The sequence below is a fragment of the Ambystoma mexicanum genome, chromosome 14, assembly GCF_040938575.1.
Source record: "Ambystoma mexicanum isolate Mex_15411 chromosome 14, UKY_AmexF1_1, whole genome shotgun sequence".
Classification (NCBI taxonomy): Eukaryota; Metazoa; Chordata; class Amphibia; order Caudata; family Ambystomatidae; genus Ambystoma; species Ambystoma mexicanum.
In genome coordinates, this window is record NC_090940.1 from 73,677,846 (window position 1) to 73,966,203 (window position 288,358).

At 47.0% G+C, this 288,358-nt stretch overlaps 1 protein-coding gene and 1 long non-coding RNA gene across 2 annotated transcripts; both read left to right on the top strand.

The window, feature by feature from the left end:
* The first annotated feature begins 18,818 nt into the window (after positions 1-18,818).
* Positions 18,819-185,443, top strand: LOC138527424 (uncharacterized). Its single transcript, XR_011283923.1, has 3 exons — positions 18,819-18,956; positions 27,719-27,771; positions 182,303-185,443. It is a non-coding gene; the product is annotated as an uncharacterized lncRNA (long non-coding RNA).
* A 37,984-nt stretch (positions 185,444-223,427) lies between these two features.
* On the top strand, positions 223,428-225,164 carry LOC138527161 (myb-related transcription factor, partner of profilin-like). Its single transcript, XM_069638268.1, has 2 exons — positions 223,428-223,644; positions 224,284-225,164. Exons 1-2 carry the CDS (start codon positions 223,428-223,430, stop codon positions 225,162-225,164), a joined length of 1,098 nt encoding a protein of 365 aa, XP_069494369.1.
* The last annotated feature ends 63,194 nt before the right edge of the window (positions 225,165-288,358 follow it).

Here is a 288,358-nt window from a genome sequence, read left to right on the forward strand (position 1 = left end):
ATGTGATGCTTTGTGTTATACTGGGTGTTTAGTTTTTATAATTATGATGTGTCATATTGAGAAAATAAATTGATTTGGAATTGTTTTAAGGCTTACTGGGTCAATTTATTCAGGACTTACAGTGGGAGAAAAGAGGGGCCGTCACCAGATATGAGAGTTGTTAGGAATGATATTTATGTATCTCTTTTCTTACGTACATAATTAGGTCTGCCCCAGACCGGGGATATAGATTGACCTTGTGTAGGGGTCAATTTGTGGGGTTCTGGTCTATCACCTATATTGGGTACAGGAATCATCTATGACCCATTTTATTACAGATTTTGTGTGGCGTCTCTGGTCTGTGATTGATTACTAACTTGTCTTTACGACAGCCACCAGAATATATGATATACGAAAGGAGTGGGTCAGAGTCGAGCTCTATGGGGAACTCTCGCCATTTTGCCGGGAATGCACCACGCAGCCTATAGTATTAAGCCACAATGACGCTTTGCAATGGCGAGTGGTCAGGATATTGTGCGCTTCAACAAAACAGCCATCTACATACATGTCACACAATGTCAGGAATCTATACTCCACACAATTTTTGATTATAGTTGCGTCTGAGGTGGGAGCAAGGTGTAAGCGATATCTCTTTCTGATTTCATCATTCGCCAATTCTACTCCATGCCGTGAGCATTGCACTCACTGGGCCAAATGGGCACTCATCTGAATACCCCAAAGATAGCATTAGGGATCTGATATCAATGCCTCTAGTCGCATGCTTCTCAATTTTGACATGTGGGCATGCATGGTCCTCCATGTACCAGTATGATACATATTGGGCCTGTGCCATCATCTAATATATTCCGAAATACAGTGCTGTAACATCGCCCCTTTCATAAGGTTTAGTAAGGTAAGGCCACTTCAGGCGCCATAGCCCCAAAGTGCCACATAGATTTTGATTGCTGAGTCAGGTCCTTTTAAAAAATGCCAGCCTGACCATTTGGAAAGAAATAGATCTGCTTTGGAAGAATTACCATTTTTAACAGACACTTTGCCAGCTATAGTGATCTGCAAGTGTGCCCAGTGTTGATACGATATGATATGATATTTTATTTATATTGCGCGTGTACACAAGTGTTTCGGAGCGCAACCAAGCAAAGGGAGGGGAACAAAAAATAAAAACAACGATCGTACTAGGCCCGGTGACATTAAGAAAGTGCAAGTGCATGGAGAAGGGAAAAGGGGGAAAGTGCGTGGAAGGGGGAGAAGTGGAAAATGCAGAACAGAGGAGAGAGAAGAATAAGTTAAATAAATGAATAAATACAGGCAATGAAAAAGTGGTAGTGGAGCCAGCAAGTGGCAAGTGCAAGATTAGTCAGATAGGGTATATCTGATAAGTGCAGAGGAAGAGTGGGGGACTGTATGGGTACAGATACAGAACCCAATGCAATGGGAGGCCCGGAGGCAGTGCAGGAGGGAGGCAGGGTGAGCAGGTACCTGGGCCCGAAGGACAGAGGGTGTCCAGGTGCACAGTGCCAAGAGAGAAAAACAGGTCAGCAGGGGAGAAGAGGGGCAGAGGCGGAAGTCAAGAGGAAGGTCTTGAGGTGCTTCCGGAATCGGCGATGATTCTCCTCAAGTTTCAAGGTGGCCGGTAGGCTCTTCCAAAGGGAGGCCCCAGCCGAAGACAGATCTGCCCCCAGCTCGTTTCTTTGAAAAACAACTGACCCTGAGGGAGTTAGAGGTACAGGAGCGAAGGACTCGAGAGGGGAGGTATTTGTGGAGGGATAGTTGAAGGTATTTTGGACCCAGGCCCCAGAAAGCCTTGTGGACAATGCAGGGGGTTTTAAATGTAATCCTTGCATCCACTGGGAGCCAATCAAGGGATTTCAGAGCTGGAGAGATATGATCCCAGGGTTTGAGGCCAAGGAAAAGTCTTGCAGTCCTGTTCTGGATTAGTTGTAGAGGGCGGAGGGTGGAGGGAGGTAGATTTAGAAAGAGGCTGTTACAGTAGTTCAACCTGGAGAGAACCAGAGCTTGAGAGGCAGTGAGCTTCTGGGGGAAGGATAGGAAAAGCAGAGTACCTCTGGGGAGCTGGGGAGGTGGAGTAAGAAGTTTGACTTTTTAGAGACGTTAGAAATGTGTGCGGAGAAGGAAAGTGTGGAGTCAAAGATGACCCGAGGTTCTTGGCCTCTCAGGTGGGGGTAGGAGGAGGGCCAACTTGCTGCTTAGTTATCAGGAGGGACATGAAGATCACATATGTACAGCTATGGAGGGTTTTGGTACTCCTAGAGATGTCTAATCCTAATTATCAATGGATTGTGGGGCCCATGTGAAGTCTTTCAGGCAATGCGGTTTAATTGTTGCATCTGTTAGGGGGAATATTTCTGATTTTCTGCAATTTATGTGCAATACCGAGTGTAAACCAAAGCGTACAACATCTTGCATAATAGGATCATGGTTAATTTGTGGGTACCTTACACACAGAATCGCGTCATCCGCATATATGGATGTTATCCAGGGTTCCCACTATCCTGATGCCCCTATGGGAGTGTCTAAGCCAAATGCGATCTGCCAGAGGCTATATAGCTATGACGACAGGTTCAACAGTAGACCAATAGTACTGATTCTAGCCATTGGAGCTATGTATAAGAGTTGGACATATGAGATGAACTTTGGGCCAAATGCACATTTTGTAAGGACTAGGGAAAGGTATTGCTACAACGCCGAGTCAAATGCTTTCTGTATGTCAAGTGCTGCTGTGACTGCTTGGGCATTTGGCCATACATGCGCCATTATATTGAAGATGCGCCATATGCTAAGGGTAGTGGAGCGTCCAGGTATAAATCCAGACTGATCCCGGTGTATTATATAGGTCATCAGGGTTATTAGTCGATTATCAAGTATCTAGACGAACACCTCAACATCTGAGTTAATGAGCGATAGTGGCCTGTAGGAGCTGCAGTCTTCTGTGGGTTTATTAGGTTTGAGAAGGACGGTCATGTTGGCCTCGCGTATGGATGGGGAACGAGTCAGGCTTCCACCCATACTTTGAGGAGATGTGGACTAAGGATCAGCCTATGATGCTCATAAAATTCAGCATTTAAACCGTCCGAGCCTAGTGTCTTCTCTGAAGGTAGATCATCAATCGAACAGATTACCTCCTCTTCTGTAATTGACAGATCTAATTGGGAGCTAGCATCATGGGCTAATTGTGTTAGAGGAAGGTTGTCTAAAAACGGTTCAATTTCTCAACTAAAGCTTGTATCACTCTGTGCGTATATTCTAGAATAGAAAACTTAGAACACTCTGTAAATGTTGTTACTCGTGTGCACCAAGCTGCCTGTATCATCTCGGAAGAGCAGAATGCAATTGTTCCCCTTGCCATGTATTTTCACGTGCGCTAGCAGTTTCCCTGGCTCTCACCCTCTCCGTATCGCCTTGCAGCCGCTGAGGTGCTAGAAAATTTCAGTTCCCTTTCCACATTGTGTCAGAATGTGTCTATTGCCTCTTTAACTTGTGCATATGTTGCTGTGGGGGGTTCACCACTTGACCCAGTCTGAGCCTGTGTAGGTCACCTTCACAATCCTTAACATCTTTTCTAATCACTTTCAATACCCCAAACTCTGCAGACATGGCAATGCCCCTCCTGTATACTTTCAATGTTTACCAAAGTGTGCTTATTGTGTCTACCGTACCGACATTAGTTAAAACGCGTTTTTTTAATATTGTCTCAGATAATTGATTCAAACACTACACCCTGTAGTCCCTTCGGTTTGAACTTCCAGCATCAAAAGTGATCCTGGGGGCCTCTAAGTCTTAGTGCAATAAGCATAAGCAAATGATCAGAGTAGGTCCTGGGGAGTATCTGGGCTGCAGATACCCCGCTCGTGAGGGTAGCCGAGACAAGCCACAGATCGATCCTAGAAAAGGAAACGTGTACAGGAGTAAAATGTGTAATCATGACCATCAGAGTTCAGTATAATCCACACATCCAGAAGACCCAACCCGTCTATCCCATCTATTATCATGCAATAAGCCTTGGTCATACCCCTAGAAATAGTAGATGAGCGATCTAGCACTTCAGGATAGTGTTGAAGTCACCCCCTCCCCCATATCACTGGTAACATGGGATAAAGAAGCCACTATATCAATACAATTTGCATAGAATTGTGGATCATTCATCTTAGGGCCATATATGTCGACCAACAGTATTTCTATGTATGCATCTTACCATACACAATGACATATCTGCCATGAGGGTCTACATGCGTTTTCCGATGTTGGAACAGGAATATTTGATGCAGTATTGGCAGGACTTCTTGATTAAGAAGAATGGGATGTGTAGTATTGATTTATCCCCCAGTTCATAGCAAAGCTTATAATATGTGTTGCCAGTACATGGGTTTCTTGTAGGAATAGTATTTTTGCACAATATTGCTCAAAGTGCGATAGCAATTTACACATCTTGACGGGGGTTACCCAAGCACCTAACATTGAAACTCATTAATATGATTTCAGCCACCATATAACTAGTGCGTTACATGACAGATTCAATTTGCATATCCAATGTATGCAAAAGTAGCCAAGTATGAATTAATTTTGTAAAATCCCTTCCCCTGCCACCCTCTCCCTCACCACTCAATAAACATTAGTGGTGCAATTCCCTTAGAACCCAATGAACCTTGCAACTCTGCATGCGTTTGGCCGACTCTCGGGATGCGACTGGAACCTTTGTAAAACTATCCAATTAAGATCATGTAATATGGAAATCCTATACACCCTAACACATGTGGAGGATCAGAAGAAGGATATGGAGGCTGTGAAGACGTTTTATGCATGATTTGTATTCCAAAGTAAAATAAGGCCTAACTCTCCCTATATGTATGGGGTGTTCCTTACCTACTTTAGTAAGGTGCTCATCAGTCAGGGTGAATGTCCAAAAACAAGTCTGTCCACTGTCCAAATCTAACCTATTTGACCCTACCACTAATGTAACGAAGGACAGGAAAATTACACCCTTCTCCTGGTTGCTGTGTTTTGTCATAGGTTTTCTATGTTCTTTCGTTCCACTCAACAGACCATGCCTAAGTCTCTTGTTATCTTCTGGATCAAATTCTATAACTGTTGTAGGGGACTGACAGTTTTCCCCTCACCTTTTATGCCAACAATCTTATTTTTGTATAAGTTCCTTCTCTTTCTTTTTTTTTTTGAAAACTCTTTTTATTGAATTTTACAACATGTTTAATCATTCCCCAACAGGTCCCTGCGTTGTTTCCATGGGCGCTACTTCCCTGTTCCTGGGGTGTCACACCCAATGCCTTATTTGCGCATGCCTAAGTATTTCCCCTTCCTTCACTGTGAATTCCCTTTTACAATCCTCAAAGGAGAGTATTCCCTCCTCTCGGGAAAATGTCACCCAGTTTCCTGCAACCCCCGCCCCCCGACTTGCCATTGCTTGAATGCCCCCTTTTCCAGCCCAGGTGTGAAGTCCCCGTTGTTGAATATAGGTGTAAAAGGTGACGGGAAGGTCGTTATCCCCTTGGCTCCCACCAGTTTATCCCAGTTGTCTGCTACTAGTTTAGTTATGGTGCTCTCATACAGGTGCTTTGGCCTGTGCTGCTTCGGTAGCCATAGCACTTCTGCCAAATTTGGATGCGCTACCGCTCTATCCATCTTCACCATTGCTTGTCTTGCATGCTCCCCCTTCCTGAAGCCATTCTCTAATTACCCGTATCTGCGTGTCCTCATAGTACTGCTGGAAGTTCGGTAGCGCCAGCCCTCCCACCCGTCTAGGTGCCATCAACAGGTGCCTGCTGACACTCACTCTCTTTCCCTCCCATAAAAACTCGTTAGTCTGGGCCCTTAGCTCCCTGAAGAAACTTGCCGGTATCGCCTGGGGGAATCACCTGGAATAAATACAGTAACCGTGGGAGCGTAATAATTTTGACTGCAGCCAGCCGTCCCAATCACAAGACCCAGAGGTTTCTCCACCTGTGAAAATCCCGTTTGATAGCCTTCAATAATGGGGGATAGTTGGCGCGTACCTGCCCACGAGAGTGGCTGTGACCTTCACTCCCAGGTACCTGATACTCCCCGAGCTCCACAGAAATGGAGTGCTTGCTCTCAATTTATCGCGTTCCCCTGCTTTCAGGGTTAGATTCAAGATTTTGGATTTGCCGATGTTAACCTTTAGGCCTGAAACCTCCCCGAACTCCTCCAACAGGATTCTACTTGCGCGGATAGACTCAATTGGGGTTGTCAGGGTGAGCAGCATATCATCAGCAAACGCAGCCACCTTCTGATGTCCCCCCCGAATGGAATGCCCCGTATCCGAACTGCCTCCCTTGTAGCTTGCAGGAGGGGGCTCCAGATAAATTGCATAAAGCATTGGGGACAACGGGCATCCTTGTTTCGTGCCTCTTCTAAGCCTGAAGGGCCTCAACATCGCCCCATTAACAGCCACTCTTGATGATGGTGCCTGGTAATTGGCCTGGACCATTGCAAGGAATTCCCCTTAGAGCCTCATTTTCTGCATTACCCGAAACAGGAAGGACCACTCCACAAGGTCAAACACTTTTTTTGCGTCTAACACTATGGACCACGGGAGTGTCCGTTTTGTGTGCCTTTTCCACCAAGTGGGCCACGTGCCTAATGTTGTCCGCTGTCTGCCTGCCTCTAATAAAACCGGCCTGGTACGGGTGGATCAGGTCCGGGAGATGAGTCTCCAGCCTGTTTGCCAAGATCTTTGTGTAGATCTTGGCATCGACGTTTATCAGTGCGATGGGTCTGTAGGATGTTCTCTCCTCCGGGTCTTTCTTAGCCTTGAGGATAAGCGTTAGTCTGGCCTCCTCCATAGATGGTGTTATTCTGCCTGTCAACCTAAATGTATTGAAGAGAAGTGTCAGGTGTGGGATTAGTTCTGTTGCAAATGTTTTGTAGAAGGCCACAGTGTAGCCGTCTGGGCCCGAGGCCTTATTAAACATCAAGATTATGATCACTCGCCTTACTTCCTCCTCCGTGATCTCCCGGTTAAGGGGCACCCATGCCTCCCTCCCAATTTCTTTGCAGCTGTAGCCTTCCTAAGAACTCCTGTAGGTGGGCCTGTGATGTATAAAGGGACTCATAGTACTCTGCCAATGTTTCCTGGATGTCCCCCGATCCCCTGTCCCCGTTTTCAGGGCTGTGATCACATTCTTTGACCTCGCCCCCCTCAGTAGACGCGCTAGTAGTGCATCCGCCTTGTTTGCCTTGATGTAGTATTTTTGGCGGATGGTGAGCAGTGCCCCTTCAGCCTTTTTGGTTCGAAGGACTTCTAAATGCCTTAGTGCCCGACTATACTCCCTCATGGAGGACCTAGTCGGGGTCATTCCCGCCTTTTGCCTTGCTGCCTCCACCTCTGCCTCAAGCTGCACTTCCTGTGCCTTCAGCTGCTTTTCCTCCTGTGCCGTTGCTGCTATCAAGTCCCCCCTGAGCTTGGCCTTGATTGCGTCCCATTTTATATCTTCCCTCATGTCCCCCCTCTTGTTGTTTGCAAAGAAGCTCTTAATCTTCTCTTCCATTTCCTTTCTAATTACTGGGTCCCTAAGTAGGAACTTTGGGTATTTCCATCCCCAGACCCCTCTTTCCTTGCGTCCTATACCATCTTATGGTCAGCAATCCCTATAGGGCCCATTTTCACCTCGCGGATTCTGCCCACCAGGCCCACTGAGACCCAGACATAGTCAATTCTAGACTGTGATCCATGTACTCCCGATAGGAAGATGTAACCCTCCTCATCCCCCTTCAGCTCCCGCCATGCATCCTGTAATCCCGCCCTCCCGAACCTGTCCCTTAATTCTGCTGACATCACCGCCCCCCCTCCCCTTACAGGGCCCCTCAACCTGCCCCTCTCCCTATCACAGGCTATGTTGAGGTCTCCCACCAGGATTATGTGGCCCCACGCTTTCTCTTCTAGTACCGCCAGGACGTGCTGCAGAAACTGCTCCTGACCGGAGTTCGAGGCCTACACCACCACTATGGTATAGAGGAGCTCCTGGTGCTTCCCCCTGACTATAATGTACCTGCCCTCCTTGTCCCATATGACTTCAGTGACTCTGAAGTCGACCATGTTTTTAATGGCCAGGGCCACTCCCCCCGTTTTGCTCTTTCCGGAGGCATGTAAGATCTGGTCGAACCCCCACAGTTTCAACCACCCCTGGTCCTTGCTCATGAGGTGTGTTTCCTCTAGCCCCAAAACATCCGGCCCCTCTTTCCTCGTAAATTGTTCCAATTTCTTCCTCTTGAGGGGGGTATTGAGCCCCCTAACGTTATGTGTTAGCCACTTGAATGGTTGTGGATCTGATCTTGCCCCAAGCTTGCCGGTGACCCCCTTTCACTCTCTCCTTCATGGGTTGCCCCCGTGCCCTCTCCCCCCCACCTTTCCTACCCTCCCTCCTTCGGCATTCCCGCCCTTCTTGATTCAAAATGGTTGCTCCCCCCGACTCCCCCATGCTCCATTGTCCCCTTTACAGGCCCACCACCCCTTTACCACCATTTTTATTTAGGGCTCTGTTTTTGTCCCAGTTCCTGCCTCCCCGTTCCTCTATTTCGGTGGTGGCCTGCTCCCCTTTGGTCCCCTTCTTCTTTCCTCACCCACCGTTGTCCACTCCCAGGGTCTCGACCTAGGCCTGTTGTCCATTGCTTGCGCTCTGTTCCCTGTAGGAGTCTCTTCAAAATCTATTGTCAGGATGTCAGCCCCTTCTTGTACCGAGGTGAAGCGTTTCTGGCTTCCTTCCCATTCAAATACAAGGCCAAACGGGAAGGTCCATTTATATCGAATAGCTTGCCCGTTGAGTACCTTTACTACTCCACTCATCTGCCTTCTCTTTAGAAGCATACTGCTTGCTAGGTCTTGAAACAGTGCTATCTTTTGGTCTCTGTACGTTATAGGTTCCCGCTTTCTCGCCGCCTGGAGGACGGCCTCCTTTTGGGCATACCTAGTGAAGGTTGCTAGAACATCTATCGGTCTTGCTGCCGGACCTTTGACCATCCTCCTTGCCCTATGTACGTGGTCCAATTCAATCCTGTCTGGAATCTCTTCTCCTAAGATCTCAGCAAAGATTGTCTGGATTTCCGATGTCAGATCTTTGTCTAGTACCAATTCTGGCAGCATTTTAACTCTAATGTTGATCCTTCAGGATCTATTTTCCATATCCTCCATCTGAATTTCCAAGTTCTGAGTGGGTACATCAAGTCTCTCTATGGCTTCACTGTTAGCTGTTGTTTCCTTTCCACTTCTTGAAGGCCCTTTTCTAGGAGGTCCGTCCTCTCGCCCAGTTGTTGTATGTCCTGTCTGATCTCCCCTAAGGCCTCGTTCAAGTCCGATCTCATGAGTTGAAATTGGTCCTGGAACGTTTTAGCTAGATTGGTCTGTAGTGCGTGCATTTTGCCCCAGAAATTCTGCTTCGACATCGGGGCCAATCCCTCCAGGCCCCCGGGGGCATTGCATTCCACTGCCCCTTCTTGGCTGCATCTGGCCCCTTCCCTGGTGTCTTGTGTGGGCCACATTGCGTGGAGGATGCCTGGGGGGTCGCTCGGGACCAGGGCAGTTTTCCCCCTTTCCCTTTGGCCTTCGTGGTGATGATTCTCCCCGTCTCCGTGCCCTTACCGTGCTTCTGGGGGCCTCTGGGGCCTCTGTGGGTGCGTGCCAAGGTCTGTCTTAGTTGGGCTTTGGTGCCTTTCCTCAGTTCGCCCCCTTCTCAGAGGATTCTTCCCACTGAATGTCTCCTTCTACCTCTTGCTACCCTGGCGCCTCTCTTCAGTGTCCAAGTTGTACAGGCCAGGTCTACTGGGCAACTCCCTCCGGCCCATTATGTGCCTCCAACCTGCCCTGTTGCCCTCTCTAGTCGAGGCTGCCGCCTCCCCACTGCTTAAATCCCAGCTCTTGGGGTGCTCAGGCTCCAATTCTGTTAGCAGTTGCTTGTCCAGTTGAGTGCGCAGGCTTGATTATGCAAGAGGAGTCACCGGATTTCGGGTCCAGCTTCCAACCGCTCCTGCCTCGCTTCACAGGGGTCTTCCTCCTCCCTCCAAGGCCTGCTGGGGCTACTATTAGCCTGTTTATCTGCTCGTGGGGAGGCAACTCCCCGGATCCTCCTGGGGATTACCTCCTCTCTGATCGGAGGTTCTCCTGCCTCCATGTGGCCTCCCAGGGGGTTCCCGCACTCACCATCCTCCTCCGCCGCTCCCCCTGGAGCCTCCGACTTTACTTCTTCTACACTCCCCCCGGGGGGTCAGCCCGTTCCTCCTTGAGTCCCTGACATGCCCTTTGTTTGTCCGCTGTCGGGCCTGGGGTCCCCCTGCAGATCTCTCCCTTCGCACAGCCCTTCTGACCTCTCTTGGCTGGCGGTACTCACCCAGGATGCCACGTACACCGGTCACTGCTCCCCACTGCCAGTTCTCCTGCAGTGGCCGAGACCGCTTCTCGCCCCGTGACTCGCGTCCCTCTCCTTTACTTCGGGGGTCGTGTGGCACCCTGCGCTGCCCCCTGCCGCCGGCGCTCGTGGGGTGCCCGGCACTGCACCTTCCTCCGCACCTGGTCCACATCCACCTCTCCTTCTTCCCTACAACAGAGGTGGCCGCTGTCAGAGGCCCTCTTCGCAAGCACTGGTGGTCGTCCTCGCCCCAGTCCGCAACGCTGTGTCCGGAACCGCCTTGCCGCCTGGCAGGTGCTCCACTCCACAACTCCTGTCCGGCGCGAGTTGGTGGGCCAAATCTTCCTCCTCCTCCTCCCATTCAGGGCAGGCACGGCACTCTGGGCCAGATAGTGCCCTGGGGGGAAACTCACATTGTTTTTTGTGTCGCCCGCACCAGCCCTCCACCTATTGCCGTTGTGGGGGCCTCTTTCTGTCTGTTCCGGAGTGCTGCGGGGTGGTGGGACGCCTCTGTCAACTCGGGAACGGAAGAGAGCTGTCGGCACGTCTATACTGTGCCAGCAACCATTTTCGAATCCCTTCTCTCTTTCTTGCCAGGTTCTATCCTCTCTTCCCAGAGTGCTGTTTCATGGATGAGTTTTACCTACCTGGTCTCCTGGGTGTGTTTTTCCCAAATGTATGTATCTATTATATTCTCTTTCTCATCTTTGGGACCTGGGTTGACTTTTCCCTTTTCCCAAGTTAACACGTTTTCTACTCTACTCCTCTATTTATTTATTGAGTATTTATAATGTGCCTATAAACAAAATGTTTCAAGGTGCAACAAGACAAAGTGGGGAGCAGGGATGACAGAAACATGAAATGGTCCTACTAGGCCTTGTGACATATGGATCGTGCAAGTGCAGTAAACAAGAAGTGCGGGGGAAGAGGGGAGGCGCCGGCAGAGCAGAGGGCTGTTGAGAAGCAAGTGCCAGGGAAGGCCAGGTGGACAGAGCCAGGCAAATGCAGAGAGTACAGGGAAATAAAAGTCCATGAGCTAAGTGCGAGGCAGCGGCTGGAAGGGCTCAAGGGTTGCAGGCCCAGCCAGGCTAGTGCAGGAGGAGGGGGCCCGGAAGGGCAAGTGCAGGGGTTTCACAGTAGGGGTTTCAACTCGGAGTATCAAATTGCTTAAAGGGATAGTTCACTCTAAAATTTTATTGGCTCAAAATATGGGCCATGGTCAAAAATATATATAAAGAATATCTTTTTTTAAAGTTCCTAATGCCGCAGTTTTCTAAGTTTCCCGGGCTCCGAGGAGCCCAGGAAACTTAGAAAAGAAAACCGCAGCATTTATAAATACAACAACGTTGTATTTATGTTTGCGGCGGATTTCGCTTTGAGTCTCCTGGGCTCCCCCGACCTGGGGGAGCCCAGGAGACTCAAAGCTGAAGCCAACGCAATCAACATAGTATTATATAATTGCTGCGCCTTTGCTTGTAGGCAAGTGCAGGCAATTATGAATACTTCGCCGGCATCCGGCAGAGTTTTCATAATTGCTGCGACTTTCTTTCACGGGAAACTAGAAAAGAAAGTGGCAGCAATTATGAAAACTCTGCCGGCAACCGGCAAAGTATTTATAATTGGACTCTGCCTTTGATTTTATGTTTTCTGTGCATCCCTGGGCTTGAGGAGCACCGAAAACATAAAATGAAAGTGAAGCCAGCCTCCTCCATGTTCAGCTCTTCTCTGGCTGCAGTAAGCAAAAGTTCCCAGTAGGGGGCTTTTGCTGCTTGAATAGTGCCGCCAGGGCAGAGCTTAAAATGATCAGAGAAGGCTGCTTGAAATGACAAAAAGGATGCTCCCATGTAAACAGTTTGAGCCTCGTTTGCTCAAAAGTTTATATAGGAACTTTCTTTAAAAATATGTTTAATACATGTTTTTGATTATTGCCCATCTTTTAGGACAATACAATTTTAGAGTGAACTATTCCTTTAATACCTAACCACAGCATTGTTTACAATAAAACGGAACGAACAAGAAGCCTAATTGATTGAACTCTATTTATTCGACAGACGAGTCACTGGTGGGGAGTGGGGGTGCAGGAGGGAGTTGGATTGTTGGTTGACCACCTCAGGGACTGCAATGTTAGCCTCAATGAAGTACATCGTCTCATCAGGTATTGTGAAAAATATGTTTTATGGTGCAGTTCAATTCTAAGCTTCGCTGGGTACAACAATGCATATTTTACACCTCTCGCTCTCTCACAGCATCTTTTTTGCTCCTAGGAAGTTTTTCCGTTCTTGTTGCACAGCTACAGGGAAATCGGGATACATATGTACTTTACTGGAGCCTTGTGTAAGGTTGTCCTTTTCCCTCGCTGCAGGCAGGATGGCATATCTGTCCCTGTAGTTGAGTAGAGGAGCAATGATAGGCTTTGGCTCGGGTTTCAGGGCCAGTGATTTGTGTGCAGGAACCACAGCAATGTTGTGTGAAAATTTAGGATTATAAGATGAGATTGTACTCAATTAATGATTCCATGTCACCCTTGAGGGTGCCGTCCGGGGTGCCTATAATGCAGATATTATTGCTAAGCAACCTTGACTCCAGTAGTCGCACTTCTTAAGGGCTGTATGAACTTGTTTAGAGAGCATGGATATTTCAGTCTTTAGAGTGGTCACCTCATTCACTACCGCTCCTACTCTCGTCTCAGCCTCAGTTATTCTTTCGTCAACTTTCTCAAGCCTGGATTTGATAGAGTTGATGTTACCAGTGATATCATCCAATTTGACATTAAATGCCGTAAAGCCTTGCATCATCTTCGGAACTTCAGTCATTTCCTCCGGGACGCGTGCCGGTCTGTTTCCATAATATTTGCAGTTTTGCTGGGTAACTTCAGCGTAGCTTTTGTATATGTGTCCATGCTGCCCTGTTTTTTGCCAGTGCCTTTTGTCATCCTTACTCATGCAGTTGTAAGTATGAAGAATGCCTCAGTAGACGTAATTTACTGTCCGTACAATAGTACCTTGCACTGCTACGGTGCTGGATCCCCAATCTAGAAGGATCACAGTACACTGGTGTCAGCTGGAGGAGCATGGTTTGGGTGATCCGAGTGGCACCGACGGCCCGGAGATCCTCTCTGCTGACCGTGACTGGTCAGACCCTCCTTCTGATAAGATGATCATTACCTTGCACTATTATTTCAACACCAAATTGCACCACTCCCTTCATTATGATACAATATACAAATTGACTCACTGTAGTGACTATCTTACGCCTAGTCCATAGTCCACTTTCCTCCATACCTTTGGGACATTCCGTCCTTCAGGGCGGCACCAGAGCACTTTTTGAAGCATCAAAAATATGATTGTCCTACTTTTATTTTTACACAGGGCCTCTGGGCGTGGCTGGAGCCCCGCCTTCCTGAGCCCTGCTCAGTGCCTAGCCCTTCAGTACTTTTACTATTGCCAAAGTTGAAGGACAATTTAGCAAAGAGAGGAAACCTTTTAGAGGGGAAGGTGGACCGGCGTATGGAGGAAAGCGGACCATGGACTAGGAGTAAGATAGTCCCTACAGTGAATAACTTAGTTATACTCCTACGGTCCATCCCCTTTCCTCCATACTCTTGGGAGATTCCCAAGCACTGACTTATCAAACGGGTGGATGGAAATTCGGTTTCAGAAAAAGGTTTATGCCTGTCCAAACTGGGCATCAGCACGGGAACTGAGATCAAGAAAATAGCGCTTACAAAAAGCCAAAGGTGAGGCCCATGTGACCGCCTTGGAAACGGTCTCCCATGGAACATATTTTTAGAACGCAACAGCTGCAGCTTTCCCGTGCACCAAATGTGCGTGGAAGCCCTTTAGAGCTTGAAGGCCTTGTACTGATTAAGCTTCCGAAATACACTAAACAATCGAGTGAGAAATGGAAGCTTTGGAGGCTGGGGTTCCTTTAGGATTCCTAAATGTAACGAAAAGTTGAGTCAAGCCTCTGATGTTGTTTGTTCTTTGTAGGTAAAACTTCTGTTCCCTCCTGACATCTAAATTATGCACGATTTTTTCTGCGTACAAAGCCGGTTCCGGAAAGAAAACCAGCAAGGAAATAAACTGGTTAATGTGAAAATCAGAAACAATCTCTGCAAGGAAAGAAGGATGTGTGCGGAGCACCACCTTATCCTTATGAAAGGTAAAAAAGGATGCTTAATTGAAAGGACTTGTAGTTCACTTATTCTTCTGGCCGATCTGACAGCTATTTAGAAAGCCACCTTCCGGATAAGGAACTTGAGCTCTGTAGTTGCTAGTGGCTCAAAAGGTTTGTGACAGAGAGCAGTGCGTACAACATTGATATCTCATATAAATTGAGGTGCTTGATCGGATGGAAAAGGTGAAGAAGCCCAGCAAAATGACTCTTTGTGACTGGATTAGTCACAGTGAAAGACAAATCATCTGTGCTAAGGTAAGCCCCAATGGCAGATAAGGTTCTGCAAGACAAAAAGTCGATGCCTATGGCCTCCATATCTAATATGAACGACAGGACACAGCCAATGAAGCTTGACGAAGGTCAAGCTGTTTGGCAAGACACCAATGACATAATCTTTCGTATTTGCTTTTGTATTGAGCTTGTGTTGAAGGCTTGCGCGCCGCCTCAATTATACGCATATTGTCTTCTGAGAGATTAAATTGCACTAGGGATTTGAACTCAGGAATCATGTCGCTAAACTGAAGGATTGTGGGGAGGGATGCCACACCTAATGACTGTTCTCGTGTAGAAGATTGGAAATCTGCAGCAACCTGATCAGATTGCGCATTGACAGATGTTGAAGTTCCAAGAACCAGAACCTGGCTGGCCACTAACAAGCTATGAACAGTAGAGTGCAATGGTTGCAGGTCATTTGGTCGAAAACCAAATGATCAAATGCCATTTGATCGAGAGTCAAATGGTCAAAAAAATGGTCTATTTTTTTTATTTTTTTTACCCCCCCCTTTTCTTTATTTTCATTTACCAAACAAAGTGAAAAAAATATATAAATAAATAAATAAATAAAAAAATTCGACCATTTTTTTTTCAACCATTTGACTTTCGATCAAATGTTCATACGATCTTTTATTTTCGACCATTTGACCGGACACCGAGTGCAATTGCTGGGATTTCTGAGTTTCAAGAGGGTCCGATGAATCAAGGGCAGCAGAGGGAAGGCGTACACCCGCATTTTGTCCCATGAAATCTCGTGAGCATCCCGCAAGGAAAGAGGATAGAGTCCCTCCCTGGAAGCATAGTGCGGAAGCTTCATGTTGGCCGATGTCGCAAACAGGTCCACTTTGGAGTGTCTAACTGTGAAAACAAGTGCAGAAGAACCCTCGGGTTCATCTCCCACTCATGGTTTGCCACAGACTGACAGCTGAAAGAATCCGCAACAATATTATCCCACACCAGAATGTGTACTGGCTGCAGTCTGTCATCGTTCTGCACTGCCCAGTTCCAAATTTGAATGGTTAGGTCCACAAGTGGCAGAGCCCTAGTACCTCCCTGTTTGTTCACACAGAACATAGCCACCGAATTGTCTGTGCATATTCGCACTACCTTGCTGAAGTTTGACGGCTGAAAAGCTTTCAGCGCCAGAACAATTGTCAAGAGCTTGAGGTAGTTTATATGAGACATCCTGTCCTGGGATGAACACAGATTGAAAACCTTCATGTGATCCAAAGTAGCACCCCACCCCAGAAAGGAGGAGTCTGTCGTTATTATGACTTGCAGTGAGGGTTCCCAAAAAGAGGCTCCCACCGAGAGGTTGTTGGGGTTCGACCACCACTGGAGATCTGGAGCCATAACCGAGGGCATTGGACTCATTCAAACTTGAGACCAGTTCCTCCTTAGCACCAGTAGCGTACATCTCAGTTTCAGCCTCGCCAAATGAAGGGCCAGAACACATGAGGCCATCAGGTCCAGAAGCCTTTAAAACCACCAAGCTGACCAGTGGGATGAATTTAGAAACAGGCGGCACATGACTGACAAATCTGTAATCCTGTCCTCGGTCAGAAAAATCTTGGCTTTGATGGTATCCCAGCGAAAACCTAAGAATATCAGGTTCTGAGAAAACATCCTCGATGACTTTCACCAGTTCATCGAGAGTCCAAGTTGGAACAGCAGTTGGAGAAGGAATTGAAGATTTTTCGCTGCAGTCTATGGTCAGTGACTCCTTAGTAGCCAGTCATCCAAATATGGATAGAAATGGACTCCTTGGAGCCTGAGGAACGCTGCAATCACCGTCATCATTGTCTCAAAGACCAGTGGGGCTGAGCTGAGACCAAAGGGGAGGACTCGATATTGAAAATGTTCTGTTCTTACTGAGAAAAAAGGAATTTGCAGTGTTGAGGCCATATTGGAATATGCATGTAAGCATCTTAGGGATCCACCATGCAGAGCCAATTGTCCTTTAAGAGGGAGGATCTGATCTGGTTGAGCATGATCATCTTGAGCTTCTCTTGCGGAAGGTAAAGGTTGAAATTGGATAGGTCTTGAATAGTGTGCAGGCCAACCTGGTTGGGTTTGGGCACTAAAAGCCTTCACCTTGTTCTGATGGAGGGACATGCTCCACCGCCCTAAGGTCCAGGAGCTTCTGTACCTGGGTCCGGAGAGAGGGGGACCCTGTCTGTTGTAGAGGAGGATGAGGAGGTGGGGTATCTAGAAGGGGTAGCTGAAAGCCCGCACGGGCAACGAACAAAACTCACTGGTCGTAGGTAGTGGTCCTCTACGCCTCCAGATGAGAAGAAATCCATCCTCCCACCGGAGACTCGTGTGACCGATGAAAAACATCATTTTGCAGACTTATCGGTGACTAGGGCACCTGCAGCAGAAGAGGAGGCTGAGGACCGGTACAAAAAAATCAGTCGCCTTGTCTCTGTTGGTTGCGTTGAGGCCCACTAGCCCCTATTTGAGGATCCTCGTGAATGACCCCAGTACTTTTAGCCTCTTTCGGGGAACGTCTGGGTCAAGTTTCCGAACACAGGAGTGCTTTTGTCACAGAGAGTATTGTAATACATACCCATCTCAAGTGAGAAAGTATACCTTGAGCTTTCTATGCAGATTGTGTCAAAGGCAGATGTGAATGTACCACAAACAGGGTAGGTAGGAACAGAAGGGCCAGATGTCTGTCCTTCTGTATGCAGTTCCACTCTGGCACACATTTGTGTTAAACAATGCTATGAGTATGTCTTTGGCTCAGGGGCAGTCAGGCTTTTAAGTTTTCCAGAGCAACAACTTATCATTGGGAGCCTGTTTTTTTTAAAACAAGCATAAAGGAAGGGAAGAGCAAGCACCCCATCTACTTGCTCCCTAAGCCACAAACCGCCAGGTTCTATAAACAGAAAAACTGGGAGAAACTACAGGCCCTTTTAAGTGAGGGTGGGCTTGAACTGTGGCTCCTTTGGGAGCAAAGCCCTGGACAGGGCTTCAGTGAGTTCATAAGGTCTGCTAAGACCTTCATGGGTATGGGTATAGTGTTTTATGGGCAGAATTCCTCTTGGGCTGAGGCTGGGCTCTTCTGGGAGTTAATCTGCATAATCCAGCCTGGTCTACCCTTCTCGTCCAAGGCTGCAAATACCTTGTCCTCTTAATAGAGGGTTGCATAGAGTTATTTGGTCCAACAGATGTGTATGCTCTGCTTACCAGGCCTACATTGGACATTATGGCCCCTTTCCTAAACTGAGTGTCACTCATGTGTATTATTTGGGTATTTAATTGGGTGTTTGGTGAAGTGATACCTGCCACTATATGGCTGCTTTAAAGCAGCGGACAATTGAAATTAGTATGAAATGACAAAACAAAACATGACAAAATATAACCCGACGTAACACAGTGTAACTATACACAATAATAAAACGAGCATCATTTCCAAAAAATCAATGAAGGGGTGAAGAAATGAACATGAAAACGAAAAATGAGCACAATTCCCTTAAAAACCAAACAATTAAAATGCAGTTATAAAATCTGACGTGGGAAGGGTGGGTCATGGTTTGCTTTGGATGCAGTGACAGTGAGAAGTAGAAATCCCAACAGCAGTGAGTGAAGGGGGGCATAGCCCACTAAAAGCAAAGTGCCACCCAGAGACGAGAAGCACCTTCACCAAGGGAGGGCTGGAGCCCATCCCCTTCCACCAAGGAGCAGCTTCTGGAGAAACCTGCTCCTGCCTGATCCGACGGGCACATTCATGCGTGGGTAAGCGTGCCAATTTCCTGCTCATTGTGCCGCCCCATAGCACCACCTGCTTATCCAGAAAATACCACTGTTAGATCCCCTCTAACTTTGAGGACGGCATCAGCTGTTTTTCTCCGCCATAAGGAGGCCATAAAAAGGCTGTCGCCATATGATGTTTACTGTTGCCTAGCAACAGTGTTCGTGAGCTCCCGCTCCGATTGGGCAGCTACTTGCTCATCACTGCAGCTGCGACACCAGATGGCGCGGGCCGGCCGTTCTACGAAGGCCGTCTATTAAGGCTAGCTGTCTGGCCCGAGCCTTTCCGGAGGCGTCTGAGGCCAGGGCCAGAAACCCCGACCGTCAGTCGCAAGCCTTACACCCACAACTATATCCTGGGTAAGCCGATGCACTTCTGTTCAGCAAATTATTTCTGTGGTTCACGCCAGAACCTGTCACCTATACCTTGGAACACTCTGTCCTAGCACTGTTCTACGCTCACTATCTTCGCTACGCCCACTGCGAATTATATTGACCTACAAAATACTCTTGTTATTAACTTTAACAAGTTGTCCCACTGGCCATGAACTAACACAAACTCCCATTTATTCATACTTGCTCGATTACGTTCACTTGCTTGGAATTAGCAAAATTAAACTGCATACCGCAAGTTGTAATTTGTAGAAATAACGTATACAAATGTGTTGTGTGTAAAGTTTGCTTTGACTCAGTATAGTGCTTTTACTGCATAAGCGGATCTAGACTAACATTACCTATTACCTTATCTCGAATGCCGCATTTTGCTATGCCATACTCTCTTAAGCTGATGCATTTGTTGCTGCCACATCTTGGTCTGCTGTCCTGCAGTACCTATTATGAACGTGAAACCACGAACCTACCTTGAATGTCGCATCTTGTTGTGCCCCATTTTCTTAAATTGATGTATTTGCTGCTGCCTCTTCATAATTTGTTGCACGGTACTGAATGCTTACCCATGACCCTTTATCCTTATCTCTGCATTGTGTTGCTGCCTGCCCTAATTTGAACAGTTGCTGCACGGTGCTCCTGCCATACGCTGATCTGCTGCACTGTACCACCACCATATTCTAATTTGCAGCACTATATACCACCACTCATATTGAATGCCACTCTATGACCCTTATCCTAATTCTGTATTGTTTCACTGTCCTACTCTGATTAGTTGTGGCACTATATTGTAGCCCCATTTTGATTAACTGCACTGTGCCACTGCCCTATCCTGACTTGCTGCACTGTACTATCTGGTTCTATATTGTTTGTTGCCACCTGTCTCTACCCTGATTGCCCTATTATACTGCTGCCATACACCTTGGCCCTATTTCAGCCTTTTAATTGTGATTAGGCCCAAGTGGCCACTCGAACCCTAGGAATTGCACCTCTTTCCTTATACTGGTTAATTGACTATTCCGTGTCTCCCAGCTGTGACCGTGCCCCTTGCGTTTTGCCATCCACTGTTATTATAATTGGTAAGATGCTAAACTTAGTAATACTGTTTTGCACCATGGCTGCCTCCAGGCATGTGAACTCTAGAAGCCAAGAATACTTTGCCCAGTCTCTGCCAGCACCTATCCTAGACTTCAGCCCGCCCACCCCAACAAATACTGTTACCACGAGGGCCCAAGAGACAGTATCGTACGCCTCTCTACCCTGCGCCACGTCCAGCAGAAACGCTAGACTCTGCACTAGATTAACGAAATTATATGAACCTCTGAGAAGATCCCTGCCGGCTACTAACCTCAAAACTAACTACAAGCTTAGCTTGGCACCTATTCATTTAAAGTTGTCTCCACCACTGTCCATCTCAAATATGAATGACCATCAGATCAACAATCAAAAGCACAAGTCACGTAATAATAAACTTGACAAACCTATCCCAGTCAACAAAGTAACCGAGGTTCCCCCCCTGATCGGAGCACTTCTCAATGCAAGATCGCTCATCGCCCACGCCACCGACATTGCTAACCTAATCACTGAAGGTAATCTGGATTTCCTTGCAATTACAGAAACATGGCTCCATAATGCAGCAGGACCGGCACTCATGCCAGCTATTCCCCATGGCTACACTACAGTCAGACAAGACCGAGACAGCGCCCGAGGAGGTGGTATTGCCATCATTTCTAAAACATGTTTGTGCCTTAGACTAGACCCCATCCATCTGTCACAATCATGTGAAGTTTTCTTTGCCAAATTTCAGATAAATAATTCACAATCACTCACCATTCACCTAATATATAGACCGCCTGGTCCTCTTGGCACCTTTGAGGAGGATCTGCCTAACATAATCACGAATAACCTTAAACCTTCCTCGCAATTACTCCTATTAGGAGACTTAAACCTAGGTTTTAATGACCACACGGATAAAAATGCCACAGACATAGTCAATATATTCAACGCATTAGGTCTATCCCAAAAAGTCGACAAACCCACCCACCTAAAAGGGAGAATACTGGATTGGATAGTGGATTATAACTGTTAAATCACTATCTCATCCATCCTGCCGCTATCGTGCACAGACCACTATCTGGTGTCCTTCCACCTATCTACAGTAAGACCCGCTCCATTAGTTCAACCATTAGCGCCACCATGTTCAACTTGAAGTAAAAAAAAGTATCACAGTAGAGAAAGCTATCCCTGCTATCCTGCCCACCCTTAATGCACTGCCAGAAAATCTTGATCCTAGCATCCAAGTTCAGGAATTCAACAATATTATGCTCACTACTCTGGATAAAATTGCCCCTGTTAAACTTAGACCTAGCAAACCAACAGCCCATTTAAACAAATGGTTCACACCACAACTCAAAGACCTTCATATCTTTAAAAAAAAAAGTGAAACCAACTGGAGACTTTGCCCTTCCACCGAGAATAAAGCTAAATTAACCCAACTCTCCTCACATTACAAGAAGGAAATCTTCCGGGCAAAACGCTATGATGAGTGTATTGCTAAATCCAACTCTAGTATGAAAAGAACTTTTCTCCATACTCAAAGAGCTACAGTCACCAATAGCTATACCCGATGTTTGTACCAAAGACAAATCTTGGTGTACAGACATCCAACACGCTCTAGCTAATAAAATTAATACGCTCCAAAATAAAATTCAGCAAAAAAAAGAAGTACTGAACCTACAGCACTCGCCCAATACCCTCTTGCCTAGCCTCACCACCAGCACACAATACTACCTTCCACTTTTACAAAATGTCTACTTTGGAAGTAGAAAAAATCATCCTGTCACTGAAGCCTTCGAACTGTAAGGGCGATATTTGCCCAGCACAGCTAATAAAAGATGCTGCCAGAGAACTATCCCCATTCATCACCAAACTGATAAATGCCTCCTTTGCCACAGGCACCATCCCTGCTAACCTCAAACAGTCATGGGTGCTCCCTCTCCTCAAGAAACCGTCTTTAGACCCTCTTATCCCTACTGACTACCGGCCTATTACCACGGTCCCATTTCTACTTAAAATACTGGATGAAGCCGCCTATATCCAAATTCAAAAACACCTTGAACTGTACAAACTCTTAGGTAATAGACAATCTGGCTTCCGTCCTCTACACGGAACAGAGACAGCTTTAATCGACCTAAAGTCCCAAATAGACGAGCAGAGAGACAAAGGTAAGACAGTACTCCTGCTCCTACTTGATCTCTCTGCCGCATTTGATCTGGTCAATCACAAGGTCCTATGCCGACATCTTGACTCCACGGCCCACTTCTCCCCGGAAGCCATCAAATGGATTGAGTCCTTCCTGAGCGAGAGAACTATGAGAGTCTTCACTCCCTCAGCAGCTGCAGACCCGACACCTATCCTGTGCGGTGTTCCTCAAGGCTCCTGCGTCTCGCTAACCCTATACAATATCTTCACCAAACCTTTGTTTGATGATCTGGACCATCTGGGTATCACCTACACTAATTACGCAGATCATACTCAGATTCTCCTCCCGCTTTCTGGGGATCACAGCAAGGACACAGGTTTGGTGAACAAAGTATATCTTATCATCCAAGCATGGATGGCCACTCATGGCCTCTGCTTGAACGATGATAAGACTGAGTTGATAATCCTGGGCTCTCAGGCCAATATTAAAAAATGAGGCCAAGAATTCTCCTCATTTGATATTGACGGGAACACCATCAAAGTCTCCAAGGAGGTAAAAACCCCTGGATTCTATTTGGACTCCACATTGTCTTTTGACAAACAGGTAAAATCCCTTACCTTCGCCACGGCTTACACATGCAAGCTACTCAGAGCTGGTAAACCATTCCTCTCTGATGACAGTTGCCTGATCTTGGCCAGAGCCTTAATACTCTCTAGAATCAACTACTGTAATGCCCTATACAGTGGTGCTAACAAATCTACCATCCAAAAGAACCAAATATTACAGAACAATGCCCTAAGAGCAGCCCTAGGCATAAATAGAAAAACCCACATCTCCTACCTTAGACGCCATCATAAATGGTTATCCACGTCCAATAAAATACAATTAAAAACTCTTTCTTTGACTCATAAAGCCCTCAATAACGCAGCCCGCAGCTACCTTACAGATAAACTCCAGAGAAGAATTTCTCTCAGACCCACCAGAATTGGGAATATTAATTGTCTGACCATGACCGTACCTAAATATAAGCTCACCACTATCGGTGGTAATAGCTTCCCTGTAAAGGCAGCTAAATTCTGGAACTCACTGCCACAAGATCTGAGAGCCGACCAACCCTACCTACACGTCAGATAAAATGTAATAAAATACATCATCGCCACTGACCCCTGGTCTCCTAGTACTTGGATCGGCCTGCAACTGAAGAGACCTACTCTCCTTGTATCAATATTGTAATACTGTGTTAGTACCTGAAGACAATGTGTAATCTAGCATACCCATGAGCCAGAGTGGTATATACGGAGGGCATCACTTTTGTAATCTATATTTTTGTACATTGTTTACTGTTTATTTCTATATATATACATAGGCCACTTGCAGTTTTTGCTCTTATTTTGCACATTGTGTATATTCTGTAAAGTATGTAACTATTATTTCCGGTGTATATATTTCGCAAATCTGTAAGCTTTGCATCTTCATACTGCTGCGCCCTTTTACTTACGAGTCTGGTGCGCATTACAAATGAGCAAACAAACAAACAAACAAACAAACAAACAAACAAACAAACAAAAGTGCACATCAAAAGTACAATTTGAAATAAAACCTTCTGGAAAAAATGCATTTGGGACAAAGCATATAGATCCTAGCAGATTGACATCGCAACTTAAACATGACATGGTGTAGCATAGCTTAGCAAACATGAGAACAAAGCATTTCAAAGGAAAGCAAGGCGGAGCACAGCAAAAATAAAACAGGGGTAGCATAACGCAGTCACATAGTAAAAATATGCCACAGTTTACCACACCAAGCAAATAATAATGTAATCCAGCATAACAGCACAGCAAAGGTAAAATGCCCCAATAAAAAAATGTGAGTGGATACAGCACACCTACACGTGCACACATACACACCCATGTTGCGTTCTAGTTAGCCTCCCTTTACTGGAGTCCGCCACATCTCAAGGCCCTGCAACCGATCTCATGAACACACAGAGACAAAACAAGGGAATCTCCAACCTTCTTTATTTCCCTCTACAGCTGTGTTTGTTCCCAGGCTCTACTAGCCCCTCCTCTTCCTCAATTCCTCTGCCTTGTCCTTGCCTCCCTCCTCTTCCCTTAAGGTGGTTCTCTCCTTAAGGTGGGCTGGCCGCATCTCATGTCACAACACCCCCCCCCCTTGCTTATCATCTTTGTAGGGGTTGATCTTTCTTCTTTGTTCTGGAGGCCATCATAGTCTTCTGCTTAAGCCTCGTTTCCTTTCGCTGTTTTCCCCTTCCACAACCAAGCTGGGGCCTGTGTGCCCTACTGTCAAACTTGCCTCAGGTGAGATCTTCCTCGCCCTGTGTCGCTCGCTCCTGTTCCACATGCTTCCTCCTCATTTGCATTGTCCCCTCTGGCATCACTGGCGGCCTTTCAGCCTGGGCGTCCTTTCCTTTGACCCAACCGCCGCTGGCATTTGTTGTTGTTGATCTCCTTCTCTCTCCGTCCTTGGGGGGCAATGTCAGAGGGTCGTCCTTCGGGTCTTCTTTCTGTCCATTCAAGCTCTTCGCCCCGTGCCCCATGTCTTTGGCACCCTGCTGAGCAGCCCTGCTCTTGTGTTTCTTTTTTCAGTTTTCCTTGTCGTTTGCACTTGCGGCCTTGCCGTTTGGGTGCCGCTGTTGTAGAAGCTGGGAGATAGGTTTGTTTCCCATCCCCCAGTACAGGTGCTGTGTAGTTGGCGGATTGTAGTCATACTGGAGGCGGGTGTTATGGTATCACCCCGTATTCTGATTGTAGTGACAATTCGGGGGTTCATCGTAGTCATAGTTTGAGGTGTCAGGGACAGTCTTGGAGGGTAGGCCGGGGCGCCATTTGGCTACCATGCTAAGGAGAGATGGGGGTTAGTCAGATATCCCGGCTGTGAGGAATTCAACTGGGCAGACTGTTTCAGACCCTTTGCAAATTCTCTACACTTTTTGGGTATATTATGAGAACCTTTATGCCTCTCATGAGAATGCTGAGCCTCCTGTTCTGACTACTAATTTGGGTGAATCCTCAATTCCTGTATTGGAGGCTGTGGCGTGCGAATCCCTTGCGGAACCGATTACTGTTGACGAGAGACTGGTGGCGGTTAAAGGGATGTTCTCATCTAAGGCTCCAGGTTCTGATGGCATTACGGCCAAATTTTATAAGGAATGTGGCCCTATGGTGGCCCAGCATATGTTACAGATGTGGGAGGAATCGCTTTCGAACGGGACCTTGCCGCCCTCCTCGCGTGAAGCTGTGGTGTCGTTCATTTTGAAGCCTAATAAGGACACACTAGATTGCGCTTCCTATCGGCCTATCTCACTCCTGAACCTTGACAGCAAAATGTTTGCAAAGAAGCTTGGGGATAGGCTGTTGCCTCACCTCTCTTCAATTATCCATCCGGACAAGCCTGGCTTTATGCGGTGCAGGTCCACTACATTGATCCTACAGCGTTTTTTTGTGATTCTTGTGCAAAGTGATCCCAGCATGCAGGCGGTGGGTGGGGGGCATTTTTAGACGCCTGGGAAAGGTGGGCCTTCCGGCATATATTTTGGACTTGGTTAAGTTGCCTAATGCAGGGGCCAGCTGTTGTATTGGATTGCTTTGGAGGGGATTGGAGTCTTTTCTCCTTGGGCGAGGGATGCGGCAGGAGTGTCCGCCATAGCCAGAATTGTAATTGTGCCTAAATTATTGTACTACTTCTCTAATGTTCCAGTGTGGCTGGGGATGAGGTTTATTAAGAATGTCCAGTCGCTACTAATACAATTGACATGGTCCCCGAAGATGCCCTGGGTGAACTGGGAGACCATGATGCAGCCTTATGGAAAAGGAAGGTTGTCGATGTGGAGCTATACTATTTGGCTTCTCGGGTGCAATTTGATGTTTTTTGGATGCCGGGAGCTATGTACTCCCCACATGTACGAGTTGAAAGGTTGTTGGTTCACCTTCACCCATACTCTTTTCAGAGTTGCCTGGTTTCACTTCAGGTTGAGGACAAATGCTGCTTTTACCCGGTGGCATGCATAGTTCATGCTTGGCGTAGGTTGCGTATTGATTGCCCATATGCGCCGAGTCTCTGAGCCTGGCGGATAGCGACCCTGCGGCCTTCGTGTGACAAGATTATTGTTTCACAGTGAGAGGGGCTGGGTGTTCGATTTATGCAAGATTTCTATCCGGAGCTGACTTTTGTTACACGAGCAGTTTGTGGCTCGATTGGGGTCAGGCTTTTCACAAGTGTTTCAGTACGCTCGTATTCTCGCAGCTTTTTGTGCTTGGTCTCCGTCTTTTCCGCTGGAACCACCTACTACTCCATTTTTATAATTTCTCATTAGTGCGGCAGCTGGTCGTGGTGTTGTGTCCCATGTGTATCGATTGGCGCAGGAGGAGGCACCTATGTCAGGGTTACTATGTCGGAGCTAGTGGGAAGAGGATCATGGGGATCGCAATCAGTGATAAGCAGTGGGCTCAGTTGTGTCGGACTACACACACTTGCGATGTTAGCTCAAGGTTTAAAATGATCCAATTCAGGATGCTGCATAGGGCATATCTTTCCCTGACTGGGTATTTGACAGCATGAGGTATGGGAAGTGTAAACGATGCTCCATGAGCCAGCATAATTTATTCATATGCTCTTGTCCTGTTCAGTGATCTCCCCTTTCTGGGTGGAGGTGTCCCAGAGGTTTACGTTCATTTTGGTGTATGGTGTGCTGTTTGACCTGCTGTGCTGCATGTTTGGATGGTTACCAGGGATGTCATAAAGGAACAGGAAACTCCTCATGCTGGGAATGATACTGGCACAGCGCTGTATTCAGATGAGGTCGACTGCCCCGCTCCCCCTTCGTGAGAGTCTTGGTTGAATGCCATCACTTGATGTTGCAATATTGAGCGTGATCATTGTGCTATGGTTACCCTCTCTGCTAGACCTTGTGATGTATGGGGCCCATTCCGCTCTTACCTTCTTGCTCATGAGAAGGAGAAGCCTTCAGATAATGAAGCTGACCCAACTTAGTATGCTGGATGTCTTGCGGTCGTATTGGAACAGGTTGCTTCTTGTTCTTTTATTTCTGTTTGCTACCCCTCCAAGTCTGCTGTTTAATTGTTTGCATGACTCTTTTGCATTGTGAGTGAATAACAGAATTATGTTATTGATGTTGGGAAAGTATGCTGCTGTAGTAAATGTACTCCTGGACCCAAGGCCTGTCTTAGTTGAACTGTTTTGTTTGATGTACTGAATTGGGCGAGAACCTTCTAAATAAATATATAAATAAAAAATGTGTGCTCCTATCGTACATCAAAATCAGTATTTTTCAGAGACTTTTTGAAGCTTGCTACCCATTTTAAGGGTTTTCTAATGTGTTTTAAACATTTTATAATTTCAATGTTCAGGTTTGAACAGATTGAGACAAAGCCCAGGTTTGGATTGTGATTTGTCTACAATTTAGTTCTTTTTTCTTGGTAGGGTTCGGCCTTTGTTCAAAGCTTTGTAGCCTCATTCAAGACATTTTTGCATCCCAGCTTCTTTCTTGTTTCAGAAACTCCTCGTTCTCTGAACCAACTGACTTACTTTGTAGTAGCTGGCTGTAAGGTAAGCAAGGTATTGATTATGGTGTTGAAAACCCCCTATTCTTAAAATATGATGATGGCCGATTTGGTTCACTAATGCATTTGTTATGAAGTTATTGTTCCATTAAATGTCCCCATCCAAGTAATGTCTTAATGAATTATGGATGCCTAGAGGATCCTACCAAGTCTTCAAATGGGTTACTGCAGACCAAGAATACCAAGAAGTAGTTCTCATTTGCCATTTTTCAGATTCTAAACATTTCAACCATGCATTCCTGTTTTTTGTTCAAGATAAAGAGTGTTGTGGCCTTCTCCATGCTGGTGGCACCGTAAAGTAATTTAAATGTATAAAATGTCACGTAATCTATGACAAACTTCTCCGATACATATTTAGATTGATGTGACTATTACGATTCATGTTTTGATCGATCCTCCGCCCCTCATAGAAATCCCTCTACTTTCTTTTTTTTAAACACTTTATTAAGTTTGCAATGAACAATAACAACTGCAAATAAAGTAGACAATGCCCCACAGTAAAGCGTCACAACTTAATTTGTAGAACAATATAAGCATCATACATCGTCAATCCGTCACAATAGCTTTATCCTGTGAGACATAATAGCAACTGAAAAGTATACACAAAACAACACAAGAGACAACACAAGTGAGATAAACGGAAAAAAAAGAAAAAAGATAAAAAAAACCTTCACCTCTACCTTATCCCCCTTCTTCCTCAGATGACATATCCACCAGATCAGCTCCACTGACACATCAATCATAAAGAGCTAAAAATGGGCCCCATAACTTCATGTATTCCTCATCTTTATCTTTATTATTCAATGAAACCTTATCATACTGTGACAAAATATGCAACTCCGTTAACCACTCCTCGACATTAGGTTTTTTCCTCTTCTTCCAGATTCTCAGAATTATCTTAATTGCTGCCATCATGGCCCTATCAATCCAATAAGTATATTTCCTAGCACGCACACATGTATCTATATATGATAATAAAATTATATTAGCTGCAGATCTTTGTAAGTTTATTCCATAAATCAGATCAATCCTATCAATGACATCCCTCCAAAACAATTGCACTCTCGGGCATTCCCACAGTAAATGTAAAAGAGAGCCTCTACCAATGTCACAACATCAGCATAAATCACAAGATTGAAGGCCCAATTGAAACATCTTAACCGGTGTCCAATACAGCCTTGCAACAATCTTCTGTCGAATCAAACGCAAACCCATATCTGCTCCCAAATGCAAATTCACCTTCAGAATGTCACTCCAGTCCATATCAGTAATAGCCCTACCAATATCATGTGACCAACATTCTTTCAATCCAGTCCATGCTGATTGAATATTTTCACGAATAGGCATAAGTTGTATATAAGTTTGTACACAATATTTCTAACCTTCCAACAATTTGCTAATTTCTGGCTTTCCCCCAACAGAACCACCAGCCATACCTATCCTTAAATTAATCATGGAAGCTAAAGCCAAGTATCCATTCAATTCTCTCTGATTTAAACCATATCTACACTGCAGATCTTCAAATCCCAACAATTGGTTTCCATCCATCACATCCCCTAGCGTCAGAATTCCCTTATTAATTCAACTAATCCACTTAGACTTTTATTATTTATTTGCAAAGCTTCATTGTACCAAATAGAAGCATCCGGGCTGAAGCCATAGCCCTGTCCATTTTCTCTAAACCACAAACCCATCACCTGTTTAGTTGCCACCACCGGAATTAGCTTCAATCTTTTATTTGGCAATGTACCCATACTATAAATATTTCCCAGATCATATGGTGTCATGCCTGCGCCATTGGCGCATACATTTGCGATCAATATGGACTTTATTTTCCATTTGCGAGACTTTGGTGCTTTTCTATTTTTCCCAACAAACTACACTTACCACCATGCACTTGGCTATAACTATCTATTCCTGGCCATTCCTATTAGTAAACTTCGGAACTACAATCCCCAGAAGCCCTAGGGATCAGCTCTGCTTCCACCAGCTCAGGAACAGAGAGGGAGGAGGCAGATTGTATGCAGATGTGCTGATCCAGGTGCGACCAATTAGCCTGCCTCTGTGCTGGGCAGGGTGGTATAAAAGCTGCTGCCTGCAGGAGCTCAGTCTCTTGCATTAAGAGTCTTTCCGGCACCTTTTTTGCTTCGAGCTACGGATCTTTGTATGCGGTTCCTCCTTACTGCGGCTTTGGATCCATTGCCCTGCCGGGCTCTCTGCTTTGCAGCCGATCACGCTCTGCTGCTTTCCAGCCACCGCCTTTGCCCTCCCGGGTTTTTGCCTTGCAGCCGATCACGCTCTGCTGCTTTCCAGCCTCCGCCTTGCCCTTCCGGGCTTCTGCCTTGCAGCCGATCACGTTCAGCAGCTACCTTCCGCCATTGTCTTCCAGGCTCCTGCCTTGCAGCCGATCACGCTCCGCTGCCTTCAACCTACAGCCTTCGTCTGCTGAACTTCCAATCTAGCAGCCCTCTACAGTACTGTGCAGCCTTCTACAGTCAGCGGCCTTGCTCCTCTGAGCTTACTCCTTGCTCCCCGGTGCTTCTGGCTCCTTGCCGCGCAGCCTACTTCTCTCCGCTGCCAACAGCCCTTGTACTCGGGGCTTCGTACCTTGCAGCCAATCACGCTCCGTTGCTTGCTACCTACAGTCTTTGTCCGCTGGGTTCTCAGCCTAGCAGCCCTCTACAGTCCTCTGCAGCCTTCTACGGTCAGCGGCCCTGCCGCCCAGGGCTCACTCCTTGCTGCCCAGCCCTTCTGGGCTCCTTGCCGTGCAGCCTGCTTTACTCCACTGCCTTAAGCCCTTTCCCTCTGGGCTCCCTACCTTACAGCCCTGCTCCTGTGGGCTTGCCCATTGCTTTCCTGCTCCTCTGAGCTCTCAACCTTGTTCCTTCCTGTCCTCTGCTATCCAATCCTGTTACACGACTTTCCCTTCATTTCATTCTGCTAATTTGCTATCGACTTCCTTTTTCCTGGATTTGTCTGTTAGTATCTTCTCTTGTACTGTTTGTAGACACTTCTGTACAGAGCTTGTCTGTTGGTTTCCATCAGGCAACCTCTGCCCCTTCCCTTGTCTCGTTTCTACGTTACAGACACCCTTAGCTGTTGTTCCAGGCCATGAGGAAACAGCGAGGGCCTCTGTTATAGCAAACTGTGCAGAAGGCTAGAGTTTTCCTAAGGTCAGTGGAATACTATTTCCTATATCTGCATACACCCCTAGAGGGAATCCATTCTGTTGTACCTTATTCCTTGCTACACTTGCCTACTCTTCATTCTCATTACTTTCGCTGTGTGTGTACTTATCTGTCCACCTTACTTCGGCACAACCACCCAAACCCTTCCTGGGTATCCTGTGCCACTCTTAACAGGGTGCCATCCCGTGACAGAATGCAAGAGCAAAAAATGTCTTGTTCCTTAGGCAGGAAAGGCACACACAGTCCAAGGATGCTTTCCTTTCGGGTTAAGAAACCTTTACAAAAATCTATTGTTTCCCTAAAGAAATCAAACAAAAACATTAGTCTAAAAGCCAGTCTCGCCTTAGTTAACAAAGATTTACAAGCACGGTACTACACTCACTGGCTAGCTGACCCTTCTTCCATGTATAATTTTATGACATTTGCGACTATGATCCGCAGTCCTTATCTGTTGAAGAGCTACAGCAAGAGAATGAATTCTTACAGATCTTGTTAGCCCAACCAATGGAAAACACTCATGCGTTTTCTGACAATTCTTCTAACACTGCTACAACTGAATTTTCTGCTACACCAGATTCTGAAGCTTTAGATCAGGCTAATGGTACATACCTGCTTCAAGAACAACTCCTACGCCTTAGAAGACAGACCGAAGATCTCTATGATGACTTTGTTTATTCACATAGTAAACATTTAATGAAGGGACACAATATTCCAGACCTTCTGACACTATGTCCTACAGCCGAAATTCTGTCTTTAAAGATCAACATGATAAGGTCTGGAATTGCCACGCAGAAAAGAATACAGACTTATACCAAGCAGATGGAAGACCTAAATTTAGCATATGCATCCCTTCTAAAGTCTGACACAGCTCTTTCACTTTCCAGCCACAGTAACTCAGGTTGTTGTACTGACAGTAAAGAATTAACTCCTTTGGTGGGCCAAATCACTCACACTGCCATTACACCACAAGACAAGTGTAATCTTCTGATTAGATATCCACCTGAGTCAAAGGATTGTTCTGCTCTTACCTCCGACTACTGTCCTTTACTCACACTTACAGCCTCTTCTAAAGTGATCAAATCAGAAATGTACTCTGCTTCTAAGAGTTTTTATACCCCAGATCCACTTAGCAATCTGAGCACACCAGACTTTGAAGATCAGCCTTCAGAACGCCTACCTATCCTGACCCCACATCTGTCATACTGCCTGTTACTGTATCTGCTAACCCAATCCTGACCCCACATCTGTCATACTGCCTGTTACTGTATCTGCTAACCCAATCTCTGATGCTCCTCCTGTTAATACTTCTAAATCTGCTACTGTTGCAGCATCTCACATCACTCTTTCTGCAGTAGAAGCACCCCCTTCCTCTCTGCCAGCAAGGACAGAACCGGTTGCTAAGTCAGATAACAACTTTTCTTTTAGGACTACAGCTCCAGTTGTTCCTGCTGGTGCCTCTGCAGCACTAAAACTACCAGACTCTACTCAATCAGTCTCAGGTGCGTCACTGCCCGCTGGTTCTTCTACGGCACCCACACTCTCAGTTGCTACAGCATCAGAATTATTTACAGCCATTCATGATCTCCTTGCTGCGGTGGTTTCTGAACTTCCTACTAATCATGGAGAACCCGCAACTGTGACTCCTGAAATTTTTGCGGCTAATCTTGACTTCGCCATTGCTGCTTCTGATGCCTTGAAAAATCTTCCTAAATCAACCAACTCTGCTGTACCTTTGGCTCCACCTTCCAACACCTTACTGTTGCCTTTCAAAACAAGATTTGCCATGGAGCCTGCAGCAGTCTTTCACAGTTCCTCTGAACACACTGTTGGGTTTTGTGCTCCAAAGACTTTGTCTTTTCTGAATTCTACCTCAAAGGTTCAGAACATTGATACTGTTTCCATCCTTCAAGACTCCCACCTAGCAACCTTAAACAGTTTTTGGTGCCTCATGATGTGCCTATTTGGAATAAGACTCTTTCACAGTGTGACAGACATTCTTCTTGTTGGTCAACCTTCAGAGAGCCTGGAGAGGGGCCTGGAGAGGGGCATACTGTCATGCCTGCGCCATGGGCGCATACATTTGCGATCAATATGGACTTTATTTTCCATTTGCGAGACTTTGGTGCTTTTCTATTTTTCCCAACAAACTACACTTACCACAATGCACTTGGCTATAACTATCTATTCCTGGCCATTCCTATTAGTAAACTTCGGAACTACAATCCCCAGAAGCCCTAGGGATCAGCTCTGCTTCCACCAGCTCAGGAACAGAGAGGGAGGAGGCAGATTGTATGCAGGTGTGCTGATCCAGGTGCGACCAATTAGCCTGCCTCTGTGCTGGGCAGGGGGGTATAAAAGCTGCTGCCTGCAGGAGCTCAGTCTCTTGCATTAAGAGTCTTTCCGGCACCTTTTTGCTTCGAGCTACGGATCTTTGTATGCGGTCCTCCTTACTCCGGCTTTGGATCCATTGCCCTGCCGGGCTCTCTGCTTTGCAGCCGATCACGCTCTGCTGCTTTGCAGCCTCTGCCTTTGCCCTCCCGGGTTTTTGCCTTGCAGCCGATCACGCTCTGCTGCTTTCCAGCCTCCGCCTTGCCCTTCCGGGCTTCTGCCTTGCAGCCGATCACGTTCAGCTGCTACCTTCCGCCATTGTCTTCCAGGCTCCTGCCTTGCAGCCGATCACGCTCCGCTGCCTTCAACCTACAGCCTTCATTCGCTGGACTTCCAATCTAGCAGCCCTCTACAGTACTCTGCAGCCTTCTACAGTCAGCGGCCTTGCTCTTCTGAGCTTACTCCTTGCTGCCCGGTCCTTCTGGCTCCTTGCCGCGCAGCCTGCTTCTCTCCGCTGCCAACAGCCCTTGTACTCGGGGCTTCCTACCTTGCAGCCGATCACGCTCCGCTGCTTGCTACCTACAGTCTTTGTCTGCTGGGTTCTCAGCCTAGCAGCCCTCTACAGTCCTCTGCAGCCTTCTATGGTCAGCGGCCCTGCCCCCCAGGGCTCACTCCTTGCTGCCCGGCCCTTCTGGGCTCCTTGCCGTGCAGCCTGCTTTACTCCACTGCCTTAAGCCCTTTCCCTCTGGGCTCCCTACCTTACAGCCCTGCTCCTGTGGGCTTGCTCATTGCTTTCCTGCTCCTCTGAGCTCTCAACCTTGTTCCTTACTGTCCTCTGCTATCCAATCCTGTTACACGACTTTCCCTTCATTCCCTTCTGCTAGTTTGCTATCGACTTCCTTTTTCCTGGATTTGTCTGTTAGTATCTTCTCTTGTACTGTTTGTAGACCCTTCTGTACAGAGCTTGTCTGTTGGTTTCCATCAGGCAACCTCTGCCCCTTCCCTTGTCTCGTTTCTCAGTTACAGACACCCTTAGCTGTTGTTCCAGGCCATGAGCAAACAGCGAGGGCCTCTGTTATAGCAAACTGTGCAGAAGGCTAGAGTTTTCCTAAGGTCAGTGGAATACTCTTTTCCTATATCTGCATACACCCCTAGAGGGAATCCATTCTGTTGTACCTTATTCCTTGCTACACTTGCCTACTCTTCATTCTCATTACTTTCGCTGTGTGTGTACTTATCTGTCCACCTTACTTCGGCACAACCACCCAAACCCTTCCTGGGTGTCCTGTGCCACTCTTAACAGGGTGCCATCCCGTGACATATGGTGCACATATACCCCTTTCCATACTCAGCCAAATGGATTCCTTTTCTTTCACTTCTCTAAAATAATATGAACTCTTTTTAAGTAAAAATGCTTTATAATACTTCATTAAATCTGGATATCCAAATCCCCATTCTCGACACTTTGCATCATTATATATTTTGGAACACAAGGTTTTTTCCCAGGACCCCACAAAAAGGATTGAAATAGTATATCAACCTTTATCAATTGTTTTTTATATATCATGAAAGGGATGGATTGTAAAACATATAAGAGCTTGGGCAAGAGAACCATTTTGATCGCATTCATTTTTGCCCATAAAATCAGTGTCAACCTCTCCCATCTCTTTATTAGTACTGATATGTTCGTAGTTACCTGGTTCAAATTATATTGTAACAATTTGTTTAAATCCCCAATAATATGTATTCCTAAATAAGTGACCTCCCTTGGCGACCACTTACAATTCGAGGAGCCCAAAATATTACTATCACACGTTCTAGACAATGGAAAAATCTCAGTTTTATACCAGTTTACTTCATGACCCGAAGGTTCGCCTACCTCCTTGAACATATATTTAAGTACATCTCCACATACTTCTGGATTTGATAACAAAAGCAGCATATCATCTGCATATGATAACATTTTAACTTCCATCCCTCCAACCACAATACCCTTGATCAATTCACATTGTCTAATGTATGCAGCAAGAGGCTCTATCACCAAGTCAAACAAAAATGGTGATAATGGGCAACCTTGTCGCGTGCCTTTCAACAATGGAAATGAATTCAAAATGAGTCCATTGACCAATACCTGAGCCCTAACATCATGATGTATACATTCTACCATCTTCATGAAAACTGGCCCAAATCCCATTGTTTTCAAAGTATATTCCATACATTTCCAATTAACCCTGTCGAAGGCTTTTTCAGCATCGAACAAAACAATAATTTTATTTGAGTTCTTACCATAATGTTCACCAATCACATTCAACACAGTCCTAATATTATCATAACCAAACCGGCCTGGGATGAAACCCACCTGTGATTCATCAATCAGATCTCTCATATATGACATTAGTCTATTTGCCCATATTTTTGTAAACATCTTTAAATCTACATTCAGCAATGAAATAGGCCTGTAATTTCCACAAATGTTATGATCTTTATTGGGTTTTGGAATCACTATAATTAATGCCTCCTTCATAGAATCACACATTAGTCCAGACGCAATAAATTCATTGTAAAGTTAACATAAAATTGGTGCCAATTGAGTGTCATATTTTATAAAATTCTGAAACTATCCCATCTGGCCCAGGTGATTTCCTATCTTTCATTTGAGATATGGCAGTACTTACCTCAGTAACCTCGATAGCAGAGTCAGGTAAGGCTTGTTTTTCTAGAGCTAATTTTGAAACTTAAATTTTTCCAAAGAACGCCTCTAACCTATTTGTCTCAGGATTAAGATCTTCCCTATGCAGTGTCTCATAAAATTTCCTAAAATAATCAGATTTCTCCATTTCTGTGCAAAGTATTACATTCTTCTGTTTGAATAGAAGAAACACATGTATCAGTTATCATCCCTCCAAGCTTATTAGCTAATAACTTGCCATTTCTGTCCCCAAAACCGCTGTTTTGAATAAAACATGCCTTTACCTGCCAAGTTCTGTACTTGATTCTTTAGCTCCGTCTCTAACTTTTTCAATTTTAACTTATTTCGACTCAGATCATCATTAGCACAAACCTTTTGCATTTCTTTAACTTCCACTTCCAAATTTCTAATCTCTTCCTGATTTTTCTTCTTTGCATGAGTCGTTCTACTTATCAAATCCCCCCTTATCGCCTTAAAACAATCCCAGACTGATCTGATACCTGCAGAGTCTTTATTTTCTTTAAAATAATGAGTAATAAGCTCATCCAATCCCACTGTAACCAAATTATCCTTTAGTATATTGGCTTGAATTCTCCACCTTCTAGCTTTGTCACTCACAGTTTTCAATATCACCTGCAGATCCAGTAGAGCATGATCAGAGATACCCCTTTCCAGAATATTTGAGGACATTACTTGATCACTAAGTGTATTACTAATAAAAAAATAAACTATTCTGGAGTGCGAATCATGTACAGGTGAATAAAACAAATAATTCTTTTCATTATGATGAAGCTCTCTCCATATATCTATTAGTCCATATTTAAATACAAATGTCCTTAAATCTTCACTAATCTTTTCACTGTAGTATCTGCATTCTGATTTCCGATCAATCTTACTATCCATCACTATATTAAAGTCACCTCCCAGAATCATTGACTCACCTTCCATACCATCCAGCAAGGGGCCCAATTGACTGAAAAACAACGTATTTGGAGAGCATGGCGCATAAACACTTCCAACTATCATTTTCCTACCATCATATAGTATATCAAACAATAAAATTCTACCCTCTTATAATATTCAATAAGCCCATTTAAGAGCCAAGCATATGGCCTATAATCCCAGGCCCAGTTAAACACTTTTCCCACAGTAAATAAGGCCTAACATAAGTCTGCAAGCCGCTCCTTTGAAAGCACAACCCATGAACTGGCCAAATTCCAACAACACTGACTCCCTTAATGGAAACGTAACCGGAAGTTGACTGCCAACAGATGTAAAGTTTTTATAAATACATTAAAGATCTCACAGCTGCATCAAGGACACTGTCAAGATCTGTCACTCCTTAGGCAGCACTAGTTCAAGCCAGTCCACTGAAGCATAAAAGTCATCAATGTACTTCATCATCGAAATTTCAGTAAATACGGCACACACCATCATTGACATGCCCCAGGGAGTAACGTCCTCTTTGAACAGGCTCGTGACAGGCGTGGAGGTGCACACAAGCCATGTTGGTCAATATAAGTCTATTTTAAATGGTAAGGGCAGGGGAATCATGAAGGTACCCACACCAGTCCGTGTCGTGTAAAATGTATAGGGCAGGCATGAACTGACCCATGCTGTCCAACACAGGCTCCCTGCTAGATGGCCCATGCTTTGCCGTATCCAGCATTCATTACATAGCAGTTCAATAATCACACGGTGGCAGCAGGAGCCGTATTCGCATGCCTCTGCTCCCAAATGAACTCTCACTTTCACGACCGCCGAAATCCCCATCCTGCACAGAGGCTTCCGCCCCTCCAATGACCGCCACTGCACGGCCCCTCTGCTGTCATGTATATGACGTTGAAGGATTATCCTGCCTCTTAGGCGTTCGGAGGCACAGAGGAGGTCACAATACAGCGAACGCGGTAATGCAGGAAGTAACAGTCTCTGAGCCAGCACACGTCACGGAAAACAGGGGGCGGAGTCCTTAATTCCCGTTTCCGTATTATGTGAGGGATTAACAAGAAGGCTCTATAGAATAGCACGTTAGGTCCCTCACGCAACGTGATCCAAACTGAAGGTGCTTTTCTACACATTTAGCACTATAGCAAGCTGAAAGCAATTTCTGTGTATTTTCAAGTCGGAAACATTCCAATTTCGTTATCAATAATGTAATACAGGCGGCAGCCATTTTTCTCCATAGAAATCAATAGTAAATATAAATGACAAAAGTAAATAAAACAAAACCAATAAACGCCATATAAAAAACCAATCCGTCATCTAATACAAGTCAGACCTTCCTTTCTTCTTTCTCATTCTTCCATTAGTGTCCAAATTTGATGAAGTTCCCTCCACTGGGTCCAGATCTAGGTCTGTTAGGAAAGCCTCTGCCAATTTAGTTTCAGTGAAAGAGTGCAAGCGACCATCCACCATCACCCTAAAAATTGCAGGGTATATTATGTAGTATTTCAAGTTTTTATCCCTAGCTTTTATTTTAGCTCCAATAAAAGCATGATATTCGAGAACTTAAGCAGCTAGGTGACCTAGACGATAAAGAGAGAAGTAAGAGATCTAGCAATATAAAGACACACTATAAAAATTGGCTTAAGGATTACAAATATAATACCAATAATGCCAATTGGAGGTGTATATATAAGTTATGTAAAACACATGACTCCAAAAAATTCTGGTACCTATATCGTCAATTCCTGACGGATGAAGAAAATAGGGAAAACAACGATGTGGGCCAGGAGGTTTGGAAGCATTATATTACTGATCTCTTCTTCAAGACTAGCCACACCTCAGCTGCCCCCATCTGTATAAACTCATATGGTACTGCTAAATTTCCCTTTGATACTCTGGACATCCTTAAATTAATCCAAAATATGAAATCCTCACGTGCCCTGGGCCCGGATGGGCTGGCTAACATTGTTATAAAGCAAAATCCCAAGAAATGGGCAGTGCTTTTCCTCCAGTTATATATTGGTATATGGAAAACAGGAATCATACCAGATAGCTGGAGGAAAGCAATAGTTGTCCCTATTTTTAAAAAAGGGGACAGAAAATCGCCTGATAACTACAGACTACTAGCAATGGCCGACAGTGGCTGTAAGATTTTCTGTTCCCTTTTAGTGGACAGTTTGAACAAATGGATAGAGGAAAAGGGTCTCCTCTCTGCCCAACAAACTGGTTTTCGAAAAGGATATAGTACTTTGGACAATCTGACTATGTTGAAACACATTATAGCTGGTTCTAAGGACAAGGGGGAAAAATTATATGTGTGCTTTATAGATTATTCGAAAGCCTTTGATTGTGTCAATAGGGGCCTCTTGTGAGAAAACTTAGAGGGAAAAAGATTTGTCCCAAAATCTTATACTTTTTGGAGGAAATGTATAGAGAGACCACGGTGTCCATTTGCTTGGGTAAAGGAGGGATGTTATCACCTGATATTAATACTAATACTGGACTCAAGCAGGGATGTGTTACATCTCCTATTCTGTATAACCTGTATGTTTCAGATATGTGGGAGAGTTTTAATATCGTAAATAATTTCCCACCTTTTGGGCGGGGAAACTAATATGTGGCCTTATGTATGCAGATGGTACTATCCTTATGGATAAAACCCCAGTAGGACTGCAAAGAATGCTGAATGGCCTGTTTGCTTACTCTCAGGCGAACAACCTCAACATTAATATAACCAAGACAAAGGTTATGGTATTTGGAGCTAGAAAGCAAGAGAACAAAAGATTTGCCTCTAGATTTATTCCACCAAACTGGAGGTTGTCGAGGCCTACCCTTATTTGGGGATGCCCATTCTGAGCAATCCATACATTCATTTCTTTCAAGAGGCAGTTAATTTAAAAATATTAAAGAAATGGAATGTTATAAGGAAATATATGGCTAGTAAAGGAGGCCACTCCATTGAAGGATTCCTTGAGATATATAAGAGCTGTATCATCCCTGGTATCATGTATGCTCTAGAAACAGTGGAGAGCAAATATCTGGGTAAACTAGATCAACTTGAAGGGAAGCTTTGGAGACCAGTACTCGGATTACCCAATGCTGTGCCAATGCAGGCAATAAAATGTGAGTTGGGGATTATCTCCCTTTTGACTCTGTGGAAAATTGGATGCTGTAAACTCTATTTTAGGAGAAAGGAAATCTGCTCAACCTCATAGGAAAAATAAAAGTGAAGGCAGGTTTAAAAATTCCTATATGGTAAGTTTACAAAATACAGCAGCACCCTTCCTTGAAGCCTTAGGCATTAAGGAACCTATGGGAAAAGACAACACTGTGAGTATTTTGAAAAGACTTTAGGAAAAAGCAGGTACTTGGGATTTGTGTGAAAATCAATCCTATCTTTATACTAAGTCTTGATATGCTACCTATGCTTTGCAAGGCCTTAAACCTAACACTCTGAGACAGTACTTGCTAAATACAGGAAATAGGGCTTTGAGAAGATTTATTTTGCAATTACGCATGAATACCCTCCCCTGTAATGTAATAATTGGGGTACAGACAAACATCCCCCGTGCTGAAAGATTGTGTAGGCATTGTAAAATAGAGGTGGAGACAGTAAGACATATTTTAACTATGTGTACCAAATTAAAGGAATATTATTGTAAAGGGTATGCAAATTTAGTGGGTGATCTTCAAATGATAGAATCTGACCAATTTTGGTCAGTTATCTACGACGGAGAGATTAAGGTTTTTATTGGGGCAGCCTTTTATATCTGGAAGCGAGCAACCTGTTAGTAAATTTATAATAGTTTTTTTAAATATGTGCTATTTTACTATTCTTGATGTGTTTTTTAGATTGGAAACAATAATAATTGATTGTAATATGTATTCTAAATGGTTTCTTTTATGTTTAATTTATAATTGTTTGTAATTGTTTTTGATGAAATAATTTACTTGTAGTCTATAAGGTTTTAATTAACCAAAATGCACTTTAAACTAATAAAAAAATATATATATATTATGTAGTATTTCAAGTTTTTATCCCTCGCTTTTATTTTTGCTCCAATAAAAGCTTTTATCTTGTCCATTATATCTTTACTTAGGTCCACAAATACCATTATTTTGTTTCCACCCCAAGCAAGATCTTTCAGTTCACTAGCTTTCTTTAACACCAGTTCCTTCACAGGGAATCACAGACATTTGACAATAATGTGTCTTGGCTTCTCACCCAGAGATGGTTTAGGTCCCAGAGACCGATGGGCTCTCTCAATTTCTAATGATATGGCTAGATCCAGATTTAGCATTTTTGGTAAGATCTTATGTAAAAAATCAATGGCATTACCTATTTCTGCATTTTCTGGAAAACCAGCAAAGCGAAGATTGTTTCTTCGTGAAAAATGTTCTTGTTCAGACAACTTCAAGGTCACCTTTTCATTAACATTCCTCAGTTCTCTGATTTTATGCATCAGCTTCAAGGTCCTCTCATCCACTACATTCAAATGTTCTTCAGCTGAGTCCACTCTTCTGACAACCGTAGTAAACTTTTCTTCTGATTTCAAAAGAGCTGCTTTAATCTCCCCAATGTCCAAAGTCATTTTGCTCAGCATTTCAAAAAGTTTATCTTCTCTGCTCTCTCCTACATCTTCTTTCTCCACTCCTTTCTGCCTTTTAGCCACTGGGGTATTTGGGGCTGACATTTCTAGTATATAATATATATAAAATCAGGGAAACAGCATAGGACCCAGAGGCACAGTGGTGTTTGCTAAATAGGGGCGATTGTCCACTAGTTAGCCTTTGAACCTGTTCATAGTGACTTGTTTACTTTTCACTACCGGATTGAATTGGGTCCCGCTGTGTGCTGTCTTATTCTCTTGAAGCCTTTTCTGCATGGATCTGAGAAGCAGCGTGAAAACCCTCCCGTCCCTGCCATTAGATTCAGCTCTCCAGTTTGCAATAAATCTACCGCTCCCTCCCTATCCCTTTAAAGAGTTACCACTTTTCGCTGTTGACAAACATGCCAATTACTAACAACTCAGCTGAGGGCGTGTTGGGTGGGAAACAGAAAGATAACCTTAAGGCAGTCCAGTCCATAAGTTTGTTTTTCTCAAGGCACACGAACAGACTCTGCTTGATTCCCATGAACCTTCCACCTCGGGGCTGACAAAAGAGTCTCTAGCCCCGATCACGATCCGCGCTCAACAACTGGCACCAATAGTTGCCATTGATTTGACGTCTTCAGACGAGATGGAAGTTACTAATCAGGGCCAAGATAAAATGTATTGCTTAACAATCCACCTAGTTTCTCTGTAGCACAGGACTCGGACTCCGACTCTGATCCGGGCTCCTCATTTACTTCCTATGAGTCCTCTGTTGCTCCTGCACAGCATATCAGGCTATCACTAGTAATTAAAATTCTTGCCTACTTGTTACAGGGGTGTCCGACTCAATGATAACCAAGCTAAATCAGGTGATGTGTGCGTTACTCTCCCTCTTTGAAAATATACAGAGGGATTCACACAGACAGGCCCAAATATTGGACTTAATCTGGGGTAAGGTTCAACATCTATCGGTTCCGATCATGGTAGGGAAGCATTCAACGGGCGGTCATGAGTCTCTCCCTGACAAACCTTAGAATGACTTGGCTCCCAGAGCCCTAATTAAAGCACAGTCTATTTTGATGAGACAAGTCTCTCATCCGGCCAAAGTTTCCAAGGCCAAAGATCTGGTTCAATCTGCACCGCTCGGCAAACCACAGAGCACTGTTGTGACAAAAGCAAAATGTAAGAGCAAAATGTCTTCAAAAAAATCAAAGAACATGGAACCTACGAAAATCTCGAAAATCCATTTCCAAAGCTTTTTTCAAGTCAGTGTCTCTCCCCGTGGGGAGGCATTCGATAAATAAACATCCCTCTAACTTTGTGAACAGTGTGACTCAAGTAGACCCATTGCATTTGAACTCGGTCGATCCTACTACTGTAGCTTCACGTGGACGTACTCCACTGATATCCACTGAGTCGCCTTCCCTGCTAAAGCAGGATTACCTGTGTTTGGCTCAATGGACAGACAATTACAGTGCGACCTACCCCCGTTGTCTTCAGATGTGCTTCAGAAGGGAGGTGGGGGACTGACACAAGATCATAAATTGCTATTTGGTCATTCTGCCTTACTCCCAAATTTCGGGGGTTCTCCCAGCCTTCTCACAGGCAGTGAGGTGTGGGGGGTAGGCTCAAGGAAATCAGTTCAGTACATCTCACAGGAAGGGGGGAAGTCGCAGAATAGCTCTACTCAGATCAAGTGGCACGCACAGTTCACTGTACCAACTGAGAGTAGATTGGAGGCAGCACTCAGGGAGTCCTCCCTCCATTCAGAATGGTGGCGGCAAGCAAGGGCAGTGGGCACTAAAATCATGCAGGAGGGTCCTGCCCTATTGATACCCCATTCTTCTTATCCAACACAAGGATATGGGATTAAAGTATTTTACCTGGTCAAGGGCTGCAATAAGCAAATTGACTTACAATTTAGGGTTTCTTGTGCAGCATACGAAAAGAGATTTTTTAGCAGTGGAATTTTAAAGTTACTCTCCCTAGTCCCAAGCTTGAAGGCTATTTCATCAAGAGACATAGAGAGCATTTTATTCCCTCAAAAATGAAGAACGGGTGTAGTCTTGCTAACAATATTATCACATATGGTTTTTGATTTGGTATTTGCTGAATTTGAATCACTCCATGGCCTAGGATTTGAATGTTCTATTGATGTCCGCTGTAGGCGACCTGTCTATTCTGAATATCCATTGGTACAATGTGGGGTTAATTACCCAACCTCTTTTGGATATCCTCATGGATCAACGGGTCCAGTGTCAACTAGACAGAGAGTGGGAGGGTGTGTGTTACAACTAGATCGGAGGGAACGTAATTGGCATTCCAAAGCAGGCAATGATTCAAACAACTCAAGGCGCGGTTACGGGTATTGACAAATTCAGTATTCTTTCCTGGAATAGTTGTGGGCACACTCACTCATTTACAAACATAGAACTGGGATAATTTCTACATGAACATACCATCTTTTACATTAAGGAAACTTGGTTAACAGAAACACCAGTAGTGGATGGTTATGTTACTTTTGCCTCCCCTGCTATCCAAGGCCTTAGGGGAAGGCCATCTGGCGGGCTAGTCACCCTTATAAAAAAAGATTGCAGGGTTGTGCATTGATAGGGTGGTTATCGCGAATAAATATTTACTGGGAATACAAATTATTATGTTGCTGGAGGGAAAAACACATAAATTGCTATTATTGAATATTTATTGGCATTACAAATTGACTCCTGTCCAAGCTATTTTAGAGGAGGTTGTAGACTTAATCTCAAATTGGCTTGACAGCTCTCAGGAGGGTTGTATCATTTTGGGAGGTGGTCTCAATTCTTTTTGTTTTTCCGAGTCAAACCCTTGTCTCGGTCCAGCCCGATATCCTGGCCCCTGAAAGATCAAGCATGGAGAACGTTGGCTTGAGTCCCTGAAGTCGTTGGGTCTTTCCCGTTCAATCGCTCGGTGCAGGGAGACTTACAGTGTCACAGCACGTGGGCGGCCAAGGGGTCAAAACAAGCAATTTTAGACTGCCTTTACATGGATGACTATTTGTTCCACAAGTGCCCAATTTTTAGGCTTAAATACACTGAACTCAGCAATCACAAGATGATTATCTCGGAGTTCGACCGGCCAATGATGGGGAAAAGGGCCTCTATGTCCCCCCTTTTCTGTTAATAAAGGGTCAATTCGAATTTCATGGAACCCACACAAAGCCTCACGGGTGAATGGAAGAGTGGAGAGGCAATTGGCATCCATTACATTGGGCTGAAAAATGTACACATTTGATGTAAATCATTTCAACTCTTTTGTCAAATCTTGATATGATGATATGATATTTATAACGCGCTTAATACCCAGAGGTTTCTAAGCGCAGATCCGGGGATCAAACCCATGTTGCTCTGTGTCGTCTTGCTTCCAAGGCGAGCACATTGCCACCGAGCTATCCTCTCAAGACTTCTTCTGGAAAATGTCTGTGATGTAAGTAAGGTCGCCCCCAGAAAACATTGTTAGGCAGAATCATATGCAGTACCCTTTGGGAACACCACACACAATTAAGACTACAAGTGCACGTACAAATTCACCTTTGGTACAAGCCCGTACTACACAGTAAAGTGGTAGCGATGGCTGAGCAGCCAGACTTATCTCAAGAGTAAAGTGAGCAGTATCAGAAGTTAGACAAAGGACAGCAATTACTATGGTTTAAACAAACACTGACTCAAGGTTTCTGAGTAAAAGAATATACAATTATTTACACCATCAGTTATAAAACAGTTCACTAACATAAAGCAGCAGAAAATCACAATCTTAATACCCTGCACAACACCCAATCAATTCTGGACAAGTTAAGCTCAAAATGAAGTGTGAGCAAAATGGCACTCCAGCAATTTAAAAGGGAGGGAAAAGACAAGCTTATCAAAAATCAACAACACCAACAACAACACCAACAAGTTATAGTCAGGGCAATCTACAAAAGGCGTACTACAACTAGGATTCAAATCAATACGCCTGGGCCAATGTTAATGGTACAGAGTCTTTACAGAGGATCACACAGTTCAGAGTAGTTTGCGGTTAAGTCTTTGCCAAGAGTTCAAAACGAAGTTGGTCAGAGGAAAAGTTATTCAAAAGAGTTGAGAAGGACAAGCCTTTGGAGAGGCAAAAGATTTAAAACACTTTCACCGCAGTCGGACGGAACGAACGACCGGATTTGAACAGTACCTTAAATGAAGAAGAATACTGTAGCTGAGGCGGTAGTTCCTGGCAGTTCCTGCCTGCAGGCTCACGGTTCCTGAAGCGATTGTCGGACTGACAAGAAGGAGGAAGTCTGGAGGGTCCTGCACTGCCCAGGGAAGAAACCAGCAGCAGAGCAAAGCGACGAATAAAAGGTGCGCTCCTTAAAAGCATGAAAGGGACTCTCTCAAGCTGGCTATCCGGTTTCCTGTGGCACAGCAAATTCGACCAGGCTGAAGAGGGAGGTCCAGGGGCTTTGTGAGCTGGTTGGTCCCACCAGGCTCAAGGGGAGAAGACGCCTTGCAGATCTCCTCTGTCGACAAAGTTCAGGTGATTTGGACCTGCAGCAGGGCTTCACCGGGATGTCCAGTAGTTGCAGCAGTCGTCTTCCTTCAGCTTCTCGTTGGCTCTCTCGATCCAGTGGTGACTCTGCCTTCCAAGTCCCAGAGATCTGCTTTTTAAGCAGTTTTCCCCCATACACACAGCCTGGCTGTCAATCACACAGCAGGGTGGCTGTCCTGGCAAGACAGTCACCTAGCCAATCAAACTGGAGTGGGACTTGGGTCTACAAGAAGACCCTGTGCAGGGGGCCTAAAACCCCTCCCTCACATCCTGTCCACCCAGACACTCGAGTGCCTAAGGAGGGCTTCTGTGCAGAAGCCCGCCAAAGGACGGCGAACAAAGCAACCAAACCTGGTTTGGCGCACAGAGTAAAACACGAGAAAGACCTTTACAAAAAGAAACGGTGAATAAACCCGACCGGAACCAAAATAAAATCAAAGGGGTCCAGCGGGTTAGAGTTTGAGGCTAACACCATAGCCTCTAACAGTACCGATCCTGTTTTCATAGCTTGCGGTAGAATATAAATGGTAGATACCACTGCCACCAGCCAAATCTTAGAGAAAGGGGAACGAAATAATGTTACATGAGAAACCGACAAAAAGGGATAACCCTACCAGTATTCTATGGAAGATAGTTTGTACTGGGTCTGTAGATTTAAAAACAATAGTAAAGTCAATGGCAACTTTACATGTTCTGGGAGACAGGAATCAGTCCCAAAAAATTGAGTTTAAAGTGGGAAGTCTAAAAAGACAACCCTGTGTCACTGCACTAAAGGTGCTGTGTGACACACAGTAAAAAGAAGATGCCTATAGAGTAGGTGAGACTGGACAGTCCATGAGCACAAAATGTACAACACACAGCAAAAACACATGTAAGAGTGGGAGAAAAGACTCACACTCTTACCAGGTGAAAAAAAAATCCTAGAAATCCAGCAAAGCTGCGGAGGGACTCAGTAGGTAAGGGAAATTAGCCATTCTGGAGAATACTCCCTAACACTCGCCCTCCCCAGACTAAGGGACAGGAGGATCTAATCCACACCAGGATGGATCTCCTGTCGCAAGTCGGTTAAATGGCCTGCTGAGTATCCCAGAAACCTTTGGTAACCCTTGCTAGGAAACTTTTCATCAGTGGTGTTCATTTGTAAACTATTTGACCTACAAACCTGTTGGGCGAGATTTAAAAAGAAAAACAATATTATCGCCAATGGTGTATACAGAACAAATGTTTGCTTCTCCAGAATGATGCAGAATGTATGATGGACGCATCATGTCATGCATCCTCTGCCTCTTTCTGGCATCTCATAAATCATTTGGGCAGAACTCAGAGTGATCTGCAGTCAAATCTTGTTGGCGAACAGCATTGGGTCTCATATTATCAATCCAAAATCAGATCCTCTGAGACCTCTGATTTCAGTGTTGGATGCCGATAGTAAAATTATCACCTCGATGCTGCTTAAACATCTAGAAACCTGGTCTGTTGATTCAGTCCTGATAAAAATAATAACGGCAGGTGGGCTTCCGCAAAAAACACAGTATGAACCTTAACGGTCTATTACTAAAATATGTCAAAGGCTTAGCCTTGAAGGGGCATGCTAAGGTTTCTTATGTAATTAGTTTTGATCTCAGCTCAGCTTTTGACTCAATGAACAGAAGTCTATTGTGGAAGAAGCTGGCAGGGTGGACTATACCGTTGGGTCTCCTTGGACTGATCATTGCCCTTCATCATCAGTCCAACATAAGGATCAGATTAAACAAGATGGGGGATATATCCTATTAACACCATTTCCAGAGTCAGACGGGTGCATGTTGACACCCTGCTTATTTAATTTATACACTTCCAATGTTGGGGAAAGCCTTAAGAAGGCTGCTTTTATGCCCCCCAGTTTGAACAAAGAGCGGTTGACCTGGTGTCTTAAGCAGATGATTTCCATCTGTTCGACCTTACTCTGCGTGGTTTGCAAGAATTGATTGATGCTTTTGCCAGCTTCACCAAGGCAGACTATGTATTAATCAATTGCGCCAAGGGAAGGATTTTGACCTTCTCAAAAAAACGAAAGCATCCTCACCAGCAATGGTGGGTGGAGGGGCATAAACTAGAAGTTGTGGATTTGTTCTTTTATGTGGGGTTCTGTTTTGAGTCCAAACCCACTAAGTAATTGCTTGTGGAAAATCTTACCAATAAGACCTTGGCCCACGGTTCACAAATGAAAACAATTGTTGGGAAGTATGGAAGGTATTCAGTGCTTCCGGCACTCAAATTAATCCCCAAAAGTCTCTATGGAATCGAAATACAGGACATTGCTGTGTTGGATGTTCTCCAAAAGCTCAAGACCACCTTATGGCGGAAATTGTTTCAAAATTCTCATTCCCTACCAGTGGTTATACTAAGATATGACCAGGGAATCAAGTCAATTAGATCAAAGGGAAGAATAAGTTACTTACCAACTGTAACGTTCTTTCAACTGGATGTTCCTCCCACGTATTCCATATCTTTGATAAATCCACTCCCAGCTTGCTAGCCTCGGAAACATTTTTCACAGTAGAGGGCGCTACGCGTCGATGTCTCTCGAGTTGGTGTCCCTCGAAGGCCTCCATATCAGCGCCGACGTCACCATAGGTATAAATAGTCTCGCACAGCATCCGTTGCTCAGTTCTGTTTTGAGATGGTTTTTACCTTGTATGAAATGGTTAATAACCTTGAAGGAGCGTAGGCTGCAACTACAAGGGAGGTTTTACTGCGGGGAAGGATGGGAGGGGCAATAAGGAATATGTGGGAGGAACATCCAGTCGAAAGAACTTTACAGTTGGTAAGTAACTTGTTCTTCTAATGGATTATGTCCTTCCATGTATTCCTTATCTTTGATAGACTTCCAAAGCAGTAGTGTGTAGAGGAGGCAGGAGTAAAACGAAATGTTTCCTTTTAAAGATGCAAAGAGTGCAACACAGCTTTTCCAAATCTTGTCTACTGGCTATAGGAAGTATTAAAACTGTAGCATTAAGTGAAAGTATGTGCAGACGACCATGTGGCAGCCACACATATGTCTTTAATTGGAACTCTCTTTGGAGAGCTGAAGAGGTTGCGATACCCCTTGTTGAATGAGCCCTGAGGTGTTTCCTAAAAATGTACAGCACTCTATAATAGTTAATATGATCCATCTTGGGTTGGCCTGTTTTGTAATAGGTAAACCTAACTTGTGCCCTGCATACCCCACAAACAATTGGTCTGCTTGCCTAATCCTCGCAAGTCTGCTAATGTAAAAACTCAAGGCATGCCTTGTATCCAGCCTGTGTAATCTTTCTTCCTCTTCCCTGGATTGGGAGGAGGGTAAAACGAGGGTAAGGTTATTTTTTGTGTGATGTGGAATTCTGAGACCGCCTTTGGGAGAAAATTCAGCTTCACTTGGAGAACTACCTTATCTTTGTGAACGATTGTATGTGGAGGTTTGCAAGACAAAGTTTGTAATTCTCTCACTCTTCTGGCAGAAATTAAAGCCACTAGAAATACTGTTTTAAGAGGGAGAACCCTTAATGAACAGGAATGAAGGGGTTTGAATGGAGTACCCATTAGAAATTTCAAGACTAGGTTTAGGTCCCACAGTGAAACTTGAAAAGGAGTTGGGGGAAAAACATGAATTAATCCTTTCAGAAATTGAATAACTATGGGAAATTTGAGTATGAAGGTTCCTCCGCAGTGCGCTTGAAGATTGACAGCGCTGCGAGGTAACCCTTGATTGTGCCAACTTGAAGACCTGAATTTGCTAAATATAGCAAAAAAGATAACACCATCGGTGTATTACATGAAAAGGGTTGAATATTCTTTTCTCTACACCAGCTGCAAAATTTGTTTCAACGGCAGCAGTATAAAGATTTTGTTTCTGGCCTTCTGGCTGAAAGCAACACCTGCATTACGTCATCCGGGAGGTCCCAATCCTTGTATCTCAACTTTTCAGAAACCAGGCGTGAAGGTTGAGGGTCCTGATATTCGGATGGAGAACCCGGCCTCCGTTCTGCGAGAGAAGATCCTCTCTTTGCGGAAGATGAATCGGAGGACAGATGGACATGTCTAGAAGATCCGGGTACCACGATCTCCCGACCCAATCCGGGGCAATTAGGATCATGAGTTTCTGGAATCTCCTCAACTTCCTGATCATTTGAGGAATGACGCAAGAGATCTTCGCAAGGGCGAAGATCTCTTGAAGGACTTCCTGAGCTAGTTCCCACTCGTGGGAGCCTGTGTTCTGCCTGCTCAGAGCGTCCGCCGTCGAGTTCTCTCTCTGGCTAGGTGAACTGCCGATAGAGAGATTCCTTCTTGATTTGCCCAGAACCAGAGTTGCATCGCCTCTCTGCACAGTGGCAGTGACCCTACGCCTCCTCTTTTGTTGAGGTAAAGCATTGCCATTGTGTTGTCCGTCATTATCATGACATTCTTTCCCTGAACTGAGGGCAGGAAAGCCTTCAGCGCTAGTCTGATCGCTCTCAGCTTTAGTAGGGTGATGTGTAGTCTGGACTCTGATGGAGACCAACGACCGCTGATGGTCAAGTCGTTGGCATGGGCTCCCCACCCCGTGAGTGAAGCGTCTATGACTACTGTTATCTCTGGCCATGGTTGCCAAAACTGCTCTCCTTTCAAGATGTTCTCCCGGCAGGCCCACCACTGAAGGTCTCCAGCCACTCTGTCCAGGATTAATAGGAGATCTGACATCTTTCCCGAGTATTGTGACAACAGAGTCCTTAGCGCCCACTGGAGAGATCTCATTCTCAGGCGAGCCTCTGGCACTAGAAAAATGCAGGATGCCATGAGGCCGAGCAGCCTCATAAAGTCGAAGACTGGTAGACGCTGGGCATTTCGAAACTTGATGACCATCTGTAGAATATCTTGAGCCCTCACCTCTGGTGGAAAGGCTTTTCCCGGGGATGTGTCCAGGACTGCTCCAATGAACTGGAGTCTCTGTGATGGTATCATCTGTGACTTCTTTAAGGTGAGAGAGAAGCCCAGCTTGTGGAGGAAGTGGCAAACATAATCTACATGGATCTGACCTTGTTCCCGGGACGCTTCTCTGAACAACCAGTCGTCCAGGTAGGGGTAGACATGAATCCCTTCCCTCCTTAGACTAGCAGCCACAACCGCCATTAGCTTGGTGAAGACCCTCGGGCGGAGGTCAGCCCAAATGACAGAACTCGAAATTGATAATGAGAGTTGCTAATGTACGTCCTGTGCTTGTGATGGATTGGCACATGAAAGTAAGCATCCTGAAGGTCTAGAGATAATAACCTGTCCTGAAGCTGAAGGGCCTGAAGGATATGAGAAAGGGCTACCATCTTGAACTTGTCTTTCCTGAGGAATTTTTTTAATTCTAGCAAGTTTAAGATGGGTCTCAATCCTCCGTCCTTCTTGGTATTAGAAAATAGGAGGAATACCAACCCTTGTTCATCTCCACTACAGGTACCGGTTCTATGGCACCTTTCTCTAGCAGGTCTGAAATTTCCTGCATAAGGATCGGGTCTGGAAGCTTCAAAGAGTTGTTCCCTGGTGGATGACTCTGAGGAGTGTGTAGGAAAGGCAGGCAGTAACCTTGGGCAACTGTTTCCAATGGCCAAGCATCTGACGTAATAGCCTGACATTCTGTCAGATGGTGAGTTAACCTACCTCCTACTGGTGTTTTGTGTGGGGAGACCTCAGAAGGGTTTAGAGGCGGCTGACACAGATGCTGAGGGTAAAGCAGCACCTGCTGATGCGGGTTTGGTACCTTTGACCCGTCCACCACGGGTGAATCGTCTCTGGCCCCTTTGAGCTGGCTGCCCTCTGCCTTTTCCGAATGTGGAGTAAAAACAAAAGGGCTTCCCCCGCCAGGACGTAACTGTGAGGCGATTTGGAGTTTGACGGATTGCAGCCCCAAGTGATTTTGCTGCCACCTTTGAGGTTTGCAATTTCTCCAGGCTGTCCTCAGCTTTTTTGCCAAAAAGAGAGGTGCCGTCAAAGGGCATATTCAGAAGCCTGGCTTGCACATCAGGAGCAAAACCAGACTTCTGCAACCACGCAAATCTGCGGATTGTGGTACTCGCCGCCATGGCTCTGCTGATGCTGTCAGCAGAGTCGATACCTGTTTGGAGGGACTCACACATCGCATCCTTCCCATCCTTGACAATGTTCACAAATGCATCTCATTCCTCCCCTTCTGGGAGACAGTCAGCCGCTGATGAAGCACACTCCCAAATGGTATGGCTGAATCTAGCTAGCGTGCAAGTGGTGTTAATAGAGTTAAGTGGCATACTGCATGCTGAAAAGACTTCTTTAGACATGGCATCAAATCTTTTGTCGTCTCTGTCTTGTGGTATAGTGGGGTATGCCGACATACTATTTGACGACGTCGCTGCCTGCACTACTAAACTCTCTGGAGTTGGGTGCTTACTTAAATATTCAGGGTCTGAGGTGGACACTCTGTACTTCGCAGAGAGCTTTTTATTTACTGCAGGGATAACTTCAGCGGCTTTACCAATTTGCAGCCATTTTTCTCTGCAATGCAGCATGAAAAGGGACTCTAGGGTCTTCTTGAGTCCCTTTATCTAAGTTGTCAGTAAGATCATCTTGCTGGAAAGAGGGTGCAAGTGTTGTTCACCCCGTAAATTGCATAATTCTAGCCATAAGGGCTCTGTAAGGCATTTCTGCATGCTCTCCAAGTTCTGGTCTGGAAAATTCTGCCTCTGGAGAGGTATCTATGCCACTGGCATCTTGTAAAGATTCTTGTAGATCTTTCAATCTATTCTCCTCAGAAATTAGTTCCTCTGCAATGGGTAATCTATGCCACTGGCATCTTGTAAAGATTCTTGTAGATCTTTCAATCTATTCTCCTCAGAAATTAGTTCCTCTGCAATGGGTACTGTTGTTCTTTGTAACCCAAAAGGTCTCTCATTGTCAGAGTCTTCCCCTTCCTCATATATAGAGGATAAAGCTCTGAAATAATCAAATCTTGGATAATGGGTAAAACCCCTTTCCAGAGAGGAAGGAGCCAAATTGGTGGATACTGCTTGGGATAAAGTTGTGGTTGTCGATGTAGAGGTTATAGGTCTCGACAAATCCGCAAATGGTGTCAAAAAACTCGAATAGGGCCTCAATGCATTTGAGAGGACTGGAATCCTACTCAGTGTCGTCGATATTGTCAACGCCACTCTCAACGCCTTGGGTGGGACCTTCGACACCTTTGGTGCCGGTGGCGTAGTTGAGGTTTGAGGCCTCGAGGACGTATCCTTCATTGGGGTCGACTACGGCATCAATGATGGCGTCGATGACATAGATTTGTGCTGCGAAGGTACCTTCGACGATGGCGTCGATGACGCAGATTTACTCGTTTTTTGTCTTTACCCGAGGGTTCATGGCGCTCTCGAGGGTTTTTGTTCGCCGGGTTCGACAACTCACAGCGTTTTTGTTTTTCGGTTCTTTCACCTGGGGTATCACCTCTAGGCATCTAGGAGGGGGGTCAAGGCCGCGTTCTTGAAGACCCTAAGCATTTTTTACGAAATTCCTCCCACTTAAATGGAGAGCTGTGTTTAGTGGGGTAGGTGACCCTTTCTGTGGAATTTGAGGATGAAGAAGAGGAAGATCTATGACGCCTCTTCTTAGAGTGTCTCGATCTCGAAGAGTAATGGGAACCGCTTCGAGATCTTGATCGAGAATGTTTCTTTCGACGGTGAGGAGACCAATGTCTCAACTCAGCCAAGGACAATTTTGAAGGGGTAGAAGATTTAACTGCCTTACCCCTTTCTAACTTCCCATTATACTCCTTCAAGGCTTCCACCATCATAGACATGCAGTCCTCACATTCCGAAAACTGGTGCTCTGATCCCAGGCACCACAAACAGATCCTGTGAGGATCCGTTAGTGACATCTTTTTACGACAATCTCAACATTGTTTGTAGTCGGATCGTGGCGCCGATGCTTCGGACGAAGATGCCATTGTAGGATCTTTAGATTTTCGAAGATTTTCGAAGAGTAGAAGAACCGGGCGTTGCGTCTCTGAGGCTTACGAAGCACGGAAAAACGGAACTGAGCAACGGACGCTGCGCAAGACAATTTATACCTATGGTGACGTCGGCGCCGATACGGAGGCCTTCGAGGGACACCGACTCGAGGGACGTTGACGCCCAGTGCCCTCTACTGTGAACATTTTTTCCAAGGCTCAAGCTGGAAGTGGATTTATCAAAGATAAGGAATACAGAGGGTGCTAGAGCGCGACCAAGATGGCGGCTCTGATGTAAGCTCCTTGAGCGCACCACATCAATTCTGTTTAAAACAAGGGATCCAGGGGTCATCCTCCCCCCCAGTGTCCGGGGTATCATCCCTGGGAGAAATACAGCCGATTGGAGGCCACCAGGGGTGGTGAGATTCCCCACAGCCGCTGAGAGGGCTCCGGGGCCTACCGGGGGCGGGACGCGCAGGGATGGCTTCCCGCGGCAACATCCGGAGGACCACAGTGGCGAGGAGCGGATCGAGGACGCTGCCCGCTCCACTGTACCAGCTCCCAAACCCCTGAGCCGCAGAGTTTGGTGACATCGCAGGCTTCCCGCCCCCCCACACAGGACCCCGTCCACCAGGAGACGTTCCGGCGACCGCCGGCCCGCCTAGGCGGCCTGCGCCCTCCCGACGCGCCAGGCGGGAGAGTGGCGCTCCGGCAAGGCCCGCTGGCCGGGTGGGCCCCGAACTTCGCCGGAACCCAGCTACAAATCCGGCGGATCGGGACCGGACTGCACAACAAGACGGCACTGAAGGAAAGCTCAGGTGAGCGGACTCTTTCCCCCTCCCCATATTTCTGAGGGGCCCAGCAAACACTGGGTGCTCTGAGCCAAGCCCTGTGTCGCGGCCCGACCCATCGCCAAGGAGTCACCCGTACCTAGCGACCAAACCCCACACAGAGAGAGGCTGTGAATATATGCATACACCGCGACAGGGAAGCAAAGAGGGACTGGGCCCGACTCTCACACCAGGCGAACAGCTACCAGGTGGAGACCAACGGTCAGCCCCCATACCGTGAACAACAGAAGGCAATCGCTCAGAGACCGGCGGGGAGCCCCCTTTTCCCGCTAAGGCCACCCACAACGGAGTCGGCTCGCTCCCCTAAAATACCCGGGGAACCCACCAGATACTGCACAGAATTAAACCCAAAGTCAAGGCTCCACTCACGTTTGGAAACAACAACACCAGGATGGGGAAAGCCGACAAGGTCACAAAGAAAGCTGACTTTTGAAGCAGGAACCATAGTCAAAACCCCAAAATCGCACGATCGACAGGAGTGCCCGGAGTGCCCAGTGGAAGCCATGCCTCAAGACGAAGACCCCGCACAGGCCACAGACATCAGGGAGATCCTTCTTGATTTAAAGGCCGGCATTGGAAACATTGACAATAAACTGGACTCCCTCTCTGCTAAATTCGATCAATTGCAACATCGCCTCAATAAGCACGGAGACAGGCTAGATACCGCAGAACAACGAATTTCCGATGTCGAGGACAGCGTGGCCTCCATAACCACCAAAGTAACTACACTAGAATCCCAAAAGAAAGCCGTCCTAGCTAAAAATGAAGACCTCAAAGGACGCTCCGGCGGGAATAATATTAGGATTCTTGGGGTAAGAGAACAGCAAAACACGAAGAAAATTGAAGACTTCGTGAAGACCCTCTGCAAAGAAACTTTTGCCATCCCCGCGCTCTCCAACATATTTGTAGTGGAAAGAGCCCACAGGGTCCCGACCAGCAAGCCCATCCCAGGGACTGCACCTCGCCCAATAATAGCCAAATTACTCAATTTCAAAGACCGGGACACAATCCTCCGCCTTGCCAGGGAGAAAGGGAAGCTACAATACGACATGACAACATTCAATTAATCCCTGACTTCTCCCCAGCAGTCCAAGCGCAACATAGAACATTTACCGCAGTGAAAGGTAGGCTGCAAGACAACAAACTACTCTACTCCATGCTATACCCAGCCAAATTACGTATTCAACACGACGGCAAAGCGCAATTTTTCAACTCACCCGAAGAGGCAAACACATTCCTCGACAATCTGTGGTTCAAACAGACCAGTAACAATCCAAGACCCCTAAGAAGAGACCGTGACGTACGGGACCCGCCATGATACCCACTCTCGTCCACACCCAGGTGGCCTCCCGCCGTTCAAAAAGCCCCTGGACTTTTTTCCAATCACAACGAATGTTAAGGTGCGCCCAACCTTGGAAGTTCCCTAGCGCCCCAAGCGCAGTTCAATTAAGTTTTGGGAAATGGGTTGGGGAAATCTGATGGGCAAGTTGGGGGTTGCCCATGATTGGGAGGGTTTCTGTTCAAAGTTATGGAAGTGTGCTTACCCGAGGCCCACGCCCCCCGTACATACCCTAAATCACCTGGCCTACGTGACGAAATCGACCTCCGTACAAGACACCTAACACCTGAGAATGATACTGCAGCAACCTGGCCTGCTGCGATCAACCGCCTTCCTGTTTCCAAAAACAACAAAATAGGCTACCAGCAATTACATTTAAGTTAGCTACCTGGAATATTAAAGGGGGCAATAACCTGGCAAAATCCAGAAAGATGTCACAATACCTCCCAAGACATAAAGTAGACATCGCTTTGATTCAAGAAACCCACCTTCTCCCAGGCTCAGAAAACCGCTGGGCCCGAGACTGGGGCTGCCACAGGTATTTTACATCCTACTCTTCATATGCCAGAGGAGTGGCAATCCTCATACATAAATCATTAAAATGCAAAGTAATCTCTACCAAAAACGACGATGAAGGAAGATCACTCCTAGTTCATGCGATCCTGGAAAACAAAGAATTTATCATCATAAACTCCTACGGACCAAACACAGACGGCTGCAACAACTTCGATTGGGTAATGACACACCTGGGAGAGGCTAGGTCCGCAACAATCATTTGGGCCGGCGACATGAACACTACATTAGATCCTCGCTGGGACAGGTCGCACCCATTATCCACAACCATCCCTAAAGCTGCCCTCCAAGTGATCGAGATCTGTAAGGCTTACAATCTGGTGGACATATGGAGACGCCAACACGGCGAAACCCGCGATTATTCCTTCCACTCCTGGGTCCACAAGACAAGCTCCCGTCTCGACTACATATTGGTTTCCGCACACAGCCGAGTCCAATGGACAGACAGCCAAATGCATCCCAGAACGATATCCGACCATTCAGCTGTCACAATAGATTGCAATCCACCAGACCCATCAGAAGGGAGAAGGCATTGTAGGTTCAAACCCGGCTCCCTACAAGACCAAGTATTCGCTGACGAACTCCGTGCAGAAATCATCTCCTTCCTTGAACTCAACCAAGACTCGGTGACATCAGCCGGGACACTATGGGAATCTCGAAAATGCTACATAAGAGGAATATGTTTGACCAAAGAACAGGGCATCCTCAAATTAATAAAACGCGAACTGGCTTCGAGTGAGGCCCGACTAAAAGAACTTGAACACTTACAGACCACGCCACCAGAACCACATGTGTTGGCAGCTTTGAAAAAAGAGCTCGACAACTTCAGAGCAACTGCTGAACGTGAAATAAAATTTCTATCACACAACCACGCATTCGCCAGTACGGAGAAGGACAAAAACCAGGTGCCCTCCTCGCGAGATTGATAGCAGCAGACCGCAAACCAACACAGATCGAACAAATTCGAAACCCTCATGGTCTTATGGTACACACAGACAAGGAAACTGCCGTAACTTTCCACAACTTTTACCAAAACCTATACAAAACTAGCTACACCGCCACCCAAGAAGAACTGAAGCAATACCTAGCAGACATTGAATTGTACTGGGTAGACGCGACACTGAGAGAACCCTTAAACCTACCAATCACGCAAGAGGAAATTCTGCTGGCCATCAAAGATTTGCACCAATTCTTGCACCACTGCTGCTGTGTGTTTACGAAGAGGCCACAGAAACAGGTTCATTGCCCCCTACTCTACGCGAAGTGAATGTAATTCTACTTCACAAAGCCAATAAACCTCTTGAAGAATGCGGATCCTACAGACTGATCTCATTGATTAACCTAGATAACAAAATACTAGCGAAGATCCTGTCCTCCAGGCTGATCCCCCTGATGCCAGCAATAGTACTAGCAGACCAGGCCGGTTTTGTACCAGGCCGAAACACAACGTTTGGCATCAGACGCATGTTTGGGGTCATGGAAGTGCTAAACTCCTCACAGCAAGCAGCAGAGATCCTCCTTGACGCCAAGAAGGCTTTCGACTCCGTCGAGTGGCCCTTTCTCTTCGAGATCCTACAAAGAATGGGGCTCGGCAAAAGATTCATCCAGTTAACCTCCCTCTTATACAACCAGCCTAAATCTCACATAACCCTAGAAAAGTCAGATCAACAGCAATAAACATTCAGCGAGTAACCAGGCAAGGGTGTCCCCTATCCGCGGTGCTCTTCGCACTGGTAATGGAGCCACTCGCCTCCAACCTTTGAGCCAAGCACATACACAGAGGCCTCACCTTTGGGCCCCACAAATTAATAATTTCCCTGTACGCCGACGACATCGCCCTCTATATTCATGACCCGGCCACAAACCTGAACCCAGTCATCCGCGACCTAATTAAATTCGGCAACTATTCTGGCCTAAAAATCAACCATAGCAAGTGGATTATTTTCCCTCTTACTCCCGAAACCCAAGAATTCCCAGACGACTATGGATTCAAATGGGAACATGCCAAAGTCCGGTACCTGGGCATCCAAATGGCGAGAGACTACCAAACCCTTTTCCAAGATAACTACGGGAGAGTACTGTTATGAAGATGCGGCAGAGGCAGGTAAGTTTCATATGAGTATTTATTTAGGTTCATAGGGAGGAATAAGACCCCACGCTAAAGGGCTCCCATTCCTTCAGCTCTCTCCACCAACTGACAAAACTCGAACAGAAACAAGAAACTGAGAAGAACATTCTATTACATCATAAAGGATACCATATGCTGCATAAAGCTACTTACAATACCTCCCAGGCAGGGAACATCACTGCCCTAGTAAGAAGCAACGCAACACATCTTCCCCCTTTTTTTTAACTCAATTTTTTCATTTCATGCAACCTTTCGTTAAAACAACCTAAAATCATGTCGCTATAAACGGATATAATTCATTAAATCGACTAACAATTTCACACTGAAAGGATCACAGTTTATTAATCTCGCATTCCAACTCCCGGACACAGTCTCATATAAACTTACACATGCCCTCTCCTCACAGAGGCAATTCTATCTTTATTCCACACTTGCCCTCCGGACACACGTACTGCCCCCTTCATGACCGCCACAACTCTGACAGGGTCCTTTCCTTCTCACAACTCCTTTCTTTATTCTGATCCAATCACCACACTCTACGCGTAATTCTTTTTTTCCTCTCCTCAAGTTTTCACGTGCGACCCATTCAGACTTTTTCTTCACCAATGACTTTCTCACTTCATCCACAACCAGATCGGACTCCCTACATCTACCAAGCCATGGTGGACAAGCCATGGGATATGGTTTTCTTCCCCCCATGAGCTCAAACGGGCATAAACCGGTTGTGGAATGTGGCGCCATCCTCAAGGCCCACATTCTGTTCTGTATCACAGCTAATTTGTCCAAACCACACTCCTCTCCCATACGTACACTCTCCATCACACACCTATTCATTCTTTCAACTACCCCATTTGACTCGGGATGGTACAATGAAGTCCTTTTATGACCAACCCCACTTTTCCTCAAGTAGTTGTTAAAGTTCTCCCCAATAAACTGCGGACCATTGTCCGTCAATACAGTTTCTGGTAAACCTTCATTTGCGAAAATCTCCTGTAGAACCTTTATCATATTTTCACCTGTAATGTCCTTTACAATTTTAAAATCCACCCATCTGGAAAAGAGGTCTACAACCAATAAAATGAATTTACCTCGACCATAACCTAGATCCACAGGACTTAGTATGTCCATGGCAATATCACTCCACACTCTGGACGGGAGACCAACGTCCACCAAAGGCTGCTTTCTGGCTACTACTCCTTTACCACTCTTCTCACAAAACACACAATTTGCCAGACAATTCTCTACCTCTCTATCAAAACCCGGCCACCAGTAATCTTCTCTCAATACCCCTTTTGTTTTGGTAACTCCAATATGACCACTATGAGCCAGGTCGATCACTTTCTTTCTCAATCCAACCGGGACTACCGCCCTCCCCCATCTGAACAAAATATTATCATTTACAGATAACTCATCCTTCACCTCCCCATATGGCTTCATGCCCTCCGTCAACTCAAATTTAGATGGCCATGCTGCCGAGGCAACATAGGGAATTATCCGCATTATGGTATCATCTCTTTCCATCTCATCCAACCACTCCTGTTTCGACACAATACCATCGGTGTTGACCAACACTAATTCCATTTCTTCGCTTTCCACAAAGTCGGGATCAGTCACCCTTATCCTTGACAGACTGTCGGCCAATACATTTTCCCTTCCGGGTATCACTTCCATCCTAAAGCAATGTGTCTGCATCCTGGTGACCCAACCAGCCACCCTACGTGAAACTTTGTCAAGGCCTTTATTTTCAAAAATAGTTTGCAGGGGTTTGTGATCCGTGCGTATCACAAATTCAATGCCCCACACAAAGTTTCTGAAACATTCCACAGCCCAAAAACACGTCAGGGCCTCCTTTTCTAATACAGAGTATCTTAACTCCGCTCCCTTGAGACCCCTCGAGGCATGGGCTATTACCTCTTCAGAACCATCTTCCTGCTTCTGGGATAACACAGCTCCCAGCCCACTCTCACTAGCATCAACTGTGATAATGGTTGGCTTTCTTGTGTCATAACACCCTAATGGACGAGCCATATTTATTTCTTCCTTTATTCTATTAAATTCCATATCACACTGACTATTCCATACAAAATCAGCACCTTTCCTTAGGATTTTTCTCATTTCCTGCACCTTGTCAGCATAGTTTATCACAAATTTATGATAAAATTCCGTCATTCCCAAAAATGAGCGCAGCTCACTCTTGCATTTTGGTTTCTCAATGATCTTTATGGTATTTACCATGTCTTCCTTAGGCTTAACACCATCCCCTGACACCTCATGACCCAGATAGTCCACTTTTGATACCGCAAACTTACATTTCTCACCCTTCAATGTGATACCTCTCTCCTCAAATATTTTCAAAACTCTGCGTAGGTTCTTGTCATGCTCTTCCAGTGTCACTCCACTAACCAACACATCATCTTGGAAACAAAACACCCCCTTCACACCCCTCAACAGACGATCCATGATTTTCTGAAACACGGACGAGGCAGACGCCAGCCCAAACGGCATTCTCCTAAACTGAAATACCCCTTCATGTGTCACAAGTGCCGTAACTTTCCTACAAGTCTCCTCCAACTCAACCTGATGATATGCTGATGTCATGTCCAGTTTTGAGAAGTACCTTCCTCCACCCACCATGGACAACAAGTTGGGCAAGGGGTGCCTGTCCACCAACACGCATTTATTTAACTCACGCATGTCAACGCATAGTCTTAAATCTCCTGAACTTTTCTTTACAATCACCACTGGAGAGACCCACTCAACCCCCCCCCAGCTCTTTCAATCACTCCTGCTTCCAATAACCTCTGCAACTCTTTCTTTACACTGTCCCTCAAAGCAAAGGGCACGGGTCTGAGTTTAGCCACGGTGGGTATACTACCCCTTTTTAACATTATGTGGTGCTGAAATCCTCTCACTTTTCCCAACGCCTCATCATATACTTTCCCGTACTCCGACATGTACCCGCCATGAGTTGAGAGTACTTCGGATACCTGCAATACCTGCTCTGGGTGATTCGGATCGAGTCTGATCCCTAAGTTCTTCTGCTCTCTCCACCCTAACAATGATTGTCCCTTCTTGGTAACATACACATTGCCATCACAGCTGCGTCCTTTGAACTCAAACCTACTCCACACATAACCCAACAACTCAATGCGATCTTGGTTATACCCTCCAGGACTAATGTCGGGCTCTGACAACGCAGACACTACTCCACACATTTCACGCTCAAATGCACTCCTGGACACAGGGGTTATTTTCGATCCTGAGTCAGCCATCATGGATACTTTACACCCGTTCACCGTTAACACAGCATAAGGACGCTCACAGTCCCCAGGAACCCCACCATTGGTAACTACATTAATAGTATTAACGATAACATTTTGTGACGGCATCACAACTTCATCATCTGATGACCTCCCATCTTCTTCCTCGTCTACGTATAGCACTTTCCTTTGGGCTGACTGTCCAAACTGGTAGTTCTTGCAGCATGACGCAAAATGTCCTCTTCTTTTGCAGTTGGTGCATATACTCTTTCGCCCTGGGCACACAGCAGAGGATGCAAAGTGTGTCGCACTGGCACATCGATAACATAGTATTTCGTCCTTCCTTTCCTCTTTCTTCTCATACTTCTGCGTCGAGTCTTGATTCCTCTTTTCTTCTGTATTACTCCTCCCCGACTGTCTGTTTCTTCCTCTCCTTTTGTTCTTCCCTTCGGCCACTGTCAACACCTCCGGCTTACTTTCTTTGGACTCACCTCCTTTGGTTTTGGAGAGTTTGGCCACACATGCCAGGGAATGTTCCACGCATTTGGCCAAATCCAGCACTTCGTCTAAGTTCGGCTCATCTTTAAGCCACAGTTCCTCCCGTATCTTATTCGACCGACAATGAGTCATGAATTGATCACAAATATGTTCGTCGAAATTACCTTGAAACTTACACGTAAGGACTAGGTGTCGCAACGCCGTCACATAATCCTCAACGGATTCACCATGGGCTTGTGTGCGCATTCGGAAATCATAACGTTCCAAAATCGTGCTTCTTTTTGGGTTGAAATGTTTATCAAGCTTCACTAAGGCTGCCTCGAACTCATTTAATTCATCCCCACTTCCATCACTTGCTAGCTGAGGGAGGGTCTCAAAGATCCTTTGGCCTTCGTAGCCCAAAAAGTGAAGCAATAGCGCTAACTTCCTTTCACTGGAATATGCCGTTCCCCCGGCTGCCTTCATGTAATGCATGAAACCCTTTCGCCATTGGGGCCAGACAATCTTTGCCGCGCCTGGGGTAGGCATAAATATGGGGGGACCTGATATCCCAGGTAAAGCTGCCATATTATGTGCTGGGCGAAATCAGACTTGATCTAGTTTATTTCCCCCTAAATTTAATAGCGTCTCTTTACTAGCACCTCTGATGTCTCTCACGGAATTATCTCGTGTCAACCCGCACAGGTATGCAGCGCGTAGGACATGCACCACTCCTCTAGCACCAGTGGTGATGCACCAATTAGGGGTGTCACGGTATTAGTTTTATGACGGTACGATAACCTTCTTGCCAAATGACGGTATATCATGGTTATCGCAGTATAGCAGGTGGAGTTAACCAATTTTAACAAATATTTTCTAAAAGGTCATACATTGTCAGATTTATCATCACAAACAAAACCAGGCACCCAGGGCCAGAATTGGGCTTTTCAACATACTTTCCACTGAAATGTCACCCCTTGCTTCCACCAAACACAAACACACGTGTGGAGAGGAGGAGGGGGGAGCCCTGCTGAGAGTGGCAAAGCAAACTGAATAGCTTTTCTTAAGTGGTCATTAGGCTTTTAGCTCCCTCACTGGCTACTGGTGAAGATGTACATGTTGCCATCTTTATAACCTGCATGAGACAGATCAATGGAGGCTGATGGTAGTATACGCTTGTGCGCATACACACACGCACACGCACGTTCTCTTTACGTTACAACCTTTAGTTTACTTGTGGGCCAAAAGGTGTTCAGTAATCACGGACATGTTACCCTTTGGTATGGCAGCAGGGAATACCCACAGAGATGAGTGAATTTCGTAGTGTGACTTATTATATGTAAATTCAATGATAGAACCAGGGATATCCCCATTGTCATATGTTTAGGAAACATTATCCATTATAAATATATAGACCCCAAAGCCGCCAACCCAAAGTAAAGCCTTTTCCTTCTTGGCACTGTATTTATTCTTCCTTTCGCTAACATATTGATTTTGTGTCAGACACATGTGGTTTATGGAATGGCATTAAAAACTGCTCCAACTGAAACTACTTGAGAGATGGCACATCCAACAGTGCAAGACCAAGACTGTGCAGCACTTGCTTACTGCAGCCTTTCCAAATCAGATTGAGAAGCACACTTAACGGTATAAACGGTATACCGGTATAAACAATGTGACGGTTATTATTGTTTAATTGAGTGGTTCACGGTATCTTTAACGTTATACCGTTATACCGTTACATCCCTAGCACCAATACAGTCTTCTATGGTTCTCTGATCCTTCCAACGATTTTAGCTTGCTCCCCTATTAAGTGACAGTGGGTAATCCCCACGGCACAGAATTCACTTCTCCTGCAGTTACATAGAATACGGTAATGCAGCTCTGGGCGCTGCTTCCTCAAGTTCACTCACCGCCTTCTCCGTTCGGATCCTCGGGGCCTGGCTGTAGGGTGGGTGTCAGGCGGGGAAGGGGAAGGAAAGGCCGTGGCAGCCCCCGCTACCAGGTCACGGTATTCAATCAATGAAAATCACTTACTACTGCCATGGTGAGAGTGTGTCAGCATTCAACGGGTCCGGCACGGGGCCGCTCGACGCTGGGGCCAAGCGGAGCGGCCCTCCCAGTGTTGTTCTCCCCGGGCCGGGGTCAGTTTCTCTTGCAGGGACGGCGGCGCTCGCTGGGCGCAGGGACTTCAGCTCCCCGCGGTGGGCCACTTCGCGCAGGGTTGGCGGAGCAGCCAGCAGGCGGGGCCCGTCCTTCCCGCCGCAAGGTGCTGACAAGCTTTCCTCTCCGGAGGCCCAGGCACGGATCAGCGAGGTCCCCACCGCAGGACACTTGACGCCGGCAAGGCGGAGCGTACCTCTCGGTTGGGACGGGCGGAGGGCCGCAGGGAGCAGGTTCACAGGGCCGCGCTCAACACAGAGGCTCGGCGGAGCGGCCACAAGTCGCAGCAGGGGGTCTTCCTTTCATCTGCCTGCCATGGCTTCACATCCCCTCCTCGTCGCCATTGTTATGAAGATGCGGCAGAGGCAGGTAAGTTTTATATGAGTATTTATTTAGGTTCATAGGGAGGAAGAAGACCCCCACGCTAAAGGGCTCCCATTCCTTCAGCTCTCTCCACCAACTGACAAAACTCGAACAGAAACAAGAAACTGAGAAGAACATTCTTTTACATCATAAAGGATACCATATACTGCATAAAGCTACTTACAATACCTACCAGGCAGGGAACATCACTGCCCTAGTAAGAAGCAACCCAACACATACTACAAACACTTCAGGGAAAAATCGACAGATGGAAATCCCTACCACTCACCCTATGGGGACGAGTGTCATTGGTGAAGATGGTGATACTCCCCAAACCTCTCTATCTTTTCGTCAATCTCCCCCTACTAGTAACTCAGGTACATCTCCAACGCCTACGGAGCCTGATCCTGGAACTCCTATGGGCCGGTAAACCAGCCAGAATAGCATATAAATCACTAATCCAGCCTGTGAAGACGGGTGGTATGGCACTCCCCGACTTCGAACGGTACTACTGGGCAGCCCAAGCCCCAATTCCTGGGACATTGGTATGCCACACACTTCATTCGGCCCCATGTCCAGCTGGAGCCAGCTCTGACAACTCCCTTCCTACTCAGAGCAATGATCTTCAGCCAATCACACACCCCACACAACACATTAAATACAGCCCTTTCTACCATAGCAATATGGAAAAGAATTGCGCATAAATATGATATTCAGACTAGGTACTCCCCGCTCTTACCGTTAAAATTCATACCTGGAATCCCCCTATCCACAGAGGACGTACTTAAACTGGGTGGACAAACTAAACCTGAAAACCCTGGGTGACCTATTCATTGAAGAGACCTTCCTCACTCCCCAACAAGCCAAAACCTGCGGTGCTACCACGGCTCTCGACACCTTTATCTATTTCCGCCTTAGACAAGCCCTCCATGCTATCTTGCCATCGTTTCCACAACAGCCTGCTACCTGGCAACTGCTACACAGAGTTATCCAGTCACAAGGTGATGGCAAGTTCGTGTCGGTAATATACAAATCACTGCTAACAGAAACCTCCCCAAACCCGTTGGCACCCAAGTTGAGATGGGAGAAGGCCCTCCAGACGACGTTCCTTGATGAGGAATGGGACTACATCCTAGCACAAACCCAAAAGGTCTCCCTGAACACAAGGCATAAAATAATACACCTACAATTCATCCATCAAGTGTATCACACCCCCGCCAGAACCCACCAATACCAGCCCTCAGTTCCCCCGTCCTGCGGTCGCTGCGGCGCCCAATCGGCAGACTTTGTCCATCTAGCATGGTATTGTCCAGCAGTCAATCGCTTTTGGGATTCAATACTTGAGAAAACGGCCGCAATCATTGGCACGTTCATAGAACACAATCCCAAAACCACACTCCTCGGTCTTACCAAACACTTAACCCCTCACACACGGAAACTCTGAGGATTGCTGCTGCTATTGGCACGCAGAAGGATCGCAATGACATTGGGCAGGGGCCCCGCACCGACTGTACATCAATGGCTGAAAGACATAGCCTATTGTCAGGACACGGAGTCGAACTTTCTCAAACTTTTACTCCTACATGCACGACCCCCCCGACATCTGGGATCCATACATCACCTATTTGATGTCCACCGAAGACAGTGTTTCCTCACCGGAATCATCTCAAGAATCCTAGAATACATAACCCAGGCACCAGGCCCGGTTATAACAACGAAAGCAAACTGTCCTTGACTATTACATAAACGCTTAGTCACAATCAAGAGACTGAAGGGGGCCCGGGGAACGAAGCACATGTTACTTCCTTGTTTCTTTATGTTACCACTGTCTTGTTTTATTGTTCTTTTTGTTGACCAATTGAAAATACCAAAAATAAAGTTTAAAAAAAAAAAAGATAAGGAATACGTGGGAGGACACAATCCATTTGAATATGGAGTTTTATTAATCTGTATTATGACATACTGACTGCAGACGCTTCCACACTTTATGGAGATGTTCGGGTCTCTTTGTCTTGACTTCCCGTTATAGGTCCATTAATGTTCCAGAAAGAATGTGAAGATTAACGAGCATTGATGGGCTCCTCTCGAGAAAGTTTAATAAACAGACCATAGCATACTAAAGATCGGCTGAGACTTTGGGACTGGGCCCAAAGAACAAGTTAATTCTTACCTTGTAACGTTCTTTCAATGGGATGTTCCTCCAACGTATTCCTTATCTTGATAGATTACATTCCAGCTTGCTGGCCTCGGAAATAGTTTCAGTAGAGGGCGCTGCATGTCGACGTCCCTCAAGCTGGTGTCCTTCGACAGCCTCCTTCTCGGCGCCGACGGCATCGTGCGTATAAATAGACTCACGCAGCGTCCGTTGCTCAGTTCCGTTTTGAGGCTTGAAATTAGCTGTGCATGAATTAGTTATTGATCTTGAAGGAGCGTAAGCTGAAACTACAAGGGAAATTTTACTGCAGGGATGGATGGAGGGGCGATAAGGAATACATCGGAGGAACATCCCATCGAAAGAATGTTACAAGGTAAGAAGTAACTTGTTCTTCGAAGGGATTGTGTCCTCCGACGTATTCCTTATCTTGATAGACTCCCAAAGCAGTGGTGTGAAAGAGGCGGTGGGAGTAAAATTGGAATATTCCCCTTTAAGAATGAACAGAATGTAACCCAGCTTTACCAAATCTTATCTCCTGGCTAGAGGAGGAATCCAGACTATAGAATTTTGTAAAGGTATATGCGGATGACCATGTGGCAGCCGCACATATGTCCCGAATCGGTACCCCTCTTTGGAGAGCCGAAGAGGCTGCGATACCCCTCGTTGAATGAGACCTAAGGTGTTGAGGGGGCTCTTTCCCTGCCAATTTGTAGCATTCTAGAATGGCAAAAATAATCCATCTTGAAATGGTCTGTTTTGTGATTGGCAATCCTGATTTGTGCCCTGCATAACCTACAAATAGTTGGTCTGCTTGCCTTATTCTAGCAAGTCTGTTGATATAAAAACTCAAGGCACGCCTTGGATCCAGCCTATGTAGCCTCTCTTCCTCTTTCCCTGGATGGGGAGGAGGATAGAATGAGGGTAAGGTTATTTTCTGAGTGATGTGGAACTCAGAGACCACATTTGGGAGGAAATTAGGCTTCACTTGTAAAACAACTTTGTCTTTGTGATAAATTGTATGAGGAGGTTTGCAAGATAGAGCTTGTAATTCGCTCACTCTTCTGGCAGATGTTAGAGCCACTAGGAAGACTGTTTTAAGGGTGAGAAATCTTAATGAACAAGAATGGAGTGGTTCAAAAGGAGTACCTCTAGAAAATTTAAGACTAGATTTAAGTCCCACAAGAGAACTTGAAACGGCCTTGGGGGATAGACATTAGTTAACCCTTTCAGAAATTGGATTACTAGGGGTAATTTGAAATACGATGGCTCCTCCGCAGTGTGCTTAAAGATTGACAGCGCTGCAAGGTAGCCCTTGATCGTACCAACTTGAAGACCTGAATTCGCCAAATAGAGCAAAAAAGATAACACCATTGGTGTACTGCATGAAAAGGGTTTGATATTCTATTCTCTACATCAGCTGCAAAATCAGTTCCAATGGCAACGGTATAAAGTCTTTGTTGCTGGCCTTGTAGCTGACAGCAACACCTCCATGACGTCATCTGGGAGGTCCCAATCCCTGTATCTCAACCTTTCAGAAACCAAGCGTGAAGGTTGAGGGTTCTGATGTCTGGATGGAGAACCTGACCTCCCTTCTGCGAGAGAAGATCCTCTCTTTGCGGAAGACGAATCGGAGGGGAGATGGACATGTCCAGAAGGTCCAGGTACCACGTTCTCCTGGCCCAATCCGGGGTAATTAGGATCATACTCTTCCGGAATCTTCTCAACCTCCTGATCATCTGAGGAATTACAGGGACTGGAGGAAACGCGTATAGAAGAGGAAACTCCCAGTCTACTACGGACGCGTCCCCTAGAGCTCCTCTCGGGGAAATTCCCTTGAACAAAACTGATCGCACTTCCTGTTGATACTGGTGGCAAACAGATCCACTTGAGGGGTTCCGTAAAGGGCGAAGATCTCTTGAAGGACTTCCTGTGCTAGCTCCCACTCGTGGGAGACTGCGCTCTGCCTGCTCAGAGCGTCCCCTGTCAAGTTCTTCTCTCCGGCTAAGTGAACTACCGATAGAGAGATTCCTTCTTGAATTGCCCAAAACCAGAGCTGCATCGCCTCTCTGCACAGTGGCAGTGATCCTACGCCTCCTCTTTTGTTGAGGTAGTGCATGGCCACTGTGTTGTCTGTCATTATTATGACATTCTTCCCCTTTACAGATGGCAGAAAAGCCTTCAGCGCTAGTCTGATTGCTCTCAGCTCCACCAGGTTGATGTGTAGTCTGGACTCCAATGGAGACCAACGACCGCTGATGGTCAAGTCGTTGGCATGGGCTCCCCACCCTGTAAGTGAGGCATCCGTGACTACTGTTATCTCTGGCCATGGTTGCCAAAAGTGTTCTCCTTTCAAGATGTTCTCCCGACAGGCCCACCACTGAAGGTCTCGCGCCAATCTGTCTGGAACTTGAAGGAGATCTGACATTCTTCCTGAGAATTGCGACCATTGGGTTCTTAGTGCCCACTGGAGGGATCTCATTCTCAGGCAAGCCTCTGGCACTAGGAAGATGCAGGATGCCATGAGGCCTAGCAACCTCAAAAAGTCGTAGGCTGGTAGACGTTGGGCATTTTGAAACTTGGTGACCATCTGTAGAATATCTTGAGCCCTCACCTTGGGTGGCGAGGCTTTCCCCAGGGAAGTGTCCAGGACTGCTCCAATGAATTGGAGTCTCTGTGATGGTATCATCTGAGACTTCTTTAAGTTGAGGGAGAAGCCCAACTTGTGAAGGAAGTGGCAGACGTAATCTAGCTGGATCTGAGCTTGTTCCGAAGATACTGCTCTGATCAACCAATCGTCTAGGTAGGGGTAGACGTGGATCCCTTCCCTCCTTAGACTTGCAGCCACTACAGGCATTAGCTTGGTGAAGACCCTCGGGCGGAGGTCAGCCCAAATGGCAGAACTCAAAATTGATAGTGAGAGTTGCCAATTGTGAACCTCAGGTATTTTCTGTGTTTGAGATGGATTGGCATATGGAAATAAGCATCCTGAAGGTCCAGAGATACCAATCAGTCCCGAAGCTGGAGGGCCTGGAGGATCTGAGAAAGGGTTACCATCTTGAACTTGTCTTTCCTGAGGAATTTGTTCAATTCCCTCAAGTCCAAGATGGGTCTCAGTCCTCCGTCCTTCTTTCTCATCTCTCATGCTGGACTTCCTTTGCATCTTGTACTCATGGTGGCCCTGAATCATGCTGTTCCCATCTTCATCTTGTATCCTGGCTTGCAACATTATGTGTTACTACTGACTTCTGCAATTGTATTCGCTCTCCACCCTTGCTTCTCCACTCTTTTTGACTGCTTACTCTCTTTTCTCTCCTCCTTTCCCTTCTCCCTTTTCCTATCTCCTCCCCTTACTTTCTTCTATGCACTTACTCTATCAGAATTGTCCCTAGACCTAATATGATAGCAACCTCGTCTGTTTCCTCCACCCTCCCATTACTGTTTTTATCCTCCCCACAACCCTTCCAGCACTATCTGAAATGTTGTCAGGCCTAGTATGATAGTCGCTTGTTTTGTTCCTCCCCTCCCTTTCTGCACCCCTCTCCCTCACCTTTTGTTTTTCTCCGGCTCTACCAGAAATGTCGTCAGGCCTAGTATGGTAGTCGCCTGTCTGTTTCCATTTCCTTCCCACTCTCCCCCTCCCTTCCTTATCTATGTCTTAGCTCTTGCACTATCTGAAATGTCGTCAGGCCGAGTACGATAGTTAATTTCACATCCTTACTGTTCATGGCCTGTAAGAATGTGGTTGTATTTTCCCATGTTCCCTCCCTTGCCTTGAAGCGCTTTGAAACACATTGTGTACAGACGCTATATAAATAAACGATCATATCATATCATTTGGTAATGGGAAGTAGGGAGAATACCAACCCTTGTTCCTCTCCGCTACAGGTACCGGTTCTATGGAACCTTTCTCTAGCAGGTCTACAATCTCCTGCATAAGGAGCGGGTCTGGAAACTTCAAAGAGTTGTTCCCCGGTGGATGACTCTGAGGGGTGTGTAGGAAGGGCAGGCAGTGACCTTGGGCAACTGTTTCCAATGCCCAAGCATCTGACGTAATAGCCTGCCATTCTGCCAGATGTTGAGTTAACCTGCCCCCTACTGGTGTCTTGTGAGGGGAGACCTCAGAGGGGTTTAGAAGCGGCTGACGCAGATGCCGAGGGTAAAGCGGCACCTGCTGCTGCGGTTTTTGTACCTTTTCCCCGTCCACCACGGGTGAATTGTTTCTGGCCCCTTTGAGGTGGCTATCCTCTGCCTTTTCCAAATGCGGAGTAAAAGCGAAAGGACCTACCCCTCCAGGAGGTTCCTGAGGGGCGATTCGGAGTCTGTCGGATTGCAGCCCCAAGGGATTTTGCTGCTGCCTTGGATGTTTGTAACTTCTCCAGGCTGGCATCAGCCTTCTTACCAAATAAAGAACTGCCGTTAAAGGACATGTTCAAAAGTCTGGCTTGTATATCTGGAGCAGAACCAGACTTCCACAACCACGCAAATCTGCGGATTGTGGTACTTGCCGCCATGGCCCTGCTGATGCTGTCAGCAGAATCAATGCCAGTTTGAAGGGACTCGCACATTGCATCTTTCCCATCTTTGATGATGTTTAAACATGCTTCCCTTTCCTCTCCTTCCGGGAGACAGTCAGCCGCAGATGAAGCACACTCCCAAAGTGTATGGCTGAATCGTGCAAGCGTGCAAGTGGCGTTAATAGATTTAAGCGCCATGCTACATGCCGAAAATACTTTTTTTGACATAGCATCAAACCTTTTATCGTCCCTGTCCTGTGGAATAGTAGGGTATGCAGATCTACTATTTGATGAAGTTGCTGCTTGTACAACCAAACTCTCGGGAGTTGGATGTTTGCTCAAGTATTCAGGATCTGTAGCAGATACCCTGTATTTGGCAGATAGTTTCTTGTTAACTGCAGGGATAACTTTAGGGGTTTCCCAATTAGCAGAGATCTTTCTTTGCAGAGCAGTATGAAAAGGAACAACAGGATCTTCCTGTGGACATTTAACTAAAATGTCAGTAAGGTCATCCTGCTGAAAAGAAGGTGTAGGTGTATACCGCCCCATGAATTCCATTATTCTAGCCATCAGAACCCTATAAGGGGTCTCAGCATGCTCCCTAGGGTCTGGTTTAGTAAACTCTACTTCTGGAGAAGTATCTAAACCACTTGCTTCATGTAAAGAGTCTTGAAGATCTTTTAACCTGTTCTCTTCGGAGATAAATTCCTCTGGTATAAGTGTTGTGGTCCTTTGTAAACCAAAAGGTCTCACATGGTCAGTATCCTCCCCTTCCTCATATATAGAGGACAAAGCTCTAAAGTAATCAGACCTAGGGTATGGTTTAAAACCCATTTCTAGAGCAGAGGGGGCCAAATTGGTTGTCACCGGTTGAGAAAACGTTGAAGTTGTTGACGTGGAAGTCAAAGGCGTTGACAAACCCGAAAAGGGCGTCGAAAAAGTTAGAAGAGGCCTCGAAGTACTCGAGAGGATCGGAATCCTACTCAGAGTCGTCCAGGTTGTCGACGGCATCCTCGAGGTAATGGTTGAGGTCCTTTGACACCTCTACTGTTTCAGATGTAGTGACAGCTGTAGGTCTGTCTTTTATCGGGGTCGACATAGGCATCGAAGATGGTGTCGATGCAACCGATTTATGCATCGACGGACCCTGCGACAAAGGCGTTGATGACGCAGATTTATGAGTCGAAGAAACCTTCGACGACGGCGTCGATGACGTGGATTTACTGCCTTTACTCGAGGGTTCAAGACGCTCTCGGGTAGTTTCTTTCGCCAGGTGCAACGACTCGCAGCGTTTTGATTTTTCGGATCTTTCACCCAGGGTATCACCTTTAGCCGTCTCCGAGGGGGTCGAGGCCACTTTCTCCAAGACGATAAGCATTGTCTTACGGAATTCCTCCCACTTAGCTGGAGAGCTGTGTTTCGTGGGGCAGGTGACCCTTTCCGGGGAGACAGAAGAAGACGAAGAAGAGGGAGATCTACGACACCTCTTCTTAGAGTGTTTCGATCTCGAAGACTGATGGGAACCGCTTAGAGACCTTGAACGGGAATGTTTCCTGTGATGGCGAGGAGATGAATGTCTCGACTCTGCCAAAGAAACTTTCGAGGGAGTAGAAGTTTTAAGAGTCTTACCTCTTCAAGATACCCCTTATGCTCCTTCGAGGCTTTCGCCATCATGGACATACAGTCCTCGCATTCCGAACAGTGATGTTCCGATCCCAGGCACCACAAACAGATCCTGTGAGGATCCGTCAACAACATTTTCTTCCCACAATCACGACAATTTTTGAAGCCGGACCGTGGGGTCAACGGTTCGGATGAGGAAGCCATCGAATAAAGATGATATCTTTGAAGAATAAGTTGAATCTTCTTGAAGAAAGAACTGAGCAACACGATTCCGAGGCCCATGAAGCGCGGAAAAACGGAACAGAGCAACGGACACTGCGCAAGTCTATTTATACGCACGATGACGTTGGTGCCGAGATGGAAGCTGTCGAGGGACACCATCTCGAGGGACGTCGACGCGCAGCGCCCTCTACTGAAAAAATGTCCGAGGCCAGCAAGCTGGAATGTAATCTATCAAGATAAGAAATATATTGGAGAACACAATCCCTTCAAACGGTTGATTGGTTACATTCACTTCCATCTCTTGCCCATTTCAGTGCCGATCACAAGAAACCTGGTGTGGTGGCTCCTTTCTATCTGTTTATCCATCAAGGTCTGCTAGGAATGAATTCTGCAGATTTCAGTGGAATCTGTTGTATTCTAGGGAGACCCTGTTGAGATATAAAATGATCAAAACAGGGGATTCAAAATACAGGTTTTGTGATGGCGTCTCGACTGAAACATCTAGGCATATATTAATGGAATGTCCTTATCTCTATGCCATTCGACAAAAGTATTTCAGTAGACAATTTGCCAGTGGGGTTACCTCTGATGATTCGGAGTAATGGAACAGATATTTGAGTGGCCATGTAACTGATATAACTGCAATGGTTGCTTTCTTTCGAGTCATTGATCTGGGTTAAGTTTGTAATATTATTTGCTTTTAGAATTGTATCAATATCAGCTCCTCTAAAACAGAGAAAGGTTTTTAGGTTTGGGAATGTTATCAAACGTATTAATTAATTTGAATGCATATGTGTTCTTTTTTATTGTGTTTTTTTTTCTTCTCTCTTTGCTGTGTTCTTTTTGTTAAAAAGTCAGCTAAATAACAAAACAAAAAAAGATTGATGTGCGCAGCTAATATCCTTTTTGCCATCCAGCTCAGAAGAGACTGTAGCCTGAGGAGCAGGAGCCCCCACCCGTCACTGGAGCCCCCCACCCCCACTGCCACATGGAGCGCAATGGGGCCGTGTGCCTGAGCGCACTCCGCACTATCTGATGTGCGCTGGGAGGCTGCGTCCTACGACCGGTGAGGTTTTGGGTATATGACCCCCCTGTGTGCCCACTGGTGCCTACTAGTTGCCACCCACCCATCTATAAATATTGGCAAAGTTCAACAGTGCCACGATTCGCTTTTTGCTTGCTCTGCCTGACCACATAATGGCGGGCGCGATGCAGCGCCACAACGAGGCTCGGCTTCCCCTGTTGCTGGGCAACCGTATAGAATAACGGCCTGCAATATCTACCGGCAGACGGAAGAGCCGGCCTGAGACGAAGTTCGCTGCTGCAAACCACGGCCCCCCCTCTGTCGGGGTAAGTTCTACCTATCAGTATCCTGCCACGAGTCGATGACTAACTTTGCATGCAATCAGTGTTCTGTCCGACCATCATTAGGTCTCGACTCTGACTCCAATTATCTATTACCGCCTCTACCATTAGACATTGTATCTCTTCGCAGCTGCAGATCTGCTGCTTTCAGGACTACCTTTGCCTCATATTTAATTTATACATGTTCTCTGCTACATGTCTCACCCAAGCTGTACCACCGAGCCTGACAACTGTACTCTGGCCGCTCTAATACAATATGCGGCACACTGTCCCTACCTAGTGCGCATGTACTGATCTAGCCCACAGTACTTGTCACATATTAGCCTACTGCCCCCTTCTCTTAGTGAGCTTGCCCACTGCTCTAAGCATATCAGCCCTCTATGCATGCACTGAACGGGCACCCTCCTCTTATAGTGAACTCGCCCACTGTACTCAAAGTATGTGCACCTGCCTCTTGCATTCTAAGTGATCTAGCCTACTGTATTCATAGCTTGTGTACTAGCCTCCTGTATTCCGTACTGCATTCAAAGTGCATTCTAGCCTACTGTATGGGTTGTGAATTAGCCTACTGTATTCATAGTGAACTAGCCTACTGTAGTCATAGTGAACTAGCCTACTGTGTCTCATAAGCAAACTAGCCTACTGTATCTCATAGTGAACTAGCCTACACATTCAAAGTGTTCTAGCCTACTGTATCTCATAGTAAACTAGCCTACACATTCAAAGTGGTCTAGCCTACTGTATTCCATAGTGAACTAGCCTACTGTATTCATAGCGAACTAGCCCTCTGACTACTCTCTACCTCCATTGTGCCTTTAAGTGCCCTGCACTCAGAATTGAACTAGCCTGTGCACCTTTGGTGAACCAGCACATTGAAACGCCCCTGCCTTGCCTATATGGCCAACCTCTGCAGTATCACCCTAATCATGGCAACTATCCTTCCCCTACTCAACGCAATCACACCACCTGACCCCCTACTTTTACAGCAACTATCCCCCTGGCTGCAATCACCCCTTACACATGCAGAACCCACAGATTGCAACGACTGCATAATGGACTCCCTACCTAATTCCTCTCTCAGCCCGACAGGATGGATCCATCTCTTTGCTTCACCACCCACATCATGGACACCCTGTCCGGTGAAGGTGAGGAACCTAAGACTATGCTCCCGGATCCATCACCGTAGGACGCCTCACAGGAGAGACCCCCAATGCCAGCCACCTAAATCTTCACTCACCAGCCCAACTCCTCGGCCACCCACAACTTCATAAGTACCTGTAACACTCAGCCCTGCTAAACAACCCATCATTAGAGGCGCACTCAATAATGCCCGATCCCTGGTAGTCCATGCGCTATACATTGGAGATCTCATTTCTAGCAATGACCTGCATTTCCTAGCAATCACTGAGACCTGGCGGCATCAGGCAGGAGGCCCAGAATTAACATTAGCCATCCCTGACGGATACTCAATAAGTAAAGACAGAAACGACAACAAAGAAGGTGGAGTAGCATTCATTGCTAAAACATCCTTAGGCCTTAGAGCCACCCCCGTTGCCAGCCCCCCCACAACGGAACTACTGTCAGTTAAGATTCTCTTTCAGCGTCCCAAACAATCCTTAAACATCTCATCTACTGCTTCCCAGGTCATATTTCCTCCTTTGAGGAAAATATCTCTGAGCTACTGACCAATAACACCAAACCAGGGTCACAAATAATCCTGCTTGGTGACTTTAACCTAGGCCTCCTTGATCCCAATGACCTCAATGCCACATCCCTGGAAAAAACTATCTCGCAGCTCGGCTTTAACCACCGCATCATAGCTCCAACGCATAATAAAAGAAGAACACTGGATTGGCTGGCAGACCTCAACTGTTCTACCACAATCCTGCAAAATTAACCCACCGCCTGGTCTGGCATCACCTCATCTCCTTTACCATCCAGGGGAATGCACCCACCACATCCCCAATCCCCCAATCTTGCTCTGCAAGTCCTCGCCAGAAACAACCAAACCATAACACTCCAAAACTTACGCCCTTTGATACAGAACATCCTAGACCCGACCAACTACAAAGACTTGGACACAAACAAGCTAGTTGACCTTTACAATAACACACTTAAGGCTGCCGTGAACAGCATTGCCGCCATTAACCAAAGCTAAACCGATAGCACACCTTAACAAATGGTTTACTTCTGAACTAAAAATCCTCCGAAATGCCAAAAGAGCGGCAGAATCAACATGGAGAAAATCACCCAACTCCACTAACAAGGCGATATTCACCTCAGCTGCTTCCTCATACAAATCTGCTATCCTCAATACGAAAAAGGAAACTTATGACAACCGAATCCTCAATGCCAAATCCAAAATTAAAGAGTTTTTCAGTATTCTCAGGGAACTTGAGTCCCCAGCACCGTCATCTGAAACTTTTATGAAAGAATGCAGATTGGTGCGCTAATATACAGAAAGCCCTTGCAGACAAAATTGCTATGCTCCAAGCTAAAATTGAGCACAAAAAGAACAGTCTGGTCAAAAACACCAATCCTACTCCCCCCTCCTATCCCCCGCACCCCGACTGCCCATCTTTCTCCTTTTCACCTGTATCTGCCAAAGAAGTGAAAAAGATCATAAAAAGCCTCAAACCCTCCAAATGCCAAGGAGATCTCTGCCCAGCGCTAATCATCCAGCATGGTGCCAAGGACTTGGCCCCTTTCATCTCGGCATTAATTAACTCATCCTTCGAGACTAGCACAGTACCCAACAACCTTAAGGAGGCATGGGTCATGCCTCTCCTAAAAAAAAAAAACTTAGACCTGAATACCCCCAATAACTATAGGCCTATCACCACTGTTCCCTACATCCTAAAAATTCTAGATAGAGTGGCCTATCTACAAATCCAGAAACACTTGGAGGACCACAACCTACTGGGCCTCAAACAGTCGGGCTTTAGGCCAAGACATGGAACGGAAACTGCCCTCCTGGACCAAAGGGATGTGGCCAAGGACAATGGTAAGCTTGCCATGCTCCTGCTGCTAGATTTATCAGCAGCATTCTATTTTGTCGATCATCAGATCCTCACTGATCACCTGTCTACAGCAGCGGCCTACTCCAGAAATGCTTCGTCCTGGATACAATCTTTCCTGTCCAATCGCACGGCTAGAGTCTTTGGACCATCTGCCACAGCGGACCCAATTCTTATCCACTGCGGCGTACCGCAAGGCTTGTGCGTCTCGCCAATGCTCTGCAACATCTTTAATAAGCTCCTGTTTGACCGTCTCAACAACCTGGGTGTCACCTACATGAATTACGCCGATCACACTCAGGTTCTCATCACGCTATTAGGATGCTATGAAGATGATTCTAAACGGATTAACGAGATATACCCGGAAATCCAGGCTTGGATGGCAGACCACAGCCTCTGCCTCAATGACGAAAAAACTGAGCTCCCAAACCCGCCTCAACAAATTAGACCCCCCCGCTATGCATCCATCAACATTGATGGAAACCCGATCAAAGTGGTCAAATAAATCAAAACACTGGGGGTATACTTAGACTCTACCCTCTCTCTCAAGAAGCAAGTGAACGCCACCGCTTCTTCTACTGCCTACACTAACAAGCTCATTAAGGCCTGCAAGTCATTCCTCTCGCCTAGTAGCTGCATTACCTTAGCCAGGGCACTAGTGTTGTCCAAAATTGACTACTGCAACACCCTCTTCCTCGGTACCTCGGAACAGAACCTCAACAAACTCCAGGTCTTGCAAAATAATGCATTAAGATTGGCATTAAGCATCCCTAGATCTTCTCACATCACCAGCTTTAGACAGAATGCCCATTGGCTACCAGTATGGGATAGGATGACCCTTCGCACGCTTGTCAACACCCACAAATGCCTCTCAAACTCCGCCCCTAAGTACCTGGCAGACAAAGTCAACAAACACCAACCAGCTAGACGAACTAGAGCTGTGTACTCACACTGCCTTACCGTTCCTAGATTCCACCTAAAAAGAGCAGGGGAGCATGTTTCCCTGTGTTAGCCGCCAAACAGTGGAATGCCTTACCCCTCAGCCTCAGAATGGAACCCTCATTTTGGACCTTTAGAGCCAAAGTAAAGACCTGGCTCTTCGGTAAGAAATATGAGTGATCGGCGATCTCGCCTTTCAAAATATCCTGCCTGCTTAGCCCCTTTTGTCTTCTGTAAATCAGGCATCCTGGCTTTGTAACTGACCCTCTCAGCTTTCGACCCTCATGTAACCATGGTCAACCTGCACTTATTGTTGTTGTTGTCTTTATGTATTTGCTCTAATCTGTCTGTAACATTTGCATACGCTTGTTGGCGCCCAGAGGGTTTGGTGCATGGTACAAATAAAGAAACTAAACTAAACTAATACCACAAACCTCTTCTACTGGCGATACATAAAGGAAACCATAGGTTGAACTGCATGGTCCATGCCTTTCCCTAGCAATTTGTCACTGGAACACTCCGTCTTCTCCACAGGACTCATTTCCTGTGCACCACTTATTCTGTGAATGTCCAGTCATGGAGTGCTCAGCCCTTCTCCACAGCCTCTGGTATGCAATGCTAATCTGGGAAAGGAGAACCAATACCTTCTCTGCAAAGCCTGCAGTTCTCTGTCAGATATGTGAAACAAAACATCAAAAATGTTATGGTGTCTTTAAAACAGTATTGAAACTCTCCTACATGAAATGTGAGGTAATAGGCCATTCCAGAAAAGCCACATGCCACACCACCACCCAATATAGGTATCCCCTGAAATGCACCTCCAGTTCAGAGCCCCTGAGAAAGGCATTGTGGGTATTCCAAATCATGTGTCTTGCTCCTCATAAGTGTCCCTCTTAAAGTACAGCAATACTTTATACATAGCTTTATCAACCCAAGCAGATAGCTCTCATGGATGCCGATAACCAGATATGTGTGTGTGTGATCCTCATTAGGGATCATCAGTACGGTATAGTCTGCCATAGTTGTGGTTGGAGCATTTGAGTATGTTGGGCAGAAATCTTCATGTGATGCGATATGTGAAATTACATTGGACACCAGCAAAACATTCTTTACAGACTTTACTACTCCTGGAAGGTAGACAAAATAAGAATTATCCACAATGCCAACGCTCTGAAGATTTGTCAGAATACTTTTCTTGGACGGACCACTCGAGGTATATTTATTGCTATTTGAAAAATACTGTGCCTCAAATAGATTGCAAAAAACAATCAGGCGCATTATCTGAGTTTAACACACAATTTAAATTTAGCACAAAATATAAGATCAATGCTCAGGCTTCAACAGACAACTATCACTCATTTTCCAGTGATAACAAATCAATTTTTAATCTCAAAATGTGCATCACAATTGTATCATTCAACCCAGCTTCCCAAAGTATGAAGAGATTTGACACGCTTCACAAACCCTGGGCATCACGGATCAGGCTCTGGTGTGGCTGTCCTCTTTTCTCTTGGACTGACCTTCCCGGGTTGAAGTTGGGTCCTTCCTCTCCACCACCACACTCTCCACATGTGGTGTTCCCGAGGGCTCTATCCTCTACCCCTGGTTTTTCAATGTCTATCTGGCACCCTTGGCCGTCCTGACCTCTAACTTTTCCTCTAACTTTCAGTGTTACGCGGATAATACGCAGCTCTCTTTTTAAGGCAACCCTTGGCCTCCTCCTTGCTCATCCCTAACTGTCTATCCGCTAATCAGGCATGGTGCGCCTCTAATGATCTCTGCCTTAATGCCAGTAAGACAGAGTTCCTTCTGATTTGGACCCCTGCTCCCGTTTTTCCCCTCTCACTCTCGCCGGCCTTCCTTGTCCCTATACCCTCACCCTCTTGTGTGGCAAAAAATATTGGGGACATCTTCAATTCCACTCTCTCCTTCTCTCCACACATCACAGACATTGCCAAAAAGTCCCATTTCCAAATGCACCTCCTTAGAGGTAACATTCCTTTTCTCACCTTCCCCCAGAAGCTCACTGTCTCCATAGCACTGGTTCTCTCTAGGCTGGATTACTGCAACAGCCTCTTTCTCAATATACCTAACTCTACACTTCGCCCTCTTCAGTTCATCCAGAACATGACCGCAAGACCTATCCTTGGCCTCATGCCCAGGGACTGCATCTCTCCAGCTCTAAAATCCATCCACTGGCTCTCGGTGGCTGCAAGTATCAAGTTCAAGACCCCCTGCATTGTCCACAAGGCATTCTGGGTCCGTGGAGCTTACTTTCTCCAAAGCTCTCTTCCTAAGTACCTTCCTACTAGAGGCCTCAGCTCATCGACTTCGAATCCTCTGTGGTTGAGTCGCTTCTCCAAGCAGAACATGGGTGGTAGATCCCTCTCCTCTGCAGGTGCCTCCCTCTGGAATGGCCTTCCTGCCGCTCTCCGCCTTGAGCCGGATCTCCTTAAGTTCCAGAAGCTCCTCGAGCTCTTCCTTTTCCCCTCTTCCTTCTCTCTGCCTCTCCTCTGCTAACCTTTCCCCTCCTCCTTCTCTCTGCCTCTCCTCTGCTAACCTTCCCCTCCACCTGCATCGCTATGCTGACTGGCTGCTTGGTGTTCCACTGAGTAATAGAGGACACTAGTCCCCCCACACCCCTGTCCAGTCCCACTGCACTTACCAGCTGGCCTTCCAGCACTGCCTCCTGGCCTACCTTGCACTACCTGGGTGTGATTCCCTTGAAAGGCCCAGCCCTCCTTGCACTTAACTCGGGGCCCTGCTGCTCTGGGTGCACTTCTTCCCACTCCCTCCCCTGCACTTCTTGTCTGCGCACTTGCACAATCTAAATGATACTAGGCCTAGGAAGATCATTTGTCTTGTTCTCCCTTGTTCCCTCCTTTGCCTGGTTGCGCCTTCAAACACTTCTGTATAGGCGCATTATAAATAATGTATCAATCAATCAATCAATCCATTCTTGCAGACTTACTGAAAACATTCAAAGACAACAAACTCAATGTCCTGACGACAGCAACTAATTCAGTAGCATGAGTGGCTTAGTACAGTATGAATTCTTTGAAGCAAACACGGCTTCACATGCATGCCCAACAAAGAAATACCTGCATTTTGAGGAAAGATATTCTAAGCCGTGTGTGTCTTAAACCTCTGTAGGCATTGTATTGCATCGTTACAAGATCATGCTTTCATCTCACACTACAGCTATCGTAATGTCACTACGCTAGTTATCTCTGCTAATAAGGTTTAAGTTACTTACCTGTAACTATTCTTCATCATGGTTCTGGCATGGATTCACATGCTCATGAATATTCCATGTCGTCAGGCTGGGAATCCTCTGTAAAAGAAAAAACGGTTTCACTTTCACTTTAAAACTGTATTTCTCCTCTAAACCAATCGCTGTCCTCTGGGCCATACTGCCCACATCCAATGACAGTCCACTCCCTAAGCCCAGCATCTGGCAGCCATCTTCAGATTTGGTAAGCACAGTAAAGTAGCAGTATGACCAAGAAGAGTCACAGAGTGGCCAGAGGGAGGGTTCGCATGTAAATCCATGACAGACCCATGCTGGAGAACGGTGTGCAGTTATAATGTGGAAAACATAATGGCCCTCATTACGACCCTGGCGGAAAGTGACTGACCGGACCGCCACAGCGTAAATAGCGTTTCCGCCATTGCACGAAGGAGCAAAGTGCGGCCCATTCCGACCCATCGGGCACGAGCACCACGGCATGGCGGAAGTGCAAAGTCCGCGATGGCGGAAATGACCCCAAAACGGCCCACACCGCCGCCGTACGGCGCCCTAGGTGCAATACCGCCACCCATCACAGCGGACACCGCAGTGTGCGCCTACCGGAAAGTACGGTGACCGGAAATATACGGAAACGGAAGTTAAAACATGGGCCCGGAACGGGAAACATCCCGCCGTACACCTATAAAACCACTAAAACCACACAACCACTAAAAACACTACCCTGAGACACACCCCAACCCGACATCCACCCTAGCGAAACCAAGAAAAATGGGAAAAGTAGCGAAGAAAGCGTGCGACCGCAAGCGGCAGGTCCACTTCTCCCGTGAGGAACTCACCGTGCTTACAGAGACCCTCCAGGAGAATGCTGCCGTCGTCTTCTGCACGCAAATGACCAGGACGGCACTTGCAAACAAGAAGGCCATATGGGCTCTGGTGGCACAGCGGGTAAGTGCGGTGGGGACCGCACCCCGCAACCCACAGCAATGCCGAAAGCGATGGGACGACCTGCGGATACGCGTCCGCAGCATACTCTCTGCCAACCGCAACATTGCCACAGCCACCGGGGGAGGTCCAGAATCACCCATCAAGTTGACCCCCTGGGAAGAAATCTGTGCCTCCACCATCGGAATGGAGAGCATAGAGGGAGTCGGAGGGATGGAGAAAGGAGTGCAGACATCCGAAGATTCAGGTAGGTGGGCCAAATAAAACAATGCCAAATCCACAAAGTCCATCCATGTGAAGTACCATGTGTCCACATAGTGCAACAGAAACACATGTCCAGGAGAACGTCCACACACATCGGCCTGATAGCGCACGTTAAAACCCACAATAAATACATAAATAATTAAAAACCCCTAAAACACGCACTACACGTGCAGCAGGCACACCCTAACTGCAGGCTGCCAAACAACTGCACCCTCACCCCACACACAAATGAAAGCACCTCCAAGGCCCCGACCCAAATCACCCTCAGGTACCACCCCAATGCATGTGATACAATGCCATTCCAATACCCACAGACCCATTAATAACCCTCGCCCTCCTTTACTCCACCACAGGGTCCGATCCAAACGACGAGCATCAGGACACCCCTACCAGCACACCTGCAAAGAGGGCCAAGACCAACGGCCAAAGACCCTCCACCTCAGCTGCACGCATCAAGACACGGCAGCAGCACAAATCAGGTGGCAGCACAGAGGAGGGAACATCAACAGGCACCCCAGCAGCCAGCATGCCCACAACACCACCACCACAGGTCCCCCCAACGGATGCCACAGAAGGCACTGCCTCTGGTGGCAGCAGCACCATAGGTGACACCCCATTGATGGCAGCATGCTCCGACACAGAAGACGGGGATGTCGAAGTCAGATCCATCCATGGCCTGTCCCAATCCCCCTGTCTGTCCCATCCCGTACAACATGAGGACACCACGCAGGGGCACCCACAAGACGACGACTGGCCATCCCCCACAAGCCCTGTGGCAAGGCAACATGAGGACAACAGCCCCTCTGTGACACCCCCGCAAATGGCCATGGCCCAGCAGAGGCAACAGTCCCTCGACCAGTTAATCGTGCAACAGCAGCAACTGGCCACGCTCCTCAAGGACCATGCCGATGAATGTGGGGGCACTAAGGCAGACATAGAAACATCAACTGAGACACTTAGGGCAGAAATGGAGAGAGGTACAGAGACACTAAGGGCACAAATGGAGAGTAGCACCGAGAGCCTGAGGGGGGAACTGCATGCGACGTCCAAGGACGTATGTGCCGAACTTGCCGCAGTGCGCCGTGTGCTCACTGAGCTCTCGCAAACCCTTAGGGACATGCATGGACGTGAGCAGGCAGAGACATCATCCGTTGCAAGTTCCGTCCAGGGCAGCCCCCAACGTAGATCTGGGAGGAACCTGCGCTCCACAGGCAGGGGTGCCCCTGATACCCGCAGAGGGGGCTTGCAATAGCGACAGGCCACTGACAATGAGCATCTTTGGACACTGGTGTTCGGGGGGGAGGTAGGAGGGTGGAGGGGGTGTGTTGGGCTCACTTGGGTGGCGGGTCGATAGGGTGTACTACATGATATCACATATGCCATAAACAGTGCACGATCAACCAATGAGATGTGTGGACATTGATCTTTGTGTACTAGGCCATCATAGGCGTACAGTCCATATTGTGCATGTCCCAGACACACACAGTGCCACGAGTCCCGTGTCCATGTATCAGCCACCAGGCGTGAGTGCTAGAAGCATACATCAATGAGATGCTGACGAATGTCACGGCCCTCCGGTGCCTCGCAGACTCCTTGAGGTGCTGCCACATCCCCACCCTCATCATGACCATCATCAGGTGCTTGCAGTTCTGCGTCAGGGGGCATGGGCACATTTCTACATACGCACATGTTGTGGAGCATGACACATGCCATCACCATCTTTGCAACCTTCTCATGGCGGTACAGGAGTGCCCCGCCAGACCTGCTGAGGCAGCGGAAACGACCCTTCAGTAGGCCGAATGCCTGTTCAATGACTACACGGGTACGTGAGTGGGCATGGTTGTAGTCCTCCTCATGCTGGTCCCGTGGGTTCCGGACTGGTGTGAGGAGCCATCTCTTCAGTGGATATCCAGCATCACCTGTATGTGGACGATAAACGTATGATGTGGAATGCCATTGCTACGTACGCATACCCCCCCCCCCTTCCTGCCAGGTCATTGCCGAATCACATACCCCACATTATCATGCATGTAATGAGACTCACCGAGTAGCCAGGATCTGTTCCCTGCGTGTCGCTCCATGTAGCGTGGTATTGTAGAGTTCCTCAAGACCATAGAATCATGGGTTGATCCAGGGAATCAGGCACAACAATGTGTAATGATCCTGTTGGAGTCACACACCATTTGTACATTCAGAGAATGAAATTGTTTTCGGTTGCGGTACTGGGCCTCCATGGCATGTGGGACGACCAATTCCACATGGGTGCAGTCGATGGCACCAATGCAACCCGGTATGCCGCCAAGTGCATGGAATCCCACTTTTGTGTTGGTAATTTCCTGCTCCGAGCGTGGTAGGGAGATGTAGTCGTCTGCGTGCTGCAGGAGGGCATCGAGCACTTGCAATAGTGTCCGTGAGAACAGTGGCTGAGAAATGCCATGCAACTGTCCGACTGTGTGCTGGTAGGTGCCTGTGGCCAGGAAGTGTAGTACAGACACCACCTTCAGTAGGGGTGGGATGGCGGTTGGGCTATCTATCATGCTGACAAGGTCAGCCTGTGTCATGTCCACAATGGCGGCTATGGTGTCCCGGTCCAGACGGTAGAGGGTGTGGATCTGCTCATCAGTGAGGTTGAACGGATGTGCTCGGAGGCGTGGGATTGCGGGCTGCCTGCGTGGTGGTAGTGGCTGTGCTGGCGGCCCTTGCTGGCCCTGCCTTGCCCTCCTCCTCCTCCTGCGTCTCCTCCGTGCGGCCGGTTGTAGTTGGTGTTCGTCTTCTTCTTGGAGTTGGAGTACTTGCAGTGCTATCATGTCCCCCAGGGCCAACATCGCGAGTCCTGCCGGTAGCATTTCGGTGTGGTTGTGGGAGGAGACTGGCTGTGCAATTTATGTGTTATCAGGCTGTATGGCCTCCACCTGTGGTGATTCATTCCACCTGTGCAAACTGCTCTCCCCTTTGGCCGAGCACGTCCCGCGCACAACGCTGCAATTCGGGGAATGGCATCTTGCTATTGCAATCATGTATTTGTACCCGATGGCCGTGTAACATTGGTTGATATGTTCATTCTGCTGTGGTCCCATTGTTTCACATACTATCTGTGCAGTCGCGAACAGACTTGTGAAGGGTCAGTGGAACGTAGTACTCGAGTAACGGTGGGCCCTCATGCATCACTGTACCGAGTTGCAACGACGGGCGGGGCGTCCCATTTGTGGGTGAAGGCAGTTGCCATTTTCACACACAGCCGCACTCGATGGATTAATTAGTGATTTCAAACGGCCACAGATGCCTCTTCGACGTGATGTTGCAAATGAGGAATTCGAAGGGCGGCGCTTTCGGTTTTCAGCTGGCGGCGAGGAAATGCCCACAGGTCTGACTGCAAATATAACGTACTATTGTTCAATGTCCTTGGGACAGGGGCCATGGCGAGGATGCAATGATTGATATGAATAGTATGGGATGCGCAATAGCGACGTGGGCGATGAGGCCGGACGTTCCCAAATACATGTTACTTCACTACACTGGAATTACGGGCTGGGGCACTGTGGATTTTGCAGGCTGCATAACGCACAGACTCAATGGATATTTCTAATGTTATGTGAGTAAATATTCAGGCGTTTTGATCCCGGGATGAGGGAATGATGAATGGATGCATGGGCAGGTGATTTGATACAGAGTTTGCCATGTACAGGGCTTCTTGGGATCTATCCGCCTCCCCTACGCTATGTGATGCAGGGCTGCCATAGTGGGACCATCGTCTATCTGGCCTTGTTGAGCCCTCCCTGTCTCGACGCGCCCTCAGACACTTGTGTCCATGCACGTTACCAATCCCATCTGATGGATTCTGTTTTGACAGACGCATGCACAGGTACACTCGTTTGTGATGGTGTTTACTCCTCGATATAGATAGTTATGAGTCGCAAGTGGTTTTTGGGTGGTGATGGACCTTTGGAGTGGGCTAGCATGCATATGGCTGTGGATTTAGTGTGATCATTGAAGTGAGTTGTTGGAATGTAGTTCTGATGGCCATTCTGTTCTTTTTCTTTTCTTTTGGTTGACAGGTATCTCCTCCCCTTTTGCCACTGCCATCTGTATGCCACTCCTGCAGATGGGTTTTACTCCCGACACCTGCTGCTTCGTGTTAATCAGTGGAGCAGCATTACGATCTTATGGGACGATCGCCAATGGGCCACATGCCCTTACGCAGTACTGGTGGCTCGGAGCAACATTTCGGCCTTTCAGCTGGACTAGTGCCTCCCCATTGGGCCGGCCCTGCGGTTCTGTGCGCTTCCATGTTGCCTTTTCGTACGTGAATGTGGCTCTGTGTACCGTGATGGAACAGGGCGTCACACAAGTAGTGGCTGGTCATTTCTTGCGGATGCAGCCCACAATGGTGAAATGTGTTTTGGAGTTCATGGCCTGATGGCTGTATGGGCTTGGTGATTTTGTTGTGCATTAAATTTCTATTCTGATTTGGCCCGTGTAGCGTTCTTCTTTGCAAGTGATGTGGCATATGCCTATTTGGGGAGCGATGTATTGTGAGGAGATCTGCATTGGGTTCCAGCTTCGGAGTTTAGTTGCGTGGTACTGTACTGGGCGCGTTTGCCTACGAAGCCCGTGAGGTCAGGGATGGGGGCTGCCAATATGACTGTTTGAATGTTGTCATGCTCAGGGGCGGGGGATTGGGTTTTGTGTGACAGATGCCGGTCAGCCAGGTGGACTGGTGGAATGATGTGATTTTCGGAATATTGCTGGTCACAGGTGCCTGTGTTTGCATGCGTTTCTTGGTGGGGGACTGTGGTCATGTCCATTGGGATGGCTTCTGTATTCGTGCCATCTGTGCCCTGCAGCTCCCATTGGCCCCTGTTGTGTTTTTTTGTTCGTTGGCATGCATGGGTGACTTGTACATTTCACTGGTTGCATTGTGGCTTCATTGCACCTACGGGGAGTTGTACTTTGTGGGCAGGGAGCGGTGTACAGGCACTCAGTGGGGCCGTTTACGGTTGATTCGCGATGCCGTACTTCTCACCATGGCGGAATGGTACATTCCGCCATGCTTGATGGCGTTAGGTACATGTCCGCTAGGGTCGGAATTGGCGTACCCTTGCGCCATGGTGGTGTTTACGGTTTGGCATGGCGCGCGCGCGCGCGTGCTTGGTGCAGTTGCCGTTGGCGTTCACTACGGTGTCGCTAGTGGCTTCGTACTTTGCGGTGACGGGTCATAGTCGCACCGAGCGCTATTCGATGGCGGTATTGCATTTCCGCCATCGTTTTCCGATTTCCGCCAGGGTCGTAATGAGGGCCAATGTCGAATTACAAAAATGTCGAAAAAGGAATGTTGAATTTTTTTTCTTCGAATGCTTTATGTTTTTATTTACATGTTTCTTTTGGGTTCCGCAAGTAAAAAAAAAGGTTAAAACAAAATTATTTTTAAAAAAGGGGGGTTGGGAGGGAACCCCCCCATTTCGAACAAAAAACAAAGAAAAAAAGACATTTGAAAAATAAAATTGACATTTTTTTTCGACATTTTGACTTTCGACATTATGTTTTTCGACATTATCACTATAAATCCTGGAGAACAATAGTTACAGGTAAGTAACTTAGACCTTCTCCAGCATGTGGTCTGGCATGGATTCACATGCTCATGAATAATGAATACACAGCAGGCGGAGAGGGCCTTGCATTCGATGGAGGTTGTCATTGCCTTGAATTTCTATGTAACATTACACAACCACAGGAGGTGGCAAGGCTCAACAGAAGCAATTAACACTTACCTCTGGAACAGACTTAACTCAAGCGACCAGGTTGTGTAGCACTGCCTGGCCGATTCTGGAGTCCTCCCTGGAATCTCTGTCGACGCAGTAGAACTTCGTGAAGGTATGTGTGGACCTCCATGTCGCAGCCCTGCGCAGATGTCAAGCAGGGGCACACCGGAAAGGAATGCAGTCAACGCAACGATCGCTCTGGTGGAAGCGGCTCTCGGACGGCCCAGCAGAGGCTGGTTTGACAGCAGATGACAATGCATGATGCAGCCAGTGAGCCACCTTGATATGGAAGCCTTGGACAAGGCCTTCCCATGGTTCACAGGACCAAAGTTCACAAACAATTGAGAAGTCTTCTGAAAACTCTTTGTGCGTGTTACATAGAACTTCAAGGCATGAACAACCTCCATTGAATGCAAGGCCCTCTCTGCTGGCGACTAAGGCTTTGGGAAGAAAACAGGCAACACCAAAGGTGTGTACGCATTCGTAGAAAGTCAGATATGGTTGCTAGAATGATAGGGCCTGGATCTCACCCACACGTCTGGAAGAGGTGATGACCACAAGGAAAGCCGTTTTCCATGAGAGAAACTTGAGTGGGGCATGATGCATAGGTTCGAAAGGTGCCCCATGAGCCTCGTCAGGACCACGTTGAGTTCCCATGCCTGGGTCGGAGCTAGTCCAAGTTTTGCCAAGGACAGCAAGTATGGAAGAATCTGTGGAGCTGTGACTCTCAGAGGGGTAATCTTCTGCAACCGGCACCACGTAGCAAAATGCTTCCACTTCTGGCTGTAGCATTTTAGAGTCGACAACGCCCTGGCTTTGGCGAGGACTTCCCTGCAGTCTGTTGGCAACTCACAACTTCCAAACTCTAAGGCTGCAGGTGCCATGGTCTCAGGCTCAGCGATACCGGGTCGTGATGAAGGATTGCACCTCCCTCTCTGGTGAGCAGATCTGGAAGTACCGGCAACTTGAATGGAGGTGACACTGACAAGCTGAGCAGGTCCGGATACCAAATCTGCCTCAGCCACACCGGGGCGTTGAGTATCATCTTGCATCAACACTGTCTGAGTGTATTGATGACACGTAGCAGGAGATGAAACGGAGGGAAGCATAGAGAAACAGACCTTCGCAAGGGACTGAGAACACGTCCCCTAAGCTCCTTGGTTGGTGGAATCTGCTGGCAAACTTCTGGCGTTTGGAGTTCGCCGCTGTGGCAAACAAATCAATTGGGGGTCTGCCTCATTTGATGAGCAGGTGGTCCACCTGATCCTGATGAAGTTCCCACTCGTGGAAGGATCGCAGCTCCCTGCTGAGGGAGTTTGCGATTGTGTTCTTGAGGCCTGCCAGGTGGAGAGGGACGAGGAGCATCCCCTGTCTGATGGCACAGTGCCACAAGTCCTGAGCTTCCATGGAGAGCGCTGGGATTGAGTGCCCCCTTGCTTCCTGATGTAGAACATGGTAGTGGTGTTGTCCGTGAAGATCCTCACCACCTTGCCCTTCAGAGACAGTAGGAAAGACTTGAGGGCCCAGAACACTACCTGTAGCTCCAGGATGTTGATGTGCAGATCCTTCTCCTCTGGAAGCCACAGACCTCTGGCGTTTAGATGTCTGCTATGAGCCCCCCAACCTTTCAGCGAGGCATTCGTGGTGACCGTCTCCCGGTATGGTGGGGTTTGAAATCGCATTCCCTGGGCGATGTGGGAGCGCACCCCCCACCACTCTATCCCCTGCTGGAACTTCTTCTTCAGAGGGATCGTGCACGCAAAACGCCCAAACACTTGAATCCAACGTGCATCCAAGAATTCCTGTAGGGGTCACATCTGCAACCTGCAGAGATGGATGAGGTAGATGCAGGATGACATCATGCCCAGCAGCGACTTGATGGCCTGCACCATAGCCATCTTCTCTGACAACAGTCGTTGCACTTTCCCTTGAATGGCTCCTAGCCTCTCCTCCGAGGGCGACGGCAGGCAAGTCACCGTGTTCAGTCTGGCACTCAGGAACAACAAGTTCTGCGATGTCGTCAAGCAGGACTTCGGATAGATCAGAGAGAATCCAAGCTCCGCCAGAAGTCAGACGGTCTCCTCTGTGGGCTCGTCAGATAGATCTCGAGAGCGGGAGTGTATCAGTCAATCATCCAGGTATGGGTATACATGTATACGTTCAGACGCAGATGGGCCACCACTGGGGCCATGCATTTTGTAAAGACTTTTGAGGCGGAACGGTAGGACCTTGAACTGGTAGTGCTGGCCTTGCATCACAAACCGTAGGAACGTTTCGATGTTTCCTGCGGATGGGGACATGGAAGTACGCGTCCTCTATGTCTAACGACGTCAAAAAATCCCCGTCCTTCAGTTGGCCAAGCAAGTGCTGCAACGTGAACATCCTGAATAATTGGGACTTCAAGTACTTGTTCAGACGACGCAGGTCCAGGATGGGTCTCCAACCCCTGTGTTCCTTCTTACCAGAAAGTATCTGTAATAAACTCCAGAGCCCCAGAGTCATTAGGGAACAAGCTCTATCACCCCTTTCTGTGACATGGCTCGCACTTCTTCCAGGAGCTGAGGAATGTGGAGCTCCTGACAGGGAACCGGTGGAATACGTGGGCACCTGTGTTGGAATTCAAAGGTGTGTCCCTGTGTGAGAGCATCCAGTACCCATCTGTCGGTGGTGATCTTCCTCCACTCGCTGCTGAACCTCGTCAGCGGCCCTCCCACTGGGGTGCAGGAGTGGGGGCACGACTTCTTGGCCAGTTTAGGCTTACATTGGCGGCAGTGCCGTGCTCTGCAGGCAACAGCGATGCTGAACTCCGCTAACGTAGGTCTGGGAAAAACTCTGTAGGCTTCCTGCATGGAGGACCAGAGAGGTTGTCTGTATATTGTGGAGAATCCCTTGGATGATCTGCTCAATTTACCCCTGCAGGAGTCAAAATAAGACGAGTGATGCTGTTGAAGAGTGCCAAGGGAACGTGCCGCCTCCGTAACTGTCTTTATGGCTTGAAGGAATTCGCCAACCGCCTTCCCGAATAGATATTTTCTGTCAAAGGGCATGTCCAGCACCTTAGCATGAACGTCCTGACAAAAGTTTGTGGCCTTCAAACATCCCTGCCGACAAAAACAGACTCTGTTTCCAATACTGCCGGAAACCCGTGTCGGCGATCACCACTGCCACCGTAATGGCATGGTTTGACGCCAGCTTCCCTTCCTGAAAGAGGGTGGGAGCTTCCATCTTCTTGTCATCGGGGAGTAATTCCAGGATTGGGCCCAGCTTGTACCAAAGCTCCCATTCATATCGGGTTAGGATAGGCAGAGCATTGGCCACCTTGATCGTGGATGCTGCCGTGTAAATGACTCTCTTCCCCATGGCGTCCATCTTCTTGCCCTTGCTCTCCCGGGGAACTGATGATGATGAAGCTGGGTTAAACAAATGTTTCCTTGCGGCAGCCGACACTACAGAGTCTGGTGAACAGTAGTGACCTCAAGCACTTGGGCGCGGAGTCTGGCACCCTATATTTCTTCTCCAACCTGTCTCTCTTGGTTGGTTCTTCATGAGGGCTAGGCCTTCCTCCCAAATGTCATCCAGAAAGGGAACCGCCATGATCGTCTTCCTCTTGGACTCTCGTCACTGATACAAGAAGCCCTCTTTCCTGGTTTCCTAAGGCACCAGCTGGAACAGCTTAGATTCCCCAGGAGATCATTGAGTGGAATGACCCCCGTCGTCAGGTGCAGTGATTCATCATCTGCCAGGACGAAGTACTCAGCTTGTCTAAACCAGTGTCTGTGTGCTTATCCGGGTCCACTGGTGGAGTCAGGGCCTGACGTGGTGGAGGAGGCTGGTGTGGAGGTGTCGGATGACGCTTTCTCTTCTTGCACCGAGGCTAATCAGGGGCATGCAGCACCACAGGTATCGGTACTGGGGGCAACCTCTGCTGGGTCTCCATCACCAGGGTGTGGGGAGTCGACAGTATGTCCATGGATATGCCCCTTGGCTGAGAAGTGAACATTTTCGTCATCGCCGTCCGTGGGTGAGATGTCCATCGGTTGAACACCAACCTTGGAGGGCTGATTTGGGGCCTTCACACCCCCTCCCCTTTTTCCTCCCTGAGGGTGTTGAACCGGGATCTGGGCTGGTGCCTTTCCCCCACAGGGGTGCTTGCAGCCTTCAGCGCCACCTTGGCAGCCATGTCGTGCCTTGGAGGCAGGGATACCCTTTGCGCTGTAGGCACCACCCTCGTTGGCTCAGCTGTGTTAATCACAGCAGGTGCCGACAAAGTGGTCAAAGAGGACTGTGGGTATGCCGGTTGATCCTGCTTGGGCTGCGTGGCTTTCTTCCCTGCTTCCAGCCTAGGCTTTTCTGATTTTCCCGTAACTTAGCCAGGGTGGATGACTTCCTCTTTGAGAAGGAGCTCGATGGCAGGCTGGCTACAGAGGCGGACGGCGATAGTGATCGTGGCCTATCCAACCTGGGACCCACATCAGCAGCGAATCCGGTGGAATCAGACTTGCGGTTCTTGGGCTTGGACCCTCACGGATGAGGCGAACTTAAAGAACTTTCATGTCTTCCCAAAGGGAGACCGCTCTTCGGGCCGGCCATTGCTGGGCAATGAATCTACTCGGCGCACAAGGAAGAGGTCTTGTACTAATTGAGCCATGCCGCCAGCCTGCTATGTCTGTCTTTCATTGTCTTCTTTGAGAAGCCCAGTCATATCTCGCACCTCACCTCATTGTGGTCCGGGTACAGGCAGTAAAGATATCATAGATGTTTGTCCTCCACGAAGATGTTCTGTAGACGGCATTTGGTGCAGGGCCTGAAGAGGGCCATCCCTCCTTTTTCTCCTCTGTCATGGTCGAAGGGCGCAAAGTAGGCCCAAGACAGCTTTCCAGAAACTTTGACGTATCTTTGCCCTTTAGGGGTGCAAAACTTCACCGGCAACAGGCCCGTTGCCAGGCGATGAGGAAAGAGTATACGGGCTCTGGTGGTGTTACGCTCACCTGACTCCCACGGGGGTGCAGGCCTGGATTGGAGTGCTGTTGCCTCTTCTATGGTGAAGCGCAGGACTCGGAAGATGGACAGGACCGGACCCTCAAATCTGGCTTGTCTGGCTCGCAGAAATATCCTTCTGTGTGTGAAAAGGGAGTATTAACAATCTGCGGGATAATGTGTAAGCCTCCCACTCCCTTCTCACCCTCCACAAAACCCTTCTGCGATTCCCCGTGAAGTCTCACCTTAGGGTCTGAAAGGACAAGCTCTCCATCCTGCTTCTGATGCAGGGGCGCGTTGTAATCCAGTTACTTCACTGGATCATGGATTGTAGAGAGTTCCAGTTTGCTTGACCTTCCCGGTAAAGTACTGTGAGAATTCTGTTTATAAGTATGAGCCCGAAATAATAATTGTCCGTTGTCTCTATTTCAGGTGCAGAACAAAGATTCCGAGATGAGCAATGGAACCGACGAAGGAAACTCAGGTGAGTTGTTTGATGAGAGGTTCCTTTAGTGTCCTTGCATTAATGCACTAATGCTTGTGTCTTTTTTCCCCATAGGGGCCGGGGTTCGGAAATGCCGGAGATATGGCACCGACCCGAAGTGAGAGGTGCAGTTCCAGTAGATATCAGGTAAGTCTTTAATGAGCGTTCAGGTAATGTCTTAGCATTCGCTCACTAACGCTGATGTCTCTTTTTTCCCCTTAGGGGCCGGGGTCCGGAAATGCCAGGATGCGGCACCGACCCGAAATGAAGTGGGAATGACCCAACAGGTAAGTCTTATGATGGCAAATTAAGGTTTTCTTATTCTCTTCCCTAGCTCACCTTTGTTCTTGTCTTTTTCTCCCTAGGCGCTGAAATGTGGCTGCGGATCCAGATGGTCGCTGATGAACATGGAGGCGCCTAGTAAAGGTGAGTGGAATGCAGCGCTGCAGCGATCGATGCGATGTGCTTTTAAAATGAATGTCTTCCTTTTCAGGATCGTCGGCGAAATGTCTCCGGAATGCGGATTTAGCAGGTAAGGACTCTTCTTTCTCCTATTCTCTTCTCTTCTCCCTTTGCAGGTGTTCCAGGATGCTGGCGGGCGTGGCAGAAGTCAGGATGCAGGAGCAGACACGGTGAGCGTCCAGCTGCTAGATGCAGAACAACGTGAAGCGTAAGTTGCTGCTTGGGCGTGGCTTAAATAGCCTTCAAAGTAGTTCCAGGTATGTATCCTTCCTCTCAGGTATGTATTCTTCCTCCGGCCACACCCGTGTGGTTAAGTAGTCCCCAAAGATAAAGTAGTCCCATTCAGGCCTCTAGATGGCCTGGATGTTGCAGCATGGTCTACATCAGGTAATTTTACACCAAGCACCTTTAAACACAAAGTCATCTTTTATGAGCCTGGCCGACTGTTGTCCAAAATGAGCCTGGTGCCAAAGGCGCCAGGACTGAGTCCAAAGGGCCCCTACTTGGGGCTGCTGACACTTCCCTCGGGGACATGATGTCTGCCTTTGGGGTAGCTGGGCCTGGTCTGGCTCCTTGGAGGTAGGCATCATGACAGGTGGAAACAAAAAAATCGAACTTTTCCGTGAATAACTTGGAAATAACCTACAAATAGCTTGGAGAGCAACTCGAGGACTCCCAACACGCGGTAAAAATCTGAAGATGGCTGACAGAGGCAAGGCTTAGGGAGAAGACTGTCCTTGGATGGGGGCGGAATGACCCAGAGGACAGTGATTGGTTTAGAGGAGCAATACAGTTTTAAAGTGAAAGTGAAACTGTTTTTTCTTTTGCAGAGGATTCCTGGCCTGACGACAGGCAATATTCATGAGCATGTGAATCTATGCTGGATCCCATGCAGGAGAATTGAACAGTCGCTTGAAATTATATATATGCATGCAATATCGGTCTCTTTTATTTAAGGTCTGTTTAGAAAACAGTTTGCTGAAGGGCGATTCACCCCGAAGCACTCTGAAGCCATTGCAGTAATGTACTACACAAATATCAAGCAACGCAGCATAACATTGGAGTACTATTGATCATGTAAACTGAATTCCCTCTTGCCACTTAAATGTTACTACCGCCCAATTGGGAAAGAAACATAAACGGATATGAGGGCCATGTCGTGACTTGTACCTTTGAACTCCACGTTCCACATCTTCGAAACTGGCTGAGACGGGTGACGATGCTAGCTTGTAAGTCCATACTAGATCTGGAAACATGAAAATGTCGAAGGGTGGATGTTTGAGCTAAGGCTGTGAAAAAGATAAGGGGTCATTATTTTTTTTGTATTATTTATTTATGTGCATTTAAGATAGAATTAGTCTTTTAGCACCAGATACAATATCAACATATAAATATCAACATATAAAATATCAGCACGACAAGCTTTTTACATAATGATTATGAAAAGGAAAAGAACCAATGCAATACATCAGCCATGGGTTCTTTCTACAGATTACATTTTCTGTGTATACATAAACACCTTACTGCATTCTGCAATTCATATATTATATATTTCTAAAACATTATATTAAGAGGGTAAATCATTCGCACAAGGTTATCAAAAAAGATTACTTAAAAATATGATATTCTTTATTAATTTTAAGCCACACATGGAAGGCCGAGGCAGAAAGAACATGAGATTCAGCGGAGGATAGCATGCTCCAAAACTGATTGGATTCAAAATTAACAAATTTGGCATAGCCCCTTAAATATAGAGCATACAAGGCCCTGAAATTGGTCAACACATGGAGGCCCGTTTCCACTTGAGCGTGGCAGAGTCGACAGAGGCGAGCATCTCTAGTGAGCCCCATCCAAGCCTCTGTATAAGCTAATACCGGCAAGAGATCATGGCATAGATAGAGCATCCCCAAATAAATCCTGTTGGGCGTAGGTAACATGCTTGCGCGTCTCTGTCAGTCTATTAAGAGACTATCAATCAGCTATTTGAGATTTAGCAGTACATTTTCTCAAAAATAGGGCAATATCTCTCTTAATGTGGCAATAAAAATTGATATCATGGCAAGGCCACTGTGGTCTCCAATTCCCTAAACCATGAGCACTTCTGTCAGCAGGCGGAGTGTTCTATTGTGGAAAAAAGCAGAGAAGGCGTGGCACTACAATTATATTTAATCTCTGCTCATATGTTACAGGCCGCACTTTTCCAGATGGACAGGAGTGAGCAGAGGCTCAATTCAAGTCTTACAGCCTCTACTGGGACACAACTAGGAAGTTTCAGAATGGAACAGAGGATCTTGGCCTCCAAAATCAGGAGCCATGAAAGAGCCTTACATGGAAAGACATTGAGAGCATACATGATGGTGGGTATAACAGCCACCCTATATGCAATCACGAGTGCCTCAATAGATGCTCCCCCGCAATCTAAAATGACCCGCCTAGCAGCCAACCACTTGGTCCAAGATTTCAATACAATGCCCTCCTCCAGAGGAGCCAAAGACGGAGAAGTCTGCAGAAGTATGCCTAGGTACTTGAAGGTGAGAACAGGCTCCAGCATATCCTTTTCCAATGCCCAAGGGAATGCCTTCCTGGCCTTAATCCTGCTGGCACAGCTCATAAACTTGGTCTTGGTAATATTAATTTGCAGGCCATTTAGATTTCAATAGGCCTGGAGTACATTTAACGTGCGTTGTAATCCAAGCGCAGTTCTATCCATCACCATTGTGTCATCTGCGTTCATGAGACAGACTATCTCCGTCATACCATATCTGGGGGGAAAGTTATGGGCTAATTTTAAGGACTGGTGCAGGTCGGCCACATACAAGTTGTATAGTAGTGGTGCCAATGCATACCCCTGTTTGAGACCCCTATTTGTGCAAAAGGACCTGGTCAGTTCCCCCTCCTGCGATAATCTGACCCTAACACTAGTGTCACAGTACAAGAGCTTTATACAATACAATAAAGCAGGGTCTATGTCCCATGCTGCCAGTTTCTCCCATAGTCAAAAACGGATCACACTGCCAAAGGACGCACTATAGTCCACGAAAGATAAATACATTGGCATACCTGGGTAGATGTAAGCATCTGCTATAAGTGTCTGGAGATTCCAAATAGAATGAGAGGTGTTAAAACCCTTTCTAAAAACAGACAGATGTGGGCCAAGTAAGTTCTCTCTCTCCACCCATTCAGTTGGCAGATTGAGAAGTAATTCCTCAAAATATTTGGAGCTACAAACTAGCATAGCTAGAAGGCATTAACAAGTAGGATCCTCCAGAGTTCCTCGTTTAAACACCGGGTTCAAGATCGAATCCCGCCAGGATAGTGGGATGTCGCCATCCTGGCATATGTGTCGAAAGAGTCTTTTCTATAAAGTAGCCCAAAAAGGGAAAAGGGGGGGGTCATCTTTAGAATGGCATTACAAAGACCGTCATGGAAAACATCAAAATGTTGAAGGGTGGATGTTTGAGCTGAGGCTGCGGAAAAGATAAGGGGTCATTGTGTAAAAAATGGTAATTGCATGCTGGAGATCAGCAACGCTTACTCGTATGTGTTCCTGGTCTACTGGATGTGTTTTCAACACTCAAAGCGGAGTGTAAAAGTAAAGACTAAAGAAAAGTGAAAGCACCTTTACTTTTTACTTTTACTCACCTCTTTCAGAACTTGCTGTCCTCCTACTCCAAAGGACGGTTGCAAAATCAGCTAGAGAGAAAAAAGAAAGAGTAAAAGCAATTTTACACTTTCATTTTCGATACCGCTCACTTTAAAATTACCCCATAATATAAAAAAGGGAGTTTCCAAATATAAAGGGGAGAGGGGAATGTTCGACGCGATCTGAGGGTTGTATTCTGCCTATGAAGGCTTTAAGGGCGTGCACGTCAGTGTGTGCAGGATTTTTTTACAACGTTCAGTGGTGGAAGTTTCCTCGCATCACCACATTTTTGTTCTAAGATGTTGTTTTGATCTCTCCAACTCAGCAAGATCTCCTCCTACCTTGTAACATGGCCTAGCTGTAAACTGAGGCCACAGTATATGCTTTATACTAAGGTATAATTTATTTTCTGGGTTTAAAGTGCAATTTCACAACTATTTAATAAACGTCAAAAGCTACACAACTGCCTTCAGAGCACCATTATAGCAACAATGCCGTATTCCTGCTGGTACTGTCAAAGAGATGAATGTATTTACATTTAAAAATCAGACTTTAAATATCAGCATTTCGTGAGGCAAACATTACACGAGGAAGGCGAAATAGCAATACACGTCTTCCCTAATTAACCCGGGGGTTCTGGTGACAGTGACCTAAATCAGATAGCGCCAAAATCGTTGTGTATCGCTAACCTACTATGGTTCTACCATTTCTCAAAGACCACTTGATTCACTTATTCAACCCAGCCCTTAGAAATAACCTGCCGTGATTTGTTCAATAGTAGTCATTTATTGCATTGATGATACTGTACATTGGCTGTTTTTTTAACTGTATTGCATGTATTTATACTAAAAAATCTTTATACATGCTTGTTACAAAGCTGGAGTGTTGTTGAGTCTATTCATTATCTATATATCCTTTGTGGGTTTTTTTATAAGCTTGACAATTGTTTTTGTTTACAAAAAGTCTTTTTGCAATGTGTGGCTCACAAAATGCTTATATGTAAACTCTGTTTTGTAAATAAAATACATTAATCTCTTTGGGAGTACCAGCAGGAACACACCAATGTTAAGGGTGTGTGTAAAACAAGGAACGCGCCGGAACAGGCCGGAACGGTACCCTAACATATAAAATGGCAGCAAAACTCCACTGAAAATGATGCAAACACACATGAAGAACATTTTGAAATGAGATAGGTGCACCAATATGCTGCCATTAACCCATTACTGCCCAAAATCTACATTTTATCACTAAAAAGTACCCGGAATGGGCTGGAACACTACCCTAATATATAAAACGGCAGCGAAACTCACCTGAAAATAATGCAAACACACATGAAGAACATTTTGAAATGAGAAAGCTCCACCAATATGCTGTCATTAACCCATTGCTGCCCAAAATCTACATTTTATTACCAAAAAGTACTCGGAATGGGCCGGAACGCTACCCTAATATATAAAATTGCAGCAAAACTCACCTGAAAATTATGCAAACACACATGAAGAACAGTTTGAAATGAAAAAGGTGCACCAATATGCTGTCATAAAACCATTACTTCCCAAAATCTACATTTTATCACAAAAAAGTTCCCGGAATGGGCTGGAAAATCACCCTAATATATAAAACGGCAGTGAAACTCACTGAAAATGATGCAAACACACATGAAGAACATTTTGAAATGAGAAAGCTCCACCAATATGCTGTCATTAACCCATTGCTGCCCAAAATCTACATTTTATCACGAAAAAGTACCCGAAACGGGCCAGAACGCTACCCTAACATATAAAACGGCAGCAAAACTCCACTGAAAATGATGCAAACACACACGAAGAACATTTTGAAATAAGAAAGGTGCACCAATATGCTGTCATTCACCCATTACTGCCCAAAATCTACATTTTATTACCAAAAAATACTCGGAATGGGCCGGAACGCTACCCTAATATATAGAATTGCAGCAAAACTCACCTGAAAATTATGCAAACACACATGGAGAACATTTTGAAATGAGAAAGTTCCACCAATATGCTGTCATTAACCCATTACTGCCCAAAATCTACATTTTATCACTAAAAAGTACCCGGAACGGGCTGGAACACTACCCTAATATATAAAACGGCAGCGAAACTCACCTGAAAATAATGCAAACACACATGAAGAACATTTTGAAATGAGAAAGCTCCACCAATATGCTGTCATTAACCCATTGCTGCCCAAAATCTACATTTTATCACGAAAAAGTACCCAGAACGGGCCGGAACGCTACCCTAACATATAAAACGGCAGCAAAACTCCACTGAAAATGATGCAAACACACACGAAGAACATTTTGAAATAAGAAAGGTGCACCAATATGCTGTCATTCACCCATTACTGCCCAAAATCTACATTTTATTACCAAAAAGTACTCGGAATGGGCCGGAACGCTACCCTAATATATAAAATTGCAGCAAAACTCACCTGAAAATTATGCAAACACACATGAAGAACATTTTGAAATGAAAAAGGTGCACCAATATGCTGTCATAAAACCATTACTGCCCAAAATCTACATTTTATCACTAAAACGTTCCCGGAACGGGCTGGAACATCACCCTAATATATAAAACGGCAGTGAAACTCACCTGAAAATGATGCAAACACACATGAAGAACATTTTGAAATGAGAAAGTTCCACCAATATGCTGTCATTCACCCATTACTGCCCAAAATCTACATTTTATCACGAAAAAGTACCCGGAACGCTACCCTAACATATAAATGGCAGCAAAACTCACCTGAAAATTATGCAAACACACATGGAGAACATTTTGAAATGAGAACGCTCCACCAATATGCTGTCATTCACACATTACTGCCCAAAATCTACATTTTATCACCAAAAAGTACCCGGAATGGGCCGGAACGGTACCCTAATATATACAACGGCAGCGAAACTTACCTGAAAATGATGCAAACACATATGAAGAACATTTTGAAATGAGAAAGCTCCACCAATATGCTGTCATTAACCCATTACTGCCCAAAATCTACATTTTATCACAAAAAAGTACGCAGAACAGGCCGTGACGGTACCCTAACATAAATAACAGCAGCAAAGCTCACCTGAAAATGATTCACCGATCCCCATTGGTAATATAATTAGAGTCCCGAGTTCCCGGATAGATAGGGTACATTCAGTAGAAGTACAGAGCATCATTAAAAAACATATTTGGGCCCAAATGGACAACACTGCCTAGGAGATCTTACAAGCCCTTAGATCAGACAAGGCGATTAAATATACACTGGACATTATCTAGTTATCCACTCTAAAAAAGCGTCAAAATACACATGTAATTTGTGTTGGACACACACAGGTGGTAAAATATTAATACGTACAAGACCAATTAAAAAATAGTATCTACAGCTGAATAATGGCAGGCAGTGATTATATAGAATCCGATTTTTAAAAAAAGGAGTATTTTACCTTTCCATGTGTTACAGTAAAATGTTTTCCCCTCCTCGAGAGATTTCTTTAAGAAAGGGAACATTATTTCAAACCTCAACATTTCTGCTTGCCTATTATCATTAGTCACAAGCTAAGCCCTGCACTAAATGTCTCGCGAGCCCAGATAATGTTCATTTTGTCGGGAAGACAGGTTGCCTCCTGTCAAGGAGGGGCACAATAAATGACAAGCTTGGACTTCTCTGCCTCGCAGGCGTATTAGGCTAAGAAATCGCCAACGTGATGAAAAATTATTTTGTCAAAAATGTGTAGGTCACCCATCATTGTCTAATGTGTTCGGTGATTAATTGCTGGCATAGATCAGCGTTATGCGTTCCCAGTGCATCGCTTAATTGTGGCCTGCTCCGTGCTCTTAATGGAATGGCGAGGCGGCTGGCCCTTTCACATATGCTCTTAAATGGCTTCTGCAGCCCCCCACCCCCTCCCTGCGTCCAGGTTACGGGAAGTGGGCGCGGAGGTAGCGGCGGGGACTTCCGGATGCGCCCCCTGGCTACTGCGAGGCCTGTGCTTTATGGCAGCACGGCGCGGGCAGAGTGTTCGTGTTAATGTATGTAGATTTCATTTCTGATGAGCGATTATGTGACTGCTCATTTCGCCGAGATTTATGGCCTGCTTTCTATCTCCTGACTGCAGTGCTCTTCTTATCTTTAATAAAAGAGATGAGGTCATTAATCAGACTTTGTCAGGGGCCCTGACGAAGACATTAAACCTGCTGCATGGGATAGGTAAACACGCTTCACATCTCTCTCTCCTCCACTAGATCAGGCAAAAAAAAACACTCATTATATTTATCATAATTTCACATCTGCTGTTTTTGAGGCAATGTACCATGAGCCCATAAACTGTATTACAACTGTGCATAAATTCGTCTGATTTGTGGTTGGAGTAGCTAATTCCTAAAGTACATTTTAGAAAAAAAACAAGCAGTGAGCCCTGAAATTGCAATTCCATAAAGGCACTAAATTACCGCAAGCAGAGTGGCAAGGAGTGTGCGGGAAGTGATTCTGCAGTGACCATTTTATAAAAAGTGACAGTCTGCCTGTGATTGAGTCAATAAAATCAGGGCGAGTGAGCCGTACACTCAAACAAGACGGAATGGCAAGGCAATGACAGGGGACAGACGCTGGCGAAAGACATAGAGGGTTTCGCAATCTCGCCCAAAGAAGCGCGTCTTCCATTAATATCACATGCCATTTATTTGACAGTAATTAATCTCTTCAGTTGTTTGTGAAAAAATAACTACAAAGAAATCTCTGACATATCTTGCCTGCGAGTTTCAGAGGCGTGCGTCTCATTAGACGTGCAACATCATCTTTTTTTGCGTTATATGAGAGGTATGATGAAAATAAAGCAGATCTGCATTCTGGGCCCATTCGCAGGAAGCAGTCTTCAGCCAATCTGAACTTCTGACTTTAAATGAGCACCTTTTTCATTCCTGCTTGTTTATGAAACCTAAAAATCCTTCCCCTTTTTGTGTGTGAACCAGAGAATCCTTCCAATGTTTACCCACCTTCATCTCTGTGTATGAGGACCCTTTCTAATTCTACGTCAAGACTGGAGGCGAGCATTATGCTTCAACTTCTTATTTATTACTCTTCAGCAGTTTCAACAAAAACATAAGAAAACTGAAAAAGCTTTCCCATGATCTCTTTTCTTAAAAACTACAAGTGCCACTGTCGCTGTAGTCCTGTTAGGGTCAGTCCAGCTTATTGTGGGGTACATTTACTAGCCCAGCAGAACTCCCATGCATCACCAAACTGCATTTTCACCAGTTACAAGAATAATGGCTGCGCTGGGTCTGCTGAGCTAATGGCCGCGCTGGCTCTGCGGAGCACATATGGGGCGAGATGGAACCTAGAACACCCCGAGAATGGCTGCATTTATTTTCTTCATGTGCACCAAAGAAAAGAATTCAAAGGAAGCCTGACTCAGCACTGCTATGCTGCTAGCTCAAAACTTCCAAATGAAAGATAACATGTTCTGTGTTTAAAATGACTTTTCACTGGTGCTATTTTCACCTTTCCACATTACACAGTTTGGTTCCAGTAAAACACAGCCATGTCCATCAAAATTCAGGATGAACACCATCAAATGGGGCCAGTCCTCCCTGAAAGGCATTGTGGTGTCCAGTAAAATCTGTGAAAGAGCAGAGAAATTCATTTCAGGCCATATGACAAGCGTTTACTTTTGCAACAAAGTAACACAGGCAAAACTCTTCCCAAGAAGGTCTCTGGCTTTGCTTATATTAATTTCAAAGAACCCTTTTCTTGAACATATACCTGTATACATAAATTGACTAGAGCCCTGGAAGCTTTCAGACAGCAAAATGTGAGGAAAACTGAATTTTGTTAAATGGATCAAAATAAAATGAAAGTGTGGTACTTTGTCTTGCAGAGAAATTTAAGGACATGATTGAAGCTAAATGGGAAAGAATACTGTAAAATGCCAAAGAACACAACTGTACATTGGGGGAAGAAAAGCTGCAAAAATATAGGTATATTTATCTCTTTGTATATTCTTTTCTTTACAAAAAGAATTCCAACAGTCTAGCTGACTCAAGCATGCCTGTTAGACCAGTTTGGCTCAAAGGCCAAATGTCGCACCTCCCCGTGATTTCCCATTGCGAGGGCAGCGACCCGGTTCTGTGGACTGCCAAGTGTGATAATTACAGGGTGCTTCAGACTGCATGGCAGGATGCTCCTAAGAACAAAGAGGGGGACTCCAACCCATGTGTTTCCCTCAGAAGTGTGTATATCATCTGCATTCAAACTAAGGACTTCAAGGGAGAATCCATGGCAATCTCTGGGCAAAGCTGACCAAGGAAAGACATTTGCTGAGGGGTTGGGAAGACTGCCCACTTTTGAGAACAAAGCCAGCCATGAAAATCAAAAGACTTTTTGCATTAAAACATTTATTTCAGTGATATGAAAACGCAGGCATATAAAATTATGATGGTTTTTAATGTGATTTTTGCGCCATTAAAATATGACGACATGGATCTTCCTAGCATGTGGGGGACATGAACTACAGTAAAAAGACATTTCTGGAAAAAGCATACATGACACGGTTAGGAAAGTTAAATGAAAATATGCTCGACATTGATAAGCTTCTGTGTATCCATTTGTAGATTTTTAGGGGAAATATTTTCCATAGAAATTGCGAAAGATTGCCAGAAGGACAAAACAGCACCGTAAAACTTGGGGTTTGCAATAGTAGATTCCTTGTAAAATATGGGATCTGCCTATCTGAGTTTCCGGAGGCTAACAATTGTAAAAATGACAATTTTGTGTCATAACTTATTTTGGCAAAAGTAACTGTGGTAAAACAATGCACATCATAAAACACACACCCTAAAGCTGACGTCACTTCCCTGGGTCCAATCTGCTTACAGGAAGGCGGCGACATCCACAGACTGACCTATCCCTTCTTAGAGGTAGGTCTAGCTTAGTTCTGCCCACATAGTAAAAATCCTCTGATGTCATCTGGTTTATAAAAGGAGGAAGCTTAGGGAGAGTCAGGACATTCAAGAATCATTTGCTCAAAAATCCACATCCAGAGATCCAGATATTCCACATTCACCCTGCAAGATTCCAGACTACAGTGCCAGGCCAGGGGTAGCTGATCCAGATCCAGGCAGAACCTCCTACCCAGACAGAACCACCTATCCAGAATAAAACCCTACAAACATCCCAATCATTCAGGGAAAAAGGGGGAAAGGCTGCTGACCTCTGTTGGTATTATCCAGTGATCAGACCTGCTTTGCCCAGCTGATGCACCCACTGTCCACTGAGACCAGCCCCCGGTTTCCCAGCTGTGTCCCTACAGGAGAGCCCAGCTGTTGCCCAGGTGACCAGATCCTCGTCCCGTTGTCCAAAGGCCCGGCTGGCTGTCCAAACTACCCCATTCAAATGCTTTTTCTAAGTATAACCCTTCCCCTGTAACCAAAAGCTGCATCCATTGCTTTGTTACCTTGTATTATGTCCAATCCCATATAAATGTTATAAATACCCTAGTAAATTCTTAAATTGTCAGAATCCTCTGTGTATCCTGTCATTAGGAAAAGCTGTGTTAATCTCCATGTGTTAGCGCAATTCGTTCCAAATCATTTCAGTCTGTTACATAAGTCCTTAATACTATTTGGAATAAATTAATTAATTCCCATATAAAGAGGCACACAGCGTGAATGGGCTAACATTGCAAATTAACCTTCTCGCGGGCAGTGTCCTTCTGTAATAATCTAGCCACTGAAAAAATAGTCTCAGTAGAACCTGTCCTTTTCCTTTTAAAACCAATTTTGCCTGTGTAACTGTTTTCATTATAAAATCTGATGTACTTTACCTACAAAGAATCCCATACTGTCCCCATTAAGAGTCACCCTTTCACTTTAGTATCATACCTGTTACGTGCCTTTGTACCTTAGCATTAAAACCAATTTCCGATTATGCCTGTTCAGCTAATTTAAACTGTATGCCCGTTGTTTAGTACCTTGCCTTGTAGCTTGAAAGTTTTCCTGCTTATTTAGTACAGCCACACACATTCTTGTCTTATCCGTTCAACCGCACATGTAAAATAACCATTCAGTAATTCTGAGGGCCATTTTCCTCGTTTTTCAAGATAGCTCAATCCGATTCTGATTTTTATTCTGAGTTTTGCCTAGTATACCTGACTCCTTGCTACTCCTCTCCACCCACACAAATCTGGTTAACAGGAGTTTTAGGGAGTGTTTTAGGGAGTTTTGCAGGGGGAATGCCTAATTGTGGTGCCATTTAAAAATACTACCCAAAAGGTAATCTTGCTTTCATTCATTTGTGCATTGTGTATCAGATGTTAGAAGGTTAAACTAAGGGTTTCCAATTATTTGCCTTTGTAATTATCACCACATTGATGATTGGTGCCCTATATTGAGTGGGTTTGATTTTTATTCAAAATTAAAAAATAAATAAATATTTCATTATTACACATTGGCCTGGTTCATGGTCCATTGCGACACCGGGTGTACGTTAAGGGGGATGTGAGACGGGTTGGCTGCCTTCTCAAAAACGGAATCGGAATGTAATAAACTTGAAAGAGTTTTTTGTGTGCCACATTCCTGGTCAGTAGAAAGAGTCCAGGTCTAGAGTGTGTCGCATCTTTAAAATTCTTAACACTATGACCCACTTCCTGTTCCTGGACTCCTCTTCTTCTTTTCCTGCTCTTCAGCATATAAGTGAGACTTGTGCGTGAGAGTCATGCTGTTTAATCTGTTTTCATAGGGATAAAACAGAATGAACAAAACAAGGGGGGTTCTGGGAATCCTGCTACCATCACGAACAAAGCCCAATGGCCTGTTCTTGGGTGGATGGCCCCTGGGAGAGACTCTACCAAGTCTTTAGCTCACTTTCCCTTTCACAGAGGAGACATTTCCCTGCATATCAGTCTTTGTCTGGTCCAGGGGGAGTCCAGCACCAAAATGCTAGGCAATTCTTCTCTGAACAGAGTACCTACAGCAACCCCATACACGTGTTTCAGCCTTGTTGGGCATCATCCGTGAGGTGGAGCTGTGCCTCTCTGAGAACAGTGAGCAAGGGGTCCACGTCTGGATTTCCGTGGTAACTTAGGGTGAGATGCAAAGTTACTTAATATGCAAAACAAAGGGGGTCTGGGAGTCTCTGTACCAGAACGAACACGGCCCATTGACCTGATATGCAGGGATATTTCTCCTCTGTGAAAAAGACAGTGAGCTAAAGACTTGGTTGAGACTCTCCCAGGGGCCATCCACCCAAGAACAGGTCAATGGGCCGTGTTCGTGCTGGTAGAGAGACTCCCAGACATCCCTTTGTTTTGCATATTAAGTAACTTTGGGTCTCACCCTAAGTTACCAGGGGAATCTAGAGAGCCAATGAACAGAACCAAGCAAGCGAAAGGCTTTGAACACAGCCAAGCGAGCGAATGGCTTTGACCCTCTCCGGCGGGGAGGCTGAGCCAAGTCCTCACGCCACCAAGCGGCACCATCAATGCGACAGCCCGAGCAAATACATCCAAAGCCGGGCCCGGTGAGGAATACCTTTATCGCCTGCAGGCAACGCGAACCAGAGCCTTACAGCTACAACAGCCGGATAAATCATAGCTGAAGTTACCAATACGGATCGGACGATCCCTACACTCGAACAAGCATAAAGCTTCTCGAGAAGCACACAGAATCCGAGAGATACAGCTCTCGATTTAACACAGCCCCACACAGCCCAGAAGAGAGGCGACCGGGCTTACAAAGCAAATGAAAGTCATACAGGTGCGAGCCACATAAAAAAAAACTTATCATATGTAAGAGAAGAGCAGCAAGAAATCATTCTTCAGAGTACTAGAACATCTGATACAACGCAGCAGTGGGAGTGCGCAAGACACCTATAGTACAAGTACAAGACACACGGCACTCCATAACATGTCTGAATTTGAGTGGAGCGAGGAGGAGCCTTCGCTGGACCTCGCCTCCAGCTTTGAGAAAGTGCTGGGAAGCCCTTTGGTCAAAGTTGTGGCGCAAAGGGTGAAACCCTGACAAGATAGGCTGGTGACCCCAGAGTCTATACTAAGCCAGCCTTGAGAGAGCACCGAAGAGAAAGACAGCACGCCCACAGAGCCCTCGCGAAGAGGCCTGAAGGGGGGCAACCAGACCCGCAAGAGGAAATCCTCTGCTGACCCCCCGGGTCAACCATACAGGGTCGAAAAGAAGACCCCAGAGGCAGCTGTCTCTTTTGCAAAGCTAAGAGAGGCCTTCATGCAGAGGTCGACAGTGCCAAGCCTCACTACCCCCTCCCCAGGTGAGGATAATTTGGGCAAAGGTGACCCAGGCTCGGAAGAAGAGCCGGCGGAAGGCAATCTGTCCTTCCAGGGAGAGAAAGCAGAGGAAGAGTGGGAAAGACCCAGCGGAGGAAAGAAAGCACGCAAAGAGAAGCACCTAGACGAAGATCTAGAGGAAGTGACAGACATGTTTGATCCAGACAGCATTAGAAACCCCAGGTCCTCTGATTAGCAGCCCTCCACCAGAGTAACGGAATACATGGCCCTAAGACTGAGAAAAGCGCTAGACAAAGAGGTGAGGCAGCACTTAAGGGCAGAATGCCCCGGCCGGACCTGCCAGGCAAAGTGGCGGAAACGCCAGAGTTGAATCTCAAAATGCTGGCTTTTGTGTCAAAAACCAGCAAAGATTCCCAAAAAGGGATAGACAGGTCGTGGAGGAGCTGCCAGGAGAAAGTGCTGGATATCCACGGGCTGCTAGCCAAGATAATGAAAGCCCATCTTCTTCACTCCCCTCCCTGACTTCCTTTTCCTACCCCTCTCCCTTTCTACCCTTGCCCCCCTCCTTCCCCTCCATCCTCTCCCCTCCCCCACTGACCTTAAATTGGTAACTAATACCACTTAGGGGCATTGAGGACACCAGATCACTCCCCCTTCCCCCTCCCCCCTCCATCACTCTCCCGACCTCAAATCCTACACCATAACTCACTTCACCTACCCCTTCCTCTACCCTCCTCCCCACTGTCCCCCCCTGTAAATTGTTCTACACATTGTTCTAATGACCTGTTTCATGTTTGTGAATATGCTTCTCTCACTTTTGTACCTGTTGTTATATTGTAAAGCGATTTGTCTTAAAGCTCTATATAAATTCAATAAACATAAACATAATGGATCTGGCAGAGAGAGCCAGAGATACTGGGGGAGAGATCAACCTAAAAACCCTAGCGAACTGGGCGCAGAGAGCAGTCTGCCTATTAGGTAATGCAAACTGTGCCATTTCCTCAGAGAGAAGGAGAAGCCTAGTGCTTATGATAGATGCCAAACTAAGTGATCTAGCTTCATACGAAGCCAGGGAAGCCGCTCAGGGCCTCCTCTTTGGGGAGACCTTTGGTAAAGAGATGTACCTATATAGCTCTGGAAAAGCACAAGCATCAATACGCAAGATTTTCCCGGGCAGAGTTTTTGCTGGGACCGACCGCTATCGAGGTTGAGCAGCCGGTCGCTTTCTCAGAGGCAGAAGACATCAGAACAAAAGAGCCCAGTACTGGGAGAGTATGCAACAGGATACCTTCTTTCCGACCAGAGGACGATTCCCGAAGAGGTCGCAGAGGGAGAGGAGTCGGCAGAGGCCAGAACTTTACCCCAGGCGAGAGCCCCAAAATATCGAACGCAGCGTTTTTAGGGAAATTGGTGCACGTTTTCCAGCGATGCTTGGGTTTTGCAAACCGTCAGGGGTCTGCAGCTAGAATTTATACAGGAGCTGGTACAAGACAACTGGCCCTGAGAGATACAATTAGCACAGATAGAATGAGAGAGTTTACACCACGAGCTTCGCCAACTAGAAATGAAGGAAGCCATAGAAAAGTGCAGAACAGCCCCAAAGGTCGAAGCTCTATGTTTCTGGTCCACAGAAAAGAGAACGTGCAGCCTGTCATAAACTTGAGAGACTTGAACGGTTGGATTGTATCCCGCCACTTGAAAATGGAGGGGATACACCAACTGAGAGACGCCCTACGAGAAGGAGACTGGCTAACAAGGATAGATTTGAAAGACGCATACCTTACGGTGACAGTACAGGCGGAATTCAGGAGTTCCCTAGCTTTTCGCTGGAGCAGCCAATTGTGGCAATTCAGAACAATGCCCTTCAGGCTAGCCTCAGCACATTGGGCATTTACCAAGCTCATGAGACCAGTAGCAGCAGCGATCTGGGAGAAGGGAATCCGGATGATCATATACCTGGACGACCTACTGCTTCTGGCGGAGAATCAAGACACACTGTTATATCAGACTGCGTGGGTGCAAGATCTCCTTTCATCGCTAGGGTTTCTAGTAAACATAGAGAAATCGGACACAACCCCAATGCAAAGATTAGACTTCCTGGGTTTCATCCTAGACCCCAGGAAAGCAACGCTGGAACTGCCAGCTCGAAAAATCAAAGACATCCAGAAAGAGATCAGGGGCTGCCTGAGCAAGCAGAAGATATCTATCAGAGTCCGAGCGAGGATAGTGGGAATGCTGGCAGCATCGTTCCAAGCTATTTTCCAAGGTCCCGTGCACTATAGCGCCCTGCAGAGACTAGACATCAAACACTTGCAGCAGGGTCTGAAGTGCCACCAAATAATTCCCTTAGACCAAGACTCCATCCCAGAGCTAGAATGATGGTTGAAGAATATGGATCCCTGGAATGTACGTGCCATATTCGGAGATCAACCACATTTAGTTATAGAATCGGAAGCCAGCCAAGTGGGCTGTGAAGCAAGTTGCGGGACACTAAAGACGGGAGGGAAATGCAGCGCAGAAGAACTCCGGCTTCACCAAAACGGTGTGGAGTTTCTAGGAGGCTCCTTCACCATCAAGGCATTCACAAAAGGGAGAGTGAGCTCCTGTGTCCTTCTCAAGATGGACAATATATCAACGGTCAGATACATAAACCACCTAGGGGGAATGAGGTCCAAATTGCTAGCAGACCTAGCAAAAGACTTTTGACATTTTTGCCTCCAGTCAGTGATGGCAGAATATTGCCCAGGGACACTCAACGTCGTAGCCGACTGGAACCCCCGGTATCTGACAGACTCCAGCGATTGGAAACTGAGCGTGGAAGTCTTTCAGCGGCTACACCAGCTGTGGGGACTAGTGCACACCGATCTGTTTGCGTCTCGACTCAACGGACAGACGCGCAGATATTTCAGCTGGAGGTTGTATCCGTCCGCTTAAGGCACGCACGCGTTCCTCCTAGAGTGGGGGGATAGCTAAATTATGTTCCGCCCCTTCGTAATGTTGAGCAGAGTCCTAGCGAAGTGTCGGCGAGAGAAGGCAGAGTTGATTCTGATAGCTCCGTTATGGAAATCGCAGGTATGGTTCCCGCCGCTGATGGAACTGACAGCAGACATACCGCAAGTTCTCCCGGAAGGGAAGCAATTGCTCACAGACCCAGCTGGGTCATTTCATCCTCAGAGTGAGAGGGACTCCCCCGCTGATAACGTGCAGGATATCAGGAGACGCTGTCAACTGCCAGGTATTTCGGCGCAAGCTGAAGAGCTCATTGTGGAGTCTTGGGCACCATCCACTATAGGAGCTATGACGTGGCTTGGGCCAAGTGGTCGAGCTGGTGCAAAGGGAAACATTTTCATCCTGTTTGAGCTCCTGTAGTAGCGATCTTCATTTTCCTAGTACACCTTTTGCAGGATGGGAAGGCATTTAGGACCATAGGAGTATACAGATCGGCTATCTCAGCAGGACACCTGCCCGTCGAAGGGGTTCGAGCGGGGAACATCCAGCGCTGACCAGGCTCATAAAAGGAGCATGCTATAAAGCACCACCGGATCCAAGATACAAGCAATTGTGGGATGTTATGGTGGTGCTGTGGTTACTAGCAAGTTGGCCAGTGAATAGATACCTGTTGCTGAAGCAATTATCAGGCAAATTGGCCATGCTCTTATGTTTAGTGTCTTGCAAGCGGGTTGCAGATGTCAAGGTCCTAGAAATATACAGGAAATCCTTCGGCCCCAACGGGGTGACCTTTTCGATAGTGGGGAGAACGAAGGCAGGGTCCACTATAGTGCATTACCCCTATTTCCCAAGCAACGCTAAGTGGTGCATAGCAGGATGTATTAAAGAATACAAGAGTAGAATGGTGGAGTGTAGAGTGGCAGGTACTACAGAATTGCTGATAGCGTGAAGGAAGCCATTTCAAGCAGTAGCGACAGACACCATAGCTGGGTGGGTGCGAGAGGTGATGCAGCTGGTAGGCATCGATTTAAGGGAGTACGGCGTGCAATCAGTGAGAGGAGCGATAGCTTCTAAGCGTTCACTGCAGGCGTATCATTGAGGGATATTATGCAAGCAGCTGATTGGGCTAGCAATACTACTTTTAAAGAGTTCTATTTTAAGCCAATCGAAAGGTTGGTTACAGCTGTATTCGGGAAGCTTTGAACAAGCACAATGCTTGCCTCCAGTGTTGACATAGAATGAAGATTATCCCTGCTAATTGTGCAGGGAGTCTTGATTCTATTAAAGACTAGGAGGTGAGCATTCATTTCCCACCCTTTCATGTACTGTATATCACATACTTAAGGTTGCAATGGTGTGTATAGCAGTACAAGGACTCCACCCTGATATTGTTGTTTGTATGATCCTTAGGGGAAGACCAGAAGAATAGTTGAGCAATGGAGAGTCGTGAGCAGAGGAGCTTGAGTTAGCAGAAGTCCACATTCATAAAGCAGCAAAGTTGAACCTGTGAAAGTTGAAGTGGTTTGTCCCGTTTAGTTGAACAAAGTTGGAAAGTTACAAGAGTTACAGTTCGGGGCAGTCAAAGGAGAGGAGTCCAGGAACAGGAATTGGGTCATAAACTGGATTGACCCTAACAGGACTACAGAGACAGTGGGACTTGTAGTTTATAAGAAAAGAAAAGGGATAAGGGGAAAGCCTTTTCAGTTGTCTTATGCTTTTGTTGAAACTGCTGCAGAGTAATAAATAAGAAGTTGAAGCATAATGCTCGCCTCCTAGTCTTTAATAGAATCAAGACTCCCAGCGCAATAAGCAGGGGTAATCTTGTTTGTTTGTTTATTTATTTGTAATGCGCGCCAGACCTGGAGGTATCAGGGCGCACAAGGAACAATAAGAAACATGAATACTTTCAGTTTGTAGTTACATAGTTACATATTAGTAAAAGAACATTTAAGATAGAAGGCAGTCAGGTGGCAAGTATATACATACAAATGGCACAATTGGTACATAATAACATAATTTACAAGGGTTGAGGATCAACATATAATAAGCTCTGTCGTATCGATTTACAGTACAAAATAGTGAGTGCAGAGGATAATGGTAGCTGGATTAGTGGCTAATTAGTGATCTTTTTCTCTGAGCCATTTAATAATGTTCTGTCTAAAGTTCAGAAAGGTTTGGTCTGCCGTTAGGAGGGGGGGGTTCCATAGCTGCGCTGCTTTGACTGGGAAGCTGCTCCCTCCGGCTTTGGTCAATTTAAACCTAGGTATAACTAGACAGTTTGTGTTCACGAACCAGGAGGGACGGCTGGAGGTTTTTCTGATGATTCCCTCCATAAGGTAGCGAGGTGCAGCATTGTTTAGGCATTTGTATGTTAACAAGGTTTTGAGCAGAAATTTGTTGCTGGTGGACAGCCATTTAATCTGTCTCCTTACCTCTGAGGTGTGCTCTTTTCTAGCTATGCCCAGTGCCGCTCTCAAGGCATTATTCTGGAGAATTTGGATCTTGTTAATAATGTACTTGCTAGTGCCCAGATATAGGGCGTTGCAGTAGTCCAGTTTGGACAATATTAAAGCATGGCCAGAATGGGGCAACTATTCTTAGATAGGAATGGTTTGCCAGCTCTGATCAGTTTACATGTATATGCTGAGGCAGAATCCATGGAGTTCACCTGTTTAGCAAAAGTGAGGGTGGAGTCAAGATAAAAACCTAGGGTCTTTCGCGACCTTAATGAGGTTGCCATCGATATTAAAAGAGGTGTATTTGTGTCCAAGTTTATTGAGGTTGAATGCTGTTCCCAGAATGATGACCTCTGTTTTGTCATCATTCAGGCATAGTCCATGGACAGCCATCCATGCCTGGATGATGAGATAAGTTTTGTTTACCAAGGCAAAATCCTTATCATAATCCCTGGTAATCGGTATGAGAATCTGGGTATCATCTGCATAGTTGGTGTAGGTGACACAAAGATGGTCCAGATCATCGAAAAAAGGGGCTTGGTAAATATGTTGTACATTGTGGGTGTGCCACAGGAATAGGGTCTGCTGCCACTGATGATGAGAAGACTCATAGTCCTGTTGCTCAGAAAGGATTGGATCCAAGCTATGGCCTCCTGTGAGAAGTGAGCTGCCGGGTCAAGGTGATTGCAAAGGACCTTGTGGTCCACTAAATCGAAAGCAGCTGAGAGATCCAGTAGAAGTAGTAAAGCAGAGTTCCCCCTATCCTTAAGCTCGTTGATCTGGGCTTTAAGATCAATAAGTGCAGTTTCAGTGCTGTGTTGTGGCCTAAAGCCCGATTAGCAGACTCCTAGGAGCTGATTATGCTCTAGGTACTCCTGTATCTGGAGATATGTCACCCTGTCTAAGATTTTAAGTAAGAATGGCACTGTTGTTGATCGGCCTATAGTTGGGGCGTATGGTTGGGTCTAAGTATTGTTTTTTGAGGAGGGGAAGGACCCAAGACTCCTTTAGATTGTTAGGAATAGTACCAGTTGAGAAAGAGGCATTAATTAGCTTGGTTATGAAGTGTGAGAGGTCTCTCCCAGCGTCTTTAATAATTTAGGCTGGGCACTTATCTCCCTGACAGTTAGAGGATTTAAGGGAGAGGATGATTTTTTCAACCTCGAGAATTGAGACTCTAGCAAAGTTAAAGCGCTGTACTGGTTTATGGGAAAGCGAAGGAGCACTATCCGGTGTATCGATATTAGGTAAGTTGGCTTTTTTGTTGGCAATCTTAGCCTGAAGAAGGGTGACTTTGTTAGTTAGGGCCTTCTGTATGCTAGAGCACCAGAGTTTGTCCTTCACGCAGTTGTCAGACACAGGGTCCAGAGCTTCCAGCTCTTTTAAGATTACAAAAAGTTCCTTTGTACTTGAGTTAGTTTGAAGAATCCTATTGTTATACATTTCCTGTTTGGTGAGTAGTATTTCCTTCTTGTAAAGGGTTGAGATATTGATGAGGTTAGATCTGTTTTCTTCAGATGGTAAGTGCCTCCAAGTGACTTCACATTTTCTTTTTTCAGCTCTCAGGGTTTTAAGGTGCGGAGTGAACCGCTGAGCTTACTTTTCCTCATTTTTAGGGGGGCAAAAGTATCTAAGGCTTTGGTCATCGTTTTATTAAATTAAGCTACTAAGGTAGCAGGATCCTTGTTATCTCGGAATTAGTTAAGGGTCAGGAGTATAAGAGGTAAGAGCTTTTCTGCCGTGATATTCTTTTTTATTCCTAGTTAGTATGGGAGGATCTACTAGGTTTTTTTTTGGATGTGAGAATTTTAGATGCTATTGTGAATGATAGGAGGTGGTGATCTGTCCATAGCTGTGGAGTAATGGCAGTGTAATCTGCCACCCAATCAAGTGTTCTCCCTTTTCCGTGTGTGGGTAGAGTCACTCTTTGCATGAGGCCAAGTTCAGTAAGTACATTGGCGATTGCTGTAGCTTGCTGGTCATTGGGGTCATTGAATCCCAAGTTGAAATCCCCTAGCAAGAGTACTGGAGAGGTATTTTTTAGATTGTCGGATCGGATAATGGAGATCTCCTCCTCAAATGCACTGATGGGGTCTGGAGGTCTGTAGATAAGATGAATGGTGAGTGTTTGGGAGTCAGAGATCTTCATTGTCTGTGTGAATCTCCCATGAATCCATTTGTTTGCCCCAGTCATTCACTTGTCTTCATTCTTTTTATCTACTTCTTCCCTAGAAAGGGATATCAATCAAGAAGCAGAACTGGATGCTGCATTTGGAGGGTGAAGTAGAAGAGTAGGCACAGAAGGACGAGGATGTTAATTGCTTGGTCAACTATTTTGCTAGTTATACAACCAAGTCAGGATTTTATTAAGGCACAGAAGAAAGGATTATGAACATTATTTTAACATCACAAAAGGACAACATACTTCCTCACTTCGCCATTGTATTGGTGCAGTGTATCCTCCACTTTTGTCCCACCCATAAGCACTGCTGAAAAGCCATCTAATATCCTTTTTCTTTTCTTGACTTCCATAGACCTTAGGATTTCCTCAAGATGAGCTTCTGACAAAAAGACATTTGAGGCCATACAGTCCCATCCTCAAAATTCTCAATAAAAGATAGTATCCATCCCCTTCTGGGACATAATCTAGTGGACCCATCTTGACAACGCAGGGGAGCAGACTGGAAGGAAAGGACATCTAACACTGACAAAGACCTGAGAGGAGGAACCCCTCAGGCCTTTGGTACAGTCCCCATAGTATAACATTTAAGACAATGCCCCACACATATTTTAGGGTCAGGCCTCAACATTTTGAATTACCACTTGCCATTGTGATAATTGACTCTTGGCAAGTATGAAATGGTGTGCTGTTTGTATGTTAAGAAATGGGGCAAGTCATGTTTTATACCAGGCTAATAGGTTCCTATTTGAAATTTTCGCGCTTGTTAGGATAGTCAGAAAATGCCTTATATTCTACAAATCTATAACGTTGTTTGGTCCTTTGAGATATCACACCAGGAAAAAATGATCAAGTCTTTCAACTCAAAAACCCTGATATCGGAAACTATTCTGTAAGAAATGAGACAAAGCTGGGTAGCCAGTTCCGCATAACTGAAAGAAATTGCAAAGAGAACACTTCCCATAACAAAGGGAAGGAATGGCCTGAGGAATCATTCAGTATTTGTGCGATCATGGGAAGAATCAGCAGACTATATCTATGGGTATGTCGAAAGCAAGCAGGTATCAGGTGGGTGCTGGTCAAAGAGGATTGATCAGTACCAGAGACCCCCCCCTTGTCTGCAGCATTTCAGAAGCAGTCGTACAATTAGCAAAAAAAAGAAAGGAGGGAGTGCAAACAGTGTGGGGTCAAATAGCCCCGGATGCGAGAAATAAAGAGGCCAGGGTCAGTTATGAGGACTCACCAAATTCCCAGGCCTGTACAGAGATGATGTCCAAAATAAGGCCTATGGAACCAAAATAATAAGGAGAGAATTTGGGAATAAAAACTTCCAGATGCTAAAAGATGCTAAAACATGTGCAAAAAGTGACATGAAGGAAAGCCACGTGGCAATGTATGTCAAATTCTTGGAGAGCTGCAATGACATTTCCAGAAACAGCAGTGCCCAGCATCCTGAGTGAAATGTCAGAATTGTGTTTCAAGCCGCCGTAGTGAAACAAAGCACTTTGCATGGCAAATAAATAAAATCATGGAAATTCGTTTTTCCCTCCAGAACTAATAATATGTTCTGCAAAATGTTGGCCAAACTTTAAAAATGTGAACTTGGTTTCTGTCTATCACGAGCCCATCACTTTTCAAACAACAGGGCACAGAATCTACAATGGGATGCTGAACTGGGTTCAAACAGCTGCAGTAAAATAGAGTTCCTTTCATGGGTGAAATAATTAAAGGGTAATTTCGTTTTTCCTCCAAAGTGACAATCTGCAAGGCAAAATGTTCACCAAAGCCACAAAAAGTGAGATTAAGATGTTCTTTAAAAGCTGTATGAAAAGGACAACTTTGTAGTGACACTTATATATGCTGAAACGGTGTACCTTCTAAGAGTTTATTTAAAAGTGAAATGGAAGTTAAAAGGCAATTTGCGGCTGAGGTTGGAAGGCCCTGTGCTGCTTGCCATTTGTTCAAGATGTGAAACTGCATTCCAGGGTCCCTGTTGTCCTGGAGAGCTAAGCCTGCAACTTCAAACCTCAGTGCCTTCCCTTAAAAATACAATCTTAAATTAATTTTGAGATCTAAACTGCCAGAAGACCAGACAAAGACTTTTCTGTTCTTCAGCCCTTGTGACCTCCGGGTCACAACATTCACATAAAAAGTCTATTAGTGGTCATTAGTTCTTGAAGGGCTGAACTAATGTGAACACAGATCCCTCTCTTGACGTCATGCCTGAACCAAGCAGAACTGGTATCTTAAAAAAAAAAGGTGGGGGTCTAGCAAAATGAGTAGGGAGAATGCCCATTGTTTTAAATGAGAGAATCACATTTTATCGTGTATAATTGACAGTATTCATCGCACCAAAGCCACTGTAGGATTTTTGGAAAGATGACAGTAACCTCCCTCTGATCATCCCAAAATGATTTTTGTGAGATAAACACAACTGAAGTTATTCATAAAAATGTGATGTAGCCCTCCTTGTGAATTCCAGAGAGATGAAAATTTGATAAAACATGCTAATCATAATTCCTATGACACCCATAAAGGGCCATGATTTTCAATGATATGGCTCTGGAGTAAAAGAAGAAAAAGTGTAGCTCTGCGCAGGAATGGCATACAGACTTCTGATTAGTGTCATTTGACTCGCAGTAAAATATAGTTGTCAAAAATGTATTCATACATGTAACATTTTAGAAGTTAATGGTACTTGCAAGGTAGTGAGATTTTAAGTGCAAAAACATGACCGAGCCCCCCTGTCTAAGTAAGATGATGAAGTGCTCTCCTCCCCTAGTGTCCCAAAGCACTCCCCGATTCCCTATCCCTATCAGCACACAGGTGGGAGTGGAGTAGGGAGCCTTAGCCAATCCCTTTTGCGAGAATCATGACACATTAGTGATGTCATCTGCCCTATAACTAAGCCAACTTGCCTCAGAGCAGGGGTTCTCCCACTAATCCCATGAGGTGACCTGCTGCCAGAATCTGAGGAAAAACATCAGAGAGAGGCATAATCTTGCAGAGGAGCCAAGAGACTTAAACACTGATTTGGGATCCCTTGGAGGACTCAGCAGAGACCTTGACAGACCCCCTTTTGATGTCCCAGCAGTGTCCTGATGCTCCCTGATGTTCAGTTCAGACCTCTCCTGTAAGTAGAACTAAACCACAAAAGCCATAGAGTGTGTGGGACCTGTATTCTTTCAGCATTGTCTTAGTCATTCCACATTGAAAAATCCTGTTTGCCTGTGTATTTAGTTATTTCCCCATTAAAAAATCCTGTTGGCCTGTGTAGATCCTTAGCATATTTATCAGTAAGTAAATCAGTTAATTTCCTCATTTATTTCACGGGGATCAGTATTGTTGGCATTCAAAACCAACCATATTTTCCCAGTGTATTGTGAGCCGGTATAGTCATAAAGAGTTGTCCAAAAGAATTAATCCCAATGTGATCTGCAAAACGAATTTGTCCCGGTGTTTCAATTGTGCTCTGCAAAACGAATTTTCATTTGCATTTCCTTTTCCCATTGCATCTGTCATCCCAACCCAAAACCAATTTTCCCATTCTGTTCTGACCATAATCGTAAAGTCTTGTGTGTTATTGTCAGTCGAAGCAAAACAAATTTTCCCCCTACCTTTCTACTGTCATATTGTTTCTGTGAATCACAAACCAATATCGATTTTTCCATTGTGTGCTGATTAATATTCCCCAAAGCCCTGCCTGTCCTTTTGGTGTAACAAAAAAAATTTCCCATTTCTTTCTATGCTTTCCCATTGCATCTGTGTTAGGTAACTGAAAACCGATTTTCCCATTCTGTTCTGATATAATCCTAAATCCATGTGTTACTATCAAGTGTAGCAAAACGAATTTGACCCATTGCCTTTCTGTCTTCCCTATTGCTTCTGTGACCCGCAATACCTAAATCCGATTTTTCCCTTGTTTTCCCCACTCCCTGCCACTGCCTTTCATTCAAAGAAATCAAGTCAAATTGATGTTTGATGGGTGAGGGTTGCTGGGACAAAAGTATCACTTTCCTGTCTGTTTGCATCCATTTTCCTGGTGTGCTTTGAACTGTTCTCTGCTTGTATTGGGGAGGAGGAGGCCTAAAAGGTAGCTATTGTAACTGCATAGTTTGGTGTTAGCTCTGTGGTCGTACTCTACTAAAAAGGATATTTTGTGTTTGTGTTGCCACAACATTGGGGGCTTCTGTAATCTGTTGGTTCTAATTTGCTTAAATAAATAAATTAATTAATATCTTATTAATACACATCGGCCCTGTTTATTGAGGTTGTGCGTAAGACTGGTTGGAGGCCTCACCACAGTGAACCAAATAAACTCTCATAGATGTGCACCACATTCATTGCAGGGGAAGGAGCTTGTGGACTTGATTGTGACCGTACAATAAACCACGAGAAAACACATACTGTATCCCAAGTATTAAATAAAGCACTTGTTCCAATGGCATCTGACCACCACCTGAAGACACATTGAAACTGGGTTTTAGTCTGGATGAAAAGAGATGCATTTTCATGGGGCCCTATTGGGCTAAACAGCCTCTAAAGTAGAGGTCTACAGATGTGAGTCACTGGAATCCCTGAGCATTCTGAAACAGCAGTTTGCCACTGAGATGTGTTTTCCTAGAAGACATTCTGCCCTTCCCTGAATTCCACTTAGGAAAAAAAAGAACTCCCAAAACATTCTGTCCATGTCTTGTAGAGCTGTGGAACATGAGTCTCCTAGACAATTGAGGTATTACACTGCCAATACATCATCCAAGGGCAGTAGAAAGAGGCAACATGTCCTTTTTTTTGTTTAGGTCCTTCGTGCAAAGGAGCCTGCAAGAAGATATAAAAATTTAACATACTCCACCGACTGCCATGGCAACAATGGCCTAATCATCAAGGTTTTTTCAAATCTGTATCCTTAACCTACTTGTCTTCCATGCAAGTCTAAAAGTAGATCTGTGTTGTACATAGCTTTATTCTTTTTTCAAAAAACTATTCCTGTCAGCAATACACAGTAACATTTCATAAGATTTCTAAACATTTATATAATTACATTTTTCCCTATATAGCCATTCTCTGTGGACATATTTTGCAATAAAATAGATCAAATTCACATATGTGGTATTTATACTGAAGGTTACAGCCAGCTCAGATGTTCTAATATCCTTTAGTTGAAACACTGGCAATAGATAATACGTTCTCAACTGTGTATACCCTGGGCAGGACAATAGTGGTGTATGTTCCCCTCCCCTTCCTCGTTCCCACTGTTCTCTTGTCTGTCCCCCTGTTAGTTCCCCTGTTTGTCTATCACTCAGGGATTCGTCTTGGCATGCGATTTTGATGTATATACATTTTTCATTAGTCAATTTCATGGCATCACTTATTTGTTGATTTGATCATTGAAGTTACATCTTGTTGCCTGCGTTCATATTTTGATCACTACTGTTTTTTTCATTGTCATCTGCATTGTTACTACTATTTCTTGTTCTTATTCCTACATAATCTAAATAAAGCTTATAAACTAAAAAGAGTGCTTTATTGATTCCTCTGGATTACCACAGACCTTGCAGCGCTTTTCCCGAGCATCTGTCCAACTTGTCGTAAACTCAGCTACCCTAAGTGTATTTGTACGCAGCTGAATGTACAGCATTCACAGTCTAAGTACATTTCAAATCCTGCAGCCTGCTTTAACATTATATAGGGTGCACCCGTCTTCAGCACAGTAGACGCCGTTTTCGTTTTACTGATGATGGCTTCATGGCACTTGATTTTAACTTTTATTTTTGCCCTCTGTAGTATGCCCTCTGGATTTTCCCAGTAGTCTGACAAGCCCAAATCCTCAAGACCTTTTCTAAAAAATCAGAGCCAAACTATGTAGCAAGTTCTTAAAACATTTTTCAGGTAGCTCAATGACTCCCTGTATTTGACAAGCTCAGTGGCACTCCAGAGTCTAATCCAATACAGCAGGGTCTTAGTGGCAATTACTTCATGTATTGGCTTAAGTTCACATTCCCATCTCAGACTTCCCATTGGGGCTCCCTTAAGTTGTATTAGTAGGCTCCGCAGGAAATGATTGTACACTACACATAGCTCGGTTAAGGGGCAATGACCACACAGTTCTGCCCCATAAATTGCGGCTGCGCTGCCTTGTTCTTGGTACAGTTTAATGGTAGATGAAACTGCACCCCGTCACTGTTCATAGGCTCACAGGTTTTGTCACTCAATTCCGTCAACTCCCCCTCGTCCTCAATTGTATCATTGGTTGGTTCTTGGCTCTTCCTTTTCATCTGGTGCTTTGTTTTTTTTTTGTAAAATATATGGTCTTCCCCGGAGGGAAGCCACTATGCCTGCCTTGAGATAAAGGCTGGGCTAGTGGCTCCTTCCCCGAGGAAGTCACAAGAGGATAAAGCCAGGGCTGGTGGAAAAAACCTCTTGTCGGGCCAGTTCTAGAAGGAAGGTGTGGTGAGTATCCAAGTTGCTGTTAAGTCCACAAGAGAGGATCTCCACTCGTATTTCCAAGAGTCAGGAGGATTGGGAAAAACAACCCAGCAAGGGTCCGATGCAAGGCAATCAGAGAACCAGAGAGAACAAGGAGTAAGCAGGGCAGCTGGGAGAGCCGGGCGATGGGAACACAGGGAGACGTGTCAGAGAGAGAGCATCCCTTATAGCAATAGCGCGGAGAGAGCGAGTCCAGGCGAGCCAGGTAGGGAGAGAGAGAAGAGAAAGGACAAACACGGCAGAGCCGTGTGGGAGAAAAGGAGAAGGCAGAGAAGCCAAGAAAACAGAAGCAAGCAGGAGTCAAAAGAGCCTCCAGGAGATGGCCTCCAAGGACGGCAAGGCGAAAATGGCAAGACAGAGAGAGAGAGGGGCTCGAGTGAGCTCTGAAAGCGGAAAACTAGTGTTTAACCCAAAGAGGAGAGATCCGGATGGGGTTGCAACGCAGCGGCCTCCGGGTGCCAGCTCACTAAGGCAGCCCGGTGATCGGCTGTGTTGAAAACAACTAGACCGCTGAGCGTGATGGCCAGAAAAAACGTGATGGCAATCTGAATGGCGTCAGAATCTCCATCGATTCCACAAGCGCCAATCATGCGGGCACATGACAACCCCTTCCAAGCTTATTGAAGAAACAGCAGACTCACCACTGTATTTCATCAGGGTTGCTGTGGCATTGGCAATGTGGGCTGTCCATGTAAGATCCTGAGAATCCTATCCCCAGGTAATCATAACAGGGTGCCTGTTATAACACATAGTTGTCAACCAACACCTTCAACTTAATATTTTTCTGCTTCTTTCTGCCGAATACCATCACCTTGTTTTTTCAAGATTTAGTGACATAGATAGCTCCTAGCATTTCTCTATCAACATTTTCAAACTATGTCTCAATCCCATCGGCATTGTACATAGCAGTACAGCATCATCAGTATAGAGGAGTGCTAGAAACCTGTCCTGCCCTAACTTAAGTGCATAGAGACTGGCAATCAGTAGTTCCTCTATAATAGCGTTTATATACAAACAGAATAAGAGGGGGGCCAGCACGCACCCTTGGTGCTTTCCCCTCCCCCCCTCTCTACTGGAAAGTACTCAGTGATCTCCCCATCCAACCCCCACATTACAGATGCCCTATTATTAACTAAACTATAACACATTAAATAAATAATAATAATAATAATAATATTACGGTACAGGGATTGGAAATCTGACTCTGGGATATCCTTGTGTTTCAGTACAGCCCAGAGTTTATCACAGGAAACACTATTAAATGCTGGGCAGAGGTCCACGAAGGCCGCATAAATCCTAGAGTGCAGCAACCTGAGACATTGGTCTACAGTGCAAATGCCAGGGCAAAACCACGCTTGGAGGTGGTTTAATATACGGTTCTCGGCGGCCAACAGTTGTAAGCGTGTTGTTAACACTTTGGCATAGACTTTTCCTGCCATATCCAGAAGCGAAATAGATCTATAATTACCCGGGTTTCTATAATCCCCCTTTTTAAAAATTGGCACAGTAATAGCACTGTACCAGGATTGTGGTACATTCCCTGTTTTGGCCACAAAGTCAAAGACCTGTTTCAACAGAGGGGCCCCTACACTGGTTTCATCTTGAAATAGATCAATTGGCAGACTGTCCGGTCCAGGGGCCTTCCCCCCTCCAAGGCCATTCATAACATATTTCACCTCAGCTATAGAGAAAGGGTCATGCTCACTTCTGTCTGCTACAATATCACAACTTTCAAGCAATACTTCAGGAGCTTTGTGGCCTTTTCCATTCAATGTACTGAAATAGTGGAACCACTCACTCGGGGGTATATGGCTTAACAATTGATTTCCCATTTTCCTTTAATCCCTAGACACTGACTTCCAAAAGTTAACCTGGTCACCTGTGTATAGTAGTTCAACAAGTAATCCAGTTTTTTCTCATTAAACTCTTCCTTTTATGTGGCAACCGTCAACTTGTAGGCATCCTTTAACGTCTTCAAATGTGGTTTATCTATCTGGGGGGGGGGGCGTTCTTAAGGTAGGTTAGTAGAAGTTCCTTAGCTTCATGACTTCGCTGTCAAACCATCCCTTATTATCCAATGCCTGTTCCCTTATGTTCACAGCTTGTTTAGTAAAGAAGGGGAGTAGTATCTTTGTCATGTCCTTATACAGATCTCCAACATTCATACGTTTCGTCATTTAAGCATATACCCTCAATGTGGGCTTCAATACTCGCATAGTTTCTTGATTTTGTTACGCGCAAATCTAGCGATCACCATTTCAATTCCTTTTTGGAATGCCCTATGACCATAATAGAGTTCCGAACCCTCAACCCCCTAGGTTTCTGCTACTCTGTTTCCCCAAACTCATAATACAACTCAGGGGGTAGTGGTCACTATTGGTACGTATGATCACTTCCATACTAGTGATCCTGTCCCAATCTGCCACACTTATTGCTACATAGTCAATCCGTGACCTACCCTGATGTCCTACATAGGTATAACCTGTGGGCATGTCTGGGAAGACTCTCCCATTGCATGCTCTCAGTCCTAGCTCATGCATCAGTTTTGCTACTTCTACAGCAGCAGGGTGGCTTCTAACAGGTTTGACTGTCTCCATTGCAGGGATCCCAAGTGCAGCATCTTGGTCATCCCATAAACAGTCAAGGAGTTCTAGGGGTTCTAGGGGTTCATATTGGATCTTAAAATCCCCCATTGCCTGAGCGTTTTATGCAGGCTGCTGCCTCCTTCCTCCAACAGGGGGGTGTGGCCAGCTCCTCCGACACACCACCAGGGCAAGGGACAGCACAGACAGCAGCGCCCTTGTTACCAGCGATCTGTAGATCTGGGGATTGAACCAAGAATAGCTGTCCTGGTTTCATGCCTCCATGTGACCCAACCTCCATGTGATCTTAGTTTTTGTTTCCTTTCTGTGGCAAATTGTGTCTTGCATCATTAGTGCAGTGTGTGGCCCTCAAGACGTTTTGGACTACAAAGCCCATGATCCTACACTATTGACATTGCCGGCTAGGACTAATGGGAGTTGAAGTCCAAAGCATCTGGAGGGTCACATGAACATGCATTGTGTAACCATTGTTTAAGCCTTTCCCTGCTGAAATGCCACCTTTGTAATCTCTATGATGTCTTTTAGTACAGGGGTCCTGGAAAGATTGCCTATATTGAGAAGGAGAGGATTCCAGAAATCATGGGCAGATGTTGAAGAGACATTACTGGTTTTCCCATAACTCTCTTTAGTTCTGTGCCTATGCAACAAATCATCCACAACGAAAGATGTAATGAGCACCTTTCATAAAAAGTCGGGAATACATGAAATTCCATTATTTGAAAAGAAATTGTTTTCATTTATGACAAACCCCATTGCATGCAAGTGATAAACCAACTGCTGCATACGGGTGGTATTTGGTCTTGAGTGCTGAGTGGGACCTGTGAGCTGATGTCTTTGTCTCACTGTTCCTCCTTGCATGACTGTAGCGTGAAAATGAATTACAACTCAGAGAATGCTGGGTGAATGTGATGCATGTGTGGCTCTGAGAGTGCCAGTTGAATGCCTGAGAATGGACCGGTGGGTTTCTCCCCTGTTTTACTACCTCCATGAAGACTAACTGGATTGATGAACTGTAAATAAAGTAACATACTTTTTATACATCCTGATTCCTGCTGTCCGATTGAGAATCCTATGTTGCTAGATTAACATTGGAACAAATTGGTCCTAACAAATGAACCAAAATCTGCTGTGGGGGCAGAGCTGAGACAGGCACCCACCACCCACAAGAAATGCAATCCACTCGCAGGTGTGCATTTTGGCTGTTTCGGCTGCCTTATGACCATTTCCTGAGAGCTGTGCAATAAACTCACTTGAAGAAAGGGTATTGGTGATGCAGTGTTATTAGGGCAGCTCTGCAGTAAATGGACAAAAATGAAGCAGTGGTCCTAGGGCTATTCCCCTGAAATGAGGGCATGGACACTGTGCTGCCTGGAACTTAAGGTAAAGGTGTGCAAAAAGTAGCATCATGGGAATAGTATGACCTCAATAATATTGATCAAGCAGGAGTCCACAAGGTTTTCATACATGCTCATTTAGGTAATCTTGGTCTGTCTGTGAATGCAGACCCATGTGTGAAGACGAGAAACGAGCATCTATGCCCAGGAGACGAGTGAGGGAGCGCCAAAATCTAGAGGTGAACTGGGAACCCCTATCGGATATAACCACCAAAGGTAATCCGAAAAGACAGAATGCAGACTGGAAAAACAATCTGGCTAGTGTCGGTGCCGAAGGAATGCCGATGCATGGGATGAAGCGTGCCATCTTGGTGAATGCATCCACCACGACCCATATGGTATCATGACCCTGGACCTTCGGCAAATCAGTTAAAAAGTCCATCGTTACCGTGTGCCAGGGACGGGGGGAATGGGTAGCGGTTGAAGCAGACCCAACGGACGCCCTTTAGTATTTTTACATTGAGCACAGATTGGGCAGTTTGAAATATAGTTAGTTACATCTCTGCGCATGGACGGCCGCCAACACCATCTCTTTAATAATGCGAGGGTTTTTTGTTGCCCCGGATGCCCGTTAACTGGAGCGTCATGAGACCACTCGAGAGCCTGAATGCGCGTGTCCGTGGTGGGGAGGAACAGTAGGCCCTGCATAAAGGGTAATCCCTCGTGATACACTAAATCCCATTCGCTCATGTCATTGGAATGTGTAGAAGCCCAATTCCGGACGGAACTGACCAGGTCGGTTGAAGGAGTACACAGACAAATAACATGTTTATTGCCCAGGAGGTGTTCAGGGAACACAGGAAGGGATTCCCCACCCTGTAGACGTGAAAGAGTGTCTGCTTTGCCATGACCGGTGCCAGGACGATGTCGTATGACAAAGTCATATGTGGAGAAGAACAGGTGCCAACAGACTTGTCGACTGTTTACGCATTTCAGGTTCGCCAGGTCTTGTAGGTTACGGTGGTCAGAATAAACGACAATTTGATTCTTTGCTCCCAACAAGTGGTGTCTCCAAACCTGAAATGCGTCCTTAACAGCGAGCAACTCCTTTTCGGTTACAGTATAGTGTTGTTCTGCAGCATTGAACTTGCGGGAATGATAGGCGACGGGGTGTAGCATTCCTGAGGCAGGACAATGTTGTGATAATACTGCCCCTAATGCAAATGATGAAGCATCTGCTTCTACTATAAAAGGCAAATCAGGGTTTGGGTGTTGCAGAATAGGAACGGAAGTGAAGGCCGCCTTTAATGTCTCGAAAGCCAGATCCTGTGCTTTCATCCAAACATATGGTTCTCGGGGGCTGGTGAGGGGAGTAAGCGGTGCAGTTATAGAGGAAAACCCTTCAATAAACCTTCTCTAGAAATTTGCGAACCCGAGAAATGATTGCAAAGCCTTAACTGTCGTGGGTACTGGCCAGTTCAGAACAACATCAACCTTGGCCGCATTCATGGACAGACCTTTAGGAGTGATGTGAAACCCCAAGAAATCCACCTCTGTAACATGAAAGAGGCATTTTTCAGGCTTGGCAAACAGGGTGTTGGTCCTAAACCTGTGGAGCACCTCTTTAACATGGGTTACATGTGACGAGAATGAAGGGGAATATATCAGAATATCGTCTAGATAGACTATGACGAATGTATCTAGGATATCATGGAAGATGTCATTCATGAATCTCTGAAATGTCGCAGGGGCATTGCAGAGTCCGAAGGGCATGACGGTATATTCAAAAAGTCCATGTCGGGTACAGAAGGTGGTCTTCCACTCATCCCCTTGTCTTATTCGAATAAGATTGTAGGCCCCCCTGAGGTCAAGTTTAGTAAAAAGTACGGCATGAGTAAGACTGTCTAGAAGAGGATTTATTAAGGGAATCGGGTATCGGTTCTTTATGGTGATTTGGTTGAGATGGCGGTAGTCTACACAGGGGCGTAAGTCTCCTTCCCTTTTGGAAGAAAGAAAGAGATGGGACTGGCAGCAGGGGACTGTGATGGGCGAATGTGGCCTATTCTCAAAGCGGTCTGAAGGTAGTCCTTAAGGGCCTGATCTTCCGTGGGAGACAAGGAATATATCCGACCACAAGGGATTACGGCGTCAGGGACGAGGTCGATAGGGCAGTCATAAGGTCTGTGTGGTGGGAGATCTTCAGCCTTTCTTTTGTCAAAAACATCCAAGTAATCCCTGTATTCTGCAGGTATGCCAGAAGCGGTGACTCCCACGACATGGTTAGGAGGGTCAGACTCCATATCATGCTCATCCGTGAGCTGCAAATGGGCCAAAGCGCCCAACACTTGAGAAGGGGAGGTCACCGGCTCAGGATACACCAGGCAATGGTTTTGACAATAGGGGGATTCGAATAACACTTTACTCAAGGCCCAATCAACGACTGGATTGTGGGTTCGCAACCACGAAAGACCCAAGATGAGACCAAATTGTGGTCTCGTGATAAGATCAAATGAAAGGGTTTCTTTGTGTTTTTGGTGGCTGACAAGGGTCAATGGTGCTGTCTGCTGCTTGATTGGGCCTGAGATGAGCGATGAACCATCAACAGCTTGCCCAGGTTCCGGTCGTCGTTTGTTCAAAACGGGTAAATTAAGTGAGGCGGCTAACACTATGTCGACATAGTTCCCCGTGGCTCCTGAATCAATCGCTAAGTGAACCTGATGCAGAGTGTTGTCGGGGGAAACTAGGAGGGCCTGAATGTGCATGGGTCCCGATAATGTTGAAGGTGAGGAGGAAGAAAAGGGAAGACCCGTCCGAACCCCCTCACTTAGGGACGGGCTTTCGGAAAAACCTCCGCTTTAGGTTTAGGGCGTCAAGGACATTCCCAGATGTAATGGCCGTTCAACCCGCAGTAAAAGCATGCGTTGGATGTTCTACGGCGTTCCCTTTTGGTAGCTGTTATAGGGCTACGGACCCCGCCGATTTGCATGGGCTCGCTAGTGGAGTCGTTGATGCTTGGGTTCAAAAAAGGAACAGATTTCTTAGCCTCAACTCTTCTCTCAGCCCTTCGGGCATCGACCTGTAGTGACAGATCCACAAGTTCGGGATATTGTGCCGGCAGAAAAGGTACAACTGCCAGTGCATCTTTCATAGCCTCATTAAGACCACGTTAAAACACCACATCCCTTTTATTCTCCGGCCATGCTGTCTCCACTGACAATTGGTTGAAGCGAGTAATGTAATCGACCAGTGGACTCTTGCCTTGGGCCAATTCTAATAACTCTAGATCCCGTGTCTGTGCTTTGTGTCTGGTACCAAACACTCTCGTCATTTCCGCGATTAGCAAATCGAAATCGTATAGCACGGGGCTGTTAGTTTCTAGCAATGGGTTGGCCCAGGCGGCTCCTATGCCTCCCAGGTGTGAAAGTGTGAATGGCACCTTTGTTGTGGAATCGGGAAAAGCTAGGGGGCGGCATAAAAAATGAAGTTTGCACTGATTAATGAAAGTGCGAAATTTGCTAGGATCTCCCTGAAACTTTTCGGGAGGAGCCAGGGGGAACGGCGTGGGAACGTAGACCGGGGCAGGAGTCGGAACAGGAGCCGGTGGGTTCATCTGGGAAGAGCTATCCCCGAACTCAGGATCAGGATGGAGTGCGTGGCATTCGCTCTGTATAGTGTCAAGTCGCTGATGGATAGTGGCCGTGGCAGCAGACATATCAGCTCTGAGAACCGTAATGGCCTGGACTAAAGCAGCCACCTGGTCCCCGGCGGCGGCATCCATAGCCAAGGCAGAGAAGACTTTTCAGTCTGTAACAACGAAACCTCTGCGATGTCTATGGGCACCTCCGTCCCCAAGCACCAGTGAAGGAAAGAATAATATACTCCTTCACCAGTTATTGAGGCCAAAGGTGCAAAGGGTCAGGAACACGGGTACCAGGTGCTGTAAGGGAAGAGCAGGTAAGTGTGAGTATAAAGCAATAACCTGGAGATGACCAATAATCAAGAAAATGGAGTGGGACCTACCTAGCATGGGAGAGGAACCAGGATGGGGAGGTATCCGGGGGCGCTGGGGCCAGATCCCCTTTACTAGGGGCTTGACGTGGTGCTTAGCTGAAGTCCAAAACAAACTTGAGCCAAAGGGAGTTCCAGAAGCAGTTCCAAAATGTCCAAAGCAAGAAGTGTCCAAGATCCGAGGAAGACAAAATTCTAAAGTTCCAGAAGCCAAGACCGAAATCCGTAGGAAGCAGGTCCAATGGTGCAAGCCAAAAAAGTCCAAAATCCACAAGGCAAAGTCCGGGCAACCAAATCCAAGGAGCAGGCAAGACAGTCCACAATCACCAGAAACCAGGGTCCAGAAAAGCCGGAAGGTCAAGATTCAAGACAAACACAATGCCACTCGAAATGCTGAAAACAACTGAGAAGCGCGGAAGCTCGGCTTCAGTGTGCCTTTGAGCCGGTGCTTGGGTCACGTGATCGCTTCCTCATTGGGTCACGTGAGTGGCGTTGCGTATCACGTGACTCTTGCAACCTGGAAGCGGCAACAGGATTGGCTGGGCGGGGCACCCCTTCAGCATCACGTGAGCGTTGCCCACGTGACCAGGAAGCCGGGGTGGTGAAGACCGATCCCCCCCAGCGCCACCGCGGCCACAGTTTCCACAACGCTGTGCGCCACCTCCCCCATGCGGGGACCCCGGCGCTACGGCTTCTGAAGGGGTGCGCCCGGGAAAGGCCACCGCCGCAGGTAGGTTGTTGCTGGGAGGCGGGCGGTGTTATGCGCTGGGAGGTGGGCGGTGTTGTGCGACTCGTGCCAACCCAATACAGACCATACGTATCGACGCGGGAAACTCACATAATGGTTACAGGCACTTCGAAATGGCTTGGGTGTTTCCTACCTTGAGGGAAGGAACGGCATGGCTAGAAAGCAGTAGATATTAAAGCTTACCCATGCGGTTGTAGTCGCAGGAGTTTCCGTAGCGGCCTATCCATTGGCAAAGCTGGGGGCGCTCCCTGCTGCGGCTGGGAACAGAGGAGGTTGATGAGCTCTGTTCTCCTTGCTGCCGCTTTTGAAATGACATGCCCAACCTATGTCGCCTGGCGTATTGTCTCTACTTGTGTGCATTTGTGTAAGTTGTTCCTATGCACCTGGAAAACACAGGGTCTGATTTACAGAGCTTTTTTCAATGGGATTTTCCCATTGACAACGCTTTTGTAAATCATGTCCTCAAACTTTAGACACTCCAAACCAGCTAACCGCCTGTAAAGGAAAAAGAACAAAAACGCTGCTCGAAATCACACAGGTACAGCCAACTATGGGCTAATTCTGTCGTGCATGCATGAAATGGAGTAACTGGTCTTTGGTTGTTTGTGTGGAATGTGGAGTGCATGACTTGTTTGATTGCTGTGAATGGAGGAATGTAGTATTTTGTCCTGTGTGCTGATATGTTTGTCTCACTGGACCTCCTTGATGAGTGCAGAAGAATGACAGCTCAGAGAATGTTGGTTGAGTGTGCTGCATGTATGGTTTGAGAGCATCAGCTGGCGCTCAGCTGTGAATGAGTGAGGATGGACGAGTGAGTTTTTTCCATCTTACTGCCTAAATGAAGAGTCAGAGACAGACGTTGCTCGACACAAAAGCCAACCAACTACATACAGGACAAAATACGATAAGACAGCCCTTGGCAATCAGTATCATCCTATCAGTGGTCGCTCTGATATGGAGAGTAGCTGGGAGTGGCCTCCGGACCCTGCTCATCTGGAGTCAGTAAGAAATAAGACAGCGTCAATAGGACGGGTAAGTGGGATAGTTAAAATCATCAAACACTAGCAAAATACAGCCACTCCAAGTGGATTTCCAGGGCGGCGGACAAAGACATTAAGACTATTTGGTTCTAGAAACAGTGAGCTCCTTGCTTGGTTCGGCCAAAGCAGAAACAATTCAAACATTTTTTTCCCTTTTCAACCCGAGGAGATTCAGCCTTTTTCTTTTGTTGGCTATACACAAAGCGACTTTAAACATTGGGCATCATTACGAGGTGGGCGGTAAGGGTCAACGGGCACCGGTAAGGAGACTGGTGCCGGTAAACCCTTACCGCTCTATTCCGAGGTCCCTTAGCGGGTCCCGCTATGGGTTCCTGGTTTAACCAGGCGCCCTTAGTGGGAGCCGCTAAGGGACCAGGGAGCTAATAACGGGCCCGCAATTAGCGGGCCCGTAATTAGCTCCATCCCCATTCCCATTGAGCCCTATAGGGGCTGGAATGGGGAATGGTTCTCGGAATGGGCACTTACCGGGTCCTCCAAGGTTGGAATGACCCGATAAGTCCCTATTTCGAGAACCCGGGCCCGGAATGCGGTAAGGGCTACCTCGTAATGAGGCCCAATGTGTCTCACTGATCCCCACTCGGTTTCATAACAGGGGGTGCACTGCGTAACAGGGGCCCCCGCACTCCACACTTTCTGGGAGGAGGCCCCACTTGGAGTAAAAAAAAAAGAAACATTTTATTTTTTACATTTTCTTTTTGAATTTACTCTGCATTTATAAAGAAATTATTTCTGTAACAGAAATCATTTCTTTATGAAGCAGAGCGAATACAAAAATAAACTTTCTTTTTGAAGTCCGGGGCTACCCCCACCCCATGACATGAATACCCTAGGCTGGAGGCCTCCATGTCATGGGGTGGGGAAGCCCTATGACTTCAAAAATAAAGAGTTTATTTTTGAAGTCTCTCTGCCTTCATAAAGAAATGATTTCTGTTATGGTTCAGTCTGTAACGGAAATAATTTCTTTATGAAGTCAGAGCGACTACAAAAAGAAACAATTTATTTTTGAAGTAGTAAGGATCCCCTCAACCACATGACGTGTGTGTGTGTGTGTGTGTGTGTGTGTGTGAGTGTATGGTGAAAGACTGCACACAAATGTATGGGTCGCTGTGTATGCGTTTGTGCGTGTACAGTGAAAGGATGCACACTTAAATGTATGGATGGCTGCCTGGGTATGCCTGTATGGTGAAAGTGTCCACACTTAAATGTATAGGAGGCTGCCTGTGTGAGTGTATGGTGAAAGGGTTCACACAAATGTATGGGTGGCTGGGTGTGCCCGTACAGTGAAAGGATGCACACCTAAATGTATGGGTGACTGTCTGTGTGAGGGTATGGTGAAAGGGTGCACACAAATTTATGGGTGGCTGGGTGCGCCTGTATGGTAAAAGGATGCACACTTAAATGTACGGGTGGCTGCATGGGTGTGCCTGTATGGTGAAAGGGTGCACAGTTAAATGTATGGGTGGCTGCCTGGGTGTGCGTGTATGGTGAAAGGGTGCACTCTTAAATATATGGATGGCTGGGTGTGCGTGTGTATATATGGTGAATGGTGTGTGTGCTTGTGTTCAGGGGTGCAACAAAACCTACATTTTAGGGGGGGCTAACCCTTCAAATGTTGGGAGAGGCGCTAACTTCACATGTGATGGGGAGGAGCACACTTATTTGTGTGGGGGCATCTAACTTCTTTACACATTTTAATGAGACTATGCTAGTGCAGCCTCAATGATACAAGCAGTTCACTCTCTCTTTTAAGTCTGAAAGCACCCACATATGGACTGCTGTGAGAATGACGGGTCTCCTGTTCCCTCTCTACCCTTCCAATCACTCCCCTGGCATGCAAGTACTAAACCCACATGACAATTTCAATTGCTTAAAAAATTGGGCATTTGAATGCAGGTACTAACAGTGAAATGCTGTATATTAGTAATTGCTGGGCCGGGCCCTTGTTAACAGCGAAACCCAGGTGCCTTTTAACATCTGTGTCCTTTTCTGTACAGCAACTGCTCTGGTCAGCCAGGTCAAGTCAACATAGCCCACAATTCCAGTGGGGGGGATTGCGGAAGCCCAGTCAGCTCAATGGTGTTGCACCACTACTTGTGTTTAATGCCTTGATTACTTATTGGTAATCTTCATTACACCTTGCCCTATTCTTCCACATCCCAGTTCTTGTGTATGAGGCAGTACTTGTGTATGAGGCAGTGTGCCTCATACACAAGTACTGGGATAAGGTAGAGGTACATGAAGGTAATGCCTGACTTAGCTACATGTAATCTTCATTACTCCTAGTGCCACTTTTCCTCATCCCAGTACTTACCAGTGAGGCAAGGAGCCTCATACGTACGCACTGGGACAAGGAAGAGGGACATGGAGGTAATTCTGGGCCAATGAGATGATTTTGGAGGTTGGGGTAGGGAATGGGAGGGAGAAGGGATGTGTGGTCGGGTGGGGTTGTGCAATAAATCATAATGGTCTTCCATGTCCATGCTGAGCGGGCATGATATGTGGTATTAGTGGATAGAGAGGCATTTTGGTGCTGCCAGTCTAGTCATTCCTCAGTTTGGTATGACTTTTGTAAACTGGGCATTTCTGCTAAAGCAGTCCTGCTAAGTGTAATTACCTGGCTAGACTGGCATTTGGGTTCTGCCAGTCTAGCCGTTTCTTACTGCGGCACTGTATATTTTTCTGGGTTACTGTGATGAAATTATATGATATGATTAGACATATATAACGCACCTGTACACAAGTGTTTTAGGCACGACAAGATAAGGGAAGGAAAACAGAGGGAGGACAAGACAAATTATCTTACTAAGCCTTGTGTCAATCAGATCGTACAGGTGCGAGAACGAGAAGTGCAAGCGGAAAGGGAGGGGGAAGTGCAAGGGAGAGGGGAGGGTAAAACAGGGCAGCAATGCTCAGAGTAAGTGCAGCCAGGGCAGCGCGGCTTTGGGTAGTGCAAGGAGAACAAGGCACTGTAGGGTTACAGTTACAGCCCCTAGCTGCGTAGTAAGCCCGTAGGCAGTGCAAGGGTGACTGATCAAGAAAGAGCCTGGACTCAGTGAGACTGAGGGTGGCCAAGCAACCAGTTGGTATAGCGGACAGGTAGGTCAGGTAGGTCAGCAGGGGAGGGGGAGAGAGAAAGCAGAGGAGAAGAGGAACATTTTGAGCTGCTTCCGGAACTTCAGGTGGTTCGGCTCAAGTTTGAGAGGGGCATGGAGGCCATTCCAGAGGGAGGCACCTGCACGGGAGAAGGATCTAACCCCCCACTCTCTGCCTGGAGAAGCATCTAACCCTTAGGGCTCGAGAAGGAAGGTATTTTGAGAGAGAGCATTGGATGTAGTCCAGATCCCAGCCCCAGAAAGCCTTGTGGACAATTTAAAGGGTCTTGAACTTGATCCTTGCAGCCAACGAGAGCCAGTGGAAAGATTTCATGGCTGGAGAGATACGGCCCCTGGGCTTGAGGCCAAGGATAAGTCTTGCACTCCTGTTCTGGATTAGTTGCAGAGGGCGGAGAGTAGAGGAAGGCCGATTGAGAAAGTGGCTGTTGCAGTAGTCCAGCCTTGAGAGAACCAGAGCTCTGGAGACAGTTAGCTTCTGGGGGAAAGTAAGAAAGGGAAGAGTCCCTTTGAGGAGGTGTAGCTGGTAGTGGGACATCTTGGCGATGTCCGAGATGTGAGGAGAGAGTGGAGTTGAAGATGACACCAGGAATGAGCGAGAGAGGAGAGTAGGCTGAGGGGAGCCTGAAGGAAAGCTGGGTGTCATCCGCATAACACCGTAAGTTAGAGGAGAAGGTCGAGATCAGGTGGGCCAAAGGGGCCAAGTAGAGGTTGAAAAACGAAGGTGAGAGGATAGAGCCCTGGAGAACGCCACATGTAGAGAGAGGTGTCGGAGTGAAAGGGACCAAGTTGGACCTGGGAGGGGCGGTCCAAGAGGAAGGAGGTAAGCCACTCCAAGGCCTGATCCAGGATGCCCAGGTTCTCACAGAGTCAATTGATCAGGACGGCGTGGTTGACCATGTCGAAAGCAGAGGAAAGTTCTAGGAGGATGAAGACATAAGGAATGCTGGAATCAAGGTTATAGATCAGATCTTCACAGGTGTTCAGGAGAGCAGTTTCCGTGCCTCTGGCAGCTCTTAAGCCAGACTGATGGTCAAGGAGAAAACCAACAGATTCAGTGTGGAGAGTAAGCTGGTAGTTGGCCAGCTTTTCCAATAGTTTGGGAGAGGGGAAAGTTCCAGTGGCAAAATAATGATTACAGAAATCGGCCAAGACTGGATCAAGGGTTTCAATGTGGTCCTTGATGGTTCTGGAAGAGCAGGCGAGCACCTGTTTCGATGACACTTCCATAGATGGGACTTGTCTAGAAACATCGTCAGGTGTTAGAGAGAAATAGGAGAAAGGAGGAGGAGAGGGGGAGATGGCCAGAGGGGACTGAGAGATGAAGAGGGAAAGGTAGAGGAGATAGTGGACAGGATGTCCTGAGTTTTAGCGGAGAAGCGAGAGGCCAAAGTGCAGGGGGCCTGTTGAGGGAACAGGAGAGGTAGAAACCGCAACAGGATTGGCCAGTTCCTTGCAGATTTTAAAGAGTTTGGCTGTGTTGTTAGAGGCCATAGAGGTGCAGGCATGAATGTGTGCTCTCTTCTTGATGAGTCTCATTGCTTCGACTACCATTTTGGTGCAACCAGTCTAGGTATGTCTTAATGCGGCCTGACATGCTTTACTGTAATGTTATTATGTGTCTACACTGGTCTACATTGTGCAGCCAGTTGGCTATGTTTTCATTGTGGCATGGCATTTTTAGTAGCAAAGCATTAATGTTAATGTGCACTGTTGGTGACTTGCATGTATTGGATTGGTGTTATCGTACACAACAATAGCAAACACTGGCTTTTTAGCCATTTTTCTCAGAAAGTGTGTTGTAAATTGCATTAAAACACCTATTTATATCTTTCTCCTAGTGCAGTGTGTGGCATACCCCTTCAGCAACACGTTTGTCCGTATTGCGCAGGCGTGGTAATCTGGACTGGCCCAGAGTGTGGCGCGACTTGTGATTTGTTGCCGAGTTGGGGGGGCTCCCTCAGCATGGCTTGCAGGGGGGCCCCCAGATCTTGTGTTACGCCACTGAGGGGGTGGGTGCCTGATGCTCACAGCCATAGCAGCTGTTGCATGAGATGGGAGAGTCATTGGTACATGCAAGAGGATAGGAGTAGAGGCTGAAAAAATGAGGATCCAGAAAATGCAGAATCCCCCATCCCCAAAAGTTGCAATTGTGCCCGAGTTAAGACATACCCCGGAGTATGGCGGTTTATTTCCCCACAAATCACCTTCAAACTTATTACACCTTTTGAAGCTACCCTAATCATCTTCCACTGGCTTGCCCATTTATGCAAGATGTTCCCAAACGTTTGTGGACCTCCCGTTTTTGTAAATCCGACAATCCCATTCCATGGGTTCATCCATGCTCCATCTCCACCCTGGGAGTGTCCATGGGTCTGATTTTATCCAACGTGCTGCAATATATCTCTTAACTAAAAGACATTATTTAGAAACTGTTTTGTGTAGCTAGTCCAGTCCCTTTCTTCCCATATGCCCAATGTTAGGGTGATTTCCTTTTCCAAATCTTACCCTCTATGTCCTGTGCCTCCCAGCACTACTGCTGAACTCTCTGGGATTTTTTAGGACTCGAGGTGAGTGAGACCTTTTTATTTCACCCACCTCCTGCATACTCTTTAGTTTTGGTACCACTGGATCTTCTTACAAGGATCCAGTACAGGTGAGACCTCTCCCCTTAGTTTTTGGCTCCATGCATTCCTATAGCAGCACCCCACACCATACGTGGTAGGCTGCCAGGGACTCCTATGGTCCCTATTTCAAAGTCGTTTTGGAATCACTGGTCATTCCCTAGACTCCCTAGTACAGTCGTGGTGACCTTTTTGTGACTAGTGCATTTTGCGAATTGCAGCACAATCCATCTTCCATGGAGTTCTGTGGCGGCATTTTGTATCCCCTTCACTTTGTTCGAAGTAGCAGTTTTGCTAATTTTCAGGCATCCCCTGCACAGGCTGGTGGCAGTTGTTACTTTTGGACCTATTTTTTACGTGCATCACCCAAGGCTGCTACAGCCGTGATAATGCACTAAAGGGGACCATATATTTAAAATGTTTCCACTACCTCTTTAAAGTCCTGTTCAAGATGACCTTTCCTGTGTTAGCAGTTCTTTTTCCTTTCCAGCTGGGGGACGTCTCTCTTCCTTCGTAGACCTTGTCAGGCTTCTTGCAAGAAGCCAGTGAAGGCTTTCCTTTGTGTGTGCCTGCAGGTGATGAGGAGGGGGCTGTCTGCCTCCAATCCACCACATTCCTCCCAGAGGCTTGGCAGATTCTGGTAGGCTGGCTGTCCCCAAATGGGTAGAACCTCCATGTTTGCAGGTCACACCCTAGCCCCTTTTCTGGATATAAGGTGACGAGCTGGACATGTGCATTTGCTCTGCAAGGCACAAAACCAGACAACCGTCATTGCAAGAGACTTCCTGCTAGCCAAACGGCTGGAACACATTATGGACATCCTCGAGGCTCTGCTGGGACTCTGGAAATCTGCTGTGTTGCCCTCCACCAGAAGACGTGCCTGCAGGATGACCAAAGATCAAACACTGGTTTGCCGAGTTACTCTTGACCCTTTTCGGGCTCAATGCAAGAAGTGCATCCGTGAAGACATCTGTGAGGGTCCCTTATTCATCGTTGAACTGAATCTAAGTGTTCTCCCCACAGTTTGAGGTCTCCACAAGAGCCTGAAGATGACCAGGGTTAATCAACCTAGAACCCGTGACCAGACGACCTTGCACGGCGACTACAACGGTGAGCCTCGCTTCCCTCAGCAATTTATTGTTGCCTTGGACTATTCCTAATTTGCTACGGCTTCGGGGCCCTGAGATCGCTTACACATCTTGAGCCACCCCTCTACCCAAAGGGTTTCCACTTGTGGGGTAAAAAGACAGCCCAGAATGTTCAAGATATAGAAGCCATACCAGGCCATACGAGGAGAGCAAAGCTGGCTTGTGCAAGACCCATTACAATATGCATGGCAGTTAAAGCACTTCTTTTCCAGTATGAGGCCTAGTGAATGAGTGAGAATGGGCCTCCCTCCAATTTAATTAGAATCTGCTGGCACCCGGCTGAAGAAGAGTGCGACTCAGAACTGTAATATTACTAACCTTGTCCAATGGATTAAAAAAAAAAGACATGTGGCATTGCAGATGCTGACTTCCTGTAAAAAATGGAAAATGCCCACTTTGACGGATTCAAAACTGCAACAGTGCACCTGGAAAGAAAAGATGCATTTTAAACACTGGGCATTTGGAAGCTTAAAAGGAGGAATGATGCCTTACATTTAAGAAATAAAGTCAATTGACAGACTGTGTTTTCATGAATAAAGAGACTTAATTTCATAATATAAAATGACAACATGTGAAAACAACACTGGTTCTCTATGTTAACTGTGGCCTATCTGTGTGCATGGAACAAAGAAGGAATCTACCTCTATTCTAATATAGTAGAAAGGAAAGATGGTCTTTATGAACAACAGGCCTAAGTGTAATCCAAAATGCAATATGGTAAACACATCGTGCCAATGTAAAATACTATTCTTGCAGAATTATGCATGTACCTGGCTGCTGTTGTTTTTCTCCATGTAACTGAACTGGTTGTATCTGTTAACTGTGACCCGAAGACCTTTGTGCTGAGTCTAACAACAAAACAGACTTGGAGCTTCAATTAAAAATGTAAGAAATGTTGCAGGAGAGATCATGACTTCAGGAATTTACAGATAACATAACCAGCAGAAATTACCCTTCAGGTAAAACCTCCCCATAAATTGTGCATTAGCTCAGAGTAAAGACCTTTGAAGCTCCAGAGGAGAGGGCAGAATCACATGGGCTGAAAAGCCAGATGTCCAAGTCATGTGATTTGGAGAAAATGAAACTGCTTGGTTTTGATCTGAAGTGAAACTAGGAGCACCTATTATGTAGTGCCATTGATTAACATTTGACTCCGTTTTCCCTAATAAAAAGAAAATTGTGCATCCCAGTGAGCCCAGCCCAGATGCATATTAAAGGGTATAAAGAGCCAGTCAGGAAAATATAAAAACACAATTTTTGTGATGGATGCAATTTAAGTTATGGTAAAAATTATGATTCAGACATTTTCAAACATCTGAGGAACTGGAAAAATGGAAAGAGTGATAGGCGGTGAAATTAATGTTGGAAGTATGTAGTGCTCCCCCTCTCTAACCACTCACCACTCCTCTCTCCTTAAGTGACCACTTTCTCCTCTTATCTCTCTCTCTACCCCTCCGGCCAAGCCGACCCCCACACTGCCACCCATCTTCGCATGCATTCGACCCATGAAGCATTTTTCAGTTGAGGCTTTCTCCGCATCTTTCTCTCCCCCTTCTGCACCCTTGGCTGACTCGCACCCTGACACAGCCCTTTCCATGCTCCACTCTTCTATCTCTGAGACGCTCGATGTCCTTGCCCCTGTCATGTGGAACTGCATGAAGACTAAAACCAAGTGCAACTCCTGGTACGACTCAGGCCTCGTCACCCTTCAAACGCAAGTGTAGGGTAGCTCAGAGGAAATAGTTGGCATCTTGTACATCCTCTGACGAAATGGCCTGCCGCCTGCTCCAAAGTAGGGGTGTCACGGTATTAGTTTTATGGCGGTACAATAATCTTCTTGCCAAATGAGGGTATATCATGGTTATTGCGGTATAGCAGGTGGAGTTAACTAATCTTAACAAATATTTTCTTAAAAAGGTCATACATTGTCAGATGTATCATCACAAACAAAACCAGGCACCCAGGGCCAGAACTGGGCTTTTCAACATACTTTCCACTGAAATGCCACCCCTTGCTTCCACCAAACAACACAAACACACGTGTGGAGAGGAACAGGGGGGGAGCCCTGCTGCGACTGGCAAAGCAAACTTAATAGCTTTTCTTAATTGGTCATTTAAGCTTTTAGCTCCCCCACTGGCTACTGATGAAGATGAACATGTTGCCATCTTGATAATCTGCATGCCACAGATCAATGTAGGCTGATTGTAGTATGCGCTTGTGCGCATACACACACACACGCACTCTCCCTCTCTTTACGTTACAGCCTTTAGTTTACTTGCGGGCCAAAAGATGTTCAGTAATCACAGACATGCTACCCTTTGGTATGGTAGCAGGGAATACCCGCAGAGATGAGTGAATTTCATGGTGTGACTTATTATATGTAAATTCAATGATAGAACCAGGGAAATCCCCCATTATCATATATTTAGAAAACATCCATTATAAATATATAAACCCCAAAGCCGCCAACCCAAAGTAAATCCTTTTCCTTCTTGGCACTGTATTTATTCTTCCTATTGCTAACATATTGATTTTGCGTCAGGCACGGGTGGTTTATGGCATTAAAAACTGCTCCAACTGAAACTACTTGTACCAAGAATTTTTTTTTTACATTGCCTTTTTGCATTTGAAGTTCTTTAACTTACCATTAAGTTAATGCTTTTTAGTTAACCTGTGTCTCCCTCACGATCCCCCCACCCTTCACTAATGCCCTGTGTCTCCCCTGTTCCCCACACCCCTGCTCATGCCCCGTGTTTCTCTCCTGTACCCCCCACCCCCCGCTCATGCCCCATGTCTCTCTTGTTTCCCCCCACCCCCCGCTCATGCCCCGTGTTTGTCTCCTGTACCCCTCACCCCCCGCTCATGCCCCGTGTCTCCCTCCTCTTCCCCCACCCCTGCTCATGCCCCGTGTCGCCCTCCTTTTCCCCCCACCGCCTGCTCATGCCCCGTGTCTCCCCTGTTACCCCCGCTCATTTCCAGTGTCTCCCTCCTTTTCCCCCCACCCCCGCTCATGCCCCCCCTGTTCCCCCCACCCCTGCTCATGCCCCGTGTCTACCTGACGTTCCCCCCACCCCCCGCTCATGCTTTTTAGTTAACGTACAAATACGCAGGCAGGATTTTCCAGCTGTAGCAAGGTAGCATTTTGAAACTTGTCTCTGCACATATTTAGCTGATCCTCCAGGAATCTAAGGCGGCTGCAGAATTGGTCTTTCATGGCGCTCACTCGTTGATCGCCTTGAATGAAAGAGTGACTAGTGGAAGTGTTGTAATGCACATTATGAGCAATGAGCTTGCTGCTCAGTCACAGGTCATTGCTTTGAAAATTGCCCTCGACTTTCATTTTTTTGGAACCACATGGCATGGGCATCATGACCCCTCGCTGCGACAAAAAGTTTGTTTTGACAACTCTTTATCCCGTTTAAAGGGAGAAAAGTCACTCATGTGCGGTCTGAAAGCCCATGTCATTGTGTTTCTTTTGTCAAAATGTCATAGCCAACACAGACACACCAAAAGGTTGCATGGTGATCTAAAAACTATAGCTTATTTACCATCTGCCTGGTGTATTATGAAGGTCTGATGTTGGAGTCACCACTGACCATGTAATCCTAAAGGGACAGCGTTCAGTGGGCGCTGTTGATTTCTTTTTTGATTCTTGCAATACATGTTCATTTACCTTCTTAGGTAGATAGTGGCACAAAAAAAAATAACTTTGAAAATGACAGTTAAAATACTTATCGGCACAACTATGGCCTAGACCACCACCTCACCAGAGCCCCACCATTACCGTTTTCCCCAGGTCTGAGTGCATTAGGACCCTTGTGATGCAAGTTCAGAGGGAGGAATGCTTTCATGGGTCGTGTCACAAATTGAGAATAGACCTAAGAAATATTTCACCCCCATTGCTCTGGATACTTCAAATTGAATGTAGATTCTGTCCTGCCTGCGTGAGTCCAGTGCCATATGCAGAAGGCAGGTAGGTGAAGGATCAAGCGAAGCAACAGCTCTAGTGCCAATGTGCAAATCTACAAAGGGGACGGGGGGGGGGGGAGTTTATTTACCAGCAGTAAGCATTGATAGGCCCACACTACAGAAGGGTCGGACTGGGGCATAAAATTGTCTTGGGCACCAACATAAAAGTGGCCCACAGGTGCAAATGGGAATTCATTCCTTTTGGAACACTGAATAGTACCCAAGGGGGAGATTTTTGATAAAAGGTGATGCAAATTGTACATTTAAAAGAATAGTGAAGTCCCTCATCAAACTGGCCCACTTTGGCCAAAAAAGTGCCCCACTTTGACCCAAAAAACTGGCTCACACAAGCATTTCGCGTTTTTGGTTCGGCCATGGGCCTATTGCCCTAAAGGCCAGTCCATGTTTGGTCTCCAGAGCTAAAGTTGTTTGTGGACATGCATCAGAAGGGCATCCAGTTCATTCCCCCTTTGAATTCTGGGATGTGTAGATCCCCATCTTTCAAATTTGTGGGAAAACTACAAATCCCAGAATTCTAAGCTAAAACAGAACTGGATGGCTATCTGATCCATGACCATGAGAAACTTAAGTTCCTTGAATCTAAACCCTGAGGAGAATAATTCCATATGCATGACTTCACTGGCCGTCCTTTTTTTTACAATTTGCACAGCCAGAGCAAGAGCTGTTCCAATGTGTGTTTGCTCAGTGCTGTAGGACCTTAACTTACTGAACTAATGGCACATGATGCCGGGATAGGCTAAATCGATACATTTCTGCTCCTGCTGGCTGAGTGGTTGCTAAGCAAAGTGCTCCTGGCTCCACTGTTTTGCAAGTCACTGAACGTTTTATTACATTTGTTTACATACGAACAAAAGGAAAAATAAAATGATCACTTTCAGTTCAGGCCCTCAGCTCACCCTCCTGATGTCCCTGTGGTCTTGATAATTGCAAATTGAAAATCGGGACAATCACCATAGTAGATCTGACCTGTAGGGCGGGGCAGCACGACTGTGTGAAAACATTTACAACCTTTATGCTGCCTTTAAAATAAATAATGCTCCTCGGATAAATTACTTCCTGAGCATGCTCCCCATTAAGATACCAGGAAACTTCTTTAAGGAGATCAATGGGATTATGCAGAAGTTTATTTGGAATGGGAAGCCTCCGAGACTTGCAATCTGGAAACTTCAACTCCCATTGAAATTGGGGGGAATGAATTTGCCTAATTTCTCAGATTACCATTTATCCTTTTCCACTCGACATTTATGCAAAGTTATTGACTCTGGAGATGTACAGTCTGAGCATTTTGACCTCTTATCTTGGGAATGCAGTGCTGTATCCCAATTAGACCCGAGAGCTCTGCTAACCACTCGAAGGAATAAATCAAGAAAATTCAGCGCCCTTACTTCATTCTTACAAGACTGCTGGTGTGAACTCTCAATCCGTTTGAGTGCAGATCCATATTTACATCCAGATGCTTCCTTATGGAATAATCCAGCCTTGAAGTATCAGGGCAAAACTCTGTTTTGGATGGAATGGTTTGTGGCTGGTATCAAATACATTGGAGATTTGCTTGATGGGGAAAACTGGTTAACGTTCGCTCAGCTTGGCCAGAGGTATGATATGACGGAATGCTCATTTGCCGAATATCGAAAGTTGAAGATTATTATTTCGGCTTGTATTGAGGTGCCACAATTGACTGTTCAGAGTCCAGCCTGGGCAGCTATAACTGTATGCCTCGGTGCATCTCACCCTGCTTCTACTATGTATAGTATCATAAAAGCTACTCGGAAAGGTGATCCGAGATTACCTGCTCTGTGGGCGGAGGAATTGGGGAAGATGTGAACTTCAGGTGTTGGCGAAGGTGCTGTGAGAACACTCGTTTGGTGAGTTTGGATTGGTCCCTCAGAGCTTCTCAAACGAAGTTGTTGTTTAGGGCCTATTGGACGCCGGAGAAATTATTCAGGAGACAACTTTTGGACAATAATCTTTGCTGGAAATGTAAGTGTTCTAGAGGATCTCTGAGTCATTTGATTTGGTCCTGTCCTAAAACGATGCAGTTCTGGGAAAAGGTATGTGAAAGATTAAGTTTGGTCTTGAACATTGCAATCCCCATGAATGCCTCATTATTGATTTTAGGCGATGATTCTCTTCTGGAGGAAATTGACTTTGGTAAGAAGGTTTGGCTGCTACGTGCATGTATGGTTGCTAAAAAATTCATTTTGAGGTCCTGGAAATCGAGTAATTCTTTCAACATTGATGATTGGGTGGAGGAGCTTCTTACAATTTCAACATATGAAAGAGCTATTTACAAACTCTCTGATGACATTGACAAGTTTTGGGACATCTGGGGCTGCTTTCTTGACACCTATGGGTAAAACAGAACTTTGATCTGGGACAATATATACATATCCTTGTACACTACTGTGTGTATGTAATCTATAGGATGTGCATTGGTTGTTTTATAATTGAATTTGTTGTATGGTTCCTATAATTAGTTTTCTTAATCCTTCTTACTTGCATTTGCTCTCTCTTTTTTCCTCTCTTTTTCCTTCTTTTTTTTTTTTTCTCTCTTCTTCAATCGGTTCTATTTTTAGTACATTGATGGTTATTTTTAAATTGGTTGTGATATGTTGCTTATTTACATTGTATTGATTGGCTGTGTGTTTATTGGATTATTCATGTTCATGATTGTTTATGTAAAATAAAAATTGTAAGACGTAAAATAAATAATGCCTGAAACAAAATAACTTTGTTCTAGTTTACCCATGAAATCCAGGTCCGGTGGAGTCTATGAACTAGAGTCTCAGGTATGCGTATAGAGCCAGTCAGTTAGCTCATCGTTACCAGCTTTGCATGGGGAACACAAAGGTTCAGGCACTGGGCAGCTTTCAACACAATTTGCGCAAAGTCGGCTCATCTTTGTCCCGACTACTGATCACAGAGAAAGAGCGGTCACAGCAGAAAAGCTGCATTTACTAATGTGGCCTCACTTTCCCTATGCTCTTGTCTGCCAAACAAGGCCTGCTTGGCAGACGGCACATCCACATACATGCCAACATTCTGGCGCACCTGGTAGGGAGATTTCGTCAGGGAAATCGGGAGATGTAAATTTCCCCATTGGAATACATTGGGGCTAGAATGATTGCAGGAGGGAGAATGTGAAAAATAGATACATTTTTTACTTAAAAGTCGGGAGTCTCCCGCCTAAATCGGGAGGGTTAGCATTTATGCATCCAACAGTGCAAGTCCAAGACTCCGCAGCATCTGCTTACTGCAGCCTTTCCAAATCAGATTGAAAAGCACACTCACCGGTATAAACGGTATACCGGTATAAACAATGTGACAGTTATTATTGTTCAATTAAGCTGTTCACGGTATCTTTAACGGTATACCGTTATACCGTTACATCCCTACTCCAAAGACAATACTGACTCTCTGTCCTCACTAAGAAGAGAGCGCATATCCAAGCCTGCGTAACTACGGCATCTAACAACTCTGGCAAACTCCTTAAAATCTGCAAGGAGCTGGCCAATCCTGCCACAGTCTCTACCTCTCCTGTCCCCTCTCAGACCATCTGTATGGCCCTGGCTTCTCACTTCATCTCTAAAACCCAGGACATCCTGTCCACCATTTCGTCCTCTCCTCCTTCTCCCTCCACTCTCTCCTATTCCTCTGGCCATTGTGCGGCCACCCCCCCTCCCTTCTCTGCCTTTCCTCTCTTCAACTGTCCCTCCAAAACCATCAAGGACCAAATTGATACCCTTGCTCCAGCCTTGGCCGACTTCGGCAACCACTCTTTCACCACTGGAACCTTCCCTTTCCGCCTGAAGCACTCTCTTGTGCACTCTCTTCTCAAGAAACCCTAAGCCGCCCCCCCCCCCTTTCCGGCGAATTAACACCCGATCTCCATCACTCCTTTCCTGGGCAAACTCTTGGAAAAGCTATCCATCTCCCAGCTTAATCTTCACACTGAATCTGTTGTTTGCCTCCATGACCATCAGAGCAGCCAGAAGAACGGAAACTGCTCTCCTGAACATCTGTGAAGACCTGCTCTCTAACCTTGATGCTAATCTCCCCTCTGTCCTCATCCAACTTGATCTCTCTTCTGCCTTTGACACTGTCAACCATGCCATCCTGCTCAACCGGCTCCGTAATAACCTGGGTATACTGATCACGCTGTGGCCTGGCTGACTTCTTTCCTCTCGGACCGACCCTCCCAGGTCCAACTTGGGTCCTTCCTCTCCTCTATCTCCCTCCAACTGTTGTGTTCCTAAGGGGTCTAACCTTTCTCCCTGGTTGTTCAACCAATACCTGACACCTCTCACCTCTCATCTACAGCATTGATGCTCTCTGCTCCAACTTCCAGTGCTAAGCGGATGACACTCAGCTTGTCCTGTTTTAGGGTCTCGTTGTAACAATACTGCTCCCATGGCTATTTTTGAAGCATCTGTCTCAACTATGTAAGGTAGGTCTGGTCGTGGGTGTCGAAGGACTGGTGCTGTAGTGAATGCTAGTTTCAAATTCTGGAAGGCTTCTTCAGCTTCTGTCGACCAATGGAACCTTTGATTTTTCTTTAACAAGGAGTTAATTGGATGTACAATTTGTGAAAACCCAGGTATAAACCAACGGAAAAAGTTGGCGAATCCGAGCACCCTTTGCACTCCTTTCGTGGATGTTGGTGAGGGCCATTGGAGGATTGCATCCACCTTTCGTGTATCCATATGTACGCCTTGTGGTGTGAGCATGAAACCGAGAAACTCAACCTCGGTTACATGGAAAAAAATGTTTTCCAACTTGGCATACAATTGGTGTTGTCGAAGCTTCTCTAAGACTGCCCGGACATGGCCTACATGTTCTTCCATGGAATTTGAGTAGAAAAGAATGCCGTCAATGTAAACAAGAGCGCAAATATCCAGTAGTTCACGGAGTACATCATTCATAAAGAATTGGAACGCCGCGGGCGCATTGCATAGCCCGAAGAGCATGACCTGGTATTCAAAGAGGCCGTACTTCGTGCAAAAGGCAGTTTTCCACTCATCTCCCTCTTTTACTCTTACAAGATGGTGTGCTCCTCTTAAATCCAGTTTTGTGTAGATTTGAGCATGTTTCACTTGGTCCAGGAGCTCTGGTATAAGTGGTAAAGGATATCGATTTTTTTTACTGTGATCTGATTGATGGCTCTATAGTTGATGCAAGTTCTTAAGTCCCCTTCCTTTTTAGGCACGAAGAATAAGGGTGTGGAGGCAGGTGACTTGGACGGGCAAATGAAACCGTTCGCCAGGTACTGATCGAGGTAAGTTCTAAGATGCTGATTTTCCTGTTCTGTCATAGCGTATATTCGGCTGCAAGGGATTTGGGCTCCTAGTACAAGATCTATTTGACAATCGTACGGTCTGTGCGGTGAAAGAACATTGGCTTGCTCTTTTTTGAAGACATCCTGGTAATCTTGGTATTCAAGCAGTAAGGAGCTGATGAGGCCCAACACGATTCCTTTCTTCGGTTTCAGATTGGTGTCATCTTTTTTGTAACATGTGTCGGCACAATCATGAGGAAATGTCAGAACTCGTTTTCGCCAGTTGATCCTAGGATTGTGGGTCTCCAGCCAGGGCATTCCCAATATCATCTGGAACTGAGGAGCACCGATGAGGTTGAAAGTAATGTCCTCTTGATGCCCGTCCTGACACAGAAGCTTGACTTTCTCGGTGTATTGTGTCACCGGGCCGGATGATAGCTGAGAACCATCCACAGCAGTGACATTTTCCGATTTCTGCTTCTGTCGGAGAGGAAGGCCTATTCAGAGAGCCAAATCTTGGTCAATGTAGTTACCCACAGCTCCAAAATCAATATATGCCTCCAAGGCATGTATTTTTGAAGGTTGCTTGTGATTCACCAAAAGCACTGGAAGGACTAGATGCGAGGTCTGTATTGATTCCTTTTTCATGCTCGACAAGCAGACCCCTACACTTGCCGGGCATTGGTGTTTCCCGAGTTCTGTCCTTCTTCTTCATCAGTTTTGTCTGTTGCCCCAACCGTTTTCTTGGGTGGTTTTACCGGGCTGTCACGGAGGAAGTGACCTGCTTGTCCACAATATAAGCAAAGCTGTTGTTGTCTTCTTTTTTCCGTTTCTGCTTTGGTAAGGGGACTTCGTAATCCACCAATTTGAATTGGCTCAGACTGTTCATGTGGTTTAGTCTGATTCTCACGAGGTCGTATGTAAACTGAACGTCCCTCTGATCTAGCTCAATCCATTTTCCAATTCTGCAACCTATGATCGAGTTGCACCGTCAGGTCTATGTAGTCCGCACACCTCTCAGGGGGATTCACCACTTGCGCCAACACATCCTTAAGTTCTCCACATAACCCTCAGTAAAAGAGTGTAGTCATCTTCTCCTCTGGCCAGTTGGTCTGGGCTATGAGACGATTGAAGGTTGCAATAAAGGTTCATAGATCTTTGACTCCCTTGTCTGAGTGACAATAACTCGTTGTCTAGAGCTTGTCCTCACGTATGACGGGCAAACAATTTCTCCATCTCATGTTGGAAATTCCCAAAGTTCCGGAGTAAAGGGTCATCTTGATTTACCAAAGGTATAGACAAGTCTGCCGCAATACCTTCTAAATACGAGAGTACAAACGCCACTTTGGCTTGGTCATTAGGAAAGGCCTCTGGTCTGCACAAGAAATGAAGGCGGCATTGGTTCATAAATACAGCAAACTTGTTTGGGTCGCTGATGAAGCGTTCAGGATGGGCTAGAGGCACTGCTCCTGGAAGAACCACCTGAACCGGTGTTGATTGTTGTGGTGTGGAAGAATGAGAAGAATGGGTCACTCCAGGCAGTGGAACCTGTCCTGCTTGTGCTTATAGCATTTGTCTTGCCAATTCGTCAGTTCTTTCTCGAGTTACAATAAGATCCCTCCGTAATGCATTGGTTTCCTGTCTTGAAGAATGTACTTCAGCCCGTAATTCCCCTAGTAAAAGGGCTAACAGATCTATTTCTGAAGTTTCCATAATGCCCAGGCAGAGAGTATTAGAGGCTTCGCGTTCTGTTATGCTCACCTGGTCTCTGCGGAGGCATTGGGGCACGGTTGCAGCCCTCCCTGAACTTGAATCAGCCCCTTCAGGTCTCTCGCTCAGTAGGAAAGCTGTGAGCGGTGGTACGTGGTGATACTGCTCCTGTGAATTATGGAAGATAAACTCTCCATCCTGCTACTTCTGACAGAAGCGCGTTGAATGGGATCTAGTTCCTTCACTGATCCCTGATAAGGATTAGTCCAGTCCAGCTGTGACTATGATTCTCCTTATGATTGGTAAGTCTTTCTTGAGCTCTTCTGATGCTCTTCGTTCTGTTTAATGTCTTTATATGTTGCTCCTAGTTATGCCCGGAATAATGTCTCTCTTCTGTTTTCTTCACTTAGATGGAAATGCAGCTGTGAGACGCGAGACGTGGATGGATGGAAGATGGATGCCACCACAATGTTCAACAGCAGGTAAGTGATGGTTTTAGGAAAATCGCGAAGTATGGTGAAGCGCAACCTTAAACTGACTGATTTTTCGATGTCTGACCTTGTCTTCTGTTTTTCCTTGCAGGCGCTGCTGTCGACGATGGAGCGTGTCGTGCTGTGGTGCCAAGATGAAGATTTCGGCATTCCGGAAAGTGTAAAGATGACTACTTGGTTCGCCGAAGAGATGTACAGGTAAGAACAGCTTCCCCCAGTTGTTAAGTATGCTGGCAGGAAGCAGGATGTCCAGGAAGCAGGATTTTCAAAGGTAAGTCTGACCTCAGGCGACGGTGACCGTTACGCTGCTTACAAGTGCAGAATAACGCGAAGCGTCTGTCTTGAGGATCGGGGCAGTTTATATAGCTGAGATCATGGGAACGGCCATTAGAGCCGGCTTACCAGCCACACCCTACCACTCCTAGAGTGAGCACGTGCAAAGGCAATCCATTAGCAGCCACACCCAAGAATACCCTTGGGGCTCCTTAATGGATGGAATGTTCAAGGTTCAAGCATCCTGCTTAATGGACGGAATGTTCAAGGTTAATGCATCTGAAGTGCTTTGTCCATAATAAAAGCTTTTTGGTGTTAAATGGATGTTCTTGTTTACTTTTGTTCATGAGCCTGGTGCCAAAGGCGCCAGGACAGTGTCCATTCAGGTCTCCTGTGCAAGCGACCCCCGCATGCTTGTGCCCCTGACTTTATGACCATGACAGCACTCCCCCTCAAGGCCCCTCTCAAGGGTAGTTCTCCTCCCGGTCCTGGTTTGGTGGGATTATTGCGATGGAACTGTCTGATTAAACGCAGAGCATGGACGTGTTCACTGGGTTCCAAAGTTCGGTCTTGAGGTCCGTAACCTTTCCAGTCAATTACGTAATACAATTTTGATCGAACCACCTTGGAGTCCAGTATGGATTTGACTTCATATTCTGGTTCTCTATCTATTACTTCAGGCTCTGGCGGAGAACTAAGCCGTGTATTGGATTTCACTGATTTGAGGAGACAGACATGAAATACGGGGTGAATTTTCATGTGAGATCGTAACTCCAATTTCATGGCGACAGGTTGATTATGGACTTTATAGTATAGGGGCCCAGGTATCTTGGGCGGAAAGCTCTTGGCCCCTTCAGGGGAATATATGTGGATGCTAACCACACCTTTTCTCCAATCTGGTAGGCGGGAGCTTCCTTCCGATGGTGATCAGGAAACAGTTTTTGTCTTTTCTTAGCCTTGGTCAGATGCTCTGTGGCTTCATTAAGAACCTGAGTGATGGTTTTATGCGAGTTCTTTATGGCTGGCATTTCCAGGGTATCGGGTGGATCAAATACTGATGTCCTCGGATATCTTCTGTGCACAGTGTAGAATGGAGTTTGCCCTGTGCTTGTGTGAACTGAGTTGTTGTATGCATACTCAGCTATCCAGAGTATATTTTTCCAAGAATCCTCGGACTGTTGCAACATACACCTGAGATATTGCTCTAAAGTTTAGTTGGTTCTTTCAGTTTGCCCATCAGTTTGAAGGTGATGGCTTGTGGACAACCGGAGATCGATTTTGGCAATCGTACAACACTTTCTCCAAAAGGCAGAAACAAATGGCGTTCCGCGATCAGATACTGATAGTGATGGAAATCCATGCAATCGAACAATTTCCTCTAGAAACATCGAAGCAAGAGTTTATGCAGTTGGGAGTCCCTTCAGAGGGATGAAATGGGCCATTTTGGAGAATAAATCCACAACGACTGGTCGTTGTATCCATTGCAGGGTAGAAGATCAGTGATGAAGTCCATCGACAGGGTAGGCCAAGGTGCTGGCGGTACTGTTAGGGGATGTAGTAAGCCAGCGCGGTTCTGTTTCTGAGACTTGTGTTGTGCACAGACACCGCAGGTTTCAATAAATTGGGCAATGTCTTTTCACCAGGTTGACCACCAGTAGTTTTGTTTGAACTTGGCCTGAGTTTTGGCTATTCCTGGGTCTCCTTCCACTAATGAATCGTGGTAATTTGTGATGATTTGCTTTTGCAGTTCTTGGACATATAATCGTCCCCGGAAATACGGAAGATTGTCCTCGATGGTGTACTGGTCACCTTTTAACAGCCATTCCTGTTGTGTTGATTGATCCATCAGGGATTGCAAACTGGTTCTTTGGTCATCCACACACGTGGTGGCAGCTTTTCTGGTTTGAATCCTTTCCTCAGGAGTTATGGCCATGGTGTTGGATGCTGTAAAAGCCTCTTACTTCACTCATGCGTGATAGAGTGTTTGCTTTCCCATTGCGTACTCCAGGTCTATAAGCGATAATAAAATCGTATTCTGCGAAAAAGAGAGCCTAACGAAGTTGACGCGAGGATTGTGCTTTGGCGGTTTTCAAGTATTACAAGTTACGGTGGTCCGTGATGACAGTGACCGTATGTCTCGCCCCAAGAGGTAATGTCTTCAGGCCTTGAATGCTGTTTTACTCGCCAGTAATTCCTTATCTGTGATTGCGTAGTTCAACTCGGGGGCTGAAAATTTGCGGGACCAGAATGCGACGGGGTGTAGTTGTCCTGTTTTAGAGTCTCGTTGTGACAATACTGCTCCCATGGCTATTTTTGAAGGATCTGTCTCAACTATGTAAGGTAGGTCTGGTCGTGGGTGTCGAAGGACTGGTGCTGTAGTGAATGCTAGTTTCAAATTCTGGAAGGCTTCTTCAGCTTCTGTCGACCAATGGAACTTTTGATTTTTCTTTAACAAGGAGTTAATTGGATGTACAATTTGTGAAAACCCAGGTATAAAGCGACGGAAAACGTTGGCGAATCCGAGCACCCTTTGCACTCCTTTCATGGATGTTGTTGAGGGCCATTGGAGGATTGCATCCACCTTTTCGTGTATCCATATGTACGCCTTGTGGTGTGAGCATGAAACAGAGAAACTCAACCTCGGTTACATGGAAAAAAATGTTTTCCAACTTGGCATACAATTGGTGTTGTCGAAGCTTCTCTAAGACTGCCCGGACATGGCCTACATGTTCTTCCATGGAATTTGAGTAGATAAGAATGTCGTCAATGTAAAAAAGAGCGCAAATGTCCAGTACTTCACGGAGTACATAATTCATAAAGAACTGGAACGCCACGGGGGCATTGCATAGCCCGAAGAGCATGACCTGGTATTCAAAGATGCCGTACTTCGTGCAAAAGGCAGTTTTTCACTCGTCTCCCTCTTTTACTCTTACAAGATGGTGTGCTCCTCTTAAATCCAGTTTTGTGTAGATTTGAGCATGTTTCACTTGGTCCAGGAGCTCTGGTATAAGTAGTAAAGGATATCGATTTTTTTTACTGTGATCTGATTGATGGCTCTATAGTCGATGCAAGTTCTTAAGGCCCCTCCTTTTTAGGCACGAAGAATAAGGGCGAGGAGGCAGGTGACTTGGACGGGCAAATGAAACCGTTCGCCAGGTACTGATCGAGGTAAGTTCTAAAATGTTTATTTTCCTGTTCTGTCATTGCGTATATTAGGCTGCAAGGGATTTGGGCTCCTAGTACAAGATCTATTTGACAATCGTACGGTCTGTGCGGGGGCAGAACGTTAGCTTGCTCTTTTTTGAAGACATCCTGGTAATCTTGGTATTCAAGCAGTAAGGAGCTGATGAGGCCCAACACGATTCCTTTCTTCGGTTTGAGATTGGTGTCATCTTTTTTGTAACATGTGTCGGCACAATCATGAGGAAATGTCAGAACTCGTTTTCGCCAGTCGATCCTAGGATTGTGGGTCTCCAGCCAGGGCATTCCCAATATCATCTGGAACTGAGGAGCACCGATGAGATCGAAAGTAATGTCCTCTTGATGCCCGTCCTGACACAGAAGCTTGACTTTCTCGGTGTATTGTGTCACTGGGCCGGATGATAGCTGAGAACCATTCACAGCAGTGACATTTTCCGATTTCTGCTTCTGTCGGAGAGGAAGGCCTATTCAGAGAGCCAAATCTTGGTCGCTGTATTTACCCACCACTCCACAATCAATATATGCCTCCAATGCATGTATTTTTGATGTTTGCTTGTGATTCACCAAAAGCACTGGAAGGACTAGATGCGAGGTCTGTACGGATTCCTTTTTCATGCTCGACAAGCAGACCCCTACACTTGCCGGGCATTAGTGTTTCCCGAGTTCTGTCCTTCTTCTTCATCAGTTTTGTCTGTTGCCCCCAACCTTTTTCTTGGGTGGTTTTACCGGGCTGTCACGGAGGAAGTGACCTGCTTGTCCACAATATAAGCAAAGCTGTTGTTGTCTTCTTTTTTCTGTTTCTGCTTTGGTAAGGGGACTTCGTAATCCACCAATTTGCATTGGCTCAGACTGTTCATGTGGTTTAGTCTGATTCTCACAAGGTCGTACGTAAACAGAACGTCCCTCTGATCTAGCTCAATCCATTTTCTGATTCTGCAACCTATGATCGAGTTGCACCGTCAGGTCTATGTAGTCCGCACACCTCTCAGGGGGATTCACCACTTGCGCCAACACATCCTTAAGTTCTCCACATAACCCTCAGTAAAAGAGTGTAGTCATCCTCTCTTCTGGCCAGTTGGTCTGGGCTATGAGACGATTGAAGGTTGCAATATAGGTTAATAGATCTTGACTCCCTTGTCTGAGTGACAATAACTCTTTGTCTAGAGCTTGTCCTCAAGTATGACGGGCAAACAATTTCTTCATCTCATGTTGGAAATTCCCAAAGTTCCGGAGTAAAGGGTCATCTTGATTTACCAAAGGTATAGACAAGTCTGCCGCAATACCTTCTAAATACGAGAGTACAAACGCCACTTTGGCTTGGTCATTAGGAAAGTCCTCTGGTCTGCACAAGAAATTAAGGCAACATTGGTTCATAAATACAGCAAACTTGTTTGGGTCGCTGATGAAGCATTCAGGATGGGCTAGAGGCACTGCTCCTGGAAGAACCACCTGAACCGGTGTTGATTGTCGTGGTGTGGAAGAATTAGAAGAATGGGTCACTCCAGGCAGTGGAACCTGTCCTGCTTGTGCTTGTAGCATTTGTCTTGCCAATTTGTCAGTTCTTTCTCGAGTTACAATAAGATCCCTCCGTAATGCATTGGTTTCCTGTCTTGAAGCATGTACTTCAGCCGTAATTCCCCTAGTAAAAGGGCTAACTGATCTATTTCCGAAGTTTCCATAATGCCCAGGCAGAGAGTATTAGAGGCTTTGCGTTCTGTTACGCTCACCGGGTCTCTGCGGAGGCATTGGGGCACGGTTGCAGCCCTCCCTGAACTTGAATCAGCTCCTTCAGGTCTCTCGCTCAGTAGGAAAGCTGTGAGCGGTGGTACGTGGTGATACTGCTCCTGTGAATTATGGAAGATAAGCTCTCCATCCTGCTACTTCTGACAGAAGCGCGTTGAATGGGATCTGGTTCCTTCACTGATCCCTGATAAGGATTAGTCCAGTCCAGCTGCGACTATGCTTCTCCTTATGATTGGTAAGTCTTTCTTGAGCTCTTGTGATGCTCTTCGTTCTGTTTAATGTCTTTATATGTTGCTCCTATTTATGCCCGGAATAAAGTCTCTCTTCTGTTTTCTTCACTTAGATGGAAATGCAGCCTCAATGGAGCTGTGAGACGCGAGACATGGCCGGATGGAAGATGGATGCTACCGCAATGTTCGACAGCAGGTAAGTGATGGTTTTAGGAAAAGCGCAAAGTATGGTGAAGCACAACCTTAAACTGACTGATTTTTCGATGTCTAACCTTGTCTTCTGTTTTTCCTTGCAGGCACTGCTGTCGACGTAGGAGCGTGTCGTGCTGTGGTGCCAAGATGAAGATTTCGCCATTCCAGAAAGTGTAAAGATGAATACTTGGTTTGCCGAAGAGATGTACAGGTAAGAACAGCTTCCCCCAGTTGGTAAGTATGCTGGCAGGAAGCAGGATGTCCAGGAAGCAGGACCTTCAAAGGTAAATCTGACCTCAGGCGACAGAGAGCGTTACGCTGCTTGCAAGTGCAGAATAACGCGAAGCGTCTGTTTTGAGATTCGGGGCAGCTTATATAGCTGAGATCGTGGGCATGCCCATTAGGGTCGGCTTACCAGCCACACCATGCCACCCCTAGAGAGTGAACATGTGCGAAGGCAATCCATTAGCAGCCACACCCAAGAACACACTTGGGGCTGCTTAATGGATGGAATGTTCAAGGTTAATGCATCCTGATTAATGGATGGAATGTTCAAGGTTAATGCATCTGAAGTGCTATGTCCATAATAAAAGCTTTTTGGTGTTAAATGGATGTTCTTGTTCACTTTTGTTCAGGAGCCTGGTGCCAAAGGCGCCAGGACAGTGTCCACTAAGGTCCCCTGTGCAATGCGACACCTGCATGCCTGTGCCCCTGACTCCATGACCATGACAGCTGCTCAATCTGAACTGTATTAAATCTAGTATGAGATATGCGCACAGTTCAGGGCTACACTAGCAATAATCATATACCTGACCCTGTGACGCATTGGGCGGAACAAGGCTGCCCGGACGCTAACTCTGCAGCCTATCCGGGACTGGACCAGGCTCAGAAGCGTTTTGTGGGACATGCTGGAAGAAAGAGTCAGGACGACAATCGAAGGAGGATCGAGACCGCTGCCCTCTCTTGCTTGTGATTTCATCACGAAAGCCTGCAGCAGAGAGAAACTGTAAAGGCCAAAGTGGAAGTAACTCGCCCTCCTTAGATCCTGGCACCCTACTCAATTGATAGAAACCACAGGCCGGACTACTCCTGAGAAGCCATTGAACAAACAAAGCTATTCGAGTAGCAGTCCCAACCCCAGGCCAAGTCCCTCTAAAGCGCAACATTTGGAGGCGAGCTAGCAAAGGAGCTCCGAATCCCAGAGAAATCGGGAAAAAGCATGGCGAAAAGCAGAAAGAACCCCAAGCAGGTGGACATCTCCACACTAATGAACCAACCCAATCCAAAAAAGCGAAAAAGGGGGATCACGCAGAAACACAGCCTGCCGATTCATCGTGGGCATCAAGCAGCACCCCCCAATGCCGTCCGCAACGAAATCAGACTTGCAGGACTTGTTAGTAGCCATGACAAAGGAATTCCAAAAGGGGACGAGGAGGTTATGAGAAAGATCGCTACTCTGGACAAGCGGGTTGAGGCAGTGGAAAGCAGAACAGCTGATATCGAGAATAACCTCTGTGAACAAACGTTCGAAATCGAAGAGGGCATGGACAGGATTGCGGCCCTAAAGGCTAGATATGAGGCACTGGAAACTAAACAAGAGGATGCTCAAAACCGTTCTAGACTAAATAATATCCACCTACGGGGAATCCCCACTTCAGTCGCTGATGCAGACCTGGAGAGTTACACAAAGGACTTTTTCAGGTTTATATTAATTCAGCCTGATAGTGCCCCGCTAGAAAACGACAGAGTGCAACGTACCAGGACTCGACAAACATACTCCACTCCTCCAGATGTCCTAGCAAGAAAACATTTCTTTAAGGTGAAGGAGTAAATAATGCGGGAATCCAGGAACACTAAGCACATCCAATTTAGAGGTGCGACCATCTTAATATATCAGGATCTGGCGAACACCACTCTCTTAAAGAGAATGGCATTGAAATACCTCACAAGTCGCTACGAGAAAAGAAGGTCCCATGTCGCTGGGGCTTCCCGACCTTGCTAAATTTCACGTGGGAAGGCAATCAAAGGCAAATATGCACCTTAAAAGAAGCAGAGAAATTCTTGTGGGCAGGAGAAGAAAGCAGAGAATCTGAGAGGGAATCAGCCTCCCAATAACCGACAGAAAAACTCACTACAGCCGCGTGGACGAGAGTAAACCGGAGACGCCGAATTCGGGGTCCTCCTCGAAAAAACAATGTGAACCCGGTCTGAAGGTGAAACAGGGGCTCGCCATGGCTAAGGTTAGATCCCCCTTTGGGGCTCCCACCTCACAGAAACCACTTTGGAGCAGCTAAGCGAGGTACAGGAAGAGGACAGTCAGCCCTGCAAAATCAACTCTCCAGAGAGATCGGTATCCCTGCCGGCGAGGTAGAGAATCGGCCTCGGCCCAAGGACTAAGAGCCTAAGGTAAAAGTTATAGAAAACCTCAAGCCTGCCAAGTGAGAAGATGCCTTTGATATGCTTTGGAGTTATGCCGTTAAATGAGATCTAGACCCAGTTGGCCTCCAGTTTTGTCGGTGGTGGGTTTGAGCCGGATACCTCGTTGGTTGAGGGCTGTTCCCAACCCTGACAGTTTTGGGAAGGGCAGGGGGGATGATGGAGGGGATTGATAGGGGGGGGGAAGGGAGAGTGATCTCACTCAGGTGGCCGCAGGAGACGAAAGGGAACAAAACATCAACATCTGAAATAAACATAGACACACACGGTCAAAGCAAACCAAGCCCCACCATCCGTGAGGGGGACTACGTAGACCAAAATAGTAGCAAGCACATTAATGGAAATCATGGGGTCCGATAATGAGCGCGAAATACGTATGATAACATGGAACGTTCTGGGACTTAACTTCCCGGGCAAAAGGAAGTCTGTAGAACGGAGGTTAGGCCAACTCTCGGGGGGACATTGTATGCCTGCAGGAGACCCATCTGCGACAGGCAGATGAACAACGAGTTAAATTTAACAGATTTCAGAAGTCCTACTTTGCCACGTCGGGGGGAAAAAAGTGTGGGGTGGCCGTGCTGCTGAGCAAAAACGTTCCTTTAACTCAGACCACAGTAAAAAGAGATCCCTGGAGTAGATTTATACTGGTGAAAGGACTCTTCCTAGAACAACCACTCACTATAGTAGCCATCTATTGTCCAAACAATGCACAAGATAGATTCCTGCTCGATTTAATCCCGATGATATTAACATTCACGGAAGGCCACCTCCTGATTGGCGGGGACTTCAAAGTAGGCACAGACCTGCAAGTGGACAAAACACTTCCCCTTACTAGAGCCGATTTCTCCTGATCATTGGGGCTTGCGAAAGAGAGAAAGTAGACAATTGGCCGGTTAGCTAATAAGGATTCTCCGATTTCACCTTCTACTCAAATGCGCACAAAGGCTTCTCTAGAATAGATGTAATCCTGACACCAAGTGTTCTATTCCCCTGCCTTGAAAAGGTACAAATTCATACAAGAATGCTATCAGACCATGCACCTGTCACAGCAGACCTGCGAATACAGGGTCCCCTCCCACTCCAAAAATTACTGGAAATTGCAGTATTCTACCCTGCTAGATGAGATCATCAAAAGGGAAGTGGGCGAGGCCCTTATCCACTATTTCAGGGAGAACACAACAGGGGATCCCCCCATAGCCATGATCTGGGATGCCATGAAACCGGTAATACGCGGGGCATTAATTAGCGCAGTAGCAGAGCAAAGGCGGATCTCATGACTCTAGGGATCCAAACTGGAAGGGAAAGTGGCGGAATTAGAAAAAGATTTTAAAAAACACCAAACTAGGAAAGCGGAGAGGGACCTCAAAAAAACCAAAACAGCCCTAGAAATTCACTGGGCAGATAGATCGGCTAGAGCCGTGGCATATACAAAGCAATACTACTACATTAATGGAAATAAAGCTAATCACATACTAGCTTACAAACTAAAAAGGTACACAATAGAAACAACATTTTAAAGCTCAAGGAGGTGAATGGTAGCTTGCGGTTTGCTGAGAAGGAGAAAATGGAAATGATGGTAGAGCACCACACAGAAATCATGGGGGCCCAGCCTATAACATCCGGAAGGCAGACACATTACTTACACTCCATCGGCATCCCCTTAAGTCCACCTGGAACTCCTAGAACTGCCAATCTCAGTAGAGGAAACCGTGGAGGCGATTAAAACCCTGAAAAATTCAGCCCCGGTTCCTGATGGACTCACAGCTAAATTGTATAAGGTATACTCGCATATCCTGTCCTCGCAGCTCACTGCCTTATTAAATTCCTTCCTAACTACAAGCAGCATTACCCCATCCATGGAAGAATCTCTACCAATACTTACCTCTAAACCAGGCAAAGACCCCGAGCAATGTGCCTCCTATTGGCCAATCACATTGATGAACAACGATGGAAAGATATTTTCCAAGATTCTGGCAACGAGGTTCAGGAAAGTACTCCCAAAATTAATAGATCCAGATTAGACGGGCTTCATCCCCGGTCAATGAACACAAGATAATATTAGACGCAAAATCAATCTTATATAAAGCACCTCAAGAAAGGGGAAGAAGCTGGCAGTTATCTCCCTAGATGCCCACAAAGCATTTGACCTGCTGGACTGGGGATACATTAGGAAAACACTTATCCATTTTGGGTTTGGCCCTAACTTTGTAGCATGGGCAATGTCCATTTAGCAGAACCCATCCACACACTTAAGAATGAACGGCACAAGATCAGACAAGATACACATTACCTGAAGTACGCAACAAGGCTGCCCGCTATCCCCGCTAATATTTGCCCTGTCAATAGAGCCATTCGCCCTCAAACTCTGACAAAACTCAAACATACAGGGCCTTAAAGTGGGTAAACAAGAGTACAAAACGTCCATGTACGCGGATGACGTGCTACTCACCATAACGCAAATAGATAAATCTATGGAGTCCCTTTGTCAAGAAATCGAGGCCTTTGAGGAGGTCCCAGGTTCCAGAGTATAAACTATGCAAAATCAGCAGCACTAGCGATTAACATCTCACGTAAACACAGGGAATCACTTACCCCCAATCTCCCCGTCCAATGGGCAGAATCCTCCATTGGGTATCTAGGAGTTCAGATCCACAGGAAAGTTGAACAAATATACCAAAGCAACTTCCCACTGCTGTTTATGGGGCTACAAAAAGACTTAGAGCACTGGCAGAAGCAGGAAATCTCATGGCTACGGAGGATAGCAGCAGTAAAAATGAAAATAGTGCCAAGATTAATCTATCACTGCGCGGCACTCCCGCTAAACATCCAGGAGGGAGACCTATTGAAACTGCAGAAAAGTATACTGAAGATCATCTGGGAGGACGGGGGGCAGCACATAGCTAAGTAGATTATGCTCCGCTGTAGGGGCTCAGGAGGAAGGGGGTCCCAGACGTAGCCAGATATTGCCGATCTGCACAGCTCTCTCATGCATTAGCCTGGGAGACCACAAAAGATCAGCCCCGCTGGAAGCAAATTGAGGAAGCATGGTGCTCATCGCCACTATCCTCCATCCCGCATATCATGCCCTCACGGAACCCTGCAAACTCAGGCCCCCTCACAGCCACAAAAATCAGTGTCAAACTGGAGAATTGCAGCTCGCAAATGAAGATGCACGGGAACTCTCGGTCCTCCTAACCCAATTTGGAATAATCCAGACTTCACCCCTGGCATTCCCGCCAATAGCTTTGTAGCCTGGGGGGAGGGAGGTCTGAGGAGGATAGTAGACTTCCTGGCCAATGGTAAACCCCTCACATTTGAAGAATGTAAAGCAAAACTTAACATCCCAGAGGCTGAGCGATTCCACTACGCACATTTAAGGCACTGGATATCACATGGTGCAATTATAGAGAAAGGAGGGAGAGAACTAACGGCATTGGAGCGGACTCTGACCGCATCACCACTCAGGGGTAAAATCTCAACTCTATAGCTATTACTAGATAAAACAGACCCGAACAGGAAGGAAAAATACATGTTTAGCTGGTAAAAAGACCTGGGGCGCACATTAGAAATAGAAGACTGGGACAGAATATGGGCGAGACTGCATAAAAGTACTAAATGCATTACTAACAGAGAGGGGGATACAAAATGTGCTATCAGTACTATGTAACCTACGAGCTGATGAACAAAAGTAATCCAGCAATCCCCTCTAGCTGCTGGAGAGTGAAGGCAAGCGTCCCCAACCAGCACGATCCTCCCCGCAATGAGAAACAATGATGGACTCTCCCAGAATGGGAATAAGGCCAAGACACGTGCGGGTGAGTGTAAATGGGAGTTTATCAATCAGAATAGGGCATGCAAAGAACTCTGCAAACTCCGAGAGCGCTCTGTCTGACAATAGCAAAGACAGGCGTATATATTTACAAAAAACGTCATCAAAACCTACACACTATAGGGGGCACAAGTTCAATGGGATTGGGTGGCGACGACTAGCTATAGGTGCTGCTGTGATGTGGTTGGTCTTGGCTGGAGGACGTCACTGGTCAGCCTCGTGGGTTGGGCTGGGCCTGGCGGGTCAGCTGGGTCTATCTGGGCAGTGTTGTTGTGCCATTGTGGCCAGTGTCAGAGATGAATGTCTTTTCCTGACTTCTTTGCCCTAGGCCATGCACACCGCAGTCATTCAGTCATTTGCAATATTATTCTCTTTAGTAAATCTCCCAATAGGTTATGCTACAGGTTAATGCAACACAGGAGGAATGCACCTTGAGAGGGGTTTAATGGCGATTCACCACTACATGGTTACCAGTGTCCTGTTGACCGGGTACCATAGGTCGTGGGGCTGGGTCTCAGGGCATGGGACAGACGGTACATGTCCTCCTGTCTTGTTAGAAGTCGTTATGAATGTGTTGCTGTAATGTTGCCATAATATTGGGTGTCCTAATTTTACAGGGGCCATTAACCTAAGGTGATCCGGTGGGTTGTGGGGTTTAAGAGAGGGCGCCTCTGGATTTGTGTATTCAGGCGGAGGCTTACTGCTGGGCTGTAAATAATGCAGGTGGCGGGCCGTGGCCTTGGGTGCTGCAGAGGGAACTACAAATCTTTGAAGCGGCTCCAGCCTAGTTGGGGGAGGTGGAGCAGCGCGGCGCGGCCCTTTTGCTCTCTCGTCTGGCAGGCTTCGCAGGGAGGGAGGGGGAATTGCCTTGCACATATTCACAAAAGGTATCTTCCTCGAATGTTGCCGATTTTAGGTGAAAGCATCATAAACATTCGAATACTATACAATACTCATTGAATCATTCCAAAGCTTACATTTTAACTTTGCTAAATGCCTCTCAAATATAGCCAGTCCGAGCACAACATTTTGTTATATGCATATACATTTGCAGTAAGTGAGGTAGTAGTGAGGTTGGTGGAGCACATAGAAAACGACTCGCCACCGTACGTGACGGTGGTGGCACATAAGGGGCTTGGACATACACACATGAAGGGTGCATTCCCGCGCGCCCTTCACATGAGCCCTCAGTATGGTTGCATTTGTCTTTCTTTGCACTCTAGCAGCATTAGTTCGGTTATGGTGCGGGACCGTGGGGTGCAAACTTTTCAATGATACGCATAACAAATAACCCCCCGGGACGCTTCTACTATTTGTACATAACTGTAGTGGTGCGGGTGCTTCATTGCTAATGCCATGTAAACATGCATTCTACCATATTTATACATTTTACAGGTTTTCTTAATCAAAGAGATTTGTGGAGAAAATGCACCTATCGCAGGTAGTTTTGGCATTAGTATTTGGGAACTTTTGCTTTTCTCCGAGGGCCATTTTACAGTTCTTTTTTCCACCCAGGCTCTGCTGACCGGGTCATGTTGGGAGCAGTGATACACTGCGGAAGGTGAAATGCTACAGTGTTGGTATCTTACACTAGCTCATGTCAGTCTTGCTTGTGGGAACGGGCTCACAGCGGATCTCCCAGGGAGCTGTGACCACAGGGATAATTGAAACTCTCCAAAGGTGGGGGCCGCGCTGTAGTGCGCCGAGCTCACACCATCTTTACTAGACAAAATGGTTTCTGAGGCCTAGCTAAATTCAATATGTTTGGGCAATGTCTTCAACAGGTGAGCCATCCACCACCTGGGCCCTGGTGGTAAGGAGGGGACGCCTGATGAGCCATGGCTCTCACCGGGGGAGGGGATGTAGGCAAGGGGGGGGGTCTTTTGGACCAATCCTCCCCTACAAGAGGATGCGCAGCCATCGGCTCCTTGTTCCATCTGTTATGGTCCTGTCTAAAAGCTAGAGAATTCTGGCAAGCAGTGCTGGAACAAATTAAACTGATCACGGGCCTAGCAATCCCATGGGACCCGGGCATAGTACTGCTGGGAGACAATGGGGATGGGGCATTCCGACTAACAGGTCAGATAGCAAGCCTAACCACCCACCTCCTTACAGCTGCCAAAATCTCCATAGATCGGCTGTGGAAACACCCTGAAGGCCCATCGTTACCCATGTGGTGGACAAAATGCTGGGGCATAGTAGTATCAGAGAAAATCACTGATATCCGTTTGGTAAACATTAACACCTTCCGAAATACCTGGCCCACCTCCATGGATAATGCAGAAAAATTCCCAGGAATATCCCGCCGCCCTCCCACGACCCGCTGGCTCAAATAGGGCCTAGTACTGGAGGAAGCAACACAGGGTTACAGCGACTTCCACAGCCGCAGCAACTGAGTAAGCCCCAGATAAGAAGACCCACAAAGCGCAATATTGCTCTTATGTGATGTTGATGTATACTTTCCTAAAAAGGTCTAAAAATGTTTTGTTGGAAAAAAAAACCTCCACACATTCAGGGAGGTGGGGGAATTCTACACCATCCCTGGAAGGAGGGATCAGGAGGATGAGTACTCCCCCGTGCAAAAAAGGGGAGTACAGGGGAAATTACCCTGAGAGCCGACCCCACAGCACCACAGGGGAGGACAGTCCAGACCCCCTAATTCTGGGAGGTATTCCCAGTCTCATAGAAGTAGGGAGCGCCTAGAGGACAGGGCATGGACCACCAAATAGCAACAGCTCTGAGTCAGAGGGTGAGAGGTTCAGCAGAAAAGAAAGTCTGCCAAACAGAAGAGAGGACTCAATTCGGCAGATAAAGGTCATAAAGAGCTTTATGACTCCCTACCATAAGAACGACAAATATTCAGTATGGGAGCACCTGGAGCTTTATGACCAAATTATGACTTCATTTGGTATTAAGAATGATAGAAACTCCATTGAGTTTGTCAAATGGACTTTCTCCCCTGAATACTCCAGCTTCTTTGCAGGGCTGGAGGACCAAGATCACCAAAAATGGTCCACATACAAGGTTGGCCATTCTAAAACACTTCTCCATTCATCAGAACCCGCAGGAGGCCCGCAAGGTGGTATACAACCTGCAGTGTGGGAAAGACCAATCACCTAAATAGTTTATGCAGGAGCTGAAGCAATCATTTGCACAGACCTCTAGGTGGGTGAACACCAATGGCTGGGAGTTCATCAACACATACTTCCATGCGCTCCCGAAATACATCATGACCCAACTAGTAAGGGATTTCCATAATCGTAGGACCCTGCATTGGGTGCTAGAACAGCCACCCAAAGTTATGAGTTCCAAAAGCCCTCTGAAAACAAAAACAACCCTAAAAACCCCAAACCATCAAACACACCAGCCACTGAAAAGGTAGTGGAGGTGAAAAATACTCCAACGTTGAACTTGGGGATGGGGGCCCTAAAAATACTCCTCCCACCAACAAGCAGAACAAGAGGCAGATGAGACCCTCAGATCTAACCCAATCGGGTGGCAGGCAGGCAGGGTACCAGACCAATGCTCCATCTGACCCTGCCACCTATATCAGTCCAAGATACAAGGGTAACAGACCCATCTTGGGGTATGTATGGACTCCCCTTGCACAAGAGGCGTTCAATCAGGTATGTACTGCTCCAGGAAACCTCCCTAAAAACTTCCCTCCAAACTTCCCTCAGGAGGGAAGAAATACTCAACCCCCAACCTAAGTTTCTTTCACAGATACCCTTCAACCTCTAATTTCCAGAACAATCCTCCTCTCTCTCCCTGCTTTCAGGACAATAGATTCCTGAATCTGGGAGAAAGGAGACCTGTGATGGAAGGTTATCAGGGAATCTCTCAATACCCAAGCTATTCTTGGAGAAGAGACAGCTACCCCTTACAGGAGATCTCCCTACCAACAAGAAGAAATGTCACAACTGGAGCGAAAAGTTCAACAACTAACTCAAGACCTGGGTCGCATGTTGAGGGCCCAGCAGAACCCTCAATTGGAAACCGCTGCCCAGAATAACTGAACACCCGAGTCTGGTTATTTATAAAAAAAGCAAATGGCTCATTACAGTCCTTGTATTAACATCTTATACATACACACATAGCTAACATATAACATATAGTCATTTAGACATTAACAAAGAAAATGCCTCGCCATTATAATAGTTGCAGAAGACACCTTCATCTCGGCCACCTCGACACTGCTTAATCCCAGAGCAGGTAGGCAGAGAGATCACTCGTGCTAACGGGGTCTGGAGCGGAGTGTCCTCCCTCTCAGCGAGACTACATCACCTTGGGGATCAAAATTCTAACTGCCTTTCCAAGAGGAATACCTCTTCCCTTTATGGGGGAGTCCCAGCCCCTCTTGGTTATGACTGCCCTCAGCCGAAGGGCAGATCACAAGCATAAGGAGCACAAAGTGGAAAAATCCAGCTAGAAGTGGAAAAAACCCAGCTTTCCTTCCTTGCCTTCGTTCCCAGTACCCCTTATCACTGCACCTGCAGAGCGTTCCGACTCCCTTTCTGGCTTGTCCTTCAGCAGACAATAAAACTATTCTCCACAGTTAGTTTATATGACATCATTATTATGTGAACCTGCTTCTGCTGCAGAAATTCACATTTACTGAGCCCAGGAAAATGTAGACTTTATTTGCGATAATGTAAGTGAATGTCCAAAATGGCCGAGCACCAGCGCCATGTTGTTTTTAGCTCTTTCTTGCGCATAAGCAATACAACCGGTTCGGGTAACTTTTTCCAGGAAAAGCGGGACAGCAAAGAGTCGTGGGAAAAAGGGCACTTCCCAATCCCACCTGTTTCTGGGTGCAATTTATTTTTTACAGATTCATGCACTCTGACACAGAAAACTGTCCAAGATCACACAGTGTCGAAGTTCAATATAAAAAAAAAAAAATAACCACCATGCCACCACAGAATGCACATTTTATTTGCCCCCTTGAGGAGAGAAAATGAAGATTTTATTCTTCCGTCAAGGTACAGGGTGAGTGTGCATTATCAGTGCTAGTGGACACTGGATCCCAAGCCACTCTCCTGTCCAAAAAGGCCTTCAATTAACTAAATTCAGGAAGGGGGGAGAGTCACCAAATTCCCATCAAACTTCTTCCCGGACACCTTCAAAACTTCAATGGGAAAGATATTTGCATCGACGGGACTGTGGAACTGGAGATCAAAATTGGGCGAAATAGGGTGAAACACCTGGTGATAGTCGTCGCTCCAGGGGGCACACCATGTCTATTGGGGAATTACCTCCTTGAGTGGTTATCACCCCTTATTGCCTGCCTGAACAAGGTCCTCTAACCAGACAATTAAATTAAAACAGAGAACAAATAATGGGAGAATGGCACATGCCACATGATTGAACAACGGTCCGACAAAATAGAATTCCATTTTAGGAACAATCACTGTCATCTCTGTAGGAGAACAAACTGGTGATGGGAACCCTTCTCCATTCTTCAAAATCAACCTCCCTCCCAGTTTTAAGTGGCATTCCACACTGGAGGGGAATAAACTGAAGTTGTATACCAATCTATAACCAGAGTAAAACTCAAATCCCATGAAATAAGATAGTGAAAACAACAGCTCAAAGTTTGACCAACAGCCAGATAAAGGGTGAACAGCTGTTTTTCCCCATTCAGGTACAAGAGAGGAAGAGCCTGTTCTCGCCAGAGCATGCCTGAATAACGAAAGAATCTTCATCAGCGAAGCATTATTCAGGAAACTCCCAAAAGATCAGACCATTCCCACATTTAAATTGATTGATAAGTGGGAAATGGGCCTGGAAACTCCAACTTCCAAACATCTCCAGCCTGAACAAGGTAGTGTATGCTAAGAATTTCCATTGGCGACAAAATCATAGACAAAAGCATAGAACATAATAGTTGGGTTGTTAGAGATGTTCCCTCCACCTTTTACTTAGACAATGACATTCTCAATTGATTTGCAATTCATTTGGACCTAATTAATTACAAAGCCTGCGGGGTAACCCCATGGGCTTTGACAACACTGAGAAAATATTCCAGTCAACTCAATTGCTGCCATATGTGGTTGAAGTTCAAGTGAGAGAAGATGTTACCATCCCAGGAGAGGTGCAACAATTTAAAATTCCCCTAAAAATTAAGCAAGGACAGAACCTCAAAAACCAGGACGCCTATATAAATTTGAATTATCATCTCCAACAACAAGGTTTGTATTTACATCCGACACCCCTAGTCGACCTAGAACATGACACCATTCGAATATTGGTGGATAACAGCAACCCGCGAAGTATCACTTTGGCCGCAGACACCTTAATTGGAATGGTGGTTGATGCCCAACATTATACTATTGATTTAAGTAATGAGATAATTGGAGCAATTCCAAATGACTGCTTACATATCGACAAGGGTATCCACCCAGAAAAGATCGTCACCAGGCAAGGAGGGAATTTCTTGGTGTACTCTTTCCGCCCTTATGGTGTGGAAGAGGTGACCTGTGACATCAGGAAGGATGAGGCGATATTCTGAGTCAACAGTGACTACCTCCCCTCCTTGGAACCTCACATCCAGGCCAACACCATAACAAGAGATCTCGCCACCCAATTGGAGGATACCACAGAAAATGCCAAGCCGGAGGTCTTTCCAGGCTTTGATCAGATGGTCGAAGAATTCATCAATCTCGCTGATGCTTGTGAGACCGAGGAGCAAGAACAGAAGTTGAAACAGGTCTTTCTGGATTTTCAGGATATATTTACAGTGGTTTCATATGATTGTGGACGCACAAAGATACATTCAACCACCATACCCACGAGATGGCTCCAGTATTTGTGTAGCAATACTGGTTACCTCTTGCGCCTATGGAGTCACTCACAGAGATGATTAAAAACTTAGAATCCTGTGGAATAATTTGTCCAATCCACAGTACCTTTAACAACACGGTACTGGGGATACTCAAACCCAATGGCCAATGGAGACTTTGCGCAGAACTAAGGGAGTTCAATAAACAGGTCCACATGTCAAGATGGCCTCTTCCCTACATCGATCAGGAACTGGCCCAGATCCAAGGGTCAAAGGTGTTCCCCGTCTATCTCTATCTGTGGTATTCCCCAGGGGTCTAACCTCTCTCCCTGGCTGTTCAACCAATACCTGGCACTTCTTACTCATCGCATTGCCGCTCTCTGCCCCAACTTTCAGTGCTATGCGGATGACACTCAGCTCATTTTCAGGCTCTCTTCAGCCACCTCTTCTCCTTCTCTCATCTCTGACTGTCTGTCTGCCATCCAGGAGTGGTGTGCCGCCAATGATCTCTGCATTCATGCCAGTAAGACCGAGATTCTCCTCTTCAGCTGCTCCCTCCTTTCCTGACACTCTCTGGCCGGCCTCTCTTGGCCCTCTTCCTGCTCCTATCTGTGAGGCTAAAAACCTTGGTGTCATCTTCGATTCCACACTTCCTTTCTCTCCTCACATCTCTGACGTCTCTAGGAAGCCACACTACCAGCTGCACCTCCTCAGAGTTATACTTCCTTTCCTCTCCTTCCCCCAGAAGCTCACTGTCTCCAGAGCTCTGGTTCTCTATAGGCTGGACGATTGCAACAGTCTCTTTCTAAATCTGTCTGCCTCTACTCTCTGCAACTCATCCATAACAGGACTGCGAGACTTGTCCTTGGCCTCAAGCCCATGGATCGTATCTCTCCAGGACTGAAATCTCTGCACTGGCTCCCAGTGGCTGCAACGATTAAGTTCAAAACGCTCTGCATTGTCCACAAGGCATTCTGGGGCTGGGGGCCTCAATACCTTCAACTCTCTCTTCCTAAATATCTTCCTTCTCAAGCTCTTCGCTCATCTGCCTCCAACTCCCTCAGGGTCAGTCGCTTCTCCAAGCAACAAGTTGGTGGTAGATCACTTTCTTCGGCTGGGGCCTCCCTCTGCAACAGCCTCCCTCCCTGAAACTTGAGGAGAATCATCTCCGGTTCCGGAAGCACCTCAAAACCTTTCTCTTTGCTTCTGTTTTTTCTCCTCCTCTCCCCTGCTGAATTCCTGTCTGAAACTGAAACTGCACTGGTTACCTGGTCACCCTCTGATCTCGAACCCAGGTCCCCTCCCACCAGTCACACCCCTGCACTGCCTTCCTGGCAACCCACGCACTTGCGGACAGTTCTCTGTATCCCCACAGTCCCACTACCAGCACTTGCCACCCGATGTCTGCACTTACCCACGCACTTGTGGACTGTTCTCTGATCCACACAGTGCCACTACCAGCACTTGACACCTGATGTCTGCACTTACCCACGCACTTGTGGACTGTTCTCTTATCCACACAGTGCCACTACCAGCACTTGACACCTGATGTCTGCACTTACCCCTGCACTTGCCACCAGCTGCCCGTACTTTTACTTTGTTATTTATTCTATTATCCCATGTACTGAAATATCCCCTACTCCTTCCCCGTTCCTATGCTCTTGAGCGATCTGAATGACACTTGGCCTAGTACGATCGTTGTCTGTTGTCATGATCTCTGCTTCCAAAAGGTCAGGGTTTTCCCAACTCCCTTGGAAGCAGATCCATAACCCAGGTTCCGAGTGCCAACCAGTCCCAATTGGGACCTTTTGGACCCAGTCCTGGCGCCAGTGGCACCAGGCTCATAAATATGCCCAGTCCCAGCGCTGGAAGCGCCGGGCTCATAATGCTTGGGTGGACTTACCTGCAGCAGACCATGCTGCTTACTTGCCTGCCAGTTGAGCCTCTGATCCTCTTCTGTTTGGAACTACTTTTCCTGTTGGGTGGGGCTGGAGCCACTCCCTAGATTCAGAACACTGGAACTCTTCTGGAAGGCAGGAACTCTTTTTTTACCAGGAACTCTTTTCTTACTTAGGCGTGGCTGTGGAAGGAGACACCTAAGCACTACAGGAGGCTATTTAAACCACACCCGGTGGATGAATCTTGCTTTGCGTTATTCTGCACCCTCTGCAGCAGAACGCTCATCGTGTCTTCTGCATCCGGTCCTGGGCCTAAGGAAAAAGGCTTACCATCCTGAATCCAGTCTTCAGCAACACCTATAAAGACAAGAAAGAACAGGTTAGCATTCTGGCATCTGAAAGGCAAAGGCTTACCTACTCTTCGTGCGCTCCGGAGGTCTTCACACTGCATTCCGGCATCTGAAAGACAAAAGCTTACCAACTCTTCGCACGCTCCGGAGGCCGTCGGCGCTGCATCTCGCATCTGAAAGACAAAACAAGGTGCGTTTAAAGACATTGGGGAACTTTAATACTCACGTGCCATTACTCCTTTCCACATCTAACCCAGTGGGTATCCCGGCACCTTGCAGCCGCTCCGAACTTGTACCTGCAAAATAAAAAGACAGTTAGAGCGCTTTGTGAAGCTGGTAACAAGCGCTTACTTACGTGCTTCCAGGCGCTTCTATTCATCACACGGGCTCCATCTTCAACTCACTTCAGCCCGTCATCCGCCATCGCCGGAACCCTGCAAAACAAGAGACATCATTATTAAAGACTTTAAAGACATTTGAGTTACTCGAAACTTACCGTTCGTGCAATAAACGACGGACAGCAGTCCTCTGAAGTCAAGAGGCCTGCGCTACCTATCCAGTGAAGAAACTGGCTACAGCACCCTGCCCCGAGGCAGATGGAGAGCTCGGCATTCACTTACCTAAGGTGAGAGCGTTAACCTGTGGGGGTCTACAGGAGAGGAGAAGAGGAAAGAGATAGGGACACCCCAATAACCCCAGTTCATTAACCCCGTATTTTCTATCTGCAGACATCTTACTCTGCACGTCAGGCATACAGGGCACAGAGGTCCAGCCCAAAGAGCCAATCGGGTGCTGCACATCACCTTTGAAGATACGGTAGTCGCCCAGTCAAGACCGGCGCCTCTGCGAGAATCAGGTGAGCGTTACAGAACGCAAAGCCTACCGCAAAACTCTCGCCCAGGCGCTATGGAAACCTCGGATACTGACCACCTAGCCCGGTTATTTGGGGAACTAAGGGCAGAAGTGCATGCAGCTCGTCAGGAAACGAACGCTCTAAGAAGGGAACTAATTATTTCCAAGGAGAGAACAGATGATCTTGCTAGACAATTGCTACAGTCACAAGCCGGACAGACCCCGCTACCCGCATCAGGGGCAAATCTTCCTTCAACATCCTCTATGAATCCAGTGCAGATCAACCTACCTGGGAATGTACCTCTGGCTCCGCCCGAACGATTTTCTGGTGACCCAAAGAGGTTTGCGGTATTTATCAATCAGTGCCGGTTGCACTTCTTATGCCGGCCAGCAGCCTTTCCAACTGATCAAGCTAAAGTAGCTTTTGTACTTTCGTACCTTAGTGGCAATGCGGCAGACTGGTCGATCCCTCTAGTTAATCAAGATGATCCGGTTCTCCATGATTTTCAAGCCTTTCGGCTTAGTATGGAAAAACTGTTCGCAAGACATGCACAGGGGCAGGCCTTGGACAATGAGCTTCTTTCGTTGCGACAGGGTAATCAAGACCTTTTGGCTTATATTGCATCTTTCAATAGACTAATAGTGCAAACTCAATGGCCTGAGGACAAAAGGATTACGCTGTTTTATAGAGGTCTACGTGGAGAGCTCAAAGACGTTTTAGCCCAAGTAGTGAATCCCCCACAAGACTGTTCGGATTATATAGACTTGGTCGTTCAAATAGATCACAGACTGCAGAACAGGAAGGCCGATCGTTCCAAGTTTGATGCTCGAGTATTTTCCAAACCGCCAACTCCTTCCAAAGGAGTAGACTCCGGGAAACCCATGCAAATAGGGGGTCTGAAAGGTCCTCTAACACAAAGGGAGCGGGAAAGGAGAAAACAGTTGCAATTATGCCTATATTGCGGAAACTCAGGGCACTTTCTTCGAGACTGTCCGGTGAAACCTGCCAAGAAGGCAGTAGGAGCTGCAGTTACCACAGTTACAAACTCTGAGCAGGGAAACGATCTCGCCCGACAAGAATAGAGGTCCTCTTGCCGAGCGTGAAAACCAGTTCCGTGACCTCGCATTTCGTGATACCTATGGTCCTCATTAGCCCTGATAATCCGGGTCGATTACATGCAATTGAAGCTTACGTCGACAGCGGTGCCATCGGCAATTATGTGGATCATGAAATGGTTTTGAGGATGAATCTAACTCTTTGTCCCAAGGCTGTAAAGGACGTCATTACTACGGTGGATGGTACGGAGATAGCCTCCGGGCCAGTAACGCACACCACTCAAGAGGTGACGCTAGTAAGTCAAGATGGACACCATGAGAAGATCGTGTTCGATGTGATCAAGGCCCCTCAGTTCCAGATTATTCTAGGAATACCTTGGTTAGAGAAACACAATCCTCTGATCGATTGGCGAGCAAGAACGGTCCAGTTTCCGGAATGTGTCTCTACGTGTCACCCTCCGCCTGGTGTTGCACTGGCAGCAATTTCTTCAGAGACTCCCCAGTTACCTCCCGAATACCTAGAATACCAAGATGTTTTCCGGAAGGAGCAGGCTAACTCTCTACCTCCTCATAGGTCTTATGACTGCCAGATAGACCTGATACCTGGATCTACTCCTCCTTGTAGTAGAATTTATGCCCTCACCGAGCCTGAGAACCTTCACCTTCGACAATACCTGGATCAATACCTGGCAAATGGGTTTATTCGTCCCTCCAAGTCCCCTGCCTCTTCAGCTTTGTTCTTCGTTCCAAAAAAGGAAGGAGACCTTAGAACTTGTATCGATTATCGCTCCCTGAACCAGATCACCGTTAAGAATAGATATCCGTTACCTTTGATCCCTGAACTCCTGGACCAAGTCAGAAAAGCATGCATATATACAAAGCTGGATCTTAGAGGAGCTTACCACTTGGTACGAGTAAAAGAGGGCGATGAATGGAAGACGGCCTTCCGCACCAAGTATGGGCTATTTGAATATCAGGTCATGCCCTTCGGACTTTGCAATGCCCCGGCCGCCTTTCAATATTTTATGAACAATGTCCTCAGAGAGCTCATAGATGTGTGTGTTGTTGTTTACATCGACGACATTCTCGTTTATTCTTCATCGGAATCTGAACATCGGAAACACGTGAAAATGGTCCTCGAAAGATTGCGTCAACACAAACTTTTCGCTAAGTTGGAAAAATGTGTTTTCAACGTGACTGAAGTTGAATTCTTGGGATTCATATTATCACCTGGCGGAGTGCGTATGGATTCAAAGAAGGTCGATGCAGTTCTCAAATGGCCATCACCATCCTCCGTAAAAGGTGTGCAAAGCATGTTAGGCTTCGCTAACTTTTACCGCAGGTTTATCCCCGAGTTCTCTCGAATAGTCCAGCCCATCACTGCCTTGTTAAAGAAAAACAAACGTTTTGAATGGTCTACAGAGGCGGAACAAGCTTTCCAGGATTTGAAGACTAAATTTATCTCTGCACCAATCTTAAAACACCCTCGCCCCGAACTCCCCTATATCGTGGAAACTGATGCTTCAAGCCTTGCCATGGGGGCAGTTCTATCACAAAAGGACCCGGTAACCAATCAGTTGCATCCCGTGGCATTTTGGTCCCGCAAATTCTCGCCTCCTGAAGTCAATTACACGATTACTGACAAGGAACTTCTGGCTATCAAGTCTGCCTTTAAGGCTTGGCGGCATTATCTGCTGGGGGCCCGACACACCGTTACTGTGATTACGGATCACCGAAACCTGCAATATTTGAAAACCGCAAAAGCCCAATCCTCTAGACAACTCCGTTGGGCATTATTCTTTGCCGAGTTTGACTTTATAATTACCTATCGACCTGGTACCAAGAACGGTAAAGCCGATGCCCTTTCTCGGATGGGAGTGGAAGAACACTTGATCAACCCTAAACCTGTACCAATCATTCCCGAACAAAGAATTCTGGGTGTAATCACCACAGAATCCATAGAGGAAGTTAAGGATAAAGCCAGGCAACTTGTAACTCCAGCAGACATACAGAATTGGCATCTGCAGGGAAAGGACTTTGCAGTAAAGGACAACTTATTGTATTTCCAAGAACGATTATACATACCCAGCACAGATTTACAGAAAAAAGTAATCTCTTGTTATCACGACTCTTTAATGGAAGGTCATCCCGGTATAGCCAAGACCTCAGAAAAGATCAAGCGCTACTTCTGGTGGCCGTCTTGGAAAAAAGATATCAGAGACTTTATAATGTCCTGTGGAGTATGCGCCCAAAACAAGAGTCAAAAGGAAAGACCAGCAGGCCTCTTACGCCCTATTGACATCCCACCTCGCCCTTGGCATACGCTTTCTATGGACTTCATCACCGATCTACCTCCATGCTCCGGATACAATACGATTCTAGTAATCGTGGACTTATTCTCCAAGATGGCGCATTTCATTCCGCTCAAAGGCTTGCCAACAGCAGCAACTCTGGCCCGAGAATTTCTCGAAAACATCGTCCGACTGCACGGTTTTCCTTCGGTTCTAATTTCGGATCGAGGTAGTCAATTTATTTCTCATTTTTGGCGAAGTTGCTGTCGGTCGGCTCAAATTGATGTGAGACTATCGACCAGTCACCACCCTCAGACCGACGGACAAACCGAGAGGACCAATCAAACTCTGGAACAGTATTTACGCTGCATGCTGCAACAAACTGAAAAAACTTGGAAAGATATCCTTTGGATAGCCGAGTATGCCTACAATAACTCTGTCCATTCGGGAACTGGGAAAACCCCGTTTTTTCTTTTGTACGGCAGTCACCCTCGAACCTCGGAGTTGGATCCCCTCCAAGATCTTGAAACACCAGCAGTAGACTACCTGCATTCTACAATCACCCAAGCCTTTAAGGAAGCTGTTTCTCACCTTCAAAGGGCTAAAGAACAATACAAGAAAGGAGCAGATCAACATCGGAAGGAAGCCCCTCACTATCAAGTAGGGGATCAAGTCTGGTTATCCACCAGATATCTATCTCTAAAAGGGCCACGCACATTCAACCCAAGATACCTTGGTCCCTATTCCATCACTACCATAGTAAACCCAGTAGCGGTCAAGTTGGACTTGCCCCCGCACATGAAGATAAATCCGGTCTTCCACGTCTCTCTATTAAAACCCGTGCAACCTCAAACCCGACTAACCAAATCTCCAAAACCTATCCTAGTTGATGGAGAACTCGAGTTTGAAGTCAAAAGCATTCTGGACTCCAAGATCTCCAAATCTAAACTATTCTACCTAATTGACTGGAAAGGCTACGGCCCCCAAGAGAGATCCTGGGAACCTGCTGAATATGTCCACGCTCCTCGCCTAATCAAAAGATTTCACCAAACATTTCCTGACAAGCCAAAACCCCCGGAGAAGCCCGGTTTGGGAGGGGCCTTGAGGGGGGTACTGTCATGATCTCTGCTTCCAAAAGGTCAGGGTTTTCCCAACTCCCTTGGAAGCAGATCCATAACCCAGGTTCCGAGTGCCAACCAGTCCCAATTGGGACCTTTTGGACCCAGTCCTGGCGCCAGTGGCACCAGGCTCATAAATATGCCCAGTCCCAGCGCTGGAAGCGCCGGGCTCATAATGCTTGGGTGGACTTACCTGCAGCAGACCATGCTGCTTACTTGCCTGCCAGTTGAGCCTCTGATCCTCTTCTGTTTGGAACTACTTTTCCTGTTGGGTGGGGCTGGAGCCACTCCCTAGATTCAGAACACTGGAACTCTTCTGGAAGGCAGGAACTCTTTTTTTACCAGGAACTCTTTTCTTACTTAGGCGTGGCTGTGGAAGGAGACACCTAAGCACTACAGGAGGCTATTTAAACCACACCCGGTGGATGAATCTTGCTTTGCGTTATTCTGCACCCTCTGCAGCAGAACGCTCATCGTGTCTTCTGCATCCGGTCCTGGGCCTAAGGAAAAAGGCTTACCATCCTGAATCCAGTCTTCAGCAACACCTATAAAGACAAGAAAGAACAGGTTAGCATTCTGGCATCTGAAAGGCAAAGGCTTACCTACTCTTCGTGCGCTCCGGAGGTCTTCACACTGCATTCCGGCATCTGAAAGACAAAAGCTTACCAACTCTTCGCACGCTCCGGAGGCCGTCGGCGCTGCATCTCGCATCTGAAAGACAAAACAAGGTGCGTTTAAAGACATTGGGGAACTTTAATACTCACGTGCCATTACTCCTTTCCACATCTAACCCAGTGGGTATCCCGGCACCCTGCAGCCGCTCCGAACTTGTACCTGCAAAATAAAAAGACAGTTAGAGCGCTTTGTGAAGCTGGTAACAAGCGCTTACTTACGTGCTTCCAGGCGCTTCTATTCATCACACGGGCTCCATCTTCAACTCACTTCAGCCCGTCATCCGCCATCGCCGGAACCCTGCAAAACAAGAGACATCATTATTAAATACTTTAAAGACATTTGAGTTACTCGAAACTTACCGTTCGTGCAATAAACGACGGACAGCAGTCCTCTGAAGTCAAGAGGCCTGCGCTACCTATCCAGTGAAGAAACTGGCTACAGCACCCTGCCCCGAGGCAGATGGAGAGCTCGGCATTCACTTACCTAAGGTGAGAGCGTTAACCTGTGGGGTCTACAGGAGAGGAGAAGAGGAAAGCGATAGGGACACCCCAATAACCCCAGTTCATTAACCCCGTATTTTCAATCTGCAGACATCTTACTCTGCACGTCAGGCATACAGGGCACAGAGGTCCAGCCCAAAGAGCCAATCGGGTGCTGCACATCACCTTTGAAGATACGGTAGTCGCCCAGTCAAGACCGGCGCCTCTGCGAGAATCAGGTGAGCGTTACATCTGTCTTCCCTATGTTCCCCCTCCCTTGCCTCGTTGTGCCTTGAAACACTTGTGTATAGGTACGTTATAAATGCCATATCATATCGTATCATATCATATCATATCATATCATACCGCCATTGACCTGACCAACGTTTACTGGGCAATACCTGTGAGTAGGGAAGACCAGTACAAGCTTGCCTTTACCTTCGGGGGGCAGCAATACAGGTGGACCTGAAACCCTTTGGATACATAAACTCTGGCAACAAATTTAACATCTTCCTAGATAAGGCCATGCTCAATTTGGGCGAAAGGGGAAAACTGGTATATGTTGAGTGCCTTAATCAAGAGCTCAACTGTGGAGGGACATATGGTGCAAATACGCTATGTTCTGACCCAGTTGCAGAAAGCCAGAGCAAAACTGTCCTTTCAGAAGGCACAGTGGTATAAGACTCGCGTGAACTTCTTAGGGAACAAAATCACCCCTGAGGGTCTCAGTTCCGAGGCAAAAAAGGTGGAAGCATTATAGAAATTGAAAGACATTACTAATCTGCGAGAACTAAGAAGTCTTTTTGGACTCACTATTTATAGTAGAAAGTTCATTGAATACTACGCAGAGGTCACTCAACCCTTAGTCAATTTATCAAAGGACGTCGGAAAGTGGGAGTGGGGTCCGGAACAATCACAGGCAGTAAAAAAACTAAAAAGAAGACTTTCCCAAGCCCTTTGTTTGGCTTACCCCATAAAGAACAAGGAGTTCTTTTTGGAGATGGGTTTCTAAGATACTTGCTTAACAGCGATAATATACAAAAAGCAGGACAAGGTCAACAAAGTAATCTTGTACGCGAGCAAGACTTTGTCCTCTTTGGAGTAAAAATTCAACGACTGCGAAAAGGCACTCCTGGCAACGTTGTGGGCGTTGAAGAATGACCACCCATTCATCCAGGGGAGCACATCATAGTGGAGACTCCTTACCAACCCTTGCGTTATTTACAAAGTGACCGAATCTGAACGGGGAACGTAGGTAATTCCAGAATTACTTCCTGGATTCTGTCCATACAAGGCTTTCCTGTGGATGTCATATATGGCCAAAACAAGAAGAGTCCTCTAGCGCAAGGATTGGCTGACTTACATGACTGTGCTCAAGAAAACTGTCTTGAGGAAGAAAGTCTAAGGGCAAATGACAATATGGAAGCGTACCTTACTTCCCTGCACAAAGTCTATGAGGAAGAGAGGTGTCAGGGGATACACACAGTTTATGTGGATGGGTGCTCCTACCATGTTGACAATCACAGGTAAAAAGAATTAGTGGCTGGCATTGGGAATGCTTGAGAGAATGATGCCCCAAAACCCTCTGCTGGGTACAAAATAGGTCCACAAAGTAGTCACTTGGCAGAGTTGATGGCGGTACATCAAGCCATCCTCACTGCCATGCAACACCAACTTAAAATAATTGGTCATAATGACAGACTCAGATAATGTCAGGAATGGGTTTGTGGAACACCTGATTAACTGGAAAAATCGAGGCATACTGTGTGTGAATAAAAAACAGCTCAAGCACAGGAAATTAATCCAATCAATTGAAGATCTGGTTACCTCTAATAAGATGACCATCTATTGGAAAAAGATCAGAGGTCACTCCAAAATAGAGGGACCAGACAAAACTGGAAATTATTTGGCTGACCAGTAGGCCAAAACCGGAGGCATTCACAGGGATTGCATAGAAACCGAATCCCAGTTGGGGGAAATCCAGGTCACTGCTGTCACCAGGTCCCAAACCCATGCCAATAATGAACTCTCAACTGCCCAGTGTAGTATAGAAACCTCAGATGCAGATTTGACTACTTCACAAAAAGAGGACCCAATTATTGGGACATTTTATCAACATATTGAAGACCCCGTGAATATTCCTTTGACAGAATCCGATTATATCGGGAAGGAGGATCTCTGGGTGTTGATGAAGTTTTCCAAAATGTTGCGAATCCAAGACTGTTTGTTGGTACGGAGATCCATATCTGAATGTGACCAGTGGGTGGTACCTACCTCATTCCGAAGCCTGATGTTAAGTCACAGGCATGACGCGGCCACAGCCCGTCATAGGGGGTTTCATACAACATTAGAAATCTTGAGCAAGGTCGCATATTGGCCAAACAGGGGCCAGAACCTTTACATCTACTAAAAGGGGCGTCTGGTGTGTGCTCAGTTTCAGCCGAGTTCTCTCACACACACAGCTCCCCTACAGAAAAGGGGAATGATGATGCCTTGGTCAGATTTGCAAGTCGATTTCATCAGGCCAGTGATTTTCTCCTCTTGAGGAAACAAGTACATGTTGACCGTAACATGCTTGTTTACAAAGTGGGTAGAATGTCTTCCGGCCCCGAATTGTAAGGCAGAGACAGCTACCGCACTAATGGTCAATCATATCTTCTCGTTTCGGCCTTCCCCAAAGGATTGAGTCAGACCAAAACAATTTTCTTCCAGCAAGGTGATGACCAAGAAGTGGGAGATTTAAGGGGTAAAGAGAAAACTCCACATTGCCTACCACCTAGCCTCGAGCGGCCGAGTTGAGAGGTACAATAAAACGATTGTGGGCATCTTGAAGAAGTTTGTGGTGTAACACTTTGGGACACCTGATTACCGCTTGTCCTAATGGCCATTATTTCCACGCCGTCTTCTGCAACCAAAAAGTCTCCATTTGAACTCATGACTGCACAAAAATGGTGCTACATCAGCATCTGCACTACAGAAGTCAAGAGCAGACCCTGATGAAAGTGTTCACTAGCCATGAGTACATTGAGAATTATGGAAACACCTTCAGCACACTTTTGTGTACGCTCAGCGCAATTTAGAAAAGTTGGCAGAAGGAATTCAAGTCTACTATGACTTAAAAACTACCAAGAAGGAGTAAGAAATAGGAGCCAGGTTCTACCTGTACAATTTCAAACGTAACCAGACCAGGGAGCCGAAGTTCCTCCCCTCTTGACGCGGTGCACATGAAATTGTCGATAAAATCTCACCTGTCGCATTTAAGATCTGCATCCCTAAAGGAGAACATACAGTAGAGAAATGGGTCCATATCAATCAGTTGAAGAGCTGTCACCCCAGACAAGCACTACGACTGATTGAAGAGCAAAGTGAGCGTAGAGCCCAGGAACCATCTGAAGAATGAAAGGAAAGAAGGGAGACCCGGATGGAGAATATCACACATGTACAGGCAGTAAAACAATTCATACTTATAAGGAATTTACCAAAATTAGAGAAAGATAATGTTGTTGAATGGTGCGTATCAAGTGAAATGAATGTTAACATTTGGTTGCAATTTATAAACTGTTGTTTGTTGCCAATGTGTATGTCGATAATACCAGGGAAAGAAGTACTGTATAAAATACTTAACCTCTCTATCACTCTCGGCAGATTCAATAACTCCTTACCTTCACCGCTTGGCGGTAGGAGTTTTCAAAAAGCAAGGGGATCCAGGACCACACCCCAGAATCCGGAAAGAGTGGAGTGCAGACCAGAGCACCACTCCATCGGGACAGGAGAAAGAACGGAAGTGCTCCAATGAGGATGTTCATGGAATGAGCCAAAGCAAAAAGATAAAACAAAAATCCCACTCTCTCTTGCTGATTTCTACGGGTCAACCAAGTCAAAGGCCCAGGGGGAGGGGGCTTGTGGATTAAAAAGACAGCCCCAGAATGTCCAAGATAGAGAGGCCATGCCAGGCCATACGAGGAGAGCAAAGCTGGCTTGTGCAACACCCATTGAAATATGCAGGCCAGTCCAATGCACTACTTTTCCAACATGAGGCCTAGTGAATGAGCGATAATGGGCCTCCCTCCATTTTGTTAGAATGTACAGGCACTCAGCTAAAGAAGAGTGTGACTCAGAACTGTAATATTACTAGCATTGTCCAATGGACACCAAAAGAAAAAGACATGTGTCATTGCAGATACTGACTTTGTGTAAAAAGCGAACATGCCCACTTTGACAGATTCAAAACTGCAAGAGTGCACATGGAAAGAAAAGATACATTGTAAACACTGGGTATTTGGAAGCTAAAAAGAAGGAATGATGCCTTACATTTTAGAAATAAAGTCAAATGACAGTCTGCGTTTTCAGGAATAAAGAGACATAATTTCATAATATAAAATGGCAGCATGTAAAGGGAAAGGCCTATTTCACGTTTGCATAAATGAACAGTGGTTTTCTATGTTAACTGTGGTCTATCTGTGTGCAAGGAATCAAGAAGGAATATACTTCTGTTCTAATATAGTAGAAAAGAAAGATGGTCTTTATGAACAACAGGCCTAAGTGTAATCCAAAATCCAATATGGTAAGCATATTGTGCAATGTAAAAGGTTATTCTTGTAAAAGTATGCGTGTAACTGGCTGCTGCTGTTTTTCTCCATGTAGCTGAACTGGTTGTATCTGAAACTGTGACCCCCCCCCCCCACCCAGACCTTTGGGCTGGGCTTATCAAGTAAACAGGCTTGGAGCTTCAGTTAAAAATATAAGAAATGTTGCAAGAGAGATCGGGACTTCAGGAGTTTACAGATAACATGACCAACAGAAATTACCCTTATGGTCAAACCTCCCCATAAATTGTGTATTAGCTCAGAGCAAAGACCTTTGAAGCTCAGGAGGGGAGGGCAGAATCACATGCACTGAAAAGCCAGATGTCCCAGTCATGTGGTTTGGAGAAAATGATATTGCTTGGTTTTGATCTGAAGTGAAACTAGGAGCACCTATTATACAGTGCCATTGATTAACATTTGACTCCTTTTTCCCTAATAAAAGAAAATTGTGCGTCCCAGTGAGCCCAGCCCGGATTCATATTAAAGGGTATAAAGAGCCCGTAGGGACCATATAAATAAATATGTAATTTGTGTGATGGATGTAATTTAAGTTATGATACAAATTATGATTCTGCCATTTTCATACATCTGGAAAAATTGATAGAGTGATAAACGGTGAAATTAATATTGGAAGTTTGTAGTGTCAGAGTTGTAAATATTATGGCGCACCCACAAAGTGCGTAAAACTATAGCTCCACCGAGGAAGAGTGCTGCCAACATAAAATTAGTATTGCCTGACGCGCCATAAAATCCAGAATCCAAAAATATATAGATTCATGAAGTTATTTGAAAAATTTGCATAGCTGCCATGTTGTTAGATTTCCACAACCCAAAAAGGTAAAAACCCACTTGTCATTTTGGGATGACAAATCTTTCTAATCCCTCAGCTTCCATAACCCAGACCTCCCAACTTCTGGTCCTATCAGCAGACAGTGGGCGTCTTGGTGGGAGATGAAGGGAGAGTGCTAGCCAATCCTTAACGTGGGAATTATGATAATGTAGGAGTGTCATCAGCCTTATAAGAGCTCAATTTTCCATCAGAAAAAGGTTTTTCCACTTTTTTCCTGGAGGTAGTCTACTGCCGGACTCTTGCGAGGAACAACTAGCAGAGAGGCCTCAATCCTTGCATTGGAGACAGTAACAGGGAAATCTAGACGCTAGCTGAGACCCCCATCTGAGGAGCCGGAGGAAGTCTTGGGTCAGGGGAAAAGCCTTCACTGAAGCCCTTGACCAGACATGTGATGTCCTTAGAGGAACCCTGCTGTTTCCCTAGATGCCACATAATCAAGGCCTCCCATGTAAGTAGATATATCCCAAAGCCATCAAAAGTGTGGGGGCTGGAGGAAATGCCAGCCTTAATCTCCATCTCGCATAGCGGATAGGGGGTGGTACTGGGAAGACCCTTGGCACATTTTATTAAATACAATTCAAATTAATGCCATTAAAGAAAATCCGTCCTATCCATTTAAATTGAATTGTGTTGGGAACCGCCTGCCTTAATCCATTCCATTAAATTGTGGGGAGGGGGGCAGCTGTGTAGATCCAAAGCACATTGAATTGAAGGTAAAACAATTAATTCCCATACAGAAAATCACAGGATGAGTGTTGTCAGAGTTCGGAACTAACAAAGTTCATGCCCAGTGTGTTAGAGCCGGTATAGACAATAAAGACTTGGGTGACTGCCCTTCTGAAACCCCTGACTTCTGTACAGAAGGCAGGGTATTGAATCAAAAAAGAAGTAATCCTAAAAAGCTACCTTTCAAGTGAATGGGGAGGAGTTAAAGCAGAATTTCCCATTTATTCCTGTGAATTCCAAACCAGAATCCCCAAAGCAATGCATGTCCTTTGAATGTGTATTGAAAACCTTGCTTTTCAGATGAAAGCCCAAAACGATTTTCCCATTGAGTTTCTTTCTCAAACATTGCCCTGCTAAAAATAAAGCCAAAATGATTTTCCCATTGAGTTGCTTTCTCAAACATTGCCTTTCTCAAAATAAAGCCAAAACAATTTTTCCATTGTATTGTGAATGTTTTGTATTGGTTAATTTGGAATTAAATCTGATGTAAGTTGTGACTGCATATGTCAAAATTCTACCTGTGTTTTTTTAATAACGGAAAGTAATTTGGAGTTGTGATATGGTGTAGTGCAACAATACTGGTGGTTGAGGTTTTGGTTGCTATTTCATTTTGTCAAACCCTAAATAAATATATATATTCTTACTGTACACCAGCCTGGTTCCTAGCTCATTGGTGGCAGGGGGGGGGTTTGTTGGGGTGGTGCGAGACGGGTTGGAGGCCTCACTAAAGTTGTATCTGTATAAGTGCTTTGGGTGCATGCCACCTTGCTTCGGGGAAAAAGGAACTCCCTGAGTTAAGAGTGAATTTCTGATTAATCACGGCACATTGGGTGAAAAGTCCTGCTTACCTTAGCACTATCCGCGGCAAACCCAGAGCGGTGGTGTGCCGGCCAGTACTTCTGGAGGTCCTTCTGAAGAACCCTGGTGTAGAAGTTGCTCCTCTTCTTACTGGAACTGGACCTTTAAGTCCCTATCTTTGCTGATTCAAATGCGACGGTGCACAGATGGAACGTCAGGGGGCTAAATGGGTACATAAAACAGAATACAATTTACAATTCCCTGAGACAGGGAAGGATTTCAATAGCAATGCTCCAAGAGACGTATTTTAATAAAGACAGGCAGGATGCAATGCTGCAAAGGTGGGCAGGGAATGAATAAGGAACGACATACAGCACATATGCCAGAGGGGTGATGTGACCTATGCTGCAGTGACGAATGGAGGGAGGAAGAATTGGCCAGCTCTCCCAATGGAATCAGAGGTGGATGCACTATTGGCTAAACTGTATGAGGTGGCTGTCGCCGCTGGTATGGTCTCACAGTTGTATAAGACGCTACTAGCTTTTGGTAGCAAAGGGAAAATACGGATCAAGGCCGCATGGGAACAGGACTTGGGTGCTTTCCTTGAGGAACAGACATGGACAAGGGCACTGATATACTCTCAGAAGGACACACGGAATGCTAGGTTTAAGTTGACACAGTACAACTTGTTACACAGGCTTTACCTAAATCCGGCACGAATGGCTAGGATATTTCTGGAACATGCTTCGGCTTGCTATAGGTGTAACAAGGATAAACTATGGCTACAACATGTCAGTGACCGGTAAAACAGGAATATTGGAGGGCGATATACGACAAGCTGGCCGATGTGACAGGCTACCCTTGTACCCCAGAGGTGTGCTTGCTTGGCTTGTACCCCTGGGGAGGAAATAGAATCATGAAGCATGTGTTGAGATTTGTCAACCTAGTGTTTGTGTTTGCGATGTGCAGAATTGCAATAGCGTGGATGGATAGGGAAGGACTCAAGATAGACAAGGGTTGCAGGATCTTAAAAGGTAGACTCAGGCGGAAAAAGGAAGTGTGGTTGAAATCTAGGGACAGGAAAAATTAAATGGGAGATTTACCAGGTTACTCCTTACTCCTAGTCCATAGTCCCCTTTCCTCCATACTTATGGGACATCTCTCCGTCCTGTGGGACGGGACCGGAGCACTTTGTAAAAAGCATTAAAATTTCTTTAAAAAATGTGTCCCTCCTCTCTTTCCTGCACGGGGCCCGGCACGTGGCCGTAACCCCGTCCACCTTGGCTCCGCCCCACGCATCTCCCATCAGTCCTTTTCTATCGCAGGGTCAAAGACCCATTAGCAATAACAGAGGAACCTTATTAGAGGGGACGGCGGGCGGGCGTATGGAGGAAAGGGGACTATGGACTAGGAGTAAGGCGGTCACTACGGTGAGTAACCTGGTAATACTCCTACGTCCCGTCCCCTTTCCTCCATACTTATGGGAGAGATTCCCAAGCACTCTTTACAGGAACTATGGGTGGATGGAAATACCCCTTACTGAAACAGGTTCTTCAGCACAGCCTGGCCAAACTGAGTGTCAGTTCGAGAGCTCATATCGAGGCAGTAATGCTTACAGAAAGCAGATGGGGAGGCCCAAGTAGCCGCTTTAGCGATGTACTCCCAGGGAACATACTTCTGAAAAGCAACCGCGGCTGCCTTGGCCCGCACCAGGTGTGCGTGAATACCTTTAGGTGGTCTCAGCTTTTGGACGGTGAAAGACTCCGTGATACAGGCGGCAATCCATCTGGAAATAGATGCCTTAGACGCCGGCCTGCCCTGAGGGTTACCGAAGGTCACAAAAAGTTGGGAAGAACTCCTAAGCTCAGAAGTCCTGTTCAGGTAGAACTTAAGAGCTCTTTGGACATCCAGGCAGTGCAGAACCCTTTCCGCCTCCGAGGCATGGTTCGGAAAAAAGACAGGAAGGGAAATCAACTGATTCAGATGGAATTCGGTCACTACCTTTGGTAGGAAAGCTGGGTTTGTCCGAAGGACTACCTTGTCCTTGTGAAAGACCAAGAAAGGATGCTCCACCAGCAATGCCTGGGGCTCACTCACTCTCCTCGCTGACGTAACGGCGACCAGAAAGGACACTTTCCAGGACACATACTTGAGGTCAACCGTAGCCATTGGTTCAAAGGGTTTATGGCACAGTGCCGTCAGGACTACATTTAGGTCCCAAGGCGGGTGCGGGCTACGAACCGGAGGGTAGATGCGTGTCAAGCCAGCAAAATGTCTCATCATCTTTGGTTAGTTAGAGAATAAGAACACCGGTCTGTAGAGAGGTAAGCGGAAAATGCTGAGAGATAAGTCCTGCAAGACAGTACATGAACCCCTGACTCTGCTAGGGAGGATACAAAGGACAGCACCGTGTCAATCGTTGCCACCCTCGGGTCCAATTCTTTCTCCAAACACCAATGACAGAACCTGAGCCATTTACTCTTGTATTGGGATCTGGTCGAGGGTTTCCTGGCTGCCTGGATAATGCGCATGTTATCCGCAGACAAGCCCAAACACTCTAGAGACTTGAACTCAGGCACCATGCCGCTAAGCTGAGCGATTGTGGGGACAGGTGCCACATCTGTTGTTCCCCTTGGTGAAGAAGATTGGGAGTTACTGGTAACCTGATCGGCGGACACACCGACAGGTGTTGAAGTTCTGAAAACCAAAACCTGGCTGGCCACCACAGAGCTATCAGTAGAAGAGAACAGTTGACAGAGCTCTTCAAGTTCCAAATTGTTCGATGAACTAGGGGGAGAGGCGGGAAGGTGTAAGCTCTCATGTTGTGCCATGGAATCTCGAAAGCGTCCCCAAGAGAGGAGGCTCCCAGCCCACCTCTGGAGGAGTACTGAAGAAGCTTCTTGTTTACCGCCGTGGCGAAGAGGTCCACCTCCGGTGAGCCCCAACGCTAGAAAATCCATGGGAGGATCTCCACCTTCAACTCCCACTCGTAGCTGACCAGTGTCCGCCGGCTGAGGGCATCCGCGGTGACATTCAGCTGGCCCGGTATGTGCACTCCAAGCAGCCAGACCCCATGAAGCACGGCCTACTCCCAAATCTGGATGGACAGGTCCACGAGAGGGGGAGACTTCGTTCCCCCTTGCTTGTTTATGTAATACATTGATACCACATTGTCCGTTCTTATGCGGACCACTTTGTTGACAATGAGCGGTCTGAACGCCTTGAGCGCCAGAAAGATCGCCAGAAGCTCCAAATGATTTATGTGCAGGAGCTTATCCTGAGGCGACCAGAGGTCCGAGACCTGAAGAAGATCTAAAGTCGCACCTCACCCCAAAAGGGAGCAGTCTGTCGTGATCGTCACCATGGGGCTTGGGTCCTGAAACCCCGCGCCCACTGACAGGTTGCTGAGAGATGACCACCAGTCCAGGTCCACTCTGATAGAATCCGGAAACATTATCCGATTGGAATCCGGGTCCACAGCCTGACGCCAGGAACTCCGAAGAGCCATCTGGGTCCGTCTCATTTTGAGACGAGCAAGAGGAAGAGCCAGTACGCACGAAGCCATGAGGCCTAGAAGCCTCTGGAACCACCAGGTCGACATGCTCTCTGCCATTCTGTCCCCGGTCAGATACGCTCGGCAGTCGATCGTGTTCCAACGAAAACCCAGGAAAGTCAGGTCCTGTGAGACCGTCATGGAGGATTTCCGCCAGTTCACCGACAGCCCAATATGGAACAGGAGCTGAAGGAGAGACTGGAGGTTGCCCGCTGCTGCCAATGGACAAGGGCTGCGAAGGAGCCAGTCATCCAAATAGGGATACACATGGATACCCTGGAGACGAAGATAGGCCGCAATCAACCAACATCATCTTCGTGAAGACACGCGGTGCCAAGCTGAGGCCAAAAGGAAGCACCCGAAACTGGAAGTGCTCCTCTCCCAAAGAGAAGCGGAGGTATCTCCTGTGTGGATTCCAAATCAGGATATGCATGTACGCAACCTGAAGATCCACCACGCTGAGCCAATCACCCATCTGCAAAGAGGAGCGAATCTGGACAGGCGTGATCATCTTGAATTTCTCTTGGGGTAGGAAAAGAATGAACTGGGAAAAGTCTAGGATGGTGCGCAGGCCAGCCTGGATGGGTTTGGGCACCGTAAAGAGCCGGGAGTAAAAACCCTCCCCTCGCTCCCCAAGGGGAACGGGTTCCACAGCTCTGAGGTGCAGAAGTTTCTGAACTTCGGCCTTGAGGGAGGGTGAGCCGACAGCTGAAAAGGAGGGTTGAGGGGTGGGGTAGGGGGTAAAGGTAAGCAGAATCCCGCTCGAGCGACTGACAAGACCCATCTGTCTTCTGTGATGGTCTGCCACGCCTCCCAATGAGATGCAATGCGTCCTCCCATCGGGGTCTCGTGCGAGCGTGGAAAACCCTCAGGCTTATCGGTGGCAGTGCCACCTGAACCTGATGAGGAGGCTGAGGAGCGGGAGAAAAAACGCGTACGCTGTTGTCTACGGCAGTTATTCCCCGCAGGAGTATCCACTCTGCGAGATTTGCGGTCGAGGAAGCCCCTAAAACCAGAGGAAGGTCGACTTTGCGACAACGGTCTTTGGGATTTGAAAGGAGCTTTAACCAGAAGAGACAATGATTTAGCCGTCTGAGTGCTATCTTTGGTTTTGGTGAGCTCTACATCAGTAGAAGAGTGAAAAAGCTCCTTACCATCGAATGGAAGGTCCAGAACCTTGTCTTGCACTTCCTTCGAAAACTTTGTGGCATGCAGCCACGCTTGCCGCGAGGTATCAACCCCAAGCATCAGGCCCCGAGCCGAGGTGTCTACGTGATGACCGCAGCCTCCAGGAGGTCCTGGGCCAAGACCCTGGCATCGGAAAGGCCCCCTCTGAAATCTTCCAACTTCTCGACCGGAATGTGCTCCTCAAACTCCGACAGACCTCTCCACATCCGCATGTTAGCTCCCGCCAAAATCAATTCTGCATTGGCCTGCCTGAGCTGTAAGGCCGAATTTGCAAAGATTTTCCTCCCTAGGGAGTCCAGGAGCTTGTCCTCCTTTCCCAAGACCTGAGTAGCCGTCGCCTTTGGAGGATGCTGCAGGCCTGGATTGCAACATAGCTGCAGCCACCACTGTGGAGGAGGGAGGCGGACAAGACGACAAGGCCACTTCTTCCGAAGAAGGCAGCCTGTACCTCGCGTCAATCTTTTTATTAACAAAAAGTCCCGAGTGTGGCTTTTCCCAAACTCTTCAGACCTCGGTCAGAACGTCATTCTGCAAGAACAGGCCGGTACGCTCCAAAGGAGACAAGGTGAACGCCCCAGAAAGCACACCCTCCTGCGGAGCGGGTGCCTCGGGCACCAGAACATCTATGAAACTCATCATGTCCAGCACCCAGTCATGGAAAGCTCTGATAGAGCGGGGAAGGTCCTTGTTGTCCTGATCGCCTTGAGGGTCATCTGACAGGTCAGGATCCTGCTGAGCCGTGTCAGGCACTGCCTTCTCCATTGGGGACAATGGTGGCAAAGGCGGAAGCCCAGGGGGAGGCACCACGGGCAAGGGAGGCGCCGGCGGGACCACCGGCGGAACGGGTGGGGCCGGAGGCGCAGGTGGACATATCTCCTTGAAAAGCCCTTTGAAATATTCCCTCATAGGGTTGGTGCGCATAAGCGTTTGAAATTTACCAAAAAAGGCGTCCTCAGGAGATTGTTTCGGAACCTGAGGAGGCCTCTCATGAGGTGGACAAATCCAGGGACGTAACGGGGAAGGGCGCCACACCGGCCCCTCTGCCGACGTATCCACATAAATCAAGGGAGCCGCCTCCGCGGGCAACGAAACATTGTGCGGAAGAGGCATCCGGGCGTTCCAATCATAAACCGGCCGGTAAGGATGCGCACAAGGGACCTTAGGTTCACCCAAAGGACCGAACCCTACACCAGGGGCCGATGGAGTAGTTGTAGGGGTAGTACCTAAAATGGCCACCGTGGTCGTGGCGGGAACGGCCGCCATTTTGTCCTCATCTGAGGGGAAATGCGGCACGTGAGGAAGTGAGGCAGGGGTCCCCGTCGATGGGTCAGGGGTCTTAATTTTAGCCTTAACGTAAGGAACCTCGGCAGAGCCGGTACTATGAGGCCTGGAATGTTTCTGCGGCATACCAACTGCCAACTGAGCCTTCGAATGAAGGGCCTCGGCACTGCCGGTTAAAGAAGAAACTTTCTTCTTTGACCCCTCAACAGATCTGGTGTCACCACAAGAGCGGGAACGGTGAGCAACCGCTTTCACCGACAGCCTCTCTGAGAGAGGTTTCGCCTCTCAGAACTGTTGTTAGCCTTAGCCTCTCTACGAGGGACCTCGGACCTAGGCCCGGTAGAAGCCTTATCGGCACGGGCGTCGAACATCCGTTCGGTAACCTCAAGCCCAGCTAAGACCTCGGGGCGCGCCCCGGTTTTGTTTTTGAGGGAAGCCGAAAGAGCGGCCTCAGAGCAAGCTCCGGTACCCCACGACTCAGTAGAACTGGGTCTACAAACAGCCCCCATAGGAGGGGCCTCGGAGCGTACTCCGGTGAACACAGGCCCCTTACGAAGACCCTCGGAGAAAACTCTGGTAGAATTATTACTTTCTTACTTTCAACCTCCCTTCACTGGGTTCACTACAGCTTGACCTTCGCTCACAAATCTTAATGTATTTTTAAACAGTTCCAGTGGACAACCCTCGGCCGGGTTCACTTTTGTCAACACACTGTTTCCTGGCACTTTAGACTTGCCCCCTTGTCGTCAGCATCCCTCGGTCGTGTTCACTCTTGCCAACTTCCCATTCATAATGGTTTGCGCGATTCACTTCCCTTGTTTTCTCCCAGTAAGTAGGTAAAGGCTTTCGACTGTACAGGGATTTTGCTTGACCACTTTGACCTAATTTGGCGACTCTCGTAAGGCCTTCTGGTTTCTGTAGTTTCATTCACACAAGGATCGACCAGAGTCTCTTGAGGTAGCATCCACGTGGTGCCGGTTCCCTCTGCAGCTGGTCTCCTCCCAACACTTTTACAGTTCTTTTGAACTTAGTTAATTTTGCCACTTTGCGTCTTTCATCCACTACAGCCCGGCTCTTATCGGCTCTCCCCTCGACTCACCAGCTGTGACGAACCACTTGGCTTTCTTCGTAACTGGAGTCAAGGCATGTACCATGGTAGCAGGAGTTTCCCTTGCTCCCGCTTATCAGCGCCGACACACTGTGTACCGTTGACATCTGTTGCAGCACACTTGGGCTTTTGTCCTCGGTCTTACGATTCCCTCTGTGGAGGTTTCGCGGGTCTGCGTCGGAAAGGGCAAGGTCATGTCTCTCCTGGTCAGCCTCTCGATATTCATCGTCTTTCTCCTCCTCTTGAACTGCCAGATCTAGATAGCTGTCTCGTTGTGCGGTCTGCCTTGCTCGTCCTGTGCTCTCTTTCCCCACCTTTTATCCCTGTGGGGAAGGGAAAGGGCCGTCAGGTGTGTGTGATTCTGATCAACTGCCTGATTTTGCCTGACCCTTTGTATTGGGACATGTCAGGTAAACGGCTCTGGTGTTAGTCTGTTCTCTGGTGTGTCGTGTGAAAGTGTTCGTGTCAGAAAAGGGTAGTGATTCAATAGCGATGGCCATGTGGCCACCTGGATAAGATCCCCGGGGACTAGCTAGGGAGACACCTTAAGGTTTCTCACAAAGGGAAGGGTAAGACAGCAGGAAGAAAAGTAGATGGCTGAGACAATATGCACTTGAGGATGAGTGACATGGAGACACCAGACCTGGGGGAGGGAGAGAGTTGGGGAGGAAAGGGAGGGGAAGTTGGGCCATGGGAATTACTAAGGGCTATGCAGTCTTGACTGCGGGAGAGGGGGGTTATGGTTGGGGAGTCGTGGGAGTGGGTGTTGCGTTGAGTGGGCTTGTATAATAATATGAACAGCATTGACCTGGATGCTTGGATATTGATATTGTATTGTACCATTACCACATAAAACAATAAAAATATGATTTTTTTTTTAAAAGTCCCTATCTTTGCATTGCTGTAATTGTTCTGCACTACTTTGGTACTATACCTGCAGTTATTTATTGTATTTGTTGATAGCACCCAGGCCCGGAGGTATCACAGCGCTAGAATCATTTTTACAGTACAGAAATAGGGGAGACAGATGACTAGTACATTAATGGTTCTTACAAACGGGTTGCCCGTGGAGCAAAATGTTACTATCAGACAGGTGAGGTCATAGTAGGTATATTTGACATTTTTGTGCTGGTGAGGTAATCAGGGGCATTTATTGAACAGAGCCGTTTTTACTTCTTTCGGAAAAAGGTGGTATGAGGGTTCTTCTTGGATTTATTTATTTATTTTGACATTTGTTAAGCACGCTTAGCCCGGGGGCATCTAGGCGCTGGTTACAAGTGAAGTGGTTACAGATCATGTCATCATTACTTATGGTTGCATACAGGGTTAACGGTTGGTATTGTGAGGTACATTATTACATTTGTCATGCAACAGGGTTACAAATGTTGCTTATGGTTACATCTATATCATTTAAGTAGATAGATAGAATGTATTGTAGCAGCAGCAGTCGGGTGTGTGGTGCATAGGCACCCAGTAGGAACGAAGTAAGGTATTACCGAATGACTATCTAGTTTCCTTGATTGAAGAGCCATGTTTTGAATTCTTTGCGGGAGGACCAAAGGGAAGGGTCAGTCCTAAGATCTAAAGGCATGGCATTCCAAAGCTTTGCTGCTACTACTGGAAATCTGCTGCTTACAGCTTTTAAACGCTTGAAGGGCAGGATGTCCAGGCAGGAGGAGTATGCAGCTCTGGTCGGTCTGGAGGACTGGGTCTTGGTGATGAGGCTGGGCAGGTATCTGGGGGCCTTGTTAGCTAGGCACTTGTGTGTAAGGGATAGGATTTTGAACATTATGCGCTCTCGTATTGGCAGCCAGTGTAGTTTTCGTCTGGCTGCCGAGATGTGCTCCCTTATTGGAATGTTGAGCACTGCTCTTGTTGCATTATTTTGAATTATTTGGAGTTTTCTTTATATATTTTTGGTATTGGATCCTGCAAATACGGAGTTGCAGTAGTGGATTCTGGATAGAATTAGTGCTCTGGCTAGTGTAACACAGTTGTCAATAGTCAGGAATGGTCTGCTGGCATTAATCAGTTTGGCTGTGTAGGGTACTGCCGATGCGATGGCATTGACATGTCTAGTTATGGTGAGAGAGTAGTCTAGATACACACCAAGTGTTTTGATCTCTTTGGATGTGGAGATGGTGTTGCCGTCAATAGTGAAGGATTTATAGTCGTTGGATAAGTTGTTGATCTGAGATTGGTTGCCTATGAGGAGAATCTCAGTTTTGGTGTTGTTCAGGCAAAGCTCATTGTGAGCCATCCACGCTTGTATTGTTGCGTAGGTTTTTTATTTGTATGTCTTTCAAGGTGTTGGTGTTATGGGTGTGATTGCCCGTGATGGGCAGGAATATCTGAGTGTCATCTGCATAGATAGTGTAGATGACACCCAATTTATCTAAGAGGTGGAACAAAGGCTTGGTAAATACATTGTAAAGGGTAGGTGAGACACATGACCCTTCGGGGACTCCACAGGTGACTGGGGCTGGGGGCACTGCAGCTGAGGTGGTGAAGACCCTCATAGTGCGTTGGGACAAAAAGGATTTCACCCATTTTATGGCTTAGTCTGAGAAGTGGGCTCTGAGGCTAGATGACTGCACAGTATTTTGTGGTTGACCAGGTCAAAGGCTGCAGACAGGTCTAGTAATAGCAGTGCGCCCATATTACCATTGTCTTTTACTGTGTCCATTTGGATTTTTAGGTCCAAGATGGCAGTTTCCATAACCCGACCTGGATGGAAGCCGGATTGTCTGAGGCCTAAGAGCTTATATGTTTCCAGGAATTTTTGTATTTGCAGGTAGGCTATTCTGCCCAATATAAAATAGGAGCGAGAGTACGCAGTTTCTTTGAGATTTTCCAGTACTTCACTTGAGGCAAAATAGTTATTAATCAGTGTTGTGATTAAAAGTCCAGTTCTTCAGTGTGGGATGTTTTTATCCATGCATCCGAGCCCTACCTCAAAACTGTGCAGTACTGACATGGAAAACATCATGATGGCCAGAGCTTCCCAGAAAATGCACAGGGCAATGCATGAAGAATAGGCTGCCACTCATTTTTGCCGATGTTATGGGCACAGAAGGGCACTGCCTAAAACCACCATTGGACTACCCACACAGTAGTCTGAAACCATTGGGAATGGCAATGCTGATTGCCAAAAGCAACCTAGAATTGTGGGGAATTCATTTTCTTAAATCCCAAAAATGGGTGCATTACCAGTACTCACCACTATCAGAAAGCCGGCGTTTTAAAACAACACCAGACATTTGTGTAAAACTGAATAGATGAACCCAAAGCAGGCCAAAGAAAGACTTACTGAGAGGTGGATACAATCTAAAGTTATATTCTGAAGTGACTTGAAGGTTTATAACAAGACTGGCTGAGCTGTGGATTTCAGCAGTTTAAGTAAATTTGGACTGAAAGACACTAAAAATCTAAATGTTTAAAAGAAATGAGTGACCTACTTTTGAGTGTCACATAGGTTGCAATTGTTTAAATGTCATAGTTTGAAACTTAGAATCAGCATTCTAGCTGCATATGTAAAAATGGTTAGTTTTATTTGAATGCAGAAAACTGGGTAACTAAAAGTGACATTAGCTGGGGCCTGGCTTAAGGATCTGAATTCTGCCCACCAGCTACCCCCGACAGGAGTTGAGACTTGCACAACTGCTGTGTTCCCAGGCCTAGCTGCCTTTTGCTGTTCCCACCAAAAGGGATATGACACTTCTCTGATTGAATTACCAAGGGACTGCTAGAGACTAAACATAGGACCCAGGCAGAGGGTTTATTGAAGTGGCCATAAATGGCTTCCTCTTGAACAATGGGCCTTCCAGGGCCCAGGCAGATGGTTTATTGGGGGACCGTAAAACAGCTTCCTCTTGGCAGAAGCTGGGAGGGGCAGGGCCTCTGAGCCTGGCAGAAACTGGACAAACTGGTTTCTACACCATGTGACTTGGGAAACCATACCCCTGTTGCCAGAATATGGTTTTAGAAAAAGATGAATAACTCATAGTACGGACTTGTCAGAATTATTTAAATGATACCATAATTCTTGTGATTTTTCTGCCCACATTTTAAGAGGTTTTTAGAACCGGTGGCAGGATCTGGGGGCAAACTAGCAGTTAAGAGGATATTACTTAAAATGTCTGCATGTGAAAAGTCTGATACTTCATCAATTAATGCCTGCATGCCTTGCACACATTTGGGTAAATTTGAGTAAGAATCTGATATTGGTAACTTGACCAAAAAGTGAAATATGTTGCCATTTCTCAATGCAAGCTCTCAGGAAGAGCAGATTTGAACAGGGTATATCTCATGTGATATGTGATGGGTGCATGTAATTTCAAACCACTGTGTAGCTATGAAATATGTCTTTTTGATCAAATATAGATTGTGTGTAAAGTTGACAGGGGTGGGTTCCCTGTATCATAAACAGACCTCATCATGATGACACTTCATTTCATTCCCCCAATCAAGGGGAAGAGGAGGAAGTGGCCAATGACAAGTGGAGAGGGGTAGGGCCTAGGAAGCTAGCCTTTCCACCCACTTTCAAAACACATAAAAGCAGACAGTCAGGACAGATAGGGACATTCAATTCCAATTGCTGCAACGCGCTCTGCCGGACCACACAACATCCAGAAGATACTAGATTCCACACTTAGACTTTAAAACTCCAAAGAACTTGATTCAGAACTCAAAGCAAGGGCCTAACCCACAAACTGAGAACTCTTCTCAGTGGGCCTCAGCATCCAGCAAACCTAACAGCGATAGCAGCATCCAGGAGCCGTGCAGATCAGCGCTGGGTCCAGAGAAAGCTGTGCAGAAAGATCCAGAAGCAGTGCTGTACCCAGAGAGAGCAGAGCTGACCCAGACCGCTGTTCGCAGAACCAGAGAGCTGACCCAGACCGCTGTGCGCAGAGACCGTCCGTGGCGAGTGAAGAAAACCTGACCAGATCCGTGGCGAGGCCCATTCTATTTCTAAATATATTGTGAGTACCTAGCAGAACTGTGCAGAACCAATCTCTTAGTTAAAATAATATAATTCAATCTATTTTAATCTAACCAGAACTGCCTCCTAACTGTGACCTGTCATTTGCAAAGCTGTCACCTGTCATTTCTAGTTGCTAGCTGTCACTTGTCACTTTGAACTTTAAAATTTCAAATCTGAAAAACGACCTTTACCATATCGCTCATATCTCCGTGACCGTTTGTCTTAGAGACTTGCAGTAACTTTCCTCTGAAAGCTGGGAATCTTGGCTTTTCAACGGACCTAGAATTTTACCACGATTTGCAAATTTCTCCACGTGTGAAAACAGCAGCTTCCTTGCTTTCCTTGCTAAAAATTTGTTTGCCTCTTAAGAACCATCCCTGAATCATTGCTAGAGTGAGCCTGGACTAATATTAACTTGATACCACTCACCCTGAACCTCTAGAGGGAATTAAAAGCATTTTAGCATATTTTTCACTTCATTGCCAGCACATATAAAAGCATTTTGGGCCTGTGTTTCAAACTTCTGTAGTCTAAGCTTGCTGGGGTGAACTGAATTACATTTGATTGCATTTCTGAGAACTGTGTGCTTTCCTTCCATTTCCTTGCATTACATAAAAGGGGGGGGGTGAATTGTCCAAGAAAGTGATTACATTGTCTTTTGCTGAAATCCTATCAAGTTATTTTCTGTACTGCATTTCATTCCACATTGCATCCATTTGAAACCATCAAAGTATTGTTGCTATCTTATCCATCCTATAACCACTCATCATTGATTATAAAGAAGTGTGCTAGTGCCGGACTATCCATTATTGATTACTGCTCAGATTAAGTGTGATATTCAATTATTAATTTATTATAAAGTGTGATATATATAACCTTTTAACTTGCAAAACAGAACTACTTCTTGGCTCAGTGGGGTCAGGGGGATTCCAAGAGAGGGGTGTTATATAGGGGTAGTCATACAGAACGCATGAACTGGACATAAGGATATATCAATAAGGGTTTTCATTCAGTATTCTAGACTAGGCGTTGACTTAGCGGTAGTGTTGAATTGAATCCTCTTACAAATTGGGGGCTCGTAGCCGGGGATTCCGGATTAGATCTATCACTTCTGCAGATTAATACAGTGTGCCAGCTGACCAGATACACATATCCGGTCGGATCACCACGCTGTGTTACGCTGTAAAGCACTGCTCAAAGGAACGCTCTAAGGAAAAGGTCTGTTTTGCAAAAATAAAATACAAACTTCTGTAAGTCAGGAAGGAACTCAAATTCCAGAATGACGACCTTAGTAGACATGAAAATAGCCAGAGAGCACTTCTTACATAAGTTATTTGTGAGAGGTGAGTGGACTCACCAGGACCACATGGTCTGGTTGCAGGCCATCACGCAACAGGTCACGGAAACAGGGTCAGATATATGGAGAGATCAGGGTCCCTTACATGTGGCCCTGAGTGAACTATACATGGCTCCTAAAGCTAAGGATGAACAAGACAAGATGGTTAGGATAGCGACATACCTGTACCTATATATGGGAGACATGCAGGATAAATGTACTGAAAGCCAAGATCTGGAGAATAAGCGACAGATGGCGTTAGAGAAGGTCCAATCTGACCTGGTCTCTTCTGAGCAGAGGCTGCAGGGGAGCCAGGAGTCAGAAGATGAGAGTAGACAGCACATCATTAAAATAAAGAGGGATATGGACATCCTGCAACAGGAAAAGGCTGACCAGGATACCAGATTTCTGGCCTTGCAGAAGGAGTACCAAGAAGGTTTGGACTCCCTACTGCAGAGCCAGAAAAAGCTGGAGCCACAGTTAGACTTCAATAGGGCATGTGCTGAGCAGATAGTCACCCTGCAAAGCCACCTAGATAGGGAGAAGGCAGAGAGCGATAAACTGATTTTGAAAGACCTGGATACCCAGGCAGAGTTTGACCAGGAGAGCCAGAAAGCTGGTGCCTTCCAAAGGCAAAGGGACGACCTGGCGGCACAGATGCAGGCTCTTAGTCAGGAAAGGGATACCTTATGCCAGGAAGTCTGCCACTTAAAAAGGAAAATGGAAGAAAATCACCTGGCCCTCCAGGGACTGGGTGACCTCCAAAAAGAACACCATAACTTGTTAGAGCACACCAGGAAGGTGGAGGATGCTCTGGCAAGAAAGGAGCAGGCCAATAGGGACACAGCTCAGGAGGTAACCCTCCTGCAGCAAAGACTGGCCCAGTGCACCAGGACCAATCAGGAAACGCAGAGAGAGAATGAGGCTCTCTGCCAGCACAATGATAGGCTCCAACAACAGGTAGCGATGCAGGAGAGACTGATAGAGTCTAGTAAGGCCTTAACCGAGGAACTGAAGGCGCAGGCTCTTGCATTGCAACAGGGAGCAGGGGCGGATAGAGACCAGGTTCGCTGGGAAAGGGAAACTCCTGAGCATAACCTCAGGAGCCCTAATACCAGAGGCCTTTATCTCTCTCAGTCCCTGGCCTCTGCCACCCCCATGTCCCCTAGCGCACATGAGCACCGGGCCACAGGGATGGCAGATTACTATCCAGCCAGAAGCATGGGGCTCATAGGCCAGTACCTCCCAGGAATGGATGGGCGGGCATCCGGGTATGGGCACCCAAGCACAGTGCAATTTAGTGGGGAACCCCAGGAGAGTAGGCCCATTAAGGGCATCCTGAAAACCTCTACCCAGTTAGGTCATGGGGGGGGGTACCCATCAAATCCTGGCAGCAAAGAGGAATCTGAAGACTCCTCTGAACGGTACAGGACACAGGAGACCAGGTCCCCACATTCTGCCAGCCATTCCCAGGCTCGCAGAATCCGGGAAAACCTGGAAGAACAGACGGGAACCTCTGGGAGCAGTGCCTCTGAGTCAGAAGATGAATGGACCAGGGTTACCCGGACCAAAAGCGCCAATAAGACAAAAAGGGCCTTGCTTAAGGACCCCTTAAAGCAGATTAAGGCAATCAGGAGCGTCATCACGCCTTATCATAAGAACGCCAAGTATTCTGTTTGGGAGTACTTAGAGTTGTTTGAGCAAATGATGGAGACTTTCCATTTGAAGGACAGCCAAAGCTGTATTCAATATGTAAAGTGGACCTTCTCCCCGGAATACTCCAGTTTCTTTGCGGGGCTGGAGGACCAAAATCATTTAAGATGGTCCACCTATAAGGCAGCCATCTTGAAACATTTTTCTACTCATAGAAATCCTCAAGAGGCTCGCAAGGCAGCCTACAATTTACAATGTGGGGAGGATCAGGCCCTACAATAGTTTGTGCAGGAGTTAAAGCGTGCTTTTGCACAGACCACAAGAAGGGTGCGCACGGATAGCAGAGAATTTATTAATACCTTTTTCCATGCCTTGCCCAAAAACATAATGACCCAGCTCGTGAGGGATTTTCACGAGAAAAGATCTTTAGACTGGGTCATTGAACAGGCGACCCGGATCTATGAGGTGCAGAAGCCAATAGAAAATAAAAATAATGCGGCCAAAAACCCCAAGCCAACAACACCCCTGCTGCTGCCAAGGTGGCAGAGGTAAAGGTCACCCCCGTTTTAGATTTGGAGATGGGGGGGCCTAAAAACCTACCGGCACCTAATAATGCTAGGCCCAAAGGTCCTCGGGCCAGTCACAGACAGGGAGCCAGGGAGGCAGCCCCACAAATGGGGTCCCTCGCTCTCCTGATTATGTAAGCCCCCGTTACAAGGGAAACAGACCCATCCTGGGTTATGTGTGGACTCCTCCAGCCCAAGGGGGGGATCCAGCCAAGCACCTAACCCAGAGAACTTCCCTCCCAACTTCTCACAGGAGGGCAGAAACTCACCAAACCCTGGGCAGAACTTCTTCCCCAGGTATCCACCCAACTTCCAGCCCCAAAATCCTCCACCCTTCTTTCCCCAATTCCCTGAGCCCAGACAACCGAATCCGGGAGAGGGGAGGCCAAGGGTGGAGGGGTATCCAAATCTTCCCAACCAGGGGTACTACCAAAGAAGGGATAGCTACCCTTCCCGGGATCAGCCCAGGGGAGTAAACAGGGCCCCGTATCAGCCTGAGCGGGTTTCCCAGTTAGAGCGCCAGGTTCAAAACATGGCGCGGGATCTGGGTCACATACTGAGGGCTCAGCAGAACCCTTAGATCGGCATGCCGGCGCAGAACGCACCCAACTCTGGACCTGGTGCTCCAGAACAATGACGGGGGCATCACCCCGATAACTCACCGGTTCCCAGGGAGGAGGCACAAGGGGAAGGGGGGGTGTAAAGCCTTGGAGGAAGCTTCCTTCCTCACTTGTAAACAGCCCCTGGAAACCCAGGAACCGGAAACAAAATCTCTTGCCCCTGAAAGTCTGCCTCCTAAGGAGCAGAGGGGGGGTAGGAGAAACAAAAGACCCAAACAGACTCAGTTTGAGGAGGAGGTACAGATCTTCCAATTTGAGGGAGAGGGATCCTCAGAGGATCCTGGGAAAAGGATCTTCTCCTTCAGAGAGGGGGGAACTCCTCCCAAAGAAAAATGGGTCCCTAGGGATGCAAATCCAGACTGGGGAGATGTGGAGGCTGAGCTACCGCCGCCCACAATCTCATCCCAGAACCAACAGCAAGAAAATCCCCTGGTTCAAACCCATCCTGGTGACTGCCTCCAAAAAGGAGGGGGCAGCCTGGAACCGGAGCCAGGGGAACCCACAATGGCTCTGATCTCCAGTTGCCAACTTTTTCTTTCAGATTCACAAGGCTCTCCACAGAATTCTGCCCAAATCTCTTCGCTAGCGATGTCCAAAACCAGAAAGTTAGCCCACCAGTTGTCCAAAAATGTGCATTATCTGTGCCCCCTTGAGGAGAAGGAGGGAAGATACTATGCCCCGGTACAAGTACAGGGGCAGGGTACCATTTTGGCACTGGTGGACACTGCATCTCAAGCTACCCTTCTGTCCAGAAGGGCCTTTGACGAACTGAATGCAGGAAGGGGAGAGAATTACCAAATTCCTCTCACCTCTCTTCCTGGACAACTGCAGAACTTTGACGGGAAGGAAATTCCCGTTGAGGGGACTGCAGACTTGGACATTAAGATCGGGCGACACAAGGTGAAACACCCGGTCATAGTAGTGACTCCAGAGGGCACCCCTTGTTTACTGGGGAATGACCTCCTGAGGAGGTTGTCACCCTTAATAGATTGCATAAACAAGGTCCTCTGGACCCAGACTAGCCGACCAATAAAATTAAAACAGAGTGTCAACCATGTTAGTTTAAACGGCACCTGCCACATGGTTGAACAAAAATCTGACCAAGTAGAATTTCACTTCCAGAATAGCCAAATTCCAGACGTGACAGTAATAGCAGTAGGACAACAGACTGGTGATGGGGGGTCCTCTCTATTCCTGAAAATCAACCTTCCTTCCAGTTTAAGGTGGTATTCCACACTTGAAGGAAACACCCTGAAATTCTTTACTAATCCACAATCAGAAACTCCCACTCCTATAGTCCAGAAAGATGTGAAATCATCTCAGAGCCTGGCTGATATTCAGCAAATTGGAGAGCAGTTGTTCATCCCTGTCCAGTTAAATGAGGGGAAGGACTCTGTTCTCGCCCGAGTGTGTGTGAGCAACGGTAAGAGCTTCATCAGCGAAGCCATGTTCCACCAACTCCCAAAAGATCCAGCCATTCCCACATTCAAACTGATAGACAAATGGGAAATGGACCTGGAAGCACCTAATTCCAAACAGCTCCTGCCAAGCAGGTGTATGCTCAAAATCTCCATTGGCAACAAGAGCATGGTCCATAATTGTTGGGTCGTGCGAGACGTCACTGCCGCCTTTTACTTAGGCAGTGACATTCTCAATCGCTTTGCCATTAGTTTGGACCTAATAAACTTCAAAGCTTGGTCCCGATTAGCTGATAATCACATGGGCTTTGATGATCCAGAAAAAGCATTTAGGTCAGCTCAATTGCTACCTTATGCAGTTGAAATTAAGATCAAAGAGGAAGTCACCATCCCAGAAAGTACCCGACAATTCTCCCTGGAAGTGAAAGTTAAAAGAGGACAATATCTGCAAAACCCTGATGCTTACATACATCTAAACGCTTCTCTCCAACAGCAAGGGTTGGGGGTAAACCCAACTCCATTAGTCAACATAGAACATGACACCATTCCAATAGAGGTGGATAACAGCGACTTAAAGAGTCTTACTCTAGCCGCAGGCACCATTATTGGAATGGCGGTTGATGACCGACATTTTTCCATAGATTTAGGTAATGAACTGTTAGGACCAATCCCCAAGGACTGCGTTGACAGTGACAGTGAGGACAATACAACACCAGACAGGATTTTTACCCGGCATGGGGGGCACTTCCTGGTGTACACTTCCTGCCCCTATGGTAAGGAAGATGTGACTTGTGACTTCAGGAGGGATGAGGTGATTTTCCAGGTCCATGAGGGCTGCCTTTCCCACCTGAAGCCTCCGGTCCAAATCAGCACTCTGACCAGGGACTTCTCCACCCAGCTGGAGGAGGCCGCGTAGATAGCCAAACCAGAAGTCTTTCCAGGCTTCAGGCAGATGGTGGAAGAGAGAGTCAACCTAGCTGATGCCTGTGTGACTCTGGAACAAAAGCAAAAGTTGAAACAAGTTTTCTTGGATTTCCAAGATCTCTTTGCGGTAGACTCATATGACTGTGGTCGCACGGACATCCACACAACAACAATCCCCACGGGCCCTGGCATGACTCCTGTGTTTGTGAAGCAATATCGCTTGCCTCTCGCATCAATGGAGTCCCTTACTGAAATAATTAAGAACCTTGAGTCCAGGGGAATAATCCGTCCCATCCACAGCACCTTCAATAATCCGGTGCTGGGAACATTAAAGCCAAACGGCCAGTGGAGACTCTGTGCCGACCTCAGGGAGCTCAACAAACGGGTCCATACTTCCCGATGGCCTCTTCCCTACATTGACCAAGGGCTGGCCCAGATTCAGGGGTCACAGGTATTCACTGCAATAGACCTGACCAATGGATACTGGACCGTGCCGGTCAGTAGGGAGGACCAATACAAGCTGGCTTTTACCTTTGGGGGCCAGCAGTACACATGGATCCGGACTCCCTTCGGATACCTTAACTCCGGTAATGAGTTCAATATTTTCCTACATGAGGCGATGCCCGACCTGGGTGCGAGGGGTAACCTGGCTTATGTAGATGATGTCCTCATCAAAAGCTCAACTGTTGAGGAACACATAGCGGAGATCCGTTATGTTCTGACACAGTTGAGGGCCGCCGGAGCAAAACTTTCCTTTCAAAAAGCACAGTGGTGCAGAACCCGTGTTAATTTCTTGGGGCATGAGATTTCTCCTCAGGGTCTCTGTCCCCAGGAAAAGAAAGTGGAAGCACTTCAGAAACTGAAAGACCCCGCAACTCTGCGGGAACTAAGGAGGCTCCTTGGACTGACTAATTACAGCAGAAAGTTCATTGAGGGCTACGCAGAGATCACCAGACCCCTGATTCATCTCCTGAAGGGGGGGGTCAAGTGGGAATGGGGTCCAGAACAAGCCAAGGCGGTAAAACAACTCAAAAGAAGCCTCTCACAAGCGCCCTGCCTAGCTTACCCTGTCAGAAACAAGGAGTTCTTCCTGGAGACGGGGTTCTCTAATACGTGCTTGACGGCAGTATTATACCAAAAGCATGACAAGGTCAATAAAGTAATCTCCTATGCGAGCAAAACTTTATCCTCTGTGGAGGAAAAATTCAACGATTGTGAGAAGGCACTCCTGGCAACGGTGTGGGCATTGAAGAATTACCGCCCGTTTATCCAGGGTGAACACATCATAGTGGAGACTCCACACCAGCCTCTGCAATATCTCCAAAGTGACAGAATCCGGGCCGGAAATGTGAGTAATTCCCGAATTACTTCCTGGATTCTATCAATGCAAGGCTTTCCTGTGAAGGTCAGATATGGCCAAAACAAGAAGAGTCCCCTCGCGCAAGGTCTGGCTGACTTGCATGATTGTGCCAGAGAAAACTGTCTCGAGGACGAAAGTTTAAAAATCAAGGACAACACGGAGGCATACCTTAATTCCCCACACAAAGTCTTTGAAGAAGACAAGTGTGAGGGAATGCCCACTGTATATGTGGATGGATGCTCTTATCATGTTGACAACGACGGGGTGAAAGAACTGGTGGCCGGCGTAGGGAATGCATGGGTGAATGAGTCCCCAGAACCCTCCGCTGGATACAAAATTGGTCCCCGAAGTAGTCAGGTGGCAGAATTGATGGCTGTGCACCAGGCCATCATCACTGCTGTCCAGCATCAACTCCACGAACTGGTCATAATCACAGATTCGGATTATGTAGGGAACGGGTTCGTGGAGCACCTGGTTAATTGGAAAACCAGTGGCATGTTATGTGCTAACAACAAACCCTTGAAACATGGGAAGTTGATCCAAAACATTGATGATCTGGTCACCTCGAATGAGATGACCATCTATTGGAAAAAGATCAAGGGTCATTCCAAAGTAGAGGGACCAGACAAAACTGGAAATGACTTAGCTGATCAGCTGGCCAAAACCGGGGCCATCCAAGGGGATCTAATTGAGATTGAGTCCCTGTTGGGGGAAATCCAGGTCACTGCTATCACTAGGTCCCAGACAAATGCTCACAACGACCTTTCAATTGCACAATGGAGTAAGGAGACCCCTGATGCTGATTTGATTACAGCTCAGAAGGGGGATCCAATTATTGGTAAGTTTTACCAACACCTTGAGGACCCTGAGAACTTTCCCCTGACGGATACCGATTACATTGGGAAAGAGGACCTAAGAGTGTTGATGAAATGTCCAAAAATGTTCAGAATCCAAGACGGTTTGCTGGTAAGGAAATCCAAAGCGGGCCACGATCAGTGGGTGGTTCCTACCTCATTCCGAAGCCTGATGTTAAGTCACGCCCATGATGCGGCCACCGCCGGTCATAGGGGGTTTCACACAACATTGGAAATCTTAAGAGAGGTTGCATACTGGCCACACATGGGGCAGGACCTCGACCAATACTTGAAGGGGTGTCTTGTGTGTGCACAATTTCAGCCATCATCCCTCACGCACCGTGCGCCTCTCCAAAAGAGGGGGATGACACTGCCATGGTCAGATTTACAAATCGACTTTGTAGGCCCCGTGATTCGCTCTGCTAGGGGGAATAAGTACATGTTGACTGTGACATGCTTGTTTACCAAGTGGGTGGAATGTCTCCCAGCCCCAAATTGCAAGGCAGAAACCGCAGCTGCCTTGATGATTAACCACATCTTTTCCCGTTTTGGTCTACCTCAAAGGATTGAGTCAGACAGGGGTAGCCACTTCACCAGTGAAGTAATGACAAAGATGTGGGAGATACTGGGGGTCAAAAGGAAGTTGCATATTGCTTACCGGCCAGCTTCTTCTGGGGCAGTAGAGAGATATAACCGAACCATTGTGAGCATATTAAAAAAGTTTGTGGCGGATTCTGGGCCAAGTTGGGATATCCGATTACCTCTGGTCCTAATGGCCATCAGATCTACCCCTTCATCTGCAACCAAAATGTCACCATTTGAGTTGATGACTGGGCGCAAGATGGTGCTTCCGCAGCATTTGCTCTACAGGACCCAAGAGCAGACACTAATAAATGCCTCCACAACTCATGAGTATGTGGAGAATTTAAGGAAACACCTTCAACATGCTTTTGCTTATGCTCAGCGGAATCTAGAAAGATCAGCTGATAGCATGAAGACCCACTATGACCTGAAGACTTCCAGGAAGGAATATCAGGTGGGGGACCGGGTCTATCTATACAATTTCCAAAGGAACCAGGCCAAACAGCGAAAATGTTTGCCAACATGGAAGGGACCCTTTGAGATTATAGACAAAATCTCCCCTGTGGCCTACAAGATCCGCATCCCCAAAGGCGGTTTGGCAGAGGGGGAAGACAAGTGGGTCCACATTAACCAGTTGAAGTGTTGCCATCCCAGGCACACTCTGCAACAACTGGAGGAATCCTCTGGAATCCTAGAGGGTACTGTCTCAGATGAATTCAGTTCTAACTTAAAATATCCGACATATCGCCTATCAAATTCTGAGTTTCTCAATGTGGGTGTTTTCGTTTTTGAATGCAAAAAGAAATGTGCATGTTCATATGTTTTGACTATAAATTTATATGCCACCCCACTATATCAATGGTGGGGGAGAAATGTCCATGAATAGGTATTGCCGCTCTTCCTTTGTCGTCCTAGGAGAAAGAAAACCTGGAGACGGGCCAAGGAGGACGATCCGGAGACCGGGAGCAGAGACGCAAGGGGCCCAGTGTACCGCCCAATACTCCCATCAGGACCGGCGAGGAGAACCGATCGATCCGACCGGATGGAGGAAAAGATGCTGAACTGTGCCATCTATTGGAAGAAGATGAGGAAACATCCCAGGTCTTGCGAGTCCCATCAGTGAAACAGAATGGCCATCGCAAGAGGGGGGCTTGTGGGCTGTTTTTATCCATGCATCCGAGCCCTACCTCAAAACTGTGCAGTACTAACATGGAAAACATCATGATGGCCAGAGCTTCCCAGAAAATGCACAGGGAAATGCATGAAGAATAGGCTGCCACTCATTTTTGCCGATGTTATGGGCACAGAAGGGCACTGCCTAAAACCACCATTGGACTACCCACACAGTAGTCTGAAACCATTGGGAATGGCAATGCTGATTGCCAAAAGCAACCTAGAATTGTGGGGAATTCATTTTCTTAAATCCCAAAAATGGGTGCATTACCAGTACTCACCACTATCAGAAAGCCGGCGTTTTAAAACAACACCAGACATTTGTGTAAAACTGAATAGATGAACCCAAAGCAGGCCAAAGAAAGACTTACTGAGAGGTGGATACAATCTAAAGTTATATTCTGAAGTGACTTGAAGGTTTATAACAAGACTGGCTGAGCTGTGGATTTCAGCAGTTTAAGTAAATTTGGACTGAAAGACACTAAAAATCTAAATGTTTAAAAGAAATGAGTGACCTACTTTTGAGTGTCACATAGGTTGCAATTGTTTAAATGTCATAGTTTGAAACTTAGAATCAGCATTCTAGCTGCATATGTAAAAATGGTTAGTTTTATTTGAATGCAGAAAACTGGGTAACTAAAAGTGACATTAGCTGGGGCCTGGCTTAAGGATCTGAATTCTGCCCACCAGCTACCCCCGACAGGAGTTGAGACTTGCACAACTGCTGTGTTCCCAGGCCTAGCTGCCTTTTGCTGTTCCCACCAAAAGGGATATGACACTTCTCTGATTGAATTACCAGGGGACTGCTAGAGACTAAACATAGGACCCAGGCAGAGGGTTTATTGAAGTGGCCATAAATGGCTTCCTCTTGAACAATGGGCCTTCCAGGGCCCAGGCAGATGGTTTATTGGGGGACCGTAAAACAGCTTCCTCTTGGCAGAAGCTGGGAGGGGCAGGGCCTCTGAGCCTGGCAGAAACTGGACAAACTGGTTTCTACACCATGTGACTTGGGAAACCACACCCCTGTAGCCAGAATATGGTTTTAGAAAAAGATGAATAACTCATAGTACGGACTTGTCATAATTATTTAAATGATATCATAATTCTTGTGATTTTTCTGCCCACATTTTAAGAGGTTTTTAGAACCGGTGGCAGGATCTGGGGGCAAACTAGCAGTTAAGAGGGTATTACTTAAAATGTCTGCATGTGAAAAGTCTGATACTTCATCAATTAATGCCTGCATGCCTTGCACACATTTGGGTAAATTTGAGTAAGAATCTGATATTGGTAACTTGACCAAAAAGTGAAATATGTTGCCATTTCTCAATGCAAGCTCTCAGGAAGAGCAGATTTGAACAGGGTATATCTCATGTGATATGTGATGGGTGCATGTAATTTCAAACCACTGTGTAGCTATGAAATATGTCTTTTTGATCAAATATAGATTGTGTGTAAAGTTGACAGGGGTGGGTTCCCTGTATCATAAACAGACCTCATCATGATGACACTTCATTTCATTCCCCCAATCAAGGGGAAGAGGAGGAAGTGGCCAATGACAAGTGGAGAGGGGTAGGGCCTAGGAAGCTAGCCTTTCCACCCACTTTCAAAACACATAAAAGCAGACAGTCAGGACAGATAGGGACATTCAATTCCAATTGCTGCAACGCGCTCTGCCGGACCAGAAGATACTAGATTCCACACTTAGACTTTAAAACTCCAAAGAACTTGATTCAGAACTCAAAGCAAGGGCCTAACCCACAAACTGAGAACTCTTCTCAGTGGGCCTCAGCATCCAGCAAACCTAACAGCGATAGCAGCATCCAGGAGCCGTGCAGATCAGCGCTGGGTCCAGAGAAAGCTGTGCAGAAAGATCCAGAAGCAGTGCTGTACCCAGAGAGAGCAGAGCTGACCCAGACCGCTGTTCGCAGAACCAGAGAGCTGACCCAGACCGCTGTGCGCAGAGACCGTCCGTGGCGAGTGAAGAAAACCTGACCAGATCCGTGGCGAGGCCCATTCTATTTCTAAATATATTGTGAGTACCTAGCAGAACTGTGCAGAACCAATCTCTTAGTTAAAATAATATAATTCAATCTATTTTAATCTAACCAGAACTGCCTCCTAACTGTCACCTGTCATTTGCAAAGCTGTCAACTGTCATTTCTAGTTGTTAGCTGTCACTCGTCACTTTGAATTTTAAAATTTCAAATCTGAAAAACGACCTTTACCATATCGCTCATATCTCTGTGACCGTTTGTCTTAGAGACTTGCAGTAACTTTCCTCTGAAAGCTGGGAATCTTGGCTTTTCAACGAACCTAGAACCGCATTCCTATTCTCTATACTTTTGCCGCAATCGCGAAAAACGCACTCGCGAATTTTACCGCGATTTGCAAATTTCTCCACGTGTGAAAACAGCAGCTTCCTTGCTTTCCTTGCTAAAAATTTGTTTGCCTCTTAAGAACCATCCCTGAATCATTGCTAGAGTGAGCCTGGACTAATATTAACTTGATACCACTCACCCTGAACCTCTAGAGGGAATTAAAAGCATTTTAGCATATTTTTCACTTCATTGCCAGCACATATAAAAGCATTTTGGGCCTGTGTTTCAAACTTCTGTAGTCTAAGCTTGCTGGGGTGAACTGAATTACATTTGATTGCATTTCTGAGAACTGTGTGCTTTCCTTCCATTTCCTTGCATTGCATAAAAGGCGGGGGGGGGTGAATTGTCCAAGAAAGTGATTACATTGTCTTTTGCTGAAATCCTATCAAGTTATTTTCTGTACTGCATTTCATTCCACATTGCATCCATTTGAAACCATCAAAGTATTGTTGCTATCTTATCCATCCTATAACCACTCATCATTGATTATAAAGAAGTGTGCTAGTGCCGGACTATCCATTATTGATTACTGCTCAGATTAAGTGTGATATTCAATTATTAATTTATTATAAAGTGTGATATATATATATATTGTTTAAATTCTCAAATAAACCTTTTAACTTGCAAAACAGAACTACTTCTTGGCTCAGTGGGGTCAGGGGGATTCCAAGAGAGGGGTGTTATATAGGGGTAGTCATCCAGAACGCATGAACTGGACATAAGGATATATCAATAAGGGTTTTCATTCAGTATTCTAGACTAGGCGTTGACTTAGCGGTAGTGTTGAATTGAATCCTCTTACATCAGCCAAGTCTTTTATGAGGGGTGCCTGGCAAATGTCACCTTGACATTTGGATGGTTTCAGCCCATGGATGGTTTTGATGGTTTTCGGAGATGGTTACAGGGGTGAATGTAAATTTCGGGGGAAGATAGTCATGGGGTGGGTTGAATCAAGTCAGTGTAGCTAGGAGGGGGCGCTAGCTTGGGTTTCTTAGTTTTAATTTTGTTTTGGAATGTGGCAACTTTGCCCAGGAGAGCTTCTTGTATATTGATGCACCATTGTGAATCTTTCGTGCAGTGGTCAGGGGGGGTACAAGGGATTCTAACTCCCATAAGATTAAGAAGAGTTCTCTGGATTCCGATTTGGCTTTCAAGATTCTTTGGTTGTAGGAGTTGCCTTTAGCTTGAAAGATAGCTGTTCTGTAGGTTAAGGCAGATGTGTCAAATTGTTGCTTGTTGGCATGTGATGGGGTTCTCTTCCAGGTGTTTACGGCTGTTCTTTTTTCAAGGCATACAGTTTTGAGGTTGAGGTGTACCAGGAGTTCTGAGGTGGGTGCTGGTTTTCACATGCTGAGAGGGGCATTTTTATTGATGGCATCGAGTATGGTGTTGTTGTAAAGAGTGACCATGTCCTTGTGGTTGAGTTTGCAGGGGGGCCAGTGGTGAGAAGAACAATGAGTGGGAGTAGGTTGTCCGGGTGAGGTTGTGAGGATTCCTTGATAAGGTGGGCTGGATGAGGTAGGGGGTGCTTGTCTCTTGTGAGATGTCATCGATGGTGAAGAGTATGAGATTGTGGTCTGACCACAGGTGGCGAGTGTTAGATGTGATGGTTGTGGTGCACTTACAGTCTGCCAGCCAGCCTAAATTGTGACCTTTGTCATGCGTAGGGCTAGTTATTCATTGGCGGAAGCCTTGTGTCTCTAGCATGTTTGCTATGGCAGGTGACTGTGCATCTGCTGGGTCATTTAGGCCGAAGTTGAAATCTCCCATGATGATGATTGTGGACGAGGGTTTGATGTTGGGCGATAGGAGTTAAGAGATGTCCTCCTCAAAGGAGTGCAGTGGTCCTGGTGGGCGATAAATGATGTGTAGGTTGAGGGTGGAGTTAGGGGATAGCAGAATCTTGAGTGACAGCAATTCACTCAAGTGAATTTCTGCGTTGGGTATAGCCCTACAAAGTAGGTTGTTTTTCGCAATGAGGGCTATCCGCCTACTTTGGAGGTATCCCATTCTTTCCTAAGGATGATGTAGCCTTCTGGGATAGCCAGGGATAGTGCAGGGCCGGCTTCGGGGTGAAACCAGGTTTCCGTAATTGCTAGGAAGTCCAGGTTGTTGGCAGATATGGTATCAGCAATGTCAAGGGCATGGGCTATGGGAGATCTGGAATTGATGAGAGCAACCATTAGCTGAGAAGTTGCGGGGGCCGAGAGGGCCGGGGGTTGGGTTTGCCAGTTTTGATCCTGGGGGTAGATGATGTGATTGCATCGTAGGGGTAGGCAGGCTGGGTACCTGACAGCATTTTGGGGATGGAGGCATTGATTCCTCCATAAAATAGGCGGGGTGTACGTCTGAGTTTGGGGCGGGGTTTGTGTGAATCGAGATGCTAGGTGTTTATTTCTAATTTCAGCTAAGCAGAGTAGTTTCAGGTGTGCCCTGTATTGTTTCCGTTGCTGTTGCCAGTGCTGGGGCTGTGCTTTCCAATTGTGGAGGGGAGTACAGGACGCTAGATGTTTGTTCCTATATCTCAGTGGGCGGGGGATTCTGGATGACGGTATGGGCTGGTTGGAGATAAGCGTGCTGTGCGCAGTGTTGCTAGCCCTAGGGAGGAATGTTGGAGGGCCGATGTCCCAGGCGTTGGGCAGGGTGGTTGTCATGGTGAAGGGGTCTCAGTAGGATGCATAAATCTATGTGTCCAAAGGTGGCACAAGACCTGTGCTGTTGAGTGGTAAGGTAGACCAGGGCAGTTTTGATCCTGGGTGTGGGGCGCAGGTTGCTGATGACCGGTAGTGGGGACTAAAGTTCGGTCTAGTACTTTAGTGTGCGTTGTGTGGCCAGTGGAGTCAAGCTGGAGTGACTAGTGCTGGTTGATTAAATGCCACGTGTGCATAACAATGCTATTACGAGGAGGCAGAGCAAATAGTGCAGGTAGCCTTAGGGGCCTGTAATGTGGGATATACTAGACGTGTATAGGAGTATACAGCAATACTTGACAGGGTGAGCATACAACAGAGTATTGGTAATGCCAGATGCGTCACGCAGTGATGTCGCTCAGTCGATAGGGCGGAGTAATTCAAATACGTTTGTCCGAGCCACGTCAATCATGAGGTATGCATGAAACAAAGGTACATTTTATACCGCAGCCGCTTGTCAGCAGCATGCATAATATTCTAGGTCACCAATGCCGTAGTATTGGGTCAGCATGCGGTGCGCGAGGTTGCACCGGCAACATGAGGAAGTCCAAAGCAAGACGTTGGGACAGCATAAGGGGTATGCAAAACTCTAGAGGATTAGTTTACAATGGTGCATTAGAATTGCCAGAGTGTCATGGATCAGAGAGTTATATTGTTGGACAGACACTAAGACGGTATGAACAGATGCGAATGTTCGCGCTCGCTACTTCAGTCATGCAGTGTGCAGGTGACACAGGTAACGTTATACATCAGCTACTTAGAAGTAGTATACATTATGTTCAGAGAACGACATACCATTGTAATGAGGCAGGTAGCAGTACGCAGGAGCTCGGTTGAGGTCTCAGCTTGTGAGAAAGTTCGGGTTTGCACGTTAATAGTGTACATGCAAATTGTCATTTGGGTGGGAACATGGTGTTTCCGATGCGACTGGGGCTCAGGTTGATAGTTGATGGACAGTTGTGTTTGTCCGGGAGGCAATGACTTACTGGAAATGGCTCAGATGCATCTGGTGTAGATTGTTCGGGCCATTAGGTCTGGGTAGCAGCAGAGTGGTGTGGCAGCTCTGCAGTGCTCTGACAGACTAAGACAGGAGCCTTACAAAGTGAGCCTTAGGAGGGTAGGCCGGCTTCGCCTGCCGGTGCTCCTATTGGCTATTAGTAGTGGCAGGGACCCAATCACTGTGGATCAGCTGTTCTGCGTGCGAGATTCAAACGGAGTGCCGTACGGCAACTACCTTGCTGAAGATTACTTCGCACTGAAGTGTAAAGGTTGCTAGGCAAACGAGGATCGCAAATATGGTAGGCAACATCGGCGATGTAGTTAGATGAACAAAATCCCCTGCTATGATTGTAGTCTTTGAATGGGGGCAATTTCCGACGATTATTGCGAGTCGGATCGCAGTGCAGTAGAAGACCATTGCTTACCTGCAATGAGGTGATGGATACAGTGGGGTAAGGTGGTCGACAGGGTGGGGCGATGACGGTGAAGCAGGAATCTCCAGCTCTCTTTCTATTGAATCTGGGGGTGAGTAGTGGGGTGGAGGAGGAGGAGCATAATCTGCATGTGTGGTGATGCGTTGGCTGAGGTAAGGGGGAGCTGTGTTGTGGAGGCAGTGATGGGTGATGCCAAGGAGTTTGAATTCAATTCTAGCTTTAATGGGAAGCCAATAAGCCTTGTATTTAATATGTGAGATATGGTCCGAATGTTTCAGACCCCAAGCAGCACTGAGGGCGTTGTTTTGGATCAGCTGTAATTTACTGATATTTTTCAGTGACGTTCCAGCCAAGGTAGCATTGCAATAATCAAGTTTACTTCCAATGATTGCCCTGGCTAGGGCGAGGCAGTTGTTGGGATAAGGAATTTTGTAGAGCGATTGATAAGTTTGGTCGAGTAGGCAGCGGATGAGGCGACTGCCTTGACATGTTTCTGGATGTTTACTTCAGCTTCAAGGTAGACTCCAAGGAATTTGACGTGGGAGGACACCGGGGTCTTGTTCCTATCAATGCAGAAGAATGCAAAGGCTGGGTCGAGGTGTTTGAGGCGGTGTGAGGAACCCAGTATAAGGAGCTCTGTTTTGTCATCATTCAGACAGAGATGGTGGGTTGCCATCCATGCCAGGATGTGTAACGCTCACCTGATTCCCACGGAGGCGCTGGTCCCGGCTGAACTGTTATAGTCTCTTCAATTGAGAAGCGTAGAGCTCGGATGACTCTCTGGACTGGGCTTCCTCTTATTTACCGTCTGGCTTGCAGGGTAAGGTTTCTGCAGGCGGAAGAAAAAAGGGTTAATGACCGTTTGGCTGGACTTCCTCCTCACTAATCGCCAACTCTCCGAAAGTCCAATGTCCTGGTGAGCTCTCACCTTAGGCGTATAAATGCTGGGCTCTCCATCCTGCGACTTATGCAGGGGTGCGTGGGTTCCAGTTACGTCACTGGAGGTCCTCAAAGTCTTTTGTGGCCTTAGAAGTGGCACAGGTGCTGAGATGCCAAAAGGTGATGCCGCCGTTACTGCACGAGCGGATGCCAGTAGGTATAAAGAGTTTATAGTCTTGAAGAGATGGGCACCTTTAATGAAGTCTTTGCATTGTCTTTTTCAGGTGCCTGGATGCTGAGGGCGTGGTCACTGAGAGCACGACACGTGCGGTTGTACGTAGGTATGGGAATTTCAATGACACATCAATAATGTCCCTTGTTTTCTGTTTTCAGGTCTTGAGATGTTGCGGGCGTTGTTCGTCCGTTGCCGTTGCACGTGCTAAGTACGTGAGTATAATGATCTGTGACCTTATTATAGCACCTCTAACAATGTACTTTTCTTATTTGCAGGTGTCGGGACCTTGCGGGCGTTTTCCCAGTCGCGGATGCACGTGGGGAAACACGTAAGTGTTAGGCTTTCTTGCAGTCTTTAATGGCACTTAAATAATGTCTTTTCTTGTTTTCAGGTGCCGGGCTGCTGCGGTTGAAGAGATCGTAATACGCGCACAAAAGCAGGTAAGAAAAGTAAATGCGGCCGCCTTCACCCGATTCCTACTTAACAATGTTCTTTGTCTTTACAGGTGCCGTTAGGCTGCTGAAGAGAAGGCCGCGAAGAATCCGTGAAAGCACAGATGGATCAGGTAAGCGAGCGCGGCTGAGAACGTGTTGCAACTTGCTAACCTTATGTTTCTTTTGCTTGTAGGTTCTGCCGGTGTCTGGATTCCTGGATGGTAAGTATAGTTCTCGTGTCTTTCTTCCACAGGTTGCTGAGCTGAAGCTGGAGATGTCACTGGAATGCTGGAGCTGACTCGGTGAGCGTCCTGCTGCAGATGCAGAATAACGCGAAGCACGTTTTCCCAATCGGGTGTGGTTTAAATAGTGTTGGAGTGATTGGGTGTCTTCTTCCTCAGCCTCGCCCAGGTAAAAGAGTTCCTGTGTTCCAGAGCTAAGGAGTGGCACCAGCCCCACCCAGGTAAGAAAGTAGTCCCAGTTCAGGGAATAGTTCCTCCCAGCAGAAGGCTGGGGACTTCATCCTGCCAGCATTTGCAAAGGTGAGTATGCAGCATGGTCTGCTACAGGTAGGTCCACCCAAGCACCTTTGCAAGAATTATGAGCCCAGCGCCCCTGGCGCCGGGACTGAGGTTCCTTATGAGCCTGGCGCCAGAGGCGCCAGGACATGGTCCAAAGGGCCCCAATAGGGGTTTGCTGGAGCCGGGGACGAGGGTCGTGAGCCTGCTTCCGGGGATGCTGGGCTTGACTTGGCTTCTCGGGAGCAGTGCTCATGACAGGATGATACTGCAGATGTGGTTGATGTTGTTTGAGTCCAGTGAGTTTGAGGAGGACCTGCGTGTCATCAGCAAAGTTAGGGTATGGGATGCCGAGGCTGTCCAGGTGGTCAAAGGGGGGTTTGGTATGCATGTTACACAGGGTAGTCGTGTGCCAGGATCCTTGAAGGACAGCATAGGAGACGGGTATGGGGTCTGCTGCTTCTGATCCCACAAAGACCCTGGAGGATAGTCCAGACAAGAAGGACTTAATCCAGTTGGCCGCTTCAGGGGAGAGATTGTAGGAAGCAGTGAGGTGGTGGCATAGAATCATGTGGTCAACGAGATTGAAAGCCGTCGAGAGGTCTAAGAGGAGGAGGATAGCGAGCTCCCCGTCGTCCCAGATGAGATCGAACTGAATATTTAAATCAAGAATGGCAGATTCTGTGCTGTGTCTGAAACCTGACTGGCGGGTGCCCAGCAGATTATGGGCTTCTAGGTGAGATTGGAGCTGGGGTTGAGAGAAGGTTGTCGGTGAGACGGGGAAAAGTGAAATAGTGGGATGGTGAGTACTGTGGTAGAGATGGGTTCAAAGGGGGCCGACAGCAAGTGCAGGAGGCTGGATTTTTTTTAGAGTTGTTTTGTTCCTGAGTTTGAGGATTTTGGTTGCTAGGGCTGACTGAATAGGGGGAGCACCAAGTTTTGTTTTTGGGGAAACTGTCAGGGGCGGGAGGTTGAGTTCTTTAAGGATTTTGAAGAGCTCTCTTGGAGCTGGCTGTGGTAATTCTGACATTATAAATGTTGGCTTTAGTGGTCACAATGGCTGTTTTGTAGGTACTAGCAGAGTGGTTATAGGCTGCCTTACTGGTGGGGTGTTTTTTTCTCCATATATGTTCGAGAGCACATTTAGATTTGCAGAGGGAGAATAGTTCATCTGTGAACCAGCTATGGAAGTTTCTTTTTTGCATGTTGTGGTTTTGTGGGGGATCAGCTGGTCTAGAGCGCTAAGGAGGGCAGTGTTGTAGGCCGAGAGGATGACTTCCGGGTTAGTGCTAGAGGACAATGAGTTGAGAGAGGCCAGGATGACAGGTTCCATTACTTATTTAGTAAGTTTATGGGTATCTCTAGCTGTAACACGTGGGGGGGGGGGTCACATGTTTTGAGGGATGTGAAGGGGCAGTGGCCATGGTGAAGCAGATCAGCGAATGGTCAGTCCATGGTATCGGGTTGGACGAATATATTGATGGAGAGTATCTAGTCAAGGATCCTTCCTTTGTCATGGGTAGGGGTGAAGATGGCTTGGGAGAAATTCGGCTCATCGAGAGCTGAGGTGAGGGTTGTAGCCTTCGGGTCAGCAAGGTCTTTGAAACCTAGGTTGAAGCGAGCGTTGATGAGTGCACATGTGTTCTGTGCTCTTAGTTGTGATGGACATGTGGGTGCCAGGTGGAGGCTTGGATGGGGGCAGTGGAGGTGGGGGATGGAGGTGTGCTTGGTCGTAGCTGAGGTGCATGCAGTTGGTGTGAGGGGCATTAGTTGAGTGTGCCCTCATGGCTACTTACCTCAACCCTCTGAAACCTTTTGAACACCTAAAAGACTTGCAAAGACTTGAGGGAGCCCAGGGCTGAACTTCCAAAGTTTAGTATATGGCGCTGGGTGCCTTATAATGCTAAGGCCTGACTTCAATGTATGATAACATCCCTTTCTCCCTACTTTAAAGATTGCATTACATTTATGTGCCTATGTTAAAGTAAAGTAGATTGTAACCTGAAGGGCGTGACCTAACTGTGAGTTGTGTATTTTTATTTATTTATTTATAGTATTTGTTACACACCCAAACATGGAGGTATCACAGCGTAGGTGACTTAAGGTTGCTTATCTGGTTACAGAGGAGGTTACAATACAGGGAGCATAATTAGTTATCGTACAGGCAACACAGTTTGGGAGACAAAATAGTTACAGTACCGGCCTAAGCATATCAGGATGCAGTAACACTGGTTAGAATTTGTTGAATGGCCATGTTTTCATAAGACTCTTACAGCCTGATTCATAGAATTATTTGCGCGTAAAACGCATATTTGCGCGCCATTCTGTCCGAAAATTCCTGTTTGAGGTATGGGGATCTTCAGGCAGAATGGCGCGCAAATCTGCGTTTTACGTGCAAATAATTACATGAATCAGGGGCTTAAAGGGATAGTGGGAGGGCTTATTTCTAATGTGCATGGGGAGGGAGTTCCAGATCTTTGGTTCAGCAACTGGGAAGCTGGCACCCCCTGCCCTGCAGCTTTTGAACCTTAGAACAAATAAGTGTGTGCTCGAGCCTTATCTTAGGGATCTAATTGACCTTTTTTGGGTGACACTGCTGTTGAGGTATGAGAGGGCATCATTGGTAATATATTTGTGTGTAATGATCAGAGACTTGAATTCTAACTTGGATGTGCAGCCAGTGTGCTTCTCTCCTAATCTGAGAAATATGGTCACTTTTTAATCCAAAGGATTCCCTTAAGGCTTTGTTTTTCGGCAATTGCAATTTAGCCATATTCGTATTTGTTGTTCCTAGCAGGAGGATATTGCAATGATACACTTTCAATAGAATGAGGGCTCGCGCTAGGGTGAGGCAGTTTTGTGGGGTAAGAAATTGGCCACTGAGTGCAATGAGTTTGGCGTATATGCAGTAGCGGATGAGAGTGCACTAATATGTTTAGTCACGGTGAGGTTGGAGTCTAGGTAAACGCCCAATGTTTTGACCTGTTTGAGTACTGGGATGGGTTTTCCCTCAATGGTAATGGCGTGGTAGTCGGGGTGCAGGGTTTTCAATCGTGGGGGTACCTACAATGAGGATCTCCGTTTTTTCATCATTGAGACCCAAGCTGTTAGTGGCCATCCAGTTTTGTATGATGGCATAGATCTTGTTAATGGAAGCATAGTCTTGGTTATGGCCACCCGTGATGGGGATGAGGATATGGGTATCGTCAACGAAATTGGTGTAGATGACTCACTCCCATGGCATCCAGTGCTGCAAATAGGAGTTTGGCATAAGCATTATATAAGGTGGGAGAAAGGCAAGATCCTTGAGGGACCACTAGGGGTACTGGGATAAGGTTGGCAGCCTCATTGCCAATGGATACTCTCGAGGTATGTTCTGATCAGAATGACCTGACCCATAAGGTGGCATCTGTGGAGTAGTTGACATTTTCTGACAGCACGTTACATAGCTTTCCATGGTCCACCAAGTCAAATGCAGCAGGCAGATCGAGTAACAGGAGGATACACAGTTTCCCAGAGTCTCTTATGAAGTCTATCTGAATTTTGAGGTCTAGTAGGGCCGTTGCTGTGGTATGCTTGGGCCGGAATCCTGACTGTCTGGCTCCTAACAAGTGGTTGCTTTCTAGATACTTTTGGACTTTTAGTGAAGGGTATTGTGTTGACTATTTTTAACAGGAATGGAACCGTAGTAGTGGGTATAGCGGGGTCCAGAGTTGGTTTCTTCAGGAGTGGGTTACCCAGGCTTCTTTGATACTGGAGGGGACAGAATAGGTGGTGAAGGAGACATTGATGAAGTTGGTAATGATGGGAACTAAGGTGGGGGCACACAGTTTGACTAGGCGAGCAGGGAAGCTGTCACATTTACAATTGGAGGGTTTCAGCATAGAGATGGTGTTCAGGACCTGATCTTGGGAGACAGTGGTGAAATTGAATTGGGGGGCTGTTTTTCCGGTAATGGCCACAAGGGATGGTGTGCTTTTACCGGCAAGTAGTTTTCTTTTCGATAGTATTTTCTCTTGTAATGTGAGGATTTTAGACGCTAGTGCATTCTGAATAGTAGTGCACCAGGCTTTGCTTGAATTAATGGGGATAGTGGATGGGATTGGGGCTTCCAACTCTCTAAGTATAGAGAATAGTTCTTTGATGTTGGAGGAAGTGTTATTTATACAAGTATTCAGGTAATTCGCTTTGTGGGCCATAACAGCTGATTTGTAATTTTTGTTGGCTACGAAAAATGCGTTGGCTGTGGTCAGAGTCTTTTTATGTACGTGCTCTAACTGTCTTTTGTTACGCCGAAGAACATTGAGCCAAAAATTGCTTTGTTTTGGCATTGCAGGGTATTTTTGAAGTTAGCGGGGCTACTGCATCAATGGTTGATTTCAAACAGTTGTGATAGTAGAGGATATAATAACTGGGTTGGCATTTGATGCAGTGTAGGATTCGAGGGTATTGGTCAGAATAGGGATGAGATTTTCTGCTTCAAGTTTAAGTTTGCAGGTGTTTCTCACCACGATGGGGCAGAATGTGGGTTGAGGTACACACTGAGTATTCAGTGCTAATATATTGAAGATTATTAGATAATGATCCGACCAAATGATTTCAGAGATGGATTCTAGCGCTAAATTGATATTTAATGTTAAGATCCAATCCAGGATTCTACCTTTGGAATGGGTGGGGGAGTTAACAATTTGGGAAAAATGCATTTCTTGTGGGGCCATACAGAATGCAGTAGCTTTCTGGTCCAGGTTGTCATTGAATCCAAGGTTAATGTCACCTAGGATAATAAATGTAGTGTTAGGTTTGAGGAGGGGGGTGATGAGTAACAGAATGTCTGATTCAGGGAGGGTTGGCAATGTTCGGTGCTTTGTAGATGATGAGAAAGTTGATAGTAGTTTTGGGGTCGGTTGTCAGTTTGAGTAGAAGGAGTTTGTATCCCGCCACTGGGTCTAGTGTGCAGGATCTGAACTGCAGTGTGGCTTTGGCTATAATAGCCACTACTCCTCCAGTGGTATTTTGGCGGTCGACCCTAAGGATTGTACAGAAAGGGGATGGCCAGGGCCAGTAGGGCGTCAGAGGCTTGATGTAGCCAAGTTTCTGTGACGACTAGAAAATCTAGATGTTGGTCGAGGAGTAAATTGTGTATCTCAATAGCATGCGCTGCTCGAGAACGTGCATTTAGAAGGGTGCCTTTGAGGTCGGGATTGGGCTCTGGAAGGGGCAGGGAGAGATCTGTAGGCTTGATAGGGGTGCTGTAGAGGATGAGCACCTTGGGCAGAGTGGCGGCCTGGTCACACTGTCTTGTAGAGGAGGAGGTGATCTGCACCTTCGGCTGAGTGGCGTTCTGGTCATAGTGTGATGTAGGGAAGGGGGTGAGGAGTGGTAGGCCCACGGTATGCCGGCGGGGATGATGTGGGCAGGTTTGTGTGGATAATCTCGATAGCCTAGTGGTCCCCAGGATGGGACGGGTGGTGGAGAGTAAGGTTGCAGGTTTTCTTGCACTAAGATGCCTGTGACACGTTGTTCCTAGGCATGAGGCAGTAGATCCTGGTCAGCTTGTGGGGCTGGTGGTTGGGGTGCTCCCAATGGGGTTGACTAGGTGTGTGGGTCCTATTATTCCTGTGGGCTGGGAGATAGTTGTTGTGGCGTTGCAAGGCCAAGTTGCTGGGAGTGTGAAGGGGGATGTTTTCGGTAGGAAGGGGGTTGGGCAAGGGAGAGGGTGGTCCCGGGGACACCCAAGTCGAGCAAGGCCATTACCCAGCTGAGTGAAGATGCCTGCCGTGCAGGGCAGTCGTCTGGGCATGTTGTGGTCAGTGGTATGACTATAAGCTGTCACCTGCAGGGTGTTCATGCTACAGGGCCAATTTGGGCTCAGGCGGTAGACAAGATACTGTATGGGCTAGATTAAGAGTGGCTAGTCACATGCAGCAGGATTTGTGTTCTAGCAGCAGATGCAATATAACATGCACTGGAAATAACACTGGTGATCAAAAATGGACCAAGGTTAGAATTCTAGCACCAAGCAAAAAAGTGTACTCAGGATTAACACTGGCACTCAAAATGCAAAAAGCTTTGGGTTCTAGCGCTAAAAACAAAATGCTGTGTGCTCTGTATTAACACTGGAGGACAGAAAGCAGCATGATTAGCATTCTCGCAATAACCAAAATAGTGTATGCACTGGATTAACACTGGCGAGCAAAATGTAACATGATCAGCATTCTAGCAGTAACCAAGATATAGGGCCTCATTACGAGATACCCGCTAAAAACGGAGTCATTACCGGCATGGAGGTATTAGCGCGTCCATGCACCCTTGACGCCGCTAATAGCGGCTGATTACGAGTGCGTGAGCACGCGCAAACCCCCATGCCGGTAATGGCTAAACCGCCGTGCCGCTAAAGGCCCTCCAACCCCCCGATAGCGCCATCACGGGACCCGCTGATACCGCCTCCGCCAAGAAGCAACCCCTTAATAACGACCCGGTAATAACAACATGCTAATACTGAGCTCGTAATACCGGATCCGGATGTAACGTCATCACGTCGGAACGGGAAATGCGCTGGCGGCCATCTTTAAAAACACAATCCATTGCAATCCTCTCAATCCAGCAGTGCTACAGAGGAGAGAGCAGGGCCATAGCATCAAGCATGTGGAAGGCTACGCACAAAACTACCCCACGCCTGCGCAAGAAGCGCTTCTCTGATGAGGAGCTAAACATGCTGGCTGATACCCTTGCAGCCCATGCAGATGAGGTTTTTGCTAATAACCTCAAAAGCGAGGTCCAGCTGAGGAAGAAAGAAATCTGGGAGGAGGTTGCGCGCAAGGTGTCAGCGGTTGGCACCACCCCATGCACAGTGAAAGACTGTACAAAAAGATGGGATGACCTCCGTCTCTGGGTCCGTAACATCCTGTCCAGCAATCGCAGGGAGGCCATGGCCACAGGCGGGGGTGCCCACTCACCAGTGAAACTTGATGCGCTGGGAAGAAATCTGCAGCACAACCATCCAAATAGAGTCCATATAGGTCTTTGGCAAAATGGAGACGGGTGCCGCAACATCGTGAGATGGAGGTGAGTGACCCTGCAAACCCCAGTAGGCCAAACCATGACGTAGTACAACTGATGTGAAAGTGAGCCAAGCCAAGCCAATGCATGGTCCATCATACACACATATACAGATCCATGTCCAGATGGAGGCCCAAAACCCTGGCACAATGAAATGCATACTGTGTGCCAATCCAATTACCAACAGACACCCAACACACAGGGACCATTTGCATGTCATGCATCACACAAACCTCAATACAATGGCATGCCACCTGGTACGCATCAGTGCCAAATGGAGACGCCACGGCTTATGCCAATATCCCCCCCCCTTGAAAATACCCTGTCTGACACACCTATAAGATTGCAATGCATGAGAAATTAAATACTGTACAGCAACAACTCATGCATCTTGCATGCAACACCGTCACTGATGCCCTGCATATCTTGTTCCCCCACAGGCACTGATGCAGAAGGTGAAAGTCAGGTCCCTGACCCAAGAGCATCTACATCCAGGAAAAGACCACAGGGCACTGGCCATTTCACCGCCGGGGCAGCACCGCGGCCCAGATTGCTACCCAGGGCACCTGTACAGGGCAGGCAGGCTGATGAGGAAGCAACAGCAGCGGACAGAGGTGCCAATACAGAGCTGGCAACAACAGCTGAAGGGGAGGCTGATGGCACGCAGTCCGCTGCCACCAGTTCAGTGGGTGAGGCAGCAGCCACAGCCCCACTCAGCGATGTGGATGTGAAAGTGGAGGAATACGAGGACATTGATGGCACAATCCATATGGAATATCCCCACACCCCAAGCCCTCAGTCAACCCCCCAACACACCACTCAGGGCACACCGTACAGCCCCATGCTAGATTCTGCGGTTCAACTGCACAGTCCACATCTCACAACCACCCCAGAGGCCAGCCCTGCAATGGTCCACCCAGCCACAGCACTGTCTAACTCCATAGCCCCCAATGACATGGAGGCACGCTTGTCAAGCGTAGAGGCCCGGCAGGACTCGATGATCGAGCTGGTGCGCCAATTTGTGGCAGAGGGCGAGGACACACGCCGAGAGATCCGGGAGGCCAATGCTGGGACCATCGCGGCCATCAATTCCAGTGCAATTATGATCCGTGACAGTTTGGGGGCCGTCACACAGGTCCTAACCAGCATGCTCCAAAACATGCAGCGCCAACAACCTGCACCGGCGGTGCAAATTCCATCCGCATCCACTCCATCGTCCACACCTACAAGCTCCGTTCCCTCAAGCCCTGTGCGGATGACGAGGCGCAGTGCAATGCAGACAGAAATGCTGCCCCTGGACACAAAAAAAGCCCGGAAATAGTGTGGGATGGCAATGGGTGAGGGAGGAGGTGGTGCTGGTGGTGTAGTGGGGATTAAGGGGGTATTTAATGGGGGGTATGGGGTGTTTATTGGGGCTATGGGGTGTTTGGGGGAGGTTTGGGGGTTTGGGTGTTTTGGGGGGAGGGGGGAGGGCGTGTGAGTGGTGGAGGGAGGAAGCACTAGTTTGTAATTTTTCTTAATACACCCGTTGTGTTCAAAATCATTTAATGCCTGGACATTGTTCATTTCGTGTGCGTCCATTCAATTCATGACAGCGCACAGTGCCCAACTCCCCACACACCCTGTGTCCATGTCCACACGGTCCCAGTGCTCAGTGTAGCACTGACACATAACCATCAACGTCCCTGTGGTTCAGAAGTAATCGTCAATCAGTGATTGGCATACAGCACGGCCATCTTGTGCATCACGTACTGGCAGGGGTGCTGCTTCTCCTCCATCATCATCTTCATCATCCTCACCCGGTGCATGCATGTCAATGTCAGGTGGCAGTGGTACATTTCTCCGGATGCACATGTTGTGCAGCATGACACAGACCATGGTGAGCTTTGCCACCTTCTCAGGGCCATAAAGGAGTGCTCCACCAGACCTGCTTAGGCAGTGGAACCGTGCCTTCAACAGGCCAAAGGTCTGCTCAATCACGACACGGGTACGGGTATGAACCCGATTGTACTCCTCTTCGTGCCTGTTACGCGGGTTCCGCACAGGGGTAAGTAGCCACGGCTTCAAGGGATAGCCTTCATCACCTGCATGGTAGCACAAAGAGGTATGTGTGAGTCAATCTGAGCTGACACCTTTAGGATTCACGGCCATGGCCGCAGCAATTTGGTGTTGACATGCACATGTCCCTGTATATATGCACACAGGTTAATTTGATGCATTGTGTACTGCACTATGGTCTGCTAGTGTGGATTGCGTTGTACAGATGATGCAGGGTGTTCACTTGCATGCTGATGCAGATGTACTGTGGATGCAGAACGATGTCTTGCCACCCATAATTGCAGTGTATGCTACTCTGTACCTAATAACACTAGCGACATTGGCACAGTTGTAATCATGTTTAGTCATGCATCGCTTGACATACCCATGGTGGCCTGCTTGTGCGTCTTGCATGTTGTCATTGATGTACGGCATTGGTCTTATGTATGGCATTGATGTGTCATGTTTGGGTTGGGATGTTCAGGTCAACACTGTTTAGCTCTGAGTGCATTGTCCACTCACCGCCCATTCCCACCCAGATGGAGTATGCATCCCCCCATCCCACCCAGGGGGAGTATGCATCCCCCCAATCCCACCCAGATGGAGTATGCACCCCTCCCAAACCCACCCAGGTGAAGTATGCATCCCCCCCACAATCCCACCCAGGTGGTGTATGCATCCCCCCAATTCCACCCATGTGGAGTATGCTTCCCCCCAATCCCACCCAGGTGGAGTTTGCATCCCCCCCATACCACCCAGGTGGAGTATGCATCCCCCCCACCACACAAACCTGATGCACTGCCATGGGCCAGTCAGGCAACTTACCAAGCAGCCAGGCACGTCGTCCAGCATGTCGCTCCATGTAGCGGGGTAGCGCAGAGTTACGCAGCACCATGGCATCATGTGTAGATCGGGGATATCGGGCGCAACAGTGTGTGATGATCTTGCTGGAGTCACATATCATCTGCACATTGATGGAGTGGTATTGCTTGCGATTGCGGTACACCACCTCATTGGCATTAGGGGCCACCAATTCTACATGGGTGCAGTCGAGGGCACCGACGCAATTGGGCATGCCTGCCAGTGCATGGAAGCATACTTGGGTGTCAGCGAGCTCCTGGCCAGCCGGGGTAGGTAAATGTGTGTGATTGCCTGCTTCAGGAGGGCATCAAGCACTTGGGTCAGCATGCGGGACAAGAATGGTTCATAGGTACCAATGTGATATCTCTTTACACTACTCAAGTGCGAGAGAACCCAGATGGAAACACACAAATTAAGAATCTAGTAACTGCCAAGGTTAAGAGCACATTATTTCCTTGTAAAAGAATAAAACCCGAAATCTTCTGGGCTTAGATAATTAAAACTCCTTTACAAATCCTGCAAACCAAATCTCGCATGCCGAAGCAAGCACAGGGCATTTTATCACAAGGTGGCTCAGGGATTCAATCTCTGTAGGAGGATTACAAAAATTACAAAGCACTTCTAGGTCTGCAAGCTTTGCCCCTAGTTGCCAAAATGTCTTTAGTAGGCAAAACAGTCTAAATCTCAAAAACATTTGCTGCCTGCTAGGACAAGGGAATTTAATCAAGTACTTGGGCTGAACTCCAAAGCTTTTTCCGTTAGAGAAAGTATCTTCAAGATGATAACGACCTCCACTGATAGGAGGCCAAATTCAAATCGAATTGTCTGAACTGGCTCTCCCTTTGCGAGACTTAGTACATATTTCCAATAGATACCCTCAAGTCTGGACTAAAGGGTGTGATTTGCTTTTCCCAAAATCTCAGCACCATAGGTGAGAGTACGGACAATCTTTGCTTTATAAATATTTAAAAGAGGTATCATGAAATAATGCCCATATTTTCTATCTAGGTGTTGCTTGAATGGCTAAAATTCTTGCCTCACTAATCTTTCTTGAATACTCTTAATGTTAGCAGTCGCCTGGAAGACATAACCCAAATAGGTCATCCTGCCTACAACTGCCAGTTTTTCACTGTTTAGGTACCATGTTTATTTCTAGATCTTCCTTTTCCTTTTTGAGAAGACTGAGATCTTAGTCTGAGCTGTATTGATTTCTAGATGATTGTGGTGTATATATCTTTGGAAGATCCCTTAGCTGTCTCTGCAGTCCAATAGGGCAGCAATCTAGAAGAATCAGGTCATCCGCGTATGCTAACCAAGGGACTGCCCGAACTCCCAGCACTGGCAGAAAAGATCTGGTTTCGCGAAATACAGAATATAAATCTGAAATATACACATTAAAAAGAAAGGGTGCTACAACGCGCCCTCTCTTATTAAGGTAGTCATATGTCCCTCTATATTTAGGCAAACCTGAAGGTTGGTATCTAAATGTAGGTATTTCAAAATTGATACTAATGCCCGTTGGCAACCCCAATTCAACAATTTATCCCATAGTCTAGTATGAGAAACTCTGACAGAGGCCATCGTCAAATCGATAAACGCCAAACACAGTGGCTGTCTTTTACCAAAGCATTCCTGAAGGAGAAGTAAAATAAAACCATTCAAGGCTGCACCCAGCCCTTTTCTAAAGCCAGACACCCGGGTTCACACCTACCAGAAAGCTTAGTCCAAGATCATAAATGCCTTAATAGCGAGGCAGAAAAAACTTTACTCAACACGTCGAGTAGGGCGATGGGACAGTCATTTTTTGGCTCGCTCCTAGCCCCCTTTTGAAAGATCGAAACTAAATGAGGCCTTCCAGGTAGGTGGAGTCGAGCAAGTAAGAATGACAGATAGAACAAAAGGCAAGCCCAAAGGTCAGATTTTATTTTAATGTAAAATTGGATAACACATTCGGGCATGGAACTCTGAAGGGATTAATATGGTGGATAACTTTTAATATGTCCTCCTTGAGAACTCCAATTCCCATCTGGTATTATCTAGGGAGTCAAGTGAAAAAAGATTCCCTTCTACAGGTGCATATCCTTTTTTGAAATGCTCTACCCATTTTTCCTCTAGCAGAATTTAAAAGCATATAAGTCTGACCACCTAGTTCCACATTAATTAGTTTCCAGAAATTGTTGAATTGGTCCCCCGAAAAGGCTTGCATCATACATTCAGAATCTTTCTGTGCTAATGAGTATCTTTTCAATCTTAGTCAATTTTTGTATTTCAGTACTAAACTCTTTTATCCTCACGTACCTATGCTTCAAAATAATGCTTATGTTCAGCAGCAGTAAAATTGATTTTGTTAGTAATTCTTTAAAAAATCTACAAAAATACCTGTGAAATTGCAAGGTTCAAATAATACACCTAAGTTGAAACTTTCATTATTCTTCAACTTAGTAAAAAGCTGGCTATTAAAATGTTGAGCATTTCTCAAATTCCATGAGACACGCTTTCCTTTATGGTATACTGACAGAAACTTTACGCTCCAATGATTAGTTCAATTTTTCCATCCATTTTTTCCATTTAAGTCACTCCCAAGCAACATCTTAACTCTACCTCTCTTCACCTGCCAATCCTAAAAAAATATACTTAACCAATCAAATAACCTAAAATGGCCATTTTTGTGCAGGGTTCCAGTACACATTAAGCCACAGAGTTGGTTCCAGAGCGGGGAAAGTATCTTGTCCTAGACCAACTCGGCAGCCTGAATGTAAGCAGAAACATTCTGACAGGCATTTACTTGGAAACCAATATCACTTTTCACTGCAATCAAAAGACCCCCACATGGAGGACCCAACAAACCCGAAAAATGCTGAATTTAAATTGGTAATGCGTCTCTTGGATCATATGGAACTTCCTGTGCTTTTGATGGATAAGCACATGGAAGTAAGCCTCTGGAGATCTAAAGACAATAGCCAGTCTTGGATCGCTAGGGATTGTAGAATCTGGACTAAATTATAAATTACTCACTGTAGTGACTAACGTATTCCTAGTCCATAGTCCCCGTATGGGCGTCCCTCGCTAGGGATGGGAGACAGAACCTTTTTCACCAGAAAAAACTCTTCTTCCCCTTTAAATCGAGAGGCGCGGCCCTGGGAGCATGCGCTCCTGACTGCACCCACTGGCGTCACTCCTCAGTCGCCCCTGATGTGTCGACAACATTACCATTGCCTAATGACACCAGTTTTTATTAGGAGGGAGGATGGTGGGACGTACGGAGGAAAGGGGACTATGGACTAGGAGTACATAAATCACTAGGGTGAGTAATTTATAATTACTCCTACGTCCCGTCCCCTTTCCTCCATGCTGTATGGGTGATTACAACTGAATGCAGCCCCAGGGTGGAGAGGAGACCCTCCTTAAGAAAACAAGTTCCTTACTACTGCCTGCCCAAATGCTGGGTCTGACCTGGAGATGGCATCCAAACAGTAGTGCTTGCAGAAGGCAGAGGGGTGGCCCAAGTGGCCGCCCTGCTGATGACCTGCCACGGGACGTGCCCCTGGAACGCGATTGCTCTGGCCCTGGCTTTGATCGCGTGGGCATGCATATTTGCTGGAAGCGGTATGTGCCGCCCCTCATAGGCCTCCTTAATGGCCAAAACCATCCACCTTGCCTTAGAGGCCTCATATCCTGGCCTTGACCCATCAAAGATGACCAAGAGAGCCCCAGATTTGCAGTAGCTCCTGGTTCTGTCCAGGTAGAATTTTAGAGCATGCATAACGTCTAGGCAGTACAGTAGCCCTTGAGCATCATCTTTTGGGTGTGCGAAGAAGGTAGGTAGCACTATCTCCTCATTTAGGTGGAACGAAGAGACTACTTAAGTCAAGAACATGGGGTGTGATCTGCGGACTACCTTGTCCCTATGAAAAGGTAGTGTAGGGCTCTGAAGTCACGAGATATTGAGTCTCGCTGACCTGGCGTGCTGGCGTAAGACCCACCAAAGGGCTGTCTTAATGGTGACCAGCCTGATATCCGCAGATGCCATTGGCTCAAAGGGTTTATGCGCCAAGGCTCTCCACACTATGTTGACGTCGCACAGTGGTTGTGGCTTCTTGCTAGGCGGTAGAAGCCTGGAGAGGCCCGCCAAAGGCCTATAACTACCGGTTTGGAAGATGTGAAAATCTCCTCCTCCGAGTTCCGGTAGGCTCTGAGGCCGTCGGATAAGTGCAGCATGTGTTTATTTGCACCTGTGAGTCTGCGAGGTGTGCCGAGAAGGATAAAACTTCCTCCAGTGTGCCTGTGAGAGGATCGACCTCCTTGGCCCAGTGACAAAACCCAGTCCACTTGATTTTACACTGGGTCCCAGTAGCATGGCTCCTAGCACCCTGTATGATGTTTAGGTTAGCCTGCGAAAGATGCAGATGTTGTAATGTGACCTGTTCAGGAACTAAGCTGCAAGAGCTAACTCCTGCGTGGTGGGGTGGATGACCATGCACCCCGATCCTCTTGCCACTGAGCGGTAGGAAGGCCTTGAAAGCCAGCCAGATGGCCTTCCGGTCAAGCCAATTGATATGGGCCACCTGTTCCTGAAGGGACCAAACTCTGTGGACGCTGTGATGTCCAGGGTAGCACCCCAGCCCTCCAAGGAGGAGTCAGTGGTGATGGTACCTGTGGTGCTGGCTGACAGAATGGTGTGCCTATCCTCCGTTGCAGTCCGTGCTCAAACAGACCAGTCCTGATGGAGAAAGGGAGGAATGCTGACGAGATCCGCTTGGGAACCCCGCTCCTGATTCCATGAGGCTGCAAAGTGCAGCTGCACTCTCCTCATTTTGAGCCTTGTGTAAGGCACTGTCAGAATAAATGCCGTCATGATACCTGAAAGACATGCTGCGGTCACCTCTCTGCTGAGAAAATGGCTTGTGGCGTTCTTGATGGCTGCAATCATGTCCTCCGACAGGAAAACTCTCTTGGATCTCCTATCGCAGATGACACCCAGGAGCGCTAGGCTCTCTGTCAGCTCCAGCTGTGATTTCTTGAGTTTGACGGAGATTCCCAATTCGTGTTGCGTATTCATGAGGGCAGAGGAGGGGTAGGGACTGCCTCTGGTGATCTCGTCCTAACGAGCCAGTCGTCTAGGTATGGATATACATGGTGACCTTGGGCCCTGAGAAGGGCTGCCACTGTGTTCATAAACCTGGTAAAGACCCTGGTGGATGGATTGAGGCCAAAGGGTAGAACGTTGGATTGTGAATGAAGGCCCATGATCCTGAACCTCAGGAAGGACCGAGGGGCTGCCAAATCGGGACGTGTAGGTATGCGTCCTTCAGATCCAGGGAGTACCTCCCATCTCTCTTGCCCAGTGTCTGTCATGATCTCTGCTTCCAAAAGGTCAGGGTTTTCCCAACTCCCTTGGAAGCAGATCCATAACCCAGGTTCCGAGTGCCAACCAGTCCCAATTGGGACCTTTTGGACCCAGTCCTGGCGCCAGTGGCACCAGGCTCATAAATATGCCCAGTCCCAGCGCTGGAAGCGCCGGGCTCATAATGCTTGGGTGGACTTACCTGCAGCAGACCATGCTGCTTACTTGCCTGCCAGTTGAGTCTCTGATCCTCTTCTGTTTGGAACTACTTTTCCTGTTGGGTGGGGCAGGAGCCACTCCCTAGATTCAGAACACTGGAACTCTTCTGGAAAGCAGGAACTCTTTTCTTACCTAGGCGTGGCTGTGGAAGGAGACACCTAAGCACTACAGGAGGCTATTTAAACCACACCCGATGGATGAATCTTGCTTTGCGTTATTCTGCATCCTCAGCAGCAGAACGCTCATCGTGTCTTCTGCATCTGATCCTGGGCCTAAGGAAAAAGGCTTACCATTCTGAATCCAGTCTTCAGCAACACCTATAAAGACAAGAAAGAACAGGTTAGCATTACGGTCTTCAGTGACAGCTCTTCACTTACCTGGTCCATCGGCTGTCACCAACGCCTCGCGCTGCATTCCGGCATCTGAAAGACAAAGGCTTACCTACTCTTTGTGCGCTCCGGAAGTCTTCACACTGCATTCCGGCATCTGAAAGACAAAAGCTTACCAACTCTTCGCACGCTCCGGAGGCCTTCGGCGCTGCATCCCGCATCTGAAAGACAAAACAAGGTGCGTTTAAAGACATTGGGGAACTTTAATACTCACGTGCCATTACCCCTTTCCACATCTAACCCAGTGGGTATTCCGGCACCCTGCAGCCGCCCCGAACTTGTACCTGCAAAATAAAAAGACAGTTAGAGCGCATCGTGAAGCAGGCAACAAGCGCTTACTTACGTGCTTCCAGGCGCTTCTATTCATCACACGGGCTCCATCTTCAACTCACTTCAGCCCACCAGCCGCCATCGCCGGAACCCTGCAAAACAAGAGACATCATTACTAAAGACTTTAAAGACATTAGAATTACTCGAAACTTACCGTTCGTGCAGTAAACGACGGACAGCAGTCCTCTGAAGTCAAGAGGCCTGCTCCCCTTATCCAGTGAAGAAACTGGTTACAGCACCCTGCCTCGAGGCAGATGGAGAGCACGGCGTTCACTTACCTAAGGTGAGAGCGTTAACCTTTGGGGTTCTACAGGAGAAGAGAAAGGGAAGAAGAGAGAGACATTCAATAACCCAGTTCATTAATCCCACATTTTCTATCTGCAGACATCTTACCCTTCAAGCCAGACATACAGTGCACAGAGGTCCAGCCCAAAGAGCCAGCCGTGTGTTACACATCACCTTTGAAGATACGGTATACGCCCAGTCAAGACCGGCGCCTCTACGGGAATCAGGTGAGCGTTACAGTGTCTTTGCAATAAGCACTGGGGTAACCATCGTGACCTTTTGAAGTGGAAGGGAAAGGTTCAGCACAACCCTCAGGCCATCCTGATTCTCGTGTGTATGGCTACTTTCTGGAGTCGAAGCCCATGCCCCGCTGGGAGGCTGTAACTTCTTCCACTGCCTGGCTCTGTACGAGGGACTGAATTTCCGCCAATAGAGTTGATGCCCCAATCCACGGGAGTGGAAGAGAGGACGGTGGGATTGGGAGGGACCAGTAGGCGGTAGTCCGTGGACCCTAGTGCTAGGATCCAGGGGTCCGCAAACGGCGTGCTTCCATGCTGTGCGTGAAGGGCAAGCCTGCCCCCCCACCAGTGACGCGTGGACCCGGAGGGGAGGGGCATGCTTTTTAGCTACCTAAATTGTCATTCCTGGAAGCCCCAGAACCCGCCGAAGGCCCGCCCCTTGTCAGAATGCTGGAGCATTTGACTGAAGGTCCTGGGCGTAGACTTTGTGAGAATAGAGAAGGATTTTGAAGTACAGGAACTTTCTTCTTCTGATCAAGTGCCTCCCTGGGGGTGGAATGAAAGAGGTCGCTAACCTCAATTGGAAGGTCCAATATGCGCTCCTGGAAGTCCGGGTTGGGCTTGGTAGCCCGTAGCCAGGTAGTCCTTCTCATGTCTGTGGCTATGTAGATGGCACAGCCTGAGGTGTCGATATGTACCACTATGGACTCTATAATGTCCAGGGCCACCATCCTTGCTTCTTCCAGCCACGCCTTGAAGTGTGCTTGACTGTGTACCGGATGTTCCAGAAGGACGTCGGCTATTTCCCACCAAAGCCTTTGGTTAACGGCTACGAGCATGGCATCTGCATTAGACGGACAGAGGTGCAGCAAGGTGTTAGAATAGATCTTCCTTCCAGACGCCTCCACAATCTTCTCCTCCTTGGCTAGTCCAGCCGAGGAACAGGTGGCAGAAGAAGACTCCGGATTTGAGTAGATAGAGGCTGCTGCACTCAGCAAGGAGTGGTTGAGGGTATCCAACAACCAGAGTGTATCCCCCTCTAATTGCATGTACTTGGCATTGTGGCGCCAGTTAGTGGGCTGTGCGAATGGGGTTGAAGTCATCCCTTTTTTTGACCAAGGCGACAACGTCCTTCTGCATCGGGATCCCCGTTCTAGCCGCAGGACGTAGAGTGAGGACCTCGGCCAGGACCCCGGCCTTAGGTTGTTCAACCTTGGGTTGCATTCATGGAAGGCCCTAGCTGAAGATGGTGTGTCAGGGTCCTCCTCCTCATCTGTGTCCACCAGGGTGACCGTCTGGTCTGACGCCGGGGGAGGAGTGCTGGGTACCGAAGACTGAGGTGTGGGGACCAGAGCCAGAGGCTGTTGTGGAGGCTGCTGTGGAACCGCCTGAACTGTAGGAGGCAGAGAAGCCGAAATTGAAGGACCCGGCGTGGGCCGCCTGAGGCACTGGAGCCATAGGAGGAATTACTATAGGCGCTGGCGGAAGGACTGAAGGCAGCATGTCCCTGATCACAACACGACGGATGGAGACCATCTGAGGGGGACCTCATCAGCGTGAGGAATTTTAAAAAAAGAACTGTCCTCTCAGGCTGGCGGGGTTGCAGGTGGTATGGACAGAGTAGTGGGCGGCTGCTGGAGCCTGTGCATATTCGGCCATGCTGGTTGCGGGGGATATCTGCCCTGCGACGCTGTAGGATAAGCTGTAGGCCACGTACCTGGCGAAGACCAGCCCCACCTGGACACTCTCCTACCTGCTCCAACGGTGGTCGTGTGGGACGAGTGGCCATCTTGACTGGCGTGGCAGCCATTTCGTCGAGCTTCATGCCCTATGCCTGATACATGACGCTTAGCTCGCTGGGCCCCGCCTCCTCCTGAACTCTTGGCGGTGGAGCTTGAGGCCTACCCTGTACAGCCTGGTAGGCGAAGTGCCCTCGGCTGTGTCGCCGGTAGTGCTGCGTACAGGAGCCCCCTCAGACATTTGTCCGGTAATAGGGCGTAGCCCCTTGGATGGGTTCCCGGAAGAACTTTGTAGTCCCTCAGCACTGCCTTGGGAAGGGTCTTGCGACTCCGCGAACTGGCGGCCCGTAGCTGAATGAGTCTCTGTACCTGTGCTGGTGTGAGAACCTGAATGGTCCTTCCCGTTCGGGCGTTTCCTCGGAAAGGAGTCGCCCATGCGGGGTGCGATGGAAAAAAGCAGCCCTATGGGGATGGACAAGCGGCCATCTTGTCTGGTGTGGCGGTCATTTTGTCGAGCTGCATGCCACGTACCTGAGTCGTGGTGCTTGGCTCGCTGGGCCCAGCCTCCTCCTGAACTCTTGGCGGTGGAGCTTGAGGCCTACCCTACACCTCAGGATGGGGCCTGGCAGGCATAGTGCCCTTGACTGTGTCACTGGTAGTGCTGCATATGGGCGCCCCCTCAGACATTTGTCCAGTCGTAGGACATAGCCCCTTGGGTGGACACCCAGTAAAAGAACCTTGCTGTCCCTCAGCACTGTCTCCGGAAGTATCTAGCAACCTCTCTGCCTGCCGGCCGGTAGCTGCATTACCCTCGGTACATGTGCTAGTGTAAGAACCTCACCGGTCCCTCCCGCTCAGACGTTTCCTCGGAGAGGAGTCGCCCTTGCGGGTGCGATGGACAAAAGCAGCTCTACCTTGGGCCTTGACTTGTGTCTGTTGAAGTTCTTCAAGTCCCCTGGAGGCGACTTCTCGAAGAGCTCCTCCACCGTGCAAACCTGTTCTTCAGAGCTTGAAGTGTAAGCGTGTCGCACGCGGTACAGCTTTCCAAGCTGGGGTTGTGGTCAAGGAAGCGGAGACACCGAGCGTGGGGATTAGATGTGGGAAAGAGCCCCTTGCAGATTGGACACCTGCTGAGACCCGAGGATGTCCACAAGCGCCAGGGAGGAGCGTGGCGCCAGAGGACCGAGTACCTGATTAAAGATTAGAAGACAAGAGACCGTATCCAGGGAAGAGCACTTGGAATTACAAGGCCAAAGCCAAACCCAGGAGCGCTGGAGAAAGCTGCCCGTTCGGTCGACACAAAAAAGAGGAGTGGCACAGATGGGTGGTGTCACATACTCCCAGGGCCGCACCCCCACGCACCTCTAGATTTAAAGGGAAAGATACGTTTTTCAGGTGAAAAAGATTCTGTCTCCCGTCCCTAGTGAGGGAGGCCCATACAGTATGGAGGAAAGGGGACGGGACGTAGGAGTACGTCATAATCTTGAACTTGTCCTTCGTCAGAAACTTGTTGAAGAGACTCAAGTTCAAGATGGGACATAAACTGCCACCATTCTTTGGTACCAACAAAAAAGGAGGGTACCATCCTCTTCCCCTCGGGAACTGGTTATGTGGCTTCCTTTTCTAGCAGGGTCTGAACGTCCTCCTACAGAATCGGTTATGGGAATGGCAACGGGAGCGTTTTTTCGAACGAAAGGTAGGCAGTATCCGGACACCACCAGCTGTAGCATACAGGTGTCCAAACAAATGCCTTGCAAGGAATCCAAGAACTATTCTTCCTCCCACTGGTTAAAAGTGCCTTAGTGTCAAGTCAAACAGGGTCATTTTGAGTACAGTGGTATATGTTAAAAGTGGCAATAACACAATTACTGTCACTTTCAACGTACCCCTGAATTATGAGTCAACAGTATTTCCACCGGCGGAATAGCCCCGGGGGAATTACGGCCAACATATGGCTTAGCCAGCCCAGGTGCTAATATTGCCGGCAGAATTAATGCCCAGATCCAAAACGGTATTTCCACCGCATTACAAGTAGAAATGCCATTGAAATACTATCGAAAGATGGGCAGCAATTTCACCAAGAACAGTTACCTTCACCTTTCAGGTGAAGGTAAATGCATAGAGGTGTTAAGAATTAAGCCACAGGTGCACCCAATCCACCGAAGAAGGGTACATAAGGCACACGCCTTCCCCAAACACACTTTACAACACCATTTTGTCACTTACCCTGGTGGATGTGGACATTCAGCTGCTCCTGCTCCACATTGAGCTGTAGGGGCAGGAAGAGCAGCACAGGGTAGAGGCAAAAAGGGAGGAGGAGAGGTCAGCACACTCACAGAGGAAGAGAGCAACCTGGCTAGGTCGCCTGTAGATAGTGGCCACAGTGAGATACAGGCCAGGAGCGGTAGAGAGCCTGCGGATCAGGCATTAAAGGAGGAGTAGCCCTGTGTTGGAATGACAGAAGCAGGGATCCACTCTGGGAAACTCACAGATACACCCCCGGGGGGACGGTTGGCTCTCGGTTCAGAGAGGATCTTGTAGAACCAACATAGGAGATGCAGTGTGCTCCTTTTCCTTCAGCTCTGGTGCTTCAACACAATGGGCCTCATTCCGAGGTTGGAGGTAAGGTACAAACCATGCCGGTAATGATTTACCGGCATGGATTTCCGCTCCATGCCATTCCGACCCTTCAGACCGTAAATTACGGCACCGTAAACAACAATGCCGTAATTTACGGTCTTGGGTCACGCGCGCACACCACCATGGCGTAATCAACGGCATGGCGTAAACCGGAGCTGATCGCAAGTAAGGAGCACACGTAAATAACGGTCGCCTTAAGGCCGTAAAGTACCTTACCGGCATGGAGTACATACAGGCATCTCAGAGAAGGAGTTAAGAACACAGAGCAGTGGTTTCCACAGCCACAGGTGCACACAATCAGCACAGGTGTAGCCAATGGAGTCTGGCACAGCACAAAATGAGCATACCCACACACCACACCCTCTCCCACACCAAGATGATACCAATAGTAGTGGCACAACTGGAGCTGGAGGCCTTGCTTGCAAGGCAGTAACAACAACAACCACAGCCCCAACCACAGAGGACACACAGGAGGAGACGGAGGGTGAGACAGGCCCAGCATGCACCACCAGTGCATCCACGGTTACCATGCCGGCAGCCCCCAATCCCTCGCATCTGAGCCACCTCCTTCAACCTAACACCACATCAGATCCACACCCTGTACCGGCTTGACCATGACACCATCACCACCATAGTGGACCTGATACATGACGACATAGTGAGTTTCATTGAATAAAGCTCTGCCATCCCCCCTCCACTGAAGGTAGTGACTGTGCTCCACTTCCTTGCCACTGGCACCTACCGGCACACAGTGGGGCACATGCATGGTATATCACAACCCTTATTTACCCGGATACTGAACCAAGTGCTGGATGCCCTCCTCAAGCACACAAGGGACTACATATACCTACCATGGACTCCCCAGGATGCAAATGTTGCCTTCCATGCACTGTGAGACATCAAATGACACCTGCGCAATGATCAATGTCCACTCCGTTTTACATTATGAACAACCAGTGTATTGAATAATTGTCATGAAACGTGTACAACAAAACCTCCACCACCCTCCCCCTCCCCCAACTCCCAAACACACCCTCACTCCCCTCCCCCTCACCCACAACAACCCCAGAATAGTGCCATAAGGCCAACATAGGCCACATGTGTGTGCCAGCATGTTCAAGGCGTGCCCCCAGAGCCAGGGGGATCCATGTTGGGCCGGCGCAATGTACGCAATGAGCGTCGGAGCGGGCTGGTCTGGGTGGAGGAGCACTGTGACGGTGTATCCTCCCGCTGGGGCTGTCGTGTGGGAGGTGCAGCCTCCAGGGCATCCGCGATGCGTCCCAGGACCGCACACAACCTATTGCTGCTGTCAGTGACCGCCTGACGCATCTGCCTTAGCTCATCCACCCACTCCACCCTGCCCTGGCGGGTGTCCTCCATGAACACATTGATGAGGTCCGTCAGCTGATGTGCACGTGGTTCATCAATGTATGTAGGTACATTCCTGGCGGATCTTGGGCCTACCTGCCCTGGCATGGCCTCAACTGGTGGAATAGGTCCAGGATCTGCCGGAGCACTACGGCCAGGTGTTTCCTGCTCCACAGAGTCACTGCTTGATGGCAGGGGGACATTGGTGGGCTCCGGGGTGTGGACTGTGGGGTAAAAGTCCTCCTCAGTGGCACCACAGATCGATAAGGGGCTGTCCACATTCTCCTGGGTGGCCGTAGCTGCCAACTCCCCAGCAATGCTTGATTCTGCCGACCTTGGGGTGTCTAATGTGGCAGGTGCAGAGGCAGGGAGGGATTGTGGTGGTGCATCCTCCACTGGCGTTTGTGGTGCCTGGGTGGTTTTCTTATTCCGTGCGGGAATGCTCCGGGACCGGCCTCTGCACGTGGAGGTGGATGGATGGGTCGTCTGGGTATCCCCGCTGTCATGATCGGTGCCTGTGGGGGTAGAGGAGAGGGACAACATGAGTGATTGTATGATGCGCTAATTGCATAGATCGCTGCATTCACATTTCTGTAATTTGGGGTTTGTGGCCCTATGGGCGTTGCAACAGTACTAGTACATATGAATGTGAATTGAATGTACGCATGTGTACGCATGTGTCGGAGTGACTCATCCTGCCATAGTAATGTGCAGTCTGGCACACACACTGCCGAACCTGATGCACAATGTGCATGATGGAATGTGCAAGTTACTGCACTATGGCTGATGTGTGTTATGTACTTGCACTTGGCCCTTGATTGCGTTGCAGTTGACTCTGCATTAGTTGGATGGGGGGGTGGCTACATGACAAGGTGCCTTTTATGGCCCTTGGGGGAGTCTACATCATGCAATTGCCATTGGCAGTGTTGACTTTGGACACTCACCTCCATCGGCAGACGACGTTGCCCCGCAGTCCATTTCACCGATGCCCTCTATGCATTCCGTGCCAATCATTGCGGCGCATGTCTCCTCCCATGCCTCAAGTCGCACAGGGGAACTTGGGCCCCCTCCAGACTGCATGGCCTGACTCCTGTTGGCAGTGAGGAGTCCCCGCACCCGCAAGTCATCCCACCGCTTGCGGCAGTCCTTGGGGGTGCGAGGGGTGGAGCCTACAGCGCTCACCCTTTGGGCGGTTTCTGCCCAGATGTTCTTTTTGCGGATAGTGGAGTCCCTCCGCATGTCTGGGCTGAACACCACGTCAGCGTGTTCTGCCAGGTAGTCCACCATGACCTGGAGCTCATCAGGGCAGAATCGCTTCTTGCGGAGCTGGTCCGCAGACTTCTTAGGTGCTTTAGGCATAGTTCCTGGGTTCCTGATGCTTTCCCCAACTTCGGATTGCTCCCAAGGGTGCTGCCTGATGAGGATGGCAATGGATTGTGTTTTTAAAGATGGCCGCCGCGCTCCTTCCCGTTCCTGTGCGATGACGTAATTTCCGGTTCCGTTGTTTTGCGGTGACCGTAATTTACGGGATCCGTAAATTACGGTCCCCGTTATTTACTGTCGCTGCTGCTTCCATGGCGGTGTTGTAATGTACGTGTCGCAGCAGGCCGGTAGGGGTTTTTCGGGGGGTTTTGCGGCATGCCGCTAGGTACTTTTCCGGCATGGCGAAAAGCGCGTGTCCGCGAGGTCGGAATGGGACGCAATTAGCGGTCTGTCACCTTGCCGGAGTCGTACTTTACGCCATGCCGGAAACGACCGGTACTTACCTCCAACCTCGGAATGAGGCCAAACGGCCCTCATTCCGAGTTAGGACTACACCATGGAGTAAATAGCTCCATGGTTGGCAACCATGGAGCTATTTACTCCATGGAATACCGGCATGGTGAATGGAGTAATTTCCGGTCCATTCCAAGGTTGGATGGACCGGTAATTCCCCATTCACCATAGCCCTTCCCCATCCCCATTTCTGCCCCCATAGGGCTCAATGGGAATGGGGAAGGAGGTAATTACGGCACCGTAAATTACGGTGCCGTAAATTACTCCAAGGTCACTTTGCGGGTCCCGTAATTTACTCCTGCTAAAAGCAGGAGGTAAAGAGGGACCCGCAAAGGGAACTCGGAATACGGAGGTAAGGGATTACCGCCATTGGTGCCCTTACAGGCGCCGGTAATCCCTTACCTCCAACCTCGGAATGACCCCCATTGTTCCTTGTACCTATCCACAACATTTCCAGGATAGCTGCAAGTCTATTAATTTCTTACCAGATTTAAGAAAAGTTGATCTTTATTTCAATAAGGTGTTTTGTTATTCCATAGACTCTTTTTCTTTGCTCTGGGTTGCTGATTTTGTCTGCAATGTAACTACCCCTTCTTTAAAGTGATCTTAATCTTTTCTATTTTTTCCTTAAGTAGCCCATTTAAACATTCACAAAATCCATTCACCTGTGGGTGATAGGCAGAAGAGAACTTGTGCTTTATCTGTAGTAAAAGAGTGATCCAGTGTGCCTTTCGCCACTTGTTTGATACATTTTTAAAGAACCATCAATAAAGAGAATGTCCCCCCCTCCGGGACCCTTTTCTCTAACACAGGGAATGTCATCATAAAATTCAGTACACTTTGTGCAGTAGTGTACATAATCATCCACCCCTACTGGTTCTGCTATGAACTTTGCTGGGTTCACTATTCTGCATATAACAATTTTGATTGCAGGGTGCGAGATAATTACCTTGTTGCCTGATGCTGTTTGTGTAGTCAATGTACTTTTGGGTTTTTCTAAAATTGCAAATAATGCGTTCTCAACAAATAATGTTACTGAACACCCCATTGTAAAAATTGAAGCTTTTTCAATGGCAAATGCAGCAGCAGCTAAAGTTTGTTCGCAAGGGTAATGCCCTTTCATAACTGGATCTAAAATCCCACTGTAGAAAGCCAATGGTTTATGCCCATGTCCGAATGTCATTTTCTGTGAAAGGACTGCTGTCATGACTTCTCCATTTCAATGGCAAAATAAATAAAATTTTTCATAATAATCTGGAATTCCTAACAGAATGCCTTTTTTAACTCCTCAAATCCTTCAGTCATTTAATCTGTGTCAGGAATCAGGGGTGGAAGTTATGGAACCGTGGGCGGCACTAGCTAGCGGTTACCTCGCTCTAGTCCTCATCCAATATGGCGGAGGACTCTATAAGTACTGACTCCGCCCCCTTGTGCGGTGCGTTGTATCTGTGTTTGCTTCTCGCACGCTAACGCTCCGTTACTCTCTAGTTTTTACCTTCCAATGGGCTTTTTTAGCCGCCTTAGTTTCCAACTATATCCTAATCTTGTACAACCTTTGTTTCTCGCTGCATTTCCTTCTTTCGTATTCTGCCGCGCTACAAGCCTACCATCTAGTCTTTGGGTTCACGGTGTGTTCTCCGCGGTTTCACCGCTTCTGTGCCTTGCTGTCTTGCTTACCTGGGTACGTGGCTCCTCCTACTTTCCTGCTCGGCTTCTCGCCGTTCCTTCCCTGCTGCCTGCAGCCTTCTCTGTGCACGGCACTGTTTGCACTGTTTGCTACATACATTTGCCTTCCGGTACCTCCAACTTTTGTTCGGCTCTGCTCGGAAAGCGGCACTCTCTTCCTGTATCTGGTTTATTTTCTACTCTGCGGTATCTTGCCATCTATTCCTTTCACTGGGTATGCATTTCGGGTTTCCTTCTTAGGCCATTTATTCTCCTTTCCTTTCCTCTTTTTCGTCTATTATCCTGCTACTTACTTACGATTTCCTTGTTGCTGTTGAAAGGTTCTACCTGCAAGTCTTATTCCGAGCTCTGTCTGGGAAACTGGTCGCGGACATCTGTTTACTTCCAGTCAGCCTTCGCTATCCACCTTCAGCGTCGGCCCACAGCGGTTTCTGCTAGGAGAGATTATTTCTTCCAACGGCCTGGGTTATCAAGGACTGTCCACCTCATCTCCTACCATCAAGATCTACAGGGTTTTTTCTGCTTTGGCTTTTTCCGTGAAAGTGAGGCTGGCCCCACTGGAGGCACCCAAGACAGGTTCCCACTACTGTCACGGTGGCCTCTGGAGGGGATAGACCTTATCTCCGCGAAAAGAAGGACCGGATTTATAAGGACAAGTCATCTAGTAACAAGAAGAAGAAGCTTCCAAAGAAGAAGAATCCTCTCAAGGATCTATCCTCTGAAGAATCAGGTGAGGAGATAGGGGAGGCGGAACCGGAGTCTGACAGAATACAACGCCATACATTACCCATGGCGTCCTTGGAGCAGTACCAAGAGCTGGTCGCAGCCTTGCAGAATCTCACTGCGGAAGTCCAGTCTTTGAGAACAGAGAATATCGCCCTTCGACAGCAGGTCGTACTGCACTGAGATGATCATGGGGATTTACCTACTATTCCACTCTCTTTTGGCAAATATGATGGCGATCCGGGAGGATTTAAGGAATTTTTGGACGTCTGTAAGGTATACTTCACCTTCAGACCTCATGCCTATGGAACTGATCGATCCAGAGTCGGATTCATCATAGCCAATCTTCACGGAAACGCCTTGTCTTGGGCTACACCGTTAGTCTCAAACGAAGATCCTGCAGTGAATAACTTTGACCAATTTGAAGCTGCATTTAAGGACAGGTTTGACAGACCTGAAGTTTTGTGCTCTTCCTTGGAAGCTATCCTGGACGTCCGCCAGGGAAACACAGACGTCCAAACATACATTTCCAGATTCCTGAGGCTTGCGGCCAAGGCGGATTGGCCGGACTCAGCACAGCAAACGATCTTTCGACGAGGTCTTCAAGACGAAATTAAAGACGAGCTAGCTCGAGTAGCTCGTCCTTCTTCTTTTCGAGACTTGATGACCTTAGTCCTCCAGATAGAATTCCGATTACATGAACGTCGTCAGGAAAGAAGACGGTTTCACGGAAACCAGCAGGTGACTGGTTTACCCACCCAAACTCCGGTTCAGAGAACGCCTCCCTTAACAGAGGAACCCATGCAGATTGGGGCTACTTGTGGTCCTCTTACTCCGGAAGAGAGAAGACGCCGTAAGGAGGCAGGTTTATGCATGTATTGCGGATCTTCAAAACATTTTTTACGGAATTGTCCAGAAGTTCCTCCCAGGCGGAAGGAAAACTACAACCCCCGAACTGTGGCAAGGGAAGTGTCGGGGGATTTGCCAAATACCCTTGCTACCATGCAGGAACAATAGGGGACACAGAAGCAAATAGTCTGATGGTGTTCAAGGTCTCACTATGGATATCGGATTCTAAACAAGTCGAAGTGTTGGCGATGTTGGACTGCGGTGCCGCAGGAAACTTTATGGACCTACACTGGGCTAAGGAAAACCTTGTTCCCACGAAACCGAAGTCAAGGGCCATTCCCGTAGAAGGTGTAGATGGGACACCTTTGTCCTCAGGACCTATTGTAAGTGAGACTATTCCCCTGCGAATGGCACTGGACCACCACTAAGAGCTTCTGGTTTTTGACCAGATCCGAGCGGCTCATTTTCCGTTGGTATCAGGCATTCCCTGGTTAAGGAAGCATAATCCTCATATAGATTGGACCGCAAATAGGGTCAGCTTTGACTCCCAGTTCTGTAAGACAAATTGTATGGACCCTTTTGCCATCAAGGAAGTAGCCAAAGAAGAGACTAGGGTCATCGGGCCTTTAATCGTGTCAACGGTCCCAACTCAGTATCAGGAATATTCTGAGGTGTTCCTGGATACCATTCCTAAAAGCCTACCTCCACACAGGGCCGAAGACTGTTGTATTGACCTGTTACCCGACTCTACGGTGCCCTTTGGTCGAATGTACCCCTTGTCTCTTCCCGAACAAGGAGCTCTCAGAATCTATCTCGATGCCCATCTCCAAAACGGATTAATCCAAGAATCAAGATCATCTTGTGGGGCCTCTTTATTGTTTATACCAAAGAAGGACACCACTGAGCTACGTCCATGCATAGACTACAGAGGTCTCAACAAGATAACCATCCGAGACAGATACCCTATGCCCCTTATAAGTGGCATCCTGGAGGCGGTGCAGGGTGCAAGGTATTTCACCAAACTCGATTTAAGGGGTGCCTATCACCTCCTGAGAATAAGACACGGAGATGAATGGAAGACGGCATTCCGGACCCCTTTTGGGTTGTATGAATACAAGGTAATGCCGTTTGGCTTTGTGAAGGCTCCAGCAGTTTTTCAAAGATATATGGACAAGGTGTTTGTAGACAAGTTATTCTTGTCAGTCGTAGTCTATCTAGACGACATCCTGATTTATTCTGAAGAATTAGCCGATCACCGGCAGCAAGTCAAGGAGGTTTTGCACCGACTACAGTTCCATCAACTGTTGGTCAAACCTGAAAAATGCCAATTCGAAGTAACCTCAGTGTCCTATCTAGGATTCATCCTATCACAAGAAGGCATCAAGATGGATCCCAATAAGGTCAAGGCAATCATGGAATGGAGGGAACCAACTAACATTAAAGAACTACAGAGCTTCCTCGGATTAGCCAACTTTTACAGGAGGTTTATTCCCAACTTTTCTAGGATGGTACTCCCACTAACTTCATTGCTTAAGAAGGGAGTTAAGTTCGCCTTCGACAAGGAACCCCGAGAGGCTTTCCTTTTTCTTAAAAAGAAGTTCTCCACCGCACTCATTTTAGCACAACCAGATCAGTCAAGACAGTTCATCCTAGAAACTGACGCTTCTGTAGGAGCGGTAGGAGCAATTTTACTACAATGGTCGGACGATGGCTATGAACATCCCGTAGCCTATTTTTCCAAGTCTCTGACCAGTAGTGAAAGGAACTACTCTGTCTTAGAAAGAGAGTTATTGGCCATCAAATTGGCTTGCCAAGAATGGCGTCATCTCTTACAAGGTGCCACTCACTGCTTTATTATCCGCACGGATCATCGTAATCTTAGGGTCCTACAGCAGATGGAATGCTCCAACGCAAGACATGCCCGATGGGCCTTCTTCTTTTTGCAATATGATTTTGTAATTACTTACATTCCTGGGATAGAAAACAAGAGAGCAGATGCATTATCACGAAGTCTCGGAGAAGGATCGGAGTTCTGTCAAGGACATGACTTGATGTTACCTGGAATTAAGATTCTGGCTTCCACCACCTCCTTTCTAGAAGAATTGATACCTAATTATCAAACCTGCACTGAGCTTCCTTCAACTGTGGTTCAAGGAGACGATGGGTTGTTCTATCATGAGAAGGCATTATTCATCCCTACCAAGAAGCTTCAAAGCAAGGTTCTTTCCTGGTGCCATGACACCCCTTTGACTGGCCATCCAGGAATTAGAAAGACTTGTGAACTACTGAAGAGGAACTTTTGGTGGCCAAGGCTTAGAGAAGATGTATACCAATATGTGTCGACTTGTGCGGTTTGTGCCTCCAGTAAATACCAGACGGGCAAACCATTCGGATTGTTGCAACAACCTTCTCTTCCGGAACGCCCTTGGGAACACATATCCATGGACTTTATTGTGGATCTCCCCCAGTCCTATGATATGACTGTAATCATGGTGACAGTGGATTCCTACAGTAAATTGGCACACTTCACTGCTTTCAAACAAGTTCCATCAGCCCCTGATACGGCAGTTGCCTTCCTTAGAGACATTGTCCGTTTACATGGATTGCCCAGGACTATAGTGTCGGATCGAGGATCTCAATTCACCTCCCGACTCTGGGCTACCCTCTGCCGTATTTTGAGCATACAAATAGCTCTTTCCTCTGGTTAACATCCAGAAAGCAATGGCCAGTCGGAAAGACTCAACGCCAGCCTAGAGCAATATCTAAGATGTTTCTGTAGTCATCAACAGAAGGAATGGTTTCAATTCCTCTCGCAAGCAGAGTTTGCTTATAACAACACTTTGCACACTTCGATTCAGATGAGTCCTTTTCTTTGTACTTATGGATTCCACCCACACCATCTACCCCCTGTAATTCCACCAACTACCAAGATCCCTGCTTTGGATGGTACATTTACAGACCTGCATGAGGTACATGATCTAGCCAAGAAGGCTCTCCTGGCGAGCCGTCTTACACAAAAGAGATGGGCAGATAGAAGCAGACGGTCTAACCCAGGCTGGAAGACAGGACAATTAGTCTGGTTGTCCACCAGATTTCTCCCAAAATGGGTCCATATCGGGAAGTTTTCCCCACGTTTTATTGGGCCCTTCACCATCATTCAACAGATTAACCCGGTGGCTTACACGATAAAGCTCCCTATATCTCTCAAAAGGGTGCATCCTGTTTTCCATGTCTCCTTACTCAAAGAGCATAAGGAAGACCCCTTTCAAAGACCAGCTCGTCGGAGACTTGCTCAGGTAGAGGAGATTCCAGAGGAATACGAGGTGGCTCGGCTAATCGATTCCAGGTATCACCAGGGCAGGTTGTAATACCTGGTACATTGGAAAGGCTATCCGATAGCTGAGAGGTCTTGGGAACCTAAGAGCCACCTCCATGCTCCCAGTCTGGTAAGAAGATTCCATCAGTTACACCCGAGCAAACCAGGGGGATCCCCGAGTAAGAGGGGGTATACTGTCAGGAATCAGGGGTGGAAGTTATGGAACCGCGGGCGGCACTAGCTAGCGGTTACCTCGCTCTAGTCCTCATCCAATATGGCGGAGGACTCTATAAGTACTGACTCCGCCCCCTTGTGCGGTGCGTTGTATCTGTGTTTGCTTCTCGCACGCTAACGCTCCGTTACTCTCTAGTTTTTACCTTCCATTGGGCTTTTTTAGCCGCCTTAGTTTCCAACTATATCCTAATCTTGTACAACCTTTGTTTCTCGCTGCATTTCCTTCTTTCGTATTCTGCCGCGCTACAACCCTACCATCTAGTCTTTGGGTTCACGGCGTGTTCTCCGCGGTTTCACCGCTTCAGTGCCTTGCTGTCTTGCTTACCTGGGTACGTGGCTCCTCCTACTTTCCTGCTCGGCTTCTCGCCGTTCCTTCCCTGCTGCCTGCAGCCTTCTCTGTGCGCGGCACTGTTTGCACTGTTTGCTACTTACATTTGCCTTCCAGTACCTCCAACTTTTGTTCGGCTCTGCTCGGAAAGCGGCACTCTCTTCCTGTATCTGGTTTATTTTCTACTCTGCGGTATCTTGCCATCTATTCCTTTCACTGGGTATGCATTTCGGGTTTCCTTCTTAGGCCATTTATTCTCCTTTCCTTTCCTCTTTTTCGTCTATTATCCTGCTACTTACTTACGATTTCCTTGTTGCTGTTGAAAGGTTCTACCTGCAAGTCTTATTCCGAGCTCTGTCTGGGAAACTGGTTGCGGACATCTGTTTACTTCCAGTCAGCCTTCGCTATCCACCTTCAGCGTCGGCCCACAGCGGTTTCTGCTAGGAGAGATTATTTCTTCCAACGGCCTGGGTTATCAAGGACTGTCCACCTCATCTCCTACCATCAAGATCTACAGGGTTTTTTCTGCTTTGGCTTTTTCCCTGAAAGTGAGGCTGGCCCCACTGGAGGCACCCAAGACAGGTTCCCACTACTGTCACGTTGGCCTCTGGAGGGGATAGACCTTATCTCTGCGAAAAGAAGGACCGGATTTATAAGGACAAGTCATCTAGTAACAAGAAGAAGAAGCTTCCAAAGAAGAAGAATCCTCTCAAGGATCTATCCTCTGAAGAATCAGGTGAGGAGATAGGGGAGGCGGAACCGGAGTCTGACAATCTGTCCATGTTATTTTACTTTTTATCTACCTGTGTTTCTTAACATCCTTTTAAAAGTGGTTGAATATATGTGCTGTAATTGAAAACCCATGCCCTGCAATAGTTTCATAGGCCTAAGAACTGTTGCATTTCCCTCACTGTGTTAGGTTCCAAAGTCTTCATAATTACTTCTGCTCTTTCAGGTGTCACTTTTCTCCCTTCTTGAGAGATTAACTGTCTTATATACAGGACCTCTTCCTGACAATATTGTAGCTTTTCCTTGTCTACCTTGTATCCTTTCTCTGCTAGTATGGTCATGAGTCAAACTGACTCTTCTCTGCATCTTTCTTCTGTCTCACTGCACACTAAAAAGCCATCCACATACTCAATTATTGCACTTTCTAGCTGAACATTACCCAAATCCATCTAAAAGACCCTGTTCAAGATTGAGGGGCACTCACAGTACCCTTGGAGCAAACAAGTATGTTTCAGGCGGATATTTCTATATACAAATGAAGTCAAATCGTGTGAGTCCTCATGGAGACGAATTGAGAAGAAAGCCTTTTTAAAGTCTATAACTGGAAAATATTTGGCCTTCGATGGGATTTTACATAATATTGTAGCAGGATTTGGAACTAAAGGAAACTCTGCTTCAACACACCGTCCTCTCTGGTCGCTTGCCAACTCACCGGCTGTGTGCGTTTCTTTCCTAGTTTTACGATTTCTAATTCATGAGTCAAGGTTAGTACCACAGTCTTGGCCTTGCCTCCCCAACTCTGCCGTTCACTTGGGAGGGTCACTGGCATCCTTGAAACACAATGCAGCCTTCACTTGTGGGATTTGGCCTTCTCCACCTGCCTTCAGTAGGGACCTCTTGGGGTTGTTGACCCGCTGCTCTCGTCCCTCCGTCCGTCGCTCTGCTCCAGTAGGTTTGCCTTTACCCCAGAAGTCCTGCTCGTGCTCGTGTCTGCCTTGCTCAGAGTGTGTCTCTGGGTTCTGCCTTTTATCCATGTTAGGAGAGCTAACTGGTACCAGGTGTATGCACTTAAAGTCAAGTGTCTGACTTTGTCTGACCTGGTTAACGGGACATGTGCAGTATGATGCATGAGTGTTAGTCTTGTTACTCCAAATCACCCTCTTCCTCGGTCCAGTTTTTGTGTAAAAAAGGGAAGGCAGTTGAGACCTCAGAGAATCCTAGAAAATAGGATGGGGTAGATGAACAAACAAGGGGGGAATACTGCATCTCACGATCGCCTGCCTCACCTCCACTCCCCAAAGACCCCTCACCCAAGTGATCTTTCCGCACTGGTCCACCCCCAGCATCTGGATCCAAAGGCGATGGCCGTGTCCTGGCCACCTGAGAGAGAGATCCCTGGGGACTAGCGGGTGAGACTCCCTTTGGTTTCTCACAGGGCAGAGATCCTGAATAAATCTCCATGAACCCCCAGTTGATTTCGTCACTGAGTACACAGCCATGTTACATGGTGATGGCCCCAATAGCCCTTGCATCATTAAAGCAGAAATGGTCTAAAATATGCCTTCATCTGCTTCTCTCGAAATGGGATATTGTTTTGCTAGAGGCAAAATTGCTCCTGGTTTGAGCTTGATTTTAACTGCTCCTAGTCCTTTCAATAGGCCCACACCATTCGATCACACCAAGGCAGGATCGAAGCCTTGTGGAACAAGAAACATTTTCTGTACATCACCGCGTGCTGCAGGAGCAGAGCAGGCATTTTCTTAAGATGAGGTAATCCCAGGTGGCCTTTTTCATGCAACTTTTTTTAATTTCAAAATTTGAGCAACGAGCATGCCACACCTCTACATTTTGCTAAAGATCCTATGCAATCCCTTCATTGAAAGCACAATTGTGTGGCATATATTTCTTAAGGTGCATCACCTTGCTGAAGCTAGTTGGCTACCTGAATCCATATTACAGATTCATGTCCAACATGGCCGCCGCTTCCTCGTGCAGAGGAGCGCCTACACTGGCTTCTTAGTTGCTTCTCGGATTGGGCAGCCTCACTCCCAAAGAACCAATCCAGGGAGCCGGCCCCCTCACCAAGGCCCCTCAGTAACACTCCTGTCTGTACCCACCTCCCTCCATTCCATCTCATCAAGGCAGGATCAAAGCTTTGTGGGACAAGAAACATCTCCTGTCCATTACCGCGTGCTGGAGCAGCACAGGCACTTTCTTCAAATGAGGTAAGGACAGAGGGGCTTTTTCATGCAAAACTTTTTTTTTTAAATCAAATTGTGAGCAACGAGCATTCGAAACACTCTCCATTTTGCTAAAAATACTTTTTAATCCTTTAATTGGGCCTCATTATGAGCTTGCCGGTCCGGTAACAATGTTACCAGTAAGCTTGCCAGTACCATTGTTACCGGACCGGCAAACTACGAGGTCTGCTCGCGGGTGCCTTTTCCCCCACAGGTTTGACCTGGCAGGCGGACCGGCACCCGCGAGCAGACCATGTTGGATGCATCGGCACCAATTCACGAATGGTGCCGATGCATCCGGCCTCCCCATTACCATTGAGCCCTATTGGGCTCAATGGGAATGGGGAATAGATATTCCTGCACCCGGCAAAGGGGAATTACCAGGTCTGCCGGGGCTGGAATGCCCCGGTAGATCCCATTGCCAGGTGCTGGTAATTTCATGACTTCGGCGGCAGCCATGCCGGTATTTACCGGCACGGCTACCGCCTCAGTCATAATGAGGCCCACTGAAAGCGCAATTGTGTGGCATATACTTCTTAAGGTGTTTCACCTTGCTGAGGACAGCTGGCTATCTGAATCCACATTACTGATTCATGGTCAACATGGCAGCCCACCTTGCCCTACTGTCTGAATGCAACCTGTATCTTCTTCCCACTTTATATGTGTATCTGCCATGTATAGCTTGCTTTCTGCTGCCTGCTAGTGCCAAATCCATAATTCCCTTTAAGACCACCATTAATTTATTTATCCTCCTTTTGTGCTGTATTTAGTGCTCTGTGCAAATCCGAATCTTGGTGTGCTTTTTAATCACTGCAACCTCCATTTGTGCTGTATTAGCACTTTTTGGCAATTACGAATCTAGGTGTGCTTTTTAAATCACTGCATCCTCCATTGGCCCTCATTCCGAGTTAGGACTACACCATGGAATAAATAGATCCATGGTTGGCAACCATGGAGTTATTTACTCCATGGAATACCGGCATGGTGAATGGAGTAATTTTCGGTCCATTCCAAGGTTGGATGGACCGGTAATTCCCCATTCACCATAGCCCTTCCCCATCCCCATTTCTGCCCCCATAGGGCTCAATGGGAATGGGGAAGGAGGTAATTACGGCACCGTAAATTACGGTGCCGTAATTTACTCCAAGGTCACTTTGCGGGTCCCGTAATTTACTCCTGCTAAAAGCAGGAGGTAAAGAGGGACCCGCAAAGGGAACTCGGAATACGGAGGTAAGGGATTACCGCCATCGGTGCCCTTACAGGCGCCGGTAATCCCTTACCTCCAACCTCGGAATGACCCCCATTGTGTGCTATATTTAGTGCTTTTTGGCAATTTTGAATTTAGGGGTGTTTTTATCCTGTGCACTGTTTGTATTCCTCTGCACACCTCCTACTCTGTGCCTGTCTGGCTGCTTGGCCACTTGGTGAATTCCTGTGCACTGTGCAGTTCCCTTGCTTATCTCTCTCTCGCCCCTACTTTCATGGCACTCTCCATCCCTCCTATCTATTCTAACTCCTATTTTATCACCTATCCTACTTCTGTTACAACGTCTGGAAGAAAAAACCGGAAAAAAGTGCTCCTGAACTCTAATCCAGGCCTACCTATCCCTGACACTTCCGTCAATTCCACTCACAGACGCATTATTACAGACATCCGCTTCAACGTCCTCTCTACTGACCTATGGACACCCACCTGGCCTCCCCTCTTTCTCCTCCTGACCCATTAATGGTGGTACTAGGTGGGAAGTACTCATGGATACTTCGCACTCTCTAGATGTATCATTAATGTTTATCACAATGGTACTATCATGGCCCAAGGTTCTCAAGCTACTCTTCTCCTTCTCGACCGGTGCTTGCCTTCTCTCATAAATGTCCTCCCTTCTCCTGCCTTCCTCTCCCCTAACTTCTCCACCACCACCGATAGGAGTACTCCGTCCCTGTACACCTCCTCTGAAAACCTTCTAAGGTGGAACCAGTTTCACTTAGCTACTCTGAATGCTCGCTCTGCTGTCAAACACTCATCCGACATCTGTCTCCTTCTCGAAGACTTTAACCTGGATGTCCTCGCTCTTACCAAGACTGGTCCAATGGCAGCTCTGTCAATGCTCTTGACACTCTCCTTCCTGAGGGCTACAAAATCCTCTCCAAACCCAGAACCAACAGGCCTGGAGATGGAGTGGCCCTGGATCCTACTTGAGTGGGTCCCTGCTTCTATCATTCCTACTCAATCCTACTCCTCTTTTGAATGCCTTGTCTGTAGGCTTGGGGTCTCGCCTACTCTCTCTCTCTCTCTCTCTCACCCTAACCACTATCTACAGACCGCTGGCTCTATATCCCTCTTCCTCTCTCAATGGGCATCCACCTCCCAGTTCCGGGTCCTCTGTGACTCCCTCTCTCACTATTCATCTTTCCGACCCGACTCACTCTGCTGGCCATACCCTTGGTGCCCTCCTCCCTGGTGACATCCCTATCTCTAATCCGGTCACCACACCCCTCTCCGGGTCTGAAAGACCACTCTCTCCTTTCCTCACACCTGGGGCCCCTTGGCCCTCTATCCGAGCCACCATCTGCACTGCCAGCCTCCTTCACCGTCATTCGACCGATGAGAGTGTCAGTTGCTGCTTTTGCCTCCACATTCATCCCCCCCTCGTATTCCCACTCCTGACTCTCCCGCTGACTCTGACCTTGCAAACCTGCACCTCACCATCTCCAACAACCTTGACATCCTTGCCCCTGCCATGAGGATCTGCCTAAAACCTGCCACCAAGAACAACAGCTGGTACGACTCCGATCTAGCACTTCTGAAACGCAAGTGCAGAGTTGCTGAATAGAAGGGGCAGACCTTGGGCTTATCCTCTGACAAACTGGCCTGCCGCCTGCTCCAAAGGCAATATTGCTTCTCTATACACTCTAAGAAGCAGGCCCACATCCAAGCCCACATCTCTGGGGCTACTAACAACACAGCACAACTTTTCAAAATCTGCAAAGAACTTGCCAATCCAGTTGGAGTATCCACCTCTCTCCTTCCTTCCCAGGCTCTCTGCACTGCCTTGCCCTCCCACTTCACATCCGAAACTCAGGACATCCCGTCCTCACTCTTAGCTCCCCTCCTTCCACCTCCCTCACTCTCCTCCCTCCTGCCCATAAACCAGATGAGGTTTCTGAAGTGGTCCACTCTATGAAGGCCCCCTCCAAACAGGTGCTTCCCTGGTCCTCCAGAAACATTAAGGACAACATCTCCTCTCTCGCCCTGGCTCTTGCTGACTTCTATAACCACTCCTTCGCCACTGGATCTTTTTCATTCTATCCCTCAAGCAATCCCTTGTGCACCCTCTCTTAAAAAAGCATCTGCCTCCATCGCCCTATCTCTGCTAGCCCCTTCCTAGGTAAATTCTTGGAAATGTTGGTCCTCCTCAAACTGATCCTGCACACTCATCTTGTTGGTTGCCTTCATGACCTTCAATCTTAATTCCGGGCATCCAGAGGCAAAGAAACTGCTCTCCTGAACACCCGTGAAACCATGCTTGCAAATCTCGACTCCAACTCTCCTGCTGTTCTCATTCTCCTTGATCTTTCCTCTGCCTTTGACACGGTCAACCATTACATTCTCATAAAATGACCCCATGAGACCCTCAGCATCACCGCCCGGGCACTGGATTGGCTGACCTTTTTCCTCACTAACTGCCCTTCCTAGCTGCAACTGGGCCCTTTCTCCTCCACCACCACTCTCTCTGCCTGTGGTGTCCCCCAGGGCTCTATCCTACTGCCATATCAATATCTATCTCGCCCCTCTTGCTCACCTGATTTCCTCCTTCTAGTTATGCCAATGAGGCAAAGCTTTCCTTCAAACCTCCCTCTACTTCCCCCTCTTCCTCCTCCCTCATCCAGGACTGTCTATCCGCTATTCAGGCTTAGTGTGCACCGAATGATCTCTGTCTCAATGCCAATAAGACAGAGATTCTCCTCATCAGGACACCTGTGCCCTCTCTTTCTCCTACCCTCTGCCAACCTCTTTGGGCCTTCTACCTCCCCATCTTGTGAGGCCAAAAAACACTCTCTCCTTCACCCCTCACATCGTGGATCGTACCAAGAAGCCCCACTTCCAGCTAAACCTACTCAGAGGCATTCTTCCTTTTCTCGCCTTCCCCAGAAGCTCAATGACTCCAGAGCCCTGGTCCTCTCCAGGCTGGATTACTACAACAGCCTCTTTCTCAATCTCCCTCTTTCCTCCCTTCGCCCCCTCCAGCTAATCCAGAATAGGGCTGCAAGTCTTATCCTTGGCCTCAAGCCCAGGGACTGTATCTCTCCAGCCCTAAAATCTTTCCACTGACTCTCAGTGGATACAAGGATCAAATTCAAGACCCTCTGCATCATCCAGAATGCCTTTCTGGGGACTGGGACCACGCTATCTCCAACTTTCCCTCTCCAAATACTCCCCTGCTAGAGCCCTACGCTCCTCTAATTCCAGCTCTCTGACAGTCAAACGCTTCTCCAAGCAGAGAGTGGGGGCATGTCTCTCTGCTCGGCTAGTGCCTCTCTTTGGAACAGTCTCCCTGCCCCTCTCAGACTTGAGCCGCACCTCCTTCCCATCCCTGCTAATCTCCCCACTGCTTCTGCGACTGGTGGCCTGATCCTCATGAACCTTACAGGATCCCAGGCCCTTCCTCCCAGTCAATACCAGCACCCCTCCGCCCCACTGCACTGCCCTGTAGGCCCCTGCTTGGTGACTTCACATACCACCCTTCAAAGCGCCTGTACTAGCACTTAGCCTGAGGTGCTCCTCCTTAGCACTTCCCTCCCGTGCACTCCTCCAGCACTTGTCCACCCGTTCCCTTCCCCTGAACCTGTCACAATGCACTTGCATGCCCAATGACCCAGGCCCCGGGGCCGCATGAAATGCGGGACGATAGAGGGTCTGGGAGTTTAGGCGCAGGGTGGGGGAAAACGGCACGAAAGCGTAGGGAGGGGCGTCCGAATGGCGCCACAAGAAACAAAAGCCCGGGAAGGGCAGGAAACAGCACCTGGGAAGGTGCGAAATATAACAGCAAGGGGTCAGGGGGGTAACCCGGCCGCCCCCAAGAAGGAACAAAAGGCCAGGGGTGTATAAGTAAGCCAGGAAAAGGAGAGGCGGCACAAACCACGTAAGAGCTCACCTCTCTCGGGTAGGCTCTTAGTGCCTGGATAAGGGGAAGGAATAACGTTTGCTCTTGCGGGCTCACGCATTTTTCTACCTCTCTGATTTCGTGCTAAACGCAGTGGCTACGAGTCGCCCAACGGTGCCGGAGCAGGAGCGACCCGGAAGTACCAGCTGCGAACGAACAAAGCACCTTCGCCGTGGTCAAACAAGAAGCGTGGCTGACATAATTCAGACGAGAAGGATGGCGGAAGGAATAGCAAAAAGGGCCCAAGAATTCTCAGAATGGGCGAGGAAGGCAGAGAAGGAATATGGAGCACAATGGGTGCTGGAGATAATGCAGAAAGAAGAAAGGGTGAAGGCGACGTCACCTCTGCTGTTCATAGAGCACAGCAGCAGCAAAGGAGAAGACGAGGTACCGCAAGGACAGAAGAGGGGAAGAGCGGAGTCGAAGAGATCAGAAGAACAGACAGAGGCACCAACCAAGAGAAAGAAAAAAGATAAAAAGAAAGGTACTGTGAATAATAAGGTGGGGAATAAAATCGTAAAAATGTTAAAAAATTGCGTCACGGTTTCGGGTAAGTCGCCCAGAACCAATGACAAGAAGAGCAGACGGGGGAAGGGATCCAGGGAGGAGCAGCAGGGGAGTTCCTCCACTGAAGCAAGCAGTGATGACAAAGAAAGGGATCATCTAAGGGCTTGGGTAAAATGGAGAGGAGTGGTGAGCAGGGAAAAACAGAGAGGGGAAGGGGGGCAGGGGCAGAACCCACGGAAAACCCGGTCCCGGCACCACAAAGGGCGCCAGTAGAACCCAGGGAAGCCCCGGTCCCAGCACCACAAGGGGCACCAGTAGTCCCGGTGCCGCAAGGGGCACCAATAATCCCGGCACCACAAGGTGCACCGGCAGGGCCAAACGTAGTGTCAGGGGACACACCACCGGGGGCAGCAACGACGGTGGCAGCGGCAGAAAATGGGGGGCCACTAATGACAAAATATGGCAGGCTAACCATGGGTAAAGACGCACAGGGCTGGTCATTGAAAGCGATGGCTTGGTACATAAATGACAAAGTAAAGGAAAAAATATGGAGGACGGAATTGATCGATATCTTTATGCCTGAGGTTCTCCTCCTTAGCACTTCCCTCCCGTGCACTCCTCCAGCACTTGTCCACCCATCCCCTTCCCCTGAACTTGTCCCAATGCACTTGCATGCCCAAATGCCACAAGGCCTAGTAGGACCACGACTGTATATTACTGTTTTTGCCACTGTTATTATTTACCATGTTGCCTTCAAATTTAGCCTTGTGGCCCAATGAAACACAATTCTGTTGTATAAAGCACCTTACAAAAGCTCAATAAAAAATAAAAAATATGTGCTTATAGTCCATAAAATGTTTGGCACTTTCTTTAAGTCTTCCTGGAAAAATGACGGTTTATTTTTTACCATTGCCATTCGCTGCGGTTTTTCTCTATTCTCCACCTTAATCCAATAAATTAGATTTATGAAAAACACTAATTGGTCATCTGAATAATCATCCCTAAAAAGCTCTTTGTCTGTAAAGTCTGTCAATCTATATCCTTTGCTGAGGGCTATCACTGCTCTCCACCCTCTAACCTCATCATCTGTTACATGGACAACCACCGTTTCCCTCTGACCACTGCTGATTCTAGCTCTCAGGGGATCACCTCTCCTTCTTCCTCGTCCATATGGATCTCTGGTCTAAATAAAAACTCTTCAGATATTCTCAGTATTTTACCTACAGACTTGCATAACCACGATAATAAAACAGTCACCCCATACAAAAATACTGCTGGGTCTAAAGGGACTCCTCGCAATGCCTTCTGGCCTGTAAAAGCTAATATAAACTCTTTCACATTCATGTAATGTATCCCTGGAGTGGAGCACACTATTCCTTCGTCAGCAAAAGATATTGCCATGTTACGTTTTGTCATCAATTCGCGTCCGAATATGTTAACTGGGGTCTACCGAGAATATAATAATGGCATCGACATGTCGTGTTCTCATATAGAGATTGGTAATTCGTTTGTAAAAGGAACTAAGCTCATCGTCCCAGAGAACCCCTGTGCATTCACGCCAATGCTTGAAATTGGGTATTTTCCCTCACGGACATAGGAAGGAGTTGCTCCAGTGTCTGCAAAGAATGAAAATGTCTTGCCTCCAATCGTTACCTTGACCCTTGGGGGTCTGGTTTCACTGATAGTACTGAACACATCAGGTCGCTCTGTGGGCTATCCTATTGTAGACATAAATTCATCCCTGTACCTGTGAAAGGATTTCCTCCTACAACAGTCACACTCCCTAATTTAGGTGTGGTGTTTGCAGGACTCATGCATTTGTATACCACATGGTACCATGGCCTGTTCTGTCTGCGCCTGTCGAGTTGGTATCTGTTGCGTTGGCATAGGCGCTTGCTGTGGTTGAACTTGTGGCGATTGCATTTGTAATGGAGCTTGCGGCGCACGTGTCTGATTCTGTGTGTGATCATGAGCATAATACTCCTGTGGTTCATAATTACCTTGTGGAACATAGCCAATCCCACCTCTTGGAGCTTGCCAATTGTTCTGCATACCTCCTCTACTTCTACACGGTCTGGCTATATGTCCTATCCTTCCACAATTCCAACATTGTTGCGGCTGTCTGCCATTAAATCCACCTCCTCCCTGAGGGTTCTGGAATCCTCCTTGTCCTCCTCCTCTAAGTCCATTCCCTCTCTCTCTTGGCCAAAAATGGTACCCACACTGATCCATAGGGTATAGTACATTACTTTTCTGCGCTGGTCGCTTCTCTTGTGTTGCCACACTTTCACTACTCGTCACTACCGCTCCCTCTATGAGCAGTTTTGAAAACATTTTCGGAACTAACTTTGCTTCCTCCTGCTTTCTACTCTCAGCTTTCTTCTTGTTCTTCTCCTGTAACAATCGGCAATGGTGCACGATGGTCAATTGTATTTCTGGCCATGGCTTTGCTCCCATCTCTACCTGTTTCTTCATCTGCCTTTGCACTGGCTCGGACAGTCCCTGGCATAAAATGTGGTAAAATGATGTCACTGTTTTGTCCCATGGTTCTCTCGTCTTGAGACGCCAATTCTCTCGAATATCTTGAATAAAGGCAACAGGATCTTCGTTCTCACCCATTTTCCTAGTCATAATCGCACCCATATCTGATGTATCGGGATATTGTACTCTGAATGCCCACAATATATCTGCTCTGCAATTTCTAAATGGGGCTTCATTGTGGGTCGTGTTCTGTGCAGTCAACCTGAAAACCCTGCACGCTTCGAAATGTCATCAGCCCTCTTTCCTAGAATGGCTGCTAGCAGGCCTTTTATGTCACTTATGACCAATGTCATTCCTGATGTCATTCTCTCTAACTCATAAATCCACTTTCCCGCATCAGAAGTCAAATGAGGTAATTTGCATTTCAAATTATCCTTATCCATTTGTGGCCACGGAATATATTGTGGTCGTCCTCCTCCTTTCTCTAATAATGGGAATTGTGAAAACCCTGATTCGTAATCATACCCACCTATGCTTTGTGATTTCCAGGTGGGGCTAGTCTCGCCCATTTGTCTCGGTCCTGGTAGTGACCTTAATCTGTTTACATAAGGTAAATCGGGATCAACATATCCAGCTGCTACTTTCAATTCCTTTAAAGGTTAAAATCCCTGCTCCTCAGTATCTGTGCTCTTGTTTTCAGAAGTGGAAAGAGGAGCCTAAGGCGTTAATTCCTACTCTTTATGCTGATTAAGCACCCACTCCTTCTCAGGCGGATCTTCTTTCTCGCTCGGATCCATTTTCCATAACTCTAAAACGGCCAAGGGGGCGTGGCTAACAGCCATGTAAGGCAGATACGAATACTGGAGGCTCCAGAAGGTCCGATTATAGATAAGCATTAAACAGCTGTGATAACGCAAAGTAAAAGGAAGAGGAACGTTGGAGGATGTGGCGAGCGAAATTTGAAGACGACCCACACTGTGAAAACATCTTGCGTGCTGAGATTGAAGAAAATGGTGGCGTGCAACGTGTGGGCTGGTGCAAGCTGAGGCGTATGCAGAAGTGCCTAACAAGGAGAAGGAGGGAAGCCACCGAAGCAGATGAGCCCAGCAGGTCCCTCACAGCAGCGAAGAACTACGGGAAGAAAAAATCTACAAGTGAGGAGCCCTGTTCCCATTACCGACGTGCAGAAAACATGCCCCAGCAAACTTGCGGGCCGGGAGGAGCCGAGACGGCAGAGCGGATCTGCAGACCTGCCGAGTACAGAGTTTGAGGCCAACACTGTGGAAAAGCGAGGAGAAGACACCGAAAGCAGGTTGGAGGAACAAGCCTACCCGGACCAAACAACAGAACAGCTGGCGAATAGGAACAGTGGAATCAAAGAAAGTGGAGAAGTAATGCAGTAAGGAGCGGGGGAGGCGGTGTAAGCCCCGGAACACTCCCTTGAGAGTAACAGCTACCCGCAGAGCACGGCTCACCAAGTCCCCTCCTTACATGTAGCGGGAAGCGGTGGTATTACAAAGGGCACGCCGGAGCGAAGGACAGACATATACACCCCCTCCCAGCTATAGAGGCCCAAAGTGAGGCGCAATCCAAGAGTCTAAGATGAGGGGTTTTATAAAAGCAACCTACTGGAGCCTGGGGACGGCAAAGGAGCCAGTTCACATCAAGCACCAGCTGGTGGGATGTCATAGGAAGCACCAGGCAATATATACAGAACCAGCATTAAGTATTTAAATACAATTGACACAAGGAGAGAAGGCCCACCCTTGTATCTAACAGGGACATCATACGCAGCACATTGCACAAAGCGGACTCAGTACTCCTACACAATGTTATCAAGTGACACAAGCGGCGCAGAGGCACACCCTGTCAAAAGACAATATACCGAAGCGCAGTTGTATACTGCCACTGATTAAAGACCCAGATGTAAATGCTGGCACACTGTGCAATGCGCACTGATTAATGCTGAACACGCTGTTGAGAGTGATTAGATGAGTATACAGGATTGAAGGGCCTGGCCACATCAACAGTCTGCAGCCAAGAGAAGAGCGCGGTAGCACACGCAACACTGGGCCCAAGGCGATTTAAGCCAGCACGGCACAGGCAAACAACAGAAACAAGCTGAGTGAAGACCACCTTGTTACAAGATAACGGTCCTGGTGGAGGGACATAAATAATCATAGGTAAGGAACTCAGAGGAAATTGTGCGTAGACTGCGGAGGACACATAATAAACTCAGCGCTCACAACCAAGGGGTAGAAGGAGAGGACTTGGCACCACAGGATCTGGCCAAATAATAGTTTTGTAATGAGGAAAAGGAGGGGATCCCTGCTGTGCATGTGAGGGGCGGACAACACCAAACAACATCGAGTAACACGCCCAGAGGCCTCTAAAATAGCACAGTAAGTGGCCCAGGAAAAGCAACTACGGAACTGAAATAAGGCAGGCACTAAAGGAGGCCAGGAAGCTGAACAGTGACAGACGTGAAACAGGCCCCTAAACTAGACAAGAGATCTATGGTTGGTGACCGAAGAGTAGGAGAGGGGGAGCAGCTGGCAGATAAAGAGTCTGAAGGCTAAGTGATGGCAGACAGTGGAAAGATGGCGACCAAAGGGAATAAAATGAAAAATAAGCAGACTACGATTTAAACATTAGCGAAAGGACAAGCAAGCTCAACTGACACTGGTAGCGAAGACAAAGATAGAGGATTCGCCCAGCACCCTAAAGAAGCAGTCAACAAATTCTGAATGCAATTGCAGCACTACAGACAACATTGGAAGCCAAGATTGACGCAGTGGGGATTGATGTAGTCCTCTTGCGACAAGATGTAAGAACCTTGGCAGACCGCACAGGGAAATGAGAAGAACAGGTCAGAGAAAACCCCACAGTAAGAGTGCAAACGTCCAAAGATGTCGATATCCTGATACAGAAAGTCAAATTGCTCGAGGACAGAGTGGAAGACGCAGAAGGATGTGCATGTAGGAACAACGTAAGGGTAGTGGGCCTGCCCGAGGGAATGGAGGGGTCAGACCCCACCACTAACATTGAAAATTTGGTGCTGCAGGAAATCGGAGCAGGAGACATAACGTAGGGGTTCACCAAAGAGCGAGCACACCGTTCCCTGACCAGAAGACCGCCACCATGCGCCCCGCCCAGGCCAATCATTGCCAAGGTCCTAAATTACAAGGAGAGGGAAATGATCCTCGCCTTTTCAGAAATGGGGGACTATACAAAGAGTCTCAGCAGAGACAACAATATTCCCAGGCTACACCTTCCAGGTGCAAAAAAAAAAAAAAGAAGGGCCCAATTTATCTTAACAAAAGTCAGCCTAAAAAAGGCGGGACTAAAATACATACTAATATACCCAGCCAAACTGGAGGTCCTACACAAGGGCAAAGCCCTCATCTTTGAAACACCTTCTGAAGCACAGGACTGGGTGGACAGTGTACAGATCCCAGATGCTGAATAGCAGAGCCTAAGAACTTAGAAGTTGAGTGCGAAGACAACAAGGAGAACTTCTGGGAAAAACAAGTTTGTAAAGAACATATCACACAAGCTATGGTGACAAGATGTAAACCAGCCCGAGGATTGCCGCCAATCAAGCGCATTGCGGAAAGCTGCTGTTTGAGCCAATATGTAGTAGGAGCATGAAAGTATAGTCACGGAAGCCTAGTAGAGGGAACGAAATACGTAGTCCTCTACTACCCCACACTATAGTTGTACTAAGGGTATAAATAGTACCTGCCCGTTGGGCACCAGGAGTCTTGTCCGGAGACTAGATGCCGCATTACAAGTCCGGCGGTAGCCGTGCCGGTAAAACCACCAGGCTGCCACCAGACTTGCTGGATTTACCATGGCATTACAGCCGTAGCGGTCCGGGAAGTCAGGCACCAGAAAAGGCAAATCCCCATTCCCATTTGAGTCCAGTAAGACTTCATGGGAATGGGGAGCATGAAAGCACCGGCACAGTGTGCAACAGTGCCAGTGCTTCCATGTAAGTCTACGAGCGGGTGCCGTCCTTCCCGCCAGGTCAGGCCTGGCGGGCAGGACGGCAGCCGCTCGCAGACTCGGAGTGTGCCAGTCTGCTAATAACGGTGCCGGTAGGCTTACCGGCGCTGTTGTTACTGGACCGGCACACACATAAAGCGGGAATGTCTTGCCGTGCGTAGCATGACTAGACAATTTGAATGTGTTTTGTTGTTAGTTGAAGGGGGGAGGGCATTGCAGGGGGGGGAATGGTGGGAAGCCTTGTATAGCTGAAAGTACACTGCACACATTCCCAGCCAAAGCTCTGAACAATCTTAATGCCCTAACAGAACCCATGGAATTAAGATACGATGGCAGAAACAGTAAAAACGATGACATGGAATATCTGTGGGTTCAACAATTATGTCAAACGCCAAAGAGTGATCATGTATTTAAAGAGGCATAAAGCAAGGATTGTATTATTGCAAGAAACGCACTTAGATGCACAGAAATAAAAGAAGCTTTCTAGTGGATTGGGAGGGGTGCTGGTGGGTTCCACATACTCATCATACGCAAGAGGGGTCCTTATTTGGGTAGACCCGACTGTACCACTCAAAGTACTAAACACTAGGACAGACAACGAGGGCAGAATGGCTGTGATACATGGCATGCTAGAGAACCGGGAAATATGCATAGTTAACACCTACGCACCCAATCATGATGCCACTGTCTTCTTCAGGTCACTGTATGCAAGGCTAGGCCCTACAGAAATGGAGTAGTGATATGGGGCAGAGATTTTAATTGTACCCTAAATCCCAAATTAGACAGGTCTGAGTCGAAACACAAAAGGCCGTCACCGCCTGCTAAAGTCCTAAGCATGCTTCTGAAGCATTTTCAGTTGAAAGACATATGGAGGACACTGCATGGGGACAGAAAAGAATATTTGCATTATTCAGCCCCACATAAAGTTTACACAAGACTCGATTATTTGTTTACAGGGGAACAACATGTGATGGAATTTACTGAAGCTGATTACCTAGCTAGGCTGCTGTCGGACCATGCCCCTCTTTCAACAAAATGGAGGATATCTGCCACCAGGCCGTGGTCAGGGGATTGAGAAGTGTATCATTGTTAGATAAGGAATTTAACAAACGTATCAGAAAAAAGCACGGTTGATTTGATAGAAGTAAATGAGGGAAGTGTGAAACAGGTGGGCAAGATTTAGGGAACATACAAAGTGGTAATCAGAGGTGAGAGGATAGCTGCATCACGGAGGGTCCAGAAGACTATCAGGAAATGACCTTAAAGGTATAGAACAGCAATTATTAGAACTGGAGAAGCAGGCGGTGTGGAAGAAGAGCATGTGAAAGAAGAGATCAGACTGCGCCAGACTGTTTAACACAATGGGATAGGCTATGGAAAGTTCAACTAGGCGAAATACCTAGAAAAAATTAATGCACAAGGAGATAAACCAGGCCGAATGCTAGCCTTGCTGTATAAAAACAGGAACAAAAGGTCCCCAATATGCTCCATCCTAACACATACAAACACAGGAAGAGGTAAATACACAAGCATGCATTAATAAAGTATTTTCAGAATATTATAAGAAGTTGTACATGGATCCCCAAATAGAGCAAGAGAGCGAACTACAGGACGCTCTAGATCTCATTACCTTGCCATGTTTGGACAAACAGAAATCAAATATACTGGAAGAGCCCATAACCCCAGAAGAGGTCTTAGCCACTATAAAAACATTGTAAAGGTAAAGATCCCAGGCACAGACGGGGTGCCGGGTGAATTTTATAAGGCTTATGCAGACACATTGGTGCCACTCCTAGCCAAGGTGTATAATGAAGCATATGAAGTAGGAATCCTTCCAGAGAGTATGAGGGAAGCTATGATAATTCTGCTACTTAAACCAAACAAGGTAGACACAGATAGTAAGATTCTCACAGCAATCTTGGCAAATAGACTTGTGAAAGTAATACCTAAACTGGTCAACCAGGACCAGACGGGAAACGTCCCAGGAAGAAATATTGCAGAGAACCAACGACGGCTACACCATGTCAGACCTGGCTGGAGTGACACTTCCCACCTGCAGAACTCGGAATCAGCCGGTCTGGAAAACAACGGTGGTGGCGGATTCACCACCACCATTGTTTCCAGACCAGGAGGGTCATGATGAGGCCCCATATCTCAGAGACTTGATCTGGACTCACTCTAAGGAACAGCATAGTCACCCTTATTTAGGGAAGTGGGAATCCAGATATGGCGGAGGACCTGCAGAACCATGGGACTCGAAGAACCAATCTCACCACAGAACCCTGTTGCAGTGTTAATGGCAGATACGCATGGATATAGGGCAAGAGTACGAGCACAGTGGGAGTCTTGTGACATCGCGACAATAGGAGATCTGAGAAATGAAAATAGGCTGATGGAATTGAAAGAACTACAAGATGTTACAGGTATACATAAGGGTCATTTCCTGTTACACAGGACGGTGATAAGTTCAATAAAGCGGAGGTGGCTGGCTATCATGGTAGAGTCAATATGGTGTGAAGACATAGAAACATTGATAAATATATCAGAGGGAGGACACGCCATTTCCAGAATTTATGAGGTACTGATAGACGGTAACTCAAGGGTAGAACTGAAGTAAAGGGGAAGATGGGAAACGAAATTGGGAAAAGCGTTCGAAGACAATGAATGGTGCAGTATAGTTCTATACCATAAAAAGGTTTCTAGAAACGCTAGACTACAATTAATTGAAATCTACATTACACAAAGGGCATATCTTACACCAGCTGCAATTTCTAAATTCAAACGGGTTGGGGCAGGCAGGAATGTCCAAATGCAAATAAGAGAATGCTGGCTTCATAGTATGTTTTGGGTATGTCCTGTGGTACAGGTATTTTGGAGTAGGCTGGCAAATAAAGTTGCCCAACGGGGCATTAATCTTGATATCCAAACCCCGGCAGCATGCATACTAGGTCTCTTTAAGAGAAGCGTGAAAAATAAACAATTAAACAAGACCAAAGACCTAAATTAAATACTAGCCAACCGCAGCATAGCTATTAAGTGGAGAGACACTAAGGAACCAAGTATTGACAGATGGTGGGAAGATCTGAAGAAATGGGCAAAAGCAGAGACAGGAGTGTGGGAGAAGGCACTCGGAGAACAAAAACAAGAACTTGGAACAGACATTATAAAATGGATCGCCCTTACAGTGACACTGTTTAATCAAGATAAGGGCGAGGATGCTATTCAGGACATACAAGAAAGAGCAGAAGAGAGTGTATTTTAACACATTTTTAAAGCCGAAACTATACACAGACAGTTAAGGGGGGAGTTATGACGTTGAAGGGGGAAAATACCGGAAACAAATACTGAAGTAGGACCATGTATGTTACTGCTTTGTTACTGTTACAATGTCATGATGCCTACCCCCGGGCATCAGGACCAAGGCCCTCAGCTCCGGGAGCAGGCATCCAGACATTTGTTTAAACCTCAGCAGCCCCGGCTAGGGGCTGTCTGGGTTCAGTCCTGGCACCTTAGGAGCCAGGCTCATCATACAAATCAGTCCTGGCGCCATAGGCGCCAGGATCATAGACTTTACTTACCTGATGCAGACCATTCTGCAAAAGAGTCCAAGCCTACATGAGGCCTGGATGGGACTATTTTGTTACAGGGACTATTTTTCACTCTGGCGTGGCTCTAGGGAACTTCTTACCTGGAACTACTTTGGAGGCTAATAAACCACACCCGAACAGCAGCACATCCTTCGCGTTATTCTGCATCCAGCAGTGTGACTCTCACCGTGCCTGCAGCCAGCATCCAGTCTTCTGCCACGCCCGCCTCGAATCCGGAGCTCTTAGGATAAAGAAGAAGAAAAGGACAAGGTTAGAAAACGAACTTATTTCAAATTCCTCACCTAATTCCGGAACCATTTCATCTCCGGACCTGGAAAGTACATCAGTCCTGCACGCGTCGCCAGCTCCAGCACAGCGCCATACTCACCAGTTCTCACAGCATCTTTTGATCCGGCACTGTCTCCATCATTTCTTCACTGTAATCAGGCACCTAGGGGACACAAGAAAAAACAAGGTGAGCCAAGGGATTCAACAAATACAACCTCTTACCACCATAGACTTACCTGATTTACCACCGGCGGTATTATTCCATAACTTTCCACATTTTCATTTGCCGCATCTGTAAAGAGGGAGAAAAATAACACGTTAACACATGCAATAGTTACGGGACAGCATTGGGTAACACAGACTCTTACCTGAACGCCAGAAGCAGCTACGAGACCTTCTTCTCACGAACTCAGTTGCAACTTAAGGAAGGAAGGGGACAAGAGTGAACATCGGGCACATTGAACTCTTTGAACTTGATACTTACCAATCCAGCCAGGGACTTCAGAGTCAATACTTACCGGAACTCTCCCAACGCCTTCAAACCAGTGAAGTAACTGGTATCTACGCGCCCCTGCAAGACACGTAGGATGGAGAGCTCATCTTTTACGAACATAAGGTGAGGTTACTAAGGGGATATCGGAGGTGATTAGTGGGGGAGAGCGGGAACAGTTGGGAGGCCATCACTAAAACCCACAGGTGGTTAATCCCTGTCTCCACTTGCAGGAAAATACTTCTTCGGGTCCAGCAGACAAGACTAGGCGGGCCAGTCCAGACAGTCATCTCTGCACTACGCATCACGTTGAAGGAGACCGCAGCTGTCCGGGTCCGATCGACACCTCTGTGGGGTCCAGGTGAGCGTAACAGAACGCAAAGACTCTCTAAAAATACCCACCCGGGTGTTATGGAAACCTCGGAAACCGATCAACTGGCCCAATTATTGGGGGAATTTAGGGCGGAAGTACATGCCGCTCGCCAAGAGACTAATGCCCTGAGGAGAGAACTGATTGTCTCAAAGGAGCGCACGGATGATCTGGCTAGACAACTACTGCAAAACCAAGCTGGGCAAACGCCCCTACCTGGATATGGGGGAAACCCTACCCCCGTTTCATCAAGCAATCCTGTGCAAGTGATTTTACCAGGAAATATTCCGTTAGCTCCACCCGAACGCTTTGCTGGGGACCCCAAAAGGTTCGCCGTGTTTATGAACCAATGCCGCTTGCACTTTTTATGCAGACCGGGAGCCTTTCCAAATGACCAAGCCAAAGTAGCCTTTGTATTGTCATATCTTAGTGGCAGCGCAGCGGATTGGTCCATTACATTAGTCAACCAGGATGGTCCTCTTCTCTGGGATTTTCAGGGTTTTCAAAGGAGCATGGAAAAACTATTCGCCAGACACTTACAGGGTCAAGCCCTGGACAACAAACATTTATCCTTACGACAAGGTAACCAGGATCTGCTAACCTATATTGCAACCTTCAATAGGTTGGTGGTGGAAACCGGGTGGCCGGAGGAAAAACAAATTACATTGTTTCATCGTGGACTTCGGGGAGAACTCAAAGATGTCTTGGCTCAAGTTGTGAACCCACCTCAGGATTGTACAGAATTTATAGACTTAGTGGTCCAGCTAGACCACCGACTTCAGAACTGAAAGACTGATCGAGCTAATTTCGAGAACCGGGTATTGGTTAAACCCAACGTTGCCCCCAAAGGAACAGATGCATCTGAACCTATGCAGATCGGGGGGGTTAAAGGACCCTTAACTCAAAAGGAAAGAGAAAGAAGACGACAGATGCAGTTGTGTCTGTACTGTGGAACCTCAGGACATTTTCTACGGGATTGCCCTACAAAACCACACAAGAAGGTGGTAGGAGTTGCTGATAAAAGCCACATAGAGCCTGATTCGGGAAACGACCACGCCCGACAAGCGTAGAGGTCCGCTTGCCGAGCTTAAAGAAGGACACTCAGACATCGCATCTGATCATCCCAATGGTCCTACTTGATCCCAGGCAGCCATCACGTATGCACGCATTAAGGGCATACATAGATAGCGGGGCCGTAGGAAACTATATGGACCACGAATTGGTGTCAAGGATGAATCTACCTCTTTGCAAACACACCACTTAGGATGTCATCACCACAGTTGATGGAACTGAGATTGCCTCGGGGCCTGTAACTCATTCCACTACAGAGATGACACTGTTGAGTCAAGATGGGCATCGAGAGACTATTGTGTTTGATCTAATCAAAGCCCCACAGTTCCAGATAATACTGGGGATGCCATGGTTGGAAACACATAATCCTTGTATAGAATGGCGAGAGAAGAGAATAACCTTCCCGGATTGTGCACACACCTGTTAACCCGGTGCACAACCCCCATGCAGTAGAATCTACACCCTCACGGAACCTGAAAATCGTCACCTACGGCAATACTTGGACCAATACCTTGCTAATGGCTTTATCCGTCCTTCCTAGTCTCCTGCATCCTCAGCTTTATTCTTCGTGCCAAAAAAGGAAGGTGACCTTAGAACGTGCATAGATTACTGCGCATTAAATCAGATTACGGTAAAAAACCGATACCCATTGCCTCTGATCCCCGAATTACTAGACCAAGTAAAGGATGCTTGTGTCTACACTAAGTTAGCTCTCCGAGGGGCATATCATCTGGTACGTGTCAAGAAAGGCGACGAATGGAAGACTGCCTTTCGCACCAAGTACGGATTATTCGAATATCAGGTGATGCCCTTCGGGTTGTGCAATGCACCAGCAGCCTTCCAGTATTTTATGAACGATGTCCTTCGTGAACTCATTGACGTCTGTGTCGTTGTATACATAGATGATATTCTAGTGTACTCCTCCTCAGAATCAGACCATGTTAAGCACGTACGTGCAGTCCTTGAGAAACTACGTCAGCACAAGTTATATGCAAAATTGGAAAAATGTGTTTTTCATGCTACGGAAGTTGAATTTCTTGGATTTATCCTGACTCCAAAAGGAGTCGGAATGGACTCTCGAAAGGTGGACGCAATTCTCAAGTGGCCATAACCCAGTTCAGTCAAAGGGGTACAAAGCATGCTCGGATTTGCTAATTTCTACCGCAGATTCATTCGGACTTCTCCCATGTTGTACACCCCATCACAGCACTTTTGCGAAAAAACAAATGCTTCTTGTGGACCGAAGAGGCTGAAAAGGCCTTCCAAGAGCTGAAAGCGAAATTCACATCACCACCTGTCTTAAAGCATCCAGGCCCTGAGCTTCCATACATAGTAGAAACTGATGCATCCAGTTTAGCCATGGGAGCTGTCCTGTCCCAGAAGGATCCTGAAACCGGTCAACTTCACCCAGTAGCGTTTTGGTCCAGATAGTTCTCAGCACCTGAGTTAAACTATGTGGTTACCGATAAAGAGCTATTAGCCATCAAATCTGCCTTTAAAGCTTGGCGGCACTATCTTCTTGGTGCCAGGCATACTATTACCGTAATCACCGATCACCGGAACCTGCAGTATTTAAAAACAGCCAAAGCCCAATCATCCCGACAACTTCGATGGGCATTGTTCTTTGCCGAATTCGATTTCGTGATCACTTAGCGACCAGGATGCAAAAATGGCAAAGCAGATGCCTTATCCCGAATAGGGATGGGAGAAGCATATGCAAACCCGGAACCAGTGCCAATAATTCCAGAGCAAAGAATCCTTGGCATAACTACTCCACAGACACTAGCCACCCGGTTTCCACCACCAACCTATATTGCAACCTTCAATAGGTTGGTGGTGGAAACCGGGTGGCCGGAGGAAAAACAAATTACATTGTTTCATCGTGGACTTCGGGGAGAACTCAAAGATGTCTTGGCTCAAGTTGTGAACCCACCTCAGGATTGTACAGAATTTATAGACTTAGTGGTCCAGCTAGACCACCGACTTCAGAACTGAAAGACTGATCGAGCTAATTTCGAGAACCGGGTATTGGTTAAACCCAACGTTGCCCCCAAAGGAACAGATGCATCTGAACCTATGCAGATCGGGGGGGTTAAAGGACCCTTAACTCAAAAGGAAAGAGAAAGAAGACGACAGATGCAGTTGTGTCTGTACTGTGGAACCTCAGGACATTTTCTACGGGATTGCCCTACAAAACCACACAAGAAGGTGGTAGGAGTTGCTGATAAAAGCCACATAGAGCCTGATTCGGGAAACGACCACGCCCGACAAGCGTAGAGGTCCGCTTGCCGAGCTTAAAGAAGGACACTCAGACATCGCATCTGATCATCCCAATGGTCCTACTTGATCCCAGGCAGCCATCACGTATGCACGCATTAAGGGCATACATAGATAGCGGGGCCGTAGGAAACTATATGGACCACGAATTGGTGTCAAGGATGAATCTACCTCTTTGCAAACACACCACTTAGGATGTCATCACCACAGTTGATGGAACTGAGATTGCCTCGGGGCCTGTAACTCATTCCACTACAGAGATGACACTGTTGAGTCAAGATGGGCATCGAGAGACTATTGTGTTTGATCTAATCAAAGCCCCACAGTTCCAGATAATACTGGGGATGCCATGGTTGGAAACACATAATCCTTGTATAGAATGGCGAGAGAAGAGAATAACCTTCCCGGATTGTGCACACACCTGTTAACCCGGTGCACAACCCCCATGCAGTAGAATCTACACCCTCACGGAACCTGAAAATCGTCACCTACGGCAATACTTGGACCAATACCTTGCTAATGGCTTTATCCGTCCTTCCTAGTCTCCTGCATCCTCAGCTTTATTCTTCGTGCCAAAAAAGGAAGGTGACCTTAGAACGTGCATAGATTACTGCGCATTAAATCAGATTACGGTAAAAAACCGATACCCATTGCCTCTGATCCCCGAATTACTAGACCAAGTAAAGGATGCTTGTGTCTACACTAAGTTAGCTCTCCGAGGGGCATATCATCTGGTACGTGTCAAGAAAGGCGACGAATGGAAGACTGCCTTTCGCACCAAGTACGGATTATTCGAATATCAGGTGATGCCCTTCGGGTTGTGCAATGCACCAGCAGCCTTCCAGTATTTTATGAACGATGTCCTTCGTGAACTCATTGACGTCTGTGTCGTTGTATACATAGATGATATTCTAGTGTACTCCTCCTCAGAATCAGACCATGTTAAGCACGTACGTGCAGTCCTTGAGAAACTACGTCAGCACAAGTTATATGCAAAATTGGAAAAATGTGTTTTTCATGCTACGGAAGTTGAATTTCTTGGATTTATCCTGACTCCAAAAGGAGTCGGAATGGACTCTCGAAAGGTGGACGCAATTCTCAAGTGGCCATAACCCAGTTCAGTCAAAGGGGTACAAAGCATGCTCGGATTTGCTAATTTCTACCGCAGATTCATTCGGACTTCTCCCATGTTGTACACCCCATCACAGCACTTTTGCGAAAAAACAAATGCTTCTTGTGGACCGAAGAGGCTGAAAAGGCCTTCCAAGAGCTGAAAGCGAAATTCACATCACCACCTGTCTTAAAGCATCCAGGCCCTGAGCTTCCATACATAGTAGAAACTGATGCATCCAGTTTAGCCATGGGAGCTGTCCTGTCCCAGAAGGATCCTGAAACCGGTCAACTTCACCCAGTAGCGTTTTGGTCCAGATAGTTCTCAGCACCTGAGTTAAACTATGTGGTTACCGATAAAGAGCTATTAGCCATCAAATCTGCCTTTAAAGCTTGGCGGCACTATCTTCTTGGTGCCAGGCATACTATTACCGTAATCACCGATCACCGGAACCTGCAGTATTTAAAAACAGCCAAAGCCCAATCATCCCGACAACTTCGATGGGCATTGTTCTTTGCCGAATTCGATTTCGTGATCACTTAGCGACCAGGATGCAAAAATGGCAAAGCAGATGCCTTATCCCGAATAGGGATGGGAGAAGCATATGCAAACCCGGAACCAGTGCCAATAATTCCAGAGCAAAGAATCCTTGGCATAACTACTCCACAGACACTAGAAGATATTAATTCAAAAATCCAACAACTCTTCGATCCAGCAACCCTCCAGGACTGGGTAAAGAAAGGCCCGGACTACTCAGTCGTCAATGACCTACCTTACTATCAAGGACAACTATTTCTACCACACAAGGAAATACAAGAACTAGTCATCTCCAATTACCATGACACCCTGATGGAAGGGAACCCAGGTATCGCAAAAACTGAAGCGAAAATTAAGAGACCGTTCTGGTGGCCCACTTGGCGAAAAGATGTAAAGTCATTTGTGATGTCTTGTGGCATTTGCGCCCAAAACAAAAGCCAGAAGAAAAAACCCGCTGGCCTTTTACAACCTTTGGATATTCCACCTACACCATGGCACACCTTCTCTTTAGACTTTATTACAGATCTACCTCCATTTAATGGATTTAACACCATCCTAGTTATTGTGGATCTTTTTTCCAAGATGGCCCACTTTATTCCTTTAAAGGGGTTACCTTCTGCTTCGATTCTGGCAAGGAGTTCCTCGAAAACATTGTTCGATTACACGGATTCCCTTCCGTATTGGTTTCTGACCGAGGTAGTCAATTTATCTCGCATTTTTGGAAGAAATGTTGTCAACTAGCACAAATTGACGTGAGGCTATCAACAAGTCACCATCCCCAGACTGATGGTCAGATGGAAAGGACCAACCAGACCCTTGAACAGTACCTACGCTGCATGCTACACCAGACCGAAAGCAATTGGAAAGATATTTTATGGATTTCCGAGTACGCATACAATAACTCTGTACATTCAGGAACCGGACAAAGCCCTTTTGATACCATATATGGACATCACCCTCGAACCTCAGAACTCGATTCGCCTCAGCACTTAGAAATGCCCGCAGTTAGTCATTTGCACTCTACTATTACACAAGCCTTTAAGGAAGCCACAGAACATTTGAAACAAGCAAAAGAGAAATACAAGAAAAATGCTGATCAACATAGAAGTGAAACTCCACAATACCAGATTGGGGATCAAGTTTGGCTGGCTACAAAACATATACTTCTGAAGGGAACTCGGACTTTTAATCCTAGATATTTGGGACCTTACACCATTAAGGCCATTATCAACCCGGTGGCCGTCAAATTGGAATTACCCTCTAATATGCGAATTCATCCTGTCTTTCATGTTTCACTTCTAAAACCAGTTCAACCAGGGACAAGATTAACCAAACCACCTGACCCCATCTTGATAGATGGAGAACCTGAATTCAAGGTAAAAAATATCCTGGACTCCAAGATGATTAAATCAAATTTTTTTTATTTAATCGAATGGAAGGGCTACGGACCACAAGAAAGATCATGGGAGCCTAGCGATCACGTTCATGCACCTCGGTTGGTGAAAAGATTCCATCGGAACTTCCCAGACAAACCGGGGTCTGGGGGAAGAACAACTTTAGGAGGGGCCTTGGGGGGGAGTACTGACATGATGCCTACCCCCGGGCATCAGGACCAAGGCTCTCAGCTCCGGGAGCATGCATCCAGACATTTGTTTAAACCTCAGCAGCCCCGGCTAGGGGCTGTCTGGGTTCAGTCCTGGCGCCTTAGACACCAGGCTCATCATAGAAATCAGTCCTGGCGCCATAGGCGCCAGGCTCATAGACTTTACTTACCTGATGCAGACCATGCTGCAAAAGAGTCCAAGCCTACATGAGGCCTGGATGGGACTATTTTGTTACAGGGACTATTTTTTACTCGGGCGTGGCTCTAGGGAACTTCTTACCTGGAACTACTTTGGAGGCTATTTAAACGACACCCGAACAGCAGCACATGCTTCGTGTTATTTTGCATCCAGCAGCGTGACGCTCACCGTGCCTGCAGCCAGCATCCAGTCTTCTGCCACGCCCGCGTGCCTGCAGGCAGCATCCAGTCTTCTGCCACGCCCGCCTCGAATCCGGAGCTCCTAGAATAAAGAAGAAGAAAAGGACAAGGTTAGAAAACAAACTTGTTTCAAATTCCTCACCTAATTCCGGAACCATTTCATCTCCGGACCTGGAAAGTACATCAGTCCTGCACGCGTCGCTTCGCCAGCTCCAGCACAGCGCCATACTCACCAGTTCTCACAGCATCTTTCGCTCCGGCACTGTCTCCATCATTTCTTCGCCGTAATCCGGCACCTAGGGGACACAAGAAAAAACAAGGTGAGACAAGGGAATCAACAAATACAACCTCTTACCACCATAGACTTACCTGATTTACCACCGGCGGTATTATTCCATAACTCTCCACATTTTCATATGCCGCATCTGTAAAGAGGGAGTACCTGATTTACCACCGGCGGTATTATTCCATAACTCTCCACATTTTCATATGCCGCATCTGTAAAGAGGGAGAAAAATAACACGTTAATGCATGCAATAGTTACCGGACAGCGTTGGGTAACACAGACTCTTACCTGAACGCCAGCAGCAGCTACAAGACCTTCTTCTCACGAACTCAGTTGCAACTTAAGGAAGGAAGGGGACAAGAGTGAACATCGGGCACATTGAACTCTTTGAACTTGATACTTACCAATCCCGCCAGGGACTTCAGAGTCAATACTTACCGGAACTCTCCCAACGCCTTCAAACCAGTAAAGTAACTGGTATCTACGTGCCCCTGCAAGACACGCAGGATGGAGAGCTCATCTTTTACGAACATAAGGTGAGGTTACTAAGGGGATATCTGAGGTGATTAGTGGGGGAGAGCGAGAACAGTTGGGAGGCCATCACTAAAACCCACAGGTGGTTAATCCCTGTCTCCACTTGCAGGAAAATACTTCTTCGGGTCCAGCAGACCAAACTAGGCGGGCCAGTCCAGACAGTCATCTCTGCACTACGCATCCCGTTGAAGGAGACCGCAGCTGTCCGGGTCCGATCGACACCCCTGTGGGGTCCAGGTGAGCGTAACAGAACGCGAAGCCTCTCTACAAATACCCACCCGGGTGTTATGGAAACCTCGGAAACTGACCAACTGGCCCAATTATTGGGGGAACTTAGGGCGGAAGTACATGCCGCTCGCCAAGAGACTAATGCCCTCAGCAGAGAACTGATTGTCTCAAAGGAGCGCACGGATGATCTGGCTAGTCAACTACTCCAAAACTAAGCTGGGCAAACGCCCCTACCTGGATATGGGGGAACCCAACCCCCATTTCATCAAGCAATCCTGTGCAAGTGGTTTTACCAGGAAATATTCCGTTAGCTCCACCCAAACGCTTTGCTGGGGACCCCAAAAGGTTCGCCGTGTTTATGAACCAATGCCGCTTGCACTTTTTATGCAGACTGGGAGCCTTTCCAAATGACCAAGCCAAAGTAGCCTTTGTATTGTCATATCATAGTGGCAGCGCAGCGGATTGGTCCATTCCATTAGTCAACCAGGATGATCCTCTTCTCTGGGATTTTCAGGGTTTTCAAAGGAGCATGGAAAAACTATTCGCCAGACACTCACAGGGTCAAGCCCTGGACAACAAACATTTATCCTTACGACAAGGTAACCAGGATCTGCTAACCTATATTGCAACCTTCAATAGGTTGGTGGTGGAAACCGGGTGGCCGGAGGAAAAACAAATTACATTGTTTCATCGTGGACTTCGGGGAGAACTCAAAGATGTCTTGGCTCAAGTTGTGAACCCACCTCAGGATTGTACAGAATTTATAGACTTAGTGGTCCAGCTAGACCACCGACTTCAGAACTGAAAGACTGATCGAGCTAATTTCGAGAACCGGGTATTGGTTAAACCCAACGTTGCCCCCAAAGGAACAGATGCATCTGAACCTATGCAGATCGGGGGGGGGGGGGTAAAGGACCCTTAACTCAAAAGGAAAGAGAAAGAAGACGACAGATGCAGTTGTGTCTGTACTGTGGAACCGCAGGACATTTTCTACGGGATTGCCCTACAAAACCACCCAAGAAGGTGGTAGGAGTTGCTGATAAAAGCCACATAGAGCCTGATTCGGGAAACGACCACGGCCGACAAGCGTAGAGGTCCGCTTGTCGAGCTTAAAGAAGGACACTCAGACCTCGCATCTGATCATCCTGTCATGGGTTTTGACCCATGTTGAATCAATAGAATGGGTAGATGTGGGGATGAGCTGTCGCCGCCCATTATTCTATCCCAGAACAAACTAAATCAATAGACTGGGTGGATGTGGGGATGAGCTATCGCCGCCCACATTCACGCCAGAATAGGAGAACTGCGCAGTTGGCACGAGACCACTCCAAAGATACAACCTCCTTGTGGGGAATTAATTTTCTTAATCCCAAAAATGGTTGCATTACCAGTACTCACCACTATCAGAAAGCCGGTGTTTTAAAACCACCAGACTTTTGTGTAAAACTGAACAAATGAAACAAAACCAGACCAAGGAAAGACTTGCTAAGAGGTGGATACAATGTAAAACTATATTCTGAAATGACTTGAAGGAAGTCATTATTTAATGTATATGTAAAAATTGGCAGTTTGATTTGAATGTAGAAAACTGGGAAGAAAAAGTGACATTTAGCTGAAACCTGGCTTAATGAAACTGAATTCTGCCTGACAACTACCCCCGACAGGAGTTGATACTGGATCAACAGCTGTGTTCACAGGCCTGGCTGCCAGGCCTGGCTGCATCCTGAGGTCACATGGCCCTGTTGATTAGATTAGGGGTGGAGCAGCTGGGGACTACAGGGAGTTGAACAAAGGCCTGTCCTGGACTCAGGCAAATGTTATATTGGGGGGCCGTAAAGTGGCTTCCTCTTAGGGGAAACTGGGAGGGGCAGTGCCTCTGCTAGCAGCTGAGCTTGGGGGAAGTGGATAAACCAGTTATTCCACCCTGTGATGTGGGAAGCCAAACCCCTTTTTGACCAGGGCATAAGTTTAAAAAGATAGATAACTCAAAGTGCGGACTTGTCAGAATTATATAAGTAATATCATTATTTTTGTGATTTTTCTGTGAACATTTTGAGATATGTTAGGACCCTGTGGTGTATTCTGGGGGGTTGCTAGCGGAAAATAGGGTCTCACTCCAAATGTCTGCATGTTAAAAATCTGACACTTCATCAATTAATGTCCATACTCCTTGCGCACATGTGTGTAAATTTGGGTAAATGTCCATTGCAAAACCAGTTAAAAAACGCAAAATGTTATCATTTTTGAATACAAGCCCCCAGGAAGATCAGAGGCGGACAAGCATGGACCATAAGGAATATATAATGTGCACATGTAATTTCAACAAATTGTATATCTGGGAAGGATGTATTTGAATCAAATATAGATTTGTGGGCAAACTGACCAGGGGAGGATCCTCTGACCCATAAAACCTACAGCATCACTCTGACTCACATTTCCTTCCCCCAATCATGGGAGAGGGGAGAATTGGGCCAATGACAAGTAGAGAGGGACAGGCTTAGCTAGGCCCAGGCACACACCCATTTTCAAAACACATAAGACAGGTAGAGACATTCAAATCCAGTTGCTGCGGAGCGTTTTGCCGGACCACACAACATCCAGAAGATACCAGTTCCAGACTGACTCCAGCTACATACTCCAGAACCTAGAACTTATACTTTAGAACCTAAATCAGAGGCCTAAAACCACAAGCTGAGTTCTCTGCAGCAGGCCTCAAATCATTGCAAGCTACTCACAGCCGGGCGAGCTGCTTGAATCCCTTGCCAAGAACTTTTGCCAGGACCAGTGCAGAGATCCAGGAGCCGTGCAGAGACCGCTGTATCCGGACAGACCAGACCAGAGATCCAGAGTGACCCAGACCGCTGTGAGCAGAACCAGAGAGCTGACCCAGATCACTGTGAAGTGCCGAGACCAGAACCAGAGTCCAGTCCAAAACCTGACCAGATCCGTGGCGAGGCCTATTTCAAATTTATATTGTGAGTACCTAGCAGAACTGTGCAGAACCAATCTCTTAGTTAAAATAATCTAATCCAAACTATTTTAACCTAAGTAGAACAGCCTCCTAGAAATCGTGTCATCTGTCATTTGTAAAGCTGCACAACTGTCACCTGTCAATTCTGAAGCTGCAAGCTGTCACCTGTCATTTTGAGTTTACTTTAAATCTGAAAAACTACCTTTATTTAATCGTCCGTATCTCTGGAACCGTTTGGGAAAGGAACGGAATTTAACTTTCCTCTGAAAGCTTAGAATCTCAGCTTTCCAACGAACGTAGAACCAACTTGCTACTCCTTATACTTTTGCCGTAATCAAGATTCACACACTCGTGAATTTTACCGCGATTTACAATTTGGTTAAAAATCCAACCACGTGTAACCATCAGCAGTCATTTCTTTCCTTGCTAAAAATTTGTTTGCCTCTTAATCACCATCTCTGAATCATTGCTAAAGTGAGCCTGAACTCATATCAAGTATCTCTCACTCACCCTGAACCTCCTAAAGGGAATTAAAAGCATTTTCAGCATATTTCTCACTTCATTGCCACCACATTCAAAGCACTTGGGCCTGTGTTTTAAAACTCATACCGGTTTTCTCTAAGCTTGCTGGGGGGGGAACTGAATTTTGTATTGTATTTGATTGCATTCCTGAGAACTGTGTGCTCTTCTTTCCATCTACTTCCATGTCTTACATTGCCTAGGGGAGGGGGTGAATTGCCAGAGAAAAAGTGATTATATTATCTTTTGCTAAAATCATCTCAAGTATTTCTGTACTGCATTTTATTCCTCATTGCTTTTCCCTTGAAATCATAAAAGTATTTTTGCTACTTGATCCATCCTATACTAACTCCTCATTGATTATAAAGAAGTGTGCTAGTGTCAGATTACCCATTGTTGATTAACATTATATTTATAAGGGCGATATCGATTATTAATTTATTATAAAAGCGTGGTATCTATATTTTGTCTTATTTCTCAAATAAACCTTTTAAACTTGCCAAACAGAACTGCTTCTTGGCTTAGTGGGGTCAGGGGGATTCTAAGAGAGGGGTGTTATATAGGGGTAGTCATCCAGAACTCATGAATTGGACATAAAGATATATCAATAAGGGTTTCCATTCAGTATCCCAGACTAGGCATTGACTTAGCTGTAGTGTTGAATTGAATCTTCTTACAAATTGGGGGCTCGTAGCCGGGGATTCCGGATTAGATCTATCACTTGTGCAGATTAATACAGTGTGCTAACTGACAAGATACATACATCCGGTCGGATCACCAAGCTGTGTTACGCTGTAAAGCACTCCTCAAAAGGACGCTCTAAGGGAAAGGTCTGTTTTGCAAAAATAAAATACAAACTTCTGTAAGTCAGGAAGGAACTCAAATTCCAGAATGACGACCTTAGTAGATATGAAAATAGCCAGAGAGCACTTCTTACATAAGCTATTTGTGAGAGGTGAGTGGACTCATCAGGACCAGACGGTCTGGTTGCAGGCAATCGCACCCCAGATCACTGAAACGGGGTCAGATATATGGAGAGACCAGGGTCCCTTACACGTGGCCCTGAGTAAACTATATATGACCCCTAAGGCCAAGGATGAGCACAACAAGATTGCCAGGGTAGCGGCATATTTATATTTACATATGGGAGCCATGCAGGACAAATGTGCTGAAGGCCAAGATCTGGCGAGTAGGCAACTGCTGGCATTACAGAAGGCCCAATCTGACCTGGTCTCTTCTGAGCAGAGGCTGCAGAGGAGCCAGGAGTCAGAAAATGATAGTAGGCAGTATATCATTAAAATAAAAGAGGACATGGATAGACTGCAACAGGAAAAGACGGACCAGGATACCAGAATTCTGGCTTTGCAGAAGGAGCACCAAGACAGTCTGGACTCCTTACTGCAGAGCCAGAAAAAGCTGGAGCAACAGATCAATTTCAACAGGGCACGCACAGAGCAGGTAGCCACTCTGCAAATCCAACTAGACAGAGAGAAAGAGGAAAGCAATAAATTGATTTTGAAAGACCTGGATACCCAGGCAGAGTTTGATGAAGAACACCAGAAAGCTGGTGCCTTCCAAAGGCAAAGGGACGACCTGGCGGCACAGATGCAGACTCTTAGTCAGGAAAGGGATACCTTAGGCCAGGAAGTCTGCCACTTAAAAAGGAAAATGGAAGAAAATCACCTGGCCCTCCAGGGACTGGGTGACCTCCAAAAAGAACACCAGAACTTGTTAGAGCACACCAGGAGGGTGGAGGATGCTCTGGCAAGAAAGGAGCAGGCCAATAGGGACACAGCTCAGGAGGTAACCCTCCTGCAGCAGAGACTGGCCCAGTACTCCAGGACCAATCAGGAGGCACAGAGATTAAATGAGGCTCTCTGTCAGCACAATGATAGGCTCCAGCAACAGGTAGCGATGCAGGAGAGACTGATAGAGTCTAGTAAGGCCTTAACTGAGGAACTGAAAGCGCAGGCTCTTGCATTGCAACAGGGAGCAGGGGCGGATAGAGAGCATAACCTCAGGAGCCCTAGTACCAGAGGCCTTCATATCTCTCAGTCCCTGGACTCTGCCAACCCCATGTCCCCTGGCGCACATGAGCACCGGGCCACAGGGATGGCAGATTACTATCCAACCAGAAGTATGGGGCTCATAGGCCAGTACCTCCCAGGAATGGAGGGGCGGGCATCTGGGTATGGGCACCCAAGCACAGTGCAATTTAGTGGGGAACCCCAGGAGAGAAGGCCCATTAAGGGCATCCTGAAAACTTCTGCCCAGTTAGGTCAGTGAGGGGGGGTACCCATCAAATCCTGGCAGCAAGGAGGAATCTGAAGACTCCTCTGAACGGCGCAGGACACAGGAGACCAGGTCCCCACATTCTGCCAGCCATTCCCAGGCTCGCAGAATCCGGGAAAACCTGGAAGATCAGACAGGAACCTCTGGGAGCAGTGCCTCTGAGTCAGAGGATAAATGGACCAGGGTTACCCGAACCAAAAAAGGGCAATAAGGCAAAAAGGGCCTTGCTTAAGGACCCATTGAAGCAAATAAAGGCAATAAGGAGTGTTATCACGCCTTATCATAAGAACGCCAAGTATTCTGTTTGGGAGCACTTAGAGCTGTTTGAGCAAATGATGGAGACTTTTCATTTGAAGGACAGCCAAAGCTGTATTCAATATGTAAAGTGGACCTTCTCACCAGAGTATTCCAGTTTCTTTGCGAGGCTGGAGGACCAAAATCATTCAAGGTGGTCCACATACAGGGCGGCCATCTTGAAACATTTTTCTGTGCACAGAAATCCCCAAGAGGCTCGCAAGGCAGCGTACAATTTGCAATGTGGGGAGGATCAGGCCCCACAAGAGTTTGTGCAAGAATTAAAGCGTGCTTTTGAGCAGACCACCAGAAGGGTGCGCACAGACAGCAAAGAGTTTGTCAATACATTTTTCCATGCTCTCCCTAAATATATAATGACCCAGCTCGTGAGAGATTTTCATGAGAAAAGATCTTTAAACTGGGTCATTGAACAGGCTACCCGGATCTATGAGGTGCAGAAGCCTATCGAAAATAAAAATAACGCGCCGAAAAACCCCAAAACCAACAGCACCCCTGCTGCAGCCAAGGTGGCAGAGGTAAAGGTTGCCCCCGTTTTAGATTTGGAGATGGGGGGGCCTAAAAACCTGCCTGCACCAAATAATTCACAGCCCAGAAGGCCCTCGGGCCAGTCACAGACAGGGAGTCGAGGAGGTAGTCCCACAAATGGGGTCCCCCGCTCCCCTGACTATGTAAGTCCCCGCTATAAGGGAAACCGACCAATCCTGGGTTATGTGTGGACTCCTCCAGCCCAAGGGGGGGGATCCGGCCAAGCACCTAACCCAGGGAACTTCCCTCCCAACTTCCCACAGGAGGGCAGAAATTCTCCAAATCCTGGGCAGAACTTTTTCCCCAGGTATCCACCCAATTTCCAGCCCCAAAATCATCCATCCGTCTTTCCCCAGTTCCCTGAGCCCAGACAACCTAATCCGGGAGAGGGGAGGCCAAGGGTGGAGGGGTACCAAAATCTTCCCAACCAGGGGTACTACCAGAGAAGGGATAGCTACCCTTCCCGGGATCAGCCCAGGGGAGAAAATAGAGCCCCGTATCAGCCTGAGCGGGTTTCACAACTTGAGCGCCAGGTCCAAAATATGGCACGAGATCTGGGTCACATACTGAGGGCTCAACAGAACCCTCAGATGAGCATGCCACCGCAGAAATCCCCAAACTCGGGACCTGGTGCTCCAGAAGAATGACGGGGCAGCACCCCGATAACCCACCGGTTCCCAGGGAGGAGGCACAAGGGGAAGGGGGGTGTAAAGCCTTGGAGGAAGCTTCCTTCCCAACTTGTAAACAGCCCCTGGAAAACCAGGAACCGGAAACAAAATCTCCTGCCACTGAAAGCCTGCCTCCCAAGGAGCAGAGGGGGGGTAGGAGAAACAAAGGACCCAAACAGACCCACTTTGTGGAGGAGGTACAGGTCTTCCAATTTGAGGGAGAGGGATCCTCAGAAGATCCTGGGAAAAGGATCTTCTCCTTCAGAGATGGGGGAACTCCTCCCAAAGAAAAATGGGTCCCAAGGGATTCCAATCCAGACTGGGGAGATATGGAGACTGAGCTACCGCCGCCCATCATCTCATCCCAGAACCCACAATACCGAAATCCCCTGGTTCAAACCCATCCTGGTGACTACCTCCAAAAAGGGGGGGGCGGCCCAGAACCGGAACCAGGGGAACCCACAATGGCTCTGATCTCCAATTGCCAACTTTTTCTTTCAGATTCCCAAGACTCTCCACAGAATTCTGCCCGAATCTCTTCGCTAGCAATGTCCAAAACCAGAAAGTTAGCCCACCAGTTGTCCAAAAATGTGCATTGTCTGTGCCCCCTTGAGGAGAAGGAGGGAAGATACTATGCCCCGGTACAAGTACAGGGGCAGGGTACAATTTTGGCACTGGTGGACACTGGATCCCAAGCTACCCTTCTGTCCAAAAGGGCCTTTGAGGAACTAAATGCAGGAAGGGGGGAGAATTACCGAATTCCTCTCACCCCTCTTCCTGGACAACTGCAGAACTTTGACGGGAAGGACATTCCCGTTGAGGGGACTGCAGACTTGGACATTAAAATTGGGCGACACAAGGTGAAACACCCGGTCATAGTAGTGACTCCAGAGGGCACCCCTTGTTTACTAGGGAATGACCTCCTGAGAAGGTTTTCACCCCTAATAGATTGTGTAAACAAGGTCCTCTGGACCGAGACTAGCCGACCCATAAAATTAAAACAGAGTGTCAACCATGTTAGTTTAAACGGCACCTGCCACATGGTTGAACAAAAATCTGACCAAGTAGAATTTCACTTCCAGAACAACCAAACTCCAGACGTGACATTAATAGCAGTAGGCCAACAGACTGGTGATGGGGGGTCCTCTCTATTTCTGAAAATCAACCTTCCTTCCAGTTTAAGGTGGTATTCCACACTGGAAGGAAACACTCTGAAATTCTTCACCAATCCACAATCAGAAACTCCCACTCCTATAGTCCAGAAAGATGTGAAATCAGCTCAGAGCCTGGCTGATATTCAGCAAATTGGAGAGCAGTTGTTCATCCCTGTTCAGGTAAATGATGGGAAGGACGCTGTTCTCGCTCGAGTGTGTGTGAACAACGGTAAGAGCTTCATCAGTGAAGCCATGTTCCGCCAACTCCCAAAAGATCCAGCCATTCCCACATTCAAACTGATAGACAAATGGGAAATGGACCTGGAAGCACCTAATTCCAAACATCTCCTGCCAAGCAGGTGTATGCTCAAAATCTCCATTGGCAACAAGAGCATAGTCCATAATTGTTGGGTCGTGCGAGACGCCACTGCCGCCTTTTACTTAGGCAGTGACATTCTCAATCGCTTTGCCATTAGTTTGGACCTAATAAACTTCAAAGCTTGGTCCCGATTAGCGGATAATCCCATGGGCTTTGATGATCCAGAAAAAGCATTTAGGTCAGCTCAATTGCTACCCTATGCAGCTGAAATTCAGCTCAAAGAGGAAGTCACCATCCCAGAAAGGACCCGACAATTCTCCTTGGAAGTGAAAGTTAAAAGAGGACAAAAATTGAAAAACCCTGATGCTTATATTCATCTAAATGCTTCTCTCCAACAACAAGGGTTAGGGGTAAACCCAACACCATTAGTCAACAAAGAACATGACACCATTCCAATAGAGGTGGATAACAGCGACTTAAAGAGTATTACTCTAGCCGCAGGCACCATTATTGGAATGGCGATTGATGACCGACATTTCTCCATTGATTTAGGAAATGAACTGTTAGGACCAATCCCCAAGGACTGTTTTGACAGTGACAGTGAGGACAATACAACACCAGACAGGATTTTCACCCGGCATGGGGGGAACTTCCTGGTGTACACTTCTTGCCCTTATGGTAAGGAAGATGTGACTTGTGACTTCAGGAGGGATGAGGTGATTTTCCAGGTCCATGAGGGCTGCCTTTCCCACCTGAAGCCTCCAGTCCAAATCAACACTCTGACCAGGGACTTCTCCACCCAGCTGGAGGAGGCCGCTGAGATAGCCAAACCAGAAGTCTTTACAGGCTTCAGGCAGATGGTGGAAGAGAGAGTCAACCTAGCTGATGCCTGTGTGACTCTGGAACAGAAGCAAAAGTTGAAACAAGTTTTCTTGGATTTCCAAAATCTCTTTGCGGTAGACTCATATGACTGTGGTCGTACCGACATCCACACCACAACAATTCCCACGGACCCTGGAATGACTCCAGTGTTTGTGAAGCAATATCGCTTGCCTCTCGCATCCATGGAGTCCCTTACTGAAATAATTAAGAACCTTGAGTCCCGGGGAATAATCCGTCCAGTCCACAGCACTTTCAATAATCCGGTGCTGGGAATATTGAAGCCAAACGGCCAGTGGAGACTCTGCGCCGACCTTAGGGAGCTCAACAAACGGGTCCATACTTCCCCATGGCCTCTGCCCTACATTGACCAAGGGCTGGCCCAGATTCAGGGGTCACAGGTATTCACAGCAATAGACCTGACCAATGGATACTGGACCGTGCCTGTCAGTAGGGAGGACCAATACAAACTGGCTTTTACCTTTGGGGGCCAGCAGTACACATGGACCCGGACTCCCTTCGGATACCTTAACTCCGGCAATGAATTCAACATTTTCCTACATAAGGCCATGCCCGACCTGGGTGCGAGGGGTAACCTGGCTTATGTAGATGATGTCCTCATCAAAAGTTCATCTGTGGAAGAAAACATAGCGGAGATCCGTTATGTTCTGACACAGTTGAGGGCCGCCGGAGCAAAACTTTCCTTTCAGAAAGCACAGTGGTGTAGAACCCGTGTTAATTTCTTGGGGCATGAGATTACTCCTCAGGGTCTCTGTCCCCAAGAAAAGAAAGTGGAAGCACTCCAGAAACTGAAAGACCCCACAACTCTGCGGGAACTAAGGAGCCTCCTTGGACTGACTAATTACAGCAGAAAGTTCATTGAAGGCTACGCAGAGATCACTAGACCCCTGATTCATCTCTTGAAGGGGGGGGTCAAGTGGGAATGGGGTCCAGAACAATCCGAGGCGGTAAGACAACTCAAAAGAAGCCTCTCACAAGCGCCTTGCCTAGCTTACCCTGTCAGATACAAGGAGTTCTTCCTGGAGACGGGGTTCTCTAATACGTGCTCGACGGCGGTATTATACCAAAAGCATGACAAGGTCAATAAAGTAATCTCCTATGCGAGCAAAACTTTATCCTCTGTGGAGGAAAAATTCAACGATTGTGAGAAGGCACTCCTGGCAACGGTGTGGGCATTGAAGAATTACCGCCCGTTTATCCAGGGGGAACACATCATAGTGGAGACTCCACACCAGCCTCTGCAATATCTCCAAAGTGACAGAATCCGGGCCGGAAATGTGAGTAATTCCCGAATTACTTCCTGGATTCTGTCAATGCAAGGCTTTCCTGTGGAGGTCAGATATGGCCAAAACAAGAAGAGTCCCTTCGCGCAAGGTCTGGCTGACTTGCATGATTGTGCCAGAGAAAACTGTCTCGAGGACGAAAGTCTAAAAATCAAGGACAACATGGAGGCATACCTTAATTCCCCACACAAAGTCTTTGAAGAAGACAAGTGTGAGGGAATGCCCACTGTCTATGTGGATGGATGCTCTTACCATGTTGACAACGACGGGGAGAAAGAACTGGTGGCTGGCGTAGGGAATGCATGGGGGAAGGAGTTCCCAGAACCCTCCGCTGGATACAAAATTGGTACCCGAAGTAGACAGGTGGCAGAATTGATGGCTGTGCATCAGGCCATCCTCACTGCTGTCCAGCATCAACTCCACGAACTGGTCATAATCACAGATTCGAATTATGTACGGAACGGGTTCGTGGAGCACCTGGTCAACTGGAAAACCAGAGGCATGTTATGCGCAAATAACAAACCCTTGAAACATGGGAAGTTAATCCAAAACATTGATGATCTGGTCACATCGAATGGGATGACCATCTACTGGAAAAAGATCAAGGGTCATTCCAAAGTAGAGGGACCAGACAAAACTGGAAATGACTTAGCTGATCAGCTGGCCAAAACCGGGGCCATCCAAGGGGATCTAATAGAAATAGAGTCCCTATTGGGGGAAATCCAGGTCACTGCTATCACTAGGTCCCAGACAAATGCTCACAATGATCTTTCAACTGCACAATGGAGCAAGGAGACCCCTGATGCTGATTTAATTACAGCTCAGAAGGGGGATCCAATCATTGGTAAGTTTTACCAACACCTTGAGGACCCTGAGAACTTTCCCCTGACGGATACCGATTACATTGGGAAAGAGGACCTAAGAGTGTTGATCAAATGTCCAAAAATGTTCCGAATCCAAGACGGTTTGCTGGTAAGGAAATCCAAAGCTGGCCACGATCAGTGGGTGGTTCCTACCTCATTCCGAAGCCTGATGTTAAGTCACGCCCATGATGCGGCCACCGACGGTCATAGGGGGTTTCACACAACACTGGAAATCTTAAGAGAGGTTGCATACTGGCCACACATGGGGCAGGACCTCGACCAATACTTGAAGGGGTGTCTTGTGTGTGCACAATTTCAGCCATCATCCCTCACACCGTGCGCCTCTCCAAAAGAGGGGGATGACACTGCCATGGTCAGATTTGCAAGTCGACTTTGTAGGCCCTGTGATTCGCTCGTCTAGAGGAAACAAGTATATGTTGACCGTTACATGCTTGT

Coding starts and splice junctions, on each gene's coding strand:
- LOC138527161 (XM_069638268.1), top strand. CDS start 223,428: ATGTGGAAGGCTACGCACAAAACTACCCCACGCCTGCGCAAGAAGCGC. Junction 223,645..224,283: donor CCCATGCACAGTGAAAGACT/GTACAAAAAGAT, acceptor GTTCCCCCACAG/GCACTGATGCAGAAGGTGAA.